This window comes from Diabrotica virgifera, chromosome 5 (assembly GCF_917563875.1).
Source record: "Diabrotica virgifera virgifera chromosome 5, PGI_DIABVI_V3a".
Lineage (NCBI taxonomy): Eukaryota > Metazoa > Arthropoda > Insecta > Coleoptera > Chrysomelidae > Diabrotica > Diabrotica virgifera.
Genome location: NC_065447.1, coordinates 47,678,416 through 47,966,773, shown reverse-complemented (window position 1 = coordinate 47,966,773; position 288,358 = coordinate 47,678,416). Strand labels below are relative to the sequence as shown.

Below are 288,358 nucleotides of genomic sequence, written 5' to 3'. Positions count from 1 at the left end.
ACGGAGCATTAGCATTAGAACGCATGATTGCGTCTCAGTTTTTTATTATTATTGTAGGTAGGACCCTGGGTTATCCCGAGATGCATGAACGGAGCCGAGAAGTGGAGCAGCCTCCGTAGCTGATGCACCGCGCAGCGCAGCAGGCGTTTAAGGAGATGCGGTCTCCTAACAGTGGCATCTACGGTGCCATCACATGCTGCCCAGAGATATACCAAGGGAGGCTAAGTAGCTTCTCGGCTCCGTTGCGTGGTTGTGTGCATCTCGGGACAACGAGTTTTAGGGTCCTGACTAAAAATAATGAAAAAGCTAAAAGTGCGAATTTTGTTATGAAATTTGGTATGTGGGGTTAGACTAATATTTGGAACAACTTGTTCAAATAACTTTTTCCGATATCTGTAACGCATAGCAAAATATCGGTAATTTATCGTGTTTTGAATTCGCAGTAGGCCGCGTTTAGAAATAAAAAAATTCAGGTGAGTATCTTAAAAAATGTGAAGCTTCATCCTGTATGGACTGCAAAACTTCAAATCTGTATTTATTTTGATATGCATATCTACTTACAAAGATGGAATTGTTAACAAATAAATGACATAAACTTTGGTATTAAACTTTTACAATTAGACTAACTATTTTTAAAATATGATATCATGAAATTATGAAGTATGATGATATTATCAAATGTAAATAAAAAATGGGGCCCTATATTACATTTTTTTGGCGCATTTTGTTGCTAGTGCAAATTTGTCTAGATATTTTACAGTTAGGTATAGCCTCCCCTGTTGTAAAAATCACGAGCCGCCACTGAATGTTACTATGATCTGTGACGACAATTTTGATCTGTGACGACAATTTGTCTCAGGGCTTAAAGAAAAATTAAACTAACTGTGTAAAGAACAATAATAAAGCCAGTTTTAATATATGGAGCTAAAACGAGTTTGTGAAATTTATTAATATATAGCACAAATCAGATTGATTGTGCATATAATCAGAAGGGTGGGAGATGTGACGGTGAGAAAAGTATTTGACCGAACAGGATTAGAGGCAAGACGTATAAGGGGTAGATCGAAGCTTAAATATCTGGATATTGTGGAAGACGACTTAAAATTCAGCCGAATTAAAGGTTGAAACAGAGTTGCTAGAGATATACCACAATGGGAAATTATTCTGAAAAAAATTCCAAAGAATATATCGATAATAAATCAATAATTTATAAACAAATATTTGTACCAATATGGATATAATCATGTACAGCTCTGAGTATACGATAACATTGAAGTAATTCAGAGGTTTTAGAACGAAGTGCTGAGTAACAGTAGTTGTAATGCTCCATAATTTCAAAAATTGCGTGCTGTAACAAGTTAATGTCGAGCCAATCCAATCTAAGAAAAACTACACTATGATCTAGAAAAAAGACTCAAAGAAGAAACGGTTGCTGAAATTAAAAAGCAGTAGGTAAGTATAAAGCAGAGTATAGTGCGGATTTTAGCGAAGACGCTAAAGAGTACCTACTAATATTATTACTAACTCTATAGAAACATCAGTAAGTGAATCTATAGTTCAAAAGAGTACCTTTTAATAATTTAAGTTTGAAAAGAACTCATTAATATATTTGATAGTAGTAGGTACCTACTACTATCAAATATATCCGTTAACGGTGTTCTTATAGAAAAAAACTTTATTTTAGTAACATCAGCTAAGATGATACAAGTTTTATTAATTTATAACTAACTATTCTATGCCAAATGGTTCCCAATAATCTGCATACGCAAAGTGGGAATTATGATAAAGACGGGTAGGTACCTATTTAGAAGCACCGTATCACATTAATCCAAATATCTCATAATTTTTTAAATTAAATTATGCCAATGATATATTTGACTGCTCTTAGTTTAAATTTTGTATTTTATTACATTTTTACATTACATACTATAATGGAATATTACTCTAGGAACAAACTCTAGGCAGCACGGCAAGGTAGAACTGTAAGTTGCCTACATTTGGCGCAACTAATCCATTTTAATTCTTTTTATTTAAGAGCTCTTCAAATTTTCTGAGAGATGGCGCCAGTACACGGTTAGATGCAGTATAAATGTCTCAAAATATTACGATTTTTATTGGTTAATATTATACAAAATATTTTAATGCTGCGTTTCTCAGGCATTCCACAACCTCTTCTTTCACAATGGAATCCTCAAAAATGTCCCCAAACGTATTTGCATGAACTACTCACTTAACAACAAAAAAATGTAATCTGCAGTAATATTGAAATATGATTACAAACGCTGAGAAACAAACTGTAGAGTCAGCTCAGTATGCAACCACTTATACGTTTCCTTCAGAAACGTAGTCGGTACTTGAGACAGAACCTCTTTGGGGAGAAGGACAGGATGTCAAGATGGTAGTAGAAGTTAGGTTAATGATAAGGATTGTAGCTTTGAAATATAATTGTAATAAAGTGCTAAATAAAGATTGTCTCAATAATTCTACATGGTGGCAGCGAACTTGCAAATACTCTGAGGAATATTTGGCAAGTAGAACCTTCTTCGAAGAGCAGAAATAGAGTGAAATAATTCCAGGGATGGCAGAGAATCAAGCAGCGAGCCATGTGCTTGCCAACATGGCAACAGTATCAGCTCCTTCTGAGTTTAATTTCTCCCTTCCAGGATCATGGAATCAGTGGAAAAAGAGGTTACAAAGATATATGTCGGTTAGTGGTTTTATAAACAAACCAGAAGCTGAAAAAATTGATATGTTAGTGTATCTAATGGGGGCAGAATCAGAGGAAATTATAACTCAATTTAATCTAACACCCGCACAGCAAGTATATAGTATTATTATCGAGAAATTTGACGCTCATTTTATACCCCAAAAGAACGTAATATTTGAACGATTCAAGTTCAACACACGTAGTCAACAGCCAGGGGAGTCAGTGGATGCATATATCACTGCACTCCATAGCCTGGCAGAGCATTGTAGTTATGGGGCTCTAAAAGATGAGTTAATAAGAGACCGCATAGTAGTAGGAGTTTTAGATGTAAAAGTAAGTGAGAGGTTACAACTCCAAAAGAACCTAACATTAGGGGAAGCTGTATTAACAGTACGTCAAGCCGAGCTGCAGAATTCTCAAAACAGGATTCTTAGGCAAGAACGAGTACAAGAAGTAGCTACGGTCAATGCACACAGAGGTAACTACTGGTCACAATCACAAGCAGAACCAAATAAATATGGACAACAGAACACACAGGGGAAATCCAACAAAAACTACAAATGTACATACTGTAGTGTACCAAGCTGCAACAGCCGAGAAAGATGTCCAGCAAAAGATAGTCGTTGTCGATTATGTGGAAAGAAAGGACATTGGCAAGCTAGATGTAGATCCGGCAGGAATGTAAGAGTAGTTGAAGGTCAAAACTGTGCTGAAAGTGATGTAGGAATAGAAAATGAAATGGAAAACTTACAGGTAAATAACTTTGATTTTCATCTAGGACACATTTACACTAATGATAAAGATCAGTGGTTTGCAAAAGTTTTAGTTGACAATAAATATGTTATGCCTTTTCTTGTTGATACAGGTGCTGATGTAAGTTGTGTCTCTAGAAATATGTTGTCTGATTTCTACGAAAATAAAATGTATGTTTGCCAGGAGTCCATAGGGGGCCCTGATAATAAAAAACTAGAAATTGAGGGTAAAATTGATGTTAATTTGACTTATAATGACAATATGTGTTCAGAATCTTTATATGTTGTAAAAAATCTAAAGGTGCCTATCCTTGGTCGGCCTGGAATTATAAAATTAAAAATGCTTAATATTAATAAAAATAGTTCACGTTATATTAATAACTTAGTATCTAAAAATATAAATGCATTTGGGGCAGAATCAGAGACCTACAGTGCTAGCAAGTACTCATTAGAAACGATAGCCGAGTCATTTCAAGGAATATTTGATGATATTGGGGAATTTAAAACAGAAATGGAACTTGAGCTAAAATCTAATGTTCAGCCATTTGCTCAGTCAGTACCACGAGTAGTTCCATTACCACTCATGCCCAAGTTAAAAGTTGAGTTAGACCGTCTACTTCAGTTGGGTATAATAAAACCAATTGAAGAACATACCAGGTGGGTAAGTCCTATTGTTTGTGTACCAAAGGGTGACTCTGTTAGGTTGTGCGGAGATTACACAAAACTTAACCAAAGTGTATTAAGAGCTTATTTCCCACTTCCAAAAATAGAGCATACTTTGGCTCAACTGAAAAATTCAATAATATTTTCTAAGCTCGACACAACTAGTGGTTACTTCCAAATTAAACTGAAACCAGAAAACCAATTGCTAACAACATTCATCACATCATTTGGTTGATACTTTTTTACACGTCTTCCCTTTGGAATTTCATGTTCTCCAGAATATTTTGCACTTAGGTTTTCTAAGATTCTTTCAGGTATGAAAGGGGTAGTCTTTTATATGGATGATATTTTAATCCATGCTAGTTCAGTCAAAGAACATGACGAAATTTTAAACTAAGTTCTAATAAAATTACACAGTGAAGGTATAACCCTTAATAAAAACAAATGTGTCATTGCTGCTAAGTCAGTCAAGTACTTGGGGCATATCATCACTACTTCTGGGGTTAAAATAGATCCTGAACGGGTCAGAGCAATTAGAGAATTCCCAGAACCAGAAAATAAAACAGAACTTTTAAGATTATTAGGTATGATTAATTTTGCTGGTAAATATATTAAAAACAAATCTGAAATTTTAGAACCTTTAACATCTCTTCTAAAAAAGGACTCAGTATTCTTATGGGGACCTGCTCAAATTCAAGCTCTAAATACTCTAAAAAAATGTTTAGAAAGTTCCCCAAATTTATCATATTTTGATGCGAACAAAACTATTGTTGTAAATTCAGACTCTAGTTGTTTTGGTATAGGAACTTGTCTGATGCAAGAAAATCTAGATAAATCTCGCGAAATAGTGGCATTTTCATCTCGATTATTAAGTCAAGTAGAGGGTCGATACGCGCAGATAGAAAAAAAGCTCTGGCGATTACGTGGGCAGCTGAAAAGTTTGCTGATTATATAACAGGGGTCAAAGATTTGATTTTTGAAACAGACTCAAAACCCCTTGTTCAAATTCTACAGACGAAAAATGTGGATGAATTATCTCCTAGGTTGCAGCGGTTTCGGATGAGATTAATGCGTTACAATTATAAAGTAGTTTACATCCCAGGAAAACAGTTGGTTGTGTCAGACGCACTAAGTCGAAGTCCCATAAAAAATTCTGTACCTAGTAGTGATGAGTTGACAGGTATTGAAGTCGAGGGGTACGTTAAATCTGTAATCCGTAATTTACCCATAAAAGATCGGTTTATAAAGCAAATAATCGAGGAACAAAGCAATGACCCTGTTTTACAAATAATAAAACAATATACGTTGACTTCATGGCCAGAAAAGTCTAAAATTCCTGTGCATGTTTTGCCATATTTTCAATTCAGATATGATATATCATTTTGTGAAAATTTGTTATTAAAAAGTTCTCGAATTATTATACCAGCAGCTTTACAACTTAAATGTCTAGAATATATTCACACAGGTCATCTGGGGGTAGTCAAGTGCAGGGACAGGGCTAAATCTACAGTGTGGTGGGTCTTCTCAAATAGAAAAAATGATTAGAAATTGTCCCAATTGTGTGGAAAATCGTGAAAATATAAAAGAAACTTTTTACAAAGAAGAATCATGTACAAGGCCTTGGGAAAAGATAGCGCTAGATCTTTTTAAACTGGATAAATGGTTCTTGATTGTCGTGGACTACTACTCCAGATATTTTGAAATATTTGAGCTCAGTTCCATGACTGAAATCGTTACTATAAATCACTTGAAAGGTTTATTCTCTAGATATGGTATTCCGAATATTGTGCGTAGTGACAATGGACCACAATTTTCAACATTATTTAAGAAATTTGCTTCAAATTATAATTTTATTCATGTAACTAGTAGCCCATACTTTGCACAGAGCAATGGATTAGTTGAACGGGCAGTTAAGACTGCTAAAGAACTAATCAAAAAGAATAGTGAAGATATATTTTTAGCGCTCTTAGCCTATAGGGCTACACCTTTAAGGTGTGGACTTTCACCAGCAGAGCTGTTTTTCTCTAGAAAATTAAGAACTAATCTACCACAGTTGTCATTAAATTTGGAACAATCGGTTGTTAAGGGGGGAGTGTCATTAAGAGAAAGGGAAAATAAGGAAAAACAAGCAGATAATTATAATAGTAGACACCGAGCCAAGGATATGCAACGTTTATATGTGGGCGATTCTGTCTGGATTATTGATATTAGGCAATATGGAAAGGTAATTGAAATTTGTGAAGAACCACGCTCTTATGTTGTTCAAACTAATAGTGGTCAACTCAGACGTAACAGATGGCATTTGGTCCAGGCACCTTACTATACTCCTGATACCAGTAACCAGTTAGTTCCTAAGAAATTTGTTGACGGCAGCGACTTAGCAACTCCAGGCTTCTCCCACAAAGAAAAGGAGAATGAGAATATAAATAATTCCTCTGATACTTTAGAGACTATACATGGGAGTCAGAGTTGCGGAGTCGATGCTTCACCAAATAAAAGTGATGTCCAAAGTGAACACTTACCTGTACAGGAACCTGATCTGTTATTGAGGCCTAAAAGGAACATTAAAAAGCCAATTTACTTGTCCGACTATAGTTGTTAAGTTATGTATATTATGTTATGTATTCATTCTATATTTGCTGGGGTCCTGGAATTTTCATAGAGAGCTCTGTGGCTTACCTCATTTAAAAAGAGGAGAATGTAGAGTCAGCTCATTATGCAACCACTTATAGGTTTCCTTCAGAAACGTAGTCGGTACTTGAGACAGAACCTCTTTGGGGAGAAGGACAGGATGTCAAGATGGTAGTAGAAGTTAGGTTAATGATAAGGATTGTAGCTTTGAAATATAATTGTAATAAAGTGCTAAATAAAGATTGTCTCAATAATTCTACACAAACCATTACCTGAAAATTCAATATTGATCAACACAGCGGTAATTTCGAAAATGTGAACATACCGGGGTGATACTAGGGTAGTGTAAGTTGATACAACCAATGAAAGTCTAAAAGGCTTCAACCACCGATATCAATAATATTAATTTATATGAAATAATCATTGAGACCGCAATTTGTGCTGAGATGAAGCACAAATGACCCAAAAAATTAAATCATAGTTATCTGTCTAAGGTTCACTAGGTTTGTGCTTTATATTAGCACACATTGTGTATATCAACTTCATTGGTTGTATCAACTCACAGTAGGTAGTAGTACTATCACCCCGGTATGTTCAAATTTTTGAAATTACCTCTTTGTTAATAGCATCTAATTCAGTGTCACTTTTGATAGGACGTTGTAGGATTTAAGTAGCTTTACGTTGATTATTAGATAGGAATTAGCACAAATAATCTTTGAGGTCAATAAAAGGTATACGTAGGTGTTGATTTCTTTTATTGTCTACACAAGAAGGTTCTGGAGTAAAACCACTCTGATTACGTCCGATAACGTCTGCGACTTCATTCCTCAATCAAGTTTGGAGTAGTTTTTCCCCAAAGCTTGTCGCACTCATGCTCCTATAGCAGTTTGGGTTTTTTATTGCTCTTTTTAAATACAGACATTACGGCTATTTTACACTAATTTGATGTCCCTTGTTGGAATAGAAGTAAAAGAGTAAAGATCTGACTTATTTGAAAATATCCATCTTCTTAAAGTTCCATTCCGTATAGCAATATAGAAAATATGTAGCATATTAGACATAGGCGTAACCAGGGGGTGGTTTGGGGGATTCTAACCCCTACCCTTTTGGATGTATTTTGAGCTCTATACGCTTAACACCATTATTATTCCATACCCGCCAGAGACCTTCAAGTAGATGTAACCACCCCTTAGGATAATCCTGGTTACGCCTCTGATATTAGAGCCCTAAATCTGAGAGGCAACTGAAAGTCTTTGTTTGTAAGCAGTGTCTTCATTTTTATAAATGCTTGCCTTGCAGTTTCAATTCGGACTTTAATTTCTTTGCTTTGGTCATTTTTGTCATCAACCCAGGTTTCCAGATATTTGTATGTCTAAACTTTTTCTATTTTATATCATTAACCTTTCATTTCCACGTTCTGTTTTTGAGACAATCATAAATTTAGTTTTTTTCTTGTTTATTTTTAGTCCGTATCGAATGCAATAATCGTTAATTATATTTAGTAATTCTTGTAGCGATTCCAGGGTGTCTGCCATTATAACGGTGTCATCAGCGAATCTTATGTTGTTTACTATTATTCCGTTTATAGAGATTCCATCACTTGTCTCTGCTATCGCTTCCTGAAATATGGCTTCACTGTACAGGTTAAACAGTAGCGGCGACAGAACATAACCCTGTCTTACTCCTCTCTTTATATCAATATTCTCGGATTATTGTTCTTCTACCTTTATATTGGCCTTTTGATTCCAATACAGATTGATGATAGATATATCCATGGATAGACATATTTTATCAGCGTCACAACTAAAATATTCTTGCGACACATTAGCAATTCCAAAATTCTTATCCAAAATTCACGCATTTTCATTTGATCGACAAATAAAATCGCAATGCGCAGGCCTCTTTTCGATAAGTAAAAATTATAAAAAAAAACTTTTAGGTTATCTACTTATATCATTTTTGTTTTTGTTTATACCATTGTATCGAAATGACTAGCATTTCAACTGTTGAAGTCTTTTACAATTTTTAAAAATAGGTACAATCGATGTTAGTCCTTTTAGACATCTTTTTTTACTTCCTAATAGCTTGTTTAGAGCAGATATAACGATTGTCAGCCACAATTCTTGCTTAGAATTCTTCCTTCATATTTGGTTTCCTGGTGAATATCGCTCCTCTAGGTACTGAAATCTTTCTACTTCTTTGAATTGATATATTTTTCCTGTGTGATTATTGACAGGAATTGTCCTCGTAGTATTAGTAACTTTTAAAAATTTAATGACAACTAACGATTTATACATTACCAATCAGAATTAAACCTTTTTAAATGCCCATTTTATGTACCCTGTAAATAATAATGCAGGCCCACACCTGAAACAGCCCTCTTCTATAATTTTATTACACCTTGGCGATTTCGAAAATACTATAGCAAATCTTAGCAAATCATTGTATACTTATCTTAAAACTTGATTTGTTCTCATTTCGGCTATTTTACACTAATTAGATGTCCCTTGTTGGAATAGAAGTAAAAGAGTAAAGATCTGACTTATTTGAAAATATCCACCTTCTTAAAGGTCCCTCTCCTATCGGAGGTTGGATATCATAATGGCTATGGTCACTTTGTTAGCTTCTGCTCTGAATAGTTGTAATGAACTACAGTTAAACCATTCTCTAATGTTCCTCAGTCAGGAGATGCGTCTTCTTTATATGCTTCTTCTTCCTTGGATCCTTCCTTGCTTAATAATTCTCAGCAACTCATATTTTTCTCCCCTGGTAATGTGACCCAAATATTCCAGTTTTCTAGTTTTTATACTTTTCATAATTTCTAACTGCTTATTTATACGTCGTAGCTCTTCAACATTTGTAATCCTTTTGAACCCACTGAATTTTCAATATTCTTCTGTAACACCACATTCTGAACGCTTCTATTCTTCTTATGGGTTGTCTCTTCAATGTCCAAGCTTCCATTCCGTATTGCAATATGGAAAATATGTAGCATATTAGACATAGGCGTAACCAGGGGGTGGTTTGGGGGATTCTAACCCCTACCCTTTTGGATGTATTTTGAGCTCTATACGCTTAACACCATTATTATTCCATACCCCCCAGAGACCTTCAAGTAGATGTAACCCCCCCTTAGGATAATCCTGGTTACACCTCTGATATTAGAGCCCTAAATCTGAGAGGCAACTGAAAGTCTTTGTTTGTAAGCAGTGTCTTCATTTTTATAAATGCTTGCCTTGCAGTTTCAATTCGGACTTTAATTTCTTTGCTTTGGTCATTTTTGTCATCAACCCAGGTTTCCAGATATTTGTATGTCTAAACTTTTTCTATTTTATATCATTAACCTTTCATTTCCACGTTCTGTTTTTGAGGCAATCATAAATTTTAGTTTTTTTCTTGTTTATTTTTAGTCCGTATCGAATGCAATAATCGTTAATTATATTTAGTAATTCTTGTAGCGATTCCAGGGTGTCTGCCATTATAACGGTGTCATCAGCGAATCTTATGTTGTTTACTATTATTCCGTTTATAGAGATTCCATCACTTGTCTCTGCTATCGCTTCCTGAAATATGGCTTCACTGTACAGGTTAAACAGTAGCGGCGACAGAACATAACCCGGTTTTACTCCTCTCTTTATATCAATATTCTCGGATTATTGTTCTTCTACCTTTATATTGGCCTTTTGATTCCAATACAGATTGATGATAGATATATCCATGGATAGACATATTTTATCGGCGTCACAACTAAAATATTCTTGCGACACATTAGCAATTCCAAAATTCTTATCCAAAATTCACGCATTTTCATTTGATCGACAAATAAAATCGCAATGCGCATGCCTCTTTTTGATAAGTCAAAAATTATAAAAAAAACTTATAGGTTATCTACTTATATCATTTTTGTTTTTGTTTATACCATTGTATCGAAATGACTAGCATTTCAACCGTTGAAGTCTTTTACAATTTTTAAAAATAGGTACAATCGATGTTAGTCCTTTTAGACATCTTTTTTTACTTCCTAGTAGCTTGTTTAGAGCAGATATAACGATTGTCAGCCACAATTCTTGCTTAGAATTCTTCCTTCATATTTGGTTTCCTGGTGAATATCGCTCCTCTAGGTACTGAAATCTTTCTACTTCTTTGAATTGATATATTTTTCCTGTGTGATTATTGACAGGAATTGTCCTCGTAGCATTAGTAACTTTTAAAAATTTCATGACAACTAAGATTTACACATTAGCAATCAGAATTAAATCTTTTTAAATGCCCATTTTATGTAGAGATTCGTTTTGTTAATCAATAACAATGAAAACACTAAGGTAAGTCGGAATAAATTGTCATAATACAACCTTTTTATCAATTTTATCTAATCGCAAGATTGATTAACAAAAAAATCAATATCATTCCAATTATGAAGACATGCTGTATTCTCAATAATGTAGGTACATAGATAACAAGGTACTGGTGCACCTTCTAAAAAATATTGTTTCACGATGGGGGTTGAAGTATATCTCTTGTTTTGTCTTGTGTTTATATTCATTATTTCATTTTGTGGCCTCTTACAGAAGATTAGACAGTCATATGAAAGGGAAAGAATTATAGCAGGTAAGAGAATAGAGTAATATTTTATGTTTGTATCACCTGACCTGACCTGTTTATCTAAATAAAGGAAGTTATGCGCAGAGTATTGGTTGTTAGTTATTATCAATTTTTAAAAAGTACTCTAAAGTACACTAAAGGTACTCTAAAAGTACTCTAAATGACAAACAGTATTGTTATTATGGTGTATAAATTACAACATCCTTCATAGATTCTCTAGGTTAATATACTATTTAAAGCAAAAAGTTCAGATACATGAAACCACTGCATCTTTTCAGCGACATGTACATAAACATAACGAAATATCTAATTAGTGATATTTCTTATTTTTTAAGTTTATTCAATAGCAGTTATTTAGTTCTCTTTTGTTTTAGTGAGGGTGTTTCCTATACGTAGTACGGTGAACTACTTCAGTTTTTCCTAGAACTCATGATATCGTGTTTACTCCTCAAACTGGAATGTCGGATAAAAAATAGTTTTTTATTGTTTGCCAACAATGTTCAATACAACAGATATAAAACCTTTCATTTCCTTTATTCTAAAATGTAACAATGTAATAGTTATTTATGAAACAGTTCGTGAAGTATGCTTTTTGCGAACGCACGCGATTTTTAGAGCACGAGCGACAACGGAGCGAGTGCTATACATCGCGTAAGTTCGCAAAAGGTACTTCACGCACAGTTTTATACAATATTTTATCTACGATAAACAAATAAAAAAAGTGTAACTTTTCGTCACTGGAATTCATTTCTATTCTACAATTTTTAGAACTTTGACATTTAAAAATCCTAACTACTTTCAAACCACAAAACTGTCAAAAATTTTGTTGTAAGTCATGGCTCATATTCTTATCACCATGACAACGCGAAAGTTAAGGATATTTGATTATATGAAAGTGTGCCAAAAAACCCATTGAAAGTGTGCGAAAAAGTAAATCCCATTTAAAATACATTGTTACTTCACGCACACTTTAAACCCTTCAGGCACTGCTATCTATAATGACAGTTTTCACAAACTAAAAACTTATACATAATATGACATAGAGTAGATAAAATATTTTTCGGCTGCTTCCCCTTTTTTTTTTCTTTACAAGCAATTTTGCTTATTCATTGGCGGATTGATACCTCCATGGAACGTTGTCACTCCATATTTTGCTCGGCCGTTAGATCGAGATCTCTCAAAAAATTTATACCTCGAAAAATAAATAAAATTTTTTTGAGGTTATACACACTCAACCTATGGTTCGATATAAAGTAGACATGTTTTATAATACTCTGGGCTAATTAGCAAAATACAAGCAAAAGTTATTTACCAGCAATTTTATTGCTGGAATGGAATCTTATTATTGTATGTATTAATAATATAGATATGCAAAGTCCGCAGATAGTGTGCTACTTTTTTTATAAACAAAATGGCGCCCAAAATTCGTGTTTTTTTCAATTTTTGCTCTATAACTCCAAAGATTTTAACTTTACACCAAAAACACCCACATAAAAATTCACCGCAATTAAATTCTGCATAGAGACGTGTTTTTCACGATTCACTTCGACGAAAACTTTCCCCGGAAAAAGCGGGTTTTTCCAACAAAATCTTTAATTTTCAACTAAACTTTTAGATAAGTAGTTGTTAATCAATAATTAAATAATTTGGTAACGTAAAAGCCCTTTCCATATTATAATTCCAGAAGCCAATGGAATAGTCCTGTCGCCAGGGGGGGTACAACGGCCTCCTTAATTCAGATAGAGTTACCCAAGTTTTTTTTATTTATTTTGACCCGTAGAATACGAATTTTTTGGGTAACAGTTGATCCGGATGTCGATAAGATTGTTATAGACAAAGAACTTGAGGAATTACATAACAGTGATTTCTCGCAAAACAAAACATCTTTTTGTATTTTTTGGGTCATTGTAGGCAAAAAATGCTCTAACAAGTTTTTTCGTAGGATGCATAGTTTTCGAGATAACCGCGGTTGAACTTTCAAAAAATCTAAAAATTGCAATTTTTGAACCCGAATAACTTATGATTAAAAAATAAAGTAGAATTCTGCTTACCACATTTGCAAGTTTAAGTCAAATTATATCGGTTTTGATTATTTGCATTGCTAAAAATTTATTATTTAATTGGTAAACAAAGCTATAAACACCTAGTGCGTGAGTGATGTTTTCAATGATTTCTCATTTAAAATCTAACGAGTAGGTAGAGTAGCTACAAGTGCAAGCGAGGCAATGTCTACGTATCATGCCTTAAAACGCATGTATTAGGCATGGGAAACACTATGTGTTTATAGCTTTGTTCAGCAGTAAAAAAATTAATTTTTAGCAATGCAAATAATCAAAACCGATATAATTTGCCTTAAACTTTCAAATGCGGTAAGCAGAATTGCTACTTTATTTTTTAATCAAAAGTTATTCGGGTTCAAAAATTGCCATTTTTAGATTTTTTGAAAGTTCAACCGCGGTTATCTCGAAAACTATGCATTCTACGAAAAAACTTGTAGGAATATTTTTTGCTTAAAATGACCCAAAAAATACAAAAATATGTTTTGTTTTGCGAGAAATCGCTGTTATGGAATTCCTCAAGTTCTTTGTCTATAACAATCTTATCGACATCCGGATCAACTGTTACCCAAAATATTCGTATTCTACGGGTCAAAATATATAAAAAAAACTTGGGTAACTCCATCTGAATTAAGGAGGCCGTTGTACCCCCCTTGGCGACAGGACTAGAAATTGAATGAACAGTTTAGCAACAATTGAAATGATAATTAAAAATTTACGGTCGCTATAATAACGACAATAATTATGATGCATAAGAATAACTATGATTTTTTCATAAAAAGACACTATACCTATCTAATGTACTTTACAGAATTGAAATTGGACTATTTAAGCGGCCTCAGGAATATTTTAAAATTATAAACAATTTTTTGGTTTATAAACAAATAGAATATCTCGGGAAATATTAAACTAAATTAAATTGTGAAGACGGTATTGGAAAGACAGCGGCAGGACGCTTCTTTTACAAGAAAAAACGTTTAATTATGACGAGTGGTTCCTGAGATACAACCGGTCAAATTTGACCGGAATTTACGGCAAAGATATAAACAATAGGATCATAATTTTCACACCGTCACATTTTTATTTTTGTCCTCTTTCTCCACACCAATTTTTATATCTTTAAAATCCTCATAACTATATTATTATAATAAAAAGTATCGATAATACGTGTGAAAATTGCCAAAAATAACAAAATTCCAATCAAAAATTAGGTTGGAGAAAATGTAACCCTCAAAGTTCAAAATCGGCATACGTTAACAAAATGCATTTTCTCGGCTTCCCATGGAGCAATTTCCTTCATTCTTTTTTTGTTCCCTAATAACTCGAGTAGAGCCATCGAACTAACGCATTATTAAATGTTAAACTTGCTTTTGTTTTGTTATAATAGATTAATTTATTTATAAGAACAGAAAATTACATATTTTTTCCAGTTGTAGGCTTTTTTTTAGATAAACTCAGTACAAGTGTACCCTTTAAAGTTATAAACATAAATATTCTCATTTGGGAGCTGTATAATTATTTAAACAATTTTTATTTAAACAAATTAAAATATTGTGTTATAATAAATAAATTAATTTATTATAACAAAACAAAAGCAAGTTTGACATTTAAGAATGCGTTAGTTCGATGGCTCTAATCGAGTTACTTGGGAACAAAAAGGAATGAAGGAAATTGCTCCATGGGAAGCCGAGAAAATGCATTTTTTTAACGTATACCGATTTTGAACTTTGAGGGTTACATTTTCTCCAACCTAATTTTTGATTGGAATTTTGCTATTTTTGACAATTTTCACACGTATTATCGATACTTTTTATTATAGTAATATATGTTATGAGGATTTTAAAAATATGAAAATTGGTGTGGAGAAAGAGGACAAAAATAAAAAGGTGATGGTTTGAAAATTATGATCCTTTTGTTTATATCTTTGCCGTAAATTTCGGTCAACTTTGACCGGTTGTATCTCAGGAACCACTCGTCATAATTAAACGTTTTTTCTTTTAAAAGAAGCATCCTGCCCCTGTGTTTCGAATACCGTTTTCATAATTTAATTTAGTTTAATATTTACAGAGATAGTCTATTTGTTTATAAGCCAAAAAATTGTTTAAAATTTTAAAATATTCCCGAGGCCGCTTAAATAGCCCAATTTCAATTCTGTAAAGTACGTTAGATAGGTATTTTTATTAAAAAATCATAGTTATTCTTATGCATCATAATTAGTGTCGTTATTATAGCGACCGTAAATTTTTAATTAACATTTCAATTGTTGCTAAACTGTTCATTCAATTTCCATCGGCTTCTGGAATTATAATATATACGGAAAGAGCTTTTACGTTGCCAAGTTATTTAATTATTGATTAACAACTACTTATCTAAAAGTTTAGTTGAAAATTAAAGATTTTGTTGGAAACACCCGCTTTTTCCGGGGAAAGTTTTCGTCGAAGTAAATCGAAAAAAACACGTCTCTATGCAGAATTTAATTGCGGTGAATTTTTATTTGAGTGTTTTTGGTGTAAAGTTAAAATCTTTGGAGTTATAGAGCAAAAATTGAAAAAAAACACGATTTTCGGGCGCCATTTTGTTTATAAAAAAAGTAGCACACTATCTGCGGACTTATGCACACTATCTGCATATCTATATTATTAATATATACAATCATAAGATTCGATTTCAGCAATAAAATTGCTGGTAAATAACTTTTACCAAAAATGGCCTATTCTCCGATAATCAGCCCAGACTATAAAAGTCTCAACTATGGAAGTGAATTTTTTGAAATTTTAAAATTGATTGCACCCCACCTAAAAAAATAAAAACGAAAAGTTAAGTTTTTGATGGTGGGACAAAAGGGAAGGGGGTGGTGGGCCAAAATTATGCTGAGTATTATTTTTTAATCACCTAGAACTTAAAATGAACAAAATTGAATTCTAGGAGTGAGGGAGGGTACCTTTTAGTTTATTTACAGTCAGAAAAATGAAAGAATAGGGCTTTTCATCGACTGTCATTTGTTTCGAGCTTTTGTCATACGCTGTATAATCTGTGTATAATATTAATATACACGGATTATACGAGATATGACAGAAGCTCGAAACAAATGACTGTAAATGAAAAGCCCCATACCCAGGAACGATCGCATCAATCACTTATTTTGTATTTGCTGCCTTTTTTCTATAATAAACGTTTGTTATTTATAGAAAAAGACAGCAAATAAAAAAAAATTAATTGATGTGATCGTTCATGGGTATTCTTTCATTTTTCCGACTGTATCCCGTCCATACGTGAAAAGTTTGATGCGCCACTGTCAACGCATGTGCCACTAAAAATTTACGGCACAGAGTTCATACGTTTTATTTTAGGTTCTACTATTGGTTCTTAATTATCGTGCCTAAAATGATTAGCAAATTTCAACTATACCGGCTTTTAGTCTAAAATGGTATTACTTGTTCTGATCATTAGTGCTCCACAACAGTTCCTTTGGTATTCTGTTTTTACGACATGCAGATTTTTTAGTGTTTAGCTTTTTAAGTGTCTTTTTAACTACATACCTGTATATCTTAACTACTTCTGTTAAATGTTCCAACTGCCAAGAGGCAGGAGGCAGCTTTAACATTGAATTTAAGTGAAATAAAAAAATGTGAAAAAAAAATTTGTAAGAAACGCTTTTCTTTAGTTACGAGTGCCTATAATTAAACATATAAAAAATCAACTAAAAATCAAAAAATAAAAAAAATTTAAGAAATCTAACACATTCGTTAAAGAAAAGCGTGGCGCGTCTTCATCGAATAAACGGTTTTCGTCCCATGCTTTTCTTTAAAAATGTGTTATATTTTTTCAATTTTTTTTATTTTTTGCTCTTTAGCTAATTTTTTATAATATTTTTAATTTTGGGCACTCGTAACTAAAGAAAAACGTTTCTTAAAAATTTTTTTTTCATATTTTTTATTTTTTACTTTTTGTCTAACACTTTTCAAACATTAAAATATATCGTCATGTTTATTAAAATATGTATAAAACATATGATGTGGGTACAAACATGAAAAGTAGGTAGTCGGAATCGGCAAAAAATTTGAAACTTTATTACATAACGTAAACAATTAAAGTAATTAGTGAAATTATGTATAGTTCATATAACTAGCTACAATCTGTAAAAGTTTCAAGTTTCTTCATTGTAAAAAGCAACAGATTTTAATCGTTTTCCGTTAAAGTCATTTTTTTATTTAGACAATTAATAAACATAAACAATTTTTTTATTGATTATTCGTGTATTGTTTCCGCGAATGCATATGCCTGCAAATTTTTAGTCATTTGCATTGAGCAAAAAGTAATCAAATTAACGTCCAAATATTTGACCCAAACGATTGAACTAAAGAAAAGCGTTTAATTAATACGCCAAAACGAATGCGTTAATGTTAATGTAGCACAAAACCTCTCTGTCGGTGGTTTTTCTAAGACTACGATAAACAGGAATTTTTTTAATTCGAGGTTTGGTTGAACGATAGCTTAGTGTGAAAACCTCGTATATCATTGTATAGAAAATTTTACATGAGTGACTTTAAACTGAATTTCTGCATACTCTAACCCAAAATATACATGAAAAATGAATGTGTAATATATCTAAATGCGTAATATATAATAATCTAAACATATTCAGAATCAAAAATATGTAAACATAGTTTTTTTGTTTTAAGTTATAGTATGCAGTTAAGTTTAAAGTTTTTCTGTAAAATTTTCTGTGAAATGAGATAAGAGGTTTTCACATAAAGCTATAGTTTTTTTTTCGTATCATAATGAAATTTGACACGAATAATAGGGGAGCAAAGTATGCTAAATTTGCAGTCACTTGAGCGTTATGGGGACCTATTGGGTTGTGATTATTAGGTCCTAAAACCAAAATAAAGTTAAGTAACATTTTCCATTTTAGTGGGAACTTTCCACTTTTTAATTTAATATTACATTTGTATCAATCTTTTTTCCGATTATAGCGCTATCTATCCATAACTTGAAAAAATGTCTCGAATAAAAGTTGCCTATTTTTGCGTTAAGAATCCAAATCTGCAATGATAATTTGGGGCTTCCATTTAAGATTTTAAAGTAACCTCCAACCCCACCTCCGTTAGAGGTCATGTTTGATACCATTCGATAGATTTTTCAAAAACATAATGAAATTGTATTTTGCAGTTTTTCGATCTGATGTTTATTTTGCGAAATATCGCGGGTTTGAATTTAAAATTTTAAATTTACCCCCATGTTTGGTACTATTCAATCCATTTTTGAAAAATATTGAAGACGTATTTTTTACTTTTTCGATCTGACGTTCATTTCGCGAAATATTCGCTTTTTTTTGTGAAACTTTTTGATTCACGCATTTCCTTACACCCCGCTCAAATCGTCAGATTTTTTAAATATACACTCTTTTGCATGTACTTAACTTACCTTATCTTAATCTGACAATTTCGAGTATTTTTAAAGATAGATTTTTTTTCGGGTCCCCCATAACGAACTTCCCTGTGTTAAGAGCCAATATATGGCAGAGGTACATCTGCAGGGCACCAGGTTTCACCCCATATGATAATCTGACGCGCTCAAGTAACTGCAAAAAATTCCCGCTTGGGCTCCCCTAACATAAGCGCCGATTTTTATATAAACAAATATGAGCGTTTAAAATTTGAAACTTCAATGTTTATCTATGAAGCTTAACGTGAACAATTATAGGTCTGGATCCCGCGTATGAAAAAAAAGTTGATTAATAGCAAGCTAAAAATTTGTTAATAGCTTAAGGGTGTCTAGTCGAATAAACTTTGATATATGGGAACACTGAAACAGGGGTAGTTTTAATTGTGGAACAGGTTAAAAATTTGGAACGGTCACAGCACGAAAACGGCACATTTATTTTGTCCGACAGAACAGACTTAAACTCTCCGAACAGAGATTAAACTCTCATGAAAAAATCAGACTGCTATTTATTACCTGTCATAATTCCTGTCATTTGACATATTCTACATGTTCCACTCATTAAAACGCCCATTTGGTGATAAATAGCAGTCTGATTTTTGCATGAGAGTTTAATCTCTGTTCGAAGAGTTTAAGTCTGTTCTGTCGGACAAAATAAATGTGCCGTTTTCGTGCTGTGACCGTTCCAAATTTTTAACCTGTTCCACAATTAAAACTACCCCTGTTCCAGTGTTCACACATATCAAAGTTTATTCGACTAGACAGCCTTAAGCTATTAACAAATTTTCAGCTTGCTATTAATCAACTTTTTTTTCATACGCGGGATCCAGACCTATTAACGTAAAAAGTGAAAATTATGTATAGTTCATATCATTAGGTACAAAAGGTAAAAGTTTCAAGTTTCTACATTGTAAAAAAACAAGAGAATTTAAACATTTTCCATTAAAATCGTTTTTTTTTATTTAAACAATTAATAAACATAAAAAAAATTATTGACTATTCGTGTATTGTTCCGGCGAATACACTCGTCTGCAAATTTTCATTCATTTGCATTGAAGAAAAGGCAGTCAAATTAAAGTCTAAAGATTTGATGCAAACTATTGAACTAAATAAAAGCGTTAAAAAAAAGATTTATTTGGCAACTAAACATTTTGTCGTGTTTCTTGGCAGCAGAAAAATGTATTTTGAATTTAATAAATTACATTATATTCTTCTTTTTATATCAATTTAAATTTTTTTTGGACACCCTGTGTAAATAATCATATTAACGTTTTTATTACTGAATAGACAATTAAATAACCTTTCAAATAAGCTAGGGCACCACTTACTAATATCATTTAACCCTTATCCGGGCAACACATTTTACTTACGTATATAACCAGGCAACTCGGGTCCGTTGGGCCCACCACTGTTCTTGAATGTACTATTCATATTTACCCATATATTTCTAATATTCTTTTTTTGATTTTTTATTAAAGTTAAATTTAAATTACCATACAGAAGTAAAAACTTCTTTTGTATATTGGTATAAAAAGTTTTTTTGAGTTAGTCTGTGTCCATTGAACTGGCAAGAACCACGAGTTCTTAACGAGCAGGGAACCATGTTGCCCTTTGAGCACTCCTAGCACATTTCATCTTGTAACATCGACTTGGAGTCGCTACAAATATCACTTAATTATTATGTAAACCATTTATATCGATGTAACCTTTTTAAAAAAAGTTGCTAGTTTCTTTTATGAAGCAGAACGCACTGAGGATGATCTGATTCAGATTGAAAACGTTTTGTAAATCCTTTTGGAGGACTTTTATGTTTTTTAATAAAACTTTTTATACCAATATACAAAAGAAGTTTTTACTTCTGTATGGTTTTTTAACTATGGTATACAGCCAGCTACGGGGACTTTCCCATTGATTTTAAATTTAAATTGTCTAGATTAAGTATGCTACTACGTAGTACGCGGTCTACCTCGAGGCTGCGATCCACCTGAAGGATTTGCAAAAAAAAATGAAATGCAAGAAAACTTTGGTAGAAAAACTATTTATTCACAAGTAATAAACATTTGGAAGGTTATGTTTTTTCCTGATAAATAGTATTTCTGAAAGTTTTGGTTGACTTGATTCGACTTCTTTATTTGTAGACTTTACTATTTCGTTCACAATTTTTTTGTCCGCAAACAAACAAAAGGAATCAACAGGATCATCTACACTTTGACCAGGGGCTAACCTTACTTTGTGCACTTTGCTTTTTATTATGTCGCAGAATCGCATACGTCCTGTCGGTTGTGGTTGACTCTTCCAGTTAATTCCATTCGTAGTTTCAAAAAATACATACTCTAAAATCTAGGAACTTGTAGCTACACATTCTTCTTCATCATCACTCAATACGACTTGCTAATCATCCTCTTCACTTGCTTCCAAAAGATGATCTTCAATTTCAGAGTCACTTTCAATGCCACTTGCTTCAGGAGATCCTACATCATAGGAATCCCATACATTATTAGCAATATCTTGCAGTTATGCAGCTGATAATGGTTTTTGGGACATTTTATTTGCATTATCTACTTTCACTGTAATTTAATATAATTTTATGAGCTTAGTTCTCGACACTAACATCGATATCAAACGACTGATAGCAGATGCATTATTTATTTCAAAATATGTATAGGTACCTACCTAACAATATTATTGCATTCCAACAATGATTATCAGTTTTTAAAATTCATTTAGAATAGATATAACACCTATTGTAAGTATCTCTTTAATGTTCACATCAAAGAGATTTTACTTTGTTTGTTACACGTTTAGACTTTATTATTGGATTTCCGGAATCATAAAAGTCGTTTAGATGATCCACAAAAACATTACCTAACTGCCAGATTAACTTCTGTAACAAAGATTAAGACTTTAGGTTTAAAAACAAATAGGGTCCGACGGGCCCGTGTTGCCCCTTTACGTGACAAAATTCTTTCGACGCAATAATTTCAAAAATTAAAATGAATATTTTGAATAGCTCATGACTATGTTGAAGGAAGCATACTTCTAAACAGATTCAGTGATGCATAAAATTCAATTTTTTTTATCAGTTTATGATAAAAGAATTGGCATCTCGGGCCCGTTGGGCACACCTTGCCCGGATAAGGGTTTAAAAAATCATCAGTTACGTCATCGCTCCCAGATGGAAAATCGACCGGTTTCGAGATTTATTTCCAAAATCGCTCATTCCCGAAAATATGCATTTATTCCAACCTTTACGTGCTCACTATATATACCATTATAATACAAATTTCATATTTTTAATAAAGCACGATTTCGAGCGGAGAGACTAGCCCGGCAACGTTCAACTCAAGTAGAAAACTCAGATGCTTATATTAACAGGACGTTCGTTGAGGAGTTTGATTCCTTTTCCGGAGTTTTCCCGACAGCCCCACCACCTCCTTATGCACGTAAGTATATCTGATTTTTTTTAATAACATGATAGTCCAAGCTGTATCGTCGCCCCTGTTAGGTAAATTATTCCGATTCGATTTTTTTTGCACAAACTTATGGTAAGGGAGCAAAGTATGCTACATGAGCAGTCATTCGAGCGTTATGGGGACCTATTGGGTTGTGCAGAGTAGGTCTTAAAACCAAAAAAAGTTAAGTAAGGTTTTCCATTTTAGTGGGGACTTTCCATTTTTAATTTAATTTTTCAGTTCCAACAATCGTTTTTAGATTATAGCGCCATCTATCCATAATTCGAAAAATGTCTCGAATAAAAGTTACTTATTTTTACGTAGAAAAATCGAATCCCCCTACCTCCGTGGGGAGTCGTGTTTGGTGCCATTAGATAAATTTTTCAAAAATATTGAATAAGTGCATTTTTTTAAGTTTTTCGATATGTTGTTCTCGCGAAATATCGCGAGAATCGTATTTAAAATTTTAAATTTACCCCTCACCCCTGTCCCTGGGAAGTCGTGTTTTTCAGTCGATAGATTTTTGAAAAATATTGAGCACATATTTTTTAGTTTTTCGATCTATCATTCATTTCGCGAAATATTCGCTTTTTCCTCGTAAAACTTTGGGACTCACCCATTTCCTTCAAAATCGTCAGATTTTTGAAATATACACTGTTTTGCATGTACTTAACAATTAACTTACCTTATTTTAATCTGACGATTTCGAGTTTTTTTAATGATAGATTTTTTTTCGGCCCTCTTAACGAAGTCCCCTGTATTAAGAGCCAATATATGGCAGAGGTACACTTTCAGGGTACAAGGTTTCTCCACCTGTAATAATCTGACGCGCTCGAGTAACTACAAAAATCCCCGCTTTGGCTCCCCTACCATTACTCCAAAAGAGGTCCTATAACAAATCCACAGGATGCCATTCGGTACCGTGGTGGAAAAATTGTTTAAACAATTATTTTTTAAACAAATTCACAAATATATTTTTTTCAGTCGACCACAAACCTTAGACCAAAGCGGTCGCATTTCGTCCAGCAAATTTTAAAATATTTTATACTGTAACCGTTAATGTGATTTTAATTATTTTAATGTGTTTTTAATATCATATATTCGAATGACCCGGTACTTGTTTTAAAAATAATAAACTCAGTTTTTATTATTGATAAATTGAAAGTGATTCCAATGACAAAACGGAAAAAACTTTCAGCGAAATGGATTACAATATTACTTCGCCGTTTCAACCGATGCAGCCACAGCCACAGCAGAATTTATACGGAGTTCCAACACCAGCGATGATTCAGCCAGGCCAATTTACAACTCAGCCAGTGGCGTACGCTCCGCAAGTTCAGATCAACAACGACCAACTAGTACAAGGTAACGTTTCATTTCCTCAGGTTTTACCCACACCATATTACCAAACAACACAACAACCCCTATACTTTAGCAATATTCCAGCCTTGCCAAACAAAAATAGCCAAGAAATTAGCCAAGACGAAGAATGGAAAACTGTAGAAAACACTAGGAAAAGAGTCAGACTTAGCCCTGAACACAGAGTAACTAAACAGACCAAAATTAATGACTACTGGCTAAATTCACCTGTTCATACATCAAATCGATTTGAGGAGTTGTCTAACGACGCAGATAACGAAGCAAAAAATGAAGAAGTTCAAACTGAAAGAACTGAGATTCAAACTGAAAAAACCTCAAAACCACCTCCCATATTTGTAAATGGAGTGAAAAATGTGACCCCACTCACCACACTATTAAATAATATAGCCAAAAATGGATACGAAATCAAAGTTTTAAATCACGATCAAGTTAAAATACAACCTAAAGAAAAAGAAAATTATAGTACAATAACTAAAGCTTTAACTGAGAAAAAAACAGAATTCCATACATTTAGGCCTCGTGACGAACGCAGCTTCAGAGTAGTATTAAAAAACATGCATTACTCAGCCAATCTGACAGAATTAAAAGAAGAAATCGAAAAGCTGGGGCACTCGGTAGTAAATATGTGGAACATTAAAAATTACAAAACTAAGCAACCTTTATCAATGTTCTTCATTGACTTAAAATCAGCAGAAAATAATAAAACAATTTACGACGTTGAACACTTGCTAAACTACAAAATTAAATTTGAACCACCATACACAAGGAGGGAAATTCCACAGTGCAGTAGATGTCAAAGATATGCGCATACAAAAAAATACTGTCAACATAGGCCCAGATGTGTAAAATGCACCGGAGATCATGCTACTGAACACTGTACAAGAAAAGAAAGATCTGACGATGTTCAGTGCATTCTTTGCGAAGGAAACCACCCGGCAAATTATAAAGGATGTACTATATATAAGGAACTGCAGAAAAAAACATATCCAACCCTACGGCAAAAACAACCTACAACCCCACTAACGAGTAATATTGGAAGAACCATCAATCCAGGCATTAGCTACTCACAAGCAGTAACAAACCAACTACCTCAAGCAAGCACATCTCAGAATACTTTGCAAGCACCAAATTTAACGCATCCTACTCCTGCTAACGACCTGTCTGAACTAAAATCGATGTTTAAAGGATTTGCGGAACAACTGTCCACACTGCTAAACCTCCTAACGATAGTCGTCAATAATTTAACAAAATGAATAAGTTACTAAAAATTGCACTTTGGAACGCCAACGGGCTTGCCAAACATTGTCTTGAGGTAAAAACTTTCATCATTAGTCACGAAATTGATATAATGTTAATATCAGAAACTCACTTCACAAGTAGAAGCTACTTTAAAATACCTAACTACACAACTTACAATACTAGTCACCCAGATGGTACAGCCCATGGTGGAACTGCTATTATAATCAAAAACAATATCAAACACTATGAGACTAATGACTTTAAAAAAGACTACTTGCAGGCTACTAACATAGTTATTGAAGATTGGCATGGCTCACTAACAATCTCTGCAGTCTATTGCCCACCAATACACAAGATAAAAAAAGAACAATTTGAAGAATTTTTTAAAACATTGGGTAACAGATTCCTGGCTGGAGGAGATTACAACTCTAAACATACACATTGGGGATCAAGATTAATCACCCCAAAAGGACGACAGCTTCTAGCGGCTATGAATAGTAACAACTACTCGTATATTTCCAGTGGTGAACCTACTTATTGGCCAACCGACGTGAACAAAATACCCGATCTACTTGACTTCTGCATAACAAAGGGAATTCCAAAAAGATCGCAAAGAATTGAATCTTGCTTTGACCTTTCCTCGGATCACTCGCCTGTATTAATCACGATAAGTACTGAACTTGTTGAGGTACAGCTACCACCGAAACTGGACAACAAATATACGGATTGGGAAAGGTTTCGGCGGGTGATTGAGGACAACCTAAACCTAAACATACCTTTAAAAACAAACTATGAAATAGATGAAGCCATACAAAATTTTAACGTAATTATACAGGAAGCAATCTGGCAAACAACACCCCTAAAAAACACGACGCTCATGAAACAAGAGCTACCAAACATAATCAGACAAAAAATCAAAGAAAAACGATATTTAAGAAAAACATGGCAAAGAACGCACGCGCCTCAGGACAAAACCAGACTCAACCAGGCTACACTTCAACTTAAAACTCTCCTAAATAACTACAAAAACGATGGGATTAAAGAATATCTTAGCAACCTATCAGCAACAGAAATTACAGACTATTCTCTATGGAAGGCTACGAAAAAATTTAAACGACCTCAATCAAGCAACCCTCCTATTCGCGCAGAAAACGGCGAATGGGCCAAAAGCAATAAAGAAAAATCAGAAGTGTTTGCAAAATATCTCACAGACGTCTTTCAACCTTTCCCTGCTGAGAATAATCAAAACTTTGAAGCATCCATCCAACAATTTTTAGAATTTCCATACCAGTTAGAACTTCCACCGGAAAAGTTTAAGGTAAATGAAGTGATCAAAATAATACAAAATCTTAAATCGAAAAAGTCCCCAGGCTTCGATCTTATATCCAGTAAAATTATTAAACAACTACCCAGGAAAGGAATTGTGTACCTCACTCAATTATTCAATGCAGTATTAAGAACCGCATATTTCCCTCTCCTCTGGAAAGTCGCAAAAATTATACTAATTCCCAAACCAGGAAAGCCGCTGGAAAATGTCAAATCATATCGACCCATAAGCTTACTGCCGATAGTGTCAAAGATCCTAGAAAAACTGATACTCTCAAGAATTCAACCACTCCTATCAGATCGAGAACTAATCCCTGCACACCAGTTTGGATTCAGATCCCAACACGCAACCATAGAACAGGTTCATCGGATATGCAGAACTGTTAATCAAGCATTGGAAGACAAAATGTACTGCACTGCCGCTTTTCTAGACATCTCGCAAGCATTCGATAAAGTCTGGCACACAGGCCTTCTATACAAATTAAAAAATATGCTTCCTCTCACTCACTTCCTAATTTTAAAATCCTACCTCCATAACCGTTACTTTTTTGTACAACATAGAGATGAGTGCACGTCTCTATTTCCAGTTGGATCTGGAGTTCCACAGGGCAGTGTTCTGGGGCCAGTGTTATACCTATTGTACACAGCAGACTTACCAACAAACTTTCAAACCACTACAGCTACATATGCAGACGACACAGCAGTGATGTCAGTACATCAGGACCCACGGATAGCTTCTCAACTTCTGCAAACCAGCCTCAACAAAATGCAAACTTGGTTAAAACGGTGGCGTTTTCAAACAAATGAAACAAAGTCGGTTCATATTACCTTCACAAACCGTAAAGGTCACTGCCCGCCTGTATATATCAACAACCACCAACTAAAACAGCAAGCAACAGTCAAATACCTTGGAATGCATCTAGACCAAAGATTAAACTGGAGAACACACATTTTTATGAAGCGTAAACAACTTGGTCTCAAATTACACAATCTTTACTGGCTGATTGGTCACAAATCATCACTTTCGATGAAAAATAAAGTACTTGTCTACAAAGCAATTTTGAAGCCAATATGGACTTACGGGATCCAACTTTGGGGTACTGCATCAAACTCCAATATCGAAATCTTGGAGAGGTTCCAGTCGAAGGTTCTTCGAATAATCACAAATGCCCCATGGTATGTTGCAAATATTATTATTAGACGCGATCTAGAAATTTCAACAGTAAAAGAAGAAATTACCAACTTTGCACAGAAATACGAAGACAGACTGGCACAACATCCAAATGTACTAGCCAGAAACCTGATGAGCCAACCAGTCAGACGGAGACTTAGACGAAATACACCTAGTGATTTACCATCGCGATTTTAGTTATATGTGCCGTAATTCCCAGAGACAAACAATTTTATATCTATGTAAAATATTTGTAAAGAAAATGATTATTGAATCATTTTCTCCAAGTCACCTACACTAGTGGTCACAACATTTACTTATTGTAACTTGTTTTACAGATTGTAAATAAATTAGGACGTTAAATAAAAAAAAAAAAAAAAAAAATATTTTTTTCACTTCGGACAATTTTTCACTTTCAGGGTACAAGGTTTCTCCACCTGTAATAATCTGACGCGCTCGAGTAACTACAAAAATCCCCGCTTTGGCTCCCCTACCATTACTCCAAAAGAGGTCCTATAACAAATCCACAGGGTGCCATTCGTTACCGTGGTGGAACAATTGTTTAAACAATTATTTTTTAAACAAATGCACAAATATATTTTTTTCACTTCGGACAATTTTTTTTAATTATTTTGGTAATTCTGAGCAAAAAAGGTCTCTCGTGATTTTTCTCTAGAATTGATTGTTGGCCGAGTTATACGCGATTTAGAATTTGAAAAATGCGATTTGAAATGGCCATTTTCAAGGATCAATAACTCTTCTTCTTCTTTTTGTATAGACATGACTCTGTCTGTTTTTTCAATGTGCCTCTAGTAAGTTGTCGTTCCATCGTTTTCGTGGTCTTCCCTCTGATCGTTTTCCTATTGGGGAACCGTCTCTCGCTGTCCTGACTACCCTATTTGTTGTCATTCGGCTTATGTGGTCATTCCATTCTATTCTTCTGTTTCTTACCCAGTTATTAATGTTATCCACCTTGCATCTCTGTCGTATATCTGTACTTTTCGCTCTGTCCCATAGAGTCTTACCATCGATTTTTCGAAGGGTTCTCATCTCCGCTGTTTCGAGCCATCTTTTGTCCTCTCTGTGTCGGGTCGTGTTTCTGCCGCGTATGTCATTATTGGTCTGATTGACTGTTTTGTAAATTCTGCCTTTCATTTCTTTTCCGATATTTTTATTTCTCCATATTGTGTCATTCAGGCAACCTGCGGCTCTGTTTGCTCCATTCACTTGATCTTCCACTTCAGTTTCGAGCCTTCCGTAGCTAGAGAGTGTGATGCCTAGATATTTAAACTCCATGACTTCTTCTATTATCTGACCCTCCAGCTCTAATTAACATCTTATTAGATCTGCTGTTATAACCATGCATTTTGTCTTTTTTGAGGAAATTAACATGTGAAATTTTCTGGCGATTATGTTGAATTGGTCGCAGAATCGGTGCAATTGGTGCATCTTCACTTTGAGAGATTAGTATTGCATCGTCCGCATAGCAGATTATTTTGAGTTGTTTTTCTTCCATTTAGTATCCTTTTTTAGTTCTTACTTTTTTTATTATTTCATCCATGATCAGGTTGAACAATAAAGGACACAAGGAATCCCCCTGTCTTATCCCATTGCCGCCTTCAATTGGGTCAGTTAGTTCATCTTCCACTTTTACTTTTATTGTGTTGTTCTGGTAGATATTTTCTATCGTTTTAATATTCCCAGAGGTACCTCTCTCGAGTATAACAAGTGGATAACGTCCTTTAATGTGACCCTGTCAAATGCTTTCATAAGGTCCACGAAACATAAATATGTCGGTTTGTTGTATTCCAACGATTTCTCTTGGCTCAATAACTCGATAGAAATAATTATTATGAAAGTCAGAAAACCACCAAATCACAGTTTAAAGCCCCCTCTACAAGGTCCTTTGAGACCAAGGAATCCAAGAAATCTTTGTCATTATTTTATTACTAAGCTGTTATTTTAAATTATCAACAATGAGCGCTAAGTGTGTATTGAGGCGGCGGTCAATGTGAGTGCGAGTGAGATGCTCCATTGGACGGCCAGAATGGTGCATCTCTTTCGCAATCGCCAGTGACGGCCGCCTAATATGCGCTTAGCGCTCATTGTTAATAATTAAAAATAACAGTTAAGTAATAAAATAATGACAAAGATTTCTTCAGGGCCTTGTAGACGGGGCTTTAAACTTTGATTTGGTGGCTTTTTGACTTTCATAATCATTATTTTTAACCGAGTAATTGAGCCTTGAAAATGGCTATTTTCGCATTTTTCAAATTTTAAATCGCGTATGTCTCGACAACAATCAATTTTAGAGAAAAATCACCTGAGATTTGTTTTGCTCAAAATGACCCAAATGATCTAAAACAAATTGGTTTGAAGTGAAAAATTATTTTGTGAATTTGTTAAAAAAAATTGTTTAAACAATTTTTTGACCCCGGTAGCGCCTGACACCCTGTAGATTTTTGTTATAAGGACCTGTTTTTGAGTAAGTGTGTGCAAAAAAATCGAATTGAAATAATTTTCCTAATGGGGGAGACGATACAGCCTAGGCTATGAGGACGAAATCGGTGAAGGAATTGCTTGATGTATACCATTAGCATAATGACAAACAATTCTCAAACAATTTAATTTTAAGTTTAAAACAAATTTTTGATTCATATAATATTACGTCTTTCTTTGTAATAATTTCATCCCTAAATCTAATATACTGAGCGTGAGGCTTCATCATCATCGATACGATCATCCTTGATCTGCCCGTTGTTGAACATGGGCCTCCTTAAGGTATTTTCATCTTCTGTTCTGCGCCTTTGCTATCCAATTGGCCACAATTCTTTGAGGTCGTCGGTCCATCTCGTTAGAACTCTTCGCCACCTTCATATATCTGCTTATGGTCTCCACTCAAGCAATTCTTTTATCCACCTGTCTTAATTCATTCTTGCAACATGTCCCGCCCATCTTTATTTTTGCCTTGTAATAGGTTTAATAATACCTTCAACTCCGGGTTGTTTACAAACTTCCTTGTTTCTTAGTCTATTTGTTAAGCTTATTCCAAGCATTGATCTTTCCATTTTACATTGTATTTCTTAATTTTTACGATAATGTTTTTGTGAGAATTTCTACTCCATAATATATGTGATGTCTGATCTGATAGAATGCACTGATTTTCCTTTTTAAATACATTGAGACATTTTTTATAAACAGGTATCTCATATTTCTGAATGCAACTCAACCCAAACTTAGTCACATGTTTGGTTATTTCGCGTTAATCTTATTTCATGACCCAAATACACGTCTATTTCCACAAGTTCTATATAGTCGAAGTAATGAAGCTTAAAATAGGACAAAACCTTGCAATTTTTACAGAATAGATCGATTTGCTTGAAAATTTGAAATTAAGTAGTGGATAGTCCAAGGATCAAAATCTATATGATGCCGAAAGGCGCTTTTACCATGGGGGTTGCCATCCCAACTTGGGAGTGGAAATTTTTTATTACATGTTGACAGCAAAATTTGGTACAAACATTCATTGTAAAGAAAAAACGTTCTATACATTTTTTTGATAAAATTAATAGTTTTCGATTTATTCGTTATCGAAAATTTTAGTTTTATATCAAAAAAATCAAAGTTTTTAATCAGTTTTCTGCTAATAACTCAAAAACTTTGCGTTTTATAAAAATAACTTTGCTTAACAAAAATGTACCTTTTGAAAAAATACACAAAACAGTTTTTTTAAACATTCTTTAAGACGAATAATAATCGAGCTATACTTTATTATAACGTGTGATCCAAAATTATTCTCACCACTCTGAACGACAGAGATAGCTATAGAGTTCATGTCTAATGTCTATTCTTAATTCAGATGTACTTTCCAGTTTACGTCAACTTTGCAGTGTACGTCAACTTAACAAGAAAAGTTAGGTTATGTAGAGTTGTTGGTGGTGGACATAATATACAGCATCTTGTTTGATTTTATTCATTATTGTTACTTATAATTTTGTGAATTCTTTTTATTTTTGATTAAAGTTCTGTGTTAAAGGTTTTGGCTGTTTTTTATGTTTTATAATGTTAATCAAAATTAATTGATAAACCAATGATATAAATTCAGATTAAAACAAGACATACGTAATTCTTTGCACGGCTAACTTTGATCCTAATAATGGTGAATCGCTCGTTATGTTAGCTCGTTTTCGTTAAATGCTAAATATTGTAGTTTCAAAGTCAAAAGACGGGAAACCTGCATTTTTCGAGGATAACTTGTTCAAACTAATTTAAAGTATTTAAAATATCTATCTCCTGAAATAAAAGAAGTCTCTAACTCAAAAATTAAGTGGCATAATAAAAAGAATATCAGTCTCTCTTTTTTTCAGCGAAAAAGTGATCGGAAGCAACCTCCAAATCACCACCCTATTTAAAATTAGTCATTGACCTTATTTTAACTTCTTTATTTATATATTATTAAGAAGTTCTAAAAGTTTGACCGACTTGAAACGATTAGTTTTTAAAAAAATGGAGTTAAAACGAATAACCAATTTCTTATAGTTTGGAAAAAACTGACCTTTTCTTCAGAATAGAAAGATTAGCATCAGATATACGAAAAAAATGTTTAAATATGAAATTGTAAGATATTTAATTACCAAGAAGTTGGTTTGAAAAATTTTTTTCTACGGCAAAAATTGAGTGAATCGTAAATGAGTATTATCGAAAAACATTGATTTTTTCGATATAAAACTGACACTTTCGATAGCGAATAAATAGAAAACTATTAATTTTATCAAAAAAATGTATAGAACATTTTAGCTTAGAATGCATGTTTTTATCAACTTTTGCGGTCAAAATATAATAAAAAGTTTCCACCCCCGAGATGTGGTGAAAACCACCCCCATGGTAAAAGCGCCTTTCGGCATGATATAGATTTTGATCCTTTAACTTTTCACTACTTATTCTCAAATTTTCAAGCAAATCGATCCATTCTGTAAAAATTGCGAGGTGAAAAGCTTCGGTTCCTGGACTAATAGGCGATTTCTCGATTTCTATTAGCTCGTTGGAGACTAGATTAGTTATAATTTTTATCTTTTTAGTGTTACTTGCTGTAGTTGTTGTAGCATTAGTCTGGCTTCTCCTAAGTCGTCTTTTATAAGAACAATGTCGTCGGCATATTGGAGATATTTAATATCTTTCTCTCGATGTTAATACCCTTTGACTCCCAGTCCTGTCATTTAAATACGTACTCCATGACTGTTATGAACAGTCTTGGCGACAAAGTATCTTCCTGCCGCACCCCTCTGCCAATTTTTATCTTCTCAGTCATGCAATGATTGCCATTATGCTTGTTTGTAATTGGTTTAACCTCAGGTAAGTTTACTCCACTGCTTGAAATTTTGACTCTAATGAAATTTATGAAATTTTGACACTTCTGTCACTTCATAGGGTAATTAAGTTATATCAACGTTTTTTTTTTGACAATATTATCAACCAAAAAAGGAGATGTGTTTAGTGATTTTCTAGTGACTTTCTTGGGTGTGAATCTGTCTTTTTAGTTTATTCCTCTTGATTTAAAAACAAACCATATATTGCCGCATGTCGTATTTTCAATAGTAAGACCACTAGTGATTCAATTTTCGCGATAAGTCTGTCGATTTACTTCTAAACGAAACTGAGTTGCTTGAAAACACCACGAGTCCGTAGGACGAGTGGTGTTTTCTTTAAGCAACTCAGTTGAGTTTAGAAATAAAAGACAGACTTATAAGATAAATTAAATCACGAGTGGTATTTTATTAGACTATTTCACAAACAAAGTGATAGGTGAAAAATTCAGTAGAATGAGAGGAAGAAATTTAATAATAATACATTTGATCTAGGTAACCCAAATCTACCCATTTTTTGAATAATTCACAATTAGCCATAATCATGAAATATTTATTACAACTATAAATAATTTGTTATAATTATTTTTTACCTATAACAATAAATAATTTGTACACGAAAAAAATACATTATTCTCGACTATAATTATTATAAACGGTGCAATTGTAAAAATTTGGAACAGTATGACCGTTATTAGGTGGATACAATGTATTGTTGCTATTATTACTTGATGTACTTGGAGTATTCCTAAAAGTATTCACTATGTTCTGATGATGTTCGGCACTAAGATGTAAATACGGTTTCATCGAGTTCGAACTTCCATGTCCAGTAATTTTCATAGCTTGTTGCTCACTAACGCCAGATTGTAGTAACTGACTAACTGCAGTGGCACGATTAGAGTGATTCGTTATTTTCACTTTTTTAGTGTCTAATCCTACCTTTTCTGCAGACATTTTTGTCCATTTGGATATTGTATTAATACCAATAGGACAATTCTTGTACCAATTACTATTATTATATTTATTCCACTTGCCATTCACAGTCAGAAAAAGTCTATCATTGGTAATAGTTTCCCTTTTCGATATAAGTTTCCGGTATAATCTCACAGGACACATTTCAGGATTCTTCAAATTTTGAGTAAGCCATTTATTATCTGCACAGTTTTTATCACCACCTTGGCGGGTTTTGGAGAATATCGGGTTATATGCAATTCTGTTTGTTAAACAGCCTTTGTTGTTAGTCTCTTCCTTGAAAAAATGTAACATGGAAAAACTTGCTTCGTTACCTCTCCAAGCTAATTCTACGGCAGCTATATGAAAAAAACTTCTTTTGGAGTCCCTCTGGCGTGTCTTCGTCCCATTGTAAGCACATATTTTTATATTCATCCGAAGTCATAGCGACAGAACTCATTTTCCTTTTATCGGGTACAGTTTGCAACAATTTTCTCTTACTATCACGAGCCGCTCTCGCTTCCTTGAAGGTTATATCTTTGAAGGGATCAATATGTCTCTGATACTCACAGAAATATTTTTCTTGTACCAATTTTGCAGTAGTGTTCCATATGGTTTTAATAACACTCTCCTTGTAATCACTACCATTAATTTTTCGCATATTGAAGGCCCAGTCTTTTAGAATGAATGCTAGTGTTTCGTTGTTATTTTCTGCATCTAATTTGTAGTTGCGATCCACACAGAACATCATAAATTGTCTCCATATATAAGATTTAGATTTTCTTGTATTACTCGGTATATTTTCTTCAATGTTTTGGTTTATAACTTCGTTTGAAGTACCACCGAAACGACTCATTTTGACGTATACAGCTACAATAATTTTTTTGGCAAACGTCAAACTTTGCTTTGCGATCGGTATCCATGGTAACGTCGTTGAAAACACGAAGTTGATAGACCAATCAGAATTGAAAGACAGTTGGTGTTTTCCACGGTTATTAGACTTTATTACGGTTGTCTTGTCCCACGGTTCTTAGACATTACTACGGTTGCCTAAATCGACTAACCAATGAACATTAAGGGTGAGATTACGTCACGAGAGTTTACTGTCATTTGAATCGTAATATGATTTTTTTCGAATCCTGAGAAAACCAAGTATTTTAGAAAAATTTAAACGCAGGATGCAAGATTACATTATTACCGAGGGCGGAAAGCCCCTTGGAATAAACAAGCAGATTCTATTGAATGAAATATTTGAAATTAAATATCACACTTCTCTTTTATTTTCAGCCCTGTAACTTATTAAAATAAACATTATAGAAGTTTTCAGGGACTTTCAGCCCTCGGTAATAATGTAGTCTTTCATTCTGAGTTTAAATTTTTCAAAAATATTTATTAGTTTTCTCAGGATTCGGAAAAAATGAATACAATTAAAACACATTGAGAATTTTGACATGCGTCACAGTTTTGCATTAACTCAATGTAAAATTCTGAACTGTTGAATTCCAGCTTCCCTAATAATTATTTTACATCAAAAGACGTTAGAAACTATTTGAAGAGGATTGAAATCTGTATTCGAAATAACTGTTAAAATTGGTCTACGTAATTAAGCATATTCCAAAATTTTGTAAAAATGTAACACATTTTAGTTTTCAGCCCAAACTTAGGCCACACACAATGCAATAATGTTCACATTTTTGACTGTCAATATTTTTATTTTATCATCTATTGTTTAAAAACAATACAGTTGATAAGATATCCTCAGTTGCGGAGAAAGGATTAATAATAAAGATTTTTTTATTCAGTCAATGGTGTGAGCACTGTCAGTTAAATAGTAACGTGTGGCCTTACTTTTACACGCATACCTATTGTGGCAAATGTATCATATTTTTCAAAATTTTGGAATGCATTTAAATCGTAGAACAATTTTAACTTTTGATTTTAATACAGATTTTAATTCTCTACAAGTATTCTCTCATGACTTTTGATGTAGAATAATTAGGGAAGCAGGAATTCAACAATTCAGAATTTTACATTGAGTTTCCTATGGCCCTTTTTACGATTCACCACCCGGTATAAGATAAAATGTGTACTAAATATTTGTCTTATTATTTCATAATAACACAAATATACACAATAACACACATTCAATGATCGAAAATAATTTAAAAATATGGGAATGTAAACTCTTGTGACGTAAAGTCAAAAATATAAGTCTCCCCACCACGGTCGGACAAGACAACAACCGTGGTCTTGTCCAACGGTAGTGGGGAGACTTATATTTTTGACTTTACGTCACAAGAATTTACATTCCCATATTTTTAAATGATTTTCGATCATTGAATATGTGTTATTGTGTATTATTTGTGTTATTATGAAATAATTAGACAAATAGTACACATTTTATCTTATACCGGGTGGTGAATCGTAAAAAGGGCCATAGGAAACTCAATGTAAAATTCTGAATTGTTGAATTCCTGCTTCCCTAATTATTTTACATCAAAAGTCATGAGAGAATACTTGTAGAGAATTAAAATCTGTATCAAAATCAAAAGTTAAAATTGTTCTACGATTTAAATGCATTCCAAAATTTTGAAAAATATGATACATTTGCCACAATAGGTATGCGTGTAAAAGTAAGGCCACACGTTACTATTTAACTGACAGTGCTCACACCATTGACTGAATAAAAAAATCTTTAGTATTAATCCTTTCTCCGCAACTGAGGGTATCTTATCAACTGTATTGTTTTTAAACAGTAGATGATAAAATAAAAATATTGACAGTTCAAAAATGTGAACATTATGGCATTGTGTGTGGCCTAAGTTTGGGCTGAAAACTAAAATGTATTACAATTTTTACAAAATTTTGGAATATGTTTAATTACGTAGACCAATTTTAACAGTTATTTCCAATACAGATTTCAATCCTCTACAAATAGTTTCTAATGTCTTTTGATGTACAATAATTATTAGGGAAGCTGGAATTCACCAGTTCAGAATTTTATATTGAGTTATTGAAAAATTTTGACGCATGTCAAAATTCTCAATGTGTTTTAATTGTATTCATTTTTTTCGAATCCTGAGATAACTAATAAATATTTTTGATAAATTTAAACTCAGAATGAAAGACTACATTATTACCGAGGGCTGAAAGTCCCTGAAAACTTCTATAATGTTTATTCTAATAAGCTACAGGGCTGAAAATAAAAGAGAAGTGTGATATTTAATTTCAAATATTTCATTCAATAGAATCTGCTTGTTTATTCTAAGGGGCTTTCCGCCCTCGGTAATAATGTAATCTTGCATCTTGCGTTTAAATTTTTCTAAAATACTTGGTTTTCTCAGGATTCGAAAAAAATCATATTACGATTCAAATGACAGTAAACTCTCATGACGTAATCTCACCCTTAATGTTCATTGGTTAGTCGATTTAGGCAACCGTAGTAATATCTAAGAACCGTGGGTGTTTTCGCGGTAACACAAGCTGTCTTTGGTTTGTGATTGGTCAGATTATGTGAAAATTTTAAGATGAGTGAAATAGTCGTATGTAAAGTATTTCTCATGATCATCTTTCAGTGCGTCACAGTTTTTCGATTTCTTTCTAACGCATTAAATTGTATGTGACAGAAAAAAGGCACGTCGGTGATTACATTTCGTCGGTGACATTTTTATAACATTTATTCTAGTTATTCGAGTTGTCGATAGATGGCGCCATAATAAAAAAATAATTTTTTTTAATTAGATAATAATATTACAAATATAATCTGTATAATTTATAAGACTATACAAATCAAAAAAATACCATTTTATAAATGCAAGAAACAAATTTGATTTGTTTTTATTCCAAATTGAAAATAAAATGTGACAACTGTCAGATTTAACTAAAATGTCATGTTAGAATAAATGTCATAAATGTGTATTATCACGGACTTACCCTTTTTCCTCTCATTTGTTACGCACTGAAAAATGATCATGAAAAGGACAATATATATTTCGAATAATATTGTTCTGAAGCTATTTCTTTGAGGCATTTATGTAATTTGCTATCTTAATTGGGAAATAAGCCACAATTTAAATTGAAAATGATTTTATTAATTTTTGTGACTTCTCCTTCGAATGTCGCTATCGAAATACGAAATATAAATAAATTAAACAAATTTTAAAAGACTAAGTTTTCAACCTAATAGCACATAAAATAAAACTAAAAAGCATTACACTACAGCCTATCAGATTGAAAACAATGGGATCGAAAATGGATATTCATTTTTGATAGACACATTTTGTGTATATTGCTTAGTAAAAAAATTCTTTTGATTATTTTTTGATGATTTTACCTTCCAATCGTATAGTAAGATATTTGATCACGTGTTTAATTCTGTCCAATCAGATTAAAATTATACTGAGGATTATCTACTGTAGAAAATTACCGATAGATTTTTTTTAAGTAGATTGTTTCTGTTTAATGGCAACCAGTTTCCTAGTTTTGACAACTGTCAAATTTAAGAAAATATCCATAATATACGTATTAAAAAATAATCTTACGAATATCACACGACAGTAAGAATAAATAAGAAAATAATGATTCATTTTTACTCAAATTTGTTGTCATTGGGCAATAGCCACTCGAGCCCTGCGGCCTCTCGTGTCTATTGCCAGACAACAAATTTTCGAAAAACTGTCGCATTATTTTCAATTTATTCTCACTCTCTTGTGATATTATACCCGATAATTTAATTTAATCTGACTTATTCATATTGACAATTCAGACATATATTATACATTTTAAAGTAGGTAGTTGAAGTCGAAAGGTTAATAAAAATCTTTTTCAATTGAAATGTGGCTTATTTCCCAATTAGAATAGTAAATTATTTCGAATAATATACGCATACCTGTGGTCTATTCTCCTTTCTGGTAGAGCTTCAAAGATTGTGACTTTACACTGTGTCAAATGCTTTGTGTAAGTCAACAAAAATAATGACATGTGGAGTATTATACACTATAGACTTCTCGATCAGAAATTTTAAATGGGAAGCAGAGTCCTTGTATAAAGGGCTCTGTATAAATTTATATATTATAATTGTTTTAGATATAGAACAGCCTCCAAAATATGAAGATATAGTAAAAACCCAACCTGAGATAACCGTCAGATATGATGCAGCGCAAGAAAGAACAGTAGTGAATATTCCAGATCCTCCCCCTTACACAATTTCTACATAAAATTGTAAAGAATTATAATTATTGAGATTATACAATTATTTTTTATAATTCTGAGATCTTATAAAGCTGAGATCCAACGGAACGTGACGTGGCACGCCAAGAGAAAATATGTAATAGAAAAAGATAAAAATTAAAGACATGAATCAACGCAATAGTCCAAGTAATGAAGCTTAAAATAGGACAAAGCCACGGAATTTTTAGAGAATGGATCGATTTGCTTGAAAATTTGAGAATAGGTAATGGATAGTCCAAGGATCAAAATCTACATGATGTCGAAAGGCGCTTTTACCATGGGGGTGGTTGCCACCCCATCTAGGGGATGGAAATTTTTTATTATATTTTGACCGCAAATGTTGGTAAAAACATTCATTCTAAGCAAAAAACGTTTTATTCATTTTTTTGATAAAATTAAAAGTTTTCAATTTATTCGCTATCGAAAGTGTTAATTTTATAACGAAAAAACCATTGCCTGTCTGCTAATAACTCCAAAAGTTTTCGTTTTCTCAAAATAACTTTATTTAACAAAAATGTACTTTTTAAAAAAATAAACAGAAGAGTTTTTTTTTAATTTCCTTTAAGACCAATAGTAATCGAGATATACTCGAGATATTATATGTTAGCTCTTCTTCGTCAAATGCTAAATATTGTTGTTTCAAAGTCAAAAGACGGGAAAGCTATGCAATTTTCGAGTATAACTTGTTCAAACTAATTTAAAGTATTTAAAAATATCTATCTTCAGAAATAAAAAAAGTATCTAGCTTAAAAATTAAGTGACTTAGAATGAAAAGAATGTCAGTCCCTATTTTTTTTTCAGCGAAAAAGTGATCGGAAGCAACCTCCTAATCACCACCCTAATTAAAATTAGTCATTGACCTTATTTGGTCTTCCTATTTATGTATTATTAATAGGATCTAGAAGTTTGAGCGGCTTATAATGATTAGTTTTTAAAAAAATGGAGTTAAAAGCGAATAACGAATTTTTGTAGTTTGGAAAAATGACGTTTTCTTCAGAATAGAAAGATTAGCATCAGAGATACGAAAAAATGTTTAAATATGAAATTGTAGCTTGTTTAATTTTCAAGAACTTGGTTTGCAAAATTTTTTTCTACGGTAAAAATTAAGTGATGTGTTGACAATTAAAACTTGTAATAACATGCAAAAACCACCTTTACTAACCCTTTCAAAGTCACCTCTTTTTGCTACTCAGTATTTTAAAAAGATTTAATAATAGTAGGCTTATAGATCTTGTAAAATCATCTTCTTCTTCAGGTGCCATCTCCGCTACGGAGGTTGGCAATCATCATAGCTATTTTAATTTTTGAGGCAGTAGCTCTAAATAGTTGTTTTGAGCTGCATCCAAACCATTCTCTGAGGTTCTTCAACCATGAAATTCGTCTTCTTCCGATGCTTCTTCTGCCATCTATCTTTCCCTGCATTATGAGTCGTAGGATGCCATACTTAAATAAAGAGTACAGTAATAAGAGGAGTAAAATCATACAAAATTCTTTTTTACCAAACTTTCCAAGATAAAAAATAAAAAAGTTACGGTTAAAAAATCGATATATTTTTTTGAAAAAATAAGGGGAAATCCAATTGGAAGCATAATATTGTAAGTTAGCGGCGTTTTTAGTCATTGGCCTCAGTCATTCTTCTTTATTTATGCACTGATAATAGATTCTAGAAGTTTGACTGGCTTAGACTGACTAGTTTTAAAAAACTGGAGCTAAATCCGAATAACGAATTTTTGTAGTTTGGTAAAAAATGCCATTTTCTTCAGAATATAAAGATTAGCATCAGAGATACAAGAAAATGTTTAAATATGAAATTGTAGGTTATTTAATTCTCCGGAACTTGGTATAAAAAAAATTTTTCTACAGCAAAAATTGAGTGAATCGTAAATGAGTATTATCGAAATACATTGATTTTTTCGATATAAAACTAACACTTTCGATAACGAATAAATCGAAAACTATTGATTTTATCAAAATAATGTATAGAACATTTTTTGCTTAGAATGAATGTTTTTATCAAATTTTGCGGTAAAAATATAATAAAAAATTTCCACCCTCGAAATGGGGTGGCAACCACCCCCATGGTAAAAGCGCCTTTCAGGATTATATATATTTTGATCCTTGGACTATCCACTACTTATTCTCAAACTTTCGAGCAAATCGATCCATTCTGTAAAAATTGCGAGGTGAAAAGCTTCGGTTCCTGGACGACAACGTGCAATAGCGTTATTACCCTCAATATTTGAGATTTGCAATGCTTGGGCTAGGACAGAACTATTTATGGTCGGCGTGGATCTGCGCGAAGTCTTCTGTCGTTTATCGGTAAATGAACATGGTTCAAAGGAAGTCAGAAGCTGATACAGACTAGGTACATACTCCTCCAACCCTTTTAACTCTGCTAGGAACAATCAGTGCCTTGGTAATTTTACTATGGAGTGGTCTAGCGACCGACGTTCTGTTTGAATTTTTATCATCGTGTAAATTAACCAACTAACTAAAATTTCTACCGCCAACACTGGTGGTGCACCCTCGATATTAGAGGGGATACGTTCCATCGAAATGGTCCGATCATATTTATCAAAATGTAAATGTTTATTAATCTCAGAATAATATGGGGCGTTAACTGTGCTCTCTTTTCTTTTCACCATTATCTATTTTCTATTTCTCTTTGCCAACGTGAACTGGCAAAGAGTGCCACGCCACATTCTATGGGATCCCGTCTTAATGCAGATTATTATTTTTCTTATGCAAACATATTTATTTTAATAGTATTTAAGGTAGGTTTAATAATAACAGCAATGACTATTGTATTACGTAGATATATAATATATTCTTTAAGTTCTGTAGATACAATACGAAATGTGCAGGTAGCTATTATTGTTTTTTGTTTTTTGGTACAAAATATTTTAAATTACTTCTAACAACATAAATATATAATGAGGATTCCTTTTAGAGAAAAGAAGTAAAAAGAAATACTTCGCACAGATTTATAGGTGTGCTTTATCAGTTCTTCATCAATTATACGTTAATGGTCTCGATTTAACAATGATGTAAGTACTCTTTCAGACTAAGACAGTCTGAGACCGATGTGCGCCCCCGGTTTTCAATTGCCCCAAAGCATTGGTAAGCCACTAAAATCAGCCAGACACTAGGAAGTGGCTCGTCTGTAGTCGTTCATTTAAAACCATGCTTTGCTGCAATTTGGCGGACACCGGTGTCAGACACCAGTGTCTTAGTCAGAAAGGGTACTAAATCTCCATACCTATTCAAAAGTAGATAATACAAATATTTCATCATCATTCTCTTTGCCTTATTCCTATGCGGGGCCGGCTTCCCTAGTTGCATTTCTCCACACAATTCTATCTTGGGTCATATCAATGTCAATCCCCTTTACCAACATGCCCTGCCTTATCGTCTCCCCCCAGGTCTTCTTTGGTCTTCCTCTCCTACTCCTTCCAGGAATCTGCACTTCAGCTATTCTTCGTATTGGGTGATTAACGTCTCGACGTTGAACATGACCAAACCATCTTAACCTATGCTCTCTCATTTTGGCATCAATTGGTGCCACACCTAGACTTCCCCTAATATACTCATTTCTAATTTTATCCTTCTTTGTCACTCCACTCATCCATCTAAGCATTCTCATTTCCGCTACATGCATTCGTTGTTCCTCTTTCTTCTTCACTGCCCAACATTCAGTTCCGTACATCATAGCCGGTCTTATGGCTGTTTTATAGAATTTTCACTTCAGCTTCATTGGAATTTTTCTGTCACACAACACACCACTCGCTTCTTTCCACTTCATCCATCCAGCCCTAATTCTACTGCATGCATCTCCATCTATTTCTCCATTACTCTGTAATACCGATCCCAGGTATTTAAAACTATTGCTTTTTACAATCAGTTCACCATCCAAAGATACCATTTTATTTGTAGTAATTCCATCTTTAAATAAACATTTCAAATACTCTGTTTTTGTCCTACTAAGTTTTAAACCTTTTTCCTCCAGAGCTTGCCTCCACTGTTCCAGTTTTTGTTCTAAGTCTCTTTCGCTATTTCCTATTAACACGACATCATCAGCATACATTAAGCACCATGGAATGTTATCCTGTAGTTTCGCTGTTATCTGGTCCAAAACTAATGAGAGTAAATACGGACTAAGCACAGAGCCTTGGTGCAATCCTACTTTCACATGAAATTTATCAGTCTCTCCACACCTGTCCTAACACTAGTCGTTACTCCCTCATACACATCGCTCACAATCTTTACATATTCACCAGGGACTCCTTACTTATTTAGTGCCTACCACAGAATCTCTCGAGGAACTCTATCATAAGCTTTCTCAAGATCAATGAATATCATATGAGCGTTTGTTTCTTTACTCCTGTATTTTTCCATCAACTGCCTTATAATGAAAATTGCATCTGTTGTTGATCTGACCTGCATAAAGCCAAATTGATTCTCGCCAATTTCGGTCTCTTTACTTATCCGTCTATCAATTACTCTTTCCCTAGATAATACAAATTTCCTCTAGATAATACAAATATTTATTTAATTAAAATACAAATCTAAGTTAACATCCTCCTTCTCTATCTTTTATCCTTCGTAAGGATGTAGTGGCGTCATGTAATTTGTTTGACTATTTCTGTCCAATTATTTCACTCCTGTGTGTGTTGTTTTGCTTCGGAGAATGAGTAAACAGTGATGCCTTTTATTTGGTACGACCATCGTACTGGAAATCTTCCTCTGGATCTTTTTCCCTCTACGTTGCCTTTAACTCTCATTCGTTCTTTGCCTGCTCCTCTTCTAGTTATATGTCCAAAATATCTCAGTACATTTTGGTTGATAGTTATTGTGAGTCTAGTTTTTATGTTAAGTTTTGTTAGTATTGAATTATTTTGTGCGATGTGTGGTCCATGGTATGCGCAACATTCTACGGTACACCTACATTTCAAATGCCATTATACGCTTCAGATCGGCTTTTTTTATGGTCCAAGTTTCTGAAGCGTAGGTGGCGATAGGAAATATTAATGCTCGAACAAGGCTTAATTTTGTTTTGTAATGTCAGTGTTCTTCCATGTTTTTTTGAATTTGACTGTTGCCGATCTCACCGTTGTGATGCGTCGAAGGTCTTCGCATCTTGCCACTTTGTAAGCTACCTTGCTTCTTATTTCTGTTTGGTTGTTTCTGATTCTATCAATGATCATTACTTTGGTTTTCGGTATATTTATTTTCAAACCATATTCCGTACTCACCCTACCTAGCCTGTTCATAATTTGCTCCAGTTCTTCTGGTGAAGACGCCAATATAACAATATCATTAGCATAACGTAGGTTTTGATTTTTCTTTCCCCTATATTTGACCCACTTTGCCATTCCTTGCCAGTTAATATACAGATATTAAAAAATTTCAATTGATATATTGGAGAAAAAAAAGAGTCGCAAAAAATCCTCGGTACAATAATTATTTTTTAATGTCATAGACATATGAAATTATAATGTTATATTATTGTTAACATTTCCGTTGCTCAAAAGCAATACGCGTTAAATCCAAAGATGCAACTTTCGAGAAAACAGCAAAAAAACTTTTGTTGCTTCTTATCTGTTTAAGCTTTAAGTTTAAGTTTAAGTAAACTAAATTAAGTAAAAAAAAACTACTTGTTACATAGGTACTAAAGGCATTGGTTTTTACTTTAAAAGCGACTTTTACCTGTTTTGCTTTTGAAATTTGGATTTTTGCTTTTATGTTGGATTCTGAGCAATTTGCACATTATTAGTAAAAAATTTTTGTTCCATTTTAAATTTGTATATAGTATTTTGTATATAAAATAGTATATAAAAGTAAAGAACGTCGTTTACTTTATTTAAAAAATAAATGTCATTTCTATTGTTAATGATCATCATGACAATCATTAGAATCTTGAAAAGTTAGTGTTTCTTCACTTTTGTCATACACATATATAGCATAATTAAGTACTATATCAGACAATTGTGTCAACAACTCACTCATGCATTCAAGGGCGTTTTCTTAAAACTGCAAAAGTATACGCCAGACCTAAGTGATTTATTGTCATCTGGTCAGAGGGAAGAAACATAAACAGATTATCGTTGTGGTTTCCTTTTTAGTCACGACACAGCTGGTGAACGATTCACACACCAATCATTCGGCTTTTTTCCGAAACAAAGCGCAATACCCTTTGTTACCAAAATAAATAAAATATTTACCGTTCGTTTTGTTACATTCATTTCAATCAATTCCGTCAACATCACCACCGGAATATTGTGAAGGGGGTATACAGCATTACGCTATAAATACTATTTCTGCTAATTTTATTTTTTCTTAATTTTAATTATTATTTCTCAAAATCGAAACGACGTTAGTCATTCAAAATTCACATGCAAATAAAAACGGAATGTATCCTTCAAGATCTGTTTTCCGTTTGTGCGGTGTAACAAACTGCACCCTCATAAATTAAGTACTACATCAGACAATTGTGTCAACAACCCACTAATACATTCAAGGGCGTTTTCTTAAAACTGCAAAAGTATACGCCAGACCTAAATGATTTATTGTCATCTGGTCAAAGGGAAGAAATATAAACAGATAATCGTTGTGGTTTTCTTTTTAGTCACGACACAGCTGGTGAACGATTCACACACCAATCATTCGTCCCTTTTCCGAAACCAAGCGCAATACCTTTTGTTACCAAAATAAATAAAATATTTACCGTTCGTTTTGTTACATTCATTTCAATCAATTCCGTCAACATCACCACGGGAATACATATTTCTCCAGTTCAGGAATAACTACTACATAATGTATTTCGTCTTTCTGGAAAAGCAAAGAAACGAATATAACATTTTTAGGATGGGCTTGACTTTAGCTTTTTATATCGGACATTTTTTCACTGTTTACTGAAAAGTTTTTTTAACCACTGAAAGATTATAGACAAGACGGAAACGGCGGGTTCGTTGGAAAAAATATTCCCATGAGATATTTTTGCATAATCACATTCGTGAGACATCCCAGAATAAGGTTCAAGAAGTCGCCAACGTGAAAAGTGGGCCAATTTTTTTTTAACAATTTTTTTTAATCAAATTGCAAAAATTAATATTTTTGGCCTGGACTAATTTTTTTTGGGTTTTTTGGACCATTATGGACAAAAAAGGTCTCTTATAATTTTTCTCTAAAGTTGATCTTTTTCGAGTTATAAGCAATTTAAAATTTGAAAAACGCGAAAATGGCAATTTTTAAGAGTTGATAACTCGGTTAAAAATTATTATTATGAAAGTCAGAAAGTGACTAAATCAAAGTTTAAAGTCTCCGCTACATGATCCTGAAGAAATCTGTGTCAATAATTTACTACTAAGCTGTTATTTTTATTTAATAATAATGGGCGGTTAGATCGTATTGACGCGGTTGTAAATGTGAGTGCGAGTAAGATGCACAATTGGACTGCTGGAATGGCTTCTCTCTCGCACTCAGCATTTACAGATGCCGCACACGTGCATGGCGCTTATTATTATTACTTAAAAATAACAGCTTAGTAATAAAATAATGACAAAAATTTCTTTAGGATCTTGTAGGGGGGGCTTTAAACTTTGATTTAGTCATATATTGACTTTCATAATAATAACTTTTAACCGAGTTATTAAGCCTTGAAAATCGCCATTTTTCGTTTTTTCAATTTTTAATTGCTTATAAGTCGAAAACGATCAAATTTAGAGAAAAATAATAAGAGATCTTTTTTGTCCAGAATGGTCCAAAAAATTAAAGAAAAAATTGTTCGGGCCAAAAATATTGATTTTGGCAATTTGATTAAAAAAAATTTTTTTTTTTTAAATCGGCCCACTTTTCGCGTGGGCGACTTCTTGAACCTTATTCTGGGATGTCTCACGAATGTGATTATGCAAAAAAATCTCATGGGAATATTTTTCCCTTCGAACCCGCCGTTTTCGCCTTGTCTATTAATAGTTAGAACATTTTTTGCCTATTTCTTTTTTCATTTTATGCAAAAATGAAGAGAAAGAAGAAGAAATGAATTTCAACATACATTTTTAAGCCTGAGTTTCCTCGAAAACGGCACCGACAAACTGCGACCGTAACACTGCGATGAATGACGTCATAAAAACTGTACCACGCAAAATAATAGCAGTGGTTTCCAAGGATGCGTCGGAAGCAACCGCTTGCTGAGTTTACACATTGCATTGCCGCAGTGAAGAACATTGAATTTTTCACCGTAATCTGACGTCATTCATCGCAGTGTTACGGTCGCAGTTTGTCGGTGCCGATTTCGAGGAAACCAAGGCTTTACTGCAAGACGAATCCATAAGGGACCTATACCAGAAAAGGCTGAACCAGAAGTTAGGGAAATTCGATTTCAGAAACGTCACAGAAACGTACGAGCACGTTAAACACCGTATAAAAAAAGGCGGCATTGGTAGCTTTGGGAGAACTTGGGAAAAGAAATACCCAACCCAATGTAAAAATAAACAAATAAACCTAAAATTGTATTGAAGAAAAAAAAATTATATACAGGGTGTTAGTAAATAAGTATATAGGCTTCTACTATAAGTAGGCTTCTGGAATTACAATCTATACCAAGAAAGCTTTGATTACACTAAGTTATTTAATTATTGATTAATAATTACTCACCTAAAACTTTATTTGCAAATTAGAGTTTTTGTTAGGAAAACCCGCATTTTCCAACGAAAATTTTCGTCGGAGCAAATCGTGAAAAACATATCTCTATGCAGAATTTAATTGCGGTGAATTTTTATTTAGGTGTTTTTGTTGTAAAGTTAAAATCTTCGGAGTTATAGAGCAATAATTGAAAAAAATACGATTTGTCGGCGCCATTTTGTTTATAAAAAAAGTAGCACACTATCTGCGGACTTTGCATACCTATATTATTAATATATAGGATCTTATAATTCGATTTTGCTAATTAGCCCAGAGTATAATGATTAAAGATAAGTACAAAAAATACGCTTTTATGTAAATAAATTATTCTTATAATATCCAGTATTTTATCTTTTAAACTTAGTGATACTTATCATTTTACTTGATAACATAGATAAATTTAAAGGTTACACAAATAAAAAATTATGAAAACAAAACGAAGACAAATAGTTTCTGTTAAACAATTTAAGTTCTTCCTGTAGCTACACACCTACTATGAATTCCTTAACACGGAACACAGCAGGTGAGGAGAGTAAATTTAATATCTCTGTCAGCAGGTTAATAAAGGTAGGAGGAGACATACTGCAGCAAAAGATATGGAAAAACGAAAAGATGCCGCAGCAATGAAACACAGCAGTCATCTGCCCAATTCACAAACAAGGTGATAAAACGTGTTAAAATTACAGAGGAATCGCACTGTAAAGCAGTGTATATTATAAGGTATTGGCAAAAATTGTAAGCGCAGATAATAGGAGAATACCAGGCTGGTTTCAGACAAGGAAGAGCAACAACAAATCAAACTTTTGTGCTAAAATTATTACAAAACAATGGTTATAAACAAAATCTAGGCTTGCAATATGCTCTTTATTAATTTTAAATGGGCCTCCGACTCCATCTCATGGAACGGACTAAGTATACGAAGCAATGATTTGTATAAGGAATATATTCAATAAAGTCATGATAGAAGGAACTATTTTAGATCAGTTTAACGTCAATAGGGGATTAAAACAAACAGACTCCCTGTCAATAGACTTATTCATATTCAACCTAGTATTAGAAAAGATAATTATAGGAGCCAATATCCAGACAAGCGGTACAATTCTGAACAAAAGACAACTAGTGCATAGGTTTTGCAAATGTCTTGGTTTTTGACCTGTTTAACCCTCGTAAGGCGGTGCAGGGTGCAGCTGCACCCCAGACCTCGTTTTTCTCACCTATCTTTTTTAATATTTTTTTTGATTTTTGTCAATTTTTTTATTCGCATTAAATTTAATTTTAAACGCATTCCACCCATTACAGCATTTAAAACTCTTTGCGTTTACGTGCTTTTTTGGAAAAACTGACTGTAGGGTGCAAATGATGAAAATTTCATATCCTGAATTGGACGTTTCACTTGGAGCTAACAGACTTACGGGACAAGGTAGACGAGGTCGGTGCTACTTATGTCAGAGAAAAAAGACCGAAAAATCCCGGCATAACTCTATTGTGTGTAAAAGCTTTGTGTTGCTCACTGTGAAAAATTTCATGTGTTTGTCTTGCAACGATAATTTTTTTTTTTTTTGAAGAAATGAGTAGGTACCTTGTTTGTAAAATCGACACCTCCATCGAACAAGGTTGTAACTCATTTTTAGTGATTTTACAGGAGGGGCAAAAAAACGAAAACATGAATTTTTAAAAATTTGTAGCGAAATTATTAGAATCTTTTGCACTAATGTGATATAATATTTATAACATAATAAGGGATTACTGTGAGATGTATGTTTTGTAATTTTATTAACTATTGAATATCTTGAGTTTGAGTGAGATACAACCTTGAGATTAAACATGAGTATTCGTAGAAAAAGGTTGTAACTTGCCTAACAACCATTTTACACTCTCCGTGTTAATTATTTTTCCGGTTTAACTATTAAAAGGTTGTATGTTTTGAGTTATTTGCAATATGGGTAGGAAAAAATTAGTTTTTATGGTATATTTAAACAAAATATCAACTCACAGTTTACACAATTTTAAATGGAAATTATAGATTTTACAATAACATTAATATTCTATCACTATGAAAAAACATGGTATAAAATATTTCAAATTTTTCGCATTCTTATTGCGTATCTGTAAATATTTAATTTTAAACCATTTTACCTTATTACTTTACTCTTTTACTATTAATATCTACTTCAAAATTAACATGTGTGTCCCTAAATAGGTTAAAATTTAGAATTTGTTTCTGATTTATTTCAGTTACGGATTTAGGCTTGCCTGATGCTTTGGCATATCGTATCATGGTTATCCATTGGTGTGGAGCATATACGACTTAATGTTTTTCCGTTTTTCTATAAGGGCATCAGTGGCGGTTTCTCCATAAGTGCACATGTGCACGTGAACCCCCAAAATTATTTTCACACCAACATTCATATATGTAATATTTATCATTCTATAAATAACATTTTAATCTAATTATACAGTAATTGAAATTCGAAATAACAGATCCAAGGAGTTTATAAGTATCTAATAGGTAACATTTAATTACTTTTATTCTATTTCAAAGGAGAAAGTTCACGGATGCGAGGCCTTAGACAGAACCCCGCGTTCACCGCTCTCACAGTGGTTCCTATACCAATGACTTTTCATACGACTAAATACAACTCACCACCCACCCCGCTACCCGCTATAACCCACAAGTTTAGATGGCCACAGGATCACAATTTGGATGTGATCTTATGGCATGATCTTTGGTGTTTTCAACGTGCACGGCACACGTATGTTTAAATTTTGCTTTCATGAAGTTCGAATTTCGGAACTATATTAAGAATGGAAGGATTTGTGGACGTAAATGTTAGCGTGGAATATTTAAAAATCAATTAAATTTTCTTCATTATATTTAGAAGAAAAATTAAAAATGCCGAAACCAAATTTGTTAATTAAGAATGTACCAAAGTGCAAACGTAGGGATTATAAATGATTATTTAAAATGGAGATTTGTGTAAAAACTTACAAATTGTGTAGGTATGAAGCACATATTTGGAGAAGAGGAAGCATAATGAATAAAATAGAAGATACCAATTATGTACTTGTTACGATGTCAGTGACAACTGCAGAAACAGAACGATGTCTCTCTGCATTGAAACGTATCAAAACTTTCCTTAGAATAGCTATGGGCCAGGATCGATTAACTGCACTCGCAATGTTTTCAATAAAAAAAATGATTCAAGAAATTCCAAATTTTACTGAATTTGTTTGTGAATAATTTATCTAAAAAATAACAGGCGACTGACTTTCTTTACAAAACTTGCTTGTAACATTTAAACACTAAATTATAATTTAAGTCAATAAAATACATTATTTATTGTAATTTTTAATTTAAGGTCCTTTGATTTTTACAATTTGAAGACACTCAAAAACCTTTACCTACGGAAATAGGGTCTCAAGGTCTTTTTATATGTTAACATTATGTGTGCACCCCCAATATTTTACACCAGGCGCCGCCACTGAAGGGCATGCATTGAATTATTCCCGTTTTGTGAATGTGCTATTTAAAAAAATGCATGTGTAATGTTAATATTAAACTTTTTCACTACATAGAAGTACGTAGCAAACACTATTCTATACTTATTTTGGCCACCTCAACTATCAAAAAGGAAAAAAAGTCCGTAAATCCTTGTTTACTTTTATTTCGATAAATTGACTTTGAGATACACCACATGTTTAAATACTTTATAAATTAAACATACGTGCAACAAAGTTGTAACTCATTTAAACTCCTTGTTAATCGTCAAGTATAAAGAAAGTAAATATTTAACATAGGGAGTATCTAGTGTTGCTGCCTTTTCCACGCTAAAATGGCACACGTAAGTTAAAATACAACTTTATTCAATAGAGTATTAACCAAATTATTGAGAATTAAACTATGTCGTTTATATTGGCGTGTGCGCAATTTTTTGCTTAATTCGCCTGTGTTGAAATCTGAAAAAAGGTCTAACTTGAGTTACAACCTTGTTCGATGTGGGTGTCGAAATTATGTTTCGTAGTATACTAAACAAGTCTCATTTGTCTTTCAAATCAATTTCCCCGACGTTCACATATAAAAAAAAATTATATACGGATGCGGTGCAAATGCACCCCGTAATTATAAGCTACTTTGGCGCTGAACGCCTCAAATATATTTACCAATGAGTCAGTGAATTTTGGTTCAATTTAGTCTTCTTGCAAAGCTTCTTTGATAAAGGTAAACCTAGAAACATGTGTCAGGGGATGGCAAGAGACTCAAATTAAATCAAATCGAAGCCGTCTAATTTTATTTGGTTTCACACTATACTCGGTGCAGAGTACAAAATATTTTTTTTTAAGTTCGCATGACCCTGTGGAATATTCTAGCATTTATAAAATACTGAAATTATAACCCGACTATAGCCTCACGTTTTCTTAACATTCTGCTTTTTTTTATTTATTCTCTTGCACCGTGGGTAAGAATCTGAGCACCGCCTTACGAGGGATAAGAATAGAACTTCGAAAGATGTTCACAAAATTTTAAGAGGAGGCTAGAAAATATGATTTGTTTATACACCAAGATAAAACCAAGTATGTGGAAATGAGAGGGAAAGATGCAGAAGAAAATAAATGGATCACTCTATGTAAGTACGAATGACAGAGAGTAGCTATAAATTTGAGAAGGTAACTGAATCTGAGTACCTCGAAGTCAGCATTTTATCTCCTAAACTTAGTGATACAGTCGAACCCGCTTATTGGAATAGCCTTCCTGCCAATCAAAAATATTCTTACAACCGGGATATTCTAATAATCGATCATTAGTGGCTATTAAAAGCGTTTCGGGACCTTAGATTTCTATTCCTTAAACCGGGATATTCCTTTACGCGGTATTCTAACAAGCGGGTTCGTCTGTATTATCCTTATAACAAATTATTAATGATGTAGCTTGTAAAGAGGATGTGACGCGTAACGCACTTGATAACACAGATTTTAAAGGTTACCCAAATAAATCATTAAAACAAAGCGAAGAAAAATAGTTTCGGTTCAGCATTTCAAGTTCTTCCTGTACACACCTTCCTGTATCACTTCCTCAACACGGAACACCGCTGAGAGTATCTTGTCTTTTAAATAACAAGTTCGACATTGCTCGACTTGAAAGAAATGCAATTACAACAAAATTGAGCATTTTCTAAACTTCAATGACGACAGTCACAAGACCACAGGAGAGTGTATTAACATTACGAATTATTAATTGCGTCCTTATTTTCTCAACATTCACGAGGCCAGTTAAGATTTTTATCAGGACCGGTTAAAGACACCAAAAATCTTTGTAAATTATTATGTTGGCATTTTTGTTTCTTTTTAACTTTTATTTGAAAGAGTTCTTTCAATGTCCTTGCATACATCATAATATGTACCTATAGGAAAGTAAAATTATTTCTGGACTAACAGAAAACAATTTAAGGTTGTTTAATTACAGTTAGTTATTATTGTGTTTCAATGGCGGTACTCTCTTTGAGCGTTGTATACCACGATTTATACCTTATCTACAGCTCTCCGGTTGTACTTTGCAGTATATTTCTGCCAAATTATTATTATGGTATAGTATTTATTGCTTCAAGTTTTGGGGAATGACAAGATGGAGTAACTACAGGAGGAAGAAAAATCAGAAACCTACGATATGCTGACGACACGGTTATATTGGCGTCTTCGTCTGAAGAACTGGAACAAAAACTGGGATCGGTGAGTATGGTATATGCATTGAAAATAAATATAAAAAAAACTAAAGTAGTCGCTATCGGTAGAAAAAGAAACAACCATACAAAGATAAAAACCATCGCAGGGTACGAAGTGGTCAAAGAATTTAATTACTTCATTTCTGTTGTTGTTGATGTTAATTTAATTTAATTACTTAGGCTCCATCATCACCGTTGACGCATCGCAATGGCCAGATCGGTCAAACTCACAAAAATATGAAGGAATCCTGACATTACAAAAAACACAACGCCTTGTTATAGTTTCTATCAAAGTATTATAGCATTTTAACTATGTGTCAGCCATATAATGTTGAGCTTACCATGGACCGCACAATGGATACAAATAATTGGATACAAATAATTCAATATTAGAACTTAACATAAAAACTAACCTCGCCACAAAGATATTTTGGAGAAGACATGGGGAATGATAGTTAATGGTAACGTAGCGGCCAAAAGATCTATAGAAATATCTCCAGCCCGATGGTCGGAACAAATACATGGATGGTTACTCATTCTCCGAAGCAAAACAACACTCGCAGGAGAGAGAAAATTGAATAGAAATACTCAAATTACATGGCGTCACTATTTCCTTACGAAGGAGAAAGGATAAACCATATTCAGACAAACTGACCAATAATCTGCATGAGCTAATTGAGGAGTCACAAAAACAATGGGGCAATATTGATAAAGAAGAGATTGACAATCTCTTAATAACAAAACAGATCTATTCATAAATCAGGAATATTGGAGCTCACACTAATAAGTATTGATGCTATTTTTTCCACAAATTAATTTTTTTTATTATTACATTCATAGGAGATTCTGACCAATAGAGAGCTAGAAAAATAAAAATTACAGCGATTATTCTTTGATGATTTTAACTTCCAATCGTATAGTAAGATATTTGATCACGTGTTTAATTCTGTCCAATCAGATTAAAATTATACTGAGAATTATCTACTGTAGAAAATTACCGATAGAATTTTTTTAGGTAGATTGTTTCTGTTTAATGGCAACCAGTTTCCTAGTTTTGACAACTTGTGGTATTATAATATCACCCTGTACAAAAGATGTTTGATTGAAAGTAAAGCATATCATAAATTGTCCGCCCTTGACCAAGGCCGACGCGTGAGGTTGCAAAGTTCATTCTAATATATAAGTAAACGCCCGATGATATCATCATCATTATTATTTGTAGTAGTACTGTAAAGGTAGGTCGTTACTGTGATATGTAAACAATTTATTATGGTTAATCGTTGATGGAGTTAAAAGTAAATATAACGTACTTGAACCAAGAAGAGAGTTTTAATTAATTGGGACCTAGAAGGCAGTAACCACACGCCTATTTACGACATGGCGTTCCTGTAAACTAATTGGAGAATCTTCTGTAAGGAACAAAGATGGCGGCACCAGCTTGGAAACGAAGACGGCGAAAACTGACCAGGACCCAGGAAGAATATAGGACCCCAACCCAGTGAAAAGACAAAGTGATAAAATGTAAGTAAGAAATTTAGTCTATCTTTATTGAAAATGCTTCCCTCGGTTTTTATATACATATTATTATTGAACATTGAATATTTATCTTTGCTGATTTTTGAATAATTTATGAAGTATCGATTTTTTTTAAGAATATCTATGAATTTTGAAACATGAAGTGATTTTTGAATTGAATATTTTTATCGAAGTTTATTATATATGCTATTCGTGAATTTTTATTGAATTTTGAATTTTTACTGAATTTATTTGAAAAATCTCTATCCGATTTCGATTTTTATTACGGTTATTTTTAAAAACTTTATGGAATATCGATTTTTTTTTTCAAAAATTTCTATCGAATTTTGAGATATGAACTGATTTTGAATATTTTTATCTAATTTTTGCATATGCTATTTTTGAATTTTATTGAATTTTTGTCGAATATGTATACTATTATTGAATTTTTATTAGCCAGCTGTTTTTATTATTGATATTTATTGATTCTATAGATACATTTTAATTGATTTTGTGTTAAATTTTGTATGATATGAACCTGAATTAATATTTTTTGAGTGATAAATGATATTTTTTTAATAAATATTGATTAGTGATGACATACGATAAACATTGCTGTAAGCAAGAGATATATTTTTAACAAACTGACCTGATGAGTCGAAATAAGGAATTTGGAGAAGAACTATATAGATAAAAAGAAGAACTAACAATATTATAAGTTGAATATTATGAGGAAATTTGAGACAATAAGAAACCCACTGCTCTTGTCAAATTAGGAAGGTACTAAGTGATTTATAGAAGCTTGAAAGCTTATTAGAGACCCACTCTGTGTTTTGAAGGGTACCTATTTTATTCATGATTATTCGTGAATAAACAACGGCTTCAAAGCAAGGGATTGAGGTTGTGATATTTTTAGAAGAATTTTAACCGCATAAAATACCTATTTCGTGTTTTGAGTTAACTATACCACCTCAATGGTGCGTACAGATCAGGGCGAAAATTCGGGTTAATATTGGCGGAGAACTAAGACATCCGAGTGAAACCTCTTTTATTAAGGTAAAACGAAGGTATCGGAGCTAGTATATGAAGTGATGATTATGATGTTATATGAAATGATATATGAGATAAATGATATATGATTGTTATATGAAACATGTATATAAAGATGAATTATATACACTGTAGAAGTGCTATTATATGAAGAAAAATTAATTATATGAGTTGTAGTACCAGACAAGAAGAAAAGAAAGAAAAAAGAGAATTTTTAGTAAAATATGTGGGAAAAATGAAAGAAGACACATAAAAATTGCAAGAAAAGAAGCAAAATTAAGAAGATACTAAGCAAATAAGTAGCTAATCATTGAAATATGTCTAAGACTTAAAGCTGTAAATTTTTTTTCTCTAAAGTAACGTAAATTATAAATAACTTATTTTTAAATGTAGATAATGAATTCAGGTTAAATTTTCGCGGAAAATGGAAGTGTTTGAATTAAGGATAGACAATATCTTACAATAGTGTTAGTAGATAGTAAGCAAAGGGACACAAAAAGTGAAGTTCTTAGAGAGATTAAATCTTTATTATAGGTACAAGAGAGTTATTAGAAGTTTTTTAGAGACACATTAGAAGTTTTTTAGAGAGATTACATTTTTATTATAGGTACAATATTTTAAAGTTAGTAAGGCGTATATAAATAAATCAAAATAAGACTGAAATAATAAGATGAAATAGTAAAGTAACGTTAAATTCTGTTTTATATACCATTAAATAGAAGTTTAGGTAATATTTAGCTTAGCTTAGGAAGTATTAAATTCGAGATTTTATTACAATTAGATTAGTTACGGCTTATAGGCACTAAAAGACTATTTAAAAGTTAGGATCAATTTCATTCACTGTGGACACTGTTTTGATGAAGTGAATTAGTGAACGAAAAAAAAAGGACGAAAAGACACGACGTGAAAGTACGTGAACTAGTGATAGGTTATAAAATACCAGTTTAGTATAGGGAAAATATAAACTTTTGTGTAGAATAGGATTTTTTTAACTATATAAGTAATATAAGGTCTATCTCCTAAAAGGCGATGATGGACAATCAATCTCATTTTAAAAATATGTAATTTTAACAAAACGGGGAGGTGTGGTATTATAATATCACCCTGTACAATAGATGTTTGATTGACCAAGGCCGACGCGTGAGGTTGCAAAGTTCATTCAAATATATAAGTAAACGCCCGATGATATCATCATCATTATTATTTGTAGTAGTAATGTAAAGGTAGGTCGTTACTCTGATATGTAAACAATTTATTATGGTTAATCGTTGATGGAGTTAAAAGTAAATATAACGTACTTGAACCAAGAAGAGAGTTTTAATTAATTGGGACCTAGAAGGCAGTAACCATACGCCTATTTACGACAAACTGTCACATTTAAGAAAATATCCATAATATACGTATTAAAAAATAATCTTACGAATATCACACGACAGTAAGAATAAATAAGAAAATAATGCTTCATTTTTACTCAAATTTGTTGTCATTGGGCAATAGCTCAGACAACAAATTTTCGAAAAACTGTCGCATTATTTTCATTTTATCCTCGCTCTCTTGTGATATTATCCCCGATTATTTCATTCATAGGAGATTCTGACCAATAGGAAGCTAAAGAAATCTAAATTAAACTGATAATTTTTGATAATTTCCCGTCGTCAAGTATATTACGTCAGATGCCCTTCGTTGCTACGAAAAATTACATTCAGTGATATTAATGGCAATATTAATGTTTTAAAAATTATAAAAGTGATGATTTTCAACCGTGAAATATTTTTATAACAACTGTGTGTTTAGTTGTACTCATTTGTGCTTACATAAATAAATTACAATAAAATTTTCGTTTTGAACAGTTTTATTCATAAAATAATCGCAACAAATTGTACTCGATCTCTAAAATTAATATAGAATTTTAGAGCTCTTGTGCAATTACTACTGATAATTTTTGATAATATTCCGTCGTCAATCATTACGTCAGATGCCCTTCGTTACTATGCAAATATTAACATTCAGTGACATTAATGACAATTAATGTTTTACAAATTGTCACATAGGACACCAAGAAAGAGGTTTAGCAAATATTCAATAAAGTATTAGTTAAAATGATTTAAAAAGACAGTTTTATTCATGAAACAATCTTAGCGAAATACACACTTGATCTCTAAAATTATAATCGACTCTTGTCCGCGCGCCATTTTTACATAGTTTATTATAATTTTACATATTTTATTAAATTAAAACTGTCAACGTGCCACTCGGGATACAAATCGATAATTTTAGTGCTCTCGTGCAATTACTACTGATAATTTTTTAGGTAGGGAGTTCTGGGACCTTATTTTGTTGTTCTTGTAGAGTACAAGTTGAATGCAGCAGATAAACTCCAATGATATTGATTATTTGAATAACCTTATAATCGAAACAGTGAACAAAAGCATTCTACATCTGAAAAAATCAAACACAACACACAATGAATTAGACAAAGAAATATTACAACAAATAGAGAAAAGGAAGATCTTAAATAAATCTAACAAAATGAGAACCAGAGAACATAGAGAACTTAATAGGCTGATTATAAAAGGAATCAGGAAACAAAAAAAAGCAGCAGAAGAAAAAATAATAACAGCAACTATTCAAAAAAATAAGTGTATGAAATGCCTCAGACGGACACTAGGACGAAATTAATGGGAAAAGGCGAAAATGAACTCACAACTAGAGAAAACATACTGAAACGAATAGAAGAATTTAACACGGAGCTTTACAGAACACATCAACAAGACGATGAAATGAGACCAGCACGAAAATTAATAAACAATGTTAAATCGGAAATAATGCCAATACTAACAATTTCACAGATAACTAAACCATTGGAAAACATGAATAGAAATAAAGCTGAAGGAGAAAATATGATTACCACAGACAAAATATTAGAAGGAGGTAAGAAACTAATTGCAATTACTGTAACTAAGCTTATAGACAGTTTTTTACATAAATGCAAAGTCCCTAAGAGCTGGAACAACTCTAAAGTAATCTCATTACACAAGAAAGGTGATAATCAAAGGAAAGTTGAAAAACTACAGGCCCATGAGTCTACTGTCACACCTGTATAAAATACTCACCAAAGTCATAACTACCCGACTAACAGGAAAATTAGATGAATACCAACCATATGAACAGGCAGGTTTTAGAAAAGGCTATTCAACTTCCGATCACCTGTTAACCACAAAAATATTAATAGAAAAATGTAACGAATACAAGTTTTCAGTTTTTATAGCATTTGTAGACAACGAAAAAGCTTTCGACACCATAGAACACACATCCGTAATAAACGCAATGCAAAATTGTAGAATAGAAAGCAGATATATTAACTTAATAAAATAAACTATGAACCAAGCTACAGCTACATACTACCTAAATGAAAATGAATTCACGAACCCTGTAACATTAAACAGGGGAGTCAAACAGGGAGACACTCGATCACCCAAACTGTTCACCTTAGTTTTGGAGGACGTTTTTAAAAACCTAAATTGGAAACATAATGGAATAAAGATAATGGCCGCTACCTCAGCCATCTACGATTTGCGGATGACATAATACTGATAGCTACTGACCTGCAAGAACTGCAAACCATGCTTTTAGAACTACATACCGAATCTTCTAAAATAGGACTGAAAATGAATTTAAACAAAAACAAAAGTCATGCACTCCGAAGAAACCGTGACAATATAGTAAACGACAAAGTTATAGAAAAAGTTGAAGAAAATATATACTTAGGACAAAAAATAATACTAAATAGGGAAATTCAAACATTAGAAATAAAAAGAAAAAGAAAGCACGGGCAGCATTCGGCAAACTGAACCATATACTCAGAAATCAACAAATTCAGGTACATCTTAGATCCAAAGTTTTTGATGCATGCATTTTTTTACCCGTACATTTTGGTGGCTTAAAGCATGTAAACCTGTGAGTATAACCATCTATTCACTTTTTACCTTTGTCAAAATTTAACCTCACGTTTGTTTTACTTATAGAGTTATACTTATTTTAGGTGATAACATTGATGATGGAATATTGATTCCAAAAACGTTTTGTTGTAATACAGCCCTTTTAGGGATTTTAAATATACCTTTTACAAGATAAGGTTTTTATTTTTTGTTATTTATGGTATACAGCCAGCACAGGAATTTTTTTCCTTGTGATATTTTTAGTTTTAAGTTCGTAGTTACCGGAAGGATCAAAAACAGAAAACATGATTTTATTATTATTACTTACCTCCAGAAATCTGGATGCAAGGTTATTATATTTTATCATTAGTAAGTTTGTAAGTTCTGTAACATATTATTGAATTTTCTGATTTTCAGTTTGTAACCAGATTTTTAAAGCAAGTAACTGTTCGTAAAGATCCAATGAAATGTCTTTATCGTATTTAGTAGTCAGTATTTCGACTTACTCCTTTATAATAAAATTTCATTTGGAAATCATAGAAGTTTCTCCGGTTGTAATACTTCAAATGTCTTACTCAAGTCACAGAAACTTACGATTAGGCTATACGATTCCGAGTTTAAAATCCTCTCATCCTCTGATAACTCATCAAAAAATAGCTTTGTTACTTTTCGCCTTTTGTTTTTAAAAATAGTTGTTATCCCCACTTTTTTGCTAGGTTTTTAGACTCGTGTATCAAATCATGAAATTAATTTTGATTTCTTTTTATCTTTCAGCCTATTTAAAAGATTGAGTACTTAGTAGAGTACCTACCAGATTTCTGTAAATCATTGTTTTCATTTTGCTGAGCTTTAGAAACAGGATTCATTATTTCAAACAACAAATGGAGCTTTTTTAATTTCTGAGACAATTATTTCCCTAATTTTAGTACCAAGTAAACTAATACTAATTTGATTTTGAATTTTGTATCTGAAATAATTTATCTCACCTTTGGGCTTTAAACTAAGTTCTTTTAAAATAGGATCATAATTTGATATGAAGCGAAAGATAAATACAAATACATAAATATAATTTATAGATAAAGAATAGATTATACGAAATCGCCGGTACCCAAACAATGCAATATTCAAAGGTAAATCAATTACAAAAATTGCAATTTTGTATTACAGTGCCTCGCACACAACACAGCCAATGGTAAATGGACAATGGAAATTAGCTTAAACAAAGATACTCTGTTCTTATGGTATGGCCGGCGGCGGCTAATAGATGTACCTACATATTACATAAATATAATTTATATTTATATACGAAATACCGAAACAATACACACTGTTTCAAAACGACCTAATAGTGAAATTGTAGAATATTTTGATCAATTTTTTTTAAATGGAATTTTTGTTTCGACATGCCGGGGCCCCTGAATGTCAGGGGCCCCATATAATTGATACGGCTGATACGGCGGTAGCTACGCCTCTGCTGTAGGTACAATTGAGCAATGGAAGAGAGATATCAGGGCCGTTGGGATGTGAGTATACTTGTAGACTATTGCTGGTGTCTTAAGAGGGACGTTACAGGTGAAAAACACGTCAGAAAATCTGTGAAACGATTATGTATTAACGAATAGCTATTGTAAAAAGGTAATGTTAAAATGGATAACTAAATAGTATGTGTATACTATTTTAAAATGTAAATCTATGTTCAAACAGTATTCATAATAATAATTTTTGTGCTGTGTCATTTATTTCGATAATTTGACTTTTCTGAAAATCTGAAATAGTAAATTAACCTGATCCGATTGTGAAAAATGAGTTGTATTTCTGAATTCAGCATACATGAAATAAAAAAGATCACCTATAAAATTACTGAATACAAAAATATACGCAAGCTAAAGTTATTAATCAAAAAGTTTGAAATTAACGGCAGGGCCTGCGATAACGGGACTGCAAGGGATGCACTGCACGCGGGCGCCACTGTTTGGGGGGCGCCAAAATGAGCTTTTTTCTGCTGGTATCATATAATATACTAAAATAGAAAAATTAATTTTTTAAATATGGTTTAAGTTCCAAATAACGCTACCTATGTGTTTGTTATTTTTGCACCTCACACACGTAAATATACAAACGTATACAACGCATAGAATTGTATTCCTACGGTGTCGTAAAAAATTTATTGGTCAATATTATGTTTCTAAAAACCAAACATCTTTGCGCTTAGGTACTGGGAATGTTTTGTTTATTTTCTTCAAATTTCTTTCAAGTTGTTTATAATTTTTGTGTCAGCAGTTATAGGAGAGTACATTAATGATTTGTGGTAAAATAAACATGGTTCTGAATTTCTGAAACTGTTTCTGTCCCCTGTGGCCTATCTAATCTAAGTAGTGTGTAGTTAAATAAAAATTGATTAAAAAGTTATCCGGGGTGCAAAATCGAAAAAGACGAGCCGAAAAAGAAAAAATGGAAAAGAAAATCTGGTTTAGACTTGATAGTTTAGCATTAATTTCAATAGAAAATTAGTTGAGTCACTGAAGGTTTCCACCTCCGATTTCGTTGAACCTCGATCGATTTTCATTGAAATTGATGGGGTAGTTAGAGGATTCCTCAAGAAACAAAAGTGAGTTGGTGCCAACTGGCGCTTTTACCCTGGGGTGGATGCCACCCCTTCTCGGGGATAAAAAATATTTTATTAGAAATAGCCACATAAATCAATAGAGGAATAAATTCTAAGTAAAATTTGTCATATAAATTTATTAAAATAAATCAATATTTTTTGAGTTATTTAAGATTTTAATTTTTCGTGAAAAAGTTGCATATTTAAAAGCGGTTTTTCATAAATAACTCAAAAGTTTCTACAAAATAAGTATCATTACCCATTCCCAAATTGAGGGTAATAAAAAATCGAAAAAATTCCTTACTTGAAAATTTAAGTGTTCAAGTTTAAATAACGGAAAAAGATACATTTTATAAAATATACTTACTAAACACTTATCAAACTCAGAAATACCTATGAAATGAGCTTCAGAGGAAGTTGATAGCTTTAGATGAATTAATAGTAAAAGGATTTTCAAGTAAGAACTTAATTTCTTTTATTAGCTTGAATTTTGGAAAAGATTTATAGTTTTTGAGTTATTTATGAAAAAGCGCTTAAAAAGTATTGATTTATTTTAATAGCTTAATAGCCAAATTTTGATTAGAATTTGTCTCTATATCGATTTCTGGCGATTTTTTAATAAAATAATTTTAACCTCAGAGAAGGGGTGGCATTCACCGCCAGCGTAAAATCGCAAGTTGGCACCATGTCACTTTTGTTTCTTTAGGTATCCTCTAACCACTCACCAATTTTGATGAGGGTTCACCGATCATTTTCATGATTTTATGAAGGTTCACCGAAATCGGAGGTAACAAATTATTGATGTTTACGTTCATTCACTGTAGTAAATGGTGTTTGGTAATAAATTAGATATTAATCTTTTTGATAATTTTGTAAACATCGAAACAAGGAGAATTTATTTTTTACCTATTTACATCTCATTTAAATTTTGTACCATTGCCAAAAAATGGAATACCTAAATCTAATTAAATTAAAAAAAAACGAAGGGCGCCTGTGCTAGTTTTGCAGGCGGGCGTCTTATACCCTAGCGCCGGCACTGATTAACGGTATGGAGATGAAGAAATAAGCAGGTGTTTGTCTAAGAATGAAAAAAAAAAAAGAAGAATAATTTGTATTATAGTACTGGCTAATGTTATATAAAATATGATAACTATGTTCATGTTCATATTCGAACAAAAAAAGCCACACCGACCCTGTTATTCTGATTTTTGTACATTTTGTCTGCCAGTGAGGTCTCGTCGTCTCGTCTTTGATAATAATAATTGTCTCCCAGCATCCCCACATGATTTGCGGTGTCGTTGATTTTTACCTGTAGAAGAGGAAGCGCAACCTGCATGCCCATGCCCATGCCCTTCTCTCCTGTCTTGTTTTTATTACTTTGTTGTGAGATTCGTCTGAGGTGATGCTGTTCTGACTGAATGTGTATTTCTACTCGTAGCATGTAGTTCCGTATACGCTTGACTTGGTGACTAAAATATTACATTCAGTTTCAGTGGTTTGTGTGGTTATGAGTGTGTCGGTGTTATTTTTTTTATATCATTAGGTTTGACGTTAGGGTAAGTTAAATTTATATTTTACGGCAAAAAAATGATCTTTATATAAATCTTAAATGCATACATCTGTGTGTAATTTAAACTCCCAATTTTTGGCTTCGATTCAAAATTATTTAATAATGCAGGGAAAAATAACAATAATTTTAATAGTATTGTATCTATGTACAAAGTTATTCTTTAAAGTCTAAAACTAATCAGGTAGATTCAATGATAAAACTGATATTTCTCTTTGAGTCAAACCTAGACTAGAAAATTCTAGGTTTAAAAAATAAAAAAAAACCGGCTCCAATCAAAAGCGAATCAAGAGAGAGATATGATAAAGCGATGAAGATGAGCAATTATAAAAAGCATCAAGCAGAGAAAGCTGGAGTATTTCGGACATGTAATGAGAGGTCCCAAATGTAGGTTGCTGCAAAATAATATGCAAAGAAAATCAGCAGACAAACGCAGTCCAGGACGAAGAAGAACCTCATGGTAAAGAACTTGTGAGATTGGTATGGTATTGATCAAAGCATGCTATTTAGGGTGTCAGTGAATAAAATTAAGATAGCTATGATGGCAACCAACCTTCTGAAAGGACATGGTACATGAAAAAGAAGAAGATGAAGAGTAATGAGAGCATAAAGTTAACTAAATCAATTAAATTAATTCTTCTTTTTCTTCTTCGTCTAGCCATTCACGTCCACATCTGAACATAAGCCTCTTCAAGTCTCCTTTTCCATTGTTTTTTGTTGTACGCTACTTTTTCCCAGCAGTTCGTTTCAGATCATCTGTCCATCTCATAGGAGATCTGCCTCTGGGTCTTTTGTGTTCGTATGATCTCCAGGTTAGAATTGTTCTGTGCCATTTGTTAAGATTGCTCCTAGCTACATAAATGTCCAGCGTATTCGCATTTAAATTTTAGTGATTTTTGTACCACATCGGTGACTTTGGTTTTCTGTTTTATCCATGTGTTTGTTTTCCTGTCCTTAAGTGATATGCCAAGCATTGCTATGTCCATCGCGTGTTGAGTGACTCTAAGTATGTTCATATTCTTTTTTGTGATTGTCCATGTTTGTGCCCCATATGTTAATATCGGAATAATGCATGCATCAAAAACTTTGGATCTAAGATGTAGCTGAATTTGTTGATTTCTGAGTATATGGTTCAGTTTGCCGAATGCTGCCCATGCTAACTTTCTTCTTCTTTTTATTTCTTTCGTTTGCATTTCCGGTTTAATTAAATTAATTAAATCAATTAAAATAATTAAATTAATTAAATTATTTAAATTAATTAAACTAATTTAATTAATTTAATTGATTTAATTGATTTAGTTAATTAAATGAATTAAAATAATTAAATGAATTAAATTAATTAAATTAAGTACATTAATTAAATTAAGTACATTAATTAAATTAATTAAATTAATTAAATTAAATTAATTAAATTAATTAAATTAATTAAAGTAATTAAATTAATTAAATTAATTAAATTAATTAAATTAATTAAATTAATTAAATTAATTAAATTAATTAAATTAATTAAATTAATTAAATTAATTAAATTAATTAAATTAATCAAATTAATCAAATTAATTAAATTAATTAAATTAATTAAATTAATTAAATTAATTAATTACATTATTTAAATTAATTAAATTAAGTAAATTAATTAAATTAATTAAATTAATTACATTAACTAAATTAATTAAATTAATTAAATTAATTAAATTAATTAAATTACTTGAATTAATTTTCATGGTTCTTACATTTTTCGACTTGCCAAGATGTATAGTACCCGGCATAATTTAATTTATTTTTTAATCTGTTTGTTCTTCGTACACAGCGTGTGTTTTATGTTATATGTGTGTGTGTGTGTGTTCACAAAGAGGGGATGGCATTAGATAAACTTTTAATGTTATATGTTAGTTGCCAATTTGAAAATGTCTTTTTTGTCAAACAATAATTGTTGCATTTTGCTGGGATATCTTCCTGATTTGACAAATGGCCCTGATGATGCTAAGTTAGCGAAAGTATACTTAGGCAAGATTTAATTAATCGAGGTGCTCGATATCTGCCTTTTATTCATATAAATTCCAATTTACAATTTGTAATCATTATTACAAATTGTAAATAAATGGGATGGTAAAAAAATTATCGATTTAAAAATATTTCCACATTTTAACAAACAACAGTCCATTATACTTGATTTAGAAATGCTTGATAGCAGTTTTTATGGAAGAAGATATGAATGGTCTTTATATGGAACTATTCGTAGCGATAAAATATAAATATCGGTACTTGCTTGTCATTTTACTTTATAATTTATTATCTAATTAATACCAATCTATGTGACATATCAGTAATATAAACTCGGGTGTATTTTTTTTATTTTACTATCTTTGTGATGATCTGGGGTAACAAATACAGTCGAAGAGAGGATTCGTTTTTTAAGTCATTTATTTTAAAACCAAAACATAGAAAATATAATATTTACAATCTACATATAGGACTTTCGTAAATCTAGGGTCGATGTGACGATATTTGATACATGAATAAATCATACCTACTAACCGATGATCGATTAAATTAGGAATAGCATTTATTTATTAACGAGAAGTGGATATATAAGGAGAGGAAATCTCGCTCAATTCGCCAGGGGTAAGACATGTAGGGATCTACGCTCATCTCACGTAGGGGATGGTGTTGTGAACCGTCCAAATCGCTCAGCTCGTCAAGACGACGGCATCTCAGAATATGGTCGGGATATGCTTAACTTACCTATTATACCTGGTTGATTATTCTCCGTTTAACACACCGAGAATAATCAAATGGATTTCCGATCCGTCTGTTATATTTTCGGAGAGGGAATAAAACACGTTTTGTTTAATACATAAAGGCGTACTTTAGACGATAAAATTATATTATCATCACATTTTTATTACCTATGTTAAAAATATTTGCAGAATTACGCAGTTTTTTATACAGGGTGAGTCATGAGGAACTGTACATACTCCTACCTCGTATAGAGGCCCCTATGGGGAATAACAGGTGACCATTAAAAAGTGTCTGCTCCCATTGTTTAATAATATACAGGGCGAGTTTCGCATTTTGACAGAAATTTTTATTCGTCATAATTTTTGAACGGTCAGATCGATGTGTCTCTTATTTTGGTCAATCGTTGCACTATTAGCACCTAATCAACTTTATTTATTCAAACTAGAAAAAATCAGGTCCGGCTTTAAAAAAATTAGCTCGTTTGGGTCTTAGAAAAAATTTCACCCTGTATACGCTTTTTGAAAACATTAATATGAATTTTATAAATTAGACAAATAGGCAATTAAAATGGCATATTCATTTTTTTCCGCACACAATTACTTAATTTTTTATAAAAAAAAATCAAATTTGACCATGAATTAAAAGTTTGGTAAAGTGAACCATGGATTTAACAAAATTAACTTTTATAACCAAAATTAATTTTTTTTAACAAATATTTAATTTATGTTACCACCCAATCAACTGATTTATTCAAACTAAAAAAAATCAGGCCCGGATTTAAAAAATAATTTCGTTTTGATCTTAGAAAAAATTCCACCCTGTATACGCTTTTTGAAAATTCTAATATAAATTTTACAAATTAGACAAATAGGTAATTAAAATGTCATATTTATTTTTGTCCCCACACGACTACTTAATGTTTTATAAAAAAATCAAATTTGACTATGAATAATTAAAAGGTTGGTAACCATAGATTTAAAAAAATTAACTTTTATTACAGAAATGAATTTTTTTTGAACAAATATTTAATTTATGTTACCACCCAATCAACTGATTTATTCAAACTAGAAAAAATCAGGCCCGGATTTAAAAAATTAGTTCGTTTGTGTCTTAGAAAAAATTTCACCCTGTATACGTTTTTTAAAAACTCTAATATAAATTTTACAAGTAAGACAAATAGGCAATTAAAATGGCATATTTATTTTTTCCCCACACGAATACTTAATTTTTTATTAAAAAATCATATGGTATTTTAATTGCCTATTTGTCTAATTTGTAAAATTCATATTAGAGTTTTCAAAAAGCGTATAAAGGGTGAAATTTTTTCTAAGACCCAAACGAACTAATTTTTTAAAGCCGGGCCTGATTTTTTTCTAGTTTGAATAAATCAGTTGTTTAGGTGGTAATAGTGTAACGCTTGGCCAAAATAAGACACATCGATCTGACCGTTCAAAAATTATGACGAATAAAAATTAATGTCAAAATGCGAAACTCGCCCTGTATATTATTAAACAATGTGAGCACACACTTTTTAATGGTCATTTGTTATTTCCCATAGGAGCCTCTATACGAGGTAGGAGTATGTACAGTTCCTCATGACTCACCCTGTATAGCCTATTCTTTATATTATACGCTGTGAGCTCGTACGTAGAGCAGATATTTTCAAATTCGCGAGCGCCAGTAGTGGCAAGTCTGTAAACGTGTACCGGAAATTTGACATAAATGTCAAAGTAATTAATTTAAAATTAAAATTAAAAACATTAATTATAAAAAATATTAGTTGGTCAAAGCTGTGGTATATATTTTTACCTTAAATATACTTACGTTTTAAATACTGAATTTAAGTCTTTTTAATGTTTCGTAATATGTAATTATAAATTAATCTATTAATCTTAGCGCCATCTACACGATAATTGTGAAAGTATTCGAAGTAAGAAATTCATATTTTATCAATAGAACGTCAAAATGATTAGTATAATCTTAAAAAAATCAATTACAATTTAATTACTTTTTTGCGTTGTAAATATTAAGCGATAACAATTAAATAATAAATTTAAAAATTACCGGTGAAAGTTGAATTAGTAGTCCGCTAGGAGCGACACCAGCGAAGCTCAGAGCGTATAACCTTTAACGGTAATTCGAATAAACAATATTTAATGAACCTTTAAAATTCCAATGGTATTTATTTAATATCTATTTTGCATAAAATATTCACGTCACTATGTATTAATGTGTTTTTCTATGAAGCCGAGATACCACACTTTTACTATTTTCTGAGAACATGTTTAGTTAAAGATAATTCGGAATCTTAACAATAATTTCTTGAACAGCAACAATTTTATTTACTTGCGGTTTTCATTCAATGTCACCGCATTATGATACAATATTTTTTATTAAACACGAAATCTGTATTGTTTATTTTTGGACGTGTCACACTCTGATGGGTATTTCAATTAGGAGTAATTTAGAAACGTGTTAAATTTTATTTTATGGCGTTGATGTTGGAAATAACAAAACAATTTTTTATTAAATTCATTATTTTATTAGAAAACCTGTTTACAGGAGTGATTGAGATAAAATCGACATTGGACCTGCCAAAACGGTTTCGCTATGAATGAAACAGTTGAAAGGGTGTAGTACAACACCGTTAAGATAGATATAGGCAGAACGTCCTTACTCCCAGAGATCAATTTATTTCATTTTTTTACTTACCTACTATGTGATTCAAAAATACGGGCTATTTAACCCTCCACCCCTTCCCCCTTCCCTCACCATCTAAAACGTGAATTTTTTTTTAAATCACACGCATAGTTAATACTTTTAAAAACATGTCTATTTTTTAAAGATCCGCAAAAAAGCGTTTAACTTTTTTTGGAGATTGCTGCATGTCTATTTTTTTTAATTTTGTCTATTTTATGAAAGCCTGTATTTCTAATTATTTTAACATTTTTCCGTAAGGTGTGTCGAAATAAAAAAAAACTGGTTTTTTACTGGTCTTTTCCCATTTTATAGACTTTAAAATAGATAACATCAAGATTTTTTTTATAGATTATGTATAATATAATGAATCCTTCAGCCCATTCAAAAATTGGGTTAAACACTTTCAAACCTATAAAAAAAAATCACAAAAAACCCACATTTTTTGAGGTGTTAGACGTGTTTCTCGCATTTTTAAATATCATGAAGGACTCACTTGATTTCTTGAAAAAGACATTAATTTTATCTATTTTGGAGTCTATAAAATAGGGAAAATTCCCAAATTAACATAAAAGCCAGTTTTCGGGTTTTTGAAAATGGCGCACATTAGGTACGGAAAAATCTGCAAAAAAAGAAAAATTTATTTTTTGATAAAATATACAAAAAAATAAAGATTAGATTTCCAGCCCCATAAAAAATTTATATGCTTTTTTGGAAAAAAAATCTGAGATTATGTATATCCAACCTTCTATAAAAAATAGTCGTGTTTCAGCGGCGGCTCGTGACCTCAGTATGCGGGTAGGCTACACATATACTTCGGGTAGGCGACAAAAAATATCCTACAATTTGTAATACATTTTGAGCCGTCTTGCAATACTAAATGTAATCTATGAGCGCAACAATGTGTAAAAATTGCTTTTGGAGCATCTACTTTAATTTTTGATTGTAATCCGTTTAAAGAGCCAGCCATTACACTTGCACCATCGTAAAATTGAGCAATTAGTTTATTTTTGTAATCATATGGCTCAAGCACGTGTGAAATTAAACTATATAGAGCGTCTGCAAATCTATTCTCGCTAACATAAAAAAACCCTAAAAATCCTTCTGTTACCTGACCAACTTTGTTAACAAAACGGATTGTTAAAGTACACTGTGATTTTTCGGTTATATCAGTAGTATCGTCCGCTAGTATAGAAAAAAATTGACTTTCATTAATTTCTGTCGAAATTTCATTTTTTACGTAATCGACAAGGCAATCTATTAAATCATTTTGTATTGTTTTTGACAAATCTGTGAACACCCCTTCTATTTTTTAACATGATCCTGGATTTCCTGATCGCGTTTAACTACTAAATTAAAAATTTCTTTAAAATTACCCATGTTTGAAGAATTATGGCTCTCATCACGACCGCGAAATGCAAGTTCTTGTTTTACTAACAGAATTGTAACATCAATTTCTTCAACTTCTTCAATCTTTTTCAACTTCTTCATTATATATCTTATTAGATAGAGAAATTTGTCCAGCTAAAGCACTGTCAATAGTTTGTTTATTTTTTTATAAACGTTTTAAACCTAAGCAATTGTTTAAATGTTCTTTCGAAGATTCATGTTTTTTTACACTAGCTGATAAATTTTTCAAATCTGAATATCCCTTACTCACCCAAACATTTTGCTTCAAATTTGAGAGCAACAGACAAGGCCAACAGAAAAGTGAATTTTTAAAATAACTTCCGCTTATCCATTTATGATTTTCATACCATATTGTTTTAAACGATCTCGAAAATGGTCGATTGTCTTTTGTCTTATCTGTGGATAAAATTGTTAAATTTGGTAAAGGCCGGCCCATTGAAATAATTTCTGATCTTTCTTGATTTTGGCGCCTTGAAAAAGGCGTCTCGATCAAACTGCATATTACATCGTCTAAAATATTCATATTCGATGACTAAAGTTTTTCCACCAATAAAACTAACACACCTACGTTTCAACAACGTCAAATATTACTTATTTTATTTATGTATCAAATAATAATTTACTCTTCGAATAAATTCGAAGTTAACAATTAACCTCGCTTTAAATTTTTAATTATCTATATAATCTAATAACACAATTCGTCAGTTTAACTTTAAATTATCCAAATTGTATTGAAACACAATAAAAATATAATGGACGACTGACAAATAACTATTCACAGATTTATTTGTCGTTAGTTAATTATTACTAAATTAATATAAAATTAAAATGCCCTTTAATAGACCGATCTCAAATTTACCTGTTTATTATTCAGTTTTCATAAACAAATTTAAATTGTCCTACCTAGTTTTATTCAATACTTAACCTACTAATAACAGCCAAAATCAAAAAACAATTATTTAAAACAGTTTCACAAGACACAAGAGAAGCAACTGATAAAATTTTGTAGGTCCGGCTATAAGACTCTGTGCCTATTAGCTCTTTCAAAATCGTAGAATACGGTCGCTACCAGCAGACCTGCAGCAGGCCTGCTCGCGTAAACAGAGAGAGATCGCACGTCAATTCGGTGTTGGCGTCGTTCTATTTCAGGCTACGTTTTCAAGTGCCTGACCAAGGAAGAATATAGAATCTTATACAGTACTACTGATACTACAAGGAGCGTACAATTATTATAACTACGGAGAAAATTTTTTGGATATTTTTAAAAATAATTTGGATAATTTTTGCTATTTTATTGTAGGTATTGTGTCAAAAGGGTACCCCCCGTTAAGATAGGCAAAATGCCCTCACTCTCAGAATTCAATTTTTTTAATTTTTTTTACGTTCTGTGCAATTAAAAAATGAGATAACGCGGATTTTTAGCTCGCCACCCCCCTTACCCCTCCCCCCACAGCCAAAAACGTAGATTTTAAGATTTAATTTTTTTTAGTTGGGTTGCAATTGATTTAAAAATTTCAAAAAATTCATACGTGTAGCTGAGGCTTTTACAAAACATGTCCATTTTTTATGGACCCTTTGGTCGAGTGTACATAACCTCAAATTTTTTTTTAACTTTTTTAAAACCTATAACTTTTTTTTGGAGGGGGCTGCAGGTCCAATTTTTTCTTCATTTTGTGTATTTTATCAAAAGCTATCTCTCTGATTTTTTTCAGATTTTTCCGTCAGGTGCGCCATCTTGAAAAATCCGGAAAACTGTTTTTTTAGGGGGTTTTGGGGATTTTCCCCATTTTATAGACTGCAACATAGATCAAATCAAGGTTTTGTTAATAGATGATGTATAATTTGAAATATCTGAGTATATTAGGATATTTAAAAATTGGGTGAAACACTTTTAAACCCCCCAAAAACTTTAAACTTTGTTTAAAGTTTTGTAATGATTTTTGAGGGTCTAATTATATTTTTTGAGGTCGATACAGCCTGAATATTTTTTTTTATTTTTTTACGTCCTATATGATTTTAAAAAATTAGGATTCACCGCAATTTTAGCCCACTTCCCCTATTCCCCCTCCCCCAAAGCCAAAACTGTCAATTTTTCGATTTTATTTTTTTTTAAGTTGGTTTGCAATTAAATTATAAATGTTGTTCTGAAGCTATTTCTTTGTGGCATTTTTGTAATTAACTATTCTAAATCGGAAATAAGCCACAACTTAACTAAAAAAGATTTTATTTTCCATCTCTAATGCGATAGAGAGAATTCGATAATCTGTGACGCACTGAAAAAATGGTTTGGGACGATCTATTTAAATAAGTCAGATTACATTAAATTATTAGAAGTTTCAAGCAACATTTTTATTTAATTTATTAATATTTTGTATTTTGACAACGACGTCCGTGGTGGACGTCGAAACGTTAATAAAATCATTTTTTAGTTAAATTGTGGCTTATTTCCCATTTAGAATAGTTAGTAATTATGAAATTATAAATTACAAAAAATTCACACGCACGGCTAAGGCTTTTACAGAACATCTATTTTTATGGACCTGAAGGTCGAGTGTACATATTATTATAACCTCATTTTTTTTTTGTTTTTTAATAGGTACGTATAACTTTTTTTGGCGACGGCTGCTAATTTTTTTTTGTGTTTTGTGTATTTTACAAACCATCTACGTTTGGCTCATAATGCAAATATTCCACGCTGTATACTTGTCCCGTTAGGTAAATTATTCCGAATAATTTTTTTTTCACAAACTTACTCAAAAACAGGTCCTTATAACAAATGCACAAGGTGCCAGGCAGTACCGCGGTCGGAAAATTATTGAAACATTTTTTTAAACGAATTAAAAAAATCAATTTTTTCACTTCGGACAAATTTGTTTTAGATTCTCTGGATCAAGCAGAGCAAAAAAGGTATCTTGTGATCTTTCTATAAAATTGACTGTTGTGGAGTTACATGCAATTTCAAATTTGAAAAACGCGAAAATGGCCATTTTCAAGGCTTAATAACTCGATTAAAAATTATTATTATGAAAGTCATAAAGTGACCAACTCAAAGTTTAAAGCCCCTCCTGCAATAGCCTAAAGAAATTTTTGTCATTATTTTATTACTAACTATTATTTTTAATAATTAAAAATGAGCGCTAAGCATGTATTGAAGCGGACCTCCGTGAGAGAGAGATGTACATATGTACAATATTCATTGGACGTTTTAAAAAAATATCGATTGGAAGTCAAAAATACGTTTTAAAAAAATAAAAAAGGAATTTTGAGGTTATATGTATTGTACACTCGGCCTACACGGATCTATAAAAAATAGATATGTTTTGTAGAAGCCCCATTAAATTTTTAAGTTAATTGCAACTTTAAACAAAAAAAAAATAGAAAAATTGACGTTTTTGTAGGGGTAGGGGGAGGGGGTGGTGGGCTAAAAATGCGATTAGTCTTATTTTTTAATGACATATAACGTAAAAAAATGAAAAAAAAAAGTATTCAGGCTGTATCGATCTCAAATATATCGTTAAGCCCGCAAAAACCCTTACATAACTTAAAAAACATGGTTTTGGGGGGTTTAAAGGTGTTTTGACAATTTTTGATAATCTTTAAATACTCCTTTATTCCAAATTATACATAATCTATTAACCAAACCTTGAGTTGATCTATGTTGTGGTATACAAAATGGAGAAAATCCCTAAAAACCCCCTAAAAAATAGTTTTCAGGATTTTTCAAGATGGCGCACCTGACAAAAAAATCTGAAAAAAATCAGAGAGATAGCTGTTGATAAAGTACACCAAATTCGAAAAAAATTGGACCTGCAGCCCCCTCCAAAAAAAAAAAATTTATAGGTTTTAAAATAGTTAAAAAAAATTTGAGGTTATGTACACTCGACCTAAGGGTCCATAAAAAATGAACATGTTTTATAAAAGCCTCAGCTACACGTGTGAATTTTTTGACATTTTTAAATTAATTGCAACCCAACCAAAAAAAATTAAATCTAAAAATCTACGTTTTTGGCTGTGGGGGGAGAGGTAAGGGGGGTGGCGAGCTAAAAATCCGCGTTATCTCATTTTTTAATTGCACAGAACGTAAAAAAATTAAAAAAAATTGAATTCTGAGAGTGAGGGCATTTTGCCTATCTTAACGGTGGGTACCCTTTTAAATTACAATTTTGAAACAAGTAATTTATATTAATAATTTATATTATTGTACTACATTTGAAGAGGGTAGGCGGCGCCTACCTTGCCTACCCCGACGGGCCGCCCTTGTCGTGTTTTGTGAAAGTGTGCATTTTTTGAAATTATTAAATTGATTGCATTCGCCTCAAAAAAAAATTAAAACGAAAACAGAATTTTTGGTGGTGGAAGGAGGGGTGGAGGGATGAAACTGGCCCGAGGCGTATATTTTAATCACATAGAAATTAAAAAAAAACAAAAAAATGAATTCGGAGAGTGAGGGTATTTTCCTAATTCTTTTCTTTAAGTCTCACGTTTTTAGGGATATCTTTCGCTTGTAATATTTGATTTTCGAACAGTATGAAGAGTATCCATTACATATTATTCCCTCTGTTCTTAAGCTTTTCCTAAAGTGATTTTCATGGACATTCTAACTTTCTCTAGAGATATTCATATTTCTGATATACTAAATTTCCCGTTGAAGTTCTAAGTTAAGATTGCTCTTTTCCATTTGTAATAATTAATTCATCATTCAGCTTATAATATTTCGTCTTCATTTATTTCATATAATACTCGGTAATATTTTTACGTAATTTAACACATTTAAATAAATTCTTTCCCTCCCTGTGGCTCAGTGGTAAGAGAAACTACCTGTGGATCCAAGGGTTGTAAGTTCGAATCCCAGCTGGAAAGGAAACGTTTCTTTATTAAAAATTAATAAATGAAAATAATTTATATTCTTGTGGGAGCGGTACTGACTGAACGGACCCAGACGTTAGGATACAATAAGCGTCTTCGGATACAATAATAGACTAAATGAAGAGCCGAAAAATCATCCTCATAGGTAATATGGAGTTTGTCCTGTGAAATGTGTCCATTGCATACTGATAATTATGATCCCTTTCAGGCTGACACCTCAGTGGATACAGGAAGTAGCAATAAGGGGTGAAACGGGAAAATTAGTGTAGTCACTAAACCTCAATCAATTTGCATGAAAATTAATGTGTAGTCAGAGCATACCTCAAGAGACAAAAGTGATATAGTGACAATTTGCGTTTTTATACTGGAGGTGACGCATCAAAGCTAAGCAAGTTATGATTAAAATAAGAAAACCCTTTCGAATATTTTAGGAACAAGTGAAACATAAAACATAGGTACGCTCCTTTCACAAAAATTAAAATTTGTAGTAGTCCCTGTAAGACTTTCTTTATTTTAACATAAGCAATAACCTCAAAATTTTTTGACCGATTTAGAAAGCGTATTTTTGAACAAAAAATCATTTAAAATCATAATTTTTCAAATATTCGTTCATTTCATTTTCTTTCGATAATAACTCAAAAAATAATCGATATACGCAAAAAATGTTACAAAACCAAATTTTAATTTTTCTTTAGGAAATATTTGACTTTTTTTATTATTTTTTAAGGCAAAAAATAACCGAGATAGGAACGTTTAAAACGTAAATTTTACTGCGAAAACTATGTAATCGGGGCTTGTTAACCTTTTATCTTTGAAAAAAGGGATATAAAAAATTAAAATGTTGAATGAGATGCTTGTGAGAGTTCATGTTAAATGAAGTAAAAGACATACGTACTCTTAATAATTTATTGTAACTTCCGACGACCGGTTTCGCTCTCTAAAATATGCAGAGCATCTTCAGGTCAACGGTTACAAGTCCCTAAATGCTACAAATAAAAAAAATAAAAAAAGCAATAAAAAATAAAAAATAAAAAAAAATAAAAAATAAAAATAAAAAACCAGAGTTAGAACAAGTTCTAACTCTGGTTTTTTATTTGTAGCATTTAGTGACTTGTAACCGTTGACCTGATGATGCTCTGCATACTTTAGAGAGCTAAACCGGTCGTCGGAAGTTACAATAAATGATTGAGAGTACGTCTCTCTTTTACTTCATTCATATAAAAAATTAAGTTTAATAGTATGTTATAGACCTTGAAACTACCCTTTAAACAGTTTTTAGCTAAACCTTATATCATAAAAATTAATGGAAATATTCTAAAAAAACACATTTTTTTGGAAAATTTGGGACATATCTTTTGAAAAATTTTAGAAGCATAAATTTTAATGCTATCAATTTATGCCATAAAGTGCATCGTTTTCCCGTTATTTAAGCTTGAATACTTAGATTTGAGTACTCGAATTTGAGTACTAGAATACTAAAATATTTGCTAAAGAATAAAAAAAACAAACATTTTGTTTTTTATCATTTTTTACGTATATCGATTATTTTTGGAGTAATTATCAAAAAAAATGAAATTTACGAAAATTTGAAAAATTATGATTTTTTTAAATAATTTTTTTCCAAAATATGCTTTGTGAACTGGTCAACAATTTTAAGGTTTTAAGAAAGTCTTACAGGGCCTACTATAAATTTTAATTTTTGTAGAAATAGCGTATGTTTTATTTTTTACTCTTTCCTAAAAAATTCGAAAGGGTTGTCTTATTTTCATCATAACTTGGTTAGCTTTGACGCTATTAACTTCAACTGAAGCTCACTTGATAGGCATTCTTGAGTACTTTGACAAGTGTTTAGTAAATATATTTTATAAAATACATCGTTTTCCCGTTATTTAAACTTGAATACTTAGATTTGAGCTCTAGCCGAAAAAATCTACCATTCAGCCACCTATAACTCACTTTTAATTAATTCTAAAAGGTTTTTTAACCCGGCACCTGCCACGTGGCTTTGCAAGGCGCCAACTGCCACGTGGGGATCTCACAGCACCCCTTAACAATTTTCTGTGATCCACTTGTTTAAAAAACAAAATAATGTGTTGAGTAACACAAGAATATAAATAAACATGTTTTATTAACTTATTAGCCACTAATATGTTATAAAAGTTGAAAAAGAAAATGAAAAAGGTGTTATAAGCAAATTAGCAAGTACCAAACCATAATAAATGAAGTCAAGTAAAATATCTAAAAAAATTAAGATATAGTGAGTATAGAGTCTATATTAATAATTTAAATCAGTTATTTCAATACAAAATGTAAATTTGACCTGTTTATATCAAAAATGCAAAAAAAAATTAAAACATAAAGTGACAGATGATGACACCCCAATTCGGCTTTAGAGCTATAAGTTCAGAATGACACTAAATAACCACTTTAAACACTAACACATATATACTATATAATATTATAGAAAGCTACTATGACGCACAGCTCGCTTACCAAACTTTAAATACCAAATATTTGATAAAAATATGTTATGGGGTGCTGGTAGATCCCCACGTGGCAGGTGCCGGGTTAAGTAAGGAATCTATTCAACTTTTTATCTTAAATTTTGATAATCATAACTATTTTGTTAAAACAGATTATTTGATGATTTATGAAAAACCGCTTTACACCATGCATTTTTTTCACGAAAAATTCAGACATTTTAAAAAGTATTGATTTATTTTAATAACTTGATATAAAACAATTTTGCTTAAAATTTGTTCCTCTATCGATTTGTGGGGTTATTTTTAATAAAATAATTTTCACCCCTAAGAAGGGGGGGCATCCACCCCAAAGACAAAAGCGCAGGTTTGCACTGTGTTACTTTTGTTTGTTGAGGTATGCTCTAACTACACACCAATATTCATGCACATTGATTGAGGTTCAACGAAATCGCAGGTAAAAACCTTTAGTGACTGCACTAATTTTCCCCTTTCACTCCTTATAGGCCAGGGTAATAAGACAAAAATATACCCTGTTAGTGACACTTCAGCAGCCAGGGTGCTGAAGCGTTTTTTCGACAAGTAATACCTATAGAAACAAATTGTAACTATTTCCTGCGTAGGATCTGGCGGCCATTTTTATTTACAAACAATTAACTGTCAAAAAATGGCATTTTTCCCTTTTTTTTTTTCAAATGAATGGAAAACAGTGAAACTTATGATTTTTTTATTACAAATATCTTTGAGATTATGGAAAAAGCTTTAAAACGACATATTACAAAGTTTTATATACCTACTCATTTATTGTTAATATAATTGCGAAAAAAGGTCGGAATTGCAAAAAAAATTATTTTCGCAATAACTGCTGTAAAAATTAGTGTACAGGTTTGAAACTTTTGTCAAATGAGGGTTCTTTGGTGCTTAATATGTGATAAAAATTTCAAAGCGATTCATTCAATTGTTTAAATTTTATTCGAATTGTTTAACTCGAAGAGCATTTTTTTTGCAATAACATAAGTCAGAAAAAAATGACGTTAGAACCATTCCACAGGTGTCAAATGGAAGAGCATGAGCTATATCTTCAACTTGGTTTAAAAAAAGTGAATAAAAAATGCATTTATTAGTAATAAATAATTATGTAAAACTATCGTAAATCTTTCCTTAAAAACTTTTTGATTAACTTTTTCCAAAAAAATTAACTTTTTTACCCTGTTTTAAGTGCACAACTACCAAGTAATGTTATTTACATCATAATTGATAAAAAATTGTAATAAATATATATAATTTCTTATATAACAAAATAAAAAGTTTATAAGGAAAGATTTACGATACTTTTGCATAATTATTTATTACTAATAAATGCATTTTTTATTCGCTTTTTTTAAACCAAGTTGAAAACATAGCTCATGCTCTTTCATTTGACACCTGTGGAATGGTTCTAACGTCATTTTTTTCTGACTTATGTTATTACAAAAAAAATGCTCTCTGGGATAAACAATTTGAATAAAATTTAAACAATTGAATGAATCGCTTTGAAATTTTTATCACATATTAAGCACCAAAAAACCCTTATATGACAAAAATTTCAAAGCTGTACACTAATTTTTACAATAGATATTGCGAAATTAATTTTTTTTGGAATTCCGACCTTTTTTCGCAATTATATTAACAATAAATGAGTATATCAAACTTTGTAATCCGTCATTTTAAAGCTTTTTCCATAATCTCAAAGATATTTGTACTAACAAAACCATAAATTGCACTGTTTTCCATTGATTTAAAAAAAAAGGGAAAAATGCCATTTTTTGACACTTAATTGTTTATAAATAAAAATGGCCGCCAGATCCTACGCAGGAAATAGTTACAATTTGCTCTTATAGGTATTACCTGTCGAAAAAACGCTTCAGTACCCTGGCTGCTCGAGTGTCATGGAAAAAACCTTATTACCCTGGACTATTATTGCTACTTTCTGTATCCACTGAGGTATCATGAACTATTTTAAATGGGAAATAAGCCACAATTTTACCAGAAAAATGAATTTATTAACGTTTCAGGTGTCGTTGTCAAAATACAAAATAATACTAAATAAACAAAAATGTTGTTGCTTAGTAAAAAATTCTTCTAATAATTTATTTAATCTGACTCATTTATATCGGCAATTGATACATTTTAAAGTAGAAGACTTTAAAATGATATTGCCAATATTGATGAGTTGATATTGACAATATTGACAACGACACCCGACTTGGGCGTCGAAACGTTAATAAATTCATTTTTTTGGTAAAATTGTGGCTTATTTCCCATTTAAAATAGTTGATTATAAAAATGCCACAAGGAAATAGCTTCAGAACAACACTGAGGTATCAGCCTGAAAGGTATCATAATTATCAATATACAAAGGACGCATTTCATAGGGAAACTTCATATTACTTATGCCGATGATTTTTCGGCTCCAGCTCTCCGTCTATAAGCATTCATATAAAAATACAGAATGTAACAAAAAGAGAGCTCATAAATTAAATCACATATTTTGTGACCAAAAATAGTTTGATTGAACCTAACTTACCTTAGTACAAATGTACACATCAAAAACGTTACAGCCCTTTGAAGTTACAAAATGAAAATCGATCTTTTCCAATATATCGAAAACTATTGGATATTTTTTATTGAAAATGGACATGTGGCATTTTTATGGCAGAATCTGTATACCCCATAAAAATTTTATGGGGGTTCTATTCCCTTAAACCCCCCCAAACCTTTGTGTACGTTCCAATTAAATTATTATTGTGGTACCAATATTTACACACAATGTTTTTAAAACTTTTTTGCTTTTTAGTACTTTTTCGAAAAGTTAGTTTTTTATCAAAATATTTTGAATATTTTTAAAACCACCACATTTCATAATGTTGTTCTGAAGCTATTTCCTTCTGGCATTTTTATAATTACGTATTTTTTATGGGAAATAAGCCACAATTTTACTAAAAAATGAATTTATTAACGTTTCGAAGCCCAAATCCTACATTTCATATTTTTTTGTATAATATAGTCCAGGAACCGAAGCTTTTCACCTCGCAATTTTTACAGAATGGATCGATTTGCTTGAAAATTTGAGAATAAGTAGTGGATAGTCCAAGGATCAAAATCTATATTATGATGCCGAATGGCGCTTTTACCATAGGGGTGGTTTTCACCCCATCTCGGGGGTGAATTTTTTTTATTATATTTTGACCGCAAAAGTTGATAGAACCATTAATTCTAAGCAAAAAATGTTCCATATATATTTTTTTCATGTTGTTCTGAAGTTATTTTCTTGTGGCATTTTTGCAATTAAATGGTTTTTTTAATAAAATAATTTAATTTTTTTTACAATACATTTTTTTGATAAAATTAATAGTTTTCGATTTATTCGCTATCGAAAGTGCTAGTTTTATTTCGAAAAAATCAATGTTTTTATATAGGTAATACTCATTTACGATTCACTCAATGTTTGCTGTCGAAAAATTGTTTTCAAACCAAGTTCTTCGGAATGAAATAACGTACAATTTCATATTTAAACATTTTTTCGCATCACTAATGCTAATTTTTCTATTCTGAAGAAAATGGCATTTTTTACCAAACTACAAAAATTCGTTATTCGCTTTTTACTTCAGTTTTTTAAAAACTAATCATTCTAAACCAGTCAAACTTTATATTAATAATACATAAATAAAGAAGAATGAATAAGATAAATGACTAAAAACACCGCTAACATACATTATTATGCTTCCGATTGGATTTCTCCTTTTTTTTTTTAAAAAAAATATATTGATTTCTTAACCGTAACTTTTTTATTTTTTATCTTAAAAAAGTTTAGTAAAAAATAATTTGGTAGGTTTCTACAAGATCTATAAGCCTATTAATATTAAATCTTTTCAAAATCCTTGGTCGCAAAAAGAGATGACTTTGAAAGGGTTGGTAAAGGTGTTGTTTTGAAGCTATTTCCTTGTAGTCCTGTCGCCAGGGGGGGTACAACGGCCTCGTTAATTCAGATGGACTTACCCAAGTTTTTTTTATGTATTTTGACCCGTAGAACAAGAATTTTTTGGGTAACAGTTGATCCGGATGTCGATAAGATTGTTATAGACCAAGAACTTGAGGAATCAAATAACAGCGATTTTTGGCAAAACAAAACCATATTTTGTATTTTTTGGGTCATTTTAAGCAAAAAATATTTCTACAAGTTTTTTAGTAGGATGCACAGTTTTCGAGATAAACGCGGTTGAACTTTCAAAAAATCGAAAAACTGCAATTTTTAAACCCGAATAACTTTTGACTAAAAAATAAAATAGCAATTCTGCTTAGCGCCTTTGAAAGTTCAAGTCAAATTATGTCGGTTTTGATTATTTGCATTGCTAAAAATTTATTGTGTTATTGTTAAACAAAGCTACAAACAACTAGTGCGTGAGTGATGTTTCTATGATTTCTCATTTAAAATCGAACGAGTAGGTAGAATAGGTACTAGTGCAATCAAGACTATTTCTACGTTACATGCGTTAAAACGCATGTAAAAGCACGGGAAACCCTACGTGTTTATAGCTTTGTTAAACAATAAAAAAATAAATTTTTACCAATGCAAATAATCAAAACCGATATAATTTGACTTAAACTTTCAAATGCGGTAAGCAGACTTGCTATTTTATTTTTTAATCAAAAGTTATTCGGGTTCAAAAATTGCAATTTTTCGATTTTTTTAAAGTTCAACCGCGTTTATCTCGAAAACTGTGCATCCTACGAAAAAACTTGTAGAAATATTTTTTACTTAAAATGGCCCAAAAAATACAAAATATTGTTGTGTTTTGCCAAAAATCGCTGTTATTTGATTCCTCAAGTTCTTGGTCTATAACAATCTTATCGACATCCGGATCAACTGTTACCCAAAAAATTCGTGTTCTACGGGTCAAAATACATAAAAAAAACTTGAGTAAGTCCATCTGAATTAACGAGGCCGTTGTACCCCCCCTGGCGACAGGACTATTGTGGCATTTTTATAATCAACTATTTATAATGGGAAATAAGCCACAATTTTACCAAAAAAAGATTTTATTAACGTTTCGAAGCCCAAATCGGGTTTCGTTGTCAAAATATAAAATACTACTATTTTATTATATAAATATTATTTTATTATATAAATAGTAGTATTTTATATTTTGACAACGAAACCCGATTTGGGCTTCGAAACGTTAATAAAATCTTTTTTTGGTAAAATTGTGGCTTATTTCCCATTATAAATAGTTGATTGGTAAAGGTGGTTTTTGCATGTTATGACAAGTTTTAATTGTCAATAGCTCACTCAATTTTTACCGTAGAAAAAATTTTTGCAAACCATGTTCCTGGGAATTAAATAAACTACAATTTCATTTTTAAATATTTTTTTCGTATATCTGATGCTAATCTTTAGAGAGCGGAATATATGCAAAGTGCATATAGATGCATATATTACATATTTTCAGACAGCAAACACAACATTGCATATTTAATCTAAACACGATTTATTTTGCATAATATTTTAAAAATAAATTATATAAAAGTTTAAAATTTTCCGCTCTTAGTTGGAATTTTATAACTTCGATATGAACGAGCTCGTTATTTATCTATCTATCGCTCATTATTATCTATCTGGACTTTCCCATTACTACCTGAATTTAACAATTATGGGTGTTCCCAGAAAAATATTATTTTATTAGCGTAGCAAGTCGTAGGTACCTACCTGCTTTTAAGGGTCTAATATTTATTTTGTCAGTTTCCGGCCAACATTTGTTTAAAGTAAACGTTGTATCGTATTTAGTGTTTTTGAAGTGATTGGTATACCTATATTAAATTTAAATATGTCTACCATTCAAAAAAGTGCTTCGATAAAGTGTTTTCCCGAGTTAAAGCTAAGTGGAGACAAAGTATTTTGCAAGGCCTGTTCCAAAATCGTAAGTTACATTCATTTTCACTTATTCGTGATTCGGTTAATCTTGTTACCACTTTTTCTGCTCATTGTCAAAAAATTCCCGGAAATACAGGGATTACAATTAAAAATAAATTAAAAAATGTTTTAGAAAAAAATGAGGGCTTCGATTGTTTGAGGAAAGTTGTAAGTATTTTTGAAGGCAACTTTTCTGAAGATCTTACGACTTGGCAAATTAGTTTACTGCCTAAATAAGATATTGTCCTATAACATCAGTAGATGTAGAACGAACTTTTTCTGTGTCCAAACACGTTTTTAGATGATAGAAGGCAAAAGTTGCTAGTTGAAAATTTTGAAAAATATTTGATTATAAATTCATACTATAATTTAGATTCTTAATTTAATTATAATATCAGTTTTTGTGTGTCATTTCATTTGTTTTTATGTGAAAAATAAATATGTATTAAACATAAATGTAGGTTGAATTTTTTAAACATAAATGTTTATATTTAATATATTGTTTTATTTTTGAGTATTTTTAATATGCATTTGCATATTTAGACAAATTTAGAAAAAATATCTGCATATTTGTAGTGAAAGTAATGCATATATTATATGCGCATATTTTGGTAATGTTGTGTTGCATATATTCCGCTCTCTACTAATCTTTCTATTGTGAAGATAAGGTCATTTTTTTCTAAATTACAAAAATTCGTCATTCGCTTTTAACTCTATTTTTATAAAAACTAATCATTCTAAGCCGGTCAAACGTCTAGAGCCTATTAATAATTATTCACAAATAAAGAAGACCAAATAAGGTCAATTTTATTTAGGGTGGTGATTAGGAGGTCGCTTCCGATCACTTTTTCGCTGAAAAAAATAGGGACTGACATTATTTTCATTATAAGTCACATTTTTGAGCTAGAGACTCTTTTTTATGTCAGGAGATAGATATTTTTAAATACTTTAAATTAGTTTGAACAAATTATCTTCTAAAAATGTATAGTTTTCCCGTCTTGGACTTTGAATTGAACATATAGCTCGATTACTATTGGTCCTAAAGAAAATTAAAAAAGACGGTTTGGTTTATTTTTTTTTTAAAGGTACATTTTTGTTAAGTAAAGTTGTTTGGATGAAACGAAAACTCTTGGACTTATTAGCAGAAAACTTATTAAAAATATTGATTTTCCGATATAAAACTAACACTTTGGATAGCGAATAAATCAAAAACTTTTAATTATATCAAAAAAATGTATAGAACGTTTTTTGCTTAGAATGAATGCTTTTACCAACTTTTGCGGTCAAAATATAATAAAAAATTTCCACCCACGAGATGGAGTGGCAACCACCCCCATGGTAAAAGCGCCTTTCGGCATCATATAGATTTTGATCCTTGGACTATCCACTACTTATTCTCAAATTTTCAAGCAAATTAATCCATTCTGTAAACATTGCGAGGCTTTGTCCTATTTGAAGCTTCATTACTTGGACTAATATGGTTAAGTACGATTATAGAGACTAGGACCCCGATTTTTGACCCTTTGCTTCGTTATAGATTATTCTCTATCTGTACACTAAACAGAGACGAAGCGAATACGTTCAATAATGAAGCTAAGGATCAAAAATCGAGGTCTTGGTAATATTATGAAAATTTATTTATACTTTAAATTTTTAGAAATATTTTGTACCATATTAAAAAAGAAGCCACATCTCGATAAAAGGTGCCTTATCGAAAAAATACTAAGAGGCAAAAAATGTTTAAAAACACTGTGTTTAACCAATGGTACCGCAATTGTAGTTTAATTAGAACGTACACAAACATTTGAGGGGTTTAAAGGAACAAAACCCACATAAAATTTTTATGTCAACATGTAAAAAAGACCCGCATCTCGATAAAAACTGGCTTATGGCAAAAATACTAAGATACAAAAAAGTTTTAAAAACATTGTGTCTAACTAATGCTACCTCAAAAATAATTTAATTGGAACGTACACAAAAGTTTGAGGGGCCTTAAAGAACAAAACCCCATCCCTTTTTATGGGGTGTAAAAATTTCACTGATTTATTTTTAAGATGTTCCTGGAATAGGGATACCACATGTTCATTTTCAATAAAAAAATCTCTAAGAGTTTTCGATATATGGAAAAAATTCGATTTTCATTTTGTAATTTCAAAGGGCTATAACTTTTTTATGTTCACATTTGTACTAATAAGTTAGTTCAGTCGATCTATTTTTGGTCCCAAAATATGTGATTTAATTTATAACCTGCATTTTTGTTAATAACTATTTTAATAACATTTGAAATAATAACAAGTTGTCAGTAAATAAGGAGATAGCCATTGATTAAGAGATATATCTATTAAATTCGGGAGGCTTCATTAAACGGAATAATGAATTTAACATTGACTTTTTATTGGATTCTATAATAATTAGCATAACCAGCAATTTCCCAGTTATACCTGATAAACAATTAACGGGAGATTAATAATAATTGCGACTTCCTTTATTTACAAACATTTTAATCTGAAAAAACATTGTTGATCTTGATAAATATGTTATTAATTAAATAAATATTGCTCAAATAAATTCTTAATTGATATATTGTATATATATAATAAAACATTGTAATATATGCATGAAAATGGGAAATAAAACAATACAAAATTGAAGGTAAAAAACATCTTAATGTTTTTGGAAATTAATTATCATTTGATGAGTAAAATTCAAACTAAAACAGATTTAACTTTTTTTCATGATAGATATCAATCCTAAAATAGTAAAAAAAGACAACGTTTAAAACACAGCCAACAAAAAAACTGCAATGATGATGAACACGGACTAGTGGATTTTGCAACATTACAGTAACTTTGTAGAAATATCCTTGTTAGGTCTTTGATCTTATAACTATTCATAAGTAGACCTGGGTATCTAATGACGGAATAACGAGAAATTAGATTTGTCATACAAACATTTTTTATGTTCGTATGGTCTGGAATTTATGCGCTATATAGTATGTCACAATAATTATGGATCCAAAAGATGGCATAACCCAGACATCCAAAGTGAAAGTTATCCTCCAACACCAAATTGTTCTATATGATCCACATCAGTAAATTCGTAGTTTTCACGTTTTTCGTCAATATTTCTAAAATTATGCCGTTTATCATGAACAACCTTCTATACAAAAATGTTATATATTAAATTTTAAAAACAAATGGTCCTTTGCATAATTGTTATAAAATCAACGGTTCCAGAGTTACGGAGGGTGAAAAGTGGAGGTTCCAAAGTTACGGAGGTAGTACAGTAAATTGCTCCAAAAAAAGGCCTAACCAAGACATCCAAAGTAAATGTTTTCCTCCAACACCAAATTGTTCTATATGGTCCACATATTGTTCAGTAAAAAGTTACACCATTTTGAGCGTCCGTTTGGGGGGGGGGGGGAGAATTCGGTAAATTAGTAGTTTTTTACGTTTTTCGTCAATATTTTTAAAACCATGCTTTAGCGTAAACAATGTTCAATACAAAAATTTTCTACATAAAATTTAAAACAAAAAGGGCACTATGCATAATTGTTATAAAATCAACGTTTCCAGAGTTACGGATGGTGAAAAGTGGAGGTTTTCGATACTTTTTATATTTTTTGGGCAATTGATGATTATTTTGGGTGGTGAGGTTGAGGTTTTTTCAAGGGCTTATCGCTAACATACCATCGGCCACTGAAACATTAAATTTTATTTAAAAAACACAAGAAAATTTCTTTGATTAGTAATAATATTATAAATTACCCAAACAATATAAATAGTATCGAGAACCTCCACTTTTTACCCTCCGTAACTCTGGAACCGTTGATTTTATAACAATTATGTATAGGACCTTTTTTGTTTTAAATTTTATGTAGGACATATCTGTATAGAACATTGTTTACGCTAAAGCATAGTTTTAGAAATATTGACGCAAAACGTAAAAAAAACTACTAATTTACCGACTTCTCCCCCATCTCCCCCCAAACCGGACGCTCAAAATGATGTTACATTTTACTGAACAATTCATGGACCATATAAAACAATTTGGTGTGAAAGGAAATCTTTCGCTTTGGATATCTGGAAACTAACTTTGGAAACGTTCATTTTAGAAGGATTATGCATCGGGCCTTTTTTTCCGGAACATTTTTGTATAGAAGGTTATTCACGCTAAACCACATAGTTTTAGAAATACTGACGAAAAACGTAAAAAACTACGAATTTACCGATTTCTCACCCCCCCCCCCCCCCCAAAACCCGTCGCTCAAATTGGTGTGACTTTTTTCTGAACATTATGTGGACCATATAGAACAATTTGGTGTTGGAGGATAACTTTCATTTTTTATGTCTGGGTTTGGGTCTAGTTGTATCATACTAACATTTTTCTATTTTTTGTACACAGGTCAGTAATTCCATAAATTTCTAAATAAATTCTTATTCTCTAACACATGTGATTCGTAGATGTACAGAATCTCGTTGTCTTGCTTCTCTTGTATAAATGATCTTGTTGATTTCTGGCTGCTTATCATAACGGGTCTTGGATGCAAAAGGCATCAATGGCATTCTTCCATTTTATCTGTCCCTCGCCAGGATTTTTCAGTCTTGTATTCCTTCCTTCGTCGAAGAAAACCATTACATGATATGTATCTGTCTTCCATAGCAATCAAGACTTTTAGATTGTAATACTGCTATCTTAGTATTTTTCTTCTTTTAGTATTCTTAACATAAGCCCCTGCGACAAATATAACTTTGTCATCCATTGTCAACCCAATTGTACGAACGTTTCATTGCCCGTATTGCCCATTTACGGTCAAATTTAGGGGCTGACAATGTTGTTGAGATAGGTATATATTGCCGAGCCACCTGCTGCATTCAATATTATGGCTTGGCCACTGTCGCCAGGTCAATATCGCTAGGTCCAAAAAATATTGCTCGTTTAGAAGCACCGTTACTCAAATACAAAATATCAAAACAGTAAACTTTTTAAAGCTGTTGTATCACACGTTTATTGTTTTAAAAAATGTTGGTAATGGATTCACTTAAAACTTATCAAAATATTTATGCCTGGATAAACTACTAACGACATATTAATTGGTTTAAGTGTATTTTTAACTATCAAAATGAAAAAGTATGTAGTTAAGTATATTACCACTAACGTTTTTGTGGAGTTGCTGTAAATTGCGTAAAAATGTTTAAATTGCTCTTACATGATTTAAACAGATGAACGTGGAAAATAATAAGTTAAATTATTTAGTTTAGTTTTTATGAATATATTATGGATAATTTAATGTAGAATATATGGACGGGATTCTGCAGAAAGGATCCAAACCACATTTTGTTAAAACTGAGATATTAACCAAAAACTTTACGATAAAATTTAAAATTCTCTATTAAAAATAATCATGGTTTAACATTAAAATCGTGAATATATGCATTAGATTTGATTTCACACATCGATGATAAAAGTTCCCAACCTCCTATGTCAATTTTTGGATATTTTGTTTTGTTACCCTTAAATTAAAGAGAAATATGTATTTTTACTGTTTACAAGCTCCTATGTTGTTATTTCATATATGGCCATCTATAAGCCAATTAATGAAATAATGACATAGGAGCTCTAAATAGTAAAAATACATATTTCTCTTTAATTTACTAAACAAAATAGCCAAAAATTCACATAGGAGGTTGGGAACTTTCACCATCGACATACTGTTTGATTAAAGAAAACAGTTGTTTTAAAAAAATCCACTTTTGTGGCTTGGTTCCCTTCTGCAAAATAACCTAAGTGAATTCAAAGTTAACAAACATTTATTTTTCATTATTGAGTTGCATAATCAGTCGTATAATATAAAAAAATGTTAATATGAAATTACTGGGATTTAATAATTTCTTCTGGTTCTAATAAGTCCCGTAAATTCAAGAAACCAGTTGTTTTAAAAACATCCCCTTTTGTAGCTTGGTTCCCTTCTGCGAAATAACAAGTGAATTTGCATAAAGGAACCAACCCACATGGATCTTTTCTGCAGAACGCTGTCATGCTGCAACGATATAATGTTCTTTTTTAAATGTGTATGTAATTTTTCTGTACATTACAAATATGCAATTTGTCTAGACATTTATTAATTAACAAACAGTCTAATTTGTTTAAACAATTATTGAAAAAATAATTTTTTCCCAAAAATCCATTTATTTTAATCATACTATCGTTATTGATCATAAAGAGAGTTAAGGTATACTTTAATAAACAAATTATCTTCAATAAATAATTATCTAATAAAAATCATTTATTTGTTAAAGTGTACTTTAACTTTTTCTATGATTATTAATGATACTATGATTAAAAAAAATTTTTGTAAAAAAATATTTTTTCAAGAATTGTTTAAACAAATTAAACTGTTTCTTAATTGATAAATTTATAAACAAATTGCATATTTGTAATGTACGTAGGAATTTCATACAAGAAAATAGACAGAGATACAGAAAAAGTAGAGATACAGAAAATTATATTCGTTTGAACTTGCTTTTTCGGTATTTTAACTCGATGAATTTGTAGGTTCCCCTAGTAATCGTTTGAACTACATTTTTGAAAATTCGTAGAGGGTGCTGTGAAAGTACAATGTTTGTGCAAATTTTTTAAGAAAAAATAAAAATCCCATTCTTTAAAATGGCATTACTGGGATTCCTTAATTATTATAAACGAATTAGTTGTGAATTATAAAAACATATGGCTAACTTTGTCCCAAATGAACCCAGGCTAAATTTTTTTATTTGAAAATTCGTGTTAAAATACTATCTTTTCATATATATTTAAAAAGATTGTTTCTACGGGCAACATTTTTAAAGTTATTCTAAATGTTTAAAAACTACAAAATTTCAAACATTTTGCATTAGGATTTTTGACTATATTAATTATTTTTTTTATATTTTTTAATACATTTTGATATTATCACTCTCCTACTTTCATTTGGCATACTCAGAATTGCCCTATCTTCATTATTTTCTGTCTAATGTTATTGCAACATAAAGGTATCTGGGATAAACAAATAGAATAACTCTTAAACTGATTAATGGGGTCTTAAATTTTGAAGGTTTGTTAAGTACGCCAATACCCAACTTTGGGTGATACACATAAGTTGTAAGGTAGTTTTAGTAAAAGTTATTAACAAATAACGAGTTTCATTTATTTTGCAATTTGCGAAGCAACAAATTAACTTTTTAACTTTTAAAAATCGGCATTTTGAAGGTTTTTCAATGTTCTAAAAACTGACATTTGTAATTTTATGTCAACTATTTAGCTTTTGAATGAAGTGCAAAAAATCGCGATTTTTGCACTAAATTGTTAATAATTAAAAAACGGACGCGAACTCTAGCCAGGAAATAGGTAGGTTTTCTTCCTATAGGTCTACAATAACTAAAAAAGTAGTCAGCTACCTGGATCTTTGAGTGTCCCGAGAAAATCCTTATTCCCTGGACTATTCCAAGAGTTCTTTAAATGCTTCCAAATGAAACTGAAATGAAATTATAATATAAACAGAAGAAAAACAAAATTTTAGTTCGGAGAGATTATTCACCAATGTTATATTTAAAATGAGGCACGCGCAAGAGCCTCATTACAACCAGTATACTTATGTTTCTTCAAAGTATTATTTCCATCTCCTTTTAATGTCTTACTTCTCTGTTAGTAGTTCTCATATTAGTTCTCTCGCATATCGTCAATTTTGGTCTAATCTCAATGACTGTGTGATTTCTTTTATTCTTTTGAAGAATTTTCTGCTTTCGCGTCTGTTGTTATTCTCTAGGATATATTGTACTTGTTTTTACAAAGCCTCTATTTTCTTCTGGATATTCTAGTCGCGTGTAGTTTCTTTTCTTAATCAACTTCTTTGAATTAGAGCAAGTCTAGCTTGCATTTTCTCCTCTACTGCAGTTCTGCATTCACAAACATACCATTCCGCAGTTCTTTATCTCTTGATTTTGACGATATTTTCCTCTGCAGATTCCGCTATTATTGTTTGTAATTGCCTCCATTCCTCCTCCACAGTTTGGTTTGGTTCCATTTAGTTTTCTTTGGAGAGCATTTTGGTATTTTTGTTTCTGTGTTGAGTTTTTATCTTCTTTAAAATTTCAGTTTTTAATTCGACTATTTGTTCCTTTCCCCACTGTCACGATTTTTTGGCTCAATGTTTCCTCCCTGATAGTAATCTGAATCAGAGTTCGCCATATGATAACTTCAGAAAATACTTCTGTCTATTGCCCACCTTTTTGAGATGAGAATGTGGTCAATGTAATTGGCTTCATTGGTTCCTGATATATTCCATGTTCCTTTATATATTTTTTTTTTGGAAGTTGGTACCAATAACTACATAATTATTTGCGGCTGCGAATTGTGCAACCATATTATGTCCATTCTAACTGGTTTTTCCAGGTTCATTTAGACCTCTAACTTATCAATCAATCAATCAATCAATCAATCAATCAATTAATCAATATTCTTTATTTCAAGTGACTTTTACAAGTATTGAAATGGGTCAAATATAATCTATGATCAGTAAAAATCTATAAATACATAAAAACAGTTAACATAAAAACATATAAAATATACACAAAAAGATACAAGTTGTTAAGAGGAAACAGTAGCGATCAACAGGTAGCAAAAACGCGTTCCAAGATTGCGGCTGTAATTTTGAATATTTTTTAGAGCACGCGTATTCGTAATATAATAAAGAATGGCGGTACAGAGCCCAATTTGAAAAATATCTTAAATGTGGAATTTACTCTGTAATTAAATACAATATTAAAAAAACGAGCCTGTACCGCCATTAAGAAAAAGAAATACGCTTTCTTCAAATAAACTTTTTTATCTGATGCCTAGATTTTGTGTCATTTTGGAACTACTAAAATTTTTTATTTCATTAGTAGTTCCAAAATTAAAGTAGATTCCAAAGCATCGGATAAAAAAGTTTATTTGAAGGAAGTGTATTTTTTTGTTCTTCTTAATGGCGGTACAGGCTCTTTTTTTAATATTGTATTTAATTACAGAATAATTTCCACATATTAATATATTTTTCAAATTGGGCTCTGTACCGCCATTCTTTATTATATTACGAATACGCGTGCCAAATATCTCGAAAAAATATTCAAAATTACAACCGCAATCTTGGAACGCGTTTTCGCTACCTGTTGATCGCTACTGTTTTCTCTTAAAAAGATGTCTGCAAGTATTCCTCTAACGAATAGAAAGTGTTTACCAGAAGTAAATCCTTAACTGTTCTTTTAAATACATAAATATTTGACTCTTTAACATAATTAAGTAATTTATTATACAAACGAACGCATGTTGGGTAAGGACCCTTGCCCACAACGGTCAAGTGGCGAACAGCTGTCACCAAATCGTTTCTGTAACGAAAATTGTAGCCACGCATTAAGGAAACATCATTTCTGCAAATAAAATTGCATCTATGTGACTTTAGATAAACAACACAACTGAAAATATACAGCGTAATTACAGTAAAAATATTTAATTTTTTAAAAACTGGTCTACAGGAATCCAAGCGCCTTCCAAACGTCATGGTACGAATAATTTTTTTCTAAGAACTAGCACCTCATTAATTCGGGAGCAATTTCCCCAACAAACTAAGCAATATTGAAAAATTGACTGTACATGAGCAAAATAGTGAAGTTTTAAGATATCTAGGGAGACAAAATTCCTAAGTTGCCATAAAACATAAAGGGTCGTTTAAACACAGCGATAAATCAAACAACTTATCAAGGTCAATCGAGTTGTTGCAACTTATCATTGTGTGTAAACGGTGCATCGCACAACTTATCAAAGTTGGAGTTGGGTTGAAGGTGGTATCGCATTGAATCGCAGCGTCTAAACAGCGTTTCAACTTGTCATCACAACTAGTTGCTGTGACTTATCGTTGTGTTTAAACGACGCTTAAAGGGTCGTTTAAACACAGCGATAAATCAAACAACTTATCAAGGTCAATCGAGTTGTTGCAACTTATCATTGTGTGTAAACGGTGCATCGCACAACTTATCAAAGTTGGAGTTGGGTTGAAGGTGGTATCGCATTAAATCGCAGCGTCTAAACAGAGTTTCAACTTGTCATCACAACTAGTTGCTGTGACTTATCGTTGTGTTTAAACGACGCTTAACAGTACACAGACAATCTTCCCACTACATAATCAACGTGAGAGCTCCAAGACAAATTAGAATCCAGGTAAACACCTAACAACTTAGTGGAGTGGCTATTTACCACTGACCCATTTTCAAGTTTTACTAATGGACTCATCTGCATAGTAGAAGGTGAAAAGGTTACCATATTGGTCTTTGATCCATTTAAGATTAGGGAATTATTTAAACAGTAATGAGTCATAATTTTTACAAGACAGTTTGCTTTTTGTACTACATGAAAAAAATTATTGGAATTTAGTGCAACTGTGGTATCGTCAACAAATTGAGTGACATAACAGCCTGATTGCTGTTCCACGTTTTCTACTCGAACGCTTATTGCATCAGAAAAATTATCTAAAGGATTCCGAACCAAACATGTTGAGCTATCGTTTATCAGTTGATTTAAATCATTGACGAAAATCAAAAATAAAAGAGGGCCAATGATACTTCCATGTGGAACTCCGGAGAGGACACTTTCTTCTGAAGAAAATATTATATTCCTATTCACATTGACCTTAATTTTTTGAAACCTTTTCGATAAAAAGGTGTGGATCCACTAAACGCAGTTCCTTTAACACTACTATAAAGTTTTTCCAGCAGTATTGAATGATTTACAGTTTCAAAAGCACGTGCTAAGTCAAAAAATAAATAGATAACTTTAATACCCTTATCAAAGTTCGATAAAATATGATTGCGCAGCGCTAGTAGTGCATCTTGCACACTTATACCTTCACGGAAACCAAATTGAGACTTTTATATAATGTTGTGCTTGTTAATATACGAGAGGATATACGGATTGTTGATATACGTGTATGAAATGCCTTCTCATATATTTTTGAAAACACAGATAAAAGTGCTAGGCCTCGATAGTTATCAAATTTTTAGTGGAGTCACTGAAGTTTGATATGAGCTATAACCTCCGATTTCGTTGAACCTGCATCGATTTGCATGAAAATTGGTGAGTGGTTAGAGGATATCTCAAGGAACAAAGGTGACAGGGTGCCAACTTGCGCTTCTACCCTGGGGTTGGATGCTACCCCTTCTCAAGGGTGAAAATTATTTTATTAAAAATAACCCCATAATTCGATAGAGAGACAAATTCTAAGCAAAATTTGTTATATAAAGTTATTAAAATACATCAAAACTTTTTTAGTTATTAAAGATCAGAAATTTTAATTTTTCATAAGAGAAATGCATGTTTTTACCCAATTTTTCATAGATAACTCAAAAACTATAAGATTTTACAAAAAAGTTATTATTACCAAAATTGAAGCTAATAAAAAATTAAATAAACTTCTCACTAAAAAAACCTTTTAGTATTAACTAAAAGTGAGTTATAGGTAATTGAATGCATATTTTTTTCGGCGAGTACCCAAATATAAGTTTTCCATCTTAAATTACTGGAAAATGATGCATTTTATAACATAAACTTATTAAACATTTGTGAAAGTACTTAGAAATATCTATCAAATGAGATACCGAACAAGTTAATAGCATTAAAATTTATGCTCCAAAAATTTTTTAAACGTTATCTTTTAAAAATTTTTCCAAAAAATGTTATGGCTTTTTTTTATTAACTCCGTCAATTTTTAAGATATCAGGTTCGCCTAAAAACGGTTTGAAAGTTAATTTAAAAGGCTATTAAAACTCGTTTTTAGTCTTTTAAATCCCTTACTTTTTAAAAATCAAAGTTTAAATGGCCACGGTTACATGGTTCTCGCAGCAAAATTTAAGCTTTAAACTTTTCTATCTCGGTTATTTTTCACCCTACAGAAATGGTAAAAGAAGTATAATATTTGGTATAGAAAAAACTAAAATTTGGTTATTTACCATTTATTACGTATATTGAGTATTTTCATAGTTATTATCAAATGAAAATGAACATGACGATAATTTAAAAAATTCTGATTTTTTTAAACTACATCTTTTTTTCAAAAATATGCATTCTAAACCGGTGAAAATTGTTAAAATCATTACGTATTATCATTACTTACAAAGAAATTTCTGTAAGGATTACTATAAATTTTAATTTTTGTGGAAATGGCGTATGTTTTATTTTTCACTTTTTCCTAAAAAAATCGAAAGGTTTCTCTTAGTTTCATCATAACTTGCTTAATTTTGATGCTATTAACTTCTTCTGGAGCTCATTTGTTAGATGTTTTGAAGGACTTCGATAAGTCTTAAGCAGATATATTTTATAAAATGCATCGTTTTCCCGTTATTTAAGCTTGAATACTTAGATTTGAGTACTCATCGAAAAAAATATACATTTAATTACCCATAACTCATTTTGAATTAACATTAGTTTAGTACTTTGAGTAAATAGTGTATTCAATTGTTTATTGTCTTCAATGTTGGTAAGAATAACTTTTTTGTAAAAGCTAATAGTTTTTGAGTTAAACGTGAAAAACAGCTGTAAAATCTGCATTTTTTTACGAAAAAATAAAATTTTTCATCTTTACTAACTCAAAAAGTATTGATTTATGTTAATATCTTAATATAACAAATTTTGTTTAGAATTTGTCCCTCTATCGATTTATGGTATTATTTTTAATAAAATAATTTTCACCCCAGAAAAGGGGTGGCATCCACCCCCAGGGTAAAAGCGCAAGTTGGCATCATGTCACCTTTGTTCCTTGAGGTATCCTCTAACTGCTCACCAATTTTCATGAAAATCGATGGAGGTTCAACGAAATCGGAGATGAAAACCTTTAGTGACTGCACTATTTGATTTGTCACCTTTTTATGCATAGGCACAAATAAAACAGTATTTAGAATTTGAGGAAAAATCCCTTCCTGAAATGAAAGGTTTACTAGAAATGTTAATTGTTTATATATGTTATGAGATACATGTGTTAACATAGAATACGGCAGCGTTTCCCAACCGGTGGGTCGCGACCCACTAGTGGGTCGCGGACGGATTGCAGGTGAGTCGCGGCGTGGCTCTTACAGTAACTGAATAACGTACATATATATCATCATGGGTGGGGGATGGGTCACGAATATGAAAAAACATTAGAAGGTGGGAAGCACTGGAATATGGGATCTCATCCAGTCCAGCTGAGGATTTTTTTGAGATATCATTAATTATACTTTTTATTTCTTCATCACTAACAGGATAAAGGATATATAATTTTATAATTTTCATATATTTGAGATAAACTATTTATGATTTCTACCTTTAATTTACTATGCGTCCCCTCCTCCTCTTTCTCTTTTTTTTCGCTTCTCTTCCTCTTCTTTTCTACGCTTCGCTTCATCTTCTTTTTTAAGTTTTAATAAACATGCCGGGGTCCGGACGTAACCATTTCTTTCAACTTCAAAAACTCAAATACTACTGTTACCTTTAACTTCCTGTATTTCTTCACATTTTCTGACGTTCCAGGCCCTTCTAGACATTTCGGTATTTTTCTATGAAATCTCGATTCTAGTTTTTCGTCAAGGGAATTTTTATCAATAATTTTATCTTTATTAAATCTCACGGAACCGTGGTAACAGTATATTTTGTTAATGTGTGTGTGTGTGTGTGTGCTTGTGTTCTATTGGTACTGGTTTTAGCAACCAACTGGCCAGTCAGTGTGTTTTGAGTTCTGTCTTTTACAAAATTTGTGCTTAGTATCTACATTTAAAATTATTACTGCTACTAAATTTGTACTGTTTTTTTTATTATTTTTTATTATATTTTTTACAGATATTTTTTTATTATTTTCTTTTTAGTTTTTTTGTTTTGTTTGTTTTTATGTATTTTTTTTTAATTTTTGTTTACTACGCTAAGACCTAAACTTATTTTTTTAATAAATTTTGAAAATGCATTCAATCGGGTCAGTAGTTACAAGAGCAATAAAACACGTGTGTACAATCATTCAATCCTATTTATCAATCTACATCTGTCATAAGTAAAGACTGGATTATATGCAAAATGCATATGCATATATATGCTGCATATTTCTCATGTTTTTCATAAATGCATATGCCTTGCATATTTGGAGATTTAAGAGCATATAAATGCATATTTTGATGGGAATTTACTCTACCCCATTTAAAAATAAGGTATATATTAGTAACATCAACATCCATTAAAATAAAATGTGAAAGTAAATATTTTGCTGTTAAGCTCCTTTGTTGTTGTACCCATAAACATAATGGGCGTTATTTATAGCTGCAGGTATCATTATCCGGATATTTAAGATTTATAGACTTCTCAGAATTTACAAATTACCTAAGTAAATACCGATTATATTTTGAATAACATTACAAATATTACCTGTACTTTCTGCTGGTGTCGGCCAACTATGAATTATTCTGGGAAAACCAACCAAAACGAAATTTTAAGGCAGCGTTGCCAATTTAGCTTATTTTATGCTAGATTTGGCATATTTTTGTGTTGTTTAGCTTATTTATTTCTTGTTTAGCATATAGCATATTTTCTAGCATATTAAATAATATAAAAATTATTTAGTAAAAATCGAAAATCTTCTAATTCAGAACAAATTTTTATGTTGGCCTTACAATTACTAAAACAACTTAGGAACTCTCTCACAGGAACTTGAAACTGATATCAGTGAGTCAAATCTGATTCCTAACAAAAAATGTTTAACCATTCACACATACACACCTACATCAGCAAATCCCTTCGCCTTCAATAATGTTTATATTAGTACTTATGTCTGTGGACCATGAGATTACTATTAACTACAGGATCATGTTTCAGCATTTTTTAAAACAAATAATTTATCTGTACTGGGTTATGCTTGCTATAGGGATTTTTTATTAGTTGATAATGGAATACCTACTGTTGAACTGATCATTCCATCATTCTTGTGAGGTTTGGCAAATACTATATTGGTCGAGTTGGCAACACTGTTTTAAGGGTAGGATAGATTATTTTATTTTATGAATGGTTAGTCTTAAATCAATCGCCGATTATTCAACTTTTGTGATTGCAAGTTATTGACTATACTGTGTAAAAAAATCATTTTATTATTATTGTGAAAATGCCTAAAGTAGCAAGGGAAAAATCAAGTCTTCTCAGAAGTTGGATTGGAAGTAACAATCATCTAAAAGTTATCGACAGTGAAAGTATGTTTTGCACCATTTGTGATAAAAAGGTAAGTTCTCCACTTCAATAGATTTTTAAACTTATCAAACTTCTTTGCACATCTATGTGTCTGTCTATTCTAAAATGACAAACCGTCCCATTTCTTCAAAAACTGTTTTTTAAAGTTCGCAACGGTTTGGCTTATACAGAGCGAGGTGTTGAGAGTGGCCCACCCTGTATACTACGGTACACTGACTGTACTTTATTGTTTGACGATTTCAATTTCACTTTGAGAAATAAAAAAAAATTGGGGGAGGTTTAAAAAGTTTGATCATTTTAATGTAGGTATCTATTTACGAAAACATCTAAAACATCATTATCATTATATTCCAGATTCCATGTCAAAAGAAATTCCAAGTAGTTCAACACATAAAAACTTCACTTCACCAAACTAAGCTATCAAAAAATGATAATAAACCTCGCCAGCAGATTCTACAGAACAGTTTGCAGATTCAGAATACGTCAGTTGGGCAAGAAACCTTTGCAAAGGATTTATGCCATTTTTTTTTGAACTGCAATATCCCTCTGCACAAGTTAGAACATAAATCGTGTCAAAACTTTTTAAAAACTTATTGCAAGATTAAAGATAAACCAGCTCAAATACCAAGTTCTTCAACTCTTCGGAAAAAATATGTCAGTGCATGTTACAAAGATGTGATGACGAGTATTAAAAATCAGTTAAAAGCCGATTATCTTTGGATTTCCGTCGACGAAACAACGGATACAAAGGGTCGACAAATTGCGAATCTAATTGTTGGAGTTCTTAACGACTCTGGCGATTTTAAAAACTCATACTTAATTAGTGTAAAATGTTTGGAAAAAACAAACTATGCTACAATAGCTAGATTTGTTAACGAATCCCTAACAAATTTTTTTTTACCTGATCAAGTACCATTTGAAAAAATATTATTAATGCTTAGTGATGCCGCCTCATATATGATGAAAGCTGCATCCAATCTTAAAATCTTTTTCCCTAATTTAATTCACTGTACATGTTTGGCGCACGGCCTAAACAGAGTTGCAGAGAAAGTTAGAATTGAATTTCCCAATGTAAACACCTTAATAAATAATGTAAAAAAAGTATTTCTGAAAGCACCACTACGTGTACAGGTATATAGGGAGATGCTTCCCGATATTCCTTTACCACCAGAACCAGTATTAACCAGATGGGGAACTTGGCTTAAAAGTGCTATATTTTTATCTGAACACTACGACGACATCAAAAGCGTTATTTCAAGTTTTGATCCGACTTGTACCGCTATTGATAACTGTCAAAATATTTTTAAAGAAAAGTCTATTAAAAATCAATTGTTGTATATAAAATCGAATTTCGATATCATTGAAAGTTCAATTACAAAATTAGAGGCTCAAAATTTATGTCTTCACAATAGTATGTCTATTGTTGATTCGGTTAAACAGAAAATAACAAATCTGAATGGGGAAATTGGAGTAAAAATTAAAGATAAACTTGATGACGTTTTAAACAAAAATGAGGGTTTCACTTTATTGCGTTCAATAAATAATATAATCAATTTTGGAAACTTCGATGAAAATATTAATATGGATCCGTCTCTAATAGCAAAGTTTAAATATGCCCCAATTACATCTTGTGACGTTGAGAGATCTTTTTCTGCCTATAAACAAATATTAACAGATAGAAGACATAATATTAGTTTAGAAAATATGAATCAATATATGATTATTTATTGTAACAATAAAAATATGTAAATTTGTTTTATTGTACTCTTTTTATAATATTAGTTTAGAAAATATGAATCAATATTGTAACAATAAAAATATGTACATTTATTTTATTGTACTCTTATTTATCTTGTGGTCAAAATAAAATATTTTGCCGTTTTATTTGTCACAAAACCTGAAGTTAAAAAAATATATTAAGAAATAATAATACAATTTGGTTTAAATTCAAACCTATTTATTTATTTTTATTATTTTTTATTTATTTATGTATTTAACGTAAACCATAAAATTATTCATATAAAAATAAGTGCATATATAAATGCATATTTGCATGTTAATTGTGCATATTCAGCTTGTTTTAAAATGCATATTGCATGCATATTTTAGACATTTTTTAGTGCATATTTTCCAGTCTCTAGTCATAAGCAATGTTCCCTATTAAAAATAAGTTCTAAATAATATTATTCATAAATTATTAACAACGTTTAATTATTCTTTCTTAATACGTGTACAAGATAAGAAAGTTTGAATGAAATAATTAACTAACTCACACATTTCGTACATTTATTTTTAGCCCCGGTGTTTGAACTCATTAGTAAAAAAGTAACTAGTACCTATCCAACTTTTCAACAAACCCATACCAACCTGTCCACACCAAATCATTCCTATATACCAATTAGATAACAATTCTATTAAGAGTGTACTTTTATTTGTTGCAGCTAATTTTATCCAGCATCATCATTTCAAAATCGACTCCGCAGTGAAAAGGAACACCTGCAGTTAAATAGTGTTGTGTGATGTAAGTGTGACATATTATATTAATACCAACAAATAATAATAGCACGTGAGAAAAAAATCGAATTTGAAAAAAGTGCGACGTTTCGAATTCCGCGTAATATAAATTTTCGGTTGAGTACTGTTTTGTTGTGCTACACAAATGTTAAAAACGTAATTTTCGTAATTATATCGTAATTATATCTTGATTTATCAAAATCGACATGTGACAAGGCTTATCTGCTACACAATGGAGGTGAATAGTTGAACGGGTTGGAAAATACGAGTACACAGAAGCGCGCACAAAGACAGTTATTGAATGGTGTTCATACCAAATATGTGCAAATGTTGTCAGAGGTAAGAAATTTTTTATTTCATTAACATATTTCTAACATACGAGAAGGATTAAAAAACTGATTTAACGAAATTTATTACAGTCGATTTATTTATGACGCTCATAAACATGAAAGACGCTGATGATTGTTTAAATATAAGATAAAGTGCGAAAGATGTTTTTTTAACTTTTAGATATTTACTGTATATCTGCAATTTCATAATACTTAACAAGAATAACCAAAAAACAAAATTGTATAAATTATAGCTTAAACAGTCCCATTAAAGATACAGAAGACTTAAGTGCTTGAATAGTGTACAGTGTACATAGTGCTTACAACTTTTAGAAGTTTTTGAGAGTTGATGTAGCACTTTTTCATTAGAAAACTTCTAGTATTGAACTTGCAGGACTTTGTTTTGTAAACAATGTCATTAAAACATATATTTTATCATCACAAACAGTTTTAAGAGCGCTCTCTCTCTCTCTCTCTCTCTCTCTCTCTCTCTCTCTCTCTCTCTCTCTCTCTCTCTCTCTCTCTCTCTCTTGTCTGTGATAATTTCTTTTAACTCATGCTTAGGTCTCTTGCATATTCCTATGATTTGGTCTTTGCTTGAGAGCCCTTTGCTGTCTTTTAGCTCATTTAATATGGAATTATGTATTAATTGTCTTGTCGCCGGTCTACGTAATTATTAATATTCTTCTACAATACAACATTTCAGTGGCATATAATATATAATAATATCTTCTTTCCGCTTAGTCCAATGTCCTAGCGTCCAAGATTTACATCCGTAGTAGTGATGTTGATTATAGTTACTTTCAAGTATTCGTTACAAATCGTTACTTTTGTATAAAGTAATCATTTACAGTATTCGTTGTACTTTGTTTACTTTTGTATTTGAGTACCGGTAATCATATCGAGAATCATATTTCTCAGTGGGTGGGTATTTTGTATAAAGTACTCATTTACAGTATTCGTTACTTTGATTACTACGATTACTTTGGTTACTTTTGTATTTGAGTACCGGCAGTGCCAGCGATAGGGTATAAGGTGCCCGCCTACAAAACTAGCACAGGCGCCACATCTCCCCCCTCCCACATACACACATATACTCGTACAACCCTAGCCTCCACATGTCCGAGTATCAAACAGGTCACACTGCGTAACCTGGAGTTGTGCCTCTTGTATCTGCCGGCCCATAACCTGGAGTGATATCTATCTGACCAACAAGCTATACCACCATCCCTCCCAATCGCAGTACATAACGAATGAGGAGGCTTTGTACTAAACGTTACCTTGGATGCCCTGTGTAATGGGCCCTGGATAATCCTCTGTATTACTTTATATAGTTAAACCACCTGATTTTAGGGGTAGCTAGAAGAGCTTTTCTCCCTATTAATGACATGCTTTTGGACTTGTGTCCTAAAAATGTGTGTTCCTAAAAATGTGTGTCTGCTATCCGTAAATGTCCCCGATAAATAAAGTTCGGTACAGTTTTATTGGACCCATCATCTGACAAAACAACTTCACTTTCACTTTTTTAAGAAATTGGCTAAGATAACTACTAATATTGTTTTTTTGTCATTTCTTCTTTTTCGGCTTTTTTTCAATTTGTGCCCCAGATAATTTGTTTTGAATCCATTTTTATTTACCTACATAAAAATAATAACTTGAAAACCTCAAGATTATGCTTCTGCAGTAATGTGAAACTGTAATTTAATAATAGTACTTAATTAATAAGAGTACTTAAATTAATAAGAGTACTTATTTAATAAGAGTATTTAAATACTTTTATATTAATTGAATGCAACACTAGGTTCTTTAACTGCAGATGCAGAGTATACAATTGACAAACTTATTCTCTATTATAGTAGGGGAGCGAAGTATGCTAAATGTGCAGTCACTCGAGCGCTTTGCGGACCTATAGGGTTTTGAAGAGAAGGTCCTAATAGCAAAAAAAGTTAAGTAAAGTTTTCCATTTTAGTGGGCGCTTGCCATTTTTTAATTTAATTTTCCAGTTCCAACAATGGTTTTTTTCGATTATAGCGCCATCTATCTATAATTTGAAAAAACATTTCTAATAAAAGTTGCTTATTTTTACGTAAAGAATCCAAATCTGGAATACAAATTTGGGGCTCTTATTTAAGATTTTAAAGTAACTCCCCACCCCACCTCCGTGGAAAAGTCGTGTTTGGTACCATTCGATAGATTTTTCAAAAATATTGATTAAATGTATTTTGCAGTTTTTCGATCTAATGTTTATTTTGCGAAATATTGCGGGATTTGTATTTAAAATTTTAAATTTACCCCCCACCCCTCTCCGTGGGGGGTCATGTTTGGTATAGATTTTTGAAAAATATTGAAAACATATTTTTAGTTTCTTGATCTAACATTCATTTCGCGAATTATTCGCTTTTTTTTTGTGAAACTTTAACTCACCAATTTCCTTACGCCCCGCTCAAAATGTCAGATTTTTGAAATGTACACTGTTTTGCATGTTCTTAACTTACCTTATCTTAATTTGAAAATTTCGAGTATTTTTAAGGATATATTTTCTTTTTCGGGCCCCCCTTAACGAACTCCTCTGTGTTAAGAGCTAATATATGATAGAGGTACATCTGCAGGGTACCAGGTTTCTCTCCATATGATAATCTGACGCGCTCGAGTAACTGCAAAAATCCCCGCTTGGGCTCCCCTACCATTATAATCACATATAAAATAATACTAAATCTAAAGAGCTCTAAACTAAATTTTATGTAAAATGTTTATTTTAAATATATGTTTTTATGGAATACTTATGATACCTAAATTAATAGGTACATAATACTTAACATACTTCTTAAATTAGACAATCCATAAGAAAGCAGTATCACAATCTTGTTTATTTTACTAGAAATCATTCATTTCCTCTCGTAACTGCTGATACAAAACTAACAACTTGCAAGAAATTTGAAGAAAATCAACAAAGCATTCTCATTAAGAGCAAAGTTGACCTTTCTTTGACCAATAAATTATATTACTACATGGTATAAGAATTCTATGCAGCATTGCATATTTTTGTATATTCTGCATGTGATATGCAAGATTAACAAACACAGATTATAAGGTATTATAACGAATTTAAACCACATTTAAAAAATGAATTTTTTTATTTTAGTATTTTGCATAACACCAACAGAAAAAAAGCTCATTTTGGCGCCCGCCTGTGCAGTGCATCCCTTGCAGGCCCGTTATCGCCGGCCCTGAGTACCGGTAATCATATCGAGAATCGTATTTCTCAGTAGGTAGATATTTTGTATAAAGTACTCATTTACAGTATTCGTTACTTTGATTACTTTTGTTACTTTTGTATTTGAGTACCGGTAATCATATCTAGAATCGTATTTCTCAGTAGGTAGGCATTTTGCATAGGTATTCCGATATAACAACGACCTTCACCAATCTGTTTAAGGGATAAAAATGATTTGATTACTATGATTACTTTTGTTACTTTTGTAACAAAAGTAGGTACCTATTTTGGATACGTATTCCGATATAATAACGACCTTCACGAAGTACGAAGTAATAAGAGTAACCAAAGTAATCAAAGTAGATACAATAATAGTCGTTACTCGCTCTGATACGATTGGTACGAAGTACTCAGAGTAATCAAAGTAGATACAATAGTCGTTACTCGCTCTGATACGATTGGTACAAAGCAATCAGAGTAATCAAAGTAACGATTTGCCTATCTGTATAGTAATTGTTACTTTCGGTATTCGTAAGTAGCGAGTACTATGTAACGAATACTTACTTTTTAAAATCACTAATCCGTAGATATATTATATTGGGAATGTTGGGCAGTAGCTTAACCTGCATTTTATAATTCATGAAATTTGAAAGTCCTTCCATAGTTTAGCCGTGTTTTAGCGACTTTTGCAAGATCATATCTACGTTTTATTTCTTCCTGTAGTTACCCAGTGCTTGCGATCTCAAATATAAGTATAACCTTAAATTGGTCAATCAATAGTCGTTATTCATTATGTGTAGATATGCACCATCGTGACATTTGTCTTTGATATGTTTAACTGCAAACAAAAGATTTGAGTGTCTGAGAACTGTGTCACCTACAAAACATAGGTTGGTTATTTTTCGGCCATTTACTGAGATGCTCTTTTCCCATCCTTTAAATGCTCTTAGTATATGTTAAATCATTGTGGGAAAAGTTTAGATCCTTGTCTGATTGCCTGTTCTGGATGTACTTCGTATTGTTAAGTTACAAACGAAATTCAGTGTTGTGATATGTCTACCTCTTTTAGTATCTGCTATATCTAAGTGTTGCTATTTGACCCCGTCAAACGCTTTGCTATTATCTATAAAACAAAATTAGTACATTTAATGTGTATAATGGGATACTGAATTTCTTAATTAAACTATTTCTAATGTACAACAATTATTAACAAAACTGATTTCATGAAATATATTACGGTGTATTTATTTATGACGCTTATAAACACGAAAGATGCTTATGATTGTTTAAATATAACATGATAGTGTTTGCAAGATATTTTTTATAACTTTTAGAGTAAAAATATGTTTACTGTATCTCTGCAATTTCGTAACGTTTAACAAGAATAACCGGGAAATAAAATGGGAAAAATGGAACTAAATAAACGAATCAAGGACATAAAAAAGACTGAAGTGCTTTGAGGGTTTGCTTAGAGCTATGTTTTTCTTTCTTCCCTCTCTCTCTCTCTCTCTAGTGCCTTCCCTCCTTATGAAGTATTGGACGCTCTTACGTATTTTAGCCAAAAGTGAAAGATGGTTGATTGGCTTCTTTTTTTGGGAGGTGAGAATATTCAAAAGACCGTCTGGGAAGGTGTCTCAGGTGTGTCGGATTCGGTCCGTCACGCTTCACCGTGCCGAACCGCCTACTGACTAAACTCACCTCCTCTTCCTCCAGCCGACAGGTCTGGAACCCTCTTGGCGAGCATGTCTGACACGTCGACCTTACTCATAACTCCCCCGGGCACCCTCGGCGTACATTCCGTAGATTAAGTGGCCACCCAGCCGCCCCGCCCCTCACACACCCCGCACAAAGACCGGTTGGTCAAGACGACCGTCCCGTGCAGCCCATGTGCGTGTGCGGAGACCGAGGTGCACCAATCCAACAAGAACTAGCAAAAGGATACCAGTCGACAGTTACGAGCAACTCCAAGCATTCGTGCTTTCATCAATTCGCACTCACACCCATACCCATTCATTCTACAGTTAAAAGGAAGCAGTCAGTGAGGTTGGATGTAAAGATCCTCCCCACTACCTGAGACAAAACAAAAACATACTAAAAAACAAGACAAAACAGAAAGTAAACAAAACAAAACAATACAAAGGCGGTCAGCATGGGTCAGATGTAAAAAGTCCTCCCAAAAGCCAAAAGTAAAAGATGGTTGATTGGCTGGATTAGTTCATTCTCTTCTGCTTTATCCCTTTGAAATTTTCCCTACAAGTATTTTCCACTCCTCTCTATTTCTCGCTCCCTGTTTTATCTCTTTCTGTCTCAGACTGATTATTTGATGATTTCTTGTTATAGTAGTTCTTCTCCAGTTATTACCTGGTATTCCTTTTCTGCGTATGTAGTAATAGGAAAAATAAGAGCATTGGTCAACCTGGGCTTAGCAGTCCTTGTTATTGTTTGATCTTTCTATATTTTAATTAATTTAGCTACTGCAGTTTATTCTGTTGCTAGTCTACGCCTGATTTCTAAGGAGCAATCGACATTGTTGTTTATCAGGAAGCCCAAGTATACAAAGTCTGCTACTTCGATATTCGCCATTTGGTGTGTGTGCGGTAGATTATTAGTTGCCCTGTCTACGATTACTATTTTTGTTTTTCTGGTGTTAATCTGAATTCCGAATTATTTGCCTATCAGGCTTAGTCGTTGGATGATGGTAATCATTTCGACTTCATTCGCTGCTAGTTTCGGTGTGTCATCTGCGTATCACAGGTTACAAATTTTTCTGGCTTTTATAGTGATGTAAAGCCTACAAACAAGTAAAACGAAGTAATTTTTATGCGGGGATGCAGAAAGCGATGGAGAACGAGAGATTTGCCTGGGTAGCCTCATTTGGTGTTCACCGATGAGGCTACATTAAATTTAACTGGAAAGATGAACGGTCACGATTTTCAGATATTCGGATATGCTTATGCAATCGGGTTAAAAGGTACTCCGATGTCTTTTGATTTCCAGTTGCCATTCCTCTCCGTCTTCCCTTAAGTTGACCTCTATTTCACTTTTTCTGATCTCCCTGTCAGTGCCTTCTTTCTAATTTTTCCAATTATCCAGAAGAAATATTAGTACAATCATTTTAAAAAGGAAAGGAGAAATTCTGAAGACCCGAAGTACAGGGCATCTTTTCTACGGTATGGGTAATGAAGAAACATCAGAGGGAGGTATTGGGTTTTTTATACATAGAAATCATAGCGATAAAATTATACCTATTAAAGGAATATCGAACAGAGTTGCCTACTTAACATTACAACTCAATAAAAGATACAGTATTAAAATAATTCAAGTCTATGCACCAACAACCACCCATTCAGATGAAGAAGTCGAAGAATTCTACGACGATATCTCAATAGCCCTAAATGACGTACCCACACAATACGTGATAATATGTGGTGATTTCAATGCGAAAATAGGAATCAAATCATGTCCAGAAGAAACATCACTTAAACAATTTGGACTAAATGGAAGGAATGAAAGAGGAGAACCTTAACTGGTTTTCTCCTTCAGAATACTCTAGTCCAAATGAATAGCTTTTTCTATAAGAAACCACATAGAAGATAGACCTGGGCAAGCCCAGATAATAAAACAAAAAACGAAATTGACTTCATAATTACAAACAAAAAAGAAGTCATCCAAGACGTAACGGTCCTAAATGTATTTAACACTGGTAGTGACCATAGAATGGTAAGAGCAGAAGTTAAAATAAGCACAAAACAAGAGAGACGCAAATTAGTAAATACGAAACCAATACCAATATGGACCCAACCTAGAGACATTAAAGAATATCAAAACGACATCGAAACCAAACTGAGAAACAACACAGACATAACTCTCAACGAAAACATAGATGCACTAAACCAACATATTACGCAAGCCATTGGAGAAATCATGAGAAAACACTGTCCAAGAAGTAAGACCGAAGAAAAACTTAGTACTGACACCAGGAATTTAATGAAACAAAGAAATCTTATTACAGAAAGAAATGATCCAAATGGAGAGCAAAAGAGAGAGATAAACAGAGAAGTCAAGAAAGCAATAAGAAAAGACTTAAGAAAGTATAATACACTTAAAATCGAACAAGCCATAGAAAAAATATAGGCCTAAAAAGTCTGCGAAGAAAACTAAATAATGGAAAAAGTCAGATCATTAAATTAAAAAACAAAAAGGGCGAAATAACAACAAATAGAGAGGAGCTTTTAACAATAGTAGAAGACTTCTATGGAGAACTTTATAAAACCAGACGGATGAACCAAACACAGCTAAAAGATGCAATAAGCAAAACAATATTAAATCAAGGCTCTGAACTCATGCCAGAAATAACTCTCCGTGAAATTAGACAAGCGATGAATAAAATGAAATCCAATAAATCACCAGGAGACGATGGAATAGTGATCGAGGCTGTTAAGAATGGCGGTGAACCTCTAATGAGAAAAATAAAAGATCTCTTTAATCTATGTTTGACAGAGAAATCCATACCATCTGAATGGAATAGAGCCAAAACAATTCTTCTGCACAAAAAAAGGAGAAAAAACTGATCTGGAAAGTTACCGACCAATTAGTCTGTTAAACCATCTTTATAAACTTTTCACGAGAGTAATCACCACAAGATTAGACAAGAAATTAGACCTGTATCAAAGTAGAGAACAAGCTGGATTCAGAGCAAACTTTGGAACCAACGATCGCCTCCAAACAATATAACAACTCATCGAAAAATCCATAGAATATAACAAGCCCTTAGTTTTAGCATTCGTAGATTTCCACAAAGCATTCGACTCAGTAGAACTCGACAGCGTTATAGAAGCACTAAACGAGACCCGCATTGATAGCCGATATTCGAGGCTAATATGTAGAGCTCGGGAAATATGCACTTAAAAAACCCTAAAATATGCATGAAAATATGCACAAAAACAGTTGAAATGTGCACTTAAATATGCTTTTATGCATTTAATGCATATAAATAAACAACACGGCAATCCTTGTTTTGAAGGTATTTAATTATTTATTTGATGCCAATGGACTGTTGAGGCATTTAAGCTAAATAAAAAAAATATTTATTTTATGCTAAAGTCATAAAAAATATTTATTGAAATTTCTATAACCTACATTTTTCTAAATTTTCTACAGAAAAACAGCCGCAGGTATATCTGAGTGTAAATGTTTAAGCATGCACGGAAAAACTTCTTTCTACTTCACATGAAGTTAAAGAAGCAAACTTAAAATATTGTTTAATTGAGGGTTCTACCTATAAAATTAAATTATCTTCATATTTCCCCACCTTAATAATATTTTTTTAATTATTTTGTAATATTCCTCATTTTCTTTAACTCCGTGCAAAATTTTTGATACACTTTTTTGGTTTCACCAAGGTATTTTATTATTTCATTTAATTAATTGACAATTTCAATACTTTGGTCTAAAGAAATGTTTCGCTTTTCTAATTTAGTGATTGGCTAAGTAATATTTACAAAATTGGTTTCGATATGTGTCAAATTACATTTTAATAACGGTTTTTTTAAAACATCCACACATATTTCATAGCACCTCAGTTACGTCTACATCGAAACTACAAATGACGTCTCTAATTGCCTCAAGATATCGGTTATGAAATTTACAAAATTTAACCATGTTCTCCATCTAGTTATCACAGGTTCAGGTGGTAAAGGCACATTAGGTAAACGATCTTTATACACCTATACTCGCAGAAGGGCTTTTAAAAATATGTTTTTATTTTTGATAGAAGGGTATTGACCATTGGAAATTCCATCCTTACAGTTTGTAGACTCCTGCTACTCTATTTGTAGCAGAAGCGTGTTCTAGACAAGTAGACAATTTTAAAAAATATTTTTAAATGTTGTCCACTTTTGGTCATATGGCGCAGCATCACTTAACAATAACAAAATGTTTTCACTAACAAAATGTGACTGCATATTGTAGAGTCTCCTTCGTCTCCTTTATTTGTCGCCTTATAAATTGTAAAAGGCAGATATCAAGGATATTACTAGAAAGTGGTTCCACGAGAATTTTCAGATTTATTGTTTAGATCTGAGATTTCCCATTTCTCTTTAAAATGCATCTATGCAAAAAAAAATGCAAAAAAGTCTAAAAATATGCAATTTTAATAAATGCATATGCACTTACAAAATTTATCCAAAATATGCAAATATGCACTTAATATGCATTTTGCATATTTCCCGAGCTCTACTAATATGTAATATATATAAAAATGCGACAAGCTCAATACAACTACACGCTAACAGCAAACAAATAAAAATCCAAAGAGGTATCCGTCAAGGGGATACGTTGTCACCTAAATTTTTCATATCGGCTCTAGAAAAAGCGATCAAAACCCTCGAATTGGGTGATAAAGGAATAAATGTGGACGGAGAGATGTTACACCACCTAAGCTACGCAGACGATATAGTCCTGATTGCAGACGATTTGGGACAAATAAAGAAAATGTTGGAAGAAATTGGTACGGCATGTCATAAAATAGGCTTAAAAATGAATATAACAAAAACAAAATATATGACGAACTTAGTACCAAGTAAACACCTTGAAATACAAAATGAACAAATAGAGCTGGTAGACAAATATATATAATCTGGGTCACGAAATTACGATAGGTAAGGACAATCAAACAACAGAAGTATCCAGAAGAATAATACAAGGATGGGCAGCATACGGAGCTCTTGAGGACATTTTTAAGAGTGACATCCCAACTAACATGAAGAAAAAAGTTTTCGACCAATGCGTGCTACCGGTGATGACCTATGGTGCAGAAACATTATCGCTAACAAAGAAAAACGCACAAAAACTAAGAGTAGCGCAGAGAACGATCAATGATAGGGGCCACTCTGCGAGAAAGAATTAGAAACGAAGATCTACGAGCTAAGACCAAAGTCATAGACGTCATTGAAAGAAGCTGTAACTTAAAATGGAAATGGGCTGGACACGTTGCCAGAATGAAGGACGGAAGATGGACTCGCAAACTAGTTGAACGGAGACCAAGGGCCGATAAACGTAGCAGAGGAAACCACCAATACGATGGCAAGACGACTTACGAAAGACAACAAAAAACCAGATACAGGAAGCACAAGATAGAACCTTAAGAGACAAACAGGGGATGCCTATGTCCAGCAGTGAATTGAGAGAGGCTGATGATGATGATGATGAATTTTAAAAATTATGAATATATTTTCATGCAATTGAATATATTTTTTATTTCATAACAAATACACATGCCCGGTATATTAGTTATTGATTTCATTATCCAGTTCACTGATGCTTGAATAAAAACTCAATGTCGTTAACAACGGACAGAGTTAAAAGGAACTATTATATTTATTATTTATTCTATTTTGTCGTTTATTTATTTTTATGCAATACGAACGAACTTCAACATTTTTATTGAATGAAATAAAATATCTAAAATACGATCAGAAAATTATGAATCACCGTAAAGGTGCCAACATCGTAAAATGAAAACGAAATTAATTTAAGCCACAAGATGAAGCAAATCTTTCAATGATTGAGACACCGACTTACAGAAATGAACGTGAAATAATTAATTTAATGAACCTATAAATAAAAACGAAAATACATTTTTTTAAATTATTACCTTCAGAATGAATTGGAAACGTTTTTTTACCGGTTAGTTTATTTATAAATGTTTCATTTATTACAGAGGCTATAAGACAACCCTAATATTTCGGCTTTCAAAATAAATACAGATTTGAAATTTTGCAGTCATACAGGTTGATGGTTCACATTTTTTAAGATCTTCTTCTTCTTCTTCTTCTTGTATAGACATGACTCTGTCTGTTTTTCAATGTGCCTCTAGTAAGTTGTCGTTCCATCGTTTTCGTGGTCTTCCCACTGATCGTCTTCCTATTGGGGGACCGTCTCTCCCTGTCCTGACTACTCTATCTGTTCTCATTGGGTTTATATGGTCATTCCATTCTATTCTTCTGTTTCTTACCCAGTTGTTAATGTTATCCACTTTGCATCTCCGTCGTATATCTGTACTTCTAGCTCTGTCCCATAGAGTCTTACCATCGATTTTTCGAATGGTTTTCATCTCTGCTGTTCCGAGCAATATTTTTGTCCTTTCTGTGTCAGGTCGTGTTTCTGCCGCGTGTGTCATTATTGGCCTGATGACTGTTTTGTAAATTCTGCCTTTCATTTATTTTCATACCTGGTTTTCAGGTAACCTGCGGCTCTGTTTACTCTATTCACTTGATCTTCCACTTCTGTTTCGAGCCTTCCGTAGCTAGATAATGTTATGCCTAGATATTTAAACTCCATCACTTGTTCTGTTATCTGACCTTCCAGCTCCAATTTACATCGTATTGGATCTGCTGTTATAACCATGCATTTTGTCTTTTTTGGGGAAATTAACATGTTAAATTTTCTGGCGGTTATGTTAAATTGGTGCAGCTTACGTTGTAAATCATCTTCACTTTGAGAGATTAATATTGCATCGTCTGTATAGCAAATTATTCTAAGTTGTTTTTCTCCTATTTGGTATCCTATTTTAGTTCTTACTTTTTTATTATTTCGTCCATGATCAGGTTGAACAATAAAGGACTCAAGGAATCCCCCTGTCTTATCCCATTGCCGGTTTCGATTGGGTCAGTTAGTTCATCTTCCACTTTTACTTTTATTGTGTTGTTCTGGTAGATGTTTTCGATCGTTTTAATTATTCCTAGAGGTACCTCTCTTGAGTAAAACAAATGGATAAGGTCCTTTGATTTGACCCTGTCAAATGCTTTCTTAAGGTCCACGAAAAATAAATATACCGGCTTGTTGTATTCCAACGGTTTCTCTCAAACTTGCCTCATTACAAATAGAGCGTCCTAAAACCTTGTTGTTCTTCTGTTAATGGTATAATTTTATTCAATTTGTTTCTTAATTTGAATGTGTTGTGTTTAATTAGTTACTTTTTAAGGTAGTCAACTTAAATTTTAATTTTAAGCGCTGCCTACTGCGAAACCGCAAACGGGGTGAATTTTCGATATTTGCTTCGTGTTAGAGATCTCGGAAAAATTGGTTTGAAAAAGTTGTTTCAAATATAATCAGAACCCCACATACCAAATCCAATGACACAATTAGCACTTTTAGTTTTTCATTATTTGTAATCAGAACCCTAAAATCCTAAAATAGAGATATACCTAAAGGTGGAGAACATTAGTAACAGGGTAAGAAACAGAAGACTAGAAGGGAATGACAACATAAGCCGATTGACAGCTTATTTCAGTCACATAACCAGAAGAATGGGGACCATCGGAATTGGTAGTTGTTAAAAAGATAGAAGGCGGAAGGCCAAGAGGAATATCTCCATCACGATAGGCAGACCAAATGGAAAACCCGTACATGAAGCATGTGGTACAGTATCCCAACCAATGAAGACAGCAATGGAGACAATGGATATTTGGAGTGTCAACACGCCCTGACAAGAGCTCAAGGATCATTCCTTGGAGGTGGAGGCGGAGTGCCCTTATCGTTGCACCATTTCTAAAAGGTTCGGATTAAATCGCAATCGCTATTCCATACGGGATTACCTAATTCACGATTTACTTTGCTAGTTGACAGTTATGGATTCTTCGACAACTGCGAAGTGAAAATATGAATTGTCTTCTAAATTATTGCTTTATTTAATATCATCATTATTATGGCTTAAAAATCATGCGTGAGTCCTAGTCTTCTTAGGAATTTTTCTCCAGTGATCCCTTTCCGTCGCATTCCTCTGCCAAGAACGTATTTCCAAACTTCTCATGTCTTCATCGATGTTATCAAGGAACCTTTGTCTGGGCATTCCTCTTCTTTTTTGACCAATAGGTCTATCAATGAGCGTTTTTCTAGCTGGGTCATTTTGGTCCAACCGCATTACATTCCCTACCCATCTCAAACATCCTATTTTAATGTATTTTACGTTACGGTTCCTGGTATAATCTATGAAGTTCGAAGTTATATCGTGTTTTTCGCACTCCATTGTCATGTACCATTTCACAAATTCGCCTTAGTACTTTTCTTTCGAGATATCCTAACATGTTTTTGTCACTTTTTTTATTTCAGGTCCAGTCTCTGAACCATATGTTGTTTGTGAATCATTGTTTTTAGTCCAGAAAGCCACTGCGCATCCGCTAGGAAAAATATTCCGATTCGAATTTTTTGCACAATCTTACTCAAAAAGGACCCCTTTTAACAAATTTGCATGTTGCCGGAACCAAAAATGGGGCAAAAATTTTTTAAACGTTTCTTTTTGTTTTTTTCCTAAAATTATTTTTTTTTGCATGGAACAAAGTTTTTTTAGGTTTTTTGGATCATTCCAAACAGAAAAGCTTTTAAGTGACTTTTCTCTAAAGTTGATAGTTTTTGATATATAAGCGATTAAAAATTGAAAAATTGCGAAATCGGCCATTATTAACCTTCAAAAACTATGTGAAAAACTTAAAATTTGAATGTTGCCAAGGTAGGTCGATATTATTTAAACTTCGATTGATGAAATCCCGAAGAGTTTTTTGCAATACATTATTCAAAACTTCTTTGTTTTTTAATGTCTAATCACACGTGCGCGACACTATTTTCCACCGCTGCTTGTGCATAAAGTATGGTGCAAATGAAAGGAATAAATTCGTTATTTCGTAAACCGGCGACTTTAAGGAAAAAACCCGAAACAGGTCGATTTTTATTTTTAAGTTGTGATATTGTGGCATATATGGTATACTAGTGACGTCATCCGTCTGGGCGTGATGACGTAATCGATGATTTTTTTAAATGAGAATAGGGGTAGTGTGGTAGCTCATTTGAAAGGTTCTTCAATTCTCTATTCAGTAATGTAAACATTTACATAACTATTTATACAGGGTGTCCAAAAAATTTTTATTAAATTAAATTATTTGACAAAAAAATTAGTAAAAGGACACACTGCATAAATAATTATATAAATGTTTATATTACTGAATAGAGAATTGAAGAACCTTTCAAATAATCTAGCACACGACCCCTATTCTTATTTAAAAAATCATCGATTACGTCCAGATGGATGACGTCACTAGTATACCATATATGCCACAATGTCATAACTTAAAAATAAAAATCGACCTGTTTCGGAATTTTTCCTTAAAGTCGCTGGTTTACGAAATAACGAATTTATTCCATTCATTTGCCCATACTGTCGGTGGAAAATAGTGTCGCGCACGCTTGATTAGTAATTAAAAAACAAAAGAGTTTTGAATATTGTATTGCAAAAAACTCTTCGGGATTTCATCAATCGATGTTTAAAGAATATCTACCTACCTTGCAAACATTCAAATTTTTAGTTTTTCACATAGTTTTTGAGGGTTAAAAATGGCCAATTTTGCAATTTTTCAATTAAATCGCTTATATGTCAAAAACTGTCAACTTTAGAGAAATGTCACTAAAGACCTTTTCTGTTTGGAATGATCCAAAAAGCCTAAAAAAAACTTTGTTCCATGCAAAAAAAAATAATTATAGGAAAAAACAAAAAAAAAAAACGTTTAAAAAATTTTTGCCCCACTTTTGGTCCTGGCAACATGCAAATTTGTTAAAAGGGGTCCATTTTGAGTAAGATTGTGCAAAAAATCCGAATCGGAATATTTTTCCTAGCGGATGCGCAGTGGTTTTCTGGACTATTTCTAAAATTTAGCCCCTGTATTTCCCGATAAAATTCAGGATTTAAGGAGATTGAGCCCAAAATAGTACCTGTTGGACGTGCAAATTCTATGGTTTATATCAGCCGTAGTGATATTTTCAGTATTGACGATCGCTCCCGGGATTACCAATTCGTTAACTACTTCGATCAACGTCTTTTTCTATGATGTTTGAGTGAAGGATAACATTACGAAATAATAATATAAAAAAATGCACTACATGCAAACATTATTGCAAAAAAGGTGTCTGATAAAAAAGATAAACATGATATCATCGGCTCAACATATTATTAGAATAGATATTAATATATTGTTTTATCCTCATGAGTACTATTTAAATAGAAATTAGCAACCTGAAAATTGGTAAACCCATTATTTCCAATATTTGCAATGATTTTATTGGTTTATGTTAATACAATCAACAAAATTAGTTTAATTCGTAGGCAAACTTACTTTGAGATGTAGTTGATTTGTTTAATGAGTTAAAAATAAACGACACTAAAAATTTGATCCAAATATTTATGTCGACGTCGAGATAATGTAATTATATTAAAGCACCTTGATTGGCAATAAATTAAAATGTTTAGCACTTAAATTATACAAAAAGTTCATAAAATGGGTTTTGATATATTATATTCTATTTTAGTCGCTGAAAATAAATCATGCAGTCGGGTAGGTGATACAGACAACCAAACTTATATGGAATCATCTAATATTTCTTATTATTTCAAGCGAATTTAAAAAAACACAACACGCGATATCACACAATATTTTTATTTTAACGCAATTTAATCACCATTACATAAAATTTTAAGGAAACAATAAAGCGCCATAAACATTTTAATTGTAACACGAATAATCTTTAATTTGCTTTAATTTATAATTTATGCTTTTTAGTAGTCAGTGTTACCACCCATAGCCCTTATGTCAATATTTTGTTATGGTAGGTTGTTCCCATGTGCAAGAGCAGTTTGAACCAGCCGTGTGGTGTTTTGTGGATTATCCTGGCGAGATCTAATTTTTCTTTTAAGCATATCCCACAAATGTTCTGTAGGGTTCAGGTCGGGTGGGCAAGCAAGACACTCCAGAACAATGTTATTTTCTGTTTCAAAGAAGTCTGTATTCATTCTGCTGGTACGTGGATATGCATTAATTTGCATGAAAATTAAAATTTCCTAAATTGTATCTCTCCAGAATCCAACTGCAGCAAGTACTTACTACTTAGAACCAAATTAACCTGCGAGCAGTGAAGGTTGATTGAATGAAAATTAAAAGAGTTTTTTTACCGATCATAATTATTATGTTGGATTGATGATTTCCTGACAGTTCGACATTACAAAGTTAGAGTTGGCGAATCTTTCTCACAGGACAGGTTAGTGGAAAGTGGAGTGCCGCAGGGTTCTGTCCTTGGACCTCTGCTTTTTACGGTTTATACCAGCGATTTTCCTTCCTATGTTTCAAGTAAAATATCGTTATATGCTGATGACACAAAAATATATGCCAATCCTATCACAAACCAGTTAGCCCTCCAAAGAGACTTGGACTCTATTTTGACTTGGTGTTCCCAGTGGTTACTACCCTTAAACACGGAAAAATGTGTAGTGCTTAGAATTGGTAAAAACAATCCACTTGTGCCGTACTTCGTTAACGGACAACCATTAGATTCAGTGTTCTCGTATAACGACCTCGGTGTTATCGTAAACAGCAGCCTAACGTGGTCCGACCATATTGAGTCTATTTGTAAACGTGCGAACTCCAGACTATATCTTATACGGAGGTGTTTTTCGAGAGCTTCAGTGCAGTCATTCTGTAAACTTTACACTATTTACATAAGACCGATTCTTGAATATGCTGGCCCAACGTGGTATCCTGATTTGGTTCGAGACAAAATTTTGTTGGAAAACGTCCAAAGAAAAGCCACTCGAATTCCATTGGGACTGAGAAGACCTTCCTATGAAGAAAGGCTCAGTACGGCCCACCTAACTTCTTTTGGACTTCGCCGACAACGTGGCGACTTAATAAGCACATTTAAAATATTAAAATTTAATTTCGGAAATCTCGACGAAATTTTTACAATCAATCAAGATGAACGCCTTAGAGGTCACCAATTTAAACTGAAAAAAGAGAACTTTTGTACGAGACCAAGAGAGAATTTTTTACCAAGTAGAGTTTTCGATATTTGGAATAACCTGCATGATAACGATAACATTGTCTCAGCCCCCTCTACCAACACATTTAAAAACAGACTTGACAGTTTTCTATTACAGTTGAAATATTTTTTTATGTAAACCCAAATTGTATCTTTTTTTTGTTGTTGTTTTTTTTTATATTGTATTTACTAGTAGGTTACTTATGTAATTTCTTTGTTTTTGGGCATAATAGGGACTTGTCCCTCTGCCCTTCTTTATGTATAATAATAATAATAATTATAATAATAATAATTAGGACGTACCCAGATATTCAAGTATCGGAGCAACGAGTATCAGACCAATACCGGGTAATTATAAGAAACAACCTTATCCCAGAGACTAGACGCAATATCATCAGAAGCGAAATCGAACGGGAGATTCATAACGATGTTGTAATTGAAGATCAAGTCCCCAATGAAGTTCATGAGCAGATTCCTGAGCTTGCCATACAAGAAACTCAACCTGACAATACAGAGCAGGAAAACAACGAGCTACATGATAACCTAGTAAGCGAAATGGCACGTGCTGTACAGGAGTTTAATGGAACAAACCCACTTAGCAGACCACCGCTACCACGAATAAACTCTTGTTAAGAAACTAGGGGCGCTGTTACAAATTGTGAACACTGAAGTCCTACCCAATTATGTCGTAGAAGCCCATACATTAGAATATTTGCACATGCTAATCTACTGTGCAGCAACAGCAATTGCTAATGTAATGGGCGTTAAGATCAGAACACGACGGGGTACTAACAACGGAAGGACTGGTAACATAATTGCACCCTGGGAAAAAAGACTGCTCGGAAAGATTGAATTGCTGCGTAGGGATATTGGTCAAGTCACAGAATATATACGAGGTGTAAGAAGTACAAGAGTCATCAGGAGAGCTGAAGAAATAATACGGAATACTGCAAGACACTCAAGATACGATCCAGAAAACAACACAGCCCAACAGTGCCTGGATACATTAAAACAAAGACTCTCAGTTTATTCAGGACGACTAAGAAGGTACAAAGTGAGTAACAACCGAAAATCCGACAATGCCCTTTTTGAGACTGCTGAGAAGGCGTTCTATCGGAAACTTAATTCCACCGTAGAAAATCTCGATAAGTCTTACCCAAGCCAAGAAGAAATTCATGAGTTTTGGGGAAATCAACTTTCCACACCAGCTGCTCTTAACAACAATGCTGGATGGATAGAAGATACGGCACAGAACTGCCAACACTACACTACTACTCTCTACGAACCCTTCACCACTGAAGAAGTCTCAAATATCCTCAAAGAGCTTCATAACTGGAAATCTCCTGGACCAGACGGAGTTCAAAACTTTTGGCTCAAGAAGTTCTCGAGTGCTCATGAATGCTTATCAACACTAATTAATCATGTTATTTCTAATCCGCAGGATATACCATCATTCCTAACTCAGGGAACCACTTATTTAATACCGAAGGATCAAAATAACACCCAAGATCCAGCAAAATACCGCCCAATTACTTGCCTTCCAACTTTGTATAAATTGGTCACATCCTGTGTAGCCCGGCGTATCTACCAACACTGTGCTCTGAACAATATCATAGAGCCTCAACAAAAAGGATGCGCTAAGGGTTCCATGGGTTGCAAAGAACAACTTATCATCGACTCAGTCATTTCTAATCAAGCATATTCCAAAAAGAGGAATCTATTTACTGCTTTTATTGATTACAAGAAGGCCTTTGATTCAGTGCCGCATGAATGGCTTATAGATATTTTGAGAATATATAAAGTCGATGATAATATAGTGACCTTTTTACAACATATAATGACAGAGTGGAAAACTAGAATTCACCTTCAAATACCTGGTGAAAGTAACATCGAAACTGAAAATATCGTAATCAGCCGGGGCCTGCTTCAAGGAGATTCGTTGAGTCCTCTGTGGTTCTGTCTAGCTATGAACCCACTATCTCAGCTATTGAACTCCTCAGATGCAGGTTTTAGCATCAAAAATAACAACAATGTGGTGGCGAAGCTTAATCATTTATTGTACATGGATGATTTGAAATTAATGGCTTCCACTCGAAACCAACTCGACGAGATGCTAAAAACTGTAGAAACTTTTTCTAATGATATTAATATGCACTTCGGACTAGATAAGTGTCGTATTTTAAATATAGTCAGAGGAAAAGTACAGCCCGGAGGATTCGATATGCAAAATGGCCAGAACATCGAGGCCATGGGTGAAAATGATATGTATAAATATCTTGGAGTAAAGCAAGCGCGGAAAATTGACCATAAACAAATGAAAAGAGGGATAACTACTGAGTTTATACGAAGGGTAAAACAGCTGCTTCGCTCACACCTTAACAGTAGAAATTTGTTTAAGGCACTAAACACCTACGCATGTTCCGCGCTTAGCTACTCATTTGGTATTATTAAGTGGACAAAAACAGATATAGAGGCTCTTCAGCGAAAAGTACGAACACACCTCACAAAGGCACAAAAACACCATCCTAAAAGTGCAGTAGAAAGAACAACATTACCACGGAATCTAGGAGGAAGAGGACTTATGGATATAGGTGAGCAATTAGATAAACAAATTGCTAATTTAAGAACTTATTTTCAGATGCAGGCTGAGACATCTACACTCTACATCGCGCTATCTGCGCAGTAGATGACACAACACCGATCAAACTGAGGGAACCAGAAATGCGCATAAACCACCTTACTAAGGACGAAAAAGTGCGTGCCTGGATGGGTAAACCTCTGCACGGGCGACATCCCAATGAGGTCAGCCAAGATTATGTCAACAATATAGCGTCGAACTACTGGTTGACATCAGGAAAGATGTTCCCTGAGACGGAGGGTTCATTACTGGCCATTCAGGATCAGGTTATACCAACCCGAAATTACCTGAAATATATCATCAAAGACCCTCAGGTTCAAAACGACAGATGCCGATATGGATGTCAAGCCCAAGAAACCATCCAACATCTTACAGGGGGCTGCCAAGCATTTGCTGCAACTGAATACAAGGAACGGCATGACGCAGTGGGAAAAATCCTTCATCAAGAGATAGCTATCAAGCTTGGACTTCTCCAAACAGACCATCTCCCGTATTATCAATACGTCCCTGAGAGTATGCTTGAGGATGGCAACTACAAGCTATACTGGGACCGCACTGTGCTTACAGACCAAACAGTGGCACATAATAGACCAGATCTCGTACTAGTTAATAAATTAACAAGACAAACAACACTAATTGATGTGGCGATACCTAACAACAATAATCTACGTAGTAAATTTACTGAAAAGATCGCCAAGTACAGAGATCTAGAAATTCAAATACGAAGGCAATGGAGAATGCAAAGTACCCAGACGATACCGATTATGATGTCTACTACTGGAGTCATTCCGAAGACCCTCCTCGAAAGCATAAAAAAGCTGGGTCTGAATGAACATCTTTATAAGACCATGCAGAAAGCTGTACTACTCGCGACGGCCAGGTGCGTACGAAAATTTCTGGGAGATACACCTGCGTTCCAAGTCACCTAGGGCTCGATAACACGGAAAGAGTCCCACCAGAGCTCAATCCTTTTGATACCGTAGGTATCTGGGATGAGTCAATTTTCCCCTTAGAGGGAGTGTGAGCCGTATGGCTAAATCTGGATAATAATAATAATAATATCTCCCCAGAATATGACAGTTCCTCCTTTATATCTGTGAACAGATCTGTACACGGCCATTAATAATGACATTGCTTTATCAGAATGACATTAGTAATGATCGTGTAATGATGACAAAGTTGGAATGATAAACAGTAATGATGCGAAACCCGATTTTCTGATTTCGGCATATCATTACTCTAAGCGGGAGGGGATACTGTCATAACTAATGATCCTATACGTTGCAGTAAATCATTACCTTAAACGACGATTTAAACGACATATCTTGGTGCAGATATCGGTTCAGACCATAACCCTCTAATAGCTGACATCCAAGTAAAGCTCAAAAAAGTCGAAGAAAGCCCCATAACACCAAAATTACATATGTCAGCATCCAACAAAACGCTAATAGAAAATGACCTGAATAATCAGCTAAAGAATTCAACAAATGAAAACAATATGGAATACGTTTAAAGATCTTACCATTAAAGTAATGGAAAAATATATAACAACGATGCAGAGGCACAAAAAACAACAATGGATGACTGATGAAATCCTGGAATTGATGGAGCAGTGAAGAAAATTGAAAGATAACAAGACAGAATACAAAGAAAAACAGAAAGTAATTAAACAAAAAATAAAGGTCGCTAAAGAAAAATGGATGGAGGATAAATGCAAGGAATTAGAAAAGTTGAATGAAAAACATGATACTTTTAATATGTTTAAAAAAGTTAGAGAAGTAGCTGGTCTTTATCATAAGAAAACTCCACATAATATAACCGATTTGTCAGGAAAAATGATAATAGACGAACACGAATTTCCAACTACCTGATATAATTATATAAATGAACTGTATAATGATGATAGACCCGAAGAACTGGAAACTTTAGATGAAGGTGAAGGACCAGAAATACTAAAATCAGAAATACAACATGCTATAAAACTGGCAAAAAACAAGAAAGCCGTTGGGCCTGACAGCATACCTACACATGACAAATGAGGAAAACATTGAAATACTAGTCAAACTTTTCAATGATGTTTATTCGACTGGTGATATCCCTGAAGATTGGTTAAAGTCCGAATTCATAACCCTACCAAAAAAACAACTTCCGAAAAACTGTAGCGATTATAGAATGATAAGCCTTATGAGCCACACTTTGAAAATCTTTCTACGTATCATCCACAGTAGAATCAGAGATAAATGTGAAGAAGACCAGTATGAAACACAATTTGGCTTCAGAAATGGACTGGGAACCCGGAATGCACTCTTTACACTAAATGTATTATTGCAGAAATGCCGAGATCAAAGGAAAGACGTCTTTGCTGTATTTATTGACTATGAGAAGGTCTTTGATCGACTACAACATCACAAATTAATTAAAATATAAAAGGATAAAGGAGTTGATAGTCAAGATGTACGAATCATAGAAAAATTATACTGGCTTCAAACAGCCACAGCTTGCATAAATGGAACATCAACAGAAATATGCAAAATACAAAGAGTTGTCAGACAGGGTTGTATACTGTCCCCACTGTTATTCAATTTATATTTAGATAGAATATTTAAGGAAGCCCTGCATAATTTGGAATGAGGTGTAAAAGTTAATGAAATTCTGATAAATACAATCAGATATGCAGACGATACAGTTATTTTAAGTGATGGTATGAATGGATTACAACACCTTTTAAATGCCATTGACACAGTGGGAAGAGAGTTTGGCTTAAACATAAACTGATCAAAAACAAAATTCAAAGTAATTAGCCGTTTGGCCCATCAAGATTCACGGTTATATATGTTGATGTTCATATAATTCAAAGAGTATCCAGTTTTAAATATCTTGGTTGCCATATTACTGAACTAGATCCAGATAAAGAGATAAAATGTAGAATCGAGATAGCCCGCACGACATTTTTAAAAATAAGGTCATTCTTCCGTAATGATAACTTGCAACTTCAATTTCGAAAGCGTATGATTAAATGTTACATTTGGTCAGTCCTCTTGTATGGTGTCGAAGCACGGGCATTAAAAATATCCACCATTAATCGTTTGGAGGCCTTTGAAATATGGCTGCACAGACGTACACTGAAAATACCATGGACGGCTATGATGACAAATATGGCAGTCCTTAAGGGAGCAAATTCTGACCGCGAGCTGCTTGATAACATCAAATATTGCAAGATGGCCTATTTTGGACACGTAGTAAGGGGAGACCGGTATAATATTCTTTAACTTATTATGATGGGTAAAATCGAAGGACGCAAAGGAATTGGTAGAAAGCAGGACTCTTGGTTGAAGAATATCCGAGAGTGGACAGGAATAAAGAAAGCAGAACAATTATTTACAATATCTCGAGACAGAGACAGTTTCGCCATGTTAATCGCCAACGTCAAGGGGACTTGATAGGGCACGGTAATAATAAGAAGAAGTTATTTAAACATTTTTTCATTGTATCTAAAAAGTATGCAGGTGCACTCTATTTGAGTTAGATAATCAAATGCTTAATTTTTTTAAGTTTTTTGTTTTAAATTTAACAGAGTATCTGGTAGCACCAATTTGACACTTGATTTACTTGGTCTCTTGATCTTGTAGGCATTAGCCATTTTTGCCTAGATAATGCGAAATATAATTTTCATTATAATCAATTGTGGCTTAGTTCAATAGAAAATAATATTTAACTTTTAACATGTCACAAGATGAGAGTTTCAGAACCTCTTTATAAATAATGTTTTTCTTTTAAAAAAAATAAAGCTGTGCCGAAACCACGGACTGAACCAGGAACCTTTTTAGAACCTTTTATATCTTCAGTCGAACTCTCTCCCAACTAAGCTATTTCGGCTGTTGCTTAGTAAAAAAATACGCCATTCGTATTATTATTTTATTATATCTGCCTTGGTAAACCAAAGACCACAAATATACTGAAGAAAAGACTTAGTATTCACAGTAAAAGTACTTAGTAATCACAGTAATAATGATCGTTTAATGTTCAAGAGTGACGATAATATGGAAAGATGTGAGTTTCAAAAGTAAAGTCATTATTATTGATCGTGTAGTCCAGGGCGCATCTGTTTTGAGATGGACTTTGAGAGGTGACTCAAATTTTTTTGCAGAAATTGCTTGAAAATAACTCAAATAATAATATTTGAGTTATCCTCCTACTCAAAATGGTCCGGAACATTGTTTAAATATGTCAAAATATCAAAATATTATTAAGGAAAAATTCGATTTTTTTATTGGTTTTTTTATTATAACTTTAAAAATATTTATTTCTGGGAAAAGTTGTACTAACATAAAAGTTGAGTAAATAAATTTACTGCAATATAAAATTAGTTAGAAATTAAAAAATAGTCACCCTTGTTGCAAAATAGCAATAATTGCGAAAAAAACGATACAAAAACAAGTATTCGCATTTTACGTTTTTGAACCATTTGTGCTACACTTAGGACCTTCATAGTTTACCCAGAAAAACTATATGATATAGTAACACAACACTGTAAATTTTATTAAGATCTGTTTAACAGATTTTGCAAAATAAATTTTGCAATCCAGCTTTTGCAAAAAAATTCATTTTTTTAAATGTTGCAGGATTAAAAATAAAGCAGATAGCAAGTTGATTTTTTTTGCTTATAGAAGTGTACTGTACCTTTTATTTGCAATTTGCAAAATTAACATCGATTATTTATCATGGTGTCAGGAAATTTTTAAAATAAACATTAATTTTTGGTGCTACGCGCAGGACAGCGGTGTTCGATTAACACAAGTTGATTTCCACCAATCCCCCACTTGGTGAGGCTTTTAGAAATCTCTCATATTGCGATTACACCAACTCACATACATATCGCACACCTAGTTCAATTGTGCCACAACTGCAAAAAATTCGAATTTTGGGTTAAGGCTGTAAAATATTGCCTATATAATGGCCCATCTAATTCAATACAGCCTGAACTAAAATATTGTTTTGGATAAGTATAAAGTAAGTTACTTCGGTATTTCACTGTAGGGTTTTTGGAGGTTTTGAAAATGCAATATGGCCATAACTGGGAGATGTGGCGATAATATACACTGCCACAACACAACCGATGTAATTCAATACGTTCAATATGGCCACAACTGCAAAAATCAAGAGAGATGTGGCGATAATATACACTGCCACAATACAACCGATGTAATTCAATACAGCAACAACTGCAAAAATCAATTGCTTTTTTCATTATGTTGCCGCCGTATCTCCTAGGTATCGTTTTATAAATGACTTTCTTCACAATGCAATATCGCCATAACTATCAAAATCATAATAACGTTTTATTTTTAAAAAATTGTAATAAGATCCAGCGAATAACTGTATAATATGCTACGTAAATTGTAATTTCGAAGCCAGTCATTCTCAAAATAAATTATTTACAGGGCATAACGCGTTTGCTACAGAACGTTTTGCTCATTTCTCGAGAATATTCTGTTTTGCACTTGTGGCACTATTGAACTAGGTGTGCGATATAATAGCTCAAACTTTGAAGACTTTGATGCTTTTTTGCAAACTATTACGGTAATTAAATCAAGATACCATGTAAATACTGCAATCAGCTTCAATATTTTAAGAAATTTATTAGAAAACTGGCCAGAATGAACAGTTATTTACACAGATGCATCAAAGTCTTCTTTTGGCACTGGATGCGCTTTTTATATCCCCTCAAAAAGTATAGAAAACATGTTTACACTGGATCATAATTTTTCAATTTTTACTGCTGAAGCCATAGCAATTTATGAAGCATTAAAGTATTTTAAGAGTTACAATGACAGCTCGGCAACAATTGCGTCTGATTCTTTGTCGGTTATGTTAGCCATTGAGACTATGTTTTTACCCAGTAAAAACACAAATATTTACATTCTTCTAATTAAAAAAATTATTTTTGAATTACACCATGAGCAAAGAACAGTTAGATTTTTGTGGATTAAAGCTCAAATAGGGCTCGAGTATAATGAGCATGTAGATATATTAGCTAAGAAAGCCATTGATTCTGGTGCGAAAACTGATTATAAGCTCTGCATTCCAGATGTATTTATAAAAATCAAGAATGATCTAAACAAGCAGTGGAAACAAGAATATTATGAATATAGTCCACACTCCCACTCACAATATGCACTGATACAACCCACAATCCCGAGTGAATTTTGGTTTAAAAATTACTCTGTCCCACGTAGATATATTACATCTATTATCAGAATGAGATCTGGACACGCGTGTTATCCAGCCCATCTGGCAAAACTTAGAATTTTAAGTTCCAATTTATGCGAAAATTGTCAAAAACAAGCAGATTTAAACCATATTTTCTTTGAATGTACAAAATATATACATCAAACTGATGACTTAATAAAAAATTTAATCAAACATAAAATCCTTCCTCCCTATAACATTTGCTACCTTTTGTCATTAAATAATAAAACCGTATAATATGACTATTTAACAGAATTTATTTCAAAAAGTAACCTTAACTTGTGAGCACAGTTAAACTAATAACCTTTGTTTTACCCCATTTGTTTAAAACCTTCTTTCCGTGAGCCAGTCTAGTTTGTGTATTAATTTAATGTCTTGATGGGTCCCTAGACGAGAAGCGAGTAACCATGTGTATTCCTTACTGATAATCAAATAGGTATTGTGATAATTACTTTCTTTTCTTTGCTTTAGGAAGAACTTAAAAAGTTGTGACTGGCTGAATGTCAAAAGTCTGTGCAAAAAAAAAGATTTCCACCAAAATTTCTTCCAAAATCTTTATCTAATATAAATATTATTTTCTTACTCTATATTTTGTTGTATTTTAATATTTTAGTTCCACAAAAATCAAACTAATTTTATTATTGTTTGTAAAATATTGTTTAAACAATTGCATATGTTTAAAAATAATAAACTTTTATTTTCTAAGTTAAAATATATGATCAAAGAAAGTTTTTGCTAAAAAAGTGTTATTTCAAAGGATAGAGTATGTGTTTTTATTTTGCAATAAACAAAATTATTTATATCGAAATGTAATAAAAATTAAAATGTATCAATCATTATCAAAGGTCATTGGAATGCCCAATCAGAGCAAACTATCCGCTGTCCTGCGCGTAGCACCAATAATTAATGTTTATTTAAAAAAATTCCTGACGCCGTGGCAGTTAATCGATTTTAGTTTTTCAAATTGAAAATGAAAGGTACAGTACACTTCTATAAGCAAAAAAAAAATTCAACTTGCTATCTGCTTTATTTTCAGTCCTGTAACATTTTGAAAAAATGAATTTTTTTTGCGAAAGCTGGATTGCAAAATTTATTTTGCAAAATCTATTGAACCGATCTTGAAATGTAATTTACAGTATTGTTTTACTGTATCATAAATAGTTTTTCTGGGTGAAATATGAAGGTCCCAAGTGTAGCATAAATGGTTGAAAAACGTGAAATGCGAATACTTGTTTTTGTATGGTTTTTTCGCAATTATTGCTATTTTGCAACAAGGGTAGGAAATTTAATTACGCAACTTTTATGTCAGTACAACTTTTCTCGAAAATGAATACTTATATGAATGAAAGTTATAATAAAAAAATGAAAAAAAAAATCGAATTTTTCCTTAATTTTTTGACATTTTGATTATTTAAACAATGTTCCGGGCTTTTTTGAGAGGGAGGATAACTCAAATATTATTAGTTGAGTTATTTTCAAGCAATTCCTGCAAAAAAAATTAATTCACCTCTCAACGTCCAAATGTACTAATATTTTTGCAGATGCGCCCTGGTCTACGTGTATGTATTAATCAGGCCGTATGACAGTTTTCGTTCTTGCTTGTCGAAGTACACGAATTTGTTAGTCATCTGATTTTACACAAATCCTGGTTTAGTCTAAAAATAGCACATTTTGCTAATTACCAATATTATAGTTTTGGTGCCGAAGACACTAATTTATATCCCTCAGAGACATTCCTTGCTCGACAAGACCAACAATAGTTACAATATTTCTCCTTTGCTCGTCAGATAAGAAATAAATATTGGTTATATGAAAATAAATATTCCCACCGTTATAGTTTTGGTGCTGAAGACACTAATTTATGTCCCTCACAAACATTCCTTGCTCGACAAGACCAACAATATTTACAATATTTCTCCTTTGCTTGTCTGATAAGAAATAAATATTGGTTTGAAACAAATAGCACCTGTACAATTATTAAAGTATCTGGCAAGATACTCTGCGTTATTGACTTGGTTTATAATTTGACAAATTGCAAACTATAGTTTATTATATGTATTGACAGGGTATTACTGTAATTAATTGCCCTGCAATATATTAAAACAAAATTAAAATTGAACGATTTATAACTCTTTATCTTCCTTTTTTTTTATTACAGTTAATGATCATCGTTTATTGTGCCATAATCTGAACAGTTTATCTGCACACTTCTATTATTTTGTAGGTACCTACTGCATCATGTGTTAGTGTTGCTCATTTATTTATTATGATTATTTTGTTTAATAGATGAACTGCCTACCAACAGATTAATTTGTTTTTCCTCCGTCGTATTGAAATTTGAAAGGAGCCCAGCACTTTTCTTACGTAAAAGTGGTTTCAGTTAAATTACCTGAAACTTTGCAGAGAGGTAGTGTTGGTCATGCTGATGAAAAATGTACTCATTGCCCTAAGACTCAGAAATCAATTGTTTTCAAGTTACAGATCAGCTTACTACGATCGTTACTGATACAAATCAGGTTGCTACGATCGTACGATGTTATTTCTTTCCTATATTGTTGTAAAGAGTTGAGTGGTGGACTCTTACAGACGCCAGCTGCAAGAAAATTGAGGCTTTCGAAATGTGGCTTTATCGTCGAATCCTGAAGATATCTTTTACCGACCACGTTATCAATCCAGGTGTTTTATAAAGAATACAAAACAAAGAGCTGCTAACCACAATACTGCCGTCCTAAGAAAGAAGGTAGTATCCCCACAAATGTAAGTTTCGAGATAATGCAGATTTTGATAAACGGGGCTGAGCCACCATGAAAATATTTATGGATTTCAGAATTGTTTAATTGCGTTGTAGTTCTTTTTAATACCATTGGATAAGTTTATTTTTTTATAAGATATTTTTGTAAATTTTAATGAAAATGGTGGTTACTACTTTAAACAAGGTATGTTATTACACATTTGCTTAAAAGTAGTCAAGCAGTTGCTAGATTAAAAAGCAGCATCTCCATTTTTTTCCGTAGGAGATACTGCTTTTTAGGCTTGTATAAGATACTTACTGCCTTTTAACTAAGTAATGCCTAACAACAAGATGAGTTACTGCAATTTTAATAGTCTACCAGAACCAGGAATGAAGGCTTACTGCTTTGTAACTTTGTTAGGTATATTAATAATTGTATAATAACCCATATAAAAGAGCAAACTCGAAAATTGTAAAAATTGGAGATACTGCCTGCTTACTTATAGACTACAGGCCCATGTCCAAAATGGATGGGTCATATGAACCACCAGGTGACGTATATAGGACGATATAAGAGCATAAAATAATAAGATTCAGCGCTATGCCGTCACTTGTAAGCAGTCCAACTGAGCGCTGGTGAGAATTCAAAAGTGCAGGAAGAGTGGGTACATTTTGGTCATATATTTTTGTACGGCATTTTTACCATAGATAGATCCATGAAAAATAATAAGAAAGCGCGCAGTGCCGTACAAAAATGGCGAGCCACAAAGTTGGTAAATTTTTTGATTTTCTGACAATTTCCAGGGTAAATTTGGTCATTTGATTCTGTACAGCATCAGTTTCATACTGTTTCAATACAACTTCTAATCCATTATTCCGCAACGCCGTACAAAAATCACGCGACAAGGGGAAAAAATCGAGGGTTGCAATCCCCTCTCTTTCCGTGGTCCGGGGGGTGATTTGAAACAACATAAAATTAATTTATTTTGAAAGTATTTTATGCATAGATAACATTATTTTACATGCCGTACATTTTCGTTGGTCCAAAGGTTTGTAGGAAAAAAAAGCTCAAGGAAAAATCCACAGAATGAAATGGACGAAAAATCCATATAACGAAATGTAAGGTGAAATTTATGACGATATTTTTTTATGCGGCATTTAAATAGTTAATTTGTACTTAATGCAATAATTTATAAAAAGTTAACGCCGTACAAATCTGAAAGTTCATATTGATAAAAAAGTAATAAAAATATTAAATAAATATAATTTACATATATGTATTTATATCGCTTAAGGAGCAACGTTATGTTACGACGTTTAGCATTTGTAGGCATATTATCTACACCTGCCTATAATACTGTACTGTGTGCTAAGTAGTCGTTTTCTAGTAGTAATTTTTCTAAAGAATAGTAGTTGTTTTATTTATTCACATCATTACAATGAAACAAATCAATTATTTATTAGTTTTATTTTTAGTTTTATTTACAGTTTCAATTCTTGGATATTATATACCTACACACCCTTTCACTTCAGTTAGACGTCATAATGATTTTATCACATATTATCAATAATAATTGTTCTCTTCAAAAATATGTTAATACCGTACAGTATCAAATGACCATAAAATACTATGTACCTTTAAAATGGTAGCGTCATTATCATCAACCTAAAAGATATGGTATGCATTAAAATGTACGGCATCATTTTTTCCTAATTTATTTATCTTAATACTATTTAAAACAAAGGATAAATGTATAAAATTGCTATATTTTATTAATCTATGAATATTTAAACTGTGGCAATATTTTAAAAAATTTCTGTTTTTGTATTTCTCTATATTTTTTTTAGAACAGTTTCTTTTGAACGGCAATACTATATAACAATTATATTTTACAATATAATATTAAAGAAAAAGTTGCCGTACAGAGTCAAATGATTTTTTTAGCTTTATAAATCAAGTATACCATGAAATTAGCATAAGTATTAATATACATTCAAATGAACAATAATTTTTTGACGGCATTATTTTTAATAGTACTTTTGAGTGCTAAATAATGTTTTGGAACCGAAGCCGTTTAAATCTCCCACCGGACCACGGAAAAAGAGGAGATTGCAACCCTCGATTTTTCCCCTTGTCGCATGATTTTTGTACGGCGTTGCGGAATAATGGATTAGAAGTTGTATTAAAACAGTATGAAACTGATGCCGTACAGAATCAAATGACCAAATTTACCCTGGAAATTGTCAGAAAATCAAAAAAATTTACCAACTTTGTGGCTCGCCATTTTTGTACAGCACTGCGCGCTTTCTTATTATTTTTCATGGATCTATCTATGGTAAAAATGCCGTACAAAAATATATGACCAAAATGTACCCACTCTACGTGCACTTTTGAATTCTCACCAGCACTCAGTTGGACTGCTGACAACTGACGGCATAGAGCTGAATCTTATTATTTTATGCTCTTATATCGTCCTATATACGTCCCCTGGTGGTTCATATGACCCATCCATTTTGGACATGGGCCTGTAGTCTATTAGGACGGCAGAATAAAAGCAGCCAAAATCGAATAACTCAGTCATATCATGAGGAACAGCGAGAGAGGTGTTTGGTAAAGAATGGGCCATAGGTTAACCTTAGATTCTTGAGGTTAAAATAGGTCGATTTAAGCTAAGTTACTTTAATACAAAAGTTGAAAATAACCTAAATACAGGGTGTCAAAGTTAAACTTTTATTTTATTTATTTTTGAATATTTCCTGACAGGCATGGGACAACAACACCAAATTTGGTAAGCGGTGCTGGTATTGTACAATCTACTAAATTATGTTAAACAAACGTTTCTGGCTACTGAAAGAGGCGTGCGACGGGGGAACGTGAATGGTTGACCATTCCCCAAATCTACGCCACTGGCGGAATTGTTGTTTTGGTACTATTTTTTGATTTTCCAATACTTTATATGTAAAAAACATACTCTTCATTCGTAACGATAAAGCCATTAGTTTTCGAGATATTTGAAGCTAAAAACGAAGGAGCATAATACAATAATCAAAATAAGTGTGCCTTTGATTTTTAACTTCAAATATCTCGAAAACTAATGACTTTATCGTTACGAATGAAGAGTATATTATTTGCATAGAAAGTATTGGAGAATCTAAAAATTATTCTAAAATAGCAGTTTCATCAGTGGCGTAGAATTTGGGTAGGGTCAACTATTTACTTTTCCCTGTCGTACGCCTCTGGTATTAACCTTCTTCTTCTTCAAATGCAAATCCACTAATGGATGTTCACGATCACATTTTCCATTAACTCTCTGTTTCTTGCAATGTGTATCAGAGATTGTATGTCGTTAATCCCTGTCCATTGCCTTATGTTTCGGAGCCAGGACATTTTCTTGCGTCCTATTCCTCTCTTGCCTTCAATTTTACCCTGGAATATTAGTTGAAGGAACTGATATTTTTCGTTTCGCATGATGTGACCCACATACGCCGTTTTTCTTTTCTTGATGTTTTCGAAAAGCTGACGTTCTTGGTTGATTCTTTTAAGAACATCCACATTTGTGACTTTCGCCGTAAATGGTATCTTTAGGATACGGCGATAAAGCTACATTTCGAAGGCTTCTTATCTGCTTATATCCCTCGTTTTGAGTGTCCAGCCCTCTATGCAATATAGAAGCACCAACCACACGTAGCATTTAGTAAACCTTAGTCTCAGTGTAAGGTCGAACTCTGAGCAGGTCAGTACCTTCCTGAATTTTACGAAAGCTTGTCGCGCTTGCTCAATGCGACAATTTACTTCCCTGTCCGATGCCCAGGCTTCAAAAAGCCACGTTCCTAGGTATTTGAATTTGCTCACTCTCTCAATGGACTTAGTATTCAGTGTTATGGTGGAGTATTCAAATGCATCCAAGTTTCTGGAGATGATCATGAATTTGGTCTTTTTGGTGTTAATCTCTAATCCCATTCGCTTATTGTATTCTCCGATTATAGTGACAAGTTGTTGAAGATCTGCTAAGTTGTCGCAAATTAAGACAGCATCATCAGCATATCGCATGTTGTTGATCAATACTCCATTCACTTTGATTCCCATCGCTGCATCTTCCAAAGACTCTTGAAATATGGCTTCCGAATAAATGTTAAATAAAAGAGGGGAAAGTACACATCCCTGTCAAACACCCCTTCTTATATGTATGGATTTAGATGTAGAATTGTCTATTTTTAATTGTGCTGCCTGATACCAGTACAAGTTTTCAATGCATCTTATGTCTTTTTGGTCTATATCAAGCTTCTTGAGGATCTGCATTAACTTGTGATGTTGAACACGATCAAACGCTTTCTCGTAGTCTAAAAAGTACAGGAATACGTCCTTCCTCTGATCGTAACAATTTTGGACCAACACCTGTGTTGCTACTATTGCAACACATGTTCCCAAACCTTGCCTAAATATTTTTAAAGTGTTACTCATCAGGCTAATGAGTCTGTGATCCTCACATCTTTTTGCATTGGCTTTTTTATGTAGGAGAATAAATGTAGAGAGCAACCACTGTTGAGGATAGCAACCAGTTTCATAAATAAAATTAAATATTTTATGTAGTGCTGAAATTCCCCTTTCGTCTAGTAGTTTGAGTATTTCTGAAAGGATTTCATCAGTTCCAGGTGCCTTATTGTTTTTTGAATATAATATTGCCTTTTCTATTTCCTCTTTAGTGATTGAAGGGCTAGTCAGCTGGTCATATGTATAAACTTCACTCATGGGTCTTTCTTCATGAAAGAGCTCCTGGATATAGTTTTCCCATATATGAATTTTCTCTTTTTCACCTAGCACTATTTGGTTATCCTGATTAACTATAATAGTTGGTCTTCGTTTTCTGTATATTCCAGCAGTCTCCTTAAGCTTTTTATGTAAATTCCGGTCGTCGTGCTGTCGTTGTAAATGTTCTAGATCGATACACTGTTGCTTAAGCCATTAATTTTTTGCTATTCTTATCTTTGCTTTTATTTGCCTGTTAATGTTTTTATACATATGGCTGCCACCTGGGTCATTCTTATGTCGTCGTCGTTCATTTATTAGTAATAGCATTTCTTCTGTCATCCATTTTTGCTTCTTGTTCTTTGGTTTGTACCCCAAGTTGCTTTTCATGATGTCTGTTACAGCACTTGTAATCGTATTCCATGTTGGTGTTAGATCTTCGGTAATGTTTGTCGTCAATATTTGAATTTGTGTGTTTATCTCATTACTTATTTCTGCTTGTATCATTGGATCTTTCAATTTATCCAATGCGATCTGTTGTTGAGTTTCAGGCTTGTTTTTGCATGAAAGAGCGATCTTTATGACGGCCACTAATAGTACATAGACAGAAGGCACATCTGCTCCAGGATATGTGCAAGCTCTTTTGACAGTTGTGCTAAATCTACCGTTGATGAGAATGAAGTCTATCTGATTTCTTATTATGTTCTGAGCTCTATCGGCTGGAGATTTCCAAGTATAAAGGCGACGGGGGTGGAGTTGGAACCATGTGTTGGTAACATGTTTTCTTCCTTATATATAACTTCTCATGTGGTATTAACCACAAACGATTATTTAACATAATTTAGTAGGGTGTACAGTATCTACCCTTTCTGCCAAGTACCATATGGATATGTCAAATAGTTTTATAGTACCGGGCAGACATAGTTCTTAAAGTTTTAAATAAAGAATAAATTATTAAAAAAAAGAACACTTTAAAATAATTTGACATATCCGTGTGATACTTGGCAGAAATTGTAGACCTATTTTATGCTCAGGAATCTAAGGTTAAGCTATGGCTCATTTTTTACCAAACACCCTGTATATGTAGAGTGCTGCAACTAATTTTACAAGTAAAAGTAGAAGGAGAACGAGGATCAGGAAGGCGAAGGATTTCCTGGCTGAAAAATCCACATAGGTGGTTCAACACAACAACCACAAATCTTTTCAGAGCAACTGTATGGATAGTACAGATAACCAGGCGACCATCATGGCAATCAGAAGAAAAAGAAGAAGAAGTTACAAAGGTTCAAAATGTCGGTTTATAGTTTAATTATATAATACATATGTGTATAATATACAGGGTGTTAATAGTAAAAAAGTTAAACAAAGTTTAGGGGGTGATTCAGAACTCAATAATTATTGTTTCTGAGTTGCAAAGTTTGAAGGTATCGGTTTTTAGTCGATTTAAATGATACCGAGTTGTATAATATACAAGGTGTTAGAAAATAAGTGCAACAAATATTAGGTAGTAATTTTTATAAAAAAATAATGACAATTTGCCATATGTAATGTATATATAAATGTATGTCTGGAAATGCTTTCTTTTCCGAGATACGGAATATTGAAATTTTTCTTACAGACTGCCTATTTATTGCCCTAAAACCAGTTGAGATATGCAAGTAAAAATTGGTAGGTTTTAAGAGGTAGTTATTTTATTTTGGAGGAGAAGTTTGGAGTCTAGGTATTTTTTAGCTGTTTGGCATTCTACTGACAGCTTCTATCCATATATAGACCCACACAAAACTGAACGTCTTTTAGGAAATTCGGATATTTATGTATGACTCTCTTGGTTATTAGAGAGTCTTTCCCCATAGTTCAGTGGGATATCGTACCCAGGATATCTCAGATCCCAAATTTATGTTTATTGAAATTCAGATGCCGGATACATATTGAACGTGTGGAACGGTGCGTTTCCAAATACATGATTATAAAAAACGGACTAAAAACCGAAACTTGAGACTCTATACTCAGTAACACTTAATTTCTTAGGTACGTTTACAAGTAAATAAAAAATATACCAAGAATACTTTGTCGAATACGGCAACCAATAAAAAAATATTTATATAGGTATTTAACTATGTAAAAAGTTGAATAACAATTTTTTAAGGGAATGGTCGAATAATAGAATTGGACAGACGGCTTTGTAAAACCGTAATATAGAGGGCAAACAGGAATACCATAAATAGAGAGATAAGTTGTATAAAGTGTTTTATATAAAGTCATCTTTTAGTTATTATCGCTTTTAAATTTAATGAAATGAAAAAATTATGACGGATACGAATGGATTAATCCACTTATGTAGTGATCATTATTAGTCATAGATATATTAATCCTGTTGTTATTAGATAAAAAATCACATTAAATAGTTCTAAAATAATTTATATCAGATTTTTTATTTGGAGTATTCGGATTAATTAAAGTATGTCAAAAATTCGTATGATATATCCCATCAGCAAAAATTAGCTGATATTCTACCCATGGAGTATTCATTCTTTTCAGTTTTCCATTTTTATCATTATTGTGAAATATTACCATTGGTACTTAAAGGGCCAATTTCTCATATCGAGTTCAACTCCAGTTTAACCTGAAATTTTAGTGAACGTCAGCTCAAAGTCAAAATCGTCTTTCTTAATTCACGTTCAACCGATGGCAGTTTAAACTTAAACGATGGTTGAACGCTGGAATTCGGCCGTTCAAAGATTTCTGAACCCAGTTCAGATGATTTCATGGATTGCGCATGCGTTGTATTAACACGAAACGCTGTCAAAATATAAATATAACCTATTTTATTATATTAAGCCTAACGATAAAATATAATATTATTTTTGTTTTTATAACATTTATTTATAATTATTAAAATGACTATTTGACTATAAATACTTAAATGTAACTTTATTCAAAAACAGCATAAAAAGGTAGTTCAAAATGGCGACAGTTTTTTACCTTTTGCCATCTATTGGCATTTCTCGGAAGCTGTAGAACGTGCACTGACATGAACGTGCAATGAGAAATGTATTCCAAACAAAACCGAAGTTCACCGGTGAACCTGGTTCAACTTAACCATAGATTACCGCAGGTATGAGAAATCGCCCCTTAGTCGCATTTTTTCACATATTTATAATGTAGATTGAACATTTAATCCAATCACTGTTTGGTTTTGTGGCTATATAGCAAGGACATGTGGCTATATGTGAAACAGAAATACGTAGGAGAATAGGCATGGCCAAAAACGCTATGAGTCGATTATCGAAAATCTAGAAAGATCGCTCCTTGTCGAAGAACACCAAAATAAGATTAGTACGTGCCTTAATTTTTCCCATATTTAATTACGGATGCGAAACATGGACAATGAAATCGGACGACAGAAAAATGATTGACGCCTTTGAAATGTCGTGCCTTAAAAGAATGCTTCGGATCTTATGGACGGAACACAGAACAAATCACTCAATCCTCCAAGAGCTTAATATTCAGACTCGACTTTCCTCTATTTGCCTCTCCACCGTCTTAAAATTTTTCGGCCGTATTGCAAGAAGAAGTGATGATAATCTTAAGAGACTTATAATTTCGGGAAACGTTGAAGGGCGCAGAAGTAGAGGTCGCTCACCTACTCGATGGACGGATCAAGTACAGAAAGCCAGTGGAAAAACATTCTCTGAATCCATGAAGGAAGCTCAGGACAGAAACCGATGGAAAGAGATAGATAGCAATGACAATGAGTTCACTGAAGATGTACTGATAAGTCCGAGAACATTCTGAACAATCAATATAATCCTTTCAGATTTACAAATGTATTTTTTTTTAATTAAATCTGTCTTTGTCGGCTGTCAATAAATGCCTCATGCCTCCATTCTGCATGCTGCCAACGTACGCTTCCGATGGTAAAGTTTTTTGACCTTACCATAATCAAATATCTGTAATCTGTAATGTATTTTTTTTTGTGTGAGAGTCCTTTGTGCCCGTATTTGATGTTTTCGATGTTACAACTACAACAGACAACATCATTAGAAATTTTTTTTCCAAAAGTCAGACAAAGTTTTTTCTACCAACAAAAAACTGCATAAGAAGTAAAAGTTTTTAAATCTTACATGGGATCCCTCTCTCTTCTTAGTAGTATTTTGAAATTATTGACTATAGCTTTGAAGATAGTTTTATAAGCCGAAAGCGCTCAGCTAGGATTTATATATTTTACACACTTCAAAAGTACGTTTCTCCCTATCTTTTAGTTGCCTTTTGGATTTATTAGAATCATTAATTCTTATTTAAATTTTATACCAATTACACAAAGGAGTTTTTACTTCACGTTTAAAAGAATTTTATTTGATTTTTTAAATATAAAATAGAACTTCTTCCTCTAAAATAAAACTTTTAATTGTTTCAGTTGCCTGGAATCATGTTATTGGCATTTTATAGAAGAACGGTTTTGCTTCGACGAAAGCATAGCCAATTATCAGGAACCAATTACAAAAGACGAAAAAAACAATAACTTTTGCGACAATATGGCGTTTTACGATAGCGTATCTGTGATAGCTGGAAGGGCAATAGTAACAATAGATCCCCTACCGGAAAAAAAGTGAGTAGTATATTTTAATATTTATATTAATTGCCAAAATTATACATTGTTGTGTTGTTACAACAAAGCGATGTTGCCTTTGTATACAAACGATATTATCTGCATGTGATCTTAGACAAGGCCAGAGAACAGGAAACGAGGCCGCAATTAAAAAACAAAGAAAAATTCAAACTTTTTTCAATTTTTGTAGTGAAATATTTTTTGTTCTTTATTGCGTGAATTTTTTTCAGAAATTTCGCTCGAAAACCATTTTCTCAACCAAAATTTAAATTTTTTTCTTATTTTAATACTATTATTAAATACGTAAATATTTGGATACTTGTGCTTAAGAACTGGTGGTCTCCTTCTATCGTCCATATATCGACATGGCCTCTCCCTCTTAGTCGTCTACCTTTGTAAGGTTTGTAGTACTATGCTGTATACTTATAAGAAATTCGCATAATTTTAAGTTAACTTTTATAAAGTCGCCAAAGCAATAAATAAAGACTATTAATATCGTTATTGTTAATCACAGAAGGAATCTGAATACCTTGAGACCACTGCTCGAAAAAAAAAATGTCGTTATAGTAAAGTTCTCGATAATGTAGAGATTTTTAATCAAAATTGAATTAGAGACACTATTAATATGTGATTCTATATAAGCACATTAGGATTTAGAGTACATCAGAGAAGTCAATTCCACTTAAAAGTTTGTATTAAAAACTTGTACAAACATTATATTTTTAAATGCGGAAAAAGCTCAAATTTTAATAAATATTGGACATCCGTTGTGATACAAAAAAAATTTAAAAAGACTTTTTTTTAAATTGTTTTGTAAATATATTGAATATCGAATTGGATTGTTTTTTTTTTATATTCTTTCACTATCTCATCTATTACATTTAGGAGTGAAAGGGAAAAAAGTATTTTTAAAGTGTACATTTTTACACACTTACAAATTTTTTGACGTTCATTCATTTGTCAAGGGTGTGTACAAAAAGATAAATATTTTTCAATTATTACAGTTGTTATTCTAAAAAGGATTGTACTTAATAAGCTATCTCCTTGCGGTTGTTTCAAATGATTGCGATTGCGAGTGTGTTCTTATTGAATTTATGTGTTCGTATAATAATATATAGACACTTTTAGTTGTCCCTATCAGGAATGTATGGTCTTGTGTGTTATGTCCTCTGCCAAATCAACCTTGTACGTGCTCTTGCAACATAGAATTTGCTTCTGACAGCGTCCTGCGTTTCCCTCCTTGTATAATGTATAATCGTATAATGGTAAAATTATTGCCTTTAATCATTGTCTAGGCAATACGTTTTTTTTTCCATATTAGATTTATGATGTATATTAATCTTTTTTTTTTCCTTTTTTCTTATATTTCAACATCTTCTTTTCCTTTGTTGCTTTGTAAATTTTTCAGCGCTCAATAAAACAATTTTACATTTTCTTTAGTGTTTTCTTTCATTTTTTCTCCAAATTTGTCCCAGCTTTTCTTGTTCTAGTGTTTGACTATTTATGTAAATTTTGTTCTATGTATTTTGGATCTTTCATATTTTTTGTATCTTTTGTATTTTTTGTATCTTTTATATTGTTGTTTCGTTTTGTCTTGTAGGTAATTGTTTCCACAATTTATTATTTTCTTTTATTTCGATTTTTCCACCATGGTGTCCGTTTCTCTTTTCTATCGTTACTGGTGGTCCCACATACTAGTTTTACTATTTTTACTACTATTTTTACATACTAGTATTTTTCATAGCATTTCTAAATTTTCTCCTTTTTTTTTGCTATTTCGGTCATTTTTCCTTCTTTGTCCATTACCTTCTATAACTCCTCATTTTTTGAAATTTTTGTTGTTTCTTTTTAGACCAAAGGATCTGCTTTTAGGTGGATGTGAGAGGTGGCATTCAGATTTTTGCGGATAAAGTTAGGTGAAAAATTCGTTAATAATAATTGATTTATGCTCCTTCTCAAATATACCCGGAACATTAATAAAAAAATAAAATATTTAAAAATTTCAAAAACTTTCGTTTTTTTCTACTTTTTTTCCTTATAACTTAAAAACTGTTCATTTTAGAACAAAGTCCTATAGGAATAAAACAAAGATAATTAAATTATCTATCACATGTGATTGGTTAAAAATGTCTTAATTTATCATCCTTGCTTCAAAATAGCAATAAACATAAAATAAGGGGGCAAAACATGCCTGTCCTTATTCAATGATTTTCCATCACTTAGGTTAAACTTGGAACCTTCCTAATTCGCTTAGAAAATTTTTGTAATGTGCTAAAATCGTACACCAAATTTCATTAAAATTGACGTACTAGATTTTGCATAATAATTTTGCCATCTAAACTTTTTATAAAAAATTAAAAAATTTTTAAAATCTTGCACAACAAAAACTAGAACATACAAAGACTTGTCAATTTTTTAAAATATATAGAAGTACTCCACCTATCTAATGCACTTTACAGAATTAAAATCGGATTATTTAAGCAGCCTCAGCAATATTTTAAAGTTATAAACAATTTTTTGGCTTATAAACAAATTAGTGCTGTGGCTAGGAGGGGGTGCTACGGGCTCCTTTATTTAGATGGACTTACCCAAGCTTTTTATGTATTTTGAATCGTAGAACTTGAATTTTTTGGGTAACAGTTGATCCGGATGCCGATAAGATTTTAAACAAAGGACTTGAGGAATTACATAAAATCGATTTTTAGCAAAATAAAACATTTTTTTGCATTTCTTGGGTAATTCTAAGCAAAAAATGTTCTTACAAGTTTTTTCGTAGGATGCATAGTTTTCGAGATAAACGCGGTTGAACTGTCAAAAAATTGAGAAATTGCAATTTTTGAACGAGAGTAACGTTTGATTAAAAAATAAAATAGCAATTCTGCTGACAGCATTTGAAAGTTTAAGACAAAATTTGACAAAAAATATTTGCATTGCTAAAAATTAATTTTTTTATTATTAAAGCTATTTGTTTATAGGCCAAAAAATTGTTTATAAATTTAAAACATTGCTGGGGCCCCTTAAATAATCCGATTTTAATTCTATAAAGTGTATTAGATAGGTAGAGCACCTCTTTATATGTAAAAAAATTAGCCAACTTCTAAATGGTCTCCTTTTTGTTCAGAAAGATTTTAAAAAATTTGAACTTTTTTAAAAACATTTCGATTGCAAATTTATTATGCAAAATTTATTAGGTCGATTTTAATGAAATTTGGTACACGATTTAAGTATGTTACAAAGAGTTTGATGAGTGAATTACTAAGGTTCTAAGTGCCACCAAAGTAGTTAAAAAATATTGAATAACAACAGACTTATTTTGCCCCCTTATTTTGTATTTATTGCTATATTGCAGAAAAGGTAATAACTTAAGACATATTTTACCAGTCGTATATTATACAAAATTCAATTATCTTTATATTTTATTTCTGTACCACTTTGTTCCAAAACGAATCGTTTTAAAGTTATAAGCAAAGAAAGCAGAAAAAAATCGATATTTTTCGAAATTTTTAAAAATTTTAATTTTTTTATTAATGTTCCGGTCATATTTGAGAAGTAGCATAAGTCAATTATTATTACTGAAGGTGTCACCTAACTTTATCTGCAAAAATCCGAATGCCACCTCTCACATCCAAAAATAGACGTTTTTTCTCAGATCGTTACTGGGCTATTTCTTGGTTGTACATTGTTCCTCGTATTCCACATTCTTATGTTCTATGTTTTTTATTTCTATACATTTGCTTTAAATATAGTTTTCTATCCAACTACTCTCTGTTTTTTGCATTATAGTATAAATAGTCAATAATTAATTGTTCGTTTCTTGATATGACTTCTCTTGTGATCTTGTTTATATTTTTGTGCTGAAAATGTGGATTCATGTTAGTCGTGTTAATTAGAAATAAATAAAAATAAATTATAATTTTGGTTAGTTTCAAGAAAATAATAGTTATCATAACAATGCTACAATAAAATAGTAGTTCCTAAATCACAATCACGTGCTAACATGCGAAACGAAATGGACTAATATATAAAATTCTTGACATTTTATGCTCTTGAAAATGGAGCTGTATTTTGGGATTATAAGATACTGTCACTGTTCAAAAACAAGGATCTGTTTAACTATATTTAAATACTGAGTCATAAATATTATTAGATAACTTATACGATATTTTTGTGTTAGTTGATAGGATATTTGAACAAAAAGACTGGAGGCTAAGTTAGACTTCTATCAGCCTAGAGAACAAGCTGGATTATGATAGTAATACTAATAACCACTTACTAGTGATATAAATCTATTAGAGAAGTCTGCAGAATACAACAAACCATTGGCACTGATATTCGTGGACTACGACAAAGCGTTCGATGACATACCTAAACTAGCAGAAAATGTTATATTATAAGTATTAACAGAATGCCGAATATACTATGGCTATATTAACATAATCAAATATATCTACCAAAATACCACAGTTAGTGCAAGACTATCACTCAACAAGAAACAAATAAACTCTGTACCTATACAACAAGGAGGCACCGTCTTTCCAAAGCTGTTCACGACGCTTTTAGAACATATTTACTCGTAGGATTTGAACGAGTATGGTATCAACATACAGTCGGAAAAATGAAAGAATACCCATGAACGATCACATCAATCACTTATTTTGTATTTGCTCTCTTTTACTATAAGTAACAAACGTTTGTTATAGAAAAAGACAGAAAATACAAAATAAGTGATTGATGTGATCGTTCATGGGTATTTTTTCATTTTTCCGACTTTAAATCTAGAGAAGCTAAGTAATTTGAGATTCGCAGTTGAAACGTCTTAAAAATGAGTGGCGCATACAATATTCCAGCTACAAAAGATCTGATATGAATATTACGTGGCGCGAAAATGTATTTTCATTTTGATGTAAAACAAAATTCTAGGTTTATTTTAAAAGATTTTTCCATAATATTTGCTTTTGAAGTAAACGCGCCACAAAAGAGTTTCAAAATTCAAACTGTATCAAAGTTACTCTTTTGTGGCGCATTTACTTCAAATTTAGCAAATATTATGGAAAAATATTTTAAAATAAACCTTGAATTTTGTTTTACATCAAAATGAAAATACATTTTCGCGCCACGTAATATTCATATCAGATCTTTTTAGCTGGAATATTGTATGCGCCACTCATTTTTAAGGCGTTTAGCGGTTTTTTATTGTTCTATTATCAGACAACCAACGGACAAAACGTATCCCCTAACCAGATGAACATGCCTGAAGCGTGTTATCAATAACTGATAAGAAAGAGATAGATGGAAAGAGCTTGAGTGAGACATATGTCCAGCAGTGGGCGTGTACTTATTGATGATTCTAATATACTTTTAAAATATTCGTGGGCACGTTTCTGATTGCTTCAAGTTTTCACTCTTCGTTCAGATATACTAGTTGATGGATTTTCCGATTCTAGTAATCCGTGAACCTATTTCCACAATATAATCAACGCTTTTTATGATGCCTTTTGTTGAAGACAATTTATTAAACCTGTTAAACACAATTATTTCTTCGATTCACCGGCCTACAGTATTTTTGGTGCCAAAGTGTTTAGAGCTGACTTTAGGTATTTTTGGGGTGCTGATTCCGAATATGGCTTTAGTTTTGCCCTATCAGCTCTAGTTTTCAAGATAACGTAGGTCATTCCAGCTTTTGTGCATTAAAATAAGAATATGCTGATATGGATATATTAAATTAGAATAAAAATCACACAATTAGAAAAAAAGTATATTTTAAGGCATTTAACTACTAGTGGGGCAGATTCGTGCAAATATTATAAGAATTGTGCATTTACTGATAGAAGCATATAATTTGGACCACATATACTACACATAATATAAAGGTTCAAATTTAGATAGGAAGCCATCTCAGATTTTGCCTTTTAAAAAATGGCGGGATTAAAAATGGCGACTATACATATGTGACTAATAGCACGAAAACTTTTGAACGAGACTTTAGATTTCAACCAAATTTGATATATAGGTTATTTTTTTGATGTATAAGGTCGAGGTCTTGAACCGGAAGAATCGGTTTACTAGAAGTTGTGATTTTCCTGGATTTTATGTAAAAATATGTTGTTTTTTTTTCAATTATTTCACCCTGAATGAATTAATTTTTCAAATAGTTAATACGGCCCTTAAAAAGAGCGTAAAAATATTTTTTAAGAAATATTTTTGACTTGTTAGTTATGTTAAATTACAATTTATTAAATGCAAAACGAATCTTCACATGTACCTATATGCCGCAGATTCGTGCAAATATTATAATAATTATTGTGCATTTAATGGTAGAAGCATATAATTTGGATCACATATACTACACATATAGAGGTTCAAATTTAGATACGAAGCCATCTCAGTTTTTGTTCCTTTTACAAAAATGGCGGGCATTCAAAATGGCGACTATACATATGTGACTAATAGCACGATAACTTTTGAACGAGATGTCAGATTTCAACCACATAGGTTATTTTTTTAATGAATAATATCGAGGTCTTGAACCAGAAGAATCGGTTTACCAGAAAATGTGTTTTTACTGTTTTTTTTTATGTAAAAATATGTTGTTTTTTTTTTCAATTCTTTCACCCTGTATATATTAATTTTTCAAAAAGGTGATACCGGCGTTGAAAAGAGCTGTGGTATATTATGAACCCTCTGTATAAATCATAATTTAAATATGATGTTATTAACCTTTAGGGTATTGAACATACATAAAAACAATAGCTTATAGTTTGTATCACATGTTTATTACGAGTGAACTTGAACTATATTTGTTATGGTTCAGATAGGTATAAAAACACGCTGAGCAATCAGTATGGATATAGATATACAAATAATTATTAGAAGTTAGTATGTAGTAAGGCGAGGCGCTATGAATCATTAATGTTATTGTTTAGATATTGGATACCAGTGAATAAAATATAGTGTATAGTAAGACGTGTTTAGTCTTTTTAATTAATTAGAACCAGAAGGCAGTAACAACACACTATTTAATACATGGCTGATCCTGCAGATTAGAGGAGGTCTTCTGAAAGGAGCAGAGATGGCGGCAACAAATTGGAAACGGAGACGGCGAAGATGGACAGGAAACCCAGTGAGCGACAGTGCAAAGACAAAGTGATAAAATGTAAGTAAGAATGTCTATCTTTATTAAAAATGCTTCCCTCGTTTTTATATTATTATTGAACATTGAATATTTATCTTTGCTGATTTTTGAATAATTTATGAAGTATCGATTTTTTTTATCTATGAATTTTGAAACATGAAGTGATTTTTTGAATTGAATATTTTTATCAAAGTTGAATTTTTATTGAATTTTTATTGAATTTATTTGAAAAATCTCTATCCGATTTCGATTTTTAGTCCGGTTATTTTTGAATATTTTATGGAATCTCGAATTTTTTTTCAAAAATTTCTATCGAATTTTGAGATATGAACTGATTTTGAATATTTTTATCTAACTTTTGCATATGCTATTTTTGAATTTTTATTGAATTTTATTAGCAGTTGTTTTTGTTATTGATCTTTTAGATACATTTTTATCGATTTTGTGTTAAATTTTTTTATGATATGAACTTGAATTAATAATTTTTGTGTGACTAATGATATATAAATGATTTTTTTTTAATAAATAATGATTAGTGATGACATACGATAAACATTGCTATAAGCAAGATATATATTTTTAACGAACCGACCTGATGCGTCAAGATAAGGAATTTGGAGAAGAACTATATAGATAAGAAGAAGAACTAACAATATTATAAGCTAAATATTATGAGGCAACTTGAGACAATAAGAAACCCACGGCTCTTGTCAAATTAGGAAGGTACTAATGATTTATAGAAGCTTGAAAGCTTATTAGAGACCCACTCTGTGTTTTGAAGGGTACCTATTTTATTCATGATTATTCGTGAATAAACAACGGCCTCAAAGCAAGGGATTGAGGTTGTGATATTTTTAGAAGAATTTGAACCGCATAAAATACCTATTTCGTGTTTTGAGTTAACTATACCACCTAAATGGTGCGTACAGATCAGGGCGAAAATTCGGGTTAATATTGGCGGAGAACTAAGACATCCGAGTGAAACCTCTTTTATTAAGGTAAAACGAAGGTATCGGAGCTAGTATATGAAGTGATGATTATGATGTTATATGAAATGATATAATGAGATAAATGATATATGATTGTTATATGAAATATGTATATGAAGATGAATTATATGAGTTGTAGTACCAGACAAGGAGAAAAGAAAGAAAAAAGAGAATTTTTAGTAAAATATGTGGGAAAAATGAAAGAAGACACATAAAAATTGCAAGAAAAGAAGCAAAATTAAGAATAATATCAAATAAGTAGCTAATCATTGAATTATGTCTAAGAATTAAAGCTGTAAATTTTTTTTTTCTCTAAAGTAATGTTAATTATAAATAACTTATTTTTAAATGTAGATAATGAATTCAGGTTAAATTTTCGCGGAAAATGGAAGTATTTGAATTAAGGATAGACAATATCTTACAATAAGTGTTAGTAGATAGTAAGCAAAGGGACACAAAAAGTGAAATTTTTAGATATTCAGCAACAGAGATTAAATCTTTATTATAGCTACAAAAGAGTTATTAGAAGTTTAGAGAAATATTAGAAATGTTTAGAGAGATTACATTTTTATTATAGGTACATTATTTTAAAGTTAGTAAGACATATATAAATAAATCAAAAGAAGACTGAAATAGGAATTATTAATAGAGTAAAGGATACATTTTTTTACTTATTCGAGTAATATTAGCTTAGCTTAGGACTTTTAGTTAGATACGAGATTTTTAGTTAGGTAGATTAGATTATTCCCCTGCTTATAGGAGATGCATATAGGCACTAAAAGACTATATTAAAAATCCCGATAGGTTTAGTCACTGTTTTTATGTGGACACTGTTTTGTGAATTGAGAAAAGACTAAAAAGCAAGACGGAACAGAAAGTGAATTAGTGATAATAATAAACAATTTTTAGGATTAAAAAAAAACTCTGAAACGTACCATGTTACAGTTAGTTAGGATAGTTAGGAAATTTAATTTTTGAAAATAGTATTAGGTAACCATAAACATTTTGTAAAAGGGAAAGAGGAATATACCGTCAGATATTCTTCTTCTCTTCTTAGGACTTAGGGTATTGAACATACATAAAAACAATAGCTTATAGTTTGTATCACATGTTTATTACGAGTGAACTTGAACTATATTTGTTATGGTTCAGATAGGTATAAAAACACGCTGAGCAATCAGTATGGATATAGATATACAAATATTTATTAGAAGTTAGTATGCAGTAAGGCGAGGCGCTATGAATCATTAATGTTATTGTTTAGATATTGGATACCAGTGAATAAAATATAGTGTATAGTAAGACGTGTTTAGTCTTTTTAATTAATTAGAACCAGAAGGCAGTAACAACACACTATTTAATACAGAGCGTAAAAATATATTTTAGGAAATATTAATATTAATTACCATTTAATACGTGCATAACGTATCTTCACTTGTAGGTACCTATGTGCGGCAGATTAGTGCAAATAATAATATAAGAATTATTGTGCATTTAATGGTAAAAGCATATAATTTGAACATACAAAGATTTACACACATACTACACATACAAAGATTCAAATTTAGATATGAGGCCATCTCAGATTTAGTCTTTTACAAAAATGGTGGGCATTCAAAATGAATCTGCCGTCCATAGATACATGTGAACATACGTTATGCATTTATTAAATGGTAATTAACACATCTGAAAAGGTCAAAATATTTCCTAAAAAATATATTTATACTCTTTTCAATGGCGTTATTACTTTTTGAAAAATTTATATATACTGGATGAAAGAATTGAAAAAGAAACAACATATTACATAAAAAAACAGTAAAAACACAAATTCTGGTAAACCGATTCTTTTGGTTCAAGACATCGATATTATTCATCAAAAAAAGGACCTATATACCAAATTTGGTTGAAATCTGACGTTCCGTTCAAAAGTTATCGTGCTATTAGTCACATATTATATAGTCGCCATTTTGAATGCCCGCCATTTTTGTAAAAGGAACAAAAACTGAGATGGCCTCGTATCTAAATTTGAACCTTTATATGTGTATTATATGTGGTCCAAATTATATGCATCTACCATTAAATGCACAATAATTCTTATAATATTTGCACGAATCTGCCCCATATAGGTTCATGTGACGATACGTTTTGCATTTATTAAACGGTAATTAACATTAAAGAATTGAAAAAAAAAACAGCACATTTTTACATAAAAACCAGGAAAAACACAACTTCTGGTAAACCGATTCTTCCGGTTCAAGACCTCGATCTAATACATAAAAAAAAACCTATATACCAAACTTGGTTGAAATCTGAAGTCTCGTTCAAAACTTATCGTGCTATAAGTCACATATGTATAGTCGCCATTTTGAATCCCCGCCATTTTTTAAAAGGCAAAATCTGAGATTACCTCCTATCTAAATTTGAACCTTTATAAGTGTAGTATATATTGTGGTCCAAATTATATGCTTCTATCATTAAATGCACAATTGTTTCACATATCGGCTGCACTATACAATAAAACCCTTTGTACAATGAAACAGATATACAATTAGTTTTGAGAAAATAGCTAACAAAATATAAAAAAAACTTTACTTGACGTAACGAAAGCTTCGCTTACGCGATTTCTTGAAATGAACTTTTAAACAGTCTCTCTTCAAACTTCAGCAAAAATCTGCCATTATATGGGCGTCCCATCTTCCTTGGTAGCAGTCCTCCGTGGTTTTTATGTCTTGGTGAAATCTCTCACCTTGCTTCTCACTTGTGTCACCTAAGTTTTTAGGGAAACGGTCCAAGTGGGTGTGAAGATAGTGGACTTTGATGCTCATATTACATCCGTGATTGGAAATTATTCAGCAAACGGATTACCAACTCAGCATAGTTTTCACTTTTGTGATTTCCCAGATAATTTTTCATAATGTCCACAAATGAAAACGAAGCTTTTTTCTCTACCTCATTCATTGACCCCACAAAAGCCGGATCCCTTGTAAGAAGTCTGATCTGTGGTCCATAAAAGATACCAGCTTAAGGTTTTTCCGTACTTACCTGGGGTAGCTTCCTCCCTATGTAGGCGAAGCATGGTCCATTAGAATAAAGTGCCTTAACGAATTGCTTCATTAGGCCTAGCTTAATATGGAGGGGTGGTAATTTTCTCTGGTTCGACTAAAGACTGGGCAATATTGTTCTTTCTTGTATAAATAAGGCATAATACGGTGAGAACAACAAATACACTGAGGAAGAAGTATAATTAACAATGTATATTCCTTTGAATAGCATATTCTTCATTATCTCACATATTAAAACTACTAATTTCGGAATGTGCCATATCCATAAAACTAGAGCTGATACAAAACAACGGAATCTATATTTCGATTTATCGCCCCTAATATAGTAAAAATCAGCTTAAAGATTCACGGCACCAAAACAAATTTATTTTTCTGTAGGTCTGTGTTATAGATATAGTTAGAGTCAGAGATAATTTCGGAGAGTGGAGTAGATAGTTCTGAAGTTTTGATACATATTATTCGTAAAAAATTATATTATACCTTTTATCCCTAAGAATGGCCAGTGGTTTATTACCCCTTCCCAACACCGAATAAAGTGCTTGCTAGCCATTTGTTTTATTGCTTTAACCATCGGAAAAATATTTTTTGAAATTTAAAATTAGTATTCTTTTAGAGATAAATCTCCCATCATCGTACAGCCCACAAGAAGAAATACCATAATACAGAAAAGCAAAAGTCATTCTTCTATACCAAATATTCCTTCAGTAGTTCTGGATCCGCACTATGAAGAAAGAGGATACGATTCTCTTGGAAGTGATACGACCCACTTAAACCCACTAGAACCGGTAAGTATCTTATTATTATAGTAAAACCTCTGTAAGGGACCACTCTTATAAAGTGATCACCTGTGTATAACGACCAATTCTGAATTCGGGACCATTAAAAAGAATTATTAATAAAGAAATTATTCAACTTAATCTACGAAAGCGGAAAAATTCTAAAGATTGGCTTAAATCCTCATTTGTTGTACTACCAAAAAAACGCAGAGCCACAAAATGCAGCGACTATCGCACCATCAGCCTAATGAGTCATGTATTGAAAACTTTTCTAAGAATAATTCATCAAAGAACATATAGAAAAATTGAGGAAAGAATCTCAAGTACTCAATTCGGTTTTCGCTGTGGTCTTGGAATGCGTGATGCACTATTCGCAACCCAAGTTTTAATTCAAAGATTCAGAGATGTAAATCATGACGTTTTCATGTGCGCGATTGATTTTGAAAAGGCCTTTGATAAAGTTCGCCATGAAAAAATGCTACATATTCTCAAAACTACTGGTCTGGACGGTAGGGGCATTAGAATAATCGCAAATTTGTATTGGGGCCAGGCTGCATGTTTAGGGTTGGAAATCAGTGCTCTGAAGAAGTAAAAATCAAGCGTGGAGTTCGATAAGGCTGTATATTGTCACCAATGTTGTTTAATCTTGACGCTGAAACAATCTTAAATGAAGTGTTGGAAAACGCAAAAGAGGAAATACTCATTAATGGTATGCTTATGAACAATATCAGATACGCAGATGACACCTTGTTACTGACAGGATCAATTGAACATCTTCAAGCGTTATTGAACCGAATGGTGGCATTCTTCGCGATATATGGACTCAAACTCAACGCAAGAAAAACAAAGTTTATGGTTATTAGTAAACAGGCAGCCGTAAATAATAATAACTATAACGTAACAATCGGTAATGACTCAATTGAACGAGTAAGTAATATTGTATATCTGGGTACTCATATTAATGAAAGCTGGAACCCTAGTACAGAAATAAAAAGTAGAATTGCCAAAGCAAGAACAAGTTTTATGAAATTTAAGAAAATCCTGTGCAGTCATGATCTAAATTTGGACTTCGCATAAGAATGGTTCGATGTTATATATTCCCAGTACTACTTTACGGGGTTGAAGCATGGACCCTGACAGAATCGCTTTTAAAAAACCTAGAAGCATTTGAGACGTGGGTCTACCGCCGTATTCTGAAGATCAGTTGGGTAGTAAGAGTCACAAACGAAAGGGTTTTGCAACGTTTGAATAAAAGTTGCGAAGTAGTAAACACGGTTAAAAGGCGCAAATTGGAATACTTTGGTCATATATTGCGTCACCCAGAAAAATATGACATACTTCACCTTGTCATGCAAGGTAAAATAATGGACAAAAGAAGTGTGGGCCGCCGTACAACTTCTTGGCTTAAAAATCTACGCCAATGGTTTGGGAAAACTAGCACTGAACTATTTCATGCGGCTGTAAATAAGACAATGATTGTTATAATGCTGGACAACATGAGAGCCAACGATCGACAAACGGTCTCGGCACCTTAAGAAGAAGAAGAAAAAGAATTCCGACGGAGCATGGGGACGCGCGTTTTGCGAAATAAAAAAAATGTAACAGAAATATATAAATACAGAAGACCTCATTCAACGCAACCAAAAATATGTTTAGCGCAACGTATATATAACACCGGTTTAGCGAAATTTCTCTCAAAATTGGTTACTTATGATCCCTAATAATAGGAACCCTAATTTATGGTCTCTGTATCCTAATTTGTGGCCGCTGTGGAGCGGAACTTTTTTAGTGTAAATGGTCGGTAAAATGATACGGTTCAAAGGAATTTAACATACATGTACTAAAGCGTCCATCTTTCGAAGGAGCTGGGGCGCTGATACGATCAGTGCAGTGACAATTTTTCTGTTAAGGTGACGTGGTAAGGCCGTAAGGTCGGGGTAACGTTGTGTTAATATTTTTATTATTGTATGAATTAACAAACTTAATAAAATATCTACCGGCAACACTGGTGATGTACCGTCCTTACTCTGAGTCCGACCGATTTAATCAAAAAAATAATGTTTTTTATTTGCACAGTAACATGAGGTGCAACCGTGTTTGTGTGAAGTGCACTTCAACAAGAACTTCAACTAGTCCAGAGAAATAAGGTTTTTGTCGGGACACTTGAGCAGCCAGATTGAAAATAGATTTTTTGGGTACTATATACCTAATACATTATAAATACAAAATTGCCCGTCACAGTTCGGACGAGAAAATTAGTTATTAACAAATAAGGGTCAAAAATGGCAGTTTTTTCGTTTAAATCGCTACAGGTAAAAATAGGGTAATTAAATATCTTATTTATAATATTGTTATTTTTGTAGATGAGCCAAGGTTTAAAATGGCACTTTTTGAATTTTGGTCAGATCCTTTTTTGTTTCGGAAAGTGCAAAATAAAACTATAATTTCAAAAATAAAAAATGTGCTGTAACTTTTGCGAAAATGGCCTTAAGACTTTAATATTGCACGAAACGTTGAGTCAAACATTCCATATAATGCACAAAAAAATTTAAGACCATTCGTCAATTAGTTTAAATTTTTTTCAATTTGTTTATCGCAAAGAGCTTTTTTTTCGCAATGTTATTGTTCAGAAAATAATAATGACAGCAATTCTGTGGAAACCACATGCAAGAATAATAGTTATATTTTTAAAGTAATTAAAAAAATCGTTAAAAGTCGTTTTTACCACTCCAAAAAAGTTTAGTAAAATGGGGTCATTTTTGGCTTCTAAACAATTTGAATAACTTTGTTAATATTGACTATAGAGTAAATCTACTTTAGGATTTCAAAAGCTGGTATTTTTATACGAATTTTCAGAAAATAATCTTTTTGCCTAGGTTAATTAGGTTCAAAGTTAGCCTCTTTCATTATTTAGTTCGCAGTTACTTCTATATACATCAAATTCTCATGTAACAGTGTTAGTTTCCATACTACTCCGAAACGGCTTGGCCAATTTTTAGAAAATTTTACACGTTTATCCTGTAGGACGTTGTAGAGGTTTTAATCTATTTTTTATACCCATAAGTAGTATGGGGGGTTGTCCCCCTGACGTTTTTTTCATTTTTTTAGACAAAATTATCCACCTTAATTTTATATGATGTAGAATTAAAAAATACATACAACCCTTAAATTTCACTCTTCTATCACCAACCCCTATTTGTTAGTAGTCATCTATATATTTACATCTATAAAATTCTCCTGTCACAGTGTTAGTTTCCATACTCCTCCGAGACCGCTTGGCCGATTTTTATGAAATTATATATATGTATATTGGGTAGGTCTTATAATCGGTCGTAATCTATTTTTCATATCCCTTATAGTGATAAGGGGAGTTTCCCCTAACATTTTGCAATGCTAGGTGGGGTTGTGTGTACATAACGTGCTCTATAAGACTACGAGTACATACAAATTTAAAAAATTATGATCAAAATTCATCAACAAGTTCCAGCGATATTAATCGCAGCATATGTTTGCAGAATCAGTTTCATTTTTTGAGTGCACGTATTTTAGTAATTCCCCACCACCGACCACGAATTAATTCCGTTCGGACGCCATTTTTAAAGCTTTATTAACCACTCTGTTGAGGTTGAAAATTTACTTAAACTTTTACACATAATCTATGTTATCTTCAATTTCAAAATGGCTCTAGTCAGGTTGCTTAATTGTTATAAACAAAGTAGCCGTCAATTAAATAAAAAAGTGGCTAACTTTGACCGTAATTAACATAGGCGAAAAGTTTTTCTTTGAAAATTCGTATAAAATTACCAGTTTTTCACATTCCATTGTAGTTTTAGCCTACAGTCAATGTTAACAAAGTTTTTCAAATTGTTTATAAGCCTCTATTTTATATATATATGACTCTATTTTAGTAAAATATTCTCTGAGTGATAAAAATGACTTTTTAATGATTTTTTTAAATTCGTTGAAAATATGACTATGGGTCATTCCACGAACATACGCCTGTTTTGGATTACTTCGACAACGAATATTTTACTGTGCAACATAAGAAGTACGAAAGTAAATGGCGCTAATAATTATTCCAATAAACAACAATGTAATTTGCAATTTACTTTCGTTCTTCTTATTTTGCACAGTAAAATATTCGTTGTCAAAGTAATCTAAAACAGGCGTATGTTCGTTTAATAGGGTATATTCTTCTTTCATGTTGTTTTCACAGAATTGCTGTATCGTTATTATTTTCTGAACAATAACATTGCGAAAAAAGCTTTGAAATAAATAAATTGAGTAAAATTTAAACTAATTGACGGATCGTCTTAAAATTTTTTGTGCATTGTATGGACTGTTTGACTCAACTTTTCATGCAATATGAAAGTCCTAAATTCATTTTCGCAAGAGTTATAGCAAATTTTTATTTTCGAAATTTTAGTTTTATTTTGCAATATCCGAAGCAACAAATAATCGGACCAAAATTCAAAAAACGCTATTTTAAACCTTGGCTCATCTACTAATAAAAAATATTATAAAAAAGACATTTAATTACCCTAATTTTACCTGTAGCGATTTAAACGAAAAGACTCTCATTTTTGACCCCTATTTGTTAATAACTAAATTTCTCGTCCAAACTGTGACGGGCATTTTTGTATTTATAATATATTAGGTATATAGTAACCAAAAAACCAATTTGAAACCTGGCTGCTCAAGTGTCCCGAACATGGTATATTTTTGCCTTATTTCCCTGGTGTAAACGCGTCATTGGTCCAAACCTTTATAAATGAAAATCTCCGTTATATTTAGCGCAGAAACAGACGTACCACTCTGCAGCGCTACTCTATGGCGCCGCACAGACTTCTTTCCAAAACATCATTTCAATTCTTTATTGTGATATTTTATTCTTATTATAAATATCCAAATATTTTAACTATCCCTTTTACAGGAGTTCCAGGACAATTCCGCAGCTGTTAAAAAGACTGTCAGCTTTGGAGATATCACAGACACGAAACTGGAAAATACAATAGCTACTACTACAGCACAATCAGAAAATACATTCCTATCTCCCCCACCAGTAATGGGTGTTCCCCGGAAATCTCTTATGGAAAGGCGACAATCTCGAAGTTTACATTTAAAAATCAATTATCCCAAAGAGGTAAGTTTCTAGAATTTTGTTCCAACTAATATTTTTCTTCTTATTGTGGCGTCTCCTAACGAAGGTATTTATAGCAATACGCTATAATTACTATTTTTGCTAATTTTAGTTTTAATATTTTTTCTAAAAACGAAATATTATGGGTCATATAAAGTCACAGTTAATATACAAACCAAACGCTAAGAAAGACATGGTTTTACGAAACGGAATGCATCCAACCATATATTTTTGGAGTGTCTAACAAACTGAAGTCTCCATAAATTAATTACCATATCAGACCATTATGTCAACAACACACTTTGGGACATGCATTCGTTTTTAAAACTGCAGAAGTGTGTCTGTTTTTATGCGTCAGATGGGAGTGATTTATTGTCCTCTCCGGGCCATATTGTAGAAAGGCATAACATCGATATAATAGGTTGTGGCTTTTCTTAACTGTCTATTCACAGCGTGCAACCGAGGCACTACTCGCTAACGACCGACCCTTTTCCGAGATCTAACTAAGCAACACCTTTTTGTTACCAAAATAAATAAATGTTGTACTGTTCGTCGTTAACTTATTTTTATTATTTTTAACTAGTCCCGTCAACTCACGCCTACCGGAATATTTGTGATCACTTCTTGAATTGCTTCCCTATCTGAAGCGAAATATCTGTTCAACGGTTAGTCCAATCTCTGATATTCCTTAGTTAAATTTCTTCTTTCTTCCCAAGCCTTCTCTTCTTTCTACTCGTCCTTGCATAATAACCTATAGCAGAGAGTATTTCGTCGGTATACTGCGAAAACCAGGTAAATCACAAATTTTAAAATATTGAGTTAAGTATACCAAAATTCTCAGCTTTTTACGTTCTACATACAGGTAAAACTCAATAAATGATACAATTTACCATTCAGCAGATAATTTATATAATAAACAAATAAGTTACACCTTACCAACTTTTCATTTTCAAATAAAACAATATATCGCTACTTACTTCCATAAAATCAAAGTTCTGTTGCACGTAAAACCAACTAAGCGCACATATATATTTGCTGGAAAACAATATATTTCTACTGCTGTATATCTACCATATTCAGTAAAAAGCTGATAAGTGTCTTTAATACAGTGTGATTTATTTTGATTTACAGGTAAAACTAGGTAAGTGATCGCACCTTGATCTTAAATTTAGGTTTAATCAGCTAGGTCTCTTCACTTTTTCAAACTAATGATAGAATGTTATTTCTGATATATGCATCTTTCATTAGCATATCGAATATCAAACACAACTGGTCCGCCTAATTCAAAATAAAGCAATAAACTTTAAAAACGTTTCTTTTTCGATTTCGGTATTTCTACATTTACCTGGTTTTCGCAGTATACCGACGATTTATAGTTTCGAAGTATGTATGTGACTGATAGATATGAGATGTTTTTATGTTAACTGTGTTCATAAGCTTTCTGCGATGTCCAATTCGTCTTAACAGTTTTGCGTATGAGACTTTTGAAATCCAAGGAATTTTCAGAATACGCTTATATAACCACATTTCGAATGCCTCTAATTTTTTTACGGATTGGGCTTTCAGAGTCTAAGCTTCTACCCCATATAGTAGTTGCGACCAAACATAACATTCGACAAATCTCAATCTGATAGCCATACTCAATTTCTTATTTGTAAACATTGACTTGTATGTTATAAATCGTTATCGAGCTTTTTCTATTCTGACTTTATTACAACGAGTATTAATTATTCAAAGTGAATGTTTGAAACAAATGTTTGACATATTATCCTTGCGATAGGTACTTGATCTTCAAATTTGTCAACCAACTTTGTTATCCGTAAAAAAATCTATTAGGGGAGTGTATATAGATTTTCACTTTGGAAAAAATCAAACAAGATAGAAATTTTTGTAATTTCATTAAGAAAGGTTTAGTAAACAACATAATCAAAAAGTTCTACTCGAGTGGGTGCTTCATTTTTTATTCAATAAATGAACTGCGAAATTAGATGTTTTTTTTAAATAACTCCAAAAATATAAATTTTAGAAAAAAAACTAACTTGACCATTGAAAAACTCAGAAAAACTTACAAAAAAAACCTTGTATAAACATTTTTCTCAAATTAAATGTGTAGCTTCTATAATTTTTTAGTTATACCGCTAAAGTCACCCTTCTCACAAACATTGGCGCACTGTAAACTAACGTTCGGCAAAGTGCACGGTTGAGTTATTTTAATGTAATTCTTTAACTAGGTAATGCATTAAATGAAATTTTATAAGTTGGACATGAAAGAAGAACAATTAAGCTATCTTATGGTTATAATAAAAAGAAATAAAATGTAGGGGCATAAGTACGGTGTGGGCAGAAGTACGGTGTGGGCAGAAAATGAGACATACATGAATTTGGTTTAAAAATGATTTAAAAATGTGTAACTAATACAATTTTTTTTATAAAACAAATTTGCACAACTTATCTTTACAATATCTTACTAAACGATGTTTTCTTCAAAAAAAATCTCAATAATATAATTCCAATGATACGACGACGTCTCAAAAATGTAATTTTTGAGAACTTTTACAGAATTACCACCACTTTAAGACGGTATTACTCAAGTTTGAACAGATTTATTACAATTTTATAGGTGATTTTTTAAAGTTTAGGATGTAGCCTTTAAAATACACTAAATTATTTTACTTTAGAAATGAAAGTATAGTCTGTTCGCTAAACTCAGACGCAACTTTCTAGATATTTTAGTCGATAATTTTGCCAATTTTAGTAAAATTGGCAAAAAATAATTACTAAATAGTTAATAATCACTAAATAGTTAGTAATTTTGCCAATTTTGCCAACCTAAAACACGTTTCATGAAAATTAAACACGGCTAAACAAATCTTGAAGTCCGCCTAGCAATGAAACGAGTGTGATTCATGCTCATATCACATTTTTATTTTCGGAAAGTTTCATAAATGGCCGGACGTCTATTTGTTTAGCAGTGTTTTATTTTCATGAAACGTAAAACGTGATTTACGTTTCATGTTTATTTGATGTGCCTTAAGAAAGATAAAAAGCTAAAAAAATGTTCATACAAAGTGATCAAAACTTTTTTCTGTAAAACTTACCTAAAATACATTTTTGTTATTCTAAAATAACTTACCTAAAATACATGTTAACAAAAAAATTTTTTTAGCTCTTATACAGTACGTGTGAGTAACTTGGAATCTATTGATAACTTTTTTATTATCAGTTTTACGAAAAAAAGTTATTCTTTATAAAATACTCCGCATCGTACCTATATAATCTAAGACGCAACAATCAAATATCAAATTTTATTAATTTTATACGAGGTATGTCAAAAAATATGAATTTCACTCAAAAAGTACCTTTATATTTCACAATATCAAAAATTGTTATTAAAGAAAGGTGTTTGGAATTAAAAAAATATTGTTCTATTACATCATTCTAATTAAAATATTGTGAACTATAAAGACACTTAACTGTTAAGCGAAATTCATATTTTTTACATACCTCGTATAAAATTAAAAAAGTTTGATATCTGATGGTTGTATCTTAGACCTTAGACCAGATAGAGTATTTCATGAAGAATATCTTTTTTTCGTAAAATTGATAATAAAATAGTTATCATAATTAAAATAAAATGATGATGGACATCCGTAATTTGAGAAAAAATTGATTTTTTTTTTCAATTAGGACGACGTAATTATATATACAAACATAGTTTTTAATTATTCCAAACAACTTTTCATAATAACAATTTTTGATATTCTGGAATAAAAACGTACTTTACTCCGTAACAAAATTCATATTTTTGACATACCTCGTATAAAATATATATATATATATATATATATATATATATATATATATATCTAGCGTTAGGGTAAAAGGACTTAAGTCAGTAAATGGTATATTGCAGAAATAATTTTTAAAGATTTGATGAAACATGCTAAATCTATTTTTATCCTAATTAAATATTTTGTCAGCACATATGGGTCAAAAACAGCTTATTTACAATACATAATATAGTTTAATATAAAATATTGTAAAATAATAAAGTTTGATCTGACTTAAGTCCTTTGGATCAGAGAATAAAATACTTAAGATTTTTTGACCCGATATACAAGTTTACATTTTAATAACAGTAATATTTAGTTTTTATATTATAATATAGCTATGATGAAGTTATTCGTCATCAGAAGCAAACTCCTCTAAATCTAGGTCCTTATCGTTCATACTTGTAGTTGGCAGTTCTTGATAAAAAAATGTGTATACTTCTGGTACAAGCGGTAAGAGATCTAGAAGATGTTGCTGTTTTTCAAGAGTTATAGGTATTAACCCATCATACTTTTTCTTGAGTTCTATTGCACTTTGTCGACCTCCTCTAGTAAAATGAATTTCCTTAAAATTTTCTGACTCTTCCAGAGAACTCTTATAAAATATTGTATGTAGCATATTTTTTTCTGTATTACAGCCAACGACATTTCGGCAATTTGAACAACTCTCCATCAACATGTTTTTGCTTCTTTACAAACGTTGTCCTTAATAAAGCAGCAAAATCGTAGAAGTCATTTAAAGTTAATTCAATGACCTTAAATGGACGTTTTTTGTTTGTGCATCTAATGAGAGTAGCCCAATCATGAGGATGAGCAATTTTCATTCCCGATTTTTTTCTGTTTTTCAATAAGGGAATAGTCGACATCGCATTCCATGTGTAAATGCCCAGAGATCATAAATTTATGTTTGATCTCATTTATTGAGCTTTTCATTTGCATGACTGACATGAATATGGCAGCTACGTGGAAATTTTTATTCTGCCCTGCACATGTACCTGAGTAAAAGGTTATTTTAATGACTTCAGGTGGCAGGTTCATTATTTCCTTGAAAAGACAAGAAGCAATATCATTTGCACCACGGTGAGCAATTGATTCATGCCAGATATAACAGGAAGCTGCTCGTGAAGCACAATTATGTACAGAGTACTGTTAAATTGTAAGTCCAGTACTTTCTCTTATAAAAAGAAACAGAAGAAGAAGAAGAAAACTTTTAGCGTTTATCAATCAACAAGTGAGTGTTTTAGCACCATCAGTAAGATTTATGTCATAAACACTTACAGCGGCCCCTACGCGTGGACTATTGATACAGAGGACTTAAGTTTCATAAGTCGTTTATATCGGACAAAACAAAGGATTTAAGTTAGATATGTTCGTTTGCTCAAACAAAAATAGTCTGATGTAACTTATGTTCTTTGAACCAGTCTTAATAAAAACCTTATATTTTAAGATAGACTTAATTCTTTTTTACCAAAACAAACTTCTTCACAATTTACAACCAAATGTGTAGATAACTCATTTTGGCCAAAAATGGACTTAAGTCCTTTTGCCCTAACACTAGAGAATATATATATATATATATATATATATATATATATATATATATATATATATATATATATATATATATATATATATATATTGTTATATTTCTATTTGATATGAAAATTAAAATTTGATAATTATAGACAAAATTCAATTTAATATAAAATATTTTCAATTTTCTCAACCACGGGCATATAAATTTAGAACAACCTGTATACAACAAATTGTTATATTTAATTTTAAGAAGTGATTAAATAAGACTCAAGTGAAATCGTTAATAGGTCATTATCGTTGTTCGCGGAAGGATCGATCATTAGCCGATGCTAAATAAGACTAAGTGGAAATAGAGAATAGATCATTAAAATTTGTATATAGTAGAAAGTAATTTTAGAATGGGAATTAACTATTTTCTTTGAAATCCATTAAGCATATTTAGAAAGTTTAAAAATCGGTTTTGAGGAATACTGCGAATGAGAGTTGGTGGTGGAAGTTTTGATTTGTGAATCTGGAAGGGATATTTAGAAAGTAGGGGAATGAATGACAAATAGAGATCAGAATGTTTTGAGCTGTCGAGAAGTGAAGTCGAGTAGTAGACGGTAGTGTACGGAGAGTGAGAAAGCCGGTGTATTTCCGTGAGTGTGGAGTATCCATCGTGGAACGAGAGGTAGGCCAGGTTGAGAGTAAAAGAACCTCCTTGAGCCAAGAGTTCCCGGTAGCTGATTGCAGTTTCGAAAAAGGTAGAACACAGCATCACGACAGAAGCAGGAAGCGAGAGCTATACGAGCTAGTTTCAGAGGAGAACATTACTGGAAGCCAGGACGAGGTTTTGATTGCAGCCAAGGATAGCAGGAAACGGGTCTTGTGTGAAGACATTCTCAGTTCACCAGAAAAAGGTCAGTCTCATTTGTTTGGACATGAATGTATGGGTTTTTCGTATTAAATACCACATTTAAAATTGAAGAAACATAATCAATAATATCAGAAAAGCTTCATCAAACTTAAATAGAATTGTTGCTAATAAATCATAATAGTTAAATGTTAATAAAAACTTTCAATTGGAAACAAAAAGGAAATAAGATTCCCATGTGTAAATGTTATGTTTAAGAATAATAAGATATAACAAATATTAAGCAGTGATTGCCATTTAAATAAAATAAACAATATTTTGATTACAATTGTAACCCATATGTGTTGTTATTTTACTCTTTTCTTTCCTATCCCGATTAGGAACCATTAAGAAATACTTAGAAGCCACGTATGTAAGTACTTAATTTTATAAAAAGCCCTGAGATTGAAAACACATTGATATGTGATCTGGTAAATTAATTAGATTATTATTAAAGCATTGATTAAATTAAATGACATATAAAAATATTATCTCATATCAATAATCAAGATCACAACAACTGTCGTCCAACGTGGAGGGCATGGAAAAGTATTTCTAGTGGTAAATTTGAAGGATAGAAAGAGTAAAGCCGGTATTTGAAAATTAATATGCCTGTGGTAAAAAGTGAGATACTTACATTTGATAACATAAAATTTTAGATCTCTTTAGGTACAAATTTTACATAACTGATTTAATATTTTATTTTTACGATATTTACATTTGATATATTTATTGACAATTTATAATATTTGGGTGAGAAAAAGTCGTCTTGGTAACATACTAGTAAAATTTCATATTTGGCGGGGACAGTACTTCTTGAAAACAAATGTCTGTGACAAGAAGCCAAAGCAAAGACAACAAAAAACAAAAAGAACATTCAAATCAAGAGAATAATTCAGACCAAGAAGATATTTTAGACACGACAATCATGGCATCAGAACAGCAAGAATTATCAGGAATAGATAAATTATTACAAATGATGCAACTCCAGTCACAAAAAATGGATAAAAATCAGGAAGAAACATCAAAGAAAATGGATGAATCACAACAAAAAATGGATCAAAAAATGGATGAAACACAACAAAAAATGGATGAAAATCAACGTGAAACGAAACAAGCCATGGAAGAAACATCAAAGAAAATGGATAAAGTGGATCAAAAAATGGATGAAACACAACAAAAAATGGATGAAACACAACAAAAAATGAATGAAACACAACAAAAATTGGATCAAAAAATGGATGAAACACAACAAAAAATGAAACAAGCAATAGAAGAGAACAACAAGAAAATGGAGGAACGCATAGAAAAGTATGAAGTGAAAATTAAAGATCACATGCAAGAACAAAAAATGGAGAATTGAGATTATGTTTAGATGCCAGGAATATCAACCAGCACACTGTATCACAATATGAATCACCTCTAAACATCGAGGCCATTTTTGGAAGAATCACCGGGTCACACATATTTTCGAAAATTGACTTAAAACACAGTTTTTGGTTGATACCGTTAGCTGAAAAGTGTAGAAACTACACCGCTTTTTCTATTGATGGTATTGTCTACCGGTTTAAGGTAGTGCCATTTGGATTGCAGAGTGCTTGTGCTGCACTCGTCCGAGCTCTACATACCATTTTGAATCGCCATGAAGATTTCATAGTTCATTATATCGATGATTTATTAATTTTTTCACAAGATACTCAGAGTCATCTGGAACACATAGAAATAATTCTGAAAGAATTGGACACAGCGGGATTGAAATTAAACATTGAAAAATGTCAATTTTTTCAAAAAGAAGTCATTTATTTGGGTTTTCAATTGGACACCAAAACAGTAAGATTAGCCGAAGACAGAGTCAAGCTCATAGATGAATACCCAAGACCAACGAATTTGAAAACATTGAGGGGTTTTCTTGGCACGATAAATTATTTTAAAAAGCTGATTCCCGATTTGAGCCAAAAGGAAATCCCTCTGATAAAATTGCTTAAAAAAGGAATAAAATGGAATTGGAAAGAAGAACAGGAGGAAGCTTTCGAAACATTAAAACGAGAATTCGCAAAAGGAACGAAAATATACCACCCCATTTACAATTTACCTTTTATACTCCGAACTGATGCGTCCATACAAAAATTTGCAGGAGTTCTGTCTCAAATACAAAACGACCAAGAAGTACCGATATGTTTTATATCTCGAGTGACTAAAACACATGAGAGAAAATATAGTGTTACAGAATTGGAGTTTGCCAGTGTACTATATTGCGTAAACAAATTGAGGTTTTACTTATTGGGAGCAAAATTCACAATCGAAACAGACCATGCAGCTTTAGTACATATCATGAAGAATAGATTAGTAAATAATAGAATACATAGAGGCATTCTGTTATTACAGGAGTATGATTTTGAGTTCCGATATATAAAAGGAAAAGACAACATAATAGCCGACGCTCTAACACGGGATGAGGAAACCGGAAAAAAGGAAACAATTACTCTACAGGTGGGACTAAATAGATTAATACAAGAAGAAGGGATATATTCGTTAAATGAGATAAGGACAAACCAGGAAGACCTAGAGGAAAGAGAGAAAAGAAGAGCGGAAGTAGAAAATAACATATATTTTAAGAGAATAGACGGAAAGGAACTATATTTAGTGACACAGACATTGGCCGAAAAGATAATAAAGAAATTACATGAGGACAATGGGCATATCGGTAGCAGAAAAGTTTGGCTCGTTTTTAGGGAAAATTACATAAGCCGACAGGATTACCGCATTGCAAAGGAAATTACCCAGAAGTGCGATGTATGTCAAAAATATAAGAGTCGGAATTTCAAAAACGAAAATGTTGCCAAAAATATTGAAGCCCGAAACAAACTAGACATTGTAGCAATAGATATGTTAAGCGATCTAATTATGACCACTAAAAGGAACAAACATATTCTGGTAATGGTGGATGTGTTTTCAAAATACGTAAAATTATATAGTTGCCGCACCACAAAGGGGGAAGAAATATTAAGAAAAATCGACAATTTTATAGCCATAGTAGGAACACCAAAAAAGATTCTACTGGACAATGCAACGTATTTCCGAAATGATCGTTTCAAGGGACAACTTCGAGAACGAGGAATAGAGACAAATTTTGTCAGCATCAGGCATCCACAGAGTAATCCTTCAGAACGATTCATACAGGAAGTGACGAAATTTCTTCGCATTGCAACAGATGGTCAACATCGCCACTGGGACAGGAAAATGGCGGAAATAGAAAGGTATCTAAATACAATTCCGAGCACAGTAACAAAAGAGACCCCAGAATACATCATGAAGGGTGTACTGCCGATAAGGCCATGGGAAGACCAAGAGCCAAAAGAATATCACCAGGTGATTGAAACCGTACAGAGAAGATTACGGCGAAGCAACGAAAAATATATCCAAAGACAGGAACAAAATAGAAAAAGAAGACCAGTGACTTTCCAAAAGGGTGAAAAAGTACTCGTGAGGGCATTACGAGTATCAAATCTTCCTGGGGGCATTTGCGCAAAGTTGATGCCTGTTTTCGAAGGCCCGTATATCGTGAATAATGAAAATGGGATAAATAGTTATGAGTTGAGGCACAGGAACTCGGAAAAGATCCGAGGAATTTATAATATTCACGATGTATACAAATATCACGAATAAAAGACAGAATTACATGAAGTAGATAGTAAGTTAGGATATAAGACGTAGATTAAAGTAAGGAAATATACAGGGAGTTGGTTTTGCCTCGAGAAAATTTATTTAAAAATGCAGATAAATTTTATCGAATACAAGGCGGGGATTTGTTATATTTCTATTTGATATGAAAATTAAAATTTGATAATTATAGACAAAATTCAATTTAATATAAAATATTTTCAATTTTCTCAACCACGGGCATATAAATTTAGAACAACCTGTATACAACAAATTGTTATATTTAATTTTAAGAAGTGATTAAATAAGACTCAAGTGAAATCGTTAATAGGTCATTATCGTTGTTCGCGGAAGGATCGATCATTAGCCGATGCTAAATAAGACTAAGTGGAAATAGAGAATAGATCATTAAAATTTGTATATAGTAGAAAGTAATTTTAGAATGGGAATTAACTATTTTCTTTGAAATCCATTAAGCATATTTAGAAAGTTTAAAAATCGGTTTTGAGGAATACTGCGAATGAGAGTTGGTGGTGGAAGTTTTGATTTGTGAATCTGGAAGGGATATTTAGAAAGTAGGGGAATGAATGACAAATAGAGATCAGAATGTTTTGAGCTGTCGAGAAGTGAAGTCGAGTAGTAGACGGTAGTGTACGGAGAGTGAGAAAGCCGGTGTATTTCCGTGAGTGTGGAGTATCCATCGTGGAACGAGAGGTAGGCCAGGTTGAGAGTAAAAGAACCTCCTTGAGCCAAGAGTTCCCGGTAGCTGATTGCAGTTTCGAAAAAGGTAGAACACAGCATCACGACAGAAGCAGGAAGCGAGAGCTATACGAGCTAGTTTCAGAGGAGAACATTACTGGAAGCCAGGACGAGGTTTTGATTGCAGCCAAGGATAGCAGGAAACGGGTCTTGTGTGAAGACATTCTCAGTTCACCAGAAAAAGGTCAGTCTCATTTGTTTGGACATGAATGTATGGGTTTTTCGTATTAAATACCACATTTAAAATTGAAGAAACATAATCAATAATATCAGAAAAGCTTCATCAAACTTAAATAGAATTGTTGCTAATAAATCATAATAGTTAAATGTTAATAAAAACTTTCAATTGGAAACAAAAAGGAAATAAGATTCCCATGTGTAAATGTTATGTTTAAGAATAATAAGATATAACAAATATTAAGCAGTGATTGCCATTTAAATAAAATAAACAATATTTTGATTACAATTGTAACCCATATGTGTTGTTATTTTACTCTTTTCTTTCCTATCCCGATTAGGAACCATTAAGAAATACTTAGAAGCCACGTATGTAAGTACTTAATTTTATAAAAAGCCCTGAGATTGAAAACACATTGATATGTGATCTGGTAAATTAATTAGATTATTATTAAAGCATTGATTAAATTAAATGACATATAAAAATATTATCTCATATCAATAATCAAGATCACAACAATATATATATATATATATATGGATTCCGACTTTAGGAAGCCAAAAACGCTATATCGCACCGGTCATACGAAGCCCGACACCTCCTTACGAAGCCCGGATTCGGGCTTCGTAATTCTTTAATGTTATTTCCCCAAAAAACGTACTTTACACCATCTCTCGATATTTTAACCAAGCTCAGAACATGTGAATACGCTTGGGCTTCATATATATTCGGACAAATTTTAGAAATGTACCATGGGTAGCTCTGAAATCATGATTAACAATACGAAGCCAGGGCTGCTTATGCCTGGAATTATTATCAAAACATACACTCGTAGTTCATGGTATCTACCACCAGTTTGCGCTGCGAAAAAAAGTATATACTCTGTAGAAGTTCAGCAGCGTTAGGAAGCCCACGTTGAGCTACCGATTATAAGAAGCCCTGAAGTTTGGCAACGTTTTTGCGTATTCCTCAAAGTACTATTAGCTTGTAAACATTTTTATTATTACCTGGCAATGCACATTTTTCGTATTTTTGGGTCGTTCATCGTCATTAATCTTGTGTACTAAGACTCCCGAGAACAGATTATGGTAATTCTTAGCATTACCTGTACACAGTAAGATACCGACAGAAAAAAGATTTAAAAATTGAATAGCAAAAGAATTATTTATTTTAATTGATACAATTAATACAAATTAATACTTTGTATTACTAATTTACTATTTTAGTTTGTAATAAGCCACAAAATTTGCTACCAAATAGGAAATTAATATGACAAATTAAATTATTGTTTTTTTTTTTTATTTAAAAAAGGTTAATGCCTCGACAACTAATGGCCATTGGCATGGTAGGTACGGTAATTTTTAACAGTTAGGTACCTAGTGTAATGTGTAGTGTGTGTGTGTGTGTGTTGAGTAAGTGTCTTGCTACTTTGCAAAGTTGACGTCATTGTCTTTGCAAAGAGACGCTAACTGTATCCGAACGTCTGCGGTCCCTCCGGTGAGTACCGATCCCACAAGGACAGAAACTATTTTCATTTATTAATTTATAATAAATGAAACATTTCTGACCCTGGTGAGATTCGAACTCACAACCATTCGGATTTTTCGATCCAAAGGTAGGCGCTCTTACCACTCAGTCAAGGACGGGGTTAAAGTTATTATTATTAAATATTACTTTATAAAATTAAAAATAGTCATTCTTATGAATTATGCGTATTATTCTGATTCTGATACGATGAATACTTGTTTGATGGGTCTGAGCCACACAATTGAGGGTTAGGCCACTGTTTCATTCGTATTTTTAGTATTTGTCAAGGCAACAATACATTATGTAGTGCCATCTTGCCAAATATAGAGCTAGATTGTGTAGACCACTGTTGAACCATATATCCAATTTTTCTGCTTTTATTGATGTATTAATCTAAAAATGCTCAATTTGTGGACTGTGCCACTGTTGCTCTGAGCGCCTCATTTAATACAAATACAAAATATTTAATACAAATGCATATAGATTTTCCCTTCGGAAAAAATCAAACAATATAGATGTTTTTTAATTTCATTAAGGGGATGGCTACGTAGTTTCTGCTGAAATGCTACTCAAATGGAATTAATTTTTTTTTCGAATTCTGAGAAAACTAATAATTATTTTTGAAAATTTTAAACTCAGAATAAGAGATTACGTTATTAGCGAGGGCCGAAAGTCCCTGAGAACTTCTATAATGTTTATTTTAATAAGTTACAGGGCTAAAAAACTAAAAGAAAATTTAGTGTGACTTTTAATTTCAAAATATCTCATTCAAAATAAACTTTTTATTTATTGTAAGAGACTTTCGGCCCTCGGTAATAATTTAGTCTTTCATTTTGCGTTTAAATTTTTCAAAAATATTTATTGTTTTTTTTTCAGGATTTGAAAAAAAATGAACACAATGTCCGTGGTAATATTTTCCAAATCTTTGTCAGTAGTAAATAGAATATTGCCAGCATATTGTCAGTCAGACAGTGACAATTTTAAATATTTGACCTGGCATTGGGAATATTTTCAGTTGTTGATTAAATAATATTGATAATGTGTTTAATAAATAATTGATTTAAGACGTGAACTTAATAAAAAGTTATTTATTGTTTATTATTTATGGAAGATCCAAAGCAGAGAATACACCAGGATATATTCAGTGATCCAAGTATTGTGTTGTTACGGATGTTCAAAATTGTAAGCGTTTCATAGTAACAATATAAGTATTAAAAAATCACTTTATCACTTTTCCTCTTTTCTCGATGGATTATTAGCTTTTGTTGTACAGTAGATAAATTATTACTGAATACATAAGTAGTGAAAAAATTATCAGTAGTAATTGCACAAGAGCTCTGAAATTATCGAATTTTTCCGGAGTGACACTTTGACAGTATTAATTTCACGACCCGAAAGGGAGTGAAATTACGTCAAGTGGCACGAGGGAAACAATTCGATAATAATTTCAGAGATCGAGCTGCAATTTGCTGCGATTATTTCATGAATAAAACTGTTTAAAACCAAAATTTTATTGTAATTTATTTATGTAAGTACAAATTAGTACAATTAAACACACAGTTGTTATAAATATTTGACGATTGAAAGTCATCACTTTTATAAGTTTTAAAACAGTAATTGTCATTAATGTCACTGAATGTATTTTTTCACAGCAACGAAGGGCATCTGACGTAATATACTTGACGATGGGATATTATCAAAAATGATCAATTTAATTTGTATTTCTGTAGCTTTCTATTGGTCGGAAATATGAAATAATCATATTAATTAACTGAATTAACAATTAAGGCAATTAATTATACTAGTAAAAGTTATCCAAGAACATTCAAAAGCCATCTTTACAGTTAATGATGAAATTGTCAAGTAAAGTTTACATATCCATACCAGTGACAATTTTACTACACGTAATTTGCCGTGTAAAGACAGAAAAAGTAGGGATAGCCTTAAAATATTTGCGAATTATGTACCGATGGCCCTAAGAAATGTTTAATAAACAACATATTAAAAAGTTCTACTCTAGAAGTGGGCACTTAATTTTTTATTAAACAAATGAACTGCGAAATTAGATGTTTCTTTAAATAACCCCGAAAATATAAATTTTAGAAAAAAACTGACTTGACTATTGAAAAATTCAGACTATTGAAAAAAACCTAAATATAAGATTAAAATTTTTATAAAATTAAATCTGTAGCTTCTATAATTTTTTATTTATAACGCTAAAGTCACCCTTCTCACAAACATTGGCGCACTGTAAACTAGCGAAGTGCACGGCTGAGTTATTTCAGTGTATTTCTCTAATTAATGGATCAAATAAAATTTTACAAATTGGACAAGAAAGAAGAAAATTAAGAGAAGGAACAAGAAAGGATAGCTTAATTGGAAAGAAGAACAATTAAGCTATCTTATGGTTATAATAAAAAGAAATAAAATGTATGGGCATAAGTACGGTGTGGGCTGAATTTTGTTTCAACATTATTTAAAAATGTGTAACTAATAAAATTTTTCTTATAAAGCTCTCAAATTTGCACAACTTACCTTTTAAATATCTTACTAAACAATGTTTCATTCAAAAAAATGCCAAAAATTTAATTCAAATGATATGACGCAAAAATGCAATTTTTGAAAACTTTTACGTAAGTTTTAAGTAAAAACGTAGTTTACAGAATTACCAACACTTTAAAACGGTATTACTCAAGTTTGAAAAGATTTTTTACAATTTTATAGGTGATTTTTTAAAGCATTTGATGTATTTTTTAAAATTTACTCAATAATTTTATTTTAGAAATGAAACTATGAATGAAACTATTCCTTTTTGACAAAAATTAAGAAAGATAACAAAAATGTACCTAATACAAAAACCGAAAATTACCAACTAAAAAATTGTTTATAAAAAGTGATCAAAAATGTTTTCTCTAAAACTTACCTAAAATAAATTTAATAATAAGCTTGAACAATAATAAATTTTCAACAAAAATATGTTTAACTCTTAAACATTATGTCTGCGGAACTTCGAACCTATTAATAACTTTTTTATTACCAGTTTTACGAAAAAAGTTATTCTTGATAAAACTTGATATCTGATGATTGGGTTTTAGATTTTAGACTATGCAGAGCAATTTATGAAGAATAAACTTTTTTTCGTAAAATTTGTAATAAAAATGTTTCAAATATGGTTCGCAGGTTCTGGTACGCAGACATAGTGTAGAAGAGCTTCTTTATAAGCATTTTCAAATTGTAATGCCATATTCGGATTCAGCATAATCAAAAACAAAATAGAAACAAAATTCAACGATATTTTTAAAATTATTTTAAATTATATAATTTAACATGATTATTTGGAATTAAGAACTATATTCTGATATGCAATTTCATCCTTCTAATGGCAAAAAAAATCTTTTTTGACATACCTCGTATAAAATTAATCAAAATTGATATAAGATGGTTGTATTTAAGGTCTTTGGCCATGCAGAACTTTTTACAAAGGATAACTTTTTTTCGTATAATTAATAATAGACCAGTAAGGATCTGTTTTTAGATGGAGGTGAGAGGTGGCATTCAGATTTTTGCGGATAAAGTTAGGTGATAACTTCGTTAATAATAATTGATTAATGCTCCGTCTCAAATATGCCCGGAACATTAATAAAAAAAATAAAATATTTAAAAATTTCAAAAAATTTCGTTTTTTTTTCAAGTTTTTTTGCTTATAACTTTAAAACGATTCATTTTGGAACAAAGTCGTATAGGAATAAAACAAAGGTAATTACATTTTCTATCAGATGCGATTGGTTAAAAATCTCTTAATTAATCACCCTTGCTGCAAAATAGCAATAAATATAAAATAAGGGGGCAAAACAAGCCTGTTCTTATTCAATTATTTTCCATCACTTAGGTTACACTTCGAACCTTCCTAATTCGCTTAGAAAATTTTTGTAATGTGCTAAAACCGTACATCAATTTTCATTAAAATTGACTTATAGATTTTGAATAATAATTTTGCAATCTAAACTTTTTTTAAAAAATTAAAATTTTTTAAAATCTTGCACAACAAAAACTGGTATATACAAAGATTTGTCAATTTTTTTACATATAAAGAGGCACTCCACCTATCTAATGCACTTTACAGAATTAAAATCGGATTGTTTAAGCAGCCTCAGCAATGTTTTAAAATTATAAACAATTTTTTGGCTTATAAACAAATTAGTCCTGTGGCCAGGAGGGGGTGCTGCGCGCTCCTTTATTTAGATGGACTTACCCAAGATTTTTATGTATTTTTTGACCCGTGGAACACGATTTTTTTGGGTAACAGTTGATCCGGATATCAATAAAATTGTTATAAACAAAGAACTTGAGGAATTACATAACATCGATTTTTCGCAAAATAAAACATTTTTTTATATTTCTTGGGTAAGTCTAAGCAAAAAATGTTCTTACAAGTTTTTTCGTAGGATGCATAGTTTTCGAGATAAACGCAGTGGAACTTTCAAAAAATCGAAAAAGTGCAATTTTTGAACGCGAATAATTTTGATTAAAAAATAAAATAGCAATTCTGCTGACATAATTTGAAAGTTTAAATCAAATTATACCGGTTTTAATTATTTGCATTGCTAAAAATTAATTGTTTATTATTAAACAAAGCTATTTGTTTATAAGCCAAAAAATTATTTATAAAATTAAAACATTGCTGAGGCCCCTTAAATAATCCGATTTTAATTCTGTAAACTGTATTAGATAGGTAAAGCACCTCTTTATATGTAAAAAAATTAGACAACTTCTAAATGGTCTACTTTTTGTTCAGAAAGATTTTAAAAAATTTGAACTTTTTTAAAAACATTTAAATTGCAAATTTATTATGCAAAATCTATTAGGTCGATTTTAATGAAATTTGGTACACGGTTTAAGTATGTTACAAAGAATTTCCTAAGTGAATTACTAAGGTTCTAAGTACCACCGAAGTGGCTAAAAACATTGAATAACAACAGGCATATTTTGCGCCCTTATTTTGTATTTATTGCTATATTGCAGAAAAAGTTATAAGTTAAGACATTTTTGACCAGTCCGATATCATACAAAATTCAATTATCTTTATTTTATTTCTCTACGACTTTGTTCCAAAACGAATCGTTTTAAAGTTATAAGCAAAGAAACAGAAAAAAATCGACGTTTTTCGAATTTTTAAATATTTTATTTTTTTTTATTAATGTACCGGACATATTTGAGAAGGAGCATAAGTAAATTATTATTAACGAAGTTATCACCTTACTTTATCTGCAAAAATTCGAATGCCACCTTTCACATCCAAAAATAGACGTTTTTTCACAGATCCTTACTGGTCTATAATAAAAGAGTTATCATAATTGAAATAACTGAAAATAATGTATATCCATAATTAAAAAAATTCAACTTTTTTTTAATTAGAAAGATGAAATGGCATATTAGAATATAGTTCTTAATTCCAAACAACTTTTCATTACAACAATTTTTAATATTTTGAATAATAAAGCTACTTTAATCTTGAGTAAAATTCATATTTTTTGACATAATATCTCGTATATGGCTTAAAAAAATGAACTGATGGTTCTATTTTTAATTTAGACCATGCACAACTTTTCACGTTGACGAACAGAACGTCTATAGTCGTCTAATTTCCATTGATGTAATGTGACACAACGTCTATATACGTTGAATTTTTCCCTATTCTACTTTGCAAAATACATATAGTGTCACAACACTTGCTTATACATTTGACGCAGTGTCCGTCAACGTGTTAATTGGACACACTGTACAAAACAATTATTGTTATTGTTTAAACAAATAATAAACAATTAGCGGCAAAATCTGTGAGTAGAACTTTTTACTTTAACATGTATATAAACTAACAGAAAAAGTTTTAGAAAAAGATAATCTTGTTTGAATTGCTCCGAAACAATGCATCTTTTCGTTCTATCTTGACTCTTCTAAAATGCTTCGTATAGATTGCTGAATAGAATTGGGCTTCTTATAACAGGCAATATGACGACTTATATACACATATAAGGATCTCGTAGAACAGTCGTATTATTTAAACGTAAATTAAAGCATGGCAACATCGTCGGGCTTCGTATAATGCGTAATCCATATACACTGTGAACGCGTTTATACGAGTGGGCTTCGTAAGACTGTAGGAATAAGACAGTGCTACAATCCCCTTACCCCGTAAACCGCGGGCTTCCATTCATCGGCAGGTTATAGCGGGCTTCCTATCATTTGTGAGCCATATATATATATATATATATATATATATATATATATATATATATATATATATATATATATATATATATATATATATATATATATATATATATATATATATATATATATATATATATATATTTATGCACAGATATCAAAGTGAGGTCCTGACATTACGCGCACTTAGTGAGGACCGGTAGAAAACGTAGACATAATCGTTTCAACTCTTCATAGTGACCTTGACAAGTATATAGCAATTAAAAAATGACGAGTATACACAAAAAAAATTACGTATATGTGCCCCGTATTGTTCAAGTATATTGCCACCCAAGTGAGGCCATTATACGCAGCTATTAAAGTGAGACTGTATATACTTTTTCGTTATGCGCACAAAGTGAGGACAACTTTACGTGTATATTTCCTTACAGCTCATCAAGTGAGGACCATACAGTGTTGTCGATAAATATGAGATTAATCGTTTCTACTGCCTTTTTCTGTATAACACAGTAAGAATTATTATTGTTTCGATGTTTCAGTCACTTGTAGTTATAAGAAGATGTGGACTCTTTGTTCTTGCTCGTACTGTTTGTTAATTTTATAACATTTTAGTACCTCAGCATTAAATCAAGGTAGCCTTATCGGAGACTAGCGTTAATAAAGAAATAGTTTTATATTTTTTAATAATTTACGTTAAAGATGGATAGGAAAGCAAGAATTTTGAAAATAGCGTTAGTTGAGAACAATAATAATCAAAATGGAGAACACAGTGATAGTTCAGTTATGTGAAATTTATATTGAACTTAACATATAAATATAAAAGCCCGACTTTTGATCTAAGGGGAACACAGTTTTTACGGTACATACATATCTGTCATTTGTCAACCCCCTCCCTTCCATTTCCCCCACCCCTTATTTTTAAATAGGGAAGAGGGGCGTGTGCTAGCTCATTTGAAAGGATATTCAATTCTCTATCCAGTATTATTAACATTGACATAATTATCTATACAGAGTGTATTTTAGTATAGGTACTATTGCCCCTGTCGATTTTCATTTTGAAATGAAAATTTTAGAACCTTAATTTTAGTATACAAGATGATTTACTTAATTTAATTAAACTTAATGTACCTTTTTTACTGACTTAATTTTACAGTTATTCCACTAGATGGCAAATACAGTGAATATTTGCATATGTTTTATTTCGAATAATCATTTTAAAATAGTTTTAGTTTTCTATTTTCTCTGAAAATTGTTGCAAGCTTCTTGTTCTTATACTTAAAATCATGTCACTACAAATTTATACGAGACTACATATTAAGAGTATAGAAAGTATTATAATATATGACATACATGCTTTTTTCCATTTATTGAAGATATTTCACCTTATCCTGAAACAATGCAATGTGACCAAGTGTCCTCAACTAAAAAAATATATCCCACTATTTTGATATTAAATGTATATTTTGTACTATAAACCGTATTGAAATAGATTGCAACATGTGTGCGTGGTTGGGATATTGACTGCGAAACCTAAGGCTTCATTCGCCTAATCATATTTACCTTTGATTCTTATAACAATAAATAAAATTGATTAACATTTTATATCAATATTATTAGTGTTTTTAAACAATATCAGTATGATATATCAGTATGATAAAGTCAAGATAAACAATACTATAACAGAAAGCTTTGAGGTCAAACAAGGACTGCGACAGGGTGATCCATTATCGCCTATAATGTTTAGCATATTACTAGAAAAGGTTATACAGGAATCAAACATTAATAGAACAGGTCTGATCTACCACAAAAAACATCAGTGCTTGGCATTCGCAGACGATTTGGTAATCTTGGCTAGGAGCAAAATAGAACTTATAGAAACACTCATGAAACTCGAGGAGAGGGCAGCAACCAAAGGATTGTATATAAATGAAGCAAAAACAAAGTATATGGAATTGACAAATAAGAAATTCGTTCGGGGGCAATACATAACAATGACAACAGCGAAGGGAACACAGTATAAATTCGAAGAAGTTGAGAGATTTGAGTACTTAAGAACTGTCTTCACAAGAGATCCTAACTGTGAAGAAAAAATACAAAAGAGAATTATGTCGGACAACCGCGCTATATTTGCTTTTAATGGGTTGTTAAGAAGTAAATATATATCACGAAGAGCAAAACTAAGAACTTACAAGACCGTAATAAGGCCGATAGTAACGTATGCTTCTGAAACATGGGTCACAACAAAAAACATCAAGAGTTGTTATTAGTTTGGGAGAGGAAAATGCTGCGCAAAATCTTCGGTGGGAAAAACTTAAATGGACAATGGGTAAGAAGAACAAATAAGGAACTAACTGAGCTCTATCAAGATCCTAACATACTAGCAGTAATTAAGGCGCAAAGACTTAGATGGTTGGGCCATGTGCAGAGGATGATTCCATCTAGAATTCCCAGAATGGTACTATCTAGTGCATTGGCAGGGAAAAGACGAAGAGGAAGACCGAGGTCACGATGGAGTAATGGAGTTAGAGAAGATATGAGCAGAATTAACTTAAGGAACTGGGAAACAAAAGCGACTGACAAAAGGGAGTGGAAAAGAATAGTACATCAAGCCATGGGCCTACTAGGCTCGTAGTGCTTACATATTATAATATCAGTTTTCTAATATTATCCAGTTCCATATCCAGTTCCGAATCCAGTGGTTATATTTCTTCCGTATTGTTTAGTTTCGCTTCCAGTGATTGTATTTTTTTTCTTGTTTTTTTTTTGAAATATTTATTTATTATTTTATTACTATATTTTTTTATTGTGCTCATAATAGATTGCAACATTGTCTACAGACATGAATGCAGTAACAATAAATAAAAAAATCGGAGATCCACACCCCGGATTTGAAATCGAAACCTCTGCTTTACGAATCCGAGATCCGAGGTCTACCCACTAGGTCACTAGGCTATCGCTTTTAGACAATATTTTTTCCTGAAACGGGGAACTTTTAAAGCCGGGTCTAGACTATGTAACAAAACATGCTAATAACAAAGTTGTACAACAAATTTGTTGTACAACTTTGTTATGTAACTTGTTAATAGCATGAGTATCCAGACTATATAACAAAAAACAAAACAACAACATGAGCATAAAGTTTGCAGCATTTTAGATGGATAGCTGGTGGGTTAGGTAGTATATAAAATTGCGTCATATAAGTATGGAGGATCTCTTCATAGCAACAGCAGCTTGTGTAATATTGTGGAGGCGACACCGGCGTGTTAAATTAATATTTTGGATGTGTCCTTCATTAGCAGCTCGAGCAAAATATAGGTAGTGGTACAGCTCTTTTAGCTGATCTGGAAAGAGATAACATAGACCCATCGACAGGAGACATTAAATGTGATGGCAGTTTTAAAAACTTCTTAAGAATAGAAAGTTCTGATTTTGAATTTCTTATAAATGAAATCGGCCATAAAATAGGCAGGAAAGACATTTCGAGATGCAATTCCAGTAAGAGAAAGATTAACAGTTATATTATTAGCAAAGTATATGAGGCGTTCTTTGCAAAAACCCCAGTTGTCCTTTTTTTTCGGAAATGGACTTATGGCTTCTATGGATTGAAGGACTAATTACCTACGTTCCTTGCGTAAGAAACTTGCATTAAAATTACAGTAGTTCAAAATATAAGCGACAAAAATATAGGCGATTCCGCCTAAACCCCATATGTCAAGCGCAATTCCCTTCAAAACCATAGTTGTTATTGGTGTTTTTGCGGGAAACTTTATCGCTTGGCTGTCAGAACCGTGGGCTGTCAGTAGGTTTTTATAGGTTAAATATCCTTCGAATAGTTGTGTTGCGTGATATTATAAGTAAACACCATTTTTCGTTCATTTTTTATTTTGGTTTATTACTATAAATATCGTTTTTCCTATAAATTAATGAAAAATTCCTGCAAAAACCCCATATGTCAAATGAATAAATGTCCTTCATAAATAAACAAAAGGAAAAAATAATGTTATTTATATTGTAAACTGTGTGTAATCATCAAAATAATAAATCACTAATTTGAGAATTTCCGTAAACTTAATAGGGTTCAATTAAATAACTTTTTTTTAAATATCTCCGATGTTGTAAAAAGTGACATATGGGGTTTTTGCAAAGAACGCCTCATATTTTTTAAACTTTTTACTCATTGTTTCAGAGAGGAAGTATAACATTTCTGTAGAATTTAATTCCTCAGTATTATCGTCTTCACCTGTTCATGATTGAGTGTCACTGTCTGTTTGAATTGGTGTAGCTGGAGAAGTAGCGGATGTAGGTGTAGTGGACGGAATAGAAAGGCTCAGATATATTGTATGATTGAGTGCCTGTTTGAGTAGCTGATGAAGCAGTCTGCATCTGTGTAGCGAATGAAGTGAATGTTACAGGTTTTATGTCTGAACACTCTGCTCTGTAGAGAATAGTATTTATGTCAAATTTAGAGTTGATTTGCACCGATTTGCTGTTAAGGTTCCGCGTACTGCTTTTCTTTTGTTGGCTTGAGTTATAGGCGTACGTGCATTGCATTTTCACTTCTATTTCAGTCTATTCATCGTGTTTTTTATTTGTTTTTTAAATCAATAAATGTAGCTCATCCCATAGCAATCCCATAATACTCGTTACTTACGAAATAGCTCAATTAAATGAGTAGTCAGTTCTTTCGACAATTTCATCGCGTAAATAACCCTACGTGAACAGAGCAAAGAAAAATCTAGCACAATCACTCCAGAATGAACAAGGCGATATGACTCCAACGGTTGCTGCTCGCGTAGGTACTATGCCAGAGAAATGTTTCAATAACATGTTTTTAGGTGTAGATCAGTCGCGGTGCGGTTTTATAACTTTCTTTGATGTTTACCGACATCTGTTGGATAACATAAAACATGCTATATAACCAGAAAAATGTTATACAACACTGTGTTTTAAAACTTGTTTATTTAAAATTTTGTAACGAGTTACAAAACTTTGTTATTTAACATGTTTTGTTACATAGTCTGGACCCGGCTTAACGGTAACTTCTTATAGGTAATACACTACAATTTCTGAATATTTTTTCTGAAATCTATCGAATGGTACCAAACACGACCCCACGGAGGTGGGGGGGGGTTACTTTAAAATCTTAAATAGGAACTCCTTTTTTTTTATTTCAGATTTGGATTCTTTGCGTAAAAATAAGCAACTTTTATTCGAAACGTTTTTTCTAATTACGGATAGGTGGCGCTATAATCGGAGAAAACGGGTGTTGGAAATGGAAAATTAAATTAAAATATGGAAAGTCCCCACTAAAATGGAAAATTTTACTTAACTTTTTTGGTTTTAGAACCTAATAATCACAACCCAATAGGTCCCCAAAGCGCTCGAGTGACTGCACATTTAGCATACTTTGCTCCCCTACTATATATGTATTATAAATAATATGCGAAGTAATTATTAACCCAAACAACCATAATTCAACTTTTATTTACTAATAAAGAACTGGACGAAAGTGTCACATCAGCTTTTATGAAACACATGAATATTTACATAAAAAGGTAAGTGATCTGCTTGAAATCGATATTCCCAAAATCATCTAAAAATTGTTTATACTTGAGTACTTTGAGACTCTTGTATGAAATGTGAATACCGAAATACGATTAGGAATCTCCATTATGTAATTTTTAAATAATACATAATTCTTAGGAAATGAAAGGTATTATACAAATGTGTTAAAAAATACTACCTACTGAAATTTTTTGATGGCAATAAATGATGAATTGGTTTATCGATCATTTGGATATTTTTTTAAACTCGATAGATCCTAGGGACATGTCGGTAGATCGGTAGGATCATCACTTTTGGGAGTTTTGGGAATATCCCAATTGACAACGCAATATACACCGACGCCGTCTACAACGAGCGACGAATCAGAGATGCCAGATTGGGGTACTTTCGCCCATTTTTAGGGTAATTTGAAAGCACATGGGAAAATTTTTATAGGTTGAATTGGTTGGGGAATTTTTCGGGAGGAAAATTGAGCAAACTGAATTGCAATATAAATGTATTGTTATGATCTGCTTTTTATTAATTATATATTAATTATTATTTATCTGATTAATTATTTAATTGTCGCAAATCATACATAAAAATGAATAAAAAATCTCAGGGTGCCTTTTTATACTATAAAAAAAATCTAAATTATCTCACGTTATACTTATCTTCTCTCGTGGGTTCAGTATCTCTTAGTTGATCCTAATCGGGATAAAATAGGGAAAAGAAATAAAGCAAAATATTAAAATAAACATACAGAATTGTCTTTTATTTGTCAAAATCAATACTCTAAACTCTATCAAATCTAAAACCTGTGGACACAGATGTCTGAATGAAATCTTTACCACTTAAATTTATTATAGTTAAAAAAAAAACAATTTATCGGTTTGTTCCCGATGACTTTGGTAAAACAAACTAAACAAAACAAATTTATGTATTCGCAAGATTAGCTATACTTCCTATTTACTTTTAGAAATATTGGAATTTTAATTCATATGCCTTTTACTCAAAATTTTAGTTTCCGAACATAAAAATATCTTTCACATAAGTTGACTGACCTTTTGCTTCACTCACTCTGATGTCTTCTCGTGACCCAAAACAGCTCTCCCTCGTTGACTATGTTAAAGGCTACTCATCAAAGCCCTCTCCGTTCTCCAGCTTCAAAACTATCAGCATACCAGCACCAATTCTCCAACAAGCCGGGCCTCTTTTGACACGTACTCGATTCAAACAAAACTCCAAAAATTCTCTGCTCTCCTTCTCACAATAATACAGAATCAAAGAGGTATTTCGTCTCAATTTGATCTGTCTCTCGTTCCACTTTTCAACACTATTCTCCACTATCAAACAGCCACTGGTATCTGCTAACTATCTATCCACTAAAACGTCGAACCGGTCCTCAGCGATGCCAAAAACATAATGACTTCCCCTTCAAACTCTCTTAACCATTCAAACTACTTTTCCCCTTCCACGTTGCCAAGAATCTGAAACATCGACTTTTCCATTCGACAAACAAAACAGTCACCCTCAAAACCATTCCGACCATCCTAATTACCTTCTGAGAACTATACAACATTTACTCGTGTTGAAACAAAGATACTAAAATTCCAAACTTTCTCCTAAAACCACTTTTCTAGAAATTGATAATTACCTCTACCCTAAACAATCTTTTTCCATTTTAAATCAAAATACATCGTTATTTTCACTTTAATTATTCACAAAAGTCTTTAATGGTTCATCGGAAAGCTCATTAAAAAAAGAAATCCACTTACATCCAAACTAAATTCTAATAAATATTTACAGATCAATATACAGGGTGTATCAAATTTATGTGCCCGCGTTATTAAAAAAAAAATTAATTTAATTTTTATTTTGCCTTTGATTGATAAAATTGAAAACACAATATTATGTAACACATAACATTATATTAACATTATAACCTATCGAGTATTTGCTTCTGATTAAAAAAACCGAAAAATGGTTTTTGGAACAACCGCTTTTTTTGACCAGTTATAACCGCCAGGTTAAACCGTAAGTAAAAAACCGGTATAACCGAAAACCGGTTTTTTGTTCAACAACCGCCATCCCTACCTTGGTTGTTACAAATACAGTTTTACCCCCCTTATTAACTTATTTATTTTTAGCACATAAGAAAAACGCTCGGATAGGTCGATTTTTAAAATAATCATAGTATATTATAGCGTAAATGTTTCGAACTTTACGCGATCCCTCTTCTTCAGGTGACAGGCACAACTTTGATTTTTTTAAATAGGAAAGTAAGTACATCATGTGACACCTCATTTAAAGGCTTTTTTCTACAACCGTGTTAAAAATGCAATTTTTAGAACTCCATACGTGCGTTAAAAATGCTACTTTAAGGCAGGGCCGGTTTTAGGGTTCTGAGCGCCCCTGGCAAAATAAAATTTGGCGCCCCTTCATATAAGAATATACAAATTTACTGCAAATATAAAAAAAATAGGAAAAAATCAAAATTTTACCATAAAGAACTATGTAAAAATATATTTATTTAAAAAATAGTAGGATAGTTATTACTTACAACTTATCCAACATAGGGCATAGCATAGCGAGCACATTTTAAGTTCAAGCGACGAAGAAGCGAGGTAAAAGATAAATGCACATTATCAACAACCAGTAAAAAATGTGTATAAATAACTATTTAGATGGAAAATAAGCCACAATTAAATTGAAAAAAATAATTTTATTATCGTTTCGACGCCCAAATCGGGTGTCGTTGTCAAAATACTACTAAATTAAACAAAAATGTTGTTGCTTAGTAAAAAATTCGTCTAATAATTTATTTAATCTGACTCATTTATATCATTTAGTGTGTATAAATCTTCTACAAGACCAAAAAACATGTTGATTGTGCGCAAGATATAGCTGCATCCCCAATAACTAAATTGAGGGAGTGGCATCCACTTAGCATAAAATAACATGCGGATATTCTTTGCAAACGCGAGCTTGTACATCTTTATTTTTTCTCTTCCTTTTAGAGCCGTTGTGATATCCTTGGCCTTACAATCATCTATGCAAATTCAAATAAAATCATTCATTATTTTTTTTTTATTATCTCATGAGCTTTTTATTATCTCTATGACTCGATACCTATAGAACCAAGCTATGGTTTTAGGTATCGAGTTACTAGGACAAACAATATGCTGCATACTAAAATTAAACCCGGTACTGTGGGATAAGAACATCAGTATAAAAACAAAAAGAAGAATATAATATAACACCATGACAAAAAGTATTCTGAATAATGGGTGTGAAAATTGAATAAAAAATACGAAAACCAAATGCAAAATAAGAGCAACAGAGATCGAATACCTAAGTAGAAGCTGTAGAAGGGATAGAATAAATAACATAGAGATTAAGAAAATAATGGTAATGAATTCAAGGGATAATAGACAACATAGAACAAAAGAGATTAACCTGGTACGGACATGGCAGAAGAGCAGACCAAAATCGTTGATAAACAGAATAACAGATTGGAGCCCGATAGGAAGAAGGAAGAGAGACAGACCCCGAAAATCTTTTAGAGATAAAATGGACGAAGCAATATTAGAAAAGAAACCTGCAGGACTGGAAAAACAGAAAGAACTGAAAATAACGGTCAAGTGAAATAATACAGGAAAAACTATGGAAATCCAGGGTGGTCAAGAAAAAACAGGATGTTTCTAAATAAATGCAACAAACTTTAAAGGGTAATTCTATATGAAAAAATAATGACAGTTTGCTCTATAAGCGTATGTCAGCAAATACTTCGTTTCCGAGATATGGGGTGTTGACATTTTTCTTACAAACTGACGATTTCTTTATTGTTCTAAAACCGGTTCAGATATGCAAATGAAATTTGATGTGTTTTAAGAGGTAATTATTGCGCATTTTTTGACATAAAATTAATAATTTTATATCTACTGTTGAAATGGTGTGAATTTTTTTAAAGAAAAACATAGTACGCCACTGAGATATTTCAAATAACAAATCATTTTGGAATTACTCGTTCAATTTATGATATATACAAAAATCTATTATTCCTTTTTTTCATACGTCGTTCGTGCCGTTTTTATGCAAAAAGTGAAACATCTTAACGCGTACAAAGTATTCGAAATAAATTTCTATATATTCATATTATGAAAAAGAACTTGTCAATTCTAATTCATATAGATATACCTGGTTTTTTTTTATTTCAAATTACACACCCACGGACACACGACAATGTTGATAAAGCAAAGTTTACAGAACAGGAAGACAAAACTATCTAACCATTGAGGCTATAATGACAAGTAGCAGTATAATAATATCACTGACTATTCATAAATTTGTTGATACTTCGTAAATCTGATCTTCGTGTATTTTAAGTATGTATGTATAACATTGTAATACCATAAAAGTGATAGATATTACCTGACAAAAATGACCTTTAAAAGCCATAACAGTTTTTAGGTTGCATTATTTTTATTAGAGAATTTTTGTGAGCTAGAAATAGTTTTCTTATTGTTACAATTATTTAATATTAATTGTCTTAGGAGTAATCTTAGCCCAAAGATAATCTATAAAGTCCAAAAAAATAGTGAATGTAAAAAATATTATATTTTTTTTTGTTTAGCTAATGCCTCGACAACTAATGGCCATTGGCATGGTAGGTACGGTAATTTTGAACAGTTAGGTACCTAGTGTCATGTGTAAGTAGTGTGGGTGTTGAGTAAGTGGCTTGTTACTTTGCAATGTCGACGTCGTTGTCTTTGCAAAGAGACGCTAATTGTATCCGAACGTCTGCGGTCCCTCCGGTGAGAACCGATCCCACGAGGACAGAAACTATATTCATTTATTAATTTATAATAAATGAAAAATTTCCGACCCTGGTGAGATTCGAACCCACAACCTTTCGGATTTTTTCGATCCAAAGGCAGGCGCTCTTACCACTGAGCCACGGAGGGGGGTAAATATTATATTTATATATCAGCGTCTCTCAAAATTTGGCGCCCCCAAATTCTGGCGCCCCGGGCGGTCGCCCGGCTCGCCCGCCCCTTTATCCGGCGCTGCTTTAAGGCACTAGTGCTTTAAAATTTTTATGGCACTGCAATTCGTATTGATCGTATAGGCAATTTTGATGTAATGTCAAAAAAATATAAAAATGGAATGTCAGTCAAGTTCAAGTAAAAGTTTTTGTAGATATTGTCCTGTAATTACGTTCGTAGAAAAAATATTGCATGATATGCGTGTTAAAAAGTGCATTTTTAAGGCACTCATGTGAATTGCAGAACTCGCTGTCGCTCATTCTGCAAACTTTCACATGCGTGCCTTAAACGTGTACTTTTAACACTTATATCATAAATAACTATTGAAATACTGATTACAAAAATTTATAGTATTTTAAGCCTTTCTGAGAGCATATGCGCAAAAATTTCGCTCGAATTATTTTTAAATGCGTTCATTTTTTTCGAATACTGAGAAAACCTTAAGTATTTTTAAAAAATTTAAACGCAGAAAGAAATATTACTGTATTATCCATGGTCGAAAGTCCTTGAGAACTTCTATAATATTTATTTTAATAAGTCACAGGGGTGAAAAAAAATAGTCTGATTTTTAATTTTAAATATATATTACAAAAGAAACTTTTTGTTCATTATAAGGGACTTTCTGCCCTCGGGAATAATGTAGTCTTCTATTTTGCGTTTAAATATTTTAAAAATACCTATTAGTTATCTCAGGATTCGAAAAAAATAAATGCGTTTAAAAAGAACTCGACCGAAATTTTGCGCCTACGCTCTCAAAAAGGATTAAAGTATTAAACATTTTTGTACTGTTTGAATTTATGCGACGATTGACGATCCACTGTTTTAAAGATTGGTTGAACAGATGTTGCCAGTTGTATGGTCCTCACTATGTGTATCGTAAGTTATTCAACAGGGCATAGAATATACATGGTTAGAAAATATACGCCAAAGTCAGCGCCTCTATGCGGAAAATCTCTGAACTAAAAATTGATGTGGACCATACAAAGTGAGGTCCCACTTTTTTTTGTAAAAAAACAGTGTTTGCTATCAGTACATGTCTACGAAAAAGTCTTACATTGATTGACTAAGTGAGGTCCGTATACTGGACCTCACTTTGTACAGGACCTCACTTCAACCGCAGTTTCTTTTGATGTGTGGCTCACTTCATACGCTGGGAGTAAATATATATATATATATATATATATATATATATATATATATATATATATATATATATATATATATATATATATATATATATATATATATGTATATATATACGGGGTGTCATATCGGCTGACGCCGCATCCCCACACCTAACCGCCATCTATTTCTATCCTGGGCATCTTCCTCTTCCAAATCTCGGTGTTCCATGGCCTTCCTTATCGTGTCATTCCAGGATAGTCTTGGTCTTCCCCTTTTCTTCCTACCTGGGGGTTTCCATTTCAGGAGTTTCTTTGGCCATCGTTGGTCGTCCATTCTAAGTAAGTGACCGAACCATTTTAGGCTTCTTCTCTCGAGCCTGTCTACCGCTGTATCGTGTGCCTGCATCCTTCTTCTTATTTCTTCGTTACGTATTCTGTCCAATCGGGAGATTCCAGCACTTCTACGTATGTAGTCCATTTCTACAGCATTGATCCTTCTTCTGGACTCTGCTGTTAATGTCCAGACTTCGCTTCCATACATGAGTACCGATTCCACAAATGTCTTCCCTATTCTTAATTTTGTAGTTCTGGATATATTTTTATCCCACCACACGGAATTCATTTCAAGCAACCTACTACCTTCCTACTTTGTTCAACTCGCCTTTGAATTTCTTTGTTGCCTAGGCCTTCTCTGTTTATTACAGCTCCCAGATATTTGAATTCTTCAACCTGTTTAATTGATGTGTTCTCTGTTATTAGGATTTCAAAGTGGGCGTCAGAATTCACGACTAGATATTCTGTTTTTTCTATATTTATATTTAATCCCTATTTTTTGTAGGATGAATACAGGCGGGTTAACATGAATTCCATGTCATACGAATCTTGTGCCAGTACTGCTTGATCGTCAGCAAAGTGGATGTTAAACAGGCAGTCATCTCCGATCATGATTCCCATTAGTCCGCAACTTCTTTTCCATTCTTTTAAAGCGACTTCCAAGTATATGATAAATAGCAACGGTGATAAGCTACACCCTTGCTTCAGTCCTTTTTCTATTTTTATTCCTTCAGATAGTTGTGTGCCAGTCTTGACATATCCCACATTATCGCTGTACAATGATTTGATAATATGTATAATAGCCGGACTAACTTTCATTTCAACAAGGGCATGCCACAACTTGTTTCTAGGGACGGAGTCATATGCCTTTTCTAAGTCTATGAAGGCAATGTGAGTTTCTTCATTTACGCTCGTCCTTTTCTCTATAAGTTGTTGGATGGCGAAAAGGTTATCCACACATGAGCGTCCCGCAGTAAAACCACTTTGATCTTCACTTATTCTCCCTCTTGTCTCTACGTCTAATCTGTTCTTTATTATTCTGCTAAATAGTCTACTAATAGTAATGTTAACACTAAGGCCTCTGTAATTAGACGGATTACTATGTTTCCCCTTTTTGTAGATGCTCGAAATGTAGGATATTTTCCATTCTCGAGGAAAATAATTAGTTGCAACACATCTATTCATTAACTTAGTTAAGCGTTCTATAATCATTTTTCCTCCATATTTAATCATCTCTGTCATGATTCCTCCTGGGCCTGGAGCCCTGCCCTTTTTCATCGAATTAAGTGCTTTAACTAGTTGTGCCTCAGTTATTATAAGGCTATCTTCTTCTCTACGTACAACCTGTGTCGCCTGCTTTATAAATTCTTGTCGATCTTCACTAAATAAGGCCTGATAGTATTCTTTGCAGTCTTGAGTTCGGATTGTGGATGGGCGTCTATCTGATTTATTAGTTTTCATCGTTCGTAATAGTCTCCAGGCTTCTGTCGATTGGGTGCCACCTAATTTGCTTTCTACTGCAGCACACTTCCTAGACTACGTTTCATTCTTGCATTTCTTTATTTCATTTCGAACTTGTCTTTGGATGGTTTTGTATTTTATTCGATTTTCTTGTGTACTATTTGATAGCCAAGTATTATAAAGCTTGTTCTTTTCTTTTATTTTATCTTCTATTTCAGGACACATCCAGAGTATAAAATTGATAAAATTTGAAATTTGATGATTGGGTTTTAGATTTTACATTATGCAGAGTATTTTATGAAGAATAACTTGTTTTCGTAAATTGATAATAAAAAAGTTTCCTATGATATATTATGGTTCCTACTAACTACGCAGACACTGTATAAGAGCTTCTGTAAAAAAAATTTCAAATGGTAATACCATATTCGGATTCAGCATAATCAAAAACAAAATAAAAACATATTGGATCAAAGTAAAATAATGAATTCAACGATATTTTTAGAATTATTTATTCAAAAAAATTGTTATTGTTTAAAAAATTAATAAACAATTATCAGTAGTAATTGCACAAGAGCTCTAAAACTATTGAATTTTTCTCGAGTGTCACTTTGGCAGTTTTAATTTCACGAGCCGAAAGCTAGTGAAATTATGTGAAAGTGTCACGAGGGCAAAAATTCTATATTAATTTTAGAGTTCGAGTGCAATTTGTTGCGATTATTTCATGAATAAAACTGTTCAAAACCAAAATTGTATTGTAATTTATATATGTAAGTACCAATTAGTGAAATTAAACACACAGTTGTTATAAATATGTATTTGACGGTTGAAAGTCATCACTTTTATAATTTTTAAAACATTTGTCATTAATGTCACTGAATGTATTTTTTCGTAGCAACGAAGGGCATCTGACGTAATATGCTTAACGATGGGAGATTATCAAAAATTATCACCTTAATTTGCATGTCTGTAGCTTTCTATTGGTCGGAATCTCCTATGAATGAAATAATCGGCCAAATCTGCGAGTAGAACTTTTTACTGTAACATGTATATAAAATAACAAAAAAGTTTAAAAAAAAATATAAGCTTGTTTGAATTTTTCCGAAACAGTGCATGTTTTCGTGCATCAATGCATCTTGACTTCCCTATATATCAAAATCCAAAATCTACCACACTGAGGAATTATTATAAAATTTATAGACGTAGGCTGGAAATCAATCTGTGATTCCTTCTTTCTGACGTTGCCCGTTTATTTTCCCGAAAAGTTTATTGTCGTCTTTCATTCTTTATTTGATGTTTTATTTAATCCTGTATTAAGTTTTTGTTATAGTTACCCATAAGTATTTTATATTCATTTGTTTGTTTTATAGAGTTGTTATGTTGTTATTTATCTCCAGCTCATCTTGGGTGTTTCCAATGACCATGTATTGCGTTTTATCAGAATTAATTTCCAAACCCCAGCTCCCATATTCTGCTACTACCTTTTCCATCATCTACACAATGTCGTCTTTGTCTTCTGCTCAAATTATTTGATCATTGGCAAACAAAAGGCTATATTATATATATTTGTTGTCCATCAATATGGTTTTTAGTTCTTAACATGTATCATTTCATATCCTTTGTTTATTTGTTATTCCTTGTAATAGTGTATGAAACAGAGGTTGAACCTCGCAAAATTGACACAAGTCCGGTTTTATTTTTTTTTCTGGTATATCAAGGGGTGCTTATTATGAAACTAACTTTTTCTTAAAAAATTTCGCCCCGAAACTCCCCTTTTCACCCATTTAAAGGGGGTAATTTGTGATTTTTGCGGAACGTAGCCCTTCCTGTACGTTTTGCAAAAAATTTACTTAATAGTAAAATGAAGAAATATTTCCTACTATTTATTTCCCGACAGCATATGTCTATCAACCATCGTTTAGCGGGGGTGGCGCCCCAAAGTAGACAAATTTTTAAAAAAGATGTTTTTAAAAAAAATTTTTTCCCTAACTGTAATGAAAATTCAGAAGAAACCCTGCGGCAATTAATCACAAATAAGTGGCTGATTTTTTTGTATAAGTTTCATTTAAGGGCAATTGCAAATTTTTTAATTACAGGGTGTTACATTTTGAAAAACCCCTTTTTATACCATCTGAACCGCCTAGTTAGAGTAAAAAAACTTTCAGCGATTATCCATGTACTAGTGTTATTTACAAATTTGTATAATTCACCCCATATTTTCCCTGGAACCACCCCAAAAAAGGAGAAATAATAAAGAAAATAATCAAAAATTGATTTTGGGACACCACTGTGGCTTTAGGGTGCAAAGAAAATAAAATATGCATAGGTCATAATGTGTAGCAGACAGTGTGTTCTTTTATTTTCCATAAGTACGTTATCCATAAAATGAATAGGTGACGAAAAAAAAAACAAAAACTGGAGCCTGCCAAAGCATTTCTGAGCTTTACGACGCCACTGTGCCGTTGCTTATACACGGTTGCTTGCACGAAAAAAATGCATAGAATCTTATTTGTAGAGAAAAAAGTGGTCTTTAATTTTGTATAAGTTTTTTTTTAAATGCATAGGTAATCAGAAAATAGTCACAACATGCTCTCCAAGGGATAGGGGGTAGTTTCTGCAGTTTATTTTTAAGGATAGGGGTAGTTTTCGCAAAGATGTTGCAATAATCATTTATATTTATAAAAAGACCCTATTGATGGACCATGTGTCCATATGGGACAAAAAGCAAAAAAAAAAGAATGTGTGTACTTTGTACGCACGTAAGAAGTTATACTTCTATTATATGATTTCAACGAAATCAATATACTTTAAACAGTTTCTCTACTACTCTCCAAAAATTTTTATTAAAACAATACCAAAAATTAAAAAAAGAATGTGTGTACTTTGCACGCACGTAAGAAGATATTCTTCTATAATATAGGTAATTTCAACGAAGTAAATATACTTAACAGGTTATTTTTATTTTATTTAAAAATTAAACAAACTTTCTTATCTACCACTTTCAAAAAAAATGTATTAAAACAACCAAAAATAAAAAAAATATATGAATCGCCCAGGATTCTAACCCGCGTCGTTCCAATCTCGGACCTAACGCCCTACCAACTACTCTAGCGAGGTCATTGCAATTGACATGTAAGTTTCGGATATAATTACACAACACGGCGTGTAAGAATGTTATGCCTACATAATATTTTATTATTTTACTACAGAGAAACACAAATCCAAAAACACAAGAATTATAATAAATAATACATTTACTAAAAACACTAATATATTCTTTTAATGACTTATCTGCACGGATACAGATACATACATACCTATCTTGAACGATTAGCAAGGAACTAGATACTGTCTGTGTGCGCAGGCGCGCAGATTTATGTACAATTTTACCCTCAATCGAACCGCCGCTAAAGAAGAATATCTTCAAAAATAAAAGAATAAAACACATTGAAAAATGCCACATATGATTTCTGAACAATAATTGTTGCCAAAAATTTTAATTAAATACGTATTTTCTGAAAAAAATTATATAATAATATACTTACAATCATAAAATCTATAAAAAAAATAAAAAAATAATAACTTCCTTGGGGCTTGAAACCCAATTCCCGTCTATCCCGCCGTATGAAAGTCGAAGCGATTTTACTCTGCGCCACCTTCGCGTATACGTCATGTGGGAATATACACAAACTGAACGTTTACACCATAAACTTTTTGACATTTTGTTTATTTATATGAATTTAATCAAATTATTAGTTTGATTTTTGTCGAATTAAAATACAACAAAATATAGAGTAAGGAAACGATATACTTACTAGATGAAGATTTGTAAAAAGTAAAAATTGTAAAAAGTTTGTCCGTAATCAGATTATTTTGTTTAAAGCATTGCCTACTAATAGGTAAGTACATTATTTTTTTTTTACATTTTCCAAATAGGTATGAAGATAATTTTTTATTGAAATACAACTGAAACATTTAGAATTACGTATCTGTGGCTTTTCAAAACTATTTAAAAAGTCACTATAATTATTATAAATTTGATTTTATTTCTGTCCTCACAACAATAAAAACTAATATACAACATTTTTGTTTACCGATAACCTCCATATTGAACAATAGGGCTTTTCATTCACGGTCATTTGTTTCGAGCTTCTGTCATGTGTCACATAATATTAATATATCTACGTCATACGTTATTACTATATACTATATACAATAATACAAACCAAAGACGTATGACGTAGATATATTAATATTATGTGACACATGACAGAAGCTCGAAACAAATGACAATCGATGAAAAGCCCTATTATTGACAGATCCTTTCAACACCCAATCAGAGCCCGTATAACGACTAATACCATACATACTGTGACCATACTGTCAGTGTGCGCATGCGCCCAGAAAAATAAAAATTTACTCCGAATCGCGCCTAAAGCAGTATAACTTCAATAATTTTTTTCAACCCCCGCTTTATTTTTTTTTGGCTACAGACGTTGCATTAAGAAATTGCTTTTGATGTCCATGCATAGGTAATAAGAACGTGCACAAAATGATATATGAAGCATTTTAATAAAGGGCATGATATGTGAAGGATTCCAAGAATAGCTATTTGTATAACAAGGGAGGAAAGTGCTACTTTTCTTCCTGAGAATGAAGTTTACTGCCCGACGCGTAGCGGAGGGCAGTAATCATTCAAGGGAGGAAAAGGCACTTTACTCCCATGTTATACATATGGTTTTTCCACATTCCTCAAATAACAAGTCAATTTTACATTTTTACTTAATTTATTTAAATGTAACTAACCAACAAAATTTATTAGAACTAAAACTAACAAGTAGGTACAATATAACTGTCAACTGTCAAATATAAGTCAAATTATTAATGTAAACATTGTTAAATCAGAATAACAATTTACTGTTTTTTACCATTCTGCAAAATACAGAGTGTTTTTAAATAAACGTTAAAATGTATAGATACTCACGTAATAGAAAATAGATATTGTACAGGGCGTCAATAAGCTATATTTCATGAATGAAATACCATGACGTCACTTTTACTTTTCAGTACAACTTTGCTCCCTACAATCAGGTCCGGAAAAGTATACTTTGGGTAGAGGTAGGTGGAAAAATATTTTTTTTATATATATAAGTAGTGGGGTTCCTACGGTCTCCTCCGCATCCCACATTTCGCTCGCCATCGTTTTCTATCCATCCATTCGTTTTCGTCAATAGCTCTATCTGCCATAGACTGTTATATGCCTTTCTTCCATGTTTCTGTAGGCCTTCCTCTTCTTCTTCTATTTATGAGTGTGTAATTTAATGCTCTTTTTGGCCATCTTTCCTCTGACATCCTCATAACATGACCATACCATAGCAATTTCTTTGTTTCTATATGGTCAACCGTGGAATATAAACTCTTTGCCCGTCGTCTTATTTTCTCATTTGGTACATGTTCTAATCTAGATACTCTGCATGCTCTACGTAAGTAATCCATTTCCGCTACTTCTATATTTTTTCTTTCCTTTCCTGTGAGATGCGAACACTCTGCTCCATAAGTTATAATAGGTTCCACAATTGTTCTGTAGATTGTTAACTTTGTGTTCAGCTTCACCTTGTTAGACCATAGTAGACCATTTAAATTCGAGTTGCTTTCCTTCCTTGCTGTATCCTATGCTGTATGTCTCTTTTTGTAGTTCCTTCTTCTGATATTATGCTTCCTAAATATCTATATTCCTTACATTTCCTTATATTTCTTAACTCTAATTCAGGATCTTCGGTTTCCTCTCCTATTCTCAAATATTCCGTTTTCTCCAGGTTCATACATAGGCCCCATTTTTCATATTCGATCTGTAACTTTCTTAGCATATAATCCATATCATGTTCATCGTTGGCAAGAATTATTTGGTCATCAGTAAAAAACAAAGTTGTTAAGCAGTTTTCTTCAATCATTATTCCCATCCCAGCAACTGTTTTCCTCCATTGCTTCAGAGCTTTCTGGATGTATATTTTAAATAGTGTTGGCGATAAGCAGCACCCTTGCCTTAAACCATAATTTTTTTAAACATCTTTTTTAAAAACTTGTCAACTTTGGGGCGCCACCCTCGCTAAACGCTGGGTGATAGACATATGCTGTCGGGAAATAAATAGTAGAAAATATAGTCCTTTTCATTTTACTATTAAGTAAATTTTTTGCAAAACGTACAGGAAGGGCTACGTTTCGCAAAAACCACAAATTACCCCCTTTAAAGGGATGATAAAAGGGGTTCCGGGGCGAAATTTTTTAAGAAAAAGTTAGTCTTATAATAAGCACCCCTTATTATAAGATTATAAAAAATAAGATTTTAATAAGATATTATAAAAAACATAAAACAGTACTTGTGTCCATTTTGCGAGGTTCAATCTCTGTTTCCTACACTATTATACCGGGTGTCCACTTATATTTTCCCCCATTTTAACCACCTATAACTTCTAAACGGCTCAAGATAGAAACATGAGGTTTTCGCTGAAATGTTTTATTTTAGTAAAAGTTTTGTATGAATCGATTGAGTTTTTTATATCGCTTTCAATTACGAAAATAAAAATGGCGGATTTTTGAAAAAAACTTTGTTGACTTTTTTTTAATGGAACACCCAGTATATTTTTTTGTAAATTGAAAGAACGATCATTCACCTATCCAGCGATATAAAGTTTTTTAAAATCGGTTCTCAAATCACTGAGTAATTAATTTTTAAAATGAGAGGTGCAACGTGGATATCACATACCTAAATAACATAGCTAAGCAAATTGATATTATGTTATGTGTTTCCACATTGCATCTCTCATTTTAAAAATTAATTGCTCAGTTGTTTGACAACCGATTTTAAAAGAAATTATATCGCTGGATTGGTAAATGACCATTTTTTGAAGTTAAAAAAAAATATACTGGGTGTTTTAATAAAAAAAAGTCAACAACGTTTTTTTTTCAAAAATCCGCCATTTTTTATTTAAAAGCGATATGAAAAATAGCCATTTACCTAAAAACTTGAAAAAACGGTCATTTATCTATCTAACGATATAAAAATTTTCAAAATCGGTTGTCAAATGACTGAGCAATTAATTTTTAAAATGAGAGATGCAATGTGAAAATCACATAACATAATATCAATTTGCTTAGTTAGAGAGTTGCACCTCTCATTTTAAAAATTAATTACTCAGTGATTTGACAACCGATTTTGAAAAACTTTATATCGCTGGATAGGTGAATGACCTTTCTTTCAATTTACAAAAAAATGTACTGGGTGTTCCACAAAAAAAAGTCAACTACTTTTTTTCAAAAATCCGCCATTTTTCTTTTCGTATTTGAAAGCGATATAAAAAATTCAATCCATTCAGACAAAACTTTTACTAAAATAAAACATTTCAGCCAAAACCGCATATTTCTATCTTGAGCCGTTTAGAAGTTATAGGCAGTTAAAATGGGGAAAAATATAAGTGGACACCCGGTATAATGCTCTCGTTTTTGACGCTAGTCTCAATTTATAAAGAAAAGAGGCCCCTCGCCGTTTGGTTTATCTGTAGGGTACATTTTTGATTTTATTATTTTAACACTTGAACTTATTCCTAACATGTTATTAAATTTTTAGGTTCCAATAATTAGACAAAGTTCAGTGCCGAAATTCTTCCTGGACACACCGGAAAACAACCAGCAGGATTCGGTGTTGGTGAAAAGTCCGTTGGCAGCTCTACAAAGTCCCATGGTCTGCAATGATAAATTCTGCTATGACCTAAAGTCGGTAGTTCACATGGAAAGCGAGAAACTTAAGCAAGCTGAACAGGCCAGAAAGATCCATCCGTTAGTGCATCGAGTATCGTCGTCATCGAGACTAGCTGGCATTAAAGACAGAATTAAACTAACAAAAAGCAAAAGCACACTTAGTTCTAGTAATATACCACATAGCCATCATATATAGTTCACATCATAATAAAAATATTTTGTTAAAACATTAAAATCTTTAATACACTGCATCATGACTAGGATGACCAGGTATACTCGATTTCCTATCATACGCCAGTCAATGGGAGCAAGAATAGGATATTACCTCCGAATTTTATCCTACTGCATGGATTTTAATGAAATTTTGGGCCTAGCCTCTACTTATCTCCTAATTCAAAGTCTACCCTATGCCGATGTGTGCTTTTATCTTAGGGGTGGTTCCCACCCCTTCTGAGGGGTGGAAAATTTTCTGGTTAAAATTACCACTGAATTCGCGGGAGAACCTAATTCTAAGCAAAAACTGCTCTATAATTTTTTTTTGAAAACTCAATACTTTTTAAGTTATTCGTGGTTGAAAATTGGCCATTTTCATTGAAACGTAATACCTTTTCGAACGGTTTTTTGCGAATACCTTAAAAACTATGCATCTAACTAAAAAAACCTATATTAAACATTTTTGTAGGTTATAAAAAAACAAAGAGACACTTGCCTTCATAAATCTTCTAGTTATATAATACAATAAAAAAATTTGAAAAAAAAAAATTTTTAAGAAACGCTTTTCTTTAGTTACGAGTGACTAAAATTAAAAATATTATAAAAAAATCAACTAAAAAGCAAAAAATAAAAAAAAAATTGAAAAAATCTAACACATTCGTCAAAGAAAAGCGTGGCGCGTGTTCATCGAATAAACGATTTTCGCCCCACGCTTTTCTTTAACGAATGTGTTAGATTTTTCAATTTTTTTTATTTTTTGGTTTTTGGTTGATTTTTTTATAATATTTTTAATATTTTTAATTTTAGTCACTCGTAACCAAAGAAAAGCGTTTCTTAAAAACAATTTTTTTTCATATTTTTTATTTTTTACTTTTTAGTCTTACACTTTTCAAAAATTAAAATATATCGTCATGTTTATTAAAATATGAAATGTATAAAACATATGATGTACTAACATGAAAAGTAGTCGGAATCGGCAAAAAATTTAAAACTTTATTGTTTATTAATGAAGCATAACGTAAACAATTAACGTAGAAAGTGAAATTACGTATTATTCATATCATTAGCTATACAATCCGTAAAAGTTTCAAGTTTTTACATTTTAAAAAACAAGAGAATTTAAGCGTTTCCAATAAAATCGTCTTTTTTTTTATTTAAACAATAAACATGAAAAAAAAATTTATTGACTATTCGTGTATTGTTCCCGCGAATGCATGTGTCTGCAAATTTTCATTCATTTGCATTAAAGAAAAGGCAGCCAAATTAACGTCTAAAGATTTGACGCAAACTATTGAACTAAATAAAAGCGTTTAAAAAGAGATATTTATTATCGTAGGTGAAAATAGTTTGTTTTTTGGTACATTCCCAAATTGGTGTATTCAACTTGAAATAACAGAGAAACGGTCGATTTTAGGTGTATAATGTACATTACTCATTACCTTTTGTAGTGCTTGAAAAGGCGTTTAAAGTGAGCTATGTTAAAGGCCCATTACATTAAAACTAAGCGAGATATGCTGAAAACAAAATTGATAACTAATGTGTTTTAAGAAAAAATGAGAAGTAATTGTAACGCCCCATCCAACAAAATGTAAATGCATCGTTTTTCTTCTACAATACCTCTTATTATAGTGTTATATATATGTTCAAATAGTAAGACGTGTTTAAAGTGAATGGTTTTTTGAAAAAAAAAAATAGATCAAATTATAGAGCGCATTTTTAAATTTTCTTAAAAATCTTCCTTTTTCGCCATGTAACTTGAAAATGATAAGAGGTACAGTAATAAAAAATAAAAAGGAAGTTTTTAACTGAAAAACCCTACATTTTTGTGTGGTATCTTTTTTTCGTATCTCTCATCATTTTTGAGTTACATGGAGAAACAGAAGATTTTTAAGAAAATTTAAAAATGCGCTCTATAATTTGATCTTATTTTTTTCAAAAACTATTCATTTTAAACCAGTCGAACTTGTCGAACATAGAAATAACACTATAATAAAAAGTATTATAGAAGAAAAACGATGTATTTAAATTCTGATGGATGAGGTGTTAAATATACTTCTCATTTCTTCTTAAAATACATTAGTCATCAACTTTTTTGCAGTATATCTCGCTTAGTTTGTATGTAATCGACATTTAGTATTGCTCATTTTAAAGGTCTTTTCAAGCCGTACAAAAGTTATTTGTATCATTATACACCTAAAATCGACCGTTTCTCTGTTATTTCAAGTTGAATACACTGATTTGAGCATGCAGCAAAAAAACAAACATTTCTTACCTACCATATCCCTCTTTGTATTTTAAGTAGAAGATTGATGAAGGGACGAATCTCTTTGTTTTTTTATAACCTAGAGAAATATTTATATAGTTTTTTTGTAAGATGCATAGTTTTTAAGGTATCCGCAAAAATCCGTCCGAAAAGGTGTCATTTTTCAATGAAAATAGCTAATTTTCAACCACGAATAACTCAAAAAGTATTGAGTTTTCAAAAAATAATGATAGAACAGTTTTTGCTTAAAATTAGGTTCTCTAGCCTCTTTCGTGGCTATTTTAACCAAAACATTTTTCACCCCCGAGAACGGGTCGGAACCACCCCCAAGATAAAAGCGCACGTCGGCATAGGTTAGACTTTTTTTCCTGAGCTATTCCCTACTTACTGTGAAAATATCAAGTAAATCGATGTAGTAGGATGGAATTCGGAGCCAAACACCCTCATTTGCTGCCCTATCAATCCCATACTAGTTTTGCCACTGGTTAGTTTTGTAAGTAAGTTTCTTCTTCTTATTGCGCCGTCTCCTTTCGAAGATTCGCGTTCCAAATACCAATTGTAGCTTTGAAAACTTGTGCACGAAAGATTTCTGCAGATAAGAGGTCCAACCATCCCTCAGGTTATTCAGCCACGAGTTCTGACATCTGCCTACTGATCTTTTGCCTTGTACTTTACCTGCGAATATGACTCGAAGTATAAGGACGTATGTTTTTAGAAATCTGGGCCTTCTTCTTCTTTAGGTGTCTTATTCGTTACGAATCTTGTCTATTAACATAGCAATTCCGATCAGGGTTACGGCATTTCTGAAGAGTTCAACCGATGTTAATAGTTCGGCCGATGAACCGCTTCCACAGATTTATAAGCCAAGAGTGTCGTTTTCCTCCCGGCTCTTGTTTGCTGTCTATTTTTCTCTGGATAATCAACTGAAATTGATGGTATGGTGCTAAATAGATATTCAAGTTTCCTTTATTTCTTTGCGATCACGATTTTTCGCTCTTTTCCAATTCTGTGGATTACCTTCATATTACTTTTATATACGAAATATTTAATGAACCAGACGTCGTAACATTTCCAAAATTTTGTTGCATGTTATTGAATATCAGACAATACAATTTCTAAAAAAACTAACTACAGGAACACCTGTAGGAAGAAGAAGCGCAGGAGGATCTCGAATTAGGTGATAAAATGCCAACTTTCTGATATTAAAAATCAAATGACAACAGGTCGCTAGAAACCCAAAAGAATGACCACTAATTTCGGGACAAGTCAGTATATCCACAAAGAATTGTCCAACCAAAGATGATGACGACTGCTGTACATCTTAGTTTTAACCATACTGTAGAGAAAAAATTAAAATATAGTCCATAAAGATACCCGAAAATGTTTTTAAAGTTAATCTAGATAAGGAACAGAAAAGTCCTGATGAAGACAAACTAACGCGTAAAATGTTATAATGGAGGGGAGCTCATATTTAGAAGAGGGTGACGATATATAATATGGCTTATAAAGTATCTCTACTAAAATCACAACCAAGATGCACCAGAAATAAGCAAACCAAGACACTTTGAATGTTACTAGGAACACTTCCGAATCATGATTTGTAATGTATAACCTTTATATATCATGATTTGGGATTTACAATTTATATTCATTGTCAATTATGATTCGAAAGTGCTCCTCGTAGCATTTAACGTGTCTTAGTTTATTTATTTCTAGTGCATCTTGATCGTGATTTAAGTATAAATGAGTAGAACTTTCAAAGAACTTTCACAACTACCGAAATGATCTTGCTACGCAAAATAGGAGACAGGTAAAACATGTAAAATTATTGCCCCATCAGTTAACTGTTAAATTTATTTAAATATTTAGAACTCTAATCTCTAACAAGACTAGGTGAGTTTTCGATTACCAGTTTTCGTAGTACTGCTTACCAACGTTAACAATTTACTAAACAATTGACAAAAGTGGTTTTTAGTGTATGTATGGTTGCCTAAAATAGGTTACCTCAGTTACTGCCGGTTTCACAAAGTAAAACAGAGGTTACCCCAATATATTATTATTATAATGGGGGAAGGGAACCTCTGGTTATCTCTTAACCACAAGCTAACTTTACTTTGTGAAACCGGCCGTTAGGGATAAGAAGGAGGTTGGTTACTATTATCCTGGTCAATAACTGAACGAACCAAAAATGTTACAAAGTACTTGTTAAGCCAGATATAATAATAAATTTATAAAATAAAACAACTATTTATAAAAGAACCACGCTAAACAGTTATATACTTGGGTAGATAAGCAGAAAAATTACGACTTTGGAAAAATTTCTTTTCTCTTTTTAAAGCCCTGATTAATTCGAGAATCGACTTCAAGCATTCAAGTTTTTTCGAATACGTTTACAAAAATTCTACTAGGTATGTTACGGTTAATGCAGATAACGGAATATACAAAATTATCCTCGATATAGGTGAATATTAGCGAGACTAGGATACTATTAGAATTAGGTAAATCGTGCATCCAAGTATTAAATTTAAATTCGGTTCTTTAGAAAATGTACAAAGAAGGTGTTACGGAAAAGGTATCTTAATATTTTCTACATTAGGCCAGGGTAATAAGACAAAAATATACCCTGTTCGTGACACTTCAGCAGCCAGGGTACTGAAGCGTTTTTTCGATAGGTAATACCTATAGGAACAAATTATAACTATTTCCTGCGTAGGATCTGGCGGCCATTTTTATTTATAAACAATTAACTGTCAAAAAATGGCATTTTCCCTTTTTTTTTTCAAATCAACGAAAAACAGTGAATCTTATGAATTTTTTAGTACAAATATATTCGAGATTATGGAAAAATCTTTAAAATGACGTATTACAAAGTTTGATATACTCATTTATTGTTAATATAATTGCGAAAAAATTTAGGAATTGCAAAAAAATATTTTCTCAATAACTGTTGTAAAAATTAGTGTACAGCTTTGAAATTTTTGTCAAATGAGGGTTCTTTGGTGCTTAATATGTGATAAAAATTTCAAAGCAATTCATTTAATTGTTTAAATTTTATTCAAATTGTTTATCCCAGAGACCATTTTTTTGCAATAACATAAGTCAGAAAAAAATGACCTTAGAACCATTCCACCGGTGTCAAATGAAAGAGCATGAGCTACATTTTCAACATGGTTTAGAAAAGTGAATAAAAAATGCATTTATTAGTAATAAATAATTATGCAAAAGGATCGTCAATTTTTCTTTATTAACTTTTTGAATAACTTTTTCCAAAAAAATTAACTTTTTTACCCTGTTTTAAGTGCACAACTACCAAGTAATGTTATCTATATCATAATTGATAAAAAATTGTAATAAATATGTATAATTTCTGATATTATCAAAATATAAAATTTATAAGGAAAGATTTACGATACTTTTGCATAATTATTTATTACTAATAAATGCATTTTTTAATCACTTTTTTTAAACCAAGTTGAAAATATAACTCATGCTCTTTCATTTGACACCTGTGGAATGATTCTAACGTCATTTTTTTCTGACTTATGTTATTGCAAAAAAAATGCTCTCTTGGATAAACAATTTGAATAAAATTTAAAGAATTGAATTATCGCTTTGAAATTTTTATCACATATTAATCACCACATAACCCTTATTTGAGAAAAATTTCAAAGCTGTACACTAATTTTTACAACAGTTATGGCGAAAATTATTTTTTTTTCAATTCCGATCTTTTTTCGCAATTATATTAACAATAAAAGAGTATATCAAACTTTGTGATACGTCATTTTAAAGGTTTTTGCATAATCTCGAAGATATTTGTACTAAAAAAGCCATAAGTTTCCCGGTTTCCCATTGATTTGAAAAATAAAGTGAAAAATGCCATTTTTTGACACTTAATTGTTTATAAATAAAAATGGCCGCCAGATCCTACGCAGGAAATATGGGCCATTCCACGAACATACGCCTGTTTTAGATTACTTCGACAACGAATATTTTACTGTGCAACATAAGAAGTACGAAAGTAAATGGCGCTAATAATTATTCCAATAAACAACAATATAATTTGCAATTTACTTTCGTTCTTCTTATTTTGCACAGTAAAATATTCGTTGTCGAAGTAATCCAAAACAGGCGTATGTTCGTGGAATAGGGTATAGTTACAATTTGCTCTTATAGGTATTACCTGTCGAAAAAAGTACCCTGTTCAGTACCCTGGCTGTTCAAGTGTCATGAAAAAAACCTTATTACCCTGGACTACATTGGACACAAGAGATGGGACAGCTTTTACCAAACTGGGTTCATAAAGTACGTTCTGAGTTCAAACGCGTAAATACTCAAGTCTCCCCGTTAAATTAAAACAAAGATTGTTTGACTGGTATAGGTATCTTGCTAGTTTTTATATCAGACGTCGACAAAATATAACTCGTAAATTAAATGTTGCGAGGAAGAATAATATACTTATTCAGTGGAGACTGTGGATCCGCAAACAAACACGAAAGAGAGTTCAAATTATAATCTAAAAACACACTGGCGTAAAATGGATACAAACTGTCTATAATAGAAAGACATGGAAGAAAGAAGTAGAGGCCTTTATTTTTAGTAATTTATCTTTATCTTGGAAGGTATTATCTTAAAATCTAAGTGATAGCCTCTGAGCCATTTTCCTGCTTTGTTTATTAAATCATGTCCTATTGTTGTCCTACAAGAAGCTACAGAATTGATGATCATTACCGCCAGAACATGGCACACTGGGAGAAGGTCTACTTCTAAGGCAAGGGAGAAGAAGTGAGACTACGCGATCCACTATCCCGAAATAAAGTTCGTATACTTCGTCAAATCTTGGTCAGAGGCCAGCCCTAGAACTTTGTGGAGTGATCTGAGGAATGTTCCTGTAGTGGTAACTCTCTTGTCCGTTATAGACTTAAATCTTCATGGTAAGCATTCCAATTATTGTTGCCGCCGCACCACAGCGTGAGGGCAAAGTTGGCCTTCGGGCATCATTTTTTATTATTCCGTCTACCATACGTTTAATTTGGTCATTAATAAATTAACAATGTTCTACTACAGCATCAAATTGAGCATGCCCTGCCATTACATTGACTCTTAGTGCGTTTTTCGATACTAAACCAATCCACACAATAAAAATCAGTGAGCGGAGTAAAATTCCTTTCTCATATCAATCTTGATAAAAGTACAATCTTTTAATGATTATAAAATAGACTATGTAAAATCAATTATCAATCTGTTAGAACCATTTTTGTAAAAATAATATAAAAATACAAGAAAAGTTTGTTGTGATTATGGTTCAACATTACTGTGCTTTCAGCAAGTAAATACTAAGGTTATTATTAAAAAATTGTGGATGGGGGAGGTGTAGTTAAAAACGGAGTAAAATTCCTTTCTCATAACATCTTGATACAAGTACATTCTTTTAATGATAACAAATTTATAGACTATGTAAAATCAACTGATCAATACATTAGAAGTTCCATATTTGTAAAAATAATGTAAAATTAAAGAAAAGTTTGTTGTGATTATGGTTCAACATTACTGTGCTTTCAGCAAGTAAATACTAAGGTTATTAAACAATTGTAGGTGGCGGAGGGAGAGTAAAAATGATTAATATAGAATAAAAGACAATAATATTATTTCCTTCGCCATTCTAAACAGACTATGACTTGCACGATTTCCCAGCAAATGATCACCTCCCCTGAAATAACTGAAGAGATAAGTGGATAAAGGTCATATGTCACATTTTTTGAGAACATTGTTATATTAGCTTTTTGTTCTTGTAATGTGCTGTTTAACCTGTTAAAATTTAAAAATTACCTATTTTTAGCAAAATAAAAATAACAGGAAGGTATTAAAGCAATATGTCACACAATGATTTCCGAAATGTGGTGGATAAAGGTATTATGTCCAACATTGCGTTTGGACATCATACCTTTATCCACGTCAAATTTGTAAATATGGAGAATTTTCTAATACTTACTATTTGGTTAAAGGTAATATGTCCATAAAATTTGAAATATTTGACTTTAGGTATTTTTTTTAAATTTAATTTAAAGCGTAAAAAAGTACCTTTAGATACCTGTTTAAAAAAGTATAGCAATGCAAATTTATAAAACAAATAATTAACTTGGAACAAAGGACACTAAAATGCTCATTACTCAAAAACATTATTTTGTGACATATGACCTTTATCCACTTATGTCTTCAACTGTCTCGACGATAAAAACACGCGTTAGTGCTATACTGGGTGGTGAATCATCAAACGGGCCATAGGAAATTCAATGTAAAATTCTAAACTGTTGAATTACTTCTTCCCTAAATATTTTACATCAAAAGTCATGAGAACATATTTGTAGAGGATTGAAATCTGTATTAAAAAAAAGTTAAAATGGTTTACGATTTAAACACATTCCAAAATTTTGAAAAATATAACACATTTGCCACAGTAAGTATGTATGTAAACGTTAGGCCACACGTTAATGTTTAACTGACAGTGCGCACACTATTGACTGAATAAAACATCTTTATTATTAATACTTTCTCCTCAACTGAGGGTATCTTATTAACTTTATTGTTTTTTAAACAATAAATGATAATATAAAAATACTGACAGTTTAAATATGGTTAATATAATTAATTGTGACCGCCCGCAACCATTATACACATTATTGCACTGTGTGTGGCCTAACGTTGGCGTGATACTCTGAAAAATGAATTACATTTTTACAAAATTTTGGAATATGTGTAATTCGTAGAACAATTTTAACAGTAGTTTTCAATACAGATTTCATTCCTCTACAAATAGTTTCTGATGTCTTTTGATGTTTTTGAATTTTGCATTGAGTTTCCTATGGCTAGTTTTCCAATTAACCATTCGGAATATAGCTGATTCTTACACTCACCGGCTCGAAACACGGCACCCTGATAATTTCTGACGATTGACCTGTTCTTTTTTTCTGTTTTTTTTTTTCAAATTTGAGAAGCCTTTAACACGATTTACCAGAAATTACTAAAGATAGTTTTTGAAATCTCTTGTAAATTGAAATTTTCCAGATATTGTTAGAAAATCTCAACCATATTAAAGTTGTCGTCTTTCCCTTACTTTAATGTTACAAGGAGGCTACGTACGTTCTATTGTTTGTACCATTTATGTTTAGTGATGTCAAAAGTGTTTAATATTATCGTGATTGTATCTGTATCAATTATTGGCAATTTCAGTATGTCTTTGAGTGCAGAAATTTTTGCATTTATTGTTACTCCCATTCAGGAGAGAAGAAGTCAAGATAACGTAGCTAACAGATTTCACACATAGTGTACAACGTGTTTTTACACGTTTTATAGAGACAGAAATATATCCTCAGAGAAGAACTTCTCATCGGGACGACCGTTTTATAGCATCTTCAGTACTACCAAACTGTCATGCAACTGCTAGATGTTAGAAATAGTCTTCATCATGTCAGAATCGTAAATGTTGGTGGACTAACCATTACAAGACAGTTAAATGAAGTTAATTTGTGAGATAGCTATGAAAAATGTATTGTTTCCCATGAATCCAGATTTTGTCTACGTTTGCTTAGAAGAGTCTGGAGAAGAGATGGTGAACGATATACCAAGTGCACCTTTAACCCTAGAGTAAGTTTTCAAGGTGGTTCAGGTATGGTATGGGCTGGTACATCTTCAGAAGGCCTACAGAATTGTACGTTGTCATTAGGGGTGCTGATAAGCACATAAATGAGATACTGCAAGATTATGTTATTCCATTTGCCCCATTTATTGGAGAAAACCTGATATCTAAAATGAGGCGCTCAGAGCAAAAATGGCCTAAGCCACAAATTGAGCATTTTTAGGTTATTATATCAATAAATACAGCAACATTAAATCTTCGGATTAACGAGGGTCTACACAACCTACCTCTATATTTGGCAAAATAAGCACAATGTAAATACGAATGCAACGATTGCATTTATCTCAAAACTTCGTTTTTGGGGTTACGCCACTGTTGCTCTGAGCGCCTCAAAGGCACGTAATCATACTGCCCGCATTGTTAGAGAATACTTAAATGCAGTTGATATAATGACTCTATAGTATGGCCAGCCTACAATCCCGATTTAAATTCCATCGAGAATATTTGGGACAGCCTTATCTGATATAAAAAAAAATCATCTTTTTTAATTATAAGCAAATGTTTTTCAGTTTTTGAAAAGTATTGGCTTTAAGAAATTAGGTGTACTTTTCGTGTTCTACATATGATATATTGAAGGTATTCTATTTTATTGTCTTACTACATCTTATATAAGATTAAAATGTTTTTTAAAAATATGCATGTATTACTTATGAAAGTGTTATACTTATGCTTTTTAACTGATTAGATGATAAGATAATTTACGTGATGTCTAATGTACAATAGCTAAATGTACACTAGACCAGAAAATCGTGTTGCCCATTTTGTATATATTATTGTTAGTAAGGATATCACATATCACTTATTATATTATTATTTATATTGTAAATATATAATAAATTAAATAAAACCTGTTACTTTATTTCAACTCATACTGTTTCGAAACGTATACATTTTTTTACTAAAATTGCTTCCAGGTATAGGTACATACCTTCAAAATATAGAAATAAATGGTTTAAATGGCTGTGGATGGATCCCGTGCTAAAATAACAACAAAAGGAGGTAACACAAACACTATTAAATTAGAAACAGGAGTGAGACAAGGCGATGCCCTGTCAACTACCCCATCCAACCTAGCAATAGAAGTATCCGTCAAGGCCACTGGAATTCAAGGAATTTAGCCCACTGTTCGACACAAAACATAGATGTTATCTAGCAAAAGTGTCAAAAACTGTCAAATTTCAAGAGCGTTAAAGATGGGTTGATCAATTCCTTAATATTCCCAATAGGGAACTTGCACATTTATTTTTATTACATAATAATGTTTAGTTTTGTATAAAAATGAGATTTCCAAAATTTCACGCTTCAAAAACTCATAATAACTTACGGCCGGTTTCACAAAGTAAAGTTAACTTGTGGTTAAGAGATAACCTCAAAATTACCCCAAAATATGCGTTTCAGTTTCATAATTGTTGACCTTCTGGGTATACTCATAAAGCGTCGTTTAAACACAACGATAAGTCACAGCAACTAGTTGTGATGACAAGTTGAAACGCTGTTTAGACGCTGCGATTCAATGCGATACCACCTTCAACCCAACTCCAACTTTGATAAGTTGTGCGATGCACCGTTTACACACAATGATAAGTTGCAACAACTCGATGGACCTTGATAAGTTGTTTGATTTATCGCTGTGTTTAAACGACCCTTAAGGGTAACCCACTCCAACTTCTGGTTAAAAATTCTGTGAGTTAACCATACTTCGCCGTTGACCTGACACTAAAACGCATATTTTGACGTAACTTCTGGTTATCTCTTAACCACAAGTTAACTTTACTTTGTGAAACCGGCCGTTAGAAGTACAAATTTAAAGTCTTCTTTATCTTAAAATAGTTCAAACGACCCGTAACGTCACAGAGTTTAACTTTGTGGTTCCGTTTATGGTTGTATTTACGTATATTCTTCTTATTCTTTAGTTTATTGGTCTCCACCTACTTGGGTATTTGGCCACCTCGTCGTCGGGGAATAAAGGAAAAATATTTATATTCTAATGACATTTATCGTATGTCGTTGTAATAATATATACCAGTTTGTTGAGATGGGAGTTTGATACAGTTTTTGAAGGAAAGGAAAGAAGGTTGACTATTGAAAATAAAACCATTTTGTAAAAGTACAAATTTTCTATGAATAGTTCAAACGATCAAAAACACTTTTAACGTCACATAACTGTATTTTTTACTGACGTTTATAATGTCTAATTTAAAATTATATATACAATTGGTGTAGAATGTAAACATACAACCCCGTGACGTCACGACGCATTTTGGGGTCGCTGGTATAAGTTGAATTTTTAGTCGTCTTTAGGGGCCAAGCGAAAGGCAAACAAAACTTTTTTTATCTTTGATACAGGTTCTAAATTATGTTCTGTTGTGATTTATACCATTTTTTTCGAATTCAAAATTTTATGCAAGTTCCCTACTGACCTACGGATGTGAACCTTACTCTGAGATAATCGGAAAGAAGAAAGATAGACGCTACTGAAATATTCTGTTAGAGACGAATGCTACGAATTTCTTGGACTGACTGTAGGACAAATAATTCAATTTTAAGAGAGCTACAAGTTAGCCAACGACTCTCCAGTAAAGTCCAACTCCAACCATTAAAATGCTTCGGACATGTTTTGAGAGAAAACAAAGAAAACACGGAAAGACTCATTATACAAGGAAAGGTGGAAGGCTGAAGATCCCCAGGAATATGCAAAAAACCTCTGCATGAGTTGAAAGAAATGACCAGAGACAGAGATCTTTGGAGACGGACAATAAACGACATCACGTCGACCACTACACTCCCTCCGGTTGTCAGGATTGAAGAAAGAGCCTCGACGCAAATAGTAGCATATGCAGATGACACAGTTGATTAATTAAGAGACAACAATATTATAAAACAAATAAGAGACCGCTGAGACAATGTCTTCTTCTTTAACCCTTAAACGCCCAAGGGTGGGTAAAAAATGTCCACCTAATGCGTATTCCCTTGTAACATATTTATTACGTGTTTAAAAATTTTTCAAAAATTATTTATTGTTAAAAATACAGCCCTTTATCGAATGTTAATTTGGTTTTACCGATATTTTTCAAAATAAAAGTAATATCTTGAGTTAAATGTGGGTGGGCATAAAAAGTACACCCTTGGTAAAACTTGTTACTAAAGGTTTCTCTATAATTTCTCATTGGTAGGAACATAATCCATATAATTATCGACGTATAATTACATTATTGACATAATTATCCGCCAATGAGGAGGCTGAAAGGAAGAATGTGGAGAAAATCGACAAATCTAAATTAATGGCTTTTACTGGTATGTTAATTTTGTTGTACATTGTAATTTTGTTGTAAGGTTTGTAAATTGTTTATATTAATATTTTAGAAGATGCTGTGTTTATTAAGCATAAGATTCTTAAGTTTAATCCATTTCCAACAACTCTCAATAAAGATGTTAGCTATTTTCGAGGTGGACATTTTTTACCCACCCTTGGGCGTACATGGAACCTAAAAAAGGTTGGGCGTTTAAGGGTTAAGTGCCGTCTCCCAATCGAAGGTAGAGCATCAGCATCACTATCCCTAATAACACCAAAAATTCCATGTATGTTCCTAGAATGTACACACAGGACATTGAAAATATTCCTGGAATGTCCTCAAAAGCACAAGAAAGTCCCATGAATGTCCCATGAAAGTCCTATGTCAGCATTTTAATACATTCGTGGACACGCTGTCATTTTATACACGTATTCTTATGGAATAAATGACTTCATATGCAGTCATGACCGCGAATGTGTTAAACATTCCCTGAGTGTCTTATTGGAACATTCCATGAATATCTACGAATGTTCTTTGGACGTTCACAGTACATTTTTTAGACATTCCCTTGATATAGTCGCTGATGTGACATAATACCTCCGATTTGGTTTTTCATGAGTTTTGTAAGAGAGACTAAAAACTTTTTTTACAGTCACCTCCTGTTTTCATATATTTTTTGACATGTTTTTTAGTAAATTAAACTATCTTCTTCTTAACGTGCCCTATCAAGTCCCCTTGACGTTGGCGATTAACATGGCGAAACTGTCTCTGTCTCGAGCTATTCTAAATAGGTGTTCTGCTTTCTTTATTCCTGTCCACTCCCGGATATTCTTCAACCAAGAGGCCTGCTTTCTACCAATTCCTCTGCGTCCTTCGATTTTACCCATCATAATAAGTTAGAGAATATTATACCGGTCTCCCCCTACTACGTGTCCAAAATAGGCCATCTTTCTATATTTAATGTTATCAAGCAGCTCGCGGGTAGCATTTGCTCTCTTAAGGACTGCCACATTTGTCAGCATAGCCGTCCATGGTATTTTCAGAATACGTCTGTGCAGCCACATTTCAAAGGCCTCCAAACGGTTAATGGTGGATATTTTTAATGTCCATGCTTCGACACCATACAAGAGGACTGACCAAATGTAGCATTTAATCATGCGCTTTCGAAGTTGAAGTTGCAAGGTATCATTACAGAAGAATGACCTCATTTTTAAAAATGTCGTGCGGGCTATCTGGATTCTACATTTTATCTCTTTATCTGGATCTAGTTGTTCAGTAATATGGCAACCAAGATATTTAAAACTGGGTACTCTTTGAATTATATGACAATCAACATATAACCGTGAATCTTGATGGGCCAAACGGCTGAATACCATGTATTTTGTTTTTGAACAGTTTATATTTAGGCCAAACTCTCTTCCCACTCTGTCAATGGCATTTAAAAGGTGTTGTAATCCATTCATATCATCACTTAAAATAACTGTATCGTCTGCATATCTGATTGTATTTATCACAATTCCATTAACCTTCACACCCCATTCCAAATTATGCAGCGCTTCCTTAAATATTCTATCTGAATACAAATTGAACAACAGTGGGGACAGTATACAACCCTGTCTGACGCCTCTTTGTATTTTGCATATTTCTGTTGATTTTCCATTTATGCAAGCTGTCGCTGTTTGACGCCAGTATAATTTTTCTATGATTCGTACATCTTGACTATCAACTCCTTTATCCTTTAGTATTTTAATTCATTTGTGATGTTCTTCAGCAAAGACGTCTTTCCTTTGATCTCGGCATTTCTGCAATAACACATTTAGTGCAAAGAGTGCGTCCCGGGTTCCCAGTCCATTTCTGAAGCCAAATTGTGTTTCACCCTGGTCTTCTTCACATTTATCTCTGATTCTACTGTGGATGATACGTAGAAAGATTTTCAAGGTGTGGCTCATAAGGCTTATCATTCTATAGTCGCTACAGTTTTTCGGACGTTGTTTTTTTGGTAGGGTTATGAATTCGGACTTTAACCAATCTTCAGGGATATCACCAGTCGAATAAACATCATTGAAAAGTTTGACTAGTATTCCAATGTTTTCCTCATTTATGAGCTTTAACATTTATGTAGGTATGTTGTCGGAACCAACGGCTTTCTTGTTTTTTGCCAATTTTATAGCATGTTGTATTTCTGATTTTAGTATTTCTGGTCCTTCACCTTCATCTAAAGTGTCCAGTTCTTCGGGTCTATTATCATTATACAGTTCATTTATATAATTAAACCAGGTAGTTCGAATTTCGTGCTCGTCTATTATCATTTTTCCCGACGAATCGGTTATAGTATGTGGAGTTTTCTTATAATAAAGACCAGCTACTTCTCTATCTTTTTTAAACATATTAAACGTATCATGTTTTTCATTCAACTTTTCTAATTCCTTGCATTTATCCTCCATCCATTTTTCTTTAGCTACCTTTATTTTTTGTTTAATTAGTTTCTGTTTTTCTTTGTATTCTGTTTTGTTATCTTTCAGTTTTCTTCTCTGCTCCATCAATTTCAGGATTTCATCAGTCATCCATTGTTGTTTTTTGTGCCTCTGCATCGTTGTTGTATATTTTTCCATTACTTTCCAGGTAAGATCTTTAAACGTGTTCCATATTTCTGTATTGTTTTCATTTGTTGAATTCTTTAGCTGATTATTCAGGTCATTTTCTATTAGCGTTTTGTTGGATGCTGATATATGTACTATCTATTTACTACAAAACATGTCAAAATTTACATGTGAAAACAATAGATGACCCTAAAAATGGTTTTTGGTCTCCTACAAAATTCATGTAAAAGCAGATAGGAAGTATTGTCACATCACCGACGATATACCAGATAGGGCGGAGGTAAATTCCTCACCAACCAGTAAAAATTTATAATCCGACAGGTATTTTCCTCACCAAATTTAAAGGTTTCTATTAATCCGGTAGGTATTTTCCTCACCAACTCACTCAGGTAATAAAATAAAAATATAGATTTAATTTAAGAATGTCAATTATGAAAGCATCCGAAATCCGAATACAAGACATTAATTTCCTACATTAATAATAATAGTTTATAATATAGATAATATGCAAGACGTATAAATTATTATTTAATATTTATTATAATAAGACAGACACTTTACAAAATCCATTCTAGTCATTTGATTAGACTGATATCTTATTAATAAATTTACTACATTTTTCAATTTAAGTTTAACTTGTTTATTCTTTAATAGGTTTTGCAATATGCAAACTTTAAATTTTAACATAGGTATTTACCTGACAAAGAAAATATATATGGATGGATGCGTATTACAAAACGATAAATTAAAATGCGAATGAAAAGATTCGCAAGCATTCGTAATACGAATAACAGAAGAATTTGCCTCTGTCCACAAATATGGGGAGAATATGGCATTTTCGTCTATACAGTGCTAGTCAAAAGTCCGTACCCCCCCTCTTATCTTTTGAACGGTTATACCTATAATAGTAAAATTTGGAGGGAGAAAATAAACGGACGTAAGCTTCTTAACTAGTCATGAGAAGTGACGTAATAGTGACAGATGACGTTACAGAGCCACTGTGACCGATAATTTTAAATGGGAACTTATGGCAAGTGATACCTCGTTTGAAAGGTATTCAAAATACCTATTCAGTCATACTAATTTTTTTGGGTTTAAGTTGATTTTTATTTTGGTGAATAAATTAAATAAATATAATATTGTATTATCGCATTTAATTAATAAAAATTCAAATGTCTGCCTATGGTTTTTTTGTCAAAAAAGTTGACGTTTTTCAATTCTCTAGTAGTTTTTAAGACAACGTCAACCTTTTTGACAAGTATTCATAGGCGGAATTTTGAATTTTTATTTCATTTTTTCATCAAAATTAGCTTAAAGTCAAACAAAATTAGTATGACTGAATAGGTATTTTCAATACCTTTCAAACGAGGTGTCACTTGCCATAAGGTTCCATTTAAAATTATCTGGCACAGTGGCGCTGTAAAGTCATCTGTCATAATTACGTCACCTGTCATGACTAGTTAAGAAGCTTACGTCCGTTTATTTCCTTCCTCCAAATTCCACTATTATAGGTATAACCGTTCAAAAGATAAGAGGGGGGTACGGACTTTTGACTAGCACTGTATAAGTTTCAACTAAATAATCAACATATCTATCTTAAATTTCATTTCCTGGTTTGCATGCCATTAAATTAAACACAAAACAATCTGATACGTCTTATGGTTTTATATGTAAGGCCAAAAGTATGTTTGAGCCACTTGCGTCTTTCAGAATCATTTTTATATTCTGATATTAAATCAAGAGACCAAGACATTTCTATAGGTACCAAGCTTAGTGTAGGTGAAATTTACAACCATGTAGGTATTTCAGTGTTTGGACACATTTCAATGATTGCATTCCTTTTCAAAATCTTCAAAAATTTTATTAGCATTAAACTCAATTTTGAGAGCTTTAAAAATTTCTGATTTTAACAAATAACAAATATTGTTGTAAATTTCTGTTTTTTTGTTTGGCAGTAAACAGTATAATAAAGAAATATAATGCCCATTAATTAGCCCATGAATAGTGAATAATTTGTTTCACAACTAAATACAATTATCCTACTTTCGACACAGTTTATAAAGAGAAAATTTTCCCTCTTGGTTGTTTTTTGAGCACACCCCGTCACAAATTCTTGAACCTCATCAATATTGGAAGGAAGTCGACCAGGCATCATTTTTCGTCGATAATTATACAGTAAAACCTGTCAGTAACGGACACTAAAAATAAAAGAACTGTTGGCCGATATAGAAAGGTGGCCGCTATTGCCAGTTTTTGTAGTCTACATATAATTGGTTTGGGAAATTTTTAAACTGGCCGTTAGGACAGGTGGCCGATGTTGGCAGGTGGGCGTTAATACAGGTTTTACTGTATATTTTTTCTTATGTAACTGACAACAATCGTAGTAATTGTTTCACACGAATTAGCTGCAAGTGCTTGGCGGATAATTTTTGCTGGTTTTTCAATTCTCTTCGGCTTTACGTTTACAATAGTTAGAAACAATTTTTCGATCTAACTTCTGACAATCTGGTTCATGATTATGTTGTCGGCTACTTCTAGATATTGTAAAAGTTGCACCAATAGTAAAAAATTTCGCACTACAAGTTGTTTTATCCTCCAGAACACTTCTTCACTTTTTAAAACTTTCACTTTATAAAAAATAAAATTTTCGGGTCTCGGTGAATTCGTAACTATTTTAATCCCCCATCCTAATTACAGGCCAACTCGTAACTGGCGCGCAGGTAATTCTTCGATAACCCACTAACTACCGGGAATTAGTAACTTTCATTTTTAAGTAATGTTGATAATTTAATACCGGTATTCCAGGTATGTACTTGTAAAAATTACTCTCTTTGAAGGTGGTGTAAAAGGTATTCATCATTTATGTATTGTCTCTTGGAAGAGTTACTAGAGAAAATCCAAATAAATTTTGTGAAAATTACTGAAATTCTTGTAACAGATAACAGATTTCGTAATGAGTGCACGTGGGTGTAAGTTACTGGTGGTAAATAATTTTAAATTTCAATTAAAGAAAGTGCTAAAAAGTGGAAAACATTTATGGTACTGTTCTGCATCTGGTTGCAAGGCAACCTCTTATAACGACGGAATCATACGGCCTGCTATCATACGGCCCCTATTCTCATTTAAAAAAATCATCGATTGCGTCATCACGCCCAGATGGATGACGTCACTAGTATGATATGTATACCAAAAAATTAGAATTTAAAAATAAAAATCGACCTATTTCGGGATTTATCTCCAGAGACGCCCATTCTCGAGAAAATGAATTTATTCCAACGCAAACGTCCTCACTGTATTTGTTTATAAGCCAAAAAATTGTTTTTCTACCAGTGTGCAAAAATGTCTACTTTCGCGCACGCATTTTAGTTTAGAAAGTTTCACTTTTCCGCACGCGTGTTACTTTTCCGCACGCGGTTTTTACTTTTACGCACGCGTGTTAATTTAGATATGTTAATATGGCCTTAAAGTAATTATAATACATGCAATAAACTAATATTTAGATATTATTTACTAATTTATTTCAAATATATTTTATTGTGTTCCTGTTTTAAGAGGAAACAGTAGCGATCAACAGGTAGCGAAAACGCGTTCCAAGATTGCGGCTGTAATTTTGAATATTTTTTCGAGATATTTGGCACACGCATTCGTAATATAATAAAGAATGGCGGTACAGAGCCCAATTTGAAAAATATATTAATGTGTGGAAATTACTCTTTAATTAAATACAATATTAAAAAAACGAGCCTGTACCGCCATTAAGAAGAACAGAAAAATACACTTTCTTCAAATAAACTTTTTTATCCGATGCCTAGATTTTGTGTCATTTTGGAACTACTAAAATTTTTTATTTCATTAGTAGTTCCAAAATGACACAAAATCTAGGCATCGGATAAAAAAATTTATTTGAAGAAAGTGTATTTTTTTGTTCTTCTTAATGGCGGTACAGGCTCGTTTTTTTAATATTATATTAAATTACAAAGTAATTTCCACATATTAATATATTTTTCAAATTGGGCTCTGTACCGCCATTCTTTATTATATTACGAATACGTGTGCCAAATATCTCGAAAAAATATTCAAAATTACAGCCACAATCTTGGAACGCGTTTTGGCTACCTGTTGATCTCCACTGTATCACCGCGACAATTCGATTAAATAAAATTATTTTGACATAATATTCGAAAGTCAAATCGGTAGACAATAACAGTCACAATAAGAGTTTTGAATCATCGTCATGGAAACCACGATCGTCGTCATGCTAACTAATTATATTGAAAGTTTGGTTTTGACAACCTTGTCAAAGAATTAATTTGTGTATGTATTTTCATATTAAATAAATTAATTAATTAAGATTTGGTAATTTTTTAAAGACTCTTAGAAAAAATGTTCTTCCTAACCTTGCAGAAAGTCTCTTTTCCGCAACTCGACTGCTTGCCGAACTCCCGCTTCGCGTCGTTCGGCAAACTGCAGTCGCGTGCGGAAAAGAATGACTTTCTGCACTTGTTAGGAAAATAACTATTATAACTTTAAAAACAGTGCTGAGACCGCTTAGATAATCCGATTTTAATTCTGTAAAGTGTATTAGATCGGTAGGGAGCCTCTTTATATGTCAAAAAATTAGCAAACTTCTAAATGGTCTACTTTCTGTTCAGAAAGTTTTTAAAAAATTTGAACTTTTTTAAAAAAATTTAGATTGCAAAATTTTAATGAAATTTGGTGGAAGATTTAAGTATGTTATAAGGATTTTCTATGCGAATTACGAAGGTTCTAAGTGCATCCAAAGTTGTTGAAAAACAATGAATAAAAAGAGGCTTATTTTGCCCCCTTATTTTGTATTTATTGGTATTTTGCAGAAAGGGTAATAATTTAAGACATTTTTAACTAGTCGTATATCATAAAAAATTCAATTATCTTTATTTTAATTCCCTACGACCTTGCTCCAAAATGAATCGTTTTAAAGTTATAAGCAAAGAATGTAGAAAAAAATTAATGTTTTTCGAAATTTTTAAATATTTTAAATTTTTTTATTAATGTTCCGGGCATATTTGAGAAGGAGCATAAGATCTGCAAAAATCCGAATGCCACCTCGCACATCCACAAATAGACGTTTTATACAGATCCGCCCTGGTCTATACATATAATATTGTTTCAATCAAAAGAGATTTCAATTTTTGTTATATCATTGTTGTTTTTATAAGTACATATAATACACAACATGTTTTTAAGCAAACCAAGAACCATTCGCTTACATAATAATATGCTATATGCCCCGTGTTGGCTTAATCCGTTACTGTTTAAATTTATTTCTTACCTTTTAACCTAACAACTACGTGGGGTATTAGAATTAAACAATGGTTTCGAATTCACCTGTATAAAGTTGCGAGTTGTTCAGGTAGTAGAAAAGTTACGAATTGGCCGGTATACATTTTGATTTAAAAAAGTTTGTCATTAAGAGTTACGAGTTGGCGCGTGTCCAAATTTTCAAATACCAATACCGCGTAAGGTTTACCGCGATCACTTTCTATTAAACATGCCATTTTTGTCAAAATTCCAATTGTGACTAAAAATAAAATACTATAATTAATTAATTAATTATTATAATTATAGGTACCTACTGTAATTTAATAATAGATAAATAATTCAATTGAATGCCTTTTAGTAAAATCTACCTGAAATAACTGAAATAACCATTTTGGTCTTGGTGAGGAAAATACCTGTGGGATTATGACATACCCTTATAAACGCAGGCAAAAGATTATTTTGGTGAGAAAATTACACCCGCCGACCAGATATGTGGCCATACCAAATAATACATCCTTGATAAATATAAACATTTTTATTGCACAAAATCTTGTCATATATTTTTTTCCATAATCATCACTACGATGATGATTCATTGTATTGAATTGCACATTACAATATTACAATCTGGTCATAACTGACCAATGAGCAATTTTAATTTAACCTAAATTACTAGCGTCCTTAAAATGAAGAGCTTACCCCATAGCGTCTCTTATCTAATCTAACAAGATAGTGCACTATTATAACATACACAGGCACACAAGCACTATGCTCTGCTTTTTACTATCACCTATTACTCAAACTAGTTCAAAAGGCTTTGTCCTCTTCAATCTTCTAATTTGCCCAGTAGTATCGAGAAGCTGGATTTCCTCAATATTCTCACTTATGAAGTTGTTGCTCGTGTCTTCCTGCCATCTTCTTGATGATTATTTCTAGGTTCCATTCCTCACTGTTTGTCACATACCAAGGAGCATCTACAATATTTCTCAGTATTTTGTTCTGAAATCTTTGTATAATTTTTATATTACTTGGTCTAGTACCTACACCCCCATAGTGGGCATCCATACAGGTCTTAATATTTAAAATATTTGTTTATAAAGTAATACCTTATATTATGCATCGACAATGTGGAGTTTCTTCCAACTAGCCAATACACTTTTTATATTTTTCTTTTGCCTTTCATAGCCACAAGGCTATACAATTAAAATGAATGATAATTTTTCTATTCTTTATAATGAAAAATCAAAAGAAATAGGTACTATTTACAGGTAATAATATGCATAAATAACTCGTTTCATAAATAATAAATAAAATTGAAAACAGATTTCGTAATACTTACGTAATTGTTTAAACAAAAGAGATCCAGCCAGAGCAAAACTAACAGGCAGAACAGCAAAAAAGCCACTAATTTCCATTTTCCCAATATTCTTTATCTATGCCTTTTCTAATTCGCAAAATTAAATTCCGACAGAGGGCGTTCAAAATTTCAAAGATGGACGATAACTCTAGGAAAACAATTCATTTTCCCATTTGATCGCACAGTTCTAAAACGTTAAATTAATAGTTACTTATGATATAAGTGTTAAAAGTACACGTTTAAGGCACGTATGTGAAAGTTTAGTTAAGGGACATGAGTGCCTTTAAAATGTTTTTTTGAACACGTATATCATACAATATTTTTTCTACAAACGTCTTATATATCAACAATTATAATTTATTTATTCTCAATTAGAGGACCACTGGCGGATCCAGGGGGGTATCGTGGGGGTCATGACGCCCCCTCATAATTGTAAATCCATGTATCCTAAGGTGGGTAAGACTAACCTTGCATCAGAGATAGGTAATTAAATCACCCTCAAGACCCATGACCCCCCCCCAAACAAAATTTCTGGATCCGCCACTGTACAGGACAATATCTACAAAAACTTTTACTTGCACTTGACTGACATTCCTTTTATTGTTGTATATTCTAACAAATTTTAATAGTTTTTTTTATACAAACGTGTTAAAATGCAATAATACACTTTATATTAAATTTTAAAAAACCTTTTAAACCACCTTTTTCAAATTGCGCAAGTTAAACTATTAATATTAATGTTAATAAATGAAATATAAATATTTTGACGTTTCACAATTTGACAATTCACTTTTAACTGCAGTGCCTTAAAATTTTTAAAGCACTAGTGCCTTAAAGTAGCATTTTTAACGCTCCTATGGAGTGGTAAAATAGTTATTTTCCTAACTAGTGCGGAAAGTGATACTTTCACGCACGAGACTGCCGTTGACCCGAACGACGCGATAGGGGAGTTCGGGCAAGCAGTCGAGTGCGGGGAAGACACTTTCCGCATGAGTTAGGAACAATATTTTTTCTAAGGCCGTACGTTTGGAAAAAAGCCACAAAAATAGAGGTATATCAATTCTTAATTATAAATGAAAATACACAAATTAATTCTTTGGCAAGGTTGTCAAAACCAAACTTTCAATATAATGGGTTACCACGACGACGATATTGGTTTCCATGACGACGATTCAAATCCATTGTAATTTTCTACTGATCTGACTTTAAATATTATGTCAAAATAATTTTATTTCATCGAATTATCGCGCTAATTTCATTAAAACATGAACAGAATAAGATAAATTTGAAATAAATTAGTAAATAATATCTAAATATTAGTTAATTGCATGTATTATAATATATTATAATGCCATATTACAAGGTATTTTACTTTCCGCACCCCGTGCGGGAACATTTACTTCCACGCACGCCGTGCGGGAAAGTTCAACTTTCGGAAACGAAATGCGGGTGTGAAAGTGACTTTTGTAGCACGGCCGTAGAAAAATTGCATTTTTAACACGGTTGTAGAAAAAATCATTTACACGAGTGTTTTGCCAAAATAACCACTAAGTTTTGCCACTAAGACATCTTATAGGCTCAAAATTATGTTTCATCTGTATGTATTCATTAAAATTTTAAGCTAACTACTGATTTGTTTTTATCTTTTTTTCATAAAAAAACTGGCCACTCGATAATCACACAGCGTTTTAAAAATTATTAATCTATCTTGGAATTTCTAATTTTGTTTGCAATTTAGTTACTAGATATATTACAATTTATTTTACACCAACAGATAACAATTTTTAATTAAATAAAAACTGGAAACTAAGTAGGTGAATTTATTTAATAACAATTGTGTTCTGGAAATTATGAGGTGGTCGGAATATTTTGCATAAAAATGTACATTTTATGTACAGGATATATACTACAATTTATTTATTTATTTAATTTTGCAGTCGCTTAAGTATTAAAAAAATACTTCGTTTAATACACACGTTAAATTAACAAAATGTGTGATTTGGCATTGGTTAGTTTACGTCATTACGTAGAGTATAATAGGAATGAATACTGAAGAACACTGCAATATTTTTTTAAGTCGAAATCATTGTTAGTTACAACATAAACTGACCGCAAATATGTACACAAATTATTAACAAAGTCAATGTTTTCCTAGAGTTGATGCTTTTCAAATTCGCCACCAAGCGTCGCCCACTTTGCGGTTCCTCGCCAATTCCAATCAGAAATTTTTAAGTTATCATGAAATGTGATGTGATGATTACGCGACCCTAACATACATAGATACACGCGCGGCAAATTTGAAAATGAACGCAAATTGAATAGTAAATGGCCTCTCTTAAAATATAGGATATTGGTAGTATGTTCGTAGAATGTCTTGTGGTAATATTTCACCAATAATTTAGGCATAAGTTCACCGAATGTTCCTTGAATGTTCAGGACATTCAAACATTAATAAAACTGTGATAGTACATTCCTTACATCTTTTGTGTTGTTAGTGATCTTTACTTAATCTAATGCTGCTCTGAAGAGTTGCATGGAACTGGATTTAAACCAGTCACTTAAATTTTTCAACCATGACACTCTCCTTCTTCCTATACCTCTTTATCGCTGTCCCTCATTACGTGTCCCAGATATTTCAATTTTGTTATTTTTATTGTGTTATTTTTTTGTATTCTTTGCCCATTGCTCGCAATACTGCCTTCTGCAATACTAATACTGTGTTCGTTTTATTATGTATTCACGATGCTATTTTAAGCATCTAAGATAAGCATTTATCTTTTCGGTCCAGATTCTTTAATTTGTTTTATATGCAGTTAGCCGTTACTAAGATCCTTCAAGACTTTTTATGATTCAGATCGCATATTAAATCTCAGAACCAGTTAAATGTATCGAACTGACTGGCTCACTGCTTAATTTCTTTGATTTTCATCCATATTGCATTGCCATTTTAAGAGACTAGAGGGCCCTAGAGGGCTACATAATATGTAGCCACAAATAACCACATATTATGTGGTAATGACAAATAACCACATATTACATATGTGGTTATTTGACAAATTGTTTATTCTTTTTTTGAGATTTGTATACTAGTTTGTCTAAGGTGCACTAGTTTTTACCCTGTTCAGGTTTTCCAGAAGGAGGCCCCATTTCGATCTTCGTTCTTCTAGGATGGCAGCAAGATTTTTTTCAACTTTTATGAATAAATTTACTATATAAGGTGTTTGATAATGGTCTAGTATGGACTTAGTTCTTGAACATAGTGAGGACGGTATCTTCGAAAAATATTTAATTGACAACAGTTCTAACGATGATAAATTCATTATAGTTTTCAAGTGTTTGTAGGTACAGTATTTCTCATGATCATTTTTCAGTGCGTAACAAATGATAGGAAAAAGGGTAAGTCCGTGAAAATACACATTTATGACATCTATTCTAACATGACATTTTAGTTAAATCTGACAGTTGTCACATTTTATTTTCAATTTGGAATAAAAACAAATCAAAAGTGTTTCTTGCATTTATAAAATGGTATTTTCTTTGATTTGTATAGTCTTATAAATTATACAGATTATATTTGTAATATTATTATCTAATTAAAAAAAATATTTTTTTATTATGGCGCCATCTATCGACAACTAGAATAACTAGAATAAATGTTATAAAAATGTCACCGACGAAATGTAATCACCGACGTGCCTTTTTTTCTGTCACATACAATTTAATGCGTTAGAAAGAAATCGAAAAACTGTGACGCACTGAAAGATGATCATGATAAATACTGTACAATTATATCAATCCCGTTTGATTAAAATTGAATCTAATTTAAATTTTAAATTTAAAAGGATGAGAATAATATATTTTATAATATACAAAGCGTTTTAGATCTGGTTCCCGCGTATGAAAAAAAAGTTGAATAATAGCAAGCTGAAAATTTTTTAATAGTTTAAGGATGTCTAGCCGGACAAACTTTGATGTATGGGAACACTGGAACACGGGAAGTTTTAATTGTGGAGCAGGATAAAAATTTGGAACGTCAGACTACGAAAACATCCCATGTAGTTTGTCGGACAGAACTTCCAAATAATTTGTTGCCCTTTCATTAAACTGTCCTGTAAAAATCAGACTGCTATTTATCACCAACTGGGCATTTTAATGAGTGGAACACGTAGAACATGTCAAATGACAGGAATTATGACAGGTGACAAATAGCAGTCTGATTTTTGCATGAGAGTTTAATGAAAGGGTAACAAACCAATTGGAAGTTCTGTCCGACAAAATACATGGGACGTTTTCGTGGTCTGACGTTACAAATTTTTAACATGTCCACAATTAAAACTTTCCCTGTTCCAGTGACCCCATACATCAAAGTTTCTCCGACTAGACACCCTTAAGTTATTAACAAATTTTCAACTTGCTATTAAGCAACTTTTTTTTCATCTACGCAGGATCCAGACCTATTTCTAAAATGAATCTACATAACTTTATGACAGAATATTACGTTTTTTTTTATTTCTACAAAAATACTCCCGCATCAACTACTAAGGATTATTAGCGGAGGGACATACACAGACAGTAAGATATATATTATTACATAAAAATACTTTACAATCAAATCTGGTATATATTATAGTTTCGTAATTATGAGATAATTTAATAACGGTTTAAAATTTGAAGTCAGTACACTTTTTAAATTGTCACTAAGGGCACACCTCATGCGATCAGTTCGTTCTGGTACACTGGAGACTCGATATATGTTTCACTGACAACTGAGTATTGTGTTGCACTTGGTACACATCGGGGCAGCCTTCTGGTTGAATATATACTTGTGGGTAAGTAAAGTATATCCTATTCGGAGTCGGCTGATGATGACTTATTCTTTTTCTATTACTTGGTAAGATGAGTTTGGTTCCTAATTGACTTTGACATTCTTTGAGTTTGTTGGCAGTGTGATCCCAAGTAGTTTGCCACGTTCTGTACATGTGGCCTTTGATGTTTACTTTTTGAGCAGTCGAATGTATTTGATTTATGATAGCAATATTTTAGTTGGCTATTTAATTGCTTGCCAGAGAGTCCACTTCCTCATTGCCACTTATTTTCATATGGGAAGTCACCCAGATGAAGGTACATAATATATTTTTGTTGAGTCTGTAGATAAGATAATTGTTCTTGATAAGATTCTTTGATCTTGAGGAGTATAGCGTGAGTTGTATATAACTGTTTTATTCCAAGTAATAATAACGATAACGATAATAACGATAACAGATAATAACGAATTTGCTTTCATGGATAGAACTTCACTTTTTCATCGCCTGTTGAACTATCGTAAGTTCTTCGGTATATATACAATTTGTTGGGATTCGGACAGTACCTAGACTTGATTTTTTCGCAGATATAGGCTGCAGCATATCCTTAATCACATTTAGAGGCATCAGTGAGGAATTGATGGGTTGATGGGTATTTGGATGTTAAATTTTTAAAAGCTTGCTGGATAATGAAAGGACATGTGGAATGTTTGGGGAGCTCTTTTGGAGGCGTAGGTATCTATGGTTGGAAATTTAATTATCCAGAGAGAAATGGTTGTACGAATAGGTATAGTAAGCCTGAACTGTTCTAATTTAAGTCCAATGCATTTTATTTGCTCAGAAAATGGTAGTATCTTTCTTGCTCTGTTTCTGTCATGCTTGTAAGCATGACAGAAACAGAGCAAGATGCGTAAGGGGAGTTTATTAGCCAAAACGTATAAGCTACTTACTGGACTAGTTCTTGTGACACCCATAGGTGTAACCAGGGATTTAGGGGGTTATACTCCCATTGGGATCTACTTTGAGCTCTATACGCTTAACACCAATATGTATTGTTGACAAATCAAGCCATTTTGAAGTTGTAATCCCCCTCTTAGGATCATCCTGGTTACGCCGTTGGTGGCACTCATAAAAAAATCTCAAGCACGTATTTTGAATGTATTCAAACTTTTTTTAAAGATCTTTTGTTAGCAGTATCGCGTAGCCTATACAGCCGTAGTCTAATTTACTTCGTATTAATGATCTGTATAGAGTAAGTAACGTTGTTATATCAGCCCCCATGTTGTTTTTTGTTTTTAATTGTTTTATTACAAACGAATACCTATCATAAAAATCCATTTATCAAGTTTTTTTTTTCTAGCCCCACTAACTGTGTTTATGTAGTATTTGTTAAACACCTGCAAATTTTTTGATGATAATAATTTTTAAGATACAATACAAGTGTACATCTACATATTAAATTTCAAATGATAAACTACTTTCACAATCACAAGTGGATATCGTTAACAAATGATAAAAGTCAATGCTCATTTAAGTACCGGTGTGTGAGATTGTGAGAGTGAACTTTATCGAAACTGTGTAATCTATACATATTTACGGATATCATAGTATGCAGCTGTAGCAAATCTAAATTTGTTAATTCATTGAAATGGGCGATTTTACCGTCATCTGAAATAACGTTTGATAATAATCCTAGTAATTCAAAATTAATTTATCGAGACGTTGGTCTCAAGGCGGCGTAAAAACGACCAGTGTCCAGAATGATTCCTAAATTAAAATTTACTGCATTGGAATGTATTAGTATTATCCACCTTTTAGAATATTTTCCAACCCATCACCATGTACATGTATATTATTATAATTTACTGCCAGTGGAGAGAAATCACCTTACAATGTTTCACTTAAAAATAGTATTGATGGCGAGGCTGCAGTTTTTACACAGGATCTACTGAATCCGTTTGATATAATATATTGCTATTCGTTTCGTTTTATTTAATGTTGGTTATGTTTTAGTCATTTATTTATTTTTCGTTTATATGTTGGTTTACCTTACCTTCTTCTTACTTGCAATATGTTTGTATTACTCAAGTAATAACTTTATAATGCTTAGCCCAGTCTACTATTGGCCGTAGATTTTTCTTTGACGGTGTGTTTTGGACTCAATCAAGCGATCTTGTTTTCGATCTTCCTTGTTCTTTCTCTCAGTTGGCTGCCAATCCAGTACATATTAAGTTCGTTAGGCAATGATCTGCCATTCTCTGTACATGCTCGTACCCAATACGTTGCTTTTGTTGTATGTCTTCTATGATGGTGATGTTCTGTCCATGGTTTGATATTGACGTTGTTTGTTGATAGTTAATGTTGCATGTTGATGTAAGGACCAATCCAATGTAGTTCTTCTTTCTCTAACAGTTTATCTTCATATTTATATTTGTGATTCCTTGTGGCCGGGAGATTCTATAAATAATAAGTAACAATTTATTAATATTCCATTGATATTCTCCCTCTACCGGGTTTTCACTTACCTTTGACTGTACCTTTCAATATGTACTGCAGCAAGGAGTAATGGTGCTGATTTCTCATATGTGTCCTAGATACTGCAGTTTTATGCGTTTAATGGTAAACACAATGTCCAATTCCTTCTTCATTCCTCCCAGAACCCCCTTTTTCGTGATCCATTTCATGCCATCATTATTTGTTTATTTAAACACGGATAAAAAATTAATAAAAAACCACCATAAAGCTTAATTCTTGTATTATATTTTTGTCTATCGGGAAGTTTATCTGACAGATTAGATATTAGAGGTCTTTTCATTTCCAGATAACTAATTATTGGGAAGTTTATATAACAGTATCCTTGGTACACGACAATTAGACCGAAAAGCACTTTACCGAAACCTCACTAGACCGAACAGCATTAGACCGAAATGGTACATACATTGAAAAAGATTGCAGTAAATATTTATGCTAAGATTTTGAATATCTGTCTTTCTGTTTATTGTATTTTTTTTGTATTATTTTATATATAGACTGTGTACAGTCTGATATAAAATAATTTTCATCCGTTAAACAAATTAGTGGAGGTAAAAATAAATTAAGGGTAGAGTGACGTTAACACCATTTTAACTGTTTCTAATAACCATCCAAATAACATTTAGTTGTAATTATATTATTTGTCTTATCTCTTTTACTGCGACAAATAAAAAGAAGAAGAAAAAATAAACAAAAAACAAAGCAAAAAAAAAACAACCTCTAAACTCGCCAGTACTTTGTCCTGCGAGTCCTAAGCCTGGTTAAAGGGTGAGGGGAGGTTGATGTTACCCTTGCTCAGATTACAATCCTGTTTGAGCACCCTGTATTATGTACCTATTGCTTTTCGGTCTCCTACTGTTCGGTCTAGTGAGGTTTCGGTAAAGTGCTTTTCGGTCTAATGAGTTCGGGCTAATGATTTCGGTCTCTACAGTAAACCAGTATCCTTAATATCTGTCTTTTCAGCTCCGGATTACTAGTTAACGGAAGTTTTTCTCTGTCAGATATCTATTAGTATCTAATCTGTCAGATAAACTTCCTGATAACTAGTTATCCAGAGGTGAAAAGAGAGGCCCATAATGGATCGTAATGAACATATTTTAAATGATAGAAGATCAAACACCAATAGCGTATATATTTATAAATTTATTATTTAAAACCTGCTAATGATCATAAAATAGTTAAAATCAGTCACCAATATAATATTTATTTATAAATTTATTATTTATTAACAAACTGCAGTCCAATAAAAATAAAATAAGTTTAAGCTAGCTTTAAATGTCGAACAATATTTTTAAACAAACACACACACACAATTTAGTTGCATTAGATTAGCTCCTAGTTGAAAATGTACTGCCACAGCTTCTATATCAATATCAACAGCACACTCATTTGCCAGTATTTCAATGTTTTTTCTATTATCAACTGCAATATTATGTAAAACTGAACAAACTGATATTATTCTTTGAACAAAAGGTAACTTGCATCTCATTATATGTTAAAACGGGAAATGTCTTCAAAATACCAAATGATCTTTTAATAACAATTCTTGAAGAGATTTGTGATTGAAAAACACAACTTCTGTCTGAAAATTCTGCAATGGTGTCATAGTCATAAGGTAGTTGTAGACTGGATATCAGTGGCGACGCGTGACTTTTTCTAAAGTGTTACCAAAACCAGATGCAAAAAATCTTATTTAAAAAAATGAAGATATGGCTAAATGTATATACATATAGCTTCAATAATATCATTTTGTATATCACTTGAAACTCTCGAAAAAACAGTTGATGTTTCTAGATGTTGGCAAAATTTTTGTTCTTTTTTGGCAATTAATGTTAACAATTCCCTGTAATTGCCTCGAATGTCAGAGCCGTCGCCCTCAAAATGACCACGAAACGCTAATTCTTGTTCGGCCAAAAAACATACGGTACATACCTGTTCTAAGTGAGCTAAGGATATACGAGTACCTATCTATTTTTTTAACAAACTCATGTTTAGCAATATTTGCTTTAAATGCTTGGTTAAGAGAACTTTTGATTTTTGTTTTGCCAAACTGAATCAAATTGGGTATACATCTTACATGTAGGCAACGGAGAAATTTCATGTCTCTTTTTTAAAACTCTAAAACTATTTAAATCGTGAACCTGGTCCACCCATTTTTCTGTAAAAACCAGAAGACATGGCCAACAATACAGTCTATTTTTCTTGCAACCACATAACCAAGGATTTTCACTGTACCAACTAAATTTAAAATATCGAGCTAATTTTTTAAATTCCTTTTTTAAATTGTTTAAAATATACTTTCATTTTCAATAATCTCATTTTATTTTTCAATCAGAATTACTTTTCAAGTAGTTGATCGATTACGCAGCGACACTCATCCATGGTGAACTGCACGCAGACTTTTTATTATAGGTACTGTTAGCAAATTCAAATCTGGTAACAGCCCTACTGATATACACAGCGCGCTTACGCCCATCGCTCCTTCAAAATTTTCACACTAGCCCTAGCCGGTCCCGAGCCGCCCGAGTGACAGCGAGATAACCATTCATTGCCACCACAAATGAGACTGGTAACAGAATATAATAAAGTGCAACTGAGTCACATAAACTCGCCAATATTTTTGTGTGTCTGGCTATTTACTGAATTAGGTACTATTAACACATAATATAATAATATATTTCTATTGGTAAAAATAAAATAAAATAATAAATGGAATTATTCATCGTCATAAAATACATATTTATTTGCAAGATTTTTAACTGTTGCCAATGGTAACAGTGGTTACATGGACGCTTCGCCAGTGCTGGATATCCACTAACCCTAATAATATAAATTCTCCAGAAATTACCCATTTTATATACCCATAGGCCCATAATGCAAAAGTATTTAAAAACTCCTAAAATAGTATTTACAAATTGCACTTCCACATTATTGAACGATGAGTATTATGGGATATATTATATTGTTCTCTAAACATCTTTAAATGACAAAATAATTAAATTTAACGTTTTACTCTTTTCAATTATCTTATTTTAATTTTTATCAACAAATGGAATTTTATAGGTTATTTTTATATTTACAAAAATATTTCATGTCATTTGTCTAAATAAAAGATTCCTTAACTGCGTTTGCAATACCACTCTTTTAGACCCGTCCTGTATCTGTCCTTTATTAAAGTATCCTCTAATAAAGGATCCTTTATTTTGCGTTGGCAATATCTCTCTAATACCATTTAAGTATGCGAATCTGTACTTAGAGTAGAATTTAAAAAAAGCGCAGTTAAAACCTTTTACTTCTAACCCCCTCATTTATTTAAAATAAATATGTATACCTTTTACACTGAAGATTTTTCTTCAATTTTTGTAATTAATGGTATACAGCCAGCTACAGAGAATTTTTCATTGTGGATTTTAAATAAAAAATAGTTAAACTAAAAGGGGTAGTTCCCTGGGTTGGCTGTATACCTTATAGTTAAACAAACTGGAACATGAAGTAAAACCACTTCTATGTAAAAGGTATATTTACTTAAATTTTTAAAAATCCCAATGGATTGAATAAAATGTGTTCATCAGAACGTTTTCGAACCTATCGGTCCATCATCAGCGAATTTGAATACTTGCAAAATAGCCTCAGAACCAAACAATGGTTGTGATTATACTTAAATCAATCTACATTGTGTTAAAATAATATTGTAAAGGCTAAACGCCGATGTTCATGGATATAACCTCGGGGAACATGGTGATACTCTACCCGAGGACCCAATCAACCATCTTAGGTCAACGATGACTACCAAGTCACTAAGATGGTTGATTGGGTTCTCGGGTAGAGTATCACCATGTTCCCAGAGGTAATATCCATGAACATCGGCGTTTAGCCTTTACAATATTATTTTAACACAATGTAGATTGATTCATAATCACAACTATTGTTTGGTTCTGGGGCTATTTTGCAAGTATTGAAATTCACTGATGACGGACCGATAGGTTCGAAAACGTTCTGAAGAACACATTTTGTTCAATCCATTGGGATTTTTAAAAATTTTAGTAAATATACCTTTTACATAAAAGTGGTTTTACTTCATGTTCCGGTTTGTTTAAAAAATAGTTAACACAATGTAAAACCCACATTTCTGAATTATTTGAAAACTAAAGAGTAGAATACTAGATTAAGTTTGCTGTGACTGATCCATCTATAACACAGGCCAACGATGAAAAAACTTTTTTGATAAAATTACCTCTATCTTATGTATTTTGGTGTGCTGAGTCCGAAAATCATATTAAAAATGCTGTATCACCCACCATTCTTTCACAATTGAACATTTAAAATTGCATAATTACCTTTGAAACCAAGATTACTACTAAGGAAAAAGAAGCTTGGATTGGATTAAAAAAAGTTGTAACCAAGTTTTAAGGTAATGTGAAAAACCCTAACTACGAGCTTATAGTAGCTAATTTATTAGATAAGTTTTTTAAGATATTCGATAAGATTTAAGATTTGGGATGTCAAATGAGACTCAAAATCCACCTTTTGCATAACCATCTTGATCATTTCCTTGAAAATCTGGGTGCAGTCAGTGAAGAACGAGGCGAACGCTTCCACCAGGATATCAAGATGATGGAGCAACCATACAGGGATGTTGGAACACCAACATGATGTTTGATTACTGTTGGTCACTTCATCGGGAACCACAAAGTGCCTCCCTTAGGAGAAAAAGCTACTTGAGAAGTTTTACAGAAAAAAAAAGAGAAAGAAAATACAAAAGCATTGACTCCTGAAATGCTTGTACAGACCTATACTATGGGAAGATAATAATTAGATAAAAGGTAATATTCTAATAATGTATCATTTTAATGTATTCCGGTATTTTGTGTTTTTTCAAATTATTATATTGTAGAATAAGCCAGTGCCATATTGTGGGAAAACTGTGGGTGATACGTAAAACCTAATTTCAGATTATTTTTTAGCGCCAAAAAATACATAGGATTCACATAAATTTATAAGAAAAGTTTTTTAAATCTTTTTTCATTGGCCTGTGTAATAATAGAAACTGAGATTACGTGAGAAATAAAAACGGCAAATATATGGCATTCATATTTAATATGAAAAAGAACTTGGCGCTGATAAAGTGAGTGCTGAAATACTAAGGTTTTTGAGAGAAAATGGAATTAAAGCACTGGCACTGGTTGGTTTCTTTAATAGAATTTATGACGCTGGAATATTACCAACTGATTGACTTCCCGCATCCAGTCTCAAAAGTCCAATGCCGAACAAAGCTCTTCCCCGTGTTTCAAACCGCATCCCTCTTGCGCCGCTCTCATTTAGTTTTTATTTAGCCTTCTTAAACCGTCACTCCATCGTGTAGGTCAGGGGTCGGCAACATGCGGCCCCTTGAAACTTTTTGCGCGGCCCGTCAATGCACTAATGTAACATTAGGAAAAATCAACAAACTTATGAAAAATAATAAATTAAAGACAGAAAGACAACACAGTGGCGGCTCGTGGCCTTAGAGACAGGGTCGGCAAGATTTTTTGTCTCGTCATATAGGTATACCATCTAATTAAAAGGCTTAAGGAGATTTTTTTGTTTTGTTTTTTTGTTTGGTTTACTTGACATTCTCTCTTGTCATAGTGTTTCGACAATACGTTTTGATAATTATGAGACAAGAGAAATACCGTTCATTTGAGGCAGAAATTAGTTTTAATAAGAGAATTTATGAACAGTTTGTTGTAGTGAATTGCAGTACTCTATATAAAATTATACATATTTGTAACTTATCACACTTTCCGAAAATATTTGAATCAGCATAATTTTTAAATAACTTGTGAATAAATATATTGGAAATTTTTTGGCAAAGGTAACTTTTAAATTTTGAATTATCAAAGAGGTCAAAAATTTGCAAATCTTTAAAATTCGAAAAACGAGTATCTATTTGCATAACAGCAGGTATCCAAAATTTCAAAATATACTCGTTTTTCGAGATATGCATCATGCCTTTGTCTTTTTTGGTGTGGTTCGAAAATATCAAGCGAATCCCAAACGTCACTGCATATATATTGGAAACTTCTATCATTACGAAAATTACTGAGATTTTGCACCAGCTCTCTTATTTTATTTTTGGAATAAATAATGACAATTGACTGATTTTGAACAACAATGAATATCAAATGGGTTTGGGCAAACACTTTGCCCACGGATCGAGATATCACCGCTTTCAAAACCGTCGCCTTCGATCACAAAATAAAAAAACTTCCAAAAAGCTGTTCACTAAAATCTCCTACAGTGAAAACTAACCGAGATTTAAAATTCCATCGCGTCTGACTAACTGTTTGCATTTTTTTTTTTTCGAAACAAATTGTTCTAAAACAGTAGTCTGTTTAGGCGAGCTAAAATGGCAAGAAAAGACGATATTCTTTAATATTTTTACACGTATCCTGCAAAACTATATTCATCCTAAGCGTATCACAGTGAGTAAATAAAGCTTGTGGTGCAATAGTTTCAACTTTTGCCTGGAGACCATTCAATTCATCGGACATCACGGCAGCGCCGTCGTAAATTTGCCTTACCAATTTATTTTTGATATCCAAAAATTTTAATGTGTCCTTTAAAACACCAAAAATATATTCTGCCTTATTGCTTTTACTGACGTCTGTAAAACCTAAAAACCTCTCATAAATATTACCACGTAACGCCTATCGAACAACAATTGATAGTTGTGAATGACATGATAATCAGAAGTTTCATCTACTTCTAGCGAAAAGCAAATGGTTTTCAGAATCTCAGATTCAATAGCGTTATTCAAAATGTAACTAATTCATTATATTAGTTCATTCTGTACTGTTTTAGACACGCCGCTAAATATCTTCGAATCAGAAAAAAAATTGGGAAATTTTAAATCGTATTTCTTAAACAATTTTATTAGTTCTACATAATTACTTTGACTTAACGAATGCTCTGATTCATCCTGTCCCTAAATGATAATTCCTGACAACTTAAATAAATTACATTATCGATTAAACGACGTAAAACGGCGTTATTATTTTTTACAATTTCTGCCGATGCTCCCAAATGATACATCGGCAGATTTAAATGTGCCGTACCTGCCGCTTAATGCCTACGGAGCGAAATATACGTTTGGTTGCTCTTCGACTCGTATTTCGTTGAGTTTTACGTGTAAATCGTCGAGCTCGAGATGAGCTGGGGTCGGCTTGCCGAAAACAGTCAGATGAATGGCTCGGATCCTTCATTTTTTGAAAAGTCTCTTATGCGCAGGGATCACTTAACGTTCGGATTGGCCGAATCCTTGTAAAAACCATGAATAAAATTCAGTCTGTATTATGTGACAGATTTTTTTTATTTCACAGATACAAATGACATCAACTCTGATTAAATTAAATATAAAAAAAAATCTATATCTATAAATGTGTGGGTCGGCACTGCCGACCCTGCCGACCCTGACCGGCCGCCACTGAGACAACAGACGCTTAAGGACAACAGTTGCATGGACCTAAATTCACTAAAATATAAGGAACTTAATAAGGCAATAAAAAAAAGGATAAGACAAGACATTAGGGACTAAAATACCAAACAAATCGAAAATATTATAGGGAAAATCAAGAGTATGAAAGTGGTAAAAACTCTAAATAGGAAAGACCGACAACAAGTACACCTGATAACAGATATAAATGGCATCACTATAAATGACAAAAATAATTTAATAAACATTATTGAATACTACCCTTAATACAGAATTATACTCGTTCAACATAGAAAAACCAGAAAACCGCGGTATGGAAATATTAGATGTAAAATCTGAACTACCAAAATTACTAACGAGGACGCTATAAATGCCTTAAAATAGATGAAAGATGAATATAGATTAAGATCAACACAGAAGTCCATCAAACAAGCTATGTTAGGACTAAGCTGAAAGCAATGAAAGGACATAAACGAAAATAAGGACGTGTGACGCAGGACGAAGGTGGAAGATGCAATTGGAGAAATTGCGCAAATAAAATGGAACTGGAAATGACAAAGCAATGAAATGTGGACGCGAAACATTATACATTGGAGACCACACGAGCCCGGTCATACTAAAGCAAAACCACAAAAAAGATGTAGACGACGTCAAAGCAAAAATGGGTAGATACTGGCACTAAATAGCACAAAACAGAGAGAAGTGAAGAACTCATGGGGAGACGTTTGTTCAGGGATGGATGCAAACAGACTGAAGAAGAAGACTATTTAAGCTACATTGGAATAGGCGGCCCGCATAAAAATTTTTATTTTGAACATGGCCCGCCATCCGAAAAAAGGTTACCGACCCCTGGTGTAGGTGATGGGCTTTCCTTGTCTCCCCTTAGTCTCCGTTTCAATAACTTCTTTGTCCATCGCCCTTCTGTCATTCTAGCTATCGGTCCTGCCCAACTCCATTTAGTCTAGCAATCCTTTCGGTGACGCCGGTCACCTTGGTTCTTCTCCTGATCTCTTTGGTTCTCTCTGGTTTTTCTATTTTGTCTCTTAGAGTTATTCCTAACATGGATCGCTTCATTCTTCTCTGTATGACTCTCAGTTTGACTGATTGGCTTAAGTCGGCGTTATCGGACAATAACTTCCTGCAAGTAATACATAGCAGAATATACACGACATTAGAGGAGACAATTGGCAATACCCAATTTCGAGTTAGGTGTGGCTTAGGACGAGAAAAGCCTTGTTCAGTATCCAAGTACTGATGCAGAGTTATAAATCAAATGAAAATGCATTTGACAAGGTATCACAACAAACTGCTATAAAAATTGAAAACAGCTGGATTTGACGGTAAAGATTTGCGAATAATTGCATGAACATAAAAAGAGGATTAAGACCAGGTTGGGTACTATCACCCCTACTCTCTAACTTGTATTTACAGTAAATAGTTAAGAAAGCATTAATGGAGACAACAAAAGGTATTATTGTGAATGGTGTAACCGTAAAGAATATGTGTGAGAAGATCTTCAAAAGTGTGGCTTACTGCGGGGAAGATCTTTAAAATATAATAAACAGGATAAAACAACTTGTAATCAGGAAGAACGAAAACTCAACGTTAACAAAAATAAACAATATGATAGTTAGCAAACAAAATTATATAGAGGATGACAGTATAAAAGTCGAAGATGCCGTACTGGACGGAATAGAGAAACAGGAACCAGGAACCCACATTGAGGCAGTGGACGGAGTAGAAAAACTCGTTTATCGCAACAGTACTATCAGTGACATCTGGTATCCAATCGTAACAAATTGAAAGTTGAATAAAATCAGCCCGAGCTACATTTGTAGAAATTAAGAATATGATTTTTAACCACGATATTAGTATTGACCTTTGCGTTCGAATTACATATTGCTATATCTTTCTAGTGCTACCCTATGGAGTGGAAGCGTGGACTTAAGCGAGGCTACGCTTCAATGCTAGGAAGCCTTTGGGATGTGAGTATTCAGACGCCCACTTAGAATAAGCTAGGTCGAGAAATTTTTAAATGAGGAGGTTCTTACAAGGCGGAATCAAATAACATAACTGGTCAATATAATAAACAGACGCAAGCTAGAATATTTAAGTCGCACCCTGAAAAATATAAACTTTTGCATCTGATCATTCAGGGAGAGATCTAAGGTAAACTTGGTTCTAGTTTTTTTTTTGTTACAAACTCCATCTGTTTATTTCAAACTATAAACACTAAGCATTTTTGTTGAACAGAATTTTTACATTAAGAGTGATCGCCCAGTGGCTATAACTCTATTGGTTGAGTATTTTTCTAACTTGATATACATTGGTATGACTTATATCTATTTACACTACTTAATCTAAACTTATTCTAAACTTTTACTTGTTGTCTATTGTCTAATAGACCAGGGCGCATCTGTAAAAATATTAGTACATTTGGACGTTGAGAGGTGACTCAAATTTTTTTGCAGAAATTGCTTCAAAATAAATAAAACAATAATATTTGAGTTATCCTCCCTCTCAAAAAGGTCCGGAACATTGTTTAAATAATCAAAATGTCAAAAAATTAAGGAAAAATTCGATTTTTTTTTTCGTTTTCTGATTATAACTTTAAAAGTATTCATTTCCGAAAAAAGTTGTAGTGACATAAAAGTTGCGTAATTAAATTTCCTACAATATAGAATTGGTTAAAAATTTAAAAAATAGTCACCCTTGTTGAAAAATAGCAATAATTTCGAAAAAACCATACAAAAACAAGTATTCGCATTTTACCTTTTTCAAACATTTATGCTACACTTACGACCCTCATATTCCACCCAGAAAAACTTTATGATACAGTAAAACAATACTGTAAATTTCATTACGATCGGTTTAATAGATTTTGCAAAATAAATTTTGCAATCCAGCTTTCGTAAAAAAAATTCATTTTTTCAAAATGTTACAGGACTGAAAATAAAGCAGATATCAAGTTGAACTTTTTTTTGCATATAAAAGTCTACTGTACCTTTCATTTGCAATTTTGTAAAATTAAAATCGATTAACACCACAACGTCAGGATTTTTTTAAAATAAACATTAATTATTGGTGCTACGCGCAGGACACCGGATAGTTTGCTCTAATTGGGCATTCCAATGACCTTTGATAATGATTGATACATTTTAATTTTTATTAAATTTCGATATAAATAAATAAATTTGTTTATTGCAAAATAAAAACACATACTCTATCCTTTGAAGTGACACTTTTATTAGCAAAAACTTTCTTTGTTCATATATTTTAACTTAAAAAATAAAAGTTTATTATTTTTAAACATATGCAATTGTTTAAACAATATTTCACAAACAATAATAAAATTAGTTTGCTTTTTGTGGAATTAAAATATTAAAATACAACAAAATATAGAGTAAGAAAATAATATATTAGATAAACATTGGAAGAAATTTTGGTGGAAATCCACTTGTGTGAATCGAACATCGCTGTCCTGCGCGTAGCACCAAAAATTATTGTTTATTTAAAAAATTTCCTGACGCCGTGGTAATTAATCGATTTTAATTTTGTAAATTGCAAATGAAAGGTACAGTACACTTCTATAAGCAAAAAAAATTCAACTTGCTATCTGCTTTATTTTTAGTCCTGTAACATTTTGAAGAAATGAATTATTTTTGCGAAAGCTGGATTGCAAAATTTATTTTGCAAAATCTATTAAACCGATCTTAATAAAATTTACAGTATTATTTTACTGTATTATAAAGTTTTTCTAGGTGAAATATGAAGGTCCTAAGTGTAGCACAAATGGTTGAAAAACGTAAAATGCGAATACTTGTTTTGTATGTTTTTTTCGCAATTATTGCTATTTTGCAGCTAGGGTGACTATTTTTTAAATTATTAACCAATTCTATATTGTAGGAAATTTAATTACACAACTTTTATGTTAGTACAACTTTTCTCGGAAATGAATACTTTTAAAGTTATAATCAAAAAACGAAGAAAAAAATCGAATTTTTCCTTAATTTTTTGACATTTTGATTATTTAAACAATGTTCCGGACCTTTTTGAGAGGGAGGATAACTCAAATATTATTATTTCATTTATTTTCAAGCAATTTCTGCAAAAAAATTTGAGTCACCTCTCAACGTCCATCTCAAAACAGATGCGCCCTGGACTATAAAGGGCAAATCCAGTGGACTACGAATATTTAGTCTGTTATTTTGTACACTGTTATCAAAGAGACCGACTACAAGATTGTTGGAGTGCACTTCAAGACGCTTTAGATATTTATCACTACACTGCGCAATCACTTGTTTCACTGTAGGGATTTTTAAATCACTGTAAATGACCTGGTTTGAGATAAACCAAGGGGCAGTCGCTATAGTTCTTAAAATCTTTGACTAGAATCGTTCTAGGATCGCTATGTTGCTGTCAGATGCTGTACCCTAGAGTTGTACGCCGTATGTCCAAATAGGCTGTATGATGGAACTGTAGACCAAGAGTTTATTTTTTAATGATAATGGTGAGTTACTTCCAACTAGCCAGTAGTGTTTTTAAGTACAATTCCTAGTTGTTTACGTTTGTTCCAGATATGTGTTTTCCAAGTTAGCCTTCTGTCTAGATGCAATCCCAAGTACTTGGCACTATCTTTTTTTGGTATTAGGTGGTTGTTGTAATATATTGATGGTGTGTCACCTTGGCATTTTGTGAAAGTTACATTGGCTGATATTTCGTCGTTTATTTTAATTCTCCATCTACAAGCCCACTTATGTGTTTTGTTTACTCTTGTTTGTAATGTGCGAGTCGCCATTTCGGGATTTTTGTCTTTCACCATAATTGCAGTGTCATCTGCAAAAGTAGCTGTTAGGTGATGGTCATCGGTTGGAAAGTCAGCTGTAAACAAAGTATAAAGTATGGGACCAAGTATACTTCCTTGGGGCACACCAGCTTTTATAGGATGAATGTCTGTTATAAAGTCATCATATCTTATTTAAAAGTGCCTTTCTTCAAGATAAGATTTGAGCAAGATGTAGAGTGGATGAGATAGGTTTTTCTTTAGTTTATAAAGCAATCCGGGTTGCCAAACCTTGTCGAAAGCTTGACTTATATCCAGGAATACAGCATTGCAGTAGCTCTTTTCCTGAATTGTAGTTTGTATCATATCAACGACTCTGTGCACTTGTTCAATGGTCGAGTGTTTAAGGCGAAATCCAAATTGATGCGATGGGACTAGTTTATGTTCATCTATTTCTATTAATAATCGTTCTTTTATAATCTTCTCTGCAATTTTAGACATAACAGGTAACAAGCTTATTGGTCTGTATGATTTTATCTCTTTAGCAGGTTTTCCTGGTTTTTGTATTAGTATAATGTCTGCTAACTTCCATTGTGCTGGAAAATATCCTAGTCTTATAGTGGCATTTATTAGTTGTGTTACCATTGTAATCCCTTTTTTTGGTAGTTGTTTTGATTATTTCACCAGTAAGGAGATCGTGTCCGGTGCTTTTTTTGTCCGAATTTCGTATTTAATAATTTGTGCTACTTCTTTAGGTGTTGTTAGTTTGGGAAGTGGAGACATTTGATATATACTACCTAAAAATTCATGTATTCTTTCATCGATATTATTCTCATCTGCAGGTAAAGCCTGAAATACTTCTTCGAAATAGTTTGCAAATGTTTTTGCCTTTTCCTGATTTGTTCGTAACCATTTGCTATCATGCCTGATAGGCGGGATTTGTTGTTTTGTATTTTTCAAATTTTTTGTGGCCTTCCATAGAGAATAGTCGGAATCCGCAGTTGGTGTTAAATTCTGCATATAACTTTGAAAATACTCGTTTTTAAGATTTTTAATTAATTTTTTTAGTTGCCTACATTTTCGATTGTAGTTGATTTTGTCATCTGGGTGTCTCGTTATATGCCACCTTTTTCTAAGCCTCCGCTTTTCTAGTATTTCAGTTCTAATTATTTGTGGGCATTGTCTTCGGTGCCTTTTGTTTTTATTCTCATGCTTCTCGTAGCTTCCCATGCTGCTTGTTGAACCAACTTAGTAAAATATTCGACTGCTAATTCAATATCATTTGGTGTTTTCAGTGGTATTTGTAGATTTATATTTTGATCTAGTATTGATTTAAAATATTCCCAGTCAGTTTTTTTGGAGATCAGATGCGGTGTCACCTCCTTTTCTTGAGTTATGGTTGATATGGATGCAATAGTGTGGAATGCAATAAATGGAAGTGTGGTCAGAATTTAAATCATCGCCGGATACTATATTTAAGTGCTCGTCTGATATACCTTTTACAATGAAAAAGTCGAGTAGATCTGGAACTCTATTTGGATCACTTGGCCAGTATGTTGGTTGATATGTAGAGAGGTGGGTTAAATTCATTTCTTGTACAACTGAATATAAAACTCTTCCCCTTCCTGGAGGTGAGACTCTGGAACCCCAACTAGTATGTTTTGCATTATAATCACTTCCAGCCAAGAATCGGTTTCCCAGTGTTTTGAACAGATTTACAAAACCTTATTTATTTGGCCTGTATCTCGGAGGACAATAAACGGCCGATATCGCTAGTGGCCCTACCCAATCTTCTATTACGACACTTGCTGCTTGCATAAAATCTTCTTCAAATTTGGGTAATTCATAATGTTTCAGGTTCTGCCTGATTATTACTGTTGCTCCACCTCTTGGATTTCTCTCAGCATCTGGATGTCCTGCATTATATATGTTAAAGTTTGCTATTTTCAACTGAGCACTGTTAAATAAGTGTGATTCTGAAATCAACAAAATATCGATTTTGTTCATATTTAAGAAGTATTCAATCTCATATTTATGTTTGTTTATTCCATTGCGTTCCATTGTGCTGTTCTTAAAAGTTGTGTTCACATTTTCTAGAAATAAGTTCTTCTCTAATTTGCCGGATTTCTTGAGTTAGCAGTGATATTGTTTTTTGTTGTTCTTCTATAGTTTTTTGCAGATTGGAGATTATGTTGAGAAGGTAGCTGTTGTTGGACTCGATATTATTGTTTGCCAAATTTTGTACATTTTGTTGATTTCCGGTGATTTGGGCGTAGGTAGGTTTTCCTCTTGTTACCTCATCGTTACTTAATTGAAATGCTTGTTGTGTAAGAGCTTGTGTTGTTATCTGTGTTGATATATTATTGCTTTGTTGGTAAGCAATTCCATTTTTCTGAGGATATCTCTTGTTTAGTATTTCTATGTAAACCTGACATTTTTATAATTAGCCGGGTGCTCACCACCACGTAAAGTGCACGCAGCTGGTTTTCCGTCTTCTTTTTTCTTTGAGCATGTACGATAATCATGATTACCCGCACACTTTACGCATCGATAAGGTAACGTACATTGGTTCCTGGTATGTCCATAGTTTTGGTATCTCTTGCACTGAACTATGGTTGTTTTCTTGTTGGGTGTTTCAAAACGAACAATCGCATTTAGTAGTCTTGTTAAGTTATAGATCTCCTTATTGTTCGCTTGTCTTTGTAGATCAACGAAAAACAAATTTTTAGGTTGTTTGTTTTCCCTGTTGTAGATATTCATAATTTTAATAACTTGATGACCCTGATCCTTAAGTGCTTTGGTTATTTCTGAGGCTGGAGTAGAGTGGTGTATGTTTCTTAGTACAACTCTGAAGTGTTTCCCTTTTGAAAGAACAAATGTTTGGTAGACAATTTTATTTGTTTCGAAAACTTTTTTTAAGTTTCTGTACTCCTCGACGGTTGTTAGTTGTACCCTCATTTTGTCATCTTGCAGAATTTTGTATGTAAATTTTGGAGAGTGTTCTTTGATAAGTGTAAAAAGTTCTTGCACTTTTTTTGTAACGCCATAAAGGATAAATGGTGGAATTTTCGCATTATCTTTATTTGCTTTATTTATAGCTGTATGTTCTTCGGGAATGTTGGCTAATACTTCATATTGGTTTTTAGAAGCATAACTATTATCTCCTGTTTTTTGTCTTATCGTGTCTGGTTGTTTTTGTGGGCTTGTCATTTTTCTTTTTTTTCTAGATTTAACTTCTTGGTACTCGTTTTCGGCTAGAATCACTTCTTGTTGGATGTCAGATTGCTTTGAAGCTTCAGAATAGTTTTCATTGTCCTTTTGGTATCTAATTATTCCTTAGTGATTTTTGTTCAGACTCGCTGATCTCGGATGAGTAGCTATTTGTTTGAATATTTTAATAATTTGTAGCCATACAGCATTGTGGTTGTTGATAATAATAACTTGCACCAGTAGTTGGTTCCGCAGGTGTTGAATATATAATTGGCTGTATTGTTTTCTGAGGTTGCATTTGACTTGTATGTGGTTGCTGTTGCTGCATATATTGCATCTGCGGTTGCATTTGCATATGTTGTGTTGGTATATACCATTGATGTTGTGGTGTATAAGCTGCTGTAGGCTGTGAGTAATTAAGCATATTAATCACCTGCATATTCGTACCATTTGCTGACGGGACGCCACTGTTTCCATAAATTCGATGATCGTTACTCATTTGTCACATATTTGTAGTAAGTAAATCGATTGAAGAACTGGTATTCATTTGCACACTTTTTAACACTGCTTAATTGCCCAATAATTAACAGCGATACTATAAGATAATTACTTATGTTTTTGTTTTTATTATACTTTTATTTATTGAACGAGCATCGACCTCACTCTCCGGGCGCTCGAAGTCGAATGACTGGTTCTAGTAGAAGAAGAACATTATATAGCTGAAAATATCGTAGACAATGGTACCGAAAATCAACTACATCATTATTTAGAGCTGTTATTAATAGATAAACTCATAATAGCGAATATGGTAGCCTACATGATATATTATGCAACGATCGACAACGGTTATGGAACTAGAGGAAGAAGAAAACAGTTATTGGTTTAGCCTCCCAATCAGCAGTTTTAAAGACGATTACTCCATTACTAGATTTCTGGGCTATTCTATTTTTTTTTAGTTTTTTGAAATATTTGTTGGTTTGGAAAGTGAGTTTCTTGGATACAAAGAAATAAATGTAATTTCACATAGGTACTATTTTTTTGCTTTATTATGCACCCTTTTTTAAAACAGATTTGTAGATTTGTACATTCCATTTTATTCAACTTTTTCTAAAAATACAATGTGCATGCATATACCTACAACTTTTTCTAAAAATACAATATATTTATTGATAATTAAAATTAACACTTCTTGACCTTAGTGCATGCAGTTATTTACTGAATGAAACAAAATAGTTTATCTAAAGTGATAACTCACATGCGATCTTTATTGGTACGTTCAGTCAGTTCTGGTTCTTTTTAGTTATGTGACAAATGTTTATCTCATATAGGTACATATATTGCCTTGTGTTATAGTTTTTCACGACCTTGTTAATTGTGTAAGTGTAAATAAAGCATTAATAGTTTTACCTAGAAGATTCATCGGTTTGACAATTTCAGATTAATAAAGATAACTTATCATGTAAAATGATAACTCCCTATCACAGTTTTGTATCAAATATATATAGAAAGACAAACATACAAAATAGTAAAGTGTAAAACAAGTTTTAAAGTGCGACAAAATGACACAGGTACTATCAAAAGACCTTAGTGATTTACTAGAAAGTGCTTTAAATGAAAAAATCGAAAGTTTTGACCTCCAGATAGAAGGCAATGACAATGGAGAGGGCCATTTAGGAGAAGTTCTTTTTATCACATTAACCAACAAAAGCACCAACAAAATTGATCATGTAGTGGTCAAACAGGTACTTGAAAGTTCTGTGGAGAATACCATAGATTTCATGTCATCAACTTTTTTAAACGAAATTCATTTCTATGGGAAGTTTCTTCCAGCTTTACAAGAATTCCAGAGAAGCTATCCTGGAGCTGAAATTTTTAACCATGTTCCCAAGTGTCTGGGTACATGTTTAGAAAGAGGAAAAGAAAAGTTAATATTGGAAAACCTAAAGTTTAGGAATTTTACTTTGCATCCTAAAAAGGAATACGTAGGGTACAAAATGTACGAAGCTATATTTAAAACATACGGAAAGTACCATGGTGCTTGCTTAGCCTTTAAACATAACCAACCAGAAAAATTTCTAGAATTATCAAATGGTTTTCAGAACAACTTTAAGAAAATGGTGAAGACTGGTATGTATTCTTACTTTTTTTTATTTTATAACTACATAATATGTAGCTGTCGTGTAGCATAACCTGTAGCTGGCGTGAATAAGTGGATAAGTACAAAAAAGTAAACTTTCCAGTATGGGCAAATTAGTGTTTAAACATGTCTCCAAAATCAGGTTTTTCCTTAAATGCTGTTGTTACACGGTTAAAACAATAAAAATACGGTAACTTAAAATAATATTAAACGTTTATTAAGATATAAATTATTTTAAGGGTAGTTTCATGACTTACCCACTTATGTACGCACACTTGATACAAAATACAATGAGATGTCTTGTTATTCACGAGCATGGTTAGAGGTTTTGCAACGAAAAAATAAAGCAATTAAACAATTTAAATGTTTATTAAAAGCTACAAACATATGAAGAATCCTACTCTACGCCTGCGTCTGGATCAATTTCTGTTAGGTCTGGATCTACAGATGTCAAATCGTTTGTAACCAAGTTTACGTAAAAATTGTGAAACACATCATCTATCAGCGGCAAGAGTTTAAGGAGGTCATCCTTTTTTTCCTTACTGATTGGTACAACTCCTTCATTGACATATGGCAGGACTGCAGGAATAGATTGTTTTTCTCTTCTTCGTATATTTACTATTTGAAATCCTTCATCGCTGTTTAGCGAGTGTTTATATTTCAGAGTTCCGAGTTGTTGTGTATATTGTAACCACTGCGTTGGTTGCCAAAGGAATCTATCGCCAACCTCATTAGTTTTTTTAAGCATGAAAGGTCCTTTACCTTTACCTAGACTACTGAAATCAAAAAAATGTTCTCTCTTCATAACCACTACGTCAAATGGGTCTTTTCTTTTGCTGGATCTCACGAGTTGATACCAATCATTTGGGTGATTGATTTTAACAGCTGTTTTTTTCTTTGCTCTTTCAATTACGGCATGATCAGAATCACACTCCATATGTGTATGACCCCTAACTAAGAATTTATGGTTAATTTCCTCCAAATTCGGACACTGCTTCATGACGTAAGTAAACATAAAAGCTACGTGACTATTTTTATTTTGTCCTCCGCATGTGTCCGAGTGAAAAGTAACTTTTTCAATATCGGACGGCAAACTACAAATGTGTCGGTAAATGCAAGAAGCAAATTGATTTCCTCCTCTACCGGATACAGATTTATCCCACATATAACATTTCGCTTCATCAGTAGCTAAATCATATACTGTGAGGTTGAATGTCCACAACTGTCTGGAGTAAAATGCTTTATTGGTTGTTAGATAAGGAGTGGGCAAACATTGTTGAAGATCAAAAGCATAAGTTTTATTTAAGTTATTAGTTTTTGACACAGATTTGTCACTTTTTTTTGGCATGTATGCCTGTTCCACAAGTATGTGACGAGCATCCCTCTCCTTAGTCACTAGAACTTTGGCATCGTCATCTGCTACATTTAATTTCACTTGCAACAAATCACACTTGTAACAAGTGTCTTGTTTGGGTTTCTTAAAAGCCAAGTTCAAGTCATGAAAAGTTTTACTATTACTGCTTGTTTCTGTATTAGCTTGCTTTAAAACAAGGTCTAATATCACTTAACCACGACCTGACATGATTCAGCATTCAGTACTTTATTTCTATTTATTTAGCAATACCAAAGTTAGGCTAAGAACGTTGTTGTTCACTGCTTACTTTTCCACCGTAATGCAAACTATAACAATGGAACTCTAGTTACCTACTTATTCACGGACAAATTCAGTGTGGTATTTTTAATGTAACTAGAGTTATCCAGTAATGCATTTCAATCTAAGATATAACCAGTAATGCACATGTGTATAAACTGTTGCATACTTTTAACTAAAGTTACGTACTTATTCACATGGTAGCCCATATATTTATAAAGCTGTTGGTACAACTTACCCAGTTTTACACAAAACTTGACTTATCGACTTATTCACGCCAGACACAGAATATACAGGGTGTTTCATTGGGAAAGTAACATACGTTAACTGTAGAAAGAGGACACTTAGGCCATCTCAAAAATACCATACTTAATGGATCTTACTCCATTAATAACAAAGATACTGGGTGTTTTATCTATTTTTCCATTTTTTTAATTGGTTCATAACTTTTTAACCACACTGTATATTTATTTTATATTTGGCACGACAATATCACTTAAGGTGTACAATAAATTAATTTATTTACAATTGTAAAAAATCCAGATCCGGATTAAAAAATATTGAAAAAATATTTCGACCCCAAAACAACACCCTCTACATTAAATTTATTTAAAATGGATTTTTCAGTTGAAAAGAGGATGAAAAACTAAATTCAGTGGTATAATTTGAATTTTCGGCAAAATGATTTTTCTGGTGAAATTTTGAATTTGAATTCGGAAATTAAGTGAATTGCGAGAGCTCTAAGTAAAAAAAAAATTGAAATATAGCTTACAACTTGTCAACGTCACTGTATATTGATTTTATATTTAACACGCGAATATTCTTTTAGGTGTCCAATCAATTAATTTATTTAAAATTATAAGAAATCCAGGTCCGGTTTAAAAAATATTGCGTAAATATTCCGACCCAAAACAACACCTTGTATATTAATTTTCTTTAAAATGGATTTCGCATTTGAAAAGAGGATGAAAAACAAAATTAGTGGTATACTTTAAATTTTCGACAAAATGATTTTTCTGGTAAAATTTTGAATTTGAATTCTGAAATTATGTGAATTGCAAAGCTCAAAGTAAAATAAATTAAAATATGACTTAATTTTAATCAATACCATTATTTAATCTAAATTGGTAAAATGTTAATATTTTAGTGTTTTTTTATTATGTGTGAAAAATAGTTTTTTGCGAATATTATTCATCTTTAAATAATGAATAAATAATAAAGGGTCAATAAAGAATACATCACTTTAATTAACAAAATAGCTAAAAATTATAACAAAACAGCGAAAATTTGCAGCATAATCACTATTCAAAACTAAAGTACTTATTCAAAATTATCGGTAAATTTTTGTAGTTAGGTACCTAGCGTCATGTGTACTGTGTACTATGTGTTTTAAGTAAGTGTCGTGTTACATTGCAAACTCGACGTCATTATCTTTGCAAAGAGACGCTAATTGTATCCGAACGTCTGTGGTCCCTCCGGTGAGTACCGATCCCACAAGGACATAAACTATTTTCATTTATTAATTTATAATAAACGAAAAATTTCTGACCCTGGTGAGATTCGAACTCACGACCATTCGGACCTTTCGATCCAAAGGTAGGCGCTCTTACCACTGAGCCACAGAGGGGGTCATCAAACATTATTGCTATGTGTGCAAATGTTAATATTTTAGCAATTTAGATTATATAATGGTATTAATTTAAATTAAGTCATATTTTAATTTATTTTACTTTGAGCTTTGCAATTCACATAATTTCAGAATTCAAATTCAAATTTTTACCAGAAAAATCATTTTGCCAAAAATTCAAAGTATACCACTAATTTTGTTTTTCATCCTCTTTTCAAATGCAAAATCCATTCTAAAAAAAATTAATATACAAGGTGTTTTTTGGCTTGGAACATTTATACATTATTTTTTAAACCTTACCTTTATTTTTTATAATTATAATTAAATTAATTCACTTAACACCTAAAAAAATACTCGCGTATTAAATATAAAATCAATATACAGTGTGGTTGACAAGTTATAAGCTGTATTTCAATTTTTTTCTACTTAGAGCTCTCGCAATTCACTTAATTTCAGAATGCAAATTCCAAATTCCACCAGAAAAATCATTTTGCCGAAAATTAAAAGTATACCACTGAATTTAGTTTCTTATCCTCTTTTCAACTAAAAAATCCATTTTAAAAAAATATAATATACAATGTCTTATTTTGGCATCAGAAAATTTTTCCAATATTTTTTAAGCCGGACCTGGATTTTTTATAATTGTAGATAAATTAATTTATTGTACACCTTAAATGATATTTGCCTGCCAAATATAAAATAAATATACAGTGTGGTTAGAAAGTCATGAACCAATTAAGAAAATGGCAAAATAGATAAAACACCCAGTATCTTTGTTATTAATGGAGTAAGACCCATTAAGTATGGTATTTTTGAGACCGTCTAAGTATCCTCTTTCTACAGTTAACGTATGTTACTTTACCAATGAAACACCCTGTATTATTTAATTGTTATTTTTTAAGATTGCTTCTTATTTATATCTAAATATAGCTGTGAATTCTTCTACTTTCTAGTGAACATTCTTTCCTGAACCTGGATTTACCTATATTTTATTTTTTTTTTACGTGAACGCCGTATTTTCCTGTTGGGCCATGGTTGTTTTTTTAAAAAGTACTCCACCTTTCTTCAATATTTTTATTTTTTGATAGGATCTTTATCGTTTTAGTGTGTCTCTTTAAAGGTTCCTTGAGACCTTTTTTTTTCTTCTTTTGGCGATTTTGTTATTAGTTGTGCAGTGTATTATTTTCACTTTTTTTTTTCGACTTTCAGAAAGGTTCTCGCAGATATAGATGAGAATCTCATTAGCAAAGGACGCCTAGATCACCTGCTTTTCACCCTGTTGACTACTTCATATAGGGTTTATTGAAAGAAATGATTTATCGAGAAAATATAAATACACGATAAGGACTAATTGGCACAATTACTGATTGTCGTAAAATTATTAGAAAAGATCACTGAATTGTCAGGAGATCAATTAGGTATTTTTTGCTCCGACAAAGATGTTGTATAGAAATAGGCCGATTTCATTTCTAAACTTTGCTATTAATATTATCAATTTACCCTTTTTTCGCTACAGCTTGTTTGTTTTATCTGTCTCTTCAGTTCTTTTATGTAGGGGAGTGCATATAGATTTTCACTTCGGAAAAAATCAAACAAGATAGAACTTTTTGTAATTTCATTAAAAAATGTTTAATAAACAACATATCAAAAAGTTCTACTCGAGAAGTGGGTGCTTCATTTTTTATTAAACAAATGAACTGCGAAATTAGATGTTTTTTTTTAAATAACTCCGAAAATATAAATTGTAGAAAAAAACTGACTTGACCGTTGAAAAATTTAGAAAATTTTACAAAAAACCTTGTATAAAGATTTTTTGAAATTAAATTTGTAGCTTCTATAATTTTTTATTTATAACTCTAAAGTCACCCTTCTCACAAACATTGGCGCACTGTACACTAGCGTACGGTGAAGTGCACGGTTGAGTTATTTTAATGTTATTCTTTAACTAATGGATCAAATGAATTTTTATAAATTAATCATGAAAGAAGAATAATTTAGCTATGATATGGTGGTAATAAAAAGAAATAAAATTTATGGGCATAAGTACGGTGTGGGCGGAAAATGAGACTTGCATGAATTTGGTTTAAAAATGATTTAAAAATATGTAACTAATACAATTTTTCTTATAAAACTCTCAATTTTGCACGGTTTACTTTTCAGACATCTTACTAAACGATGTTTCTCTCAAAAAAATCTCAAAAATTTAATTCAAATGATACGACGTCTCAAGAAAAGTAATTTTTGAAAACTTCGTAGTTTTACAGAATTACCACCAGTTTAAGAAGGTATTACTTAAGTTTGAACCGATTTATTATAGTTTTATAGATGCTTTTTTAAAGTTTGGGATGTAGTGTTAAAAATGCTCTAAATTATTTTACTTTAGATATAAAATAAACTATTTCTTTTTGAGAAAATTAAGAAAGATAACAAAAATGTAATATAAAAACCGAAAATTAACAGTTAAAAAATGTTTATACAAAGTGATCAAAACTTTGTTCTATAAAACTTACCTACTCTTAATAATAAACTTCAACAATAATAAATGTACAACAATAGTACATTGTTTACCGGGTAGGAAAAGCTTAACATTCCTGGACGACTGTGAAGATTGCTAAGTCGAGGCGCAAGCCGAGACTTAGCAACACAGAGTCCAGGAATGTGGCTTTTCCTACGAGGTAAACATACTATTTTTCCGCAAATCGTTTAAAATTCGACAGATATTGATTGATTTAAAAAAAACGCGATAATTTTATTCCCAAATAAATGGTGCTTTGAAATTCCTAATAAAATTACTTGGGTTACTATGGAAACGTATTGAGGTTGAATTGTCAAACTTGACGCTTATAAATTTAATTGCTGGTGTTCTCGAAAGTAAAATGATAAGTGATGATGAAATTTCCATTCCTGGGACTCCTCCAGAGCTGGTTGAGGCAGTGAATACTGCTTCATTAGAATTATTGCCAAAGAAATCAAGAGAAAAGTACGAAAATGCATACAGACGTTTTATGGATTATCGCATGAGTAAAAATACGAGTTTTTTCTCAGAAAATGTTGTAATGGCATACTTCCTAGACCTTTGTTTAAAGATGAAATCTTCAACATTATGGGCCAATTATTCAATGCTGAAGTCAACCCTTGCACTTAAACACAATGTAGATATATCTACATACTCAAAACTTCGTTCTTTATTGAAACGGCAAGCTCAAGGTTATAGGGCAAAGAAATCTAAGATTTTAACGAAGGAAGAAATTGAAAAATTTATCCAGGAAGCTCCAGATAAAGAAAATTTAATGATTAAGGTAATTTACAAGGTTTTAATAGCAATGTGTTTTCTATCATTTATGTAGAACACTAACAACTGTACGGAAATATCATTTCCTTACAGTAAGGAAATGACATTTCCTTATAGTAAGGAAGTCCTGACTTTTTCTTCAAGAAATTTTGACAGGAATGTCAAAATTTCCTGGCGATTTGCGGAAAAAAATTTTTTTTTAGCTCTTATACAGTATGTCTGCCTAACTTGAAACCTATTGATAACTTTTTTATTATCAGTTTTCCGAAAAAAGTTATTCTTTATAAAATAGATACCCTGCGTCGTATATAATCTAAGGTGCAACCATCAAATGTTAAATTTTATTAATTTTATACGAGGTATGTCAAAAAATATGAATTTCACTCAAGAGTAAAGTACCTTTATATTTCACAATATCTAAAATTGTTGTTAAGAAAAGTTGTTTGGAATTAAAAAGTATGTTTCAGTGTTCAATTACATCCTTCTAATGAAAATATTGTGAATAATAAAGGCACTTAACTCTTAAGAAAAATTCATATTTTTACATACCTCGTATAAAATTGCAAAAGTTTGATATCTGTTAGTTGTATCTATTATGAAGAATAACTTTTTTTCGTAAAATTGATAATAAACTAGTTATCATAATTGTAATAAAATGATGATGGGTATGCGTAATTTGAGAAAAAATTGAACAAAATTTTTTTCGATTAGAATGATGTAATTGTCTATTAAAACATAGCTTTTGATTTCAAACAACTCTTCATAATAGCATTTTTTGATATTCTGGAATATGAAGGTAGGTACTTTACTCTTTAGCGAAATTTATATTTTTGACATAACTCGTATAAAATTGATAAAATTTGATATATGACGGTTGAATTTTAAATTTTTGAGTATCCAGAGCATTTTATGAAGAATAACTTTTTTTTTCGTAAAATTGATAATAAAAAAAGTTTTGCATGTGGTTCCTAACTACGCAGACATACTGTATAAGAGCTTCTGTATAAGAATTTTTAAATTCTAATGCCATATTCGGATTCAGCATAATCAAAAACAAAATAGAAACATATTTGATCAAAGTAAAATGATGAATTCAACGATGTTTTTAAAATTATTTATACAAAACAATTGTTATTGTTTAAACAATTATTAAACAATTAGCGGCCAAATCTGCGAGTAGAACTTTTTACTTTAACATGTATATAAACTAACAAAAAAAGTTTTAGAAAATAATAAGCTTGTTTGAATTTTTCCGAAACAATGCATGTTTTCGTTCTAATTGCACTCCCCTAATGTTGCTGTTTACAATTCTTGCCTATTCTTAAATTTTCATTTCTAACAAGAGCTCTAAAATTACCTATTTGTATCCAGAGTGACAATTTGTCAGTTTTAATTTCCCGACCCGGAGAGGAGAGAAATTATTTCAAATTGTCATGAGGGCGATACACCCCTTACCCGTATGCACGCCTATGGTGAATATAAAATTCTTAATAGTATGTCAAAAAATGACGTCTTAAAACGTCTTAAAACCCACCAAATTCCATTTGCATATCTCAACCGGTTTTAAAGCAATAAATAAATCGTCAGTTTTTAAGAAAAAATTTAACATCCCGTATCTCGGCAACGAAGCATTTGAGAACATACGATTATCAACCAAACTGTCATTATTTTTTCATGCAGAATTACCCCTTAAAGTTTGTCGCACTTATTCAGAAACACCCTGCACTGATGAAGGACATGGCTAGTTGTTAAAGCATCTAACTTTTTTATTATTCAACATAAGTGAATGGATCAAAAAACAGAATTTTAAGAAAATATGAGGCTATAGTTGGGTTTTAATTTCAGTTTATATTTCAATTATATTATATAGAGTATTTTCTAGAATATTCCACAGGGTGTTAAAAAAACAGAGTTTGATTCGTACACCCGGTATATAATGAAAATTTACCTTTTTAGCAACAACATTATTACAGCGAATTATTTATATTGTTAAAGAATAAGGCTTTAATATATTAAAAAAATCACTTAAATCAGACAACAGGTTTAGGAAATTCGAGACATCACAAATGACCAAATTTTTCAGTGGGCAGATTTCTCTGCACGCAAGTTTATTACAATACACTCCTTGTTTTCGTTTAATAGCGACATTTTTTTTATGAGGTGAATGAGGTGGATACCGCCAGAAAAACGGAAAAGAGGAAGGCCACCGACCTCCTGGAAACAAGAAATTACAAAAGCCATGTCAGAAAGAAATCTTCAAGAAAATGACTGGCTAGGTCGACAGGCTTGGCGATTGGGTACCGGAAGGCGTAGAACGCTATAGAACCGGTTATACAGTATGTCCCTGTAAGTTGTATCCATATGGAAAACTTTTTTATTATTAATTTTACGAAAAAAAGTTATTCTTTATAAAAAGCTCTGCATGTTCCAAAACCTAAGATTTAACCATCAAATATCAAATTTTTTGAACATTATACGAGGTATGTCAAAAAGTTTGAATTTCACTCAAGAGTAAAGTAGCTTTATTTTTCACAATATTGAAAATTGCTATAATGAAAAGTTGTTTGGAATTAAAAACTATATTTTAGTATGCAATTACATCCTTCTAATTGAAATTTTTTTTTAAATTAAGGATAACTAACATTATTTTCAGTTATTTTAATTCAGATAACTCTTTTATTATTAATTTTACGAAAAAAAGTGATAATTTATAAAAAATTCTGCATTATCTAAAATCTAAAATACAACCATATTTTGTCAAATTTTATCAATTTTATACGAGGTATGTCAAAAAATATGAATTTCGCTCAAGAGTAAAATACGTTTATTTTTCACAATATCGAAAATTGTTGTTATGAACAGTTATTTAGAATTAAAAACTATATTTCGGTATGTAATTACATCCTTCTAATTGAAATATTCTGAACTATAAAGGTACTTTACTTTTGATCTAAATTTATCTTTTTTGACATACCTCGTATAAAATTGATAAAATTTGATATAAGATGGTTGTATTTTAAGTTTTAGACCATCTAGAACTTTTTATTAAGAATCACTTTTTCTCGTAAAATTAATGATAAGAGAGTTATCAGAATTGAAATAACTAAAAAAATAATGATAGTTATCCATAATTTCTCAAAAAAAAAAGTTCAATTAGGAGGATATAGTTGCATATTAGAATATAGTTTTTAATTCCAAACAACTTTTCATAATAGCAATTTCCAATATTACGAAAAATAAAGCTACTTTACTCTTGAGTGAAATTCAAACTTTTTGACATACCTCGTATAATATTCAAAAAATTTGATATTTGATGGTTAAATCTTAGGTTTTGGACCATGCAGAGCCTTTGATAAAGAATAACTTTTTTTCGTAAAATTAATAATAAAAAAGTTTTCCATATGGATACAACTTACAGGGACATATTGTATAATATATTATTTTTTAAATAATTTTATTTATCCTTTTATTTTATTGTAGGTTTGTTAGAGAGGGGTATACTTGGAATGAGTGCAATGGTACAATCCACATTAAAAGAGACCCAACCAGAATTATATGAAAAGTTTACACCATTTGCTGAGAAATCTGTAGAAAAGTTCTTGAATTGTTTAGATTATAGAAGCCCATATTCCGTAATTACTCATGGTGATTGTTGGAGTAACAATATGATGTTTAAAATAAACGTGAGTATGCTATTTTGTAAAAATAGGATATATTTCCCTGTATTCCTTTACTTAGCCTTTCTCTTTAGCTCTTTCTGTTTTGCCAGTCCCCTTCCTGTAGATTTATTCTCTACATTGCTTCGTCCACTCCAACTTTGACGGTTATTCCGGGTCTGCCTCTCTTCCTTCTTCCTTTCGGGCTCCATTCTGTTATTCTGTTTATCCAACGATTTTGGTCTGCTCTTCTGATATATCCGTACCAAAACAATCTCTTCTGTTCGATATAGTCTATTATATCTTCATTAGTTCATTTCCATTATATTATTAATCTCTGTTATTTGTTCTATCTCTTCTTGTTACTCTTCTGCTTCTCCTTGGGAATGCCATCTCTGTTGTTCTTATGTTATTTTTGTTTTCTTTATTTATTGTCCAATTTTCATATTTCTTCTTTTTCTTTTTATGCTGATTAGTGTTGCCCAAAATCGGTCTTGGTCTTGCAGTCTTGGTCTTGTTCTTGCGTTTCAGCAAGACCAAGACCAAGACCAAGACCGCCTTATTTTAACAAGACCAAGACCAAGACTGACCGTGCAAGACTTGAGCAAGAACAAGACTAAGTCTGCGAGACTCTTGCGTCTTGCAGTTTGAGTGTCGTTTTATGGAATAATACAGGGGTAACAAAAATACAGGTCATAAATTTAATCACATATTCTGGGACCAAAAATAGTTCGATTGAACCTAACTTACCTTAGTACAAATTTGCACATAAAAAAAGTTACAGCCCTTTGAAGTTACAACATGAAAATGGATTTTTTCCAATATATCGAAAACTCGAGATTTTTTATTGAAAATGAACATGTGGCATTCTTATGGCAGTAGTATCTTAAAAAGAAATTATACTGAAATTTAGACATCCCATAAAAATTTTATGGGGGTTTGGTTCCTTTAAACCCCCCCAAACTTTTGGGTACGTTTCAATTTGATTATAATTGTAGTACCATTAGTTAAACACAATACTTTAAAAACTTCTTTGCCTCTCGGTACTTTTTCGAAAAGTCAGTATTTGTCGAGATATTTTGCATATTATTTGTCAAATCCACCACATATTTGTATGTATATGGCCACATAATATATATGCTATGTTCATCTGTGATATGGCTAAGTACGATTATGGAGACTTGATAATAATAGGAAAATTTATTTATGATTTACATTTTTAGGTATATTTTGAATCATATTAAAAAAGAATTCACATCTCGATAAAATGTGCCTTATCGAAAAAATACAAAGAAACAAAAAAAAGTTTTTAAAATATTTTGTTTAACTAATGGACAATGGTACTACAATAATAATTTAATTGGAACGCACACAACCATTTGGGAGGTTTAAAGGAACAAAACCCCCATAAAATCTCTACGTAAACATATTAGAAAAGAAGCCGCAACTCGATAAAAACTGCCTTGTCGAAAAAATACTAAGAACCAAAAAAGTTTTAAAAATATTAAATTTAACTAATAGTATCACAATAATAATTTAATTGGAACGTACACAAAATTTTGGGTGGGTTTAAGGGAATAAAACCCCCATATGATTTTTATGGGGTGCACAAATTTCAATATAATTTTTTTTAACATAAAAATGCCATATGTCTATTTTCATTAAAAAATCTCTAATAGTTTTCGATATATTGGAAAAAATCGATTTTCATTTTGTAAATTCAAAGGGCTGTAACTTTTTTATGTGCATATTTGTACTAAGATAAGTTAGGTTCATTCGAACTATTTTTGGTCCTAGAATAGGTGATTTAATTTATGACCCCTGTATTTTTGTTGCACCCTGTATATTAGTTCGGGTATATGCTTAGAGATTATGAGATACAAAAAAATATGTAACAAAAATTTGGAAAATTGGATTTATCCGCATTATGAACAATACGATGAACATACATGCCGAATTAAAAATGTGAACACTTATTTATTGGATACGTACTCAGAGGTCATAATAAATTATTATACAATGTAAAAATAAAATATTTCATTCTTTCCTAATATCAGACGACGCCTTCGCTCCGAAATTAATTACAATTGAGCAATTGTCTAGATTTTGAGAGTAGCAACCTTTCATAAAATAATCTTTTTGTGTTGTGTGACGCGACACGCCGACAGTATAATAATATCACATTGAAACTTTTAAAGAAGTATGTCGCCTATAAGGTGATAAAAATACGATACGAATACCATATCCACTGTTACGGACAACCACTCAATTGTTTTTCCTTATCCATATCGTAAAGACTAAATGTCCTACTTATAAACTGTTTGCAGGGTGTGCAATTAGATATTAGATCAATCGGCCAAACAAAATTTTTTGCTGAAAAAGCACTAGATAAGATAATGCTACCCTGTATAGTCCATTCGCGCACAGTAAAATGTTACAAATCCTTCAAATTTCAAAACTGGGATATTTATTATTATATTATATAAAAAGAGATATTGGCCGATGTGTGATTTTGCCATTGTTTTTTTTATTGTTAATGAAGAACTTATGAGAGGATGGGCGATCGGGCTGCATTAAAAACTAAAAAACAATGTTTTTTAAAATGAAATAAACAAATTACATATCGACAACTGATAAATAAAGTTTAAACTTCAGTTTAGGCACTTCAAGATTTCGAAAATAATATTTTTACTTGTGTTTTTGAGCCTTGAAAATCGGCATTTTTAGATTTTTTTCAGTTTTAAATTCTTTATAACTCGGAAACGAATAACTTTAGACAAAATCTACAAAAGACCTTTTTTGTTCTATATGATTCAAAGAACGATAAAATAAGTCTGCTAGGGCTAAAACAATTGATTTTTATAATTTTTTAAAATTCTTTTAAATAAATATAGAAACAACTCAGAAATTACGGCATTTCGGTATAGGAAATATTACATGAAAATTAATTAGTAGTTATTATGGTTCAAAATGCAAAAATATACAGGGTGTTCTATTCGAAATACGAAAGTTCATTATATTTTCAAAAAAAAAAACGCAAGATCTGGCAACAATCTGTAATTACCACTATAATATCGGCCGCATTAGAAGACCTTTACCCACCAAATTCTATAAAAATCGTTCAAGTCGTTTCCGAGATATTTGAGGCGTTCCATACATAAATCTCACTCTGTATAAATGTTATTTAATTAAACTGCGTGTATTACTTTGTATTAATTTTTGTTAAAATATGTCAATCTTAAAATTTTCAACTAATAGCAAACAAAAATTATCAACTAATAATAGTGTCAAAGCTATTGCGTACTGTGCTGTAATTTAATTTGTATTTTTTTATTTTTTATTTGAATAAATAGCAAATTGTAGAACTGTTTTATTCCATTTCATTTCCTATACCTAATGTGAGAGTCCATCAATTCCTTTCTAGACAGATAATGTTCTTTAAAATACAGTCAAGTTTATGCCATTTGTTTGTTTTTTTTTGTGTTTTCACCATGTTTTAGCATATGTCAGGTTATTAAATGCAAACGTTTATTAACCCGCCATTACACGCGCTATGAGGAAATCCCTCAGGAATGCCTTTAGCATGGTTTATGAGAGGGTATGAAAAAGTTATAGAATATTTCAGGCGGCCACTGTGCTGTGTGATAGTTGAAAGAAGAGACATCCCTCGTCAAGTGAGGGAATTCCTCACTGCGCGTGCAATCACAGTGAAATCACGTTTCTGTTATCTCAAAGAAACTTTTAGGTTTGTATTTAATATTTAGGTAGGTTTAATTAAAATATTATTGTTTGGATTAGGTTAGGAACAGTGGCACACCGAGGGGGGGGTTTGGGGGTTAAAATTCCACCCAGAGCATATAGAAATATATATAAAAGAAAGTAGGAAAATGTAACTTGTCTTTCACAAATAATACAAAAAACTTTAGGTGCCCAAGCAAACCCCCTCCCCCCCCAGAGGATAATTCTAGGTGCGCCACTGGTTAAGAACCCATTTTTAAATTTACCTATTCTAATTGGGAAATAAGCCACAATTTAACTTGAAAAATTGATTTTATTGACGTCTCGAATTCCACCTCGGACGTCGTTATCAAAATACAAAATATTAATAGTTAATTACATAAATGCCACAAAGAAATAGCTTCAGAACAGTTTTTAATTTTAATTTGTATTTTTAGAAAAATGAATTCGCGTAAAGAACGTTAATTTCTTCAGTGGCTTGCTGAAATTGAAAATTAAGAAAACTTGCTTTTGATCTATATTATTTTTACTTTTGTTTTGTTTAATTAATAAAAAAATTGGTTTACGAGACTTTCTATAATATGTGAGTACAACCCATGTTACATTTATACATGTTGACATTCATTCTTCCTCGAAATAAGTCGAATTTATGTAGGTGAGGGCGACGCTCATACGCGTGCAACCACGTCACAATAGAAGACGCGTGTAACGGCGGGTTAAGAAACAGACTGACTCTCGTGGGACATGGTAGATAGCCCAGTTAGTTAGAGTATAGGCAGGGATAGTTTAGATCGTGAGTTCAAACCCACCTAATGTGAGTTGTTTATTAATAAATAGCAATATGCTAGTGGGTAACTGCGAGATTTGCAAGACTCTTGCTGCAAGACCAAGACCAAGACCAAGACTGGGAGTGCAATACCAAGACCAAGACCAAGACCAGGTGTACTGGTGCAAGACCAAGACCAAGACTGTCCAGTCTCGTCTTGGTCTTGCATTTGGGCAACACTAATGCTGATGTTCTTATCCCACCGTACTGGGTTAAATTTTCGTATGCAATCTCTTGTTTGCCCTAGTCTATTTTTTATATCTTCTTCCGTTGTTCCTTTGTTTGATATTATGAAACCTAAATTCTTGTAGTTGTCTGTTTCTCTGATGTGTTTACCTTCCTCTATTTCCAGCTGTTTTATTTCTGTATTCTCTGTCGTCTGGTATTCAGTTTTGTTTAGGTTTATTTCAATCAGATTGATCGTTTATTCCTGTTCCAGTTTTCTCATCACAAAACTGAGGTTATCTTCGTCTTGGGCGATCACTATTTGGTCATTAGTAAAACTTATGCTATATAGATACTCGTTCCTTACTGGTATACCCATTCCTTCGCACTTTCTTTTCCATGGTTTCAGGGTTTTTTCCAGGAATATTTTGAAGGGAATAAAATAAACTGTAGTAGTCCCTTTGTGGTCTTAAATGGACTGCATATTCTATTGCCCTTTTTGATAGCTACTTTGTTATTCTTGTAGTGTGCTTTTACTGCTTTATTAATATTCGTGAAACTTCGAGGTCTTCCATTACTTCCCATTTATACCGTGATTTGATTTGTAATTTGGCTACTATTGCTATGTGTTTGTTTTCTATACACCTGAGTCTCATATTATCCAGTATCCTTCTTTGAGACTAAAACGTCCAGGAAAGGTAGTGTGTTATTATTAGAGAGTGGAATATATGCAACTCAACATTACCAAAATATGCGCATATATATGTATTACTTTTACTACAAATATGCAGGTATTTTTTTCTAAATTTGTCTAAATATGCAAATGCATATTAAAAATACTCAAAAATAAAAGAATATATTAAGTCGTAAGATCTTCAGAAAAGTTGCCTTCAAAAATACGTACAACTTTCCTCAAACAATCGAAGCCCTCATTTTTTTTCTAAAACATTTTTTAATTTATTTCTAATTGTAATCCCTGTATTTCCGGGAATTTTTTGACAATGAGCAGAAAAAGTGTTAACAAGATTAACCGAATCACTTAATTGTAAATTCCTTTGTTCTAATGAATATTAGATCTGGTAAAATACTAAAACTAACTTTTATGAACATAAGTTCTTTAGCAATTTGTACGTTACTTAAAGAACAAAGTACGTTACTTAAGCTGAAGAACAAAAGCGGAATTGTCTAAAATTTGATGGATTTTTGTATTTTGATGCTCCTCTCTATGTCCGTCTTTATAGAAGTAAAAGCGAATTTGTCGAATAAAAACACTCTTTCCAGAAAAATTTCTTTTGTGGGACATGATGCTTTTGTTTGTCAGTTCCTCATTTAAAAAATGAAATCTAAAAATGGATGTAATTTACGATTTTGGAACAGGCCTTACAAAATACTTTGTCTCCACTCAGCTTTAACTCGGGAAAACACTTTATCCAAGCACTTTTTTGAATGGTAGACATATTTAAATTTAATATATACCAATCATTTCAGAAACACTAAATACGATACAACGTTTACTTTAAACAAATGTTGGCCGAAAACTGACCAAATAATTATTAGACCCTTAAAAGCAGGTAGGTACCTACGACTTGCTACGCTAATAAAATAATATTTTTCTGGGAACACCCATAATTGTTAAATTCAGGTAGTAATGGGAAAGTCCAGATGAGCGATAGATAGATAAATAACGAGCTCGTTCATATCGAAGTTATAAAATTCCAACTAAGAGAGGAAAATTTTAAACTTTTATATAATTTATTTTTAAAATATGCAAAATAAATCGTGTTTAGCTTAAATATGCAATGCTGTGTTTGTTGTCTGAAAATATGCAATATATGCATCTATATGCACTTTGCATATATTCCGCTCTCTAGACATTATATTCCTTGTCCATCGTAAATATTATTGTCTCTTCTTTATCGTTTATGTTATTCAGGAATATGGTCAACAACTCTGGTTCATGTGAACACATAGAAAGCACAAATTAAATAGAAAGCAGATTATCTGCATACCTCCTCCGCATTGTGCATTAAATTCTTTTTAGAAATAATATTTTTTATGCTCATTCAAAATGTTATATTCTGATTAACTGTATAAAAAATTTGAGTAGATGATTAAACAAAATTGACGCGATATATAAACAACAACAACTAGAAAAATTATAAAAACGTAAATTAAGACACATGAAGTAAGTATGTAAGGTTAAAACATTTAAATACGTATTAAGCCCGAATCCTGACGTGATACTTCATGATCATTTATTATAAAATTTTATTCTATAAAAATATTATATAATAATAAATTACTATTTTAGTTATCTATTGATAACATTATATAAAATTTATGAATTCATTTTCATCGATATTTTCTGACGAAGTTGTTACTATGTCTCCAATTTTTATTTGTCGTGGTTTTCCATAAGGTCAATTACGATGAAGTTGATTTTTGCTCACTCATTAAAGGCACATGCTGTTATACAAGAGACTATCTCTACCACATATTTGCCACAAAATTTATTTTTTGGAGCAATTTACCCCATTTGTACTTCGACTTCCTGTTAAATGACCACCAAATCCTATCATTTTTCCGATTTTCAAAACGACTTTCGATAAATTTGAGTAATATAAAATACGTGCTTCCATTATTTGTAAGTTTTAGAAAGCAACTGGCGAATTGCAGAAGCACAGGTGAGGCATCGCGCGTCTTGTTGTGCACAAACGAGTTTTAGCTCTATCTCTCTACTACCTATCTATTTATCTAATTAGCCTTCCTCAGTCCATCTTTGGACATAGGCCTCCCCAAACCTTCTCCATTCTTCTCTGTCTGTCGCTACAGTTATCCACCTAAAGCCCACGTGCTTCTTGACATCACCCGCCCATCTCATTTGTGGCCTTCCTCTGCTTCGTTTATATTTCCACGGTCTCCAATTTATGAGACTTTTGTTCCATCGGTCTTCCTTTTGTCTTAAAGAGTGTCCGGCAAATCTGGATTTCCATTTTGCAACTTCTTGTCTAACATCCCTAACTTTGGTTTTCTCTCTTATCCACTCGTTTCTCTTTCTATCCATTAGTCTTAGGTGCAACGTTTGCCTTTCTATGGCTCTTTGCGTTTTTATGATCTTGCTTATGTTTGCTTTTGTAAACGTCCACGTTTGGGAAGCGTAAGTGAGAACAGGGAGTACGCATTGATTGTATACCTTGAACTTAAGATGTTGTGGATATCTTTTGTTTTTAAGGATATAGCTTAATTTGCCAAATTCCGCCCATGCCACTCTAACTCTTCTTTTGATCGCTGCTGTTTGGTTTTCCTTGTTAAGTTTTATAAGTTGACCCACATATATATAATTGTGAACTTGTTCTATTTCATCTTGTCCGATCCTCATTGTGATGTCCTCATCTGTATTTGTTATGATTTTGATCTTGCTGTAGTTCATATTAAGGCCTATCTTTCCGGCTTTTATGTCCAGTTCTTTCATCATTTCAAACAATTCTTCTTTTTTATCGGTTATCAATACGATGTCATCAGCGTACCTTGGTGATTCAAGCGTTGTCCACAAATTTTTATACCTTTTTCTTCCCATTCTAATCTTTTAAAAATATCTTCCAGAGCCTAATTGAAGTTTGGTGATATTGTGTCACCCCTGTCTCACGCCTCTGTTTATTTGAATTGATTGTGTTCCTTCGTATACTTTAATAATTATGTTGTTGTGGCTTCTTTACATACAGTGATGAGCGTGTTAATAACCGGCAAAATAGCGCAAAAGATGGAAAACGTATTAAGTTGTGAGATAACAAGAAATAAAACTAGTCGAGCTGGTAAATTTAGCGATATTAACATATAAAGTTACAATATATTGATTGTTTCCCGCATTTATACGTATCAGAGGAGTATGTCAACTACAACTGTCACTGTGACAGTGGCAGTTGCTAAACTCGTCCGATACGTCTAAAGGTAGGAAATAATCAATATAATGTAAATTTTTAGGTTAATATCGCTAAATGTCCCAGCTCGACTAGTTTCATTCCTTTTTATCTCACAACTTAATACGTTTTCCATCTTTTGTGCTATTTTGCCGGTTATTAGCATGCTCATCACTGTATATTGGCTATTAGGTCTGTGTATATCTGTGGTCAATTCTGCTGTTAATCACAGAACTTCTCACTGATCAATGTTCGACACTGTTAAAAGCCTTATTGAAATCTATGAACGCTATATATAGGGGAATGTGGTATTCATTTGCTCAGTCTATAAGGATTTTCATACTTAATAAATGGTCACTTGTGCTAAATCCCTTTCTAAAACCAGCTTGTTCTTTCGAGTCGAATTTTGTCGTCAATATATTGACAAACAAAACTCCTAACAAAATTTTTGTTAGGAGTTTATACATTACACTGAGGAGCGTTATGGGACTTTAGTTTTTTTTATATCTGCTTTGTCCACTTTCTTGTGTAGGATAATGGTTACGGATTTCTTCCAGTTGTTTGGGATTCTTTTTTCTTTTAATATTTTGTTAAAAAGGGAATGGGGAGTATTATTTATCACTTTTTCACCATATTTCAGCATCTCTGCAGTTATTCCGTCTTTTCCAGGCGATTTGTTGTTTTTTATTTCTTTCAATGCCTTCTTTATTTCCGATTTGTTTTAGCTATAACTTTGTTTATATACCCTATTCCACGAATATACGACTGTGTTGGATTATTTCGACAACGAATATTTTATTGCGCAAAATATGAAGAACAAAAATAAATTGCAAAAAACATTGCTGTTTATTGGAATAATTATCAGAGCCACTTACTTTCGTACTTCTTATAATCGTTGTCGAAATATTCGTTGTCCCGATAATCCAAAACAGTCGTATGTTGGTGGAATGAACCATATTTCCAATTTCTTAATAAAATTTTAGGAGAGTATTTCTATGATAATAAGGAATGTATCGATTTTTTGGAAATTTAGAAAGTGAAAGTCTCCTTAAACTCACACACTCAGTAACCTGCGAAAAACCCAGTGATATCAGTGATAGCATGATAGCATCACTGGCATACTATAAAATATACTACTAAGTATCTCAGTAACTAACAGCTTTTACTAATGTTTTAGGAATCAGGTACCATAGAAGATATTCAACTAATTGATTTCCAGATGTCGTGGCTAGGCACCCCAGTTATGGATCTAACATATAGTTTTTATGCAAGCACTGGGAAGGAGAACTTAGAAAAACTAGACGACCTCCTAAAAGAATATCACGACAGTCTGAGTGAGACGTTGAAAAGTTATAACTGTGACGTTGAAAAAATTTTCCCATTCCATGCACTTAAGAAGGAGTGGAAGGAGTACAGTGCATTTGGTTCTTTAATGGGCTTGCTCTTGTGGTTACACAAAACTAGGGAACTAAAAGAGGTAGGGTTTAAAGGGCCTAGCCGGGTAAGATGATGAAAAGTGCCCTCAACTCGATTCGAATTCCATATAGGTCACCGTTTAGCATATATAGTGAAACTAACTTTCTGACTTTTTAGCCCCCTAGGTGGTCATGTGACCCAGCTAGAGCCTAACTAGGCTTTTTATGTTTTTATCTTTTATCTCAGCCGTATCGAGAGATACCGAAAAACTTTAAATAAAAAAGTTGTAAGCTTTAAAAGTTGTGTCCGAATTTTTTTTTTTATTTTCGGCGGGACATTTAAATTTAAAAACGATTTTAAAATTTTAAATGAGTATAAAAAAATAACTAAGACATTCGTTTCAACGGAAAAAATATATAACGTGTATTTTTGCACAATGTTTCACCCTGAATTTCGGAATCCCATAAATTATAAAAAATATCTTGCAGTTTTGCAGCTGATAATGGTTTTCAGGACATTTTATTCGCTCTATCTACTTTCAATGTAATTCAATATAATTTTAGGAGCTTAGTTGTCGGCACTAACATCGATGTCAAACGACTGATAGCAGATGCATTATTTTTTTTTTCAAAATATGTATAAGTACCTACCTAACAACATTATTGCATTCCAACAATGATTACCAGTTTTTAAAATTCATTTAGAATAGATATAACACCTATTGTAAGAATCGCTTTGGATGTTCACATCAAAGAGACGTTTACGTTAATTGTTACAGTTAAAGTCTAACTTTATTATTGGATTTCTGGATTCATAAAAGTCGTTTAGATAATCCACAAAAGCATTATCTGACTGTCAGATTAACTTCTGTAACAAAGATTTATACTTTAGGTATAAATACAAATAGGGTCCGACGGGCCCCTGTTGCCCCTTTACGTGACAAAATTTTTTCGACGCAATAATTTCAAAAATTATAATGATTATTTTATATTAAGAGATTCTGACCAATAGAAAGCTACAAAAATCCGAATTAAATCGATAATTTTTGATTATTTCATTCATAGGAGATTCTGACCAATAGAGAGCTACAGAAATCTGAATTAAATCGATAATTTTTGATAATCTCCCGTCGTTAAGTATATTACGTCAGATGCCCTTCGTTGCTACGAAAAAATACATTCAGTGACATTAATGACAATTAATGTTTTAAAAATGATACAAGTGATGACTTTCAATCGTCAAATATTTATAAAAACTGTGTGTTTAATGGTACTTACATAAATAAATTACAATAAAATTTTGGTTTTGAACAGTTTTATTAATGAAATAATCGCAACAAATTGCACTCGACCTCTGAAATTAATATAGAATTTTTGCTCTCGTGACACTGTCACAGTGTCACTCGGGAAAAATTCAATAAATTCAGAGCTCTTGTGCAATTACTACTGATAATCTCCCGTCGTTAAGTATATTACGTCAGATGCCCTTCGTTGCTACGAAAAAATACATTCAGTGACATTAATGACAATTAATGTTTTAAAAATTATAAAAGTGATGACTTTCAATCGTCAAATATTTATAAAAACTGTGTGTTTAATGGTACTTACATAAATAAATTACAATAAAATTTTGGTTTTGAACAGTTTTATTAATGAAATAATCGCAACAAATTGCACTCGACAAATTAATATAGAATTTTTGCTCTCGTGACATTTTGATATAATTTCACTCGCCTTCGGCTCGTGAAATTAAAACTGTCAAAGTGTCACTCGGGAAAAATTCAATAATTTCAGAGCTCTTGTGCAATTACTACTGATAATCTCCCGTCGTTAAGTATATTACGTCAGATGCCCTTCGTTGCTACGAAAAAATACGGGCGGATGTCATTTCGGCCGGAAAAAGGGCAGGTACTAAAAGCCGGTAGGTAAATTCGGCCGGAGGTTTTAAGTTGCTTCTTAATTACTTCTTATTCGTTTTGAACCGAAATTTTGCTAATTTTAAAAAATTAATATATTATATTATATATTACACAGTACAATTTTCAAAGGAGGAAGACCTAACGCTTCGTCAAAACCTAACTTTCGGGTATTAGAGTGTAGAGTACCCCAGGAGTGTAATTACCAATATTTTAGTCTCATCGTAAACATCAACCCCTCGGCCGAAATTACCCCTGTCATAAATGGTACCCCTTGATTTATGCAGGTAGGCCAAGGGATTACCGGCCGAAATTACGCCCGCCGAAAAATACATTCAGTGATATTAATGACAATTAATGTTTTAAAAATGATACAAGTGATGACTTTCAATCGTCAAATATTTATAAAAACTGTGTGTTTAATGGTACGTACATAAATAAATTACAATAACTTTTTGGTTTTGAACAGTTTTATTAATGAAATAATCGCAACAAATTGCACTCGACCTCTGAACTTAATATAGAATTTTTGCTCTCGTGACACTTTGACATAATTTCACTAGCCTTCGTTTCGTGAAATTAAAACTGTCAAAGTGTCACTCGGGAAAAATTCAATAAATTCAGAGCTTTTGTGCAATTACTACTGATAATCTCCCGTCGTTAAGTATATTACGTCAGATGCCCTTCGTTGCTACGAAAAAATACATTCAGTGACATTAATGACAATTAATGTTTTAAAAATTATAAAAGTGATGACTTTCAATCGTCAAATATTTATAAAAACTGTGTGTTTAATGGTACTTACATAAATAAATTACAATAAAATTTTGGTTTTGAACAGTTTTATTAATGAAATAATCGCAACAAATTGCACTCGACCTCTGAAATTAATATAGAATTTTTGCTCTCGTGACACTTTGACATAATTTCACTAGCCTTTGTCTCGTGAAATTAAAACTGTCAAAGTGTCACTCGGGAAAAATTCAATAATTTCAGAGCTCTTGTGCAATTACTACTGAATTGTTTGAATAGCTCATGACTATGTTAAAGGAAACATACTTCTAAACAAATTAAGTGATGCATAAAATTCAACAAAAAATTGTCTATCAGTTTATGATAAAAGAATTGGCGTCTCGGGCACGTTGGACCCACCTCGCCCGGATAAGGGTTAAATAGAAATATATCAAGAACTAAAGGCAACAGAGTTATTAAAATTGGAGTGAAGTGCTCTTAAAGAGTGATCTATACAGTGCTAGTCAAAAGTCCGTACCCCCCCTCGTATCTTTTGAACGGTTATACCCATAATAGTGAAATTTGGAGGGAGGAAATAAACGGACTTAAGCTTCTTAACTAGTTATGAGAGGTGACGTAATAGTGACAGATGACGTTACAGAGCCACTGTGACCGATAATTTGAAATGGGACCTTATGGCAAGTGATACCTCGTTTGAAAGGTATTTAAAATACTTATTCAGTCATACTATTTTTTTTTGGTTTAAGTTGATTTTGATTTTGGTGAATAAAGTAAATAAATATAATATTGTAGTTTCGCATTTAATTAATAAAAATTCAAATGTCCGCCTATGGTCACTATTACGTCACCTGTCATGACTAGTTAAGAAGCTTACGTCCGTTTATTTCCTCCCTCCAAATTTCACTATTATAGGTATAACCGTTCAAAAGATACGAGGGGGGGTACGGACTTTTGACTAGCACTGTATAATGAAAATATTTTCACTTATTTGCTACTTCCAGTCATACCAGATGTTGCTATAACTTCGTTTTTTTTAAATGGGACATCTTGTATATTTTTAGATTTTTAAATTCCCATCGATGTCTTCTTTCTCAAAATATGAGGTTTTGTAAAATTATACAGGGTAGTTTAGAAGATAATTACGTTTTTTTCTAAATTTCGTAGCAATATTCACACACTGTAGAATTGTAGCAGTTTGACAACAAAAACTCTGTTTATGTTTAAATGGTTTTTAATATAGTCTACTATTGTTAAGAATTGTTAGTATAGCTAATTTTTTAGTTTTAGTGTACAGGGTTGGTCGAAACTCGGAAAAAATATTCTCTGAGTTTTCTTAAATGGAACACCCTATATTTCAGTATTGTAATGAAATGATATTTTATTATACTTTTTTATTTCTTAAGCATTCTCTATACCTAACTTCTTTTGTTTGTGCTTAATTGTTAATTGAACCAACAAGCTTAATTACGTAGTTATTTTGATAGCTCAACCATTATTGCTAATTTTAAGGATCAGTCTAGTCCAGATTAATATCTATTCATTTCCGAAAAATTATTTGTGATTGAATATTATCACGGCCAACCTAATAAAACACGTATTTTTTTACAATTAATATTTGGTTTGAATCACCCATAACTCACAATTTAAAGCAGATAGGTATAGGGAATGCTTAATAAATAAAAAAGTACCATAAAATATCATTCCCTTACAATACTAAAATACAGGGTGTTTCATTTAAGAAAACTCAGAAAATACTCATTCGAGTTTCGACCAACCCTTTATACCAAAATTAAAAAATTAGCTATACTAACAATTAATAACAATAATAGACTATATTAAAAACCATTTGAACGTAAATAGAGTTTTCGATGTCAAACTAATACAATTCTACAGGGTGTGAATGTTGCTACGAAATTAAGAAAAAAAACGTAATTATCTTTTAAACAACCCTATATAATATTACAAAACCTAATATTTTAAGAAAGAAGACATCGAGGAGAATCCAAAAATGTAAAAATATACAGGGTGTCCCATTAAAAAAACGAAGTTATAAGCAACTTCCGGTATAACCGGAAGTAGCAAATAGATGAAAATATTTTCGTTGAATAGATCACTCTTCAAAACCCCTTTATTCCGATTTTCATAATCCTGTTGCCTTTAGTTCTCGAGATGGTTCTAATAGGACTTTTATCTGTCTCACCCTGTATAGTGTGATGCCTAGATATTTAAACTCCATCACTTTTTCTATTAGCCTACCCTCTAGCTCCAATTTACATAGTAGATTTGCTGTTATAACCAATTATTTTGTGATTGTTCCTATTTTTGATTGTTCCTAAAGGTATGCGTACGGCGTACAATAAGTGGATAACTTTGTTTAATTTGAATCTGCCAAATTGAATCAGTAAAATTGTGTTTTGACTAGGAAAGTTTTGGGGTAGTCCTGATTTCTTCCATTATATATGGATTTTGGGCTGCTGAATCCGAATATGAGGTTTGCGGACAAAATTTCTTGCTGAAACATTGAAAAAATCGCGAAAAAAGCGAAAAATTTCAGCTTTTTTCCGCTTTTTTGCTCAAATCTCGAAAACTTGTAACTTTTAGTAAATGGTCTATTAACAGAAATTAAAGTACTTAAAATTATCTACAAACATCACTATCTACTTTTTTTTTCAGACGAACCGTTTGGTCTAAAGTACAAGTTGAAAATTGCCAATTTTTAACGGTCTCGGCAAAACCCACTTTTTACATTCCAAAACTTTAGTTTTTATTAGAATGCTGTCATTTGATAAATTTCTACTAGTTTTCTGTACAAATAATATTTATTTATTTATTTAGCGTATGGCTTAAGTATATCACAGAATATAATATTTAGATTTATGCATTATACAATGCATCACAAACAGATGTCCAATTTTTTTTATATATTCGATTGACCCTTCGGTTGCCATTACAAAGTCTATAGGGTCGCCTGTGTATGCTCTGCGTGGGCAGTCCTGAACAATGTGACTGATCGTCTGTCTTGCAGCGCCGCAGTCACAAGAAGGCGAGGGGAGTTTACCCCATCTGTGGAGGGAGTCGGCGCATCTTCCACAGTTTGTTCGAATTCGATTAAGGGCTGCCCAAATCTGCCTACAAATAATAAATGTTAGTTCATAGGTATGGTATGTCTCTTGCGACAGCTTCCATGAGTCCATTCCGTCCTAAGAGGCCGGAAATGTCTCTGCTTTTCCCTTAGAGCCACAGAAGATCAGGCACAGATGGAGTCACAGTTTCAGTTGGTGTGAACATTTCCTTCGGATCTATTATCTTGATTTCTGATAAACCTTGAGGTTTTGTCCTTTTAAAATTAATTAGTTGAACAGCTCCCTGACTTCCATAAACCTCAGGCGCGGGTTTTTTTTATCCGAGGAATGAATTGCTTACGAACTACTACATGTTTTGTTACAATACAAGAAATGCCACATATGACGTGAAAAGTATAGTATTCGTCGATTGTATGTAATACGTTAAAATCAGCGTTATCGTACACCTGCTGTGTAAAGCACGGCAGGTCAATTGTCTGCGGATCGCCTACGAATGCTGACACTTCCAGGCGAACATCTTCCGTATAGGATGAAAAAAACCCCCAAGAGGAAACTACATCAACCTATTTTCTTGAGCCGTACTTTTTGTAGAGAAAACGGCCAACCCTGCAAGGAATGGTGAAGACCAACTATCTGGGCCTTACTGCCGCTACAAGACTTTGAGCAAGCGCGTTGCTTATCTGGAAGTGTCAGCAATCGCAGGCGATTCGCAGAAAATTGACCAGCCGTGCTTTATACAACAGATGTACGAAAACGCTGATTTTAACCCTTTCTATGCCAGGCCTTAATTTGCATGTTGTTCCCTCAATCCCAAAGGTTTTTTCATGCTTAGAGTCCCATTGCCTTATACATATATACGTCGCATATAAATAAACAAATAAATGACCAAAACATGTTTTTTAATGAGTTTTTTTAACCAACTTAAACGCTTTCTTTTCAAAAGTACTCATTAGAGAGCAAAACCAACCAGAAAAAATGTAACTAACTTAAAAAAAATAATGTAATGTAAATTAACATTAAAAGTTTTCTTTTGTGTGGTACTCCTCAAAACATGACAATACGCAAAGGCCGACTCCGCATCTTGCACACATGTATCTCGATTCGCTTCTTTTTTTTTCTCGTCTTTTCTGTGGCTACAAACGCTTCACCTTCTAGCAGCTACCTATAAGCGTTGCCACCAGTGCTACAATATAGCATAATATATCTAAAATATATGAACAAATATATACGGCAATAGGTCTGCATGGCCTGTCTTAGGTGACAACATTTTGAGGCTTTGGGAACAATAATCTAACATTTTCGGACATATTTCTACGGCATTGGGACACCAATGAGTCTAAAATTTTATAAGCAACGCATATTTTCAGCTTTGGTAAATTGAGACCGTAACACCTTGAACGTATATATAAGGCGGCTGGGAATACAGACCCACTTTTTCAAAAACATATACAGAGAGAGTCTGTAAAGTGGAATAAATTCAATATCTCAAATACTAATTGTTTTTTTTGGAAAATGCTCAGACCCGTCGATTAGTATTTCAAATTGTCCTTTTTGACATTCAATAATAATGTATACAGGGTGTCCCAATTTAGAGATATGACGTCATCGTCGATTTTCTTAAATGGCAACACTGTCATTTTGATAGCTAATTTGATAGGGTTTGTAAAGTTATACATAAATGCAAAATATCAAATTTTTATTCTCTACCATTTACAAGATAATAGAAAATAACAAAGTTATATCTGTAATTTGGAATATATTCAATAATTAAAATACTAACTGTTTTTTTGAAAAATGCTCAGACCCGTCGATTAGTATATCAAATTGTCCTTTTTGACATATAATAATAATGTATACAGGGTGTCCCAATTTAGAGATATGACGTCATCGTTGATTTTCTTAAATGGCAACACTGTCATTTTGATAGCTATTTTGATAGGGTGTGTAAAGTTATACACAACTGCAAAATTTCAAATTTGTATTCTCTACCATTTAGATGATAATAAAAAATAACAAAGTTATGAAAAAGAAGTAATCAACTAATAATTGAATTTAATTATTTCAATAAATTAAGCAAAATCTCATAATGTTGCCCTCAATTATTGTCAAATTGTCAATGGGCAACGTTATGAGCATTTGCTTAATTGAAATAAATAAATTCAATTATTATTTGATTACTTCTTGTTCTTCATAACTTTTATTTTTTATTATCTTGTAAATGGTAGGGAATAAAATTTTGAAATTTTTCAGATGTGTATAACTTTACACACGCTATCAAAATAGCTATCAAAATGTTAGTGTTGCCATTTAAGAAAATCAACGATGACGTCATATCTCTAAATTGGGACACCCTGTATACATTATTATTATATGTCAAAAATGACAATTTGATATACTAATCGACGGGTCTGAGCATTTTTCAAAAAAACAGTTAGTATTTTAATTATTGAATATATTCCAAATTACAGATATAACTTTGTTATTTTCTATTATCTTGTAAATGGTAGAGAATAAAAATTGGATATTTTGCAGTTATGTATAACTTTACAAACCCTATCAAATTAGCTATCAAAATGATAGTGTTGCCATTTAAGAAAATCGACGATGACGTCATATCTCTAAACTGGGACACCCTGTATACATTTTTATTGAATGTCAAAAAGGACAATTTGAAATACTAATCGACGGGTCTGAGCATTTTCCAAAAAAACAATTAGTATTTGAGATATTGAATTTATTCCACTTTACAGACTCTCTCTGTATATGTATATGCAGAGTTGGGACAGAAAGGGTTAACGTATATACAATCGATGGATACCAGATACCACACTTTTTACGTCATGGGTGGCATTTCTTGTATTGCACCAAAACATGCAATAGCTCCTAACCAATCCATTCCTCGGCTAAAAACTAAACCCGCACCTGAGGTTTATGGATGTCAGAGAGCTGTTCAACTGATACATTTTGAAAAGACAAAACCTCAAGGTTTATCAGAAATCAAGATCCGAAGGGAATGTTCACACCAACTGAAACTGTGACTCCATCTGTGCCTGATCTTCTGTGGCTCTAAGGGAAAAGCAGAGACATTCTCGGTATTTTAGGATGGAATGGATTCATGGAAGCTGTGAGAAGAGACATACCATAATCATTATTATGAACTAACATTTATTATTTGTACAGAAAACTAGAAGAAATTTATCAAATGACAGCATTCTAATAAAAACTAAAGTTTTGGAATGTAAAAGTGGGTTTTGCCGAGACCGTTAAAAATTGGCAGTTTTCAACTTGCAATTTAGACCGAACGGTTCGTCTGAAAAAAAAAGTAAATAATGATATTTGTAGATAATTTTAAATACTTTAATTTCTGTTAACAGACCATTTACTAAAAGTTAATAATTTTCGAGATTTGAGCAAAAAAGCGGAAAAAAGCTGAAATTATTCGATTTTCTCGCGATTTTTTCATAGTTCTGGCTATAAATTTTGTCCGCAAACCTCATATTCGGATTCAGCAGCCGAAAATCCATATATAATGAAAGAAATCAGAACTACCCCAAAACTTTCCCACTACGGAGCTCGTAGAGTACGAATTGACTGAATCAAATGCCTTCTTAAGGTCCTTTAAACATTTAATACACTGCCAGTACATTGTGTTCTAATGATTTTTCTTATGCTTGTCTCATTATAAATTACCAATCCACAGCTTAATCGGTTTAATGCTCCTAACACTTATAATATTTTAGGTACCTAATATTGGCGAGATAATGGATAGATCTAATGATGAGCAATCTAAACCAGATAAAAAGCAAGATTTGGGTATTGAATTTGACCATGCCTTCTTTTATAGATCAACTTTACCTATTATAAAACATATGTGTGATAATGATTTTTTGTAACTTAATAAATTGAAAACAAAATAATTGTTTTATTTATATTTTTAAGTACTTAAATTAAGTTTAGAGAATACGGATATGAATAAGGCAAAACTCAGTTTTTAGATTTTAGATCACAATTTGTGATACGGATGGTACCGTTTAGTGTTCAGAATAAGATACCATTACCAAGAAAAAAGAGATATCTTTGTTGAATATAAGAGAAATATTTAAAATGATCTATAGAAGCTACTTTAGTAAGAGGGTTTTAACTTGTATTGGCAGTGGTTAGACTCTTCAAGAAATAAAGGAAATCATTACCATAACCAAAGCCTTGATATGGATTACAATGGCTGGAAGCACATTGTCGCCGATGACAATAAGAGAACGTTTTGCTAATGCTGAATTTATGTGTAATATAGATAATGGTTTTCAATAAGAGGATAATATTCCACTTGTCAGGCGCGGATCCAAGGGAGGGTCAATGGGGTCAATTGCCCCCTCCTTGAGACCTCGCCTGGTGTCTACTGACAGTTTTTTTAAGAAAGAGATAATTACGATTGAAAATAAATAGTGAGTTTTGTGTCCTGTTGATAACTGAATAACTGAAACATAACACAGAGTTCCTTGGAATCGAAGATTATTAAAAGTCTTCAGAACATAGTAAATGAAAAATGCTCACAATAAATCTGTTTATTACCATCTAATGCCAGAGACCATATATCAATTTATTGAGACCAGATTCTTTGTGGCAAATTAATGAGTAAGTCTCGTTTCAAAAAATGTCATTCTCATCTGAGGCTATTTTAAGATCTGAAGTACAAACAGTAAAAATTCAGTCATGCAAAGCTTTAAATTTTGCGATGAAGACGTGTTTCCACATTGTAAAATACTATTACAAATATTGCTTACTTTGCCTTTTAGTACATCACGTGCAGAACGATCGTTTTCTGCTTTTAAACGCGTTAAAACTTGGCTACTTGGCGTAGAAACAAAATGAGTCTGGATCGATTGTTACTATTAGGTCTATCTTTACTCCATGTTCATTTTGATTTAAAATTAATATAGAAATTAAATAAAATTAATTATATAAAATTAACGATCGTTCCTGATTTCAAACGCCTTAAAACTTGGCTTAGAAACAAAAGGAGTCATAATCGATTGTTAGGTCTAGCTTTACTCCATGTTCATTTTAATTTAAAATTAATATAGAAAATATTATTAATAAATTTGTGTGATTTAATTTATGTGATATATTTCGAGCAATACTGCGTTTTCGTCTAATAGTGAATTAATAACATATATAGTTGGTTTTTGATTTTACTGATACTACTGATTAACTTTACCAAATTACAAGTTTTACTATCTTTTAGAAAATAATTATTAAATGTTATTAAGGTAACTTTAAATTTTACAAACTTTGGATGTAGGGGAGAGTTGGATAAAACGGGATAGTCGGATAAAACGGGATACATAGCCTAGAGACCCAACTAGTACTGCTATCAATCGAATAATGATGAAAACTTGTTCTCAGTCGGCATTTTAACATTCTCAGTTCGTTTTACCTCGATGCCACTATTTGATGAAAAGTTGTTGTGTTTAGAATTGTTTTACTCTATTTTTTTGGTACTTTGTACTTTTAAGTGCATTGTTTTCTACATTATATTCCCTACATATACAGGGTGTCCAGAAACTCTACCGACAAACGAAGACAGGGGATTCCTCAGATAATTTTAAGATATTTTAACTCAATTTACCTAGTCCGAAAATGCTTCCTAAGGGAGCTAGAGCTCTTTGAAAATAGCGTCTTGTAATTAGTTTTTCTTAAATAACTCCAAAACGCTTCTCTTGAGAAAAAAAATTGGTACACATATTTATCTTTTAGGGATAAATCGACTCCATGTATTGCGAATTTCTAATACCGGTCATGGTCGTCCGTTTTGGGTAGAGTAACACGTTATTTTATTGCATAACTTTTTTTATCTTTAACTTTTAAGCATTTTTGACTCTGGACTATTAAATCGTGAGGTATTCTACAACCAAAAGGTACTCTTGTTTTAGGTCGATAGGATACACGGTTTTCTAGAAGAATCGATTTGAAAATTTTTCCTTTTTTGAATTTCCAAAAAAAAAATAAAAAAAAAACTATTTAGAAATCCAAAAACTCGTACGTTCATTTATATTTCATGAATCGATTTCATTAATTGCGAATTTCTAGTACGGGTCATATGCGTTCGTTTTGGGTAGGTTAACGGCTATTTTATCGCAGAACATTTTTGTCTTTATTTTTTAAGCATTTTTGACACTAGATTATTAAATCATGAGGTACTCCAGTACTAAAAGTTTCTTTTGCTTTAAGTTGGTAAAATACACCCTTTCTTTTGAAATTTTTTTCAATTTTTATTCAAATTAAAAAACGCAAAATTTTCAAATCGATTTTTCTAGAAAACCGTGTGTCCTACCGACTTAAACCAAGAGTACCTTTTAGTACTAGAATACCTCACAATTTAATAATCCAGTGTAAAAAATGCTTAAAATTTAAAGACAAAAAAGGGATGTGATAAAATAACCGTTGCCCTACCCAAAACGGACGCCTATGATCGGTACTAGAAATTGGCAATGGATGGAATGGATTTATCTCCGAAAAATAAATATACGTACCGATTTTCGTTTTTTTTTTAAATTAAAACGTTCTGGAGGTATTTAAGTAAAACTAATTACAAAACGCCATCTTCAAAGAGCTCTCTAGCTCGCTTAGGAAGCATTTTCGGACTAGGTGAATTGAGTTAAAATATCTTAAAATTATCTGAAGAATCTCCTGTCTTCGTTTGTCGGTATAGTTTTGATCATTTGCTAAAAACCCTCCGAATAAAAGCCGCTTTTAGAAGGATGTCCAAATTATTATGTAACAGAGATCTAAAATTGGCATTAAGGATGCGCCTACTTCGCTGCTAAAAGCGAAGTACGTGTTCTTGGTCTTACTGTATGATATACTTGGACTGTGAATATAATCGATCTAAATCGCCTTGAGGCTTTCGAGATGTGGTGCTATAGAAGAATTTTAAGAGTTTCTTGGGTGGAGAAGATTCGAAACTGCACAATACTAGAACGTTTTAGAAAGACTACTGCGATTATAAAAGGCATCAACAAGAGAAAGCTGGAGCAGTATTTCGGACATGTAATAAGAGGTCCCAAATATAGGTTGCTACAAAATATTATGCAAGTGAAAATATAAGGCAAACGCAGTGCAGGACGAAGAAGCACTTCGTGGTTCATTTAGGGTGGCAGTGAATAAAATTAAGATAGCTATGATGCTAACCAACGTTCTGAAAGGATAAGGAACATGAAGAAAAAGAAAGTAATAGCCCTTTCCCCAAAATAGAATCCTGCCTACGCCAGTGACGAGGAAATTTTTATTTCATTGCCCTCACCTTGCCATGTTGCTGGATCCGCCGTTGCCACTTGTACAACTTTTTTTCACCAACAGAGACACATTAGTGGATTTCAAAAAATTTGCCTTATTATTGATATACTAATAGAAAGTAACACCGGTTTATAGCGTCCTGCGCCTTCCGGTTTCTATTCTCCAGCCGCGTCGACCTGTCCAATCTCCTGGTCGGAGATCTCTATCAGACATGGCTTTCTGGATTCCACTTATCCAGGTTGTTTTCGGTCTGCCCCTGCCCCTTTTCCTTCTTTCCGGGGTTGTCATTTCATTATTAGCTTTGGGAGTCGATGTTCCTCCATTCTTTGTACATGGCCATACCAACAAAGTTGTTTTTGTTGGACTTCTTCAATTATGCTTGTTTTCCTATTCATAATATCTTGCACCCGTTCATTCGTTTTATGTGAGAGTCTGGAGATGCAGGCCGATCTTCGCCAGAAGTCCATTTCCACTGCGAGCAACTTCTGTTCTGTTCGCTTATTCAGTTGCCAGGTTTCACATCCATACAGTACCACGCTTTCAAAGATGCTATTATAAAGCTGTGTTTTCTGTTCTTTTGATATGGTTTTTGACCAAAGTAGTGAGTTAGAAGCTACTATTACCTTCTTTCCTTTCATAATTCTTTCCTCTATTTCGAATTCTGTCCTTCCACTTTGTTGGATTCTCGTTCCAAGGTATACATAATCAGAGATTGGCTCGATAACCATATCATCCTCTAGTTGTAACTAATAGAAAGTGTAATAAAAAAATACACAGAAGATATCATAGGTGATTATCGATGCGGAATGCTACAAAGAAACTACATAAAACAATCATATATGACCCGTAATCATGTATGGAATCGAAATATGGACGATAAAACAAAGGCACATGAAGAGACTACTTCGTGTTTGCGAAGGAAAAATCCTAAGCAAGATCTTTGGCCCAGTGTTTGATGAAACAGCAAGAAAATATAGGATAAAAACTAATATAGATCTTCAAGAACTATACCCATACGCCAACATCATGAAAGAAATAAAGTCCAAAAGACTCCAATGGGCATAGCCCAGTCGGGATAGCATTTGACCTTGCATTAGGAGCTGCCCCAAATTTTATTTTTCTAATCTTTAGGGAGGGTCAATATTAGTATAAATTTAAAATCTCGACTGAATTCCGCCGTTGCGTTAGCCGCCATATTGATTTTAAACGAGAACGGTTTTTGCTCAATATCTCCGCCATTTTCAATTTTTTGACAAAAAGTGTAGAAACTGAAATTGTTGAAAATGCGATATTCTATAATTTCATATATTATAATTTTTTTCGTGCGGTCGATATTTTCCGAGTTATGAGGGGAAAATAGTGACAGTTGTAGGATAATTATTGAATTATCTCGTTTATTATTAGTTTTACAACAAATATATACCTATACAAAAATGAGGAGAATTAAATTTTGTACAATTTTGGTGCCGTACATTTTTTTGATAAAATCAGTATTTAAGGTAGTACGTATGTGGTAAATGTGCGAGCGTAAGACCTGATTGATTTTGTAACAATTGTTTTTGTACAATATCTCCGCCATTTTCAACTTTTCGACAAAAAGTGTAAGAACTGAAATTGTTGCAATTACGATTTACTACAATTTTTCGAGAGAACCAGTGGCGGGTCTACAAGGGGGGGGATGGGAAAATTCCCCCCAACAGGGTCCAAAATTAAAAAAAATTTGTTGAAACATCACGATATATTAGTTGACATAAAACTTAAAATATCGACAGACAAATTCAACCAATAAAACTCGCTAGTTAAAAAAATTAAGTGAACTTAATGCATATAATGTCTTTTTATGTCTTTTGTATATTTAGTTTGGTTCATGTTTCATTGGAAGTTTCAAAAATTGTATAAAATATAATTCTCTTTATTTTTGTTTATGTACAATTTTGTCGTAAAGTTAATAATAAATGAGACAATTCAATAATTATGCTTCCCCTCCCCTTCTACTATTTTCCCCCTTAACTCGGAGAATATTGATCGTATAAAAAAATTGTGCCAAAGAAATTGTAGGAAATTGCATTTCCAACAATTTTCTTTCCCGCCATTTATGTCGAAAAGTTGAAAATGGCGGAGATATTAAGCCACAACAGTTCTGGTTTAAAATCAATATGGCGGCTAATGCAACCGCGGAATTCAGTCGAGATTTTAAATTTACACTACTATTGATCTCTACTACAGGATAGAATTATAACATTTGAGGCAGCTCGGAAACAAAATTCAATTCAATAATTATGCTCCCCCACCACTTTTTACTATTTTCCCATCTAACTCGAAAAAAAAAAATTGTTAAACAGAAATTGTAGGAAATTATATTTTGAACAACTTTAGTTGAAAATGGCGTAGATATTGAACAAAAACAATTGCTATAAAATCAATCCGGTCTTACGCTCGCGCCATTTCCGCATACGTACTACCTTAAATATTAATTTTAGCAAAAAAGAAAGAGACCAAAATTATGTAGAATTTAATTCTCTTCATTTTTGTATGGGTACATATTTGTTGTAAAACTAATAATAAACGAGATAATTCAATAATTCAATAATTATGCTCCAACTCTCACTATTTTCCCCTCATAACTCGGAAAATATCGACCGCACGAAAAAAATTATAATAAATGAAATTATAGAAAATCGAATTTTCAACAATTTCAGTTTCTACACTTTTTGTAAAAAAATTGAAAATGGCGGAGATATTGAGCAAAAACTGTTCTCATTTAAAATCAAGATGGCGGCTAATGCAACGGTGGAATTCAGTCGAGATTTTAAATTTGTACTAATATTGATCCTCCCTAAAGATTAGAAAAATAAAATTTGGGGCAGCTCCTAATGCAAGGTTAGGCCTGTTATTCGTCTTACCCGACTGGACTAGCAGGATTCCTCAGAAGACATTCTGACGAAAGAACAGTAAGGCTGGTTTGGGAAGAAGTCCCTGGAAGCTGGAGAAGAACTAGGAGAAGACCACGTGGACGACTTCGACTCCGGTGGTGGGACCATATAGCAGAAGACTTGAAAGCTATGGACGTGGAAAACTGGATAGAGATTGTTTAAGACCAAGACAGAAGAGTGGGGGCATGCTTTTAAGTCGGCTAAAATCCACGAAGGGTTGTAACTCCACAACTATCAACAACCATATTAACCTTCGGAGTACGGAGATGATTTGACTTACTTAGATTACGATGATGGGTCAAGCTTGACCCATTCTCATTTTATTTATAAGGATGTTTTAAACAGTCAGTATTAATAAACAGTATCTTTAATTCAACAAAAAACAAACAAACATAACAATTATAATCCTAAGTTATTGTATTTAAATTTTTTAAGATGGTTTCCCATAGGCATATACTAGTTCGCTCCGGCGACCAGATTTTAATACCTTACAGAAAACTTACCGTTAATATTTTTGTGTAATAATCAGGACATTTAGTTCAAACATTAAGTTTTATAGTTTAAAGAAATACATAGAAACAACATATAAGAAATAAATGAAACTATCCCTAATTCTATATCCGAGGAAGAAGAACCTAAAGTTTTTGTGGTGTAGAATATATCAAGCCTATTAGAAAGCCTTTGTAGGTCTCCGAGGTTTAGAAAACATTTTTAATAGTCAGATTAATTTTAACAAGTCCACAAACACTCCTTAGTTTCTAATAAGATCTGAATCTGATTTTTTTTAAACGAATAAATTAAAAAGTATGAAGCAATAATAAATTTTTGACTATTTTAAAAAACAAAAATATTACTATTAGTCTAAGAGCTAGTGAACCCTCCGACTAACGGTCGTCCTGTAAGGCTAGAAATTTTTCTAGTGATAATTCATAGCACACCAAGGCTAAAAACCATGACCTGGCAGGCCTCAGTGGTGCACGTGTATCTACCAGGTGAATCGAAAAGTGCAAATTTAGGGGGTAAAATAAACTTTCTCCTGTAAGGTTTAAATTTAAGTATGTGTTTGAGTAAGTCATCCAGAAGAAATGTGTACAATGACAGGCGATTCTGAAGAGCATAAGACCTTGCCAGGCGAGGGGAAAGATTAGGGGTTTTTCCTAAAATTATTCTTTTTGCATCGAACAAATTTTTTTTATGTTTTTTGAATGATTCCAAACAGAAAACGTCTTTAGTGATTTTTCTCTTAAGTTAATAGTTTTTGTTATATAAGCGATTGAAAATTTTGAAAATTGCGAAATCGGCAATTTTTAACCTTAAATCGGACATTTATCTAAAAATTTCAATGTCGCCAAGATACGTAGATATTCTTTAAACATTGATTGATGAAATCCCGAAGAGTTTTATGCAATAAAATGTCTAAAACCCCTTTGTTTTTTTAATTGCTAATCAAGCAGGTGCGACACTGTAGTATAAGTGAGGACGTTTGAGTTTGCATAAATTCATTATCTCGAGAATGGGCAAATTTCAAGAGAAATTCTCAGACAGATCGATTTTTATTTTTAAATTAGGACTTTTTGGCATATATATATATATATATATATATATATATATATATATATATATATATATATATATATATATATATATATATATATATATATATATATATATATATATAATACTAGTGACGTCATCCATCTGAGCGTGATGACGTAATCGATGATTTTTTTAAATGAGAGTAGGGGTTGTGTGATAGCTCATTTGAAAGGTTATTGAATTTTCTATTCACTAATATAAACATTAAAATAATTATTTATACAGGGTGTACAAAACATTTTTTTTATTAAATTAACTTTGATTAAATTTGACAAATAGAAGAAAACATTTTTTGTACACCCTGTATAAACAATTATGTTAATGTTTATATTACTGAATAGAGAATTAAATAACCTTTCAAATGAGCTATCACACAATCCCTACTCTTATTTAAAAAAATCATCGATTACGTCATCACGCCCAGATGGATGACGTCACTAGTATTATATATATGCCAAAAAGTCCTAATTCAAAAATAAAAATCGACCTGTATGAGGATTTCTCTTGAAATTGGCCCATTCTCGAGATAATGAATTTATGCAAACTCAAACGTCCTCACTTATACTACAGTGTCGCACACGCTTGATTAGCAATTAAAAAAACAAAGGGGTTTTCGATATTTTATTGCAAAAACTCTTCGGGATTTCATCAATCAATGTTTAAAGAATATTTACGTACCTTGGAAACATTGAAATTTTTAGATAAATGTCCGATTTAGGGTTAAAAATGGCCGATTTCTCAATTTTCAAAATTTTCAATCGCTCATATAACAAAAACTATTAACTTAAGAGAAAAATCACTGAAGACGTTTTCTGTTTGAAATGATTCAAAAAACCTAAAAAAAAATTGTTCGATGCAAAAAGAATAATTTTAGGACAAACCCCTAATCTTTCCCCTCGCCTGGCAAGGTCTTATGCTCTTCAGAATCGCCTGTCATTGTACACATTTCTTCTAAACTCAAACACATACTTAAATTTAAACCTTACAGGAGAAAGTTTATTTTACCCCCTAAATTTGCACTTTTCGATTCACCTGGTAGATACAGGTGCACCGCTGAAGCCTGCCAGGTCATGGTTTTTAGCCTTGGTGTGCTATGAATTATCACTAGAAAAATTTTTAGCCTTACAGGACGACCGTTAGTCGAAGGGTTCACTAGCTCTTAGACTATATACAGTTTGTCCAAAAAAAGTATACAACTTATTCTTAAATTTATGTCAACGTGTTGATTTGCTCCTAAGTCGCCCTAAAGATGACGTAAAATGCATATCAGTTACTTCGACTTTCTTATGTTTGGAAGAAGAGGAGAAGACGGGTTAGACCAAAGCAAAGGGGAAAATTTAAAATTTTAAATACGATTCCCGCGATATTTCGGATTCCTTAAAATTCGGAAAATTAAATTAAAAATGGAAAGTCCCCACGAAAATGGAAAACTTTACTTAAATTTTTGGTTTTAGAACCTACTCTTCACAACCCAATAGTTTCCCAAAGCGCTCGAGTGACTGCACATTTAGCATACTTTCCTCCCCTACTATAAGTCGGATTAATCGGGACAAAATTAATAAAATACACATAAATAATGAACAAACATACACATTATAATTGTAAAAACATGAAATACATCAAATCTGCACAGTACATCTAAATTACGTACAGTTGTATTAGTCCATATGGTGAGACCGCTCCCGTCTGAAAAAATTTCTGATTCGATTTCTTTGTGGATTCATATTCAAAAATGTCCCCTTTGAACAAATCTGAAGGGTGCCGGGCGGAATTTTTGGGCAGAAATTGTTTAAACAATTTTTTTAAACAAATACAAAAAATCACGTTTTTTTGCTCTGGATCATATATTTGTAGGTTTTTTATGTTATTTTAAACAAGAAATGTATCTTGAAATTTTTCTTAAAAAATGATAGTTTTCGAGTTATTGACGACTTAAAATCTGAAAAATGCGGAAATACGCATTTTCGAGGCTTAAAAACTCATATTTAAATTAGTATTTTTGAGGTTGCCAGATACTTAAATTGAAGATTGAACATTCAGCTTCAAGATTCTGAAGAGTGATCGCGTCCAACCTTAATTTATACTGTTGTTTTTTAATTGTTAAATATGCGTGTTTATCCGATTTTTATGCCGGTTCGGCGAGCTCTATTTCAAAAATTTCCTATTTTCCTCCGAAAAATATTTTTTCTGGATTCTTTTGGATCTTCTAAATAAAATAAGTTTATTGACATTTTTCTCAAAAGTTAATAGTTTTAAACTTATAAGCGATTTAAAATCCGAAAAATGCCAAAGGAACGCATTTTTGGATTTTAAATCGCTTATAACTTTAAAACTGTTAAGTTTTAAGAAAAATGTCAAGAAACTTATTTTATTTAGAATATCCCAAAGAACCTAGAAAAAATATTTTTCGGAGGAAAATTGGAGATTTTTGAAATAGAGCTCGCCGTACCAGCAAAAAAATCGGATAAACACTCATATTTAACAATTAAAAAAACAACGGTATGGATTAAGGTTAGACGGGATCACTCTTCAGAATCTTGAAGCTGAATGTTTAATCTTCAATTTAAGTATGTGGCAATCTCAAAAATACTAATTTAAATATGAGTTTGTAGGCCTCGAAAATGCGTATTTTCGCATTTTTCAGATTTTAGATCGCTTATAACTCGAAAACTATCAATTTTTGAGAAAATTTACAAGATACCTTTCTTGTTTAGAATGACCCATAAAACTTAAAAATATATGTTCCGGAGCAATAAAACGTGATGTTTTGTATTTGTTTAAAAAAATTGTTTAAACAATTTCTGCCCAAAAATTCCACCCGGCACCCTTCAGATTTGTTTAAAGAAGATATTTTTGAATAGGAATCCACAAAGAAACCAAATCAGAAATGTTTCCAGACGGGAGCGGTCTCACCACATGGACTATACACAGTATTGTTTATTTCTTGGTAAACTCAGTTAAAGTGAAAAAATTTTTGTTTTATCTGATGAAAATCGGGCCAGGTTGGCCGTACTTCCGGGTTTTCGGAGGCCGACCTATCGGGGTTCCACTGTATCAGGATAAACATTTTTAAGGCATTTCATGTTTCGTGTTTCAGATTATAATAAAAGTATTTAAACCAAGTATTAAAATATTAAAAGCCATCCCTCGTATCAACTATAATCGTTGATTGAATACCCCAACGCTATAACCAATCACAAGGTTTATATGTATAATAACAGGTAATTATTTCTTACGTATTTTTAATTTATCAAAATCATCAAAAATTTCAAATTTTTATAGATTTTGATTGACCTTGCGAGATCGGAAGATATTCGTTAAATGCGCAAAACTATTTTTTATTACTCAACCATGCAAACTGTAAATAAATTTTACTATAGCGATAAATAAAACGTACACGGAAGATCAATAAAAATTTTTGAAAAAAAGGAAAAAGTACATTTTTTTTTCATAATATTTACGTTTGTTGCGGGATAGGAAGATAAAGTCCGATTTGAATAATTTTTTTCCACCTACTTCTACCGAAAGTGTATTTTTCCTGACCTGATTGTAGCGAGCAAAGTCGTACATTTCCTCCCTAGGGAGTAAAAGTACTTTTCCTCCCTAGGGAGGAAAAGTAAAAGTAGCGTCACGGTATGTTATTGATGCAACTTATTGACGCCCTATTACCACAGAACGGCAGTTCTCGCCAGTGGCGCACACCTACACCCCCTACACGCGACACTATAGATACCCGAAATTTTCGATTTTCTAAATCTGAGTGAATTGAAAGTTGGGCTAACTCCCATCTTAAAGTTCTGGAAAAGACTCAAACATTCATATATCAACCATCCATTTTGGTCCAAGGGTGTGGATTTTACGGCCCTTCCTATTTAGGGTCTGTTTTTCGTTCTCGTCCCCAAAACTCCCAAAAACTTCGAAAATTTAACTCCGACTTTTACGGTTTCTAATAGAAGCGATCATTACCTTTCCAACGCATGTCTAGTTTTGAAAATCAGTTATAGCGTTCAAAAGTTACCGAGCTCAGAAATATGAGTCAATTTTTATTTAAAAAAGGGAAAATGTTTGTGGATATGTATAATATGTATGTATGCATGTGTGTGGAAAAGTTAAGCCGATCTGAATTTTTTTTTGTGTCTGAAGAAGGGGTGAGGGCCGATTCAGAATCGGTGAAGTTTGTGAGTTTTGACTACCCATAAGCCAGCTATAGGACTTGATAGGTACAAAACGGCATATTTTTTGGCGGTATATATCTTCGGTTCAAGAAGAGTCAGGAGAACAGTAAATACACCAAATCAATAGCGTTGAGTTAAGCTTTTAAATGGTGTCTAAGCTGTCAGGATCAGACATACACACGGCTCAGGAGAGCCGAAAAACTAATAAACTAAACTTTGAAATTTTGGTTTTTCGACAGTTACTCAAAATTTCAACCTACGAATTACGCCAATAACTGAGCGTTTGTAGAAGGACTCTAGACGAATCTAACGGTGTATACCTTATATCCGGGAAAATTCGAATTTTTAAGTTATAGGCTTCATAAATATGATCAAATCTATTTCTTATAGGAAAAACCGTTATTTAAGCTTAATAATTCCTGTAATAGCTTCAGTTATCATACTTGACCTTAGATGCATAAGATACTACTTGTCAATAAGTTTCAAACTCATGTTTAGTGAACAAAATCGGTTAAGCCGCTTAGAAGTTATTAAGCTACAAAAGTATAATCCAATTAACGATTATTCCCTAAATGGTTTATGTAGTTGTAGTGGTTACGACGCTAATTTGATCTGGCAACGGGCAATCCGAGTACATTTACCGGCCATCCCAATATCTTTTTTCAATCTATTTCGAATAGAAAAAAAATCTATTGTACATTCGATGGACACTAGATCATTTGGGAGATAATGCGACAAAGGCGACCATTTATAAAGCTTAACGTGTAATCGAGAAACATTTCATTCAACTTTATACATTTAATTTATAAATAACTTTGAAAAACTCCTGATACAAGAATAAAAAACCGCTAAACGCCGTAAAAATGAGTGGCGCATACAATATTTCCGGTTACAAAAGATCTGATATGAATATTACGTGGCGCGAAAATGTATTTTCATTTTGATGCAGAACAAAATTATAGTTTTATTTTAAAAGATTTTTCCATAATATTTGCTAAATTTGAAGTAAACGCGCCACAAAAGAGTTTCAAAATTCAAACTATATCAAAGTTACTCTTTTGTGGCGCGTTTTACTTCAAATTGGGCAAATATTATGAAAAAATCTTTTAAAATAAAACTGGAATTTTGTTTTGTATCAAAATGGAAATACATTTTACGGCGTTTAGCGGTTTTTTATTCTTGTACAATATTGTTTTATCTATTACGTAAGTATCTATACATTTTAAAGTTTATTTGTAAAACACCCTGTATTTTGCAGAATGGTAAAAAACACTAAATTTTTGGTTTAACAATGTTTACATTAATGATTTGACGTATATTTGACAGTTGACAGTTCTACTGTACCTACTTGTTAGTTTTA

At 32.2% G+C, this 288,358-nt stretch overlaps 3 protein-coding genes across 4 annotated transcripts; all 3 read left to right on the top strand.

Annotated features, from left to right (window-relative positions):
- The first annotated feature begins 11,160 nt into the window (after positions 1 to 11,160).
- On the top strand, positions 11,161 to 45,696 carry LOC114328720 (uncharacterized). The gene is made up of 3 exons (XM_050651439.1): positions 11,161 to 11,361; positions 22,160 to 22,300; positions 38,825 to 45,696. The coding sequence occupies exons 1-3, from the start codon at positions 11,250 to 11,252 to the stop codon at positions 38,953 to 38,955; spliced, it is 384 nt and encodes a 127-aa protein (XP_050507396.1). The 5' UTR covers positions 11,161 to 11,249; the 3' UTR covers positions 38,956 to 45,696.
- Positions 45,697 to 63,869: 18,173 nt separating this feature from the next.
- LOC114328719 (uncharacterized) lies at positions 63,870 to 208,340 on the top strand. Of its 2 annotated transcripts, XM_050651437.1 has the most exons (7): positions 63,870 to 64,028; positions 101,884 to 102,295; positions 105,428 to 105,550; positions 140,139 to 140,330; positions 152,127 to 152,298; positions 157,223 to 157,432; positions 197,171 to 208,340. In XM_050651437.1, exons 2-7 carry the CDS (start codon positions 102,258 to 102,260, stop codon positions 197,495 to 197,497), a joined length of 1,062 nt encoding a protein of 353 aa, XP_050507394.1. In that variant the 5' UTR covers positions 63,870 to 64,028; positions 101,884 to 102,257; the 3' UTR covers positions 197,498 to 208,340. The 2 variants fall into 2 exon arrangements, with proteins under 2 accessions (XP_050507394.1, XP_028133463.1); XM_028277662.2 differs by lacking the exon at positions 105,428 to 105,550 and having other exon boundaries at positions 63,872 to 64,028.
- Positions 208,341 to 244,195: 35,855 nt separating this feature from the next.
- Positions 244,196 to 274,918, top strand: LOC114328721 (uncharacterized). Its single transcript, XM_028277664.2, has 4 exons — positions 244,196 to 244,952; positions 255,013 to 255,215; positions 265,012 to 265,311; positions 274,742 to 274,918. Exons 1-4 carry the CDS (start codon positions 244,385 to 244,387, stop codon positions 274,892 to 274,894), a joined length of 1,224 nt encoding a protein of 407 aa, XP_028133465.1. The 5' UTR covers positions 244,196 to 244,384; the 3' UTR covers positions 274,895 to 274,918.
- Positions 274,919 to 288,358: the final 13,440 nt, after the last annotated feature.

Bases quoted from the DNA above. Each gene is read 5' to 3' on its own strand.
- LOC114328720 (XM_050651439.1), top strand. From the start codon at position 11,250: ATGGGGGTTGAAGTATATCTCTTGTTTTGTCTTGTGTTTATATTCATT. The intron at 11,362-22,159 runs GTAAGAGAATAG...TTTTTAATAAAG, and splicing joins AAGGGAAAGAATTATAGCAG to CACGATTTCGAGCGGAGAGA. The intron at 22,301-38,824 runs GTAAGTATATCT...TAATTGTTTTAG, and splicing joins CCCACCACCTCCTTATGCAC to ATATAGAACAGCCTCCAAAA.
- LOC114328719 (XM_050651437.1), top strand. From the start codon at position 102,258: ATGGTGTTCATACCAAATATGTGCAAATGTTGTCAGAG. The intron at 102,296-105,427 runs GTAAGAAATTTT...TTTTTATTTTAG, and splicing joins ATGTGCAAATGTTGTCAGAG to TATTTTGCATAACACCAACA. The intron at 140,331-152,126 runs GTGAGTAGTATA...GTATTCTTTTAG, and splicing joins GATCCCCTACCGGAAAAAAA to AGATAAATCTCCCATCATCG.
- LOC114328721 (XM_028277664.2), top strand. From the start codon at position 244,385: ATGACACAGGTACTATCAAAAGACCTTAGTGATTTACTAGAAAGTGCT. The intron at 255,216-265,011 runs GTGAGTATGCTA...CTAATGTTTTAG, and splicing joins ATATGATGTTTAAAATAAAC to GAATCAGGTACCATAGAAGA. The intron at 265,312-274,741 runs GTAGGGTTTAAA...ATAATATTTTAG, and splicing joins AAACTAGGGAACTAAAAGAG to GTACCTAATATTGGCGAGAT.